Below are 288,358 nucleotides of genomic sequence, written 5' to 3' on the forward strand. Positions count from 1 at the left end.
AATAGTAGCCTGCCACTAGGTCACAGCGCCTACATCATTCTCCTCACTTCATCTCCTCACGTAGGCATGCTCTCATCTCAAATCACCACAAGAAGAAAGGTGAATACAGTGCAATACTGAGAGAGAGAGACCACATTCACGTAACTGTTATTACAGCATATTGTTATAATTGTTCTATTTTATTACTAGCTGTTGTTAATCTCTTACTGTGCCCAATTTATAAATTAAACTTTATCATAGGTATGTATGTATAGGAAAAAAAAACAGTATATGTGGGGTTCGGTACTATTTGTGATTTCAGGCATCCACCGGGGGTCCTGGAACGTACCCCCCAGGTATTAAGGGGAGACTACTGCACTTCTTTTGTCTGGGATGCTTCATATCAGACATAAAACTTGATCAGGTCCTTGAGAGCTGACGAAGTAAGTTCATGGCTGTCATATCTCCATGGAACAAGTGAGCAGGGTATTTTTCTAAACACTCCTCACTGTGATCTGGTTCCTCCCACTGTCGCAGTTTCTCCCCCTCTACCAATAGCAGCAGAACTAAGTCTCAGAGGACCCCGGGAAAAGCTGTAAGAGCCATGTCATCACTGGTGCCACCATTCCTAAGTACCCCGGGGGGTGATGAGCTGATAAGCAGCAGTGTACAGAGTTTCTCAACTTCGGCACCATGACTTCTTGGGTTAGATAGTGTTTTGTTACTGGGGGCTGTTTGTGCATCGTAAGATGTTTAGCAGCATCCCAGGCCCCTATGCTCTAGAAGTTAGCAGCACTCCTTCCCTGATTGTAACATCCAAAAATGTCTCCAGACACTTCCAAATGTCCCTGTGGGGTAAAATCATCCCCAGTTGAGAAACACTGGTGTAGATGGATTCTCACACACATAGAATTGCCAGATTTAGCAAGTAAGAATACAGGACCCCTGAAAAGGCAACCCATAAAGTGGGAGAAAATATTGGTACATCATATATCTGATATACGGTAGCGGGGATGAATTTCCAGAGTATACAAAGAACTCCTACAACTCAACAACAATAACAAAAAACACCAATTCAAAAATGGACAAAGGACTTGCATAGACAGTTCTCTACAAGACATATAAATGGCCAAAAAGCACGTAAAAAGCTGCTCATCATCTCTAGCTATTAGGGAAATGCAAATCAAAATGACAATGAAGCAGAGGGGGGAAATGACGGAACGGAAGAAAATATTTGCCCTAGTAGAATGGTGGTTGCCAGGGCCTGGGGAGGGGAAATGGGGAGATGTTATTCACTGGATATCAAGTTTCAGTTATGCAAGATGAATACGTTTCTAGAGATCCACTGTACCACATGGCATCTGTTGCTAACAATATGGTCTCGTGCACCTGGCACATGTTAAGAGAGTAGATCTCAAACAGTAATAATAAAATAAAATGGAAAAAACCACAATGAGATATTTCTTCGCACTTATGGCTATTCTAAACATAATTGTTTAAAGCATGGAAAATAAGAAGTGTTGGCAAAGATGAGGAGAAATCGAAATCCTTGTGTACTGCTGGTGGGAATATAAAATGATATGGCTGCTGCGGAAACAGTTTAATGGTCCACCAAAAAGCTAAACACAGAATTACCCTATGATCTGGCAATTCTACTTCTAGTGAATTCCAACAAAAATAAAAGCAGGGACTTCAACAGAGAGTTATACTCCAATGTCCACAGCAGTAGACGAAAGGTGAAACACCCCAAATGTCCATCAACAGATGAATGGATAAACAAAATGTGGTACATACAGTGGAATAAGATTCAGCCTTAAAAAGGAAGGGAATTTTGATACATGTTACAACATGGATGAACCTTGAAAACATGATGCTAAATGAAGCAAGACAGACACAAAAGGACAAATATTCTATGACCCCACTGATAGAAGGCACCTAGAAAAGGCAGATTCATAGAGACAGAAGATATTGTAGATGTTCCTGGGGCATGTGGGAGGGGGTGGAGGGTTCTTTTACAATGGGTACAGTTTCTGTTTGGGATGATGAAAAAGTTCTGGAAACGCAAAGTTGTGATGGTTGCACAATATTGCGAATGTACTTCACGTCACTGAATTACATACTTGAAAATTGCTAAAAGGGTAAGTCTTATGTAAATTTCATCACAACAACAAAAAAATGTTGAATACAGGACCACCCAATTACATTTGAAATTGATGTGAGCAATGAATTTTTTGGCACAAGTATGTCATGTGCAATTTTTAGGATGTACTTATACTAAAAAAAATGTTATTGTTTTTCTGACATTCGAATGTAGCTCGGCAGTCTGCATGTTCTCTGGCAACCCTTACAGGAGATGCTCAGTCTTAACTTAGGGAGAAACAAAGAAATGGAAAGGATTCCAGAGATGTTTTAGGATTAACGCTGTTAGGACTTGGTGACCAAATGGAATGAGCACATGCTGAAGAGGGCAGAATTTCAAATAGCACTGAGGCTTCTGTTTTATAGCACAGGGATGCCATTCATGGAGAAAAAGAGCCACCACGAACATTCAGTTCATTCATTTGTACCACTTAACCCGTATACTTTGTTGACATTGTTATACAGGCTATCCAGACCTCAGTGAGGAAATAAGGAGCATAGGGTCCAGCAGGGTCAAGGACAGGTAAGGAGACAGTGACAATGGGTTATGAAGAGTTCCATGACGGAGGGAGTAGCCGCTGCAAGGACAGCATGTGGCAGGGGTTCCTAGACAGGATCAGATGGCAGCTCACTGGAATCTGGAATAGGCGAGAAGCAGCATCAGGAGCCCTTGGAAGACTACTGGGGACAGTCCTGGCCTCCTGGGCTGTCACCTGGGGTGACCACAAGGAATCTCACTTTTTTATTGTCTTCCAAAGATCAATGTCCTAAGGAGGAACTTCACAGCTCCCAACCCAGGCAAACCTGTTGCCAGCAGATTCAGATAATATCTTGCAAACTGGAATGACTACCGTCTGCCCTGCAGCCTTCCTGGAATAATGATTTTAAAGATAAAATATAAAATATATGGTCAGGGTCCTTACCAACCACAGGTCTCCAAGCCGCCAATGTGCGGCAGCCAGTGGGACCTGGGAAATGGGCAGCTTCTCGGTTGGGTTGATTCCTTGGCTTCCCTTCTGCACTGGCTAAACTGGCCCCCTCTGCTGTCTCGTTATACTGTGCGCATCCATAAATTATCACTTCATTAGACACGTTGTAGCACCACTAAAATTACATCTGCAAAACGCACCATTAAAGTACTAGGGCTGGCTCCGGAAGAATGAGTCATCGAGATTAAAGAAAAGCCATTTCTAAAATCCTGGCATTTCTTGGGAAATTCCCTGAGGCTGCTCAGTGGGAAATTAAATTGCCTTGTTAGCCAACTGGATTCTTTGTAACCTTCTGTGCCTAGAGACACAGCCTCTTCTCATCTCCTTTTGGATCTTTCTACTTGGTAGGCAGGGTGAATTTTCTGTCAAGTTTGGTGAAGATTCAGAGGTGTCTGGCTGGTAAATCAGCCGAAATCCTGGGGCAGGCGGGGCAAGGCAACTTGAATATATGCTGCACCTTGATTTCAATCCAAGTGAGTGTAATCTTACCTTATTCTTGCTTGGGCATGGGAGGCATGGGGGCAGACCCCAAGAAGAACAAGAGGGATGAGCAAAAGGGGCTGCAGATGGAATTTTTAGAGCAGTACAACTATTCTGTATGATACTGTAATCGGCATATATGTCATTATACACTTGTCCAAACCCATAGAATGTACACCAAGAATGAACCCTAATGCAAACTAGATTTTAGGTAACAATGTATCAATATTGGCTCATCGCTTGTAACAAATGCACCCCACTAGTGCCAGGTATTAGTAATAGGAGAAACTAGGTGGGGAGTGAGGGGAACTTTCTATACTTTGAGCTCAATTTTCTGTAAACCTAAAACTGCTAAAAATGAAATAAAGTCTCCTAATTTAAAAACAAGAGAGGGGGGCTGCCAAGTCTTCCCAGGGTAGGACTGGGATGGAGGCAGGACAGGCAAGGAATGGATTCATTCATAAATGCGTGAGGTCCAAGCAAGCAGGACTGTAACCACTTAGAAGGCAGGGACGATTTTATGAATCTCTGTATGTGTACATCATAATATGTTTGCTGTATGAGTGAATGAGTCAATCAATGAATGAAACTGATTTAAGGCGGTTATCAAAGGGTAAATGATCTAGAAACACCAAGGAATCTTTCTCAAAAGATACAAACCCATTTGTCTATCCCTCCAGCCCATAAGATTTGCAATACACACCCACATGTGTGGACAACACCCCCACACACACACACACATACACATAAAGCTGCCTCATCCGCAGCCGATCCCTAGATTGAGAGCTACAGTTTTTAGGGATCTCCTCACCCTTCATGCACATAACTATAGGATAAATGTATTATTGCCCTGTGTTGCCTGGGGGAGACCCAGGCTAAGAAAGAACCCATCTTTGCCAAATTAATTTTGCATGTGACAGAGCCCTACATGCAGGCAGAGAATGCAGCTTTCCAGAAGCATATGCAACAAGTTCTCTGCTTCTCTTCTTACTGCTTCTCTCTACCTGGGCAGAAGCCTCCCTCCAAGTGCTTACTGGACTTCATTAAGTATTCCAGAAGGCCTCTGTTAAAACACCTGAACCACTCCTATTCTCTCCCCATGGCACCGAAGCATGGCCCATTTACCTGATGATCTAGCTGGCATCTTACTCCTCGGGAAGAGGAGGCAGGGTAAGAAGCCATCCTGGATTATAAGAGGGTGTGGAGGAGGCTGGCAGTGGAAGGTCAGTTCTAGAAGGGTATTGAAGGCCTGGCTTAAGCTTTGGATTCAGGGAATCATGAAAGAGTTGGCATTTAAGCTCAGGTTTAGGAATAAATAGTAATTTCCATGCAGGCAGAGAAGGGCAGAAGGAATTAAAATCAGTTTGTTTCAGAGATTAAGAGTTGGCCCATTGCCCACTGCCCAAATCTGACGGCAAGAGAGAGGCAGTTTTAGGTTGCTTATGCATGGGGTCCTGAGCCCACATTAGCTTTAGAGGAAAGGTTGGTCTCAGAGCTGAGCAACTACCCAGTGAGCTCCAGCCCTGGACAGTCTGGGCATTTCTGGCTTAGAGCCTACTCTACTTAGGTAAACTTGCCCCTTCTCCCTTCCTGTCTCCCTCCCTCTCTCCTTCCCTCTTCTTCATTCTCTTCCTCCTCCTCCTCCTGTTTTTTTCCTTTTTCTCTTTCTTTCTTTCTTTCCCTCTCTCTCCCTTCCTTCCTTCTTTCCTTTCCTTTTCTCTTCTCTTCTGTTCTTTTCTTTCTTTCCTTCTCTTTCTGTTGTTGTTAGAAATACCACGAACATGTTCCAGCTGTCCAATTTCTTAGCTTGTCTAAGAGGTAAAGCAGGGTGAGCTCACTCCACGGGAACTTGGAAAGATTTCCCCAAGCCCAGAAACAACACAGCGTGTCTCACATTCAGAAGTGCCACATAGAAGCCTGTGATACCAGCTGAGCAAAGTATTAACTTTATGAATTACACTAGTGCTTCTCAAACTTTAATGTGCATACAAACTACCTGGGGATCTTGTTAAATTGTAGGTTCTGATTCAGTAAAGCTAGGCTGGAGCCTGAAATTCTGCATTTCTAACCAACTCCCAGAGGTTGCTGTTGATTCTAATTGGTGGGACCCACTCTTTGAGTAGCAAAGGATAGATACCCCACCCCAATGTAGAAGGGAGCAAGTTCTCAGCCTCGTTTGTAGAGTATATGAAAGAATGTTCGCCCATCACCTGTCTGCCCATGGCTACTTCCAGGTACCATTTTCTGGGAACGGAAGGGGCATGCTGTGGTCTGACTGTTGGTTCAGAACATATTCATATACACGCATCACTACCCCCAGACAGTAGGCATCAGCTTGGACTAGTTGTCAATAAGTTTCTTTCAACTAAACTGTGTGAACAAGGCAAGATGAGAAGAGTGAATCTAAATTCTTTTTTTTTTTTCAAGTAAAAAAAAGGTATTAACATTCACTAAAATGTCTGTTTGTCATCACTTTATTCATAGCATCTACCCTAGAACAGACTTTGGCACATGATAGGTACTGAATGTACAAATGAGTGAATAATAATAGTTATCATGCACTGAGCATGGAGTATGTGTCAGACTCAACACAAATATCTCATTGCTTTCCTACAACCAGAAGGAGTCTTTATTAATTCCAATCCTACTGGTGGGTCAACTAATGCTTAAATAGCTTGCTGAGCTAATAGACTTAGTGGTAAAGCTCAGGCTAAAGCTTTCTTTATACCTTCTGTGGCCAGTCATCATTCTAGCCTGTACTCTGGAGACTTTCCAGTGTGCGGGCATTCCCCAGGCTCAGGAGGGTAACTGGACAAGGGAAGGAAAGGTATATTGAGAAAACAGTCAAGCAAAGGTTGAACTATCTTTGTGGCACCACTGAGGCCGGGGGCACTCCATGGGGACCATTTGTAAGCAGGCCACATGTATTAAGAATGGTAACAGAGCCAGCCATTGTTCGCTCTCAGACCCCTTCTCTGCATTTCACAAACTCCCTTGTCTACTGGCTTCTGGGTGGTAAGGCCAGTAGGATGCATTGGCAGGCGAGAGCAGAAACCAAGATAATTCTGTCTTTCCCAATTTGCCTTGGGTGGCACTTCTGGCAGTGGCCATCTCCTCTGAGCCCCAGCTTCTGTGACCTCTCACCTTGTGGTTCCACCTCTGACTGGCTGTCCCCACTGTGGTTCCAACTCTAAGCACAGAGTTCCAGCATCGCGCTTTGACAAGGCTCCCTTGTTCTGTCATCCAGCCGGACCTAGGGATGGAGCAGCATCCTGCTGTTCCTAATCATAGGATTGTCTCACCTTCTCATGCTTAGCTTCTAAGCTCTTTCATCTTTTCTATAACCAATTCCTTATATTAAATTCCCTCTGTTGAAAGACTTAGAGTTGTACCCAAATAATCCAATTAAAAATGAGCAGAAGACGTGAACAGGCATTTCTCCAAATAAGACATCCAGATGGCCAACAGACACATGAAAAGTTGCTCGACGTCACTCATCCTCAGGGAAATGCAAGTCAAAACCACAACGAGATATCACCTCACACCTGTCAGAATGGTTAAACTAAAAAACACAAGAAACAGCAAGCGTTGGTAAGGATGTGGAGAAAAAGGAACACTTGTGCACTGTGGGTGGGAGACTGGTGCAGCCACTGTGGAAGACAGTATGGAAGTTCCTCAGAAAGTTAAAAATAGAACTACCCTATGATCCAGCAATCACACTACAGGGTATTTACCCAAAGGATACAAAAAACAGTAATTCAAAGGAATACATGCACCCCAACATTTATAGCAACATTATTTACAATAGCCAAACTATGGAAGCAGAGCAAGTGTCCTTTGATAGATGAATGGATGAAGATGGAGTAGATAGATACACAACGAAGTATCATTCAAGCATAAAAAGAATGAAATCTTCCATTTGCAACCCCATGGATGGAGCTAGAGAGTATAATGCTAAGCGAAATAAGTCAGAGAAAGACAAATACCATATGATTTCACTCATATCTGGAACTGAAGAAACAAAACAAATGAGCAAAGGGACAAAAAAGAGAGAGAGAGAGAGAGAGACAAACCAAGAAACAGACTCTTAACAAACCAGCGGTTACCAGAGGGGAGGTGGGTGGAGGATGGGTGTAATAGGTGATGGGGGTTTAAGAGTACAGTTATCATGATGAAAAAATAAAATAAAATAATATTTTTAAAAGAATAGATATTTTAGTAGGCACTTTTCAGCTCTGAAATGTATAATTTCTACTGAGAGGCCCAGTTTCAATCAAATAAAGCATAGCAACCAATGTGTATCATTGTCCAACCTCAGACAAATTAATCCATGAGTTTCCTCTCACTGGAGTAGACCACATTAATATCAGTGACACTTGCCCAAGACAGCTGGAACAAGGATTCTTTCATCAGATGGCCTCAAAAATCCCTCCTATGTTTATGATAAATATAAGGTAGACTAAGAGCTCTTTAAGATCTGTCTTGCCCACCATAATATTCCCAACACCTAGCACAGTACTTAGTATTTAATACGTACCAAGTAAACATTTGTTAAATAAATGACTGGCGGTTCTTGGATTCCTGGGCCTATGATTCTATTATTGGTGTCTGAAGCTTATTTTATAACACTTACCACACTGTGTTGTAGCTGTTACTTTATCTGTTATCTGCGCTCCTTTCTGACCTCCCTAAGGACAGGGGCTGCTTTTTTAATCTTTACTAACCAGGACTGCACACAACAGAAAGCAAATGCTAAGCAAATGTTTGTTGGAGACAGGGAGGACAATAGATGAACAAATGAGTAAGTTCTTTGATCCACAATTTTGTGACTTGTGAACATATCAACTGCACACCTCTTGTCAGAGATTCACTTTAAAAAAGAAAAATCAAGACATAAGTGATAAAGACCCATAACAAAATGGCAGAAGGGATTCCAGGGAGAAAGCTGACTATGGAAATAATTGCTAATGTTCCAGAGGGGACGTTTTGTATCTGAAATCAGTCAGGGTAGAGGAGAAACCTACCAGGTTCACGTCCCCTCCCTACGTGCTGAGAGGTGACGATTCAAACTTTCCAGAACTTATTGTCTAGATTAGTGGTCAGCAAGCTTCTCTGGTAAAGGGCCAGATAGTAAATATTTTCAGCTTTGCAGGCCAGATGTCCCCAATGCAACTACTCAGCTCTGCTCTAGAGCCAAAGCGGCCATAGATAGTATGTAAGCAAATGGGTGCGACTGCTTCCCAATAAAACTTTATTTATGAACCTTGCAATTTGAGTTTCACATAATTTTCATATGTCGTGAAACATTATTGTCTTTTTGATTTCTTAAATAAGTGAAGCACAGGGATCTTTGAGGGCAGTTGAAACTATTCTGTATGATACTTTGATGGTGGCTACATGTCATTATGTATTTGTCAAAGCCCACAGTGTGTCCAACAGCAAGAGAACCCTGTGGGTTCTATGAACTACGGACTTTAGTGAATAATAATGTCTTAATATAGGTTTATGAATTTTAACAAATTTGCCACACTAATGGAAGATGTGAATAGGGGAAACTATATGTTGGGGGGGGGGTGGGGGGAGGTGGACACATGGAACTGTATGTACTATCTGCTCAATTATTCTGTAAATCTAGAACTGTACTTTATTTTATTTTTTTTTTAAGATTTTATTTATTTATTTGACAGAGGAAGAGAGACACCGAGAGCAGGAACACAAGCAGGGGGAGTGGGAGAGGGAGAAGCAGGCTTCCCGCCGAGCAGGGAGCCCGATGTGGGGCTCGATCCCAGGACCCTGGGATCATGACCTGAGCCAAAGGCAGACGCCTAACCGACTGAGCCACCCAAGCGCCCCTAGAACTGTACTTTAAAAAAGATCTTTAGGGGCGCCTGAGTGGCTCAGTCGTTAAGCGGCTGCCTTCAGCTCAGGTCATGATCCTAGGGTCCTGGGATCGAGCCCCACGTCAGTCTCCCTGCTCGGCGGGGAGCCTGCTCCTCCTTCTCCCTCTGCTGCTCCCCCTGCTCATGCTCTCGCTCTCTCTCCCTGCTCATGCACTCACTCTTCCCTGAGATGAGAGTCAGGGGCACCTTCTGTGGAGTCTTGAGCTGACCACTGCCCTCTCACACAGCAGTGACCAAGGCCCTCTGCAGAAATCATAGCATGAGATCAGAAGTCTCCAGATTGGGGCACCTGGGTGGCTCAGTAGGTTAAGCGCCTGCCTTCGGCTCTGGTCATGATCCCGGGGTCCTGAGATCGAGTCCCAAGTTGGGCTCCCTGCTCAGCTGGGAGTCTGCTTCTCCCTCTCCCTCTGCCCCTCCCCCTGCTTATGCTCGCTCTCTCTCTCTCTGTCAAATAAATAAATAAAATCTTAAAAAAAATAAAGAAGTCTCCAGATTTTTCTAATACTGTGGAACAACTTTTTGCATTCATTTCAGAGATTAATCCTTATAGAAGGGAAGAAAAAAACAGGGGTAGGAAGAGAAGAAGGATTAGTAATGAAGAAAAAAAGGAGAAAATTCTCAGATCAAGTTCTGCTGAGCCCGCTTTTCTGCCTCTCTGCTCAATGTTCTCTAATTCAGAGCCCCTGAGAGGCAGGCAGGGATGTGCTTCTGTGTCCCTTCTCCATGATCAGATGCTGATAATGAGAAGGTGCACAGGGGAACTGTAAATTCAGACAAATATGAACAAAGCATTGTGTCCTTAGAAGGATGAAAAGAATTCGAGACTTAAGTTGGTGTGGTTTCCTTAGGTCAGTCAATATTTAACAAGCACTTACCATACATCAGGCCCCGAGCTGAGTGAGGATAAAAAGAGAAGTGAGCAGAATTTTGTGTCCCTGTCTTCAGGAAACTGATGATGGAACATTTGTATATAAAAGAGGATCATCTTTATCCTCTCTCTTTGAACAAAGAAATTGATTTGCCCCCTCTGCTCTTTAGTGCAACAAGGTAAGCACAATTCCAAGGGAACTCCCACTCAAGCTCTTGGATTTTTTTTTAAGATTTTATTTTTTTATTTATTTGAGAGAGAGAGAGAGAGATAGCATGAGCATAGGGAGGAGAGGGAGAAGCAGGCTCCCCACTGAGCAGGGACCTGGGACCCCATCCCAGAACCCTGGGATCATGACCTGAGCCAAAGGCAGATGCTTAACCTACTGAGCCACCCAGGCGCCCCTACTTTCAACTTTTAATTTAATAACTGATAATCAATTCAGTCACTGGGAAACATTTAAGTATGTTTGGAACAACTTGGGTATACAAATCAACTTTTCAGCTGGAACGTTTATAAAATCTAAGTACAGATCAAATATTTCCAATGAAAATTTACCAGCTAAATTGAGATGTGCCGTTAAATGTAAAGGCACACTGGAGTGCAGACTCAGGAGGAAAAAGCTGTTACACAGTTTACTGATAATTTGTATATTGGTTACATGTTGAAATGTCCTATTTTCAGTCACTCAGGATAAAGTATAGTATTTGTATTAACTTCACGTTTTCTTTTCTACCCTTTCAATGTGACCTTAGGAAATCTACAGTACTATATGCGGCCTGCCTTCTATTTCAGCTGGACAGCACTGCTCTGAAATGATTGCAGTTTCTTCGTTGGGCTCCAGCACCCCCTACCCCCCCCCCCCCCGGGCTCTGAGTTTTGCTGCGTCCTCTGTGCCAGGAAGCCCCTTCTCAAACTCTGTTTTTCACAGGGCACTTTTCCCGTGGTGGCACCAGAGGGTGCCTCCCGGATCAGATCAGATTATAACCTCTCAGTTCGCAGGCACGACTCCCCAGCCACGTCCCGGTCCCATGCAGCCCACGCCGCCCCCTCTGCCGCCCCGCCGCCCGTCCGTCTGCCGCCCCCTCCCCCCCCCCCCCCCCCCCCCCCCCCTCTCCGCCTCCAGTCTCTCTTCTCCCCCCCCCCCCCCGCGCCGCCTCTGCTCTCGCCAGACACAGGTTTTGCCAAGCCCATTTTGGTCTTGTGCTTTTGCTGCTCTCCCACTACTCCTCCCCTCAAATCTCACCGCTTCTCCAGCCTACGGCTTCCACCCCTTCAACGTGGGTCTCAAAAATCCGGCCCTTCCGGAAGTATTTCCCACCGCAACGCCAGCCCTGCCCATTTCCCCTCGCCCCCGCCCCCGCCCCCATTCCTGGGGCCCTCAAGTCGCGTCCTAGCTGCCGCTCCTCCGGACGCGCGTCCCCGCGCCTTGGGCCCCCAGCCCGCTCGCCGGCCCCGCGCAACAGACGCACGCCCGCTCCCGCACGCGCCCCGCAACCCGGCCGCGGCGCCCGTCGGTGCTGATGAGTGAACGGCCTGCGCGGTCCTAAGCCCTCAGGAGAGAGGCGCACAGACAGAGAATAGGGTTCTCATGTACTGATACTTCTTCCTACGGATTTGTTTTATGTGGTGTGAGACCACATCTGGCCATGTCACCTTTCATGTCATGTGTGGAAGGGACACACCTTCATCAAAGCCTCCGTTTGCGCAGAGCACTTTACAGTAAAGGCCCCTTGGTTTTACTTAAAGCAGACATTTGTACAGGCAGAGCTGTTAGCCTTGGCGCTCTCTCAAACTTACGGGTTCTTGCTGTTGGGACTTGTCATTTTTAATGGCACGACAGTATTATTGAGCTAGTACGGCCTTAGAAGAAAAGCTCCATGGAACTTTCAGTCCAAAAACATCCTTCCCAACTTCTGATATACACACAGTGAAAATCGCCTTCAAAAACGAGGACAAGGGGCGCCTGGGTGGCTCAGTGGGTTAAGCGTCTGCCTCTGGGTCAGCTCATGATCCCGGGGTCCTGGGATCGAGCCCCACGTTGGGCTCCCTGCTCCGCGGGGAGCCTGCTTCTCCCTCTGTCCCTCCCCCTGCTCATGCACACTCTCTTTCTCTCTCAAATAAATAAATCTTAAAAATGAGGATAAAACAAAGACATTTGTAGATAAAAGGTAGCTGAGAGAATTTCCCACACTCCAGTTGACCCACACTATAAAGAATGCTACAGGGTATTCCTCAGGTTGGGGGAAATACTACCAGATAGAAACTTGATTCTACAGAAAGAAAAGAAGAACATCAGAAACTGCGGGTAAATATAAAATACCATGGTTTGTTTTTCCTTCTTGAAATTCCCTCAGAAAGACAACTGACAATTTAAAGTGACAGTAATAATATACGGATAGGTTTATAATATGTGTACAACTGAAAGTCATGACAACAATAAAACGGAGGGTAGGGAGAGTAGGTGAATGGAGTAAATCAGATGGAAAAATTATCATACTCGTGAGGTAGAAAGTGTCAGGTATGAAGTGGACAACTGGAAATGTGAAGGGTAAGGCCTAAAGAGAAAAGTAGAAAGTGTGAAGGGGCGGGGCGTCTGGGTGGCTCAGTGGGTTAAGCGGCAGCCTTTGGCTCAGGTCATGATCTCGGGGTCCTGAGATCGAGCCCCGCAGCGGGCTCCCTGCTCAGCGGGAGGCCTGCTTCTCCCTCTCCCTCTGCTGCTCCCCCTCCCCCTGCTTGTGTTCTCTCTCTCTCTCAAGTAAATAAATAAAATCTTTAAAAAAAAAAAAAGTGTGAAGGGGTGTGATGTTAACTTGAATGGCCTTTGATAAGTTAAGGACACATATTGCTATGATGAGAGTGGCCACAAAAAGTGTTTTGTCTCAGCTAAAGTATTTTACATCATCTGCACGTTACTGTTCGTGTTTGCTAAATTGGTGCTTTTATGTTAACTCTGGTATTATACTCTGCTACCAATTTGAAAATTGGATTGAGGCCTCAAATATGATTCACTGAAGTATTAAAGTCATGATTAAAATAATAATAGCAACATCAGATTTCAGAATAAAATCATAAATATAAAGAGCAAAAAGGAAGCGAGTCTACATAGACTAGGAGTCTGTACTGGGACCAGTGAATCACTGAAAGTGATGATTTTCCACGGCAGCGGAAAACGGAAGTTACCCATGTGAAATACTATTTCGATCTGAAAAGTTGATCTGATGATGGGGCAATCCACTCATCTCTGGTGCCCACTGCCCTGTCTATTAGGGAACATCTCAAGCACAAAGCCGTTAGATGCTCTTGTTTCATGTTCAAACAAAGACCAGTGGCCTTGTTTTTCAAGAAAGAGGTTAATCTAAAAAAAGAAAGAAAGAAAGAAAGAAAGAAAGAAAGAAAGAAAGAAAGAAAGAAGTAAATGTAGTCATTGGAGAAGAGAAAAAACCTACAGAGACATGGCTCAAACTTGTGCACCTTGGGACAAAAATAAATAAGTAAATCATATATTTCCAAAGTTTCTAAAACCACCCCCCAAAGTTCAGAAAACAATATGATACTTACGGAGAAAACAGGAGTTAATGATAAATTTCCTGTATCAGATGATATCAACAGCATACACTGTGGGACAACAGTGATGAGCCCATGTGCATACTAGCAGAATTTTACTTGAGTTGAATGAAGTGTACTGTACTCTTACTGGTCAGTACTCTGAGGCTCCATGAGAGAGTATGATTCAGATCTTGAAATGGAAAGTACCCATATCGGAAGGAAGTGCTTACAACCTTTCTTTCCTTTTTAGATTGTATTTATTTATCTATTTGAGAGAGAGAGAGAGAGAGAGAAAGAGAAAGAGCACACATGTGTAACCAGGGGGTGGGGGGATGGGAGAGGAAGAAGCAGAGTCCATGCTGAGCGGGGAGCCCCACACGGGACACGATCTCACCACCCTGAGATCATGACCTGAGCCGAAATCAAGCCTCAGATGCTCAACCAACTGAGCCACCCAGGTGCCCCACAACTTTTCTATTTATCACTGGAAACCAATGTTATAGGAGTAGAACATTTTGTTAATTCACAATCGTGTGAGTTCTGATAATGGGCTCAAAAGGCGTTTGGAAATCATTGTTGACAAAAAGGTCTTGTTAGGTGACTTGAGCAAGTCACTCCATCTCTTCACCTCGATTTCCTCCCCTGTGGTCTCAGTGTCAGTATCCATGACCACCACGGTTCTTTCTCAGTCCCCCAGGCGGCCACTGAACTTGGGCAGCCCTAGGACAGAAGCTGGGTGTTGGTCCCTAAGCCTTTTCCTTCATGCTATTCAGGAAAGTAGTGGTGTATAACAGTTCAGAACAATGGCTCCAGATTAGCCTCTCTATACCTCAGTTTCCTTCTATGTTAAATGGGGATGATGTGGTGAGACCACTCACCACAAAGTGTTGTGAGTATTAAAAACAATCACTTAACAGAGACGTGACATGTAAAAAGCACTCCATCACTATAAGCTATTATTACTGTTGTTGTTGTTAGTTGTTTATTATTATTATTATTATTATTATTATTATTATTACCACCTTCCTTCTAACTGACATCAGTTGGCAATGAGGACAGCTTGTAGGAAGACATAAGTTTAGGAAAGGAAGAAAAGCAAAATTCCAGTTATATATCTTTACATATCAGAGAAAGAAACAGGTCTGGTCGGACTTGTTCTTAAATGGGGAAACTGAGGCAATGAGCTATGGAATTGTAGATCAAAGGCTATCCAGTGAGTCAGTAATAGAACCTGGAACAAGCCCAGAAATGGATTTTCTGAAGAGAGTGGTAAAGGCTGTTCAGTTCCCAAGTCTTAGGAGATTTCCCAACAAGAAAGTGTTCCACTTTCTCTACCCTAACATCAGCCTGAAGGCCATCAGTCAAAGAAAGGCACCTGGGTACCTGTACTGAGGTATAGAGGGTATTGGAATGAAGCAAAATTTTAAGGATAGGAGGACTCGTGATGATAAGCTCTCTGAAATAATTTTTTTTAATTTTTAAATTTTTTATTATTTTTTAATTATGTTCCGTTAGCCAACATATAGTGCATCATTAGTTTTTGATGTAGTGTTCAACGATTCATTAGTTGCGTGTAACACCCAGTGCTCATCAGATCACGTGCCCTCCCGAGTACCCATCACCCTATTACCCCATCCCCACGCCCTTCCCTTCTGTAACCCTGTTTGTTTCCCAGAGTCTAGAGTCTCTCATGGTTTTTCTCCCTCTCTGATTTCTTCCCATTCAGTTTTCCCTCCTTTCCCCTGTGGTCCTCCACGCTATTCCTTATGTTCCACATATGAGTGAAACCATATGATAATAGTCTTTCTCTCCTTGACTTATTTCACTTAGCATAAGCCCCTCCAGTTCCATCCATGTCGATGCAAATGGTAGGGATTCATCCTTTTTGATACAGCCACTCTGGAAAACAATATGCAGGTTCCTCAAGACGTTAAAAATAGAGACTTCCTACAACCCAGCAATTGCACTACTAGGTATTTATCCCAAAGATACAGATGTAGTGAAAAGAAGGGGCACCTGCACCCCAATGTTCAGAGCAGCAATGTCCACAATAGCCAAACTGTGGAAGGAGCCAAGATGCCCTTCAACAGATGAATGGATAAATAAAATGTGGTCCATATATACAATGGAATATTACTCAGCCATCTGAAATAAATTTCTCTTCCCAGAGCTCTCTCATGGAGCCTCAGAGTACTGACCAATAAGAGGAGCTGTAACTCCCCATCCCACTACAAAGACAGAGGTCATGGACAAGTGCCCTAGGATGACCACCTGGCCACAAATGGAAACTCTGTAAGAATCACTGGCCGCACACACGCTCACTGAACGTAAAAAACGTGCTTTGTCCTCATCTTCACTTACTTTCTAGAAATACAGTCAATGCTCACTAAATACTACTTCGATCAAATCCTGACTGCTTCTCACCATTATTCCACTGTTTAAACCCCTAGATTTATGTCATGCGATGCATTTAAAATCAAAAATCAAAGTTGAACCTAGCATATATAAGCTTTTATCTCCCCCACATTTACTCACTCTACTGAGACAGTCACCGCTTTCCCATTCTCACTCATGCAGTTGGGACAGAGATGACCCCACCCCCTAACTCAAAAGGGGCGTATGGGACACCGGAGTAGATATCAGAGCATCTCATCTTCCTGGTCTCTGTAACTGGCTCAGAACACATCACTCAAAAGGGCCAGCAAAGAACAAGGAGACTTTTTCTGAAGCTACAGAAAAAGAGGTGGAGATTCTTTTCCACTGGATTTTAAACCATGGAGCATATAACCCAACCCCACCCAGGGCAGCAAAAAGAGGCAGAAAGGTAGGACATGGAGCTGAGAGATGAAAGAAGCCACATCTGGTGATGTAGTGGGGCCCCCTAAATTTAGCAGTGGTCAAAGCCAGTCTACCACCTATTAGTTATGTGGCCAATAAATTCTCCTTATTAAAAGGAGCCAATTGAAGTTTGTTTATATCTGTACTTGTTGCTTGAACTTGACCAGTGTGTTAATCTGCTGGGGCTGTCATAACAAAGCAGCACAGACTAGGCGGCTTCGACAACTGAAACGTATTTTCTCACAGTTCTAGAGGCCAGAAGTCCAAGATCACGGTGTCAGCAGATTTGGTTTCTTCAGAGGCCTCTCTCCTTGGCTTGCAGATGGCTACCTTCAGGAGAAGCAGGCTCCCCGCTGAGCAAGGAACCTGACATGGGGCTCGATCCCAGGACCCTGAGATCATGAGCTGACCTGAAGGCAGATGCTTCACCGACCGAGCCACCCAGGTGCCCCTAAATTTCCTCTTCTTATAAGGCTGGCTGTTATATTGCAGAGTTTTAGGAAAAGGATAATTTCAACCTTGAATTCTCTACCTGAATCATCTATCACTTACATTGAGGGCAGAATAAAAACACGTCTAGGCATTCAAACCTCAGAATTTATTTTTAATAGGCCTTTGGGGGGAAGCTATTGAGGATATTCCCTAGCAAAGCAAAAGAGCAAGCCAAGAACAAGGAAGACATGCGCTCCAAGACCCGGAAGCAGTGAGGAAATCCCACAGTAGTGACTGCGCAGCATGCGGAGAGCGGGCCGTGAGAGGACAGAACCCCAGGAGCGGGCATCGGGGGTGGGGGGCGGACAGACACAGGGTATTTAACAGAATGCCTCTTTGGATCAAGTATTCAAAAATAAATTAAGGATGTAACAAAAGCAAACAGTGCCAGAAAAAGAAAGGACTTACAGGAAAAACCCAAAGCTCTACAAGAGAGAAGATATAATCATCGTACAAAATCAGACTCTGCCCTGAACAGTTAAAATGATCTTCCACTCTTAAAATAAACCCACAGACGGAGCACAGTGTACAGTTACGGTGTCAGGACAGAATGTGTGTATCATCAATCGTGACGCCGTGCAAGTCCAACGGAGAGACGTCGGGAGGTGGGAGGCAGGAAGGGGAGCTGATGGGCAGGGTAGGGATGGGGATGGCCCTGTTTTGCAAAGTGAGAGTCAACCAGCTTCTAGAGCTGAACAAGATATAGAATGGTAACAAGTAATGTGGAGCATTTTTTCATGTCTATTGGCCATTTGGATATCTTCTTTGGAGAAGTGTCTATATTTTCTGCCCATTTCTTGACTGGATTATTTGTTTTTGGGGTGTTGAGTTTGATAAGTTCTTTGTATCACTCGGCATCAGGGAAATACAAATCAAAACCACAATGAGATACCACCTCACACCAGTCAGAATGGCTAAAATTAACAAGTCAGGAAACAAACACTGGCAAGGATATGGAGAAAGGGGAACCCTCCTACACTGCTGGTGGGAATGCAAATTGGTGCAGCCACTCTGGAAAACAGTATGGAGTTTCCTCAAGAAGTTAAAAATAGAGCTACCCTACGACCCAGCAATTGTACTACTGGGCATTTACCCCAAAGATACAGATGTAGTGAAATGAAGGGACACCTGCACCCCAATGTTCATAGCAGCAATGTCCGCAATAGCCAAACTGTGGAAGGAGCCGAGATATATCACCTTCAACAGATGATAAAGATGTGGTCCATATATACAATGGAATATTACTCAGCCATCAGAAAGGATGGATACCTACCATTTACATCGATGTGGATGGAACTGGACGGTATTATGCTAAGTGAAATAAGTCAATCAGAGAAAGACAATTATCATATGGTTTCACTCGTATGTGGAACATAAGAAACAGTGCAGAGGACCATAGGGAAGGGAGGGAAAACTGAATGGGAAGTCATCAGAGCAGGAGAAAAACCATGAGAGACTCTTAACTATGGGAAACAAACTGAGGGTGCTGGAGGGGAGGTGGTAGGGGGGATGGGGTAACTGGGTGATGGGCATTAAGGAGGGCACATGCTGTAATGAACACTGGGTGTTATATGCAACTAATGAATTGCTGAACACTACATCTGAAACTAATGATGTACCATGTATTGGTTAATTGAATTTAAATTTTAAAAAAAGATATAGAATGGTAAGTTTGTGACAAATTTCCAAGGAAACCGATAAAAGAAGCGGAATAGTGATATAGCTAAATCCAAAGGTTGCGAGGAGGGGGATGGAGGATGGTAAAATCACAATAGACCAATGGCAGAAATTCAGTAACTGATTTCTAAATGTGAACAATCACAACAGAGGACTTTAAACATTTTTATTTAGAGATATGAGGAGTGATACCAAAAGAACCAGTGAAAAGGTGACAAGTGGCTGCCCTAGGGAAAAGGACAGGAGTTAGGAAAGGAGGAGGCAAGGAACTGTGGCTTTTATGACCAGAGTTCTATACTATTTCATGTGTTAACAAAGGTCAGTTATTTTATAAATTTATTTATTTTTTTATTTTAAAGCATTTTAATGTTTCCTTTGGGAATCACTGCCAAATTACTTTTTTAGCCCTTGCTTCATGTACAGATTCAAATTCTTATGGGCAGCTGCCAGGCCCTAGCGCCAAGAAGTCCTCGGGTGCAACCCCCTGTCTTTTCATCCATCTTGCTGGGAACCCCATAAGCAATGAAGCTTCCATGAGCTTCCATAAGTCAAGGGTTTTTAATAGCATTTGATATTTATATGGTACCTTTCATCTGAGGGCCGCAGTGCATGTTACAACATTATCTCACCATGTTCCTGTGGAGAAGGTAGGAGGCGGGTGCTATTAACCCCATTATACATATGGGAAAACTGATGCAAAGGGCTCTCATGATCAACCTGATGGTTGGATCCGTAACTCAGGATTAAGGGGATAACTGCTGAGCCTCAGGACCCTCCTAAGGGATTCTGGGAGCTTTAACCTGTTTTTTAAAGTCCTGAAGAGGATTGTTTCTGAAGACACTTGTGAGTGGGGCTCATTATGGGCTTCATCTTTTCCCTCTTCTGGAGTGGAGCCATGGAGAGAAGGGAGTAAGTCACAGAGATGGGTGAAGAGAGGCAGAGAGGAGGAAGAAAGCCCTAGTTAATTATGGCCAGAGTCTTACCATTCACTAAATAGACCGGCAAGTATCTATAATGCCCCCTATAGGTTTTCAGGTATAGGCTTGAGGCCAGGGAGAATTCCAGGAAGAACAGAACTAGTGCTCATTGATCAGTAGTTCACCCGGAGTCATAAGAAATACGTGCATTAGAAAACATACAATGTTACACTGTCAGGTAGAAGCAGGAAAGGAAGTGAAATCAGATTTTAGGGGAAAGTAAGGTGAGCAAGGGCTTGAACAGTTACTTTTTTTAAACCCGTGTTTGTTTGTTTGCTTGTTTTATTCAAGGGAATGGGCTCCTAGTGTCTCTTTTTCTGGAAGAGGAACACTAGGTGGCAAGTGACAGAATATGACTCAGTGGTTTCTGTGTGCAGGGCCAGTCCTAAAGGCTGTTGACTTCCCCAGCTCTTTGGTGCCCTCCCTGCGCTGCCCTATTCGCTCCTTCCTGGCCCGTTCCTTTAAGTGTAAAGAGCAAATCTCAGGAATGCCCTCTGGACGAGGCTAAGTAGAAATAAGCAGATCTGCAGTCTGCGCAGAGCCTTTGCTGAGTGCTGGAGCCCAGCCACCACCCTCCCTTAGACCCACTGGGCCTGCGTAGGCTCAGCTCCTCAGGCGGGGTGCCCTCTTGTCTTCACTGCAGGGCACTTCCAAGTCTCCTGGGGTCCCTAGACATAGCCTATCGCCCACATCTCTCTGCTCCCCTAGAAACATATGATTGGTCTTGTTACCACTAATAATTAAGTTTTTAAGATTTTATTTATTAATTTGAGATAGAGCGCACACGCATGAGCGGGCAAGGGGCAGAGGGAGAGGGAGAAGCAGGAAGAGACACATACACACCTCACCACCCCACCCCGGGCTGAGCAGGGAGCAGGGAGCCAACCGTGGGGCTCGATCCCAGGACCCTGGGATTAGGACTTGAGCGGAAGGCAGATGCTCAACCAACTGAGCCACCCAGGCTCCCCAATAATTAAGTTATTATTAGCAAATATTCTATTTGTTGTAACTAATGTTATCAAAATCAGCATAAATACATATAATCATTACTACTAGTAGTAAGTTTAACTTTTTGATTCACAAAAACCCCTGTAGGGTTAAATGGACTTGTCCGTGAGCCGTCAGGAAATAAGCATGCGGCTTCCCAGGCATAATATTTTCTTAATTAGCCAAGTGAACAGCTGAATAAGAGAATCGGGGCTCTGCTGCTCGTTTCACACAGCCCTCCTTTCTCCCTGGGGCTTTGTGCTCTGACAAGGTCGAGGCGCCCTCTAATGGTCATATGTGGTAACAAAGGAGTCCCTCAAGTTCACCCAGAAACCTGCTCGGCTCAGTCCCCTCCAGGGACAGACAGTAGCCCTGAATCAGACCTGGACTCTCAGATCCTGTGGTACCTTCTGGTTTCACAAGTACTAAGCCCAAAAAGGTAAAGATCAATCCAAATTCCTCTCAACTGATCATTAGAAAAGGAGCCAAAATAAAGTTTTGAGACATACATGAAAGCTACTTAGTAACTTCAGTAGAGAGGCTGAGGTCATGAGACTTTCATGCTTGAATCCGAAGAGCCATGAAATTACAAATGGACATTAGACTCCACAGGTGTGAGAGAACGTGACACTCGTGTGGTTCAACTGCTCACCTGATCTTCAGTTCCCTCCCCCACACCCTGCCAAAGGAGCCAGCCAGCCTCCCAAAGCCCGACTTCGGCATGAGTCCAAGTCAGTGATGAAAATACACAAGCTGGCTGTTCATGGGGCAAACCCGGAAAGGAAAGTCCCATCATCCTTTTAAAAAAGAAAAGAAAGAAAGAAAAGACAAGATGTATATTCTTAATCTCCCATTTAATTAATTATCCAGTTCATTAAAGGCAGATGAATTATACATGTGTAGTTTCATGCTTAAAAATCCCAAACAGTAACTAATAAAAGCAAAATCCCTCTTTGTGAAGTTATTTTAAATATTGTATTTCCAGCGTTGATTCTAAAGATGACCAAATAGAATCGTTGTTTAATCATGAAGGATGGTACCTGTGTTTGTCTCTGCTCTCTCCTGAAAACTGCCTCCAAAAACACAGTACAAGAATTGAAAAGGATAAAAAGAGAAGATCACAGAGCAGGAAATGTGAATGTATTTGGGGACAATGGAAAGCAAATGCAAGTGGGGGACCTAAGTTAATCAGAAGGGAGGAAGCTGGACTCTAAATGCCTGGGGAAGAGGAAACACATGTGAATCCTACGGACCCAGCATTTCAGCCGGGAAGGGCTCAGGAACCAGAGTCATCTGGTTCGGAAGGTGGAGGTGGAGGATAGAGCTGAAAACATCTAGTGGCTCGAGCATCCCCTAGGATCTCTGCAACCAGCCAGCAGACAAGAGAAAAAGAGGATGGAGAATCACACATGAAGGATGATTACGGGCCAAGCCTGGAAGTAGCACATATCACAGCAGCCTGTACTCACCGGCCAGAATATAGTCACATGGCCACACTTATCTGCAAGGGATGCTGGGAAAGTAGTCTGGCTCTTTGTCCCAGAGAAAAAGGAAACAGGGTTTGGTGATTGCATAGCAATTTCTGCCACAGGCTGGAACTCTTCTAATAGATAGAGCAAGTTATAAAGTTCTCAGTGCTCGGTTATAGGGTGCTCACCAAATACTAGATCCTCTAGAGTCATAAACCGTAACTCTTCTGGGGGCTAACTCTGCATGTTTAATAATAAATCCCATAGTGTTTGCATAGTGTTTATTCTATGCCAGGCATGGTTTTAAGTACATTACACATACAAACTCATTTAATCCTCAAAACAACCTGTAAAATAAATATTATTATCATTCGCATTTTACAGATGAGAAAACTGAGGGATGGAGAGGCTTGTAACTGGCTCTGATCACTCAGCAACTGAATGGCAGAACTGAGATCAGAGATCATCCAATACGGTTCCAGAGTCTATATAGCTCTTACCTTAAATCCTTCCACCCAAAAGTGACCCTTTATGGCATCAATAGGAGCATTCTTCGGGTTGTCTCTAAGACAGGCAAAGAGGGTATTTAGCGTGTTTCTCGGGAGCTGTTCCAGTATTCATGGCTCTGCATGGTGCAGCGGCCATTTCCAATCTGGATCGTAACCAAGAAGCTCTGTCTCCTGCCACGAGGCATTTGCCACCCCTCCCCACATGACAGTGAGGGTGACCAAGATGCCAGCATGCAGACTGAAGAGCTGCAGAGAGCATCAGCACCAGCGGCTGTTCCTGGGGCCGTGGTCAGACTCTGGCATCGCTCAGGACACAGTGGAGGGAAGCCCCCTCCTTGGCAACGCCCTGGATCATGGTGATCATAAACATGTCCTCAGAGAGTGCAGTTAAGGACTCGGCAGTCAGTGCTCCCTTGCATGATACAAGTGGGTGGCATTTACTGAGCATTTACTCCCCATCAGGCACTGTCACAAGATGTTTTGTAAATACTACCTCTCTATTGACAAATAGGATTTGCATGTACTAGGAACCTGCAGTCCTCACCGTAACCCTACGAGTTATGAGGTCGTCCTGCTATTATCGTGATCCCCATTTTAGAGATAAGGAGACTGAAAACGGAGAAGTAATTTACCCAAACACATACCACTAGTAAGGGGCAGAACAAGGTTGTTAGTGTCCAAACACTTTGTGCTATTCGGCAGCATAGCACATGAGCAGCATGAAAAATGTAGGAGAGGATCAACAGGGCCTGGGAGGAGAGGAAGCTCAGACTGGACCCCGCTGAAATCACCTCCTTGGCTGTGCAATTATGCTGCTTCGTTAGTGGGATGGGACTGGAGAGGCAGGAAAACTATGGAGAACTCAGTTATAGCCATGCATATATGTGTTTGCACTAATAATTACATCCACTAGATCTCTGGTTTTTTATGATTTTATTTATTTATTTGAGAGAGAGAGCACAGAGGGAGAGGGAGAAGCGGACTCCCCGCTGAGCCCCGATGCAGGGCTCAATCCCAGGACCCTGAGATCATGACCTGAGCCAAACTGAGCCACCCAGGTGCCCCTACATCCGCTAGATCTTTCTGCAATCCCTGTAAGGTCCCTCCAGTTGTGTGATCAATATCTGGACAGGGCGGACTAGACCACTGCAGCCAGGATTCTGGGCACGAGAGGGGCAGACCGGATAAGCACATCACCCCATGATGTTTTAACAAGTCAAACAACTGTGAGTGTGCCTCAAGTTTCATATGCTGACATATAATCACGAATACATGTAAGTACATATGTAAACATGTAAGTAAATGTGTGTATAATACTCATTGTAGGTGAGCAAGCATATACAAGCCGGATTCAAGTGCCACATCTTCCATCTATTAATTGGAAGACTTGAGGCAATTCTTTAATTCTCTCTGAAACTCAGGTTTCTCCTCCGTGGAAGAATACCTCTCTCACAGGGCTACTGTATGAAATGTATCTGAAATCTCTTTATAAATCAGAAAATTTGATTTAAAACTGTGAGTTATTGTATGTATATGTATCTAAGTATAACACAGATTCTTTATTGGCCTGCTTGACATTTTTACCTTATTATCTCTATGCAAACCTCAAGTGAAATTTCCCCATCTCTCCTTGTCTGCTCCTAGAAGCGCATTCGTCAGGGAATGATGTTAAGGCTATGCTTTGGAAGATGGTTGCATTATTTTGGATCCTTTAAGAACAGTGTGCTCTTGTTAAAAGGCATCAAATAGTATAGACATTTGGCAGCACTGAATAGAAAAATCTGCCGAATGCCACCTCTACCAGGCCGACCTGGGGACCCAATAAAGCCACGTCTTTATTAAAAGTTGCCCCCCACCCCACCCCACCCCTGTGGAAGGCAGCCTGTCCGGGCACATTGTGCAGGCGACAAGCAGCGTGGAGTACACGTGAAGGCCCAGGACCTCCTCCGGTGGGACAGCCCAAGATCAGAAGGTTATCTCAATGCCGTGGAAAGAGCACAAAAACGAGAACCTTGAGCGCTCTCTTGGTTGCACTGACCTTGGGCAAGTCAGATCTTCCCTGATCCTGGTTCCCCATCTGAATAATGAGGAAAAAATAATATCCCACTGACAGCCCCCTGGGCTCGCCAAGAAAAGAGCGTAGGCACAGCCCGGAAGAGCCCTTGGCGATCACTGTAGTTACAGATTATGACGTAGTTAGGCCTCGAGAGCCAGGAGTCTGACCAGAGGGGCCCTCGTTCCACTTTCTCAGGGGCTTAGCAGCCCGTCGGTAGTGGCTGCATAGGACATCTAAGACTTGGTAGGTTGCTAAAGGGACGTGTGTTCTCATGGGCAGCAAGGCCAAAGACAAAGAGGCCATTCTCCCACAGCCTGCAGGGGTGCCTGGCTGGGAAAGCCGGGAGAGAACTGGAGCAGAGCCCCTGGGGCTCATCCCACCGGGCGACTGGATGACCGGACTGCTGGCACGGTGCCCCCAAGTGGTTACACTGCGTCCGTCTCTTGCCACATTAATATCACCGCATCAGGGGCAGGAGGGACGAGGGAGATGGAAGACAAGGCCCCCTTGACAAGCCATTTCCCTTCCTTGACGGGCTGAGAGACCAGGTCCAGCCAGGAAGCTGAGGCACAACCAGGAGGCCCCCCTGCCCATCTATGTGAGGTACGACCCATCAACAGCCCCGGGGCCTTGAGCAGGGGATATTCGAGAAGACAAGATGGCCAGGTGATGCTCTGACCCCCCAGTCCCTAAGCTGGGCCTTCCTACACAAGTACACGCAGGGCCAGTGGGCCCGTCCTGCCTGCCAACATCCAGAGCAACCACATCCCCCACACCCTCCTCCGGTCACAGCTGAGTGGAAATACATCTGCCAGGGCAACTTTTCAGAGGTGATCAGGAGTGACCCAGAGAGAGGAGCCGAGTGCGGTGAGCACATGTGTCTTTGCAGCCGAGGCCACTTGGCAGGGGAGGCAGTGCTGGCTCTTACTGGGGGAACTTGAGCCACTGTGCCCAGCCTGGGGGAGCAGGAGAGAGGTGGGGCCAGACAGGGAGCAGGGAGTCCTGTGCCTCTCAGAGCCCAGGGTGCCATCGTGCTGGGGGGCCTCAGAGGGTCCTGGCAAGGGCTTCAGCCTCTAAAGAGACAAGCGACCTCCTTACTGAGAAGACTTTGGGCAAGATCAGACGGCTGTGGTTAGACGCCCGAACTGCCCTGTGAGGTGGATGCCTGCTGAAAGGGGGAAGGATCCAGACAGAGCCTGCCAGAAACTTCCAGCGGCTGAGCTAGAAGGTTCTCTGGAACTGCCACACGGCTTGCAGGCCCCCTTCACCACCGCTGGCCTGGCCGGGCCAGGGTGCCTGTGCCCCAAGCCCCCACTGACCAGCTACTGCGTTGATGGGTATGTCTGTGTGTCTCTGCTTAAGGATGGGCAGGATTGGGGTGGAGAGCCTCAACGCAGCAACCATGCTGTCCAAGCCAAGTTTAGGGTGTAATCGTCTGACAAGTATGAATACGAATATATGGGGAGCATGAGACAGATGATTTGATATGAAATCTGTGATTAAGGAATTCAAGGGATTGTGATTTTCCCACCTGCCAAGCATGGTGAGGCCCAAAGCTATGGTAACTGGATAGACGTGGAAGAAGAGCTGCCCCATTGCAAGCTGTGTGACCTCAGACATGTTCCTTAGCTTCTCTGAGCCTCAGAGGGATCAGCAGCAACTGAGTAAAATAGGCCTAATAATGATGTGTCTGTCTCTGGACTATTGCAAGATGAAGTGAGAGAATGCCTGTGAACATGACGGCAACTATTTTTGCTATTATTTCCAACTACGTAGCTGTCTAACCTTGAACAAGCGGTTACTACTTTCTGGGGCTGTGCTTCCTAGGAAATCAAGGCACTGGATTTCTGGGAGTCCTTAGCACCTTTAACATTCTCTGCCAGGACCCAAGAGAATGATCAGTTTCTACCGTTTTATTAAGTGCGCACCTTGGGTGCTGCATGGTTCCCCTTTCCAAATGTGGCCCCAGTCTCCCCCTGCCATACCCTCCCCTTCCTCTTAAGAAGATCTGCAGTTTTCCTGGAGAGTTAGCACAACCATATTCGTTGCATCAAGAGATGTGACATCCAGGCATCGAGGAGAAACGGGGGGCTTTTGGCTTGGTACCCTTCTACAGGATGTAAGAGGGCTCAGCCGTGCTCCTGGTGCCTACTCAGCTGTCCTAACTAGGCATAACTCCAGGTGTAAATGAGCAGACCTACGCTGAGTAACAGATCTGTTATTTACCAGCTGGGAGACCCTGGAATCTTTACTGCTATGCACTGGTTTCCTCCTGCAGCTACGGAGCGGTTACCCCACAGGGATGTTCCAAGGATCGAATGAAATCGTGTCCATCATGTGTCGAGAGCGAGTAGCAGTAGTTGTATGTGTTGCTGTCGTCTATTGTAAAGTATTATTTCCCAGTAAGCGTTACTACATTCTCATCGTAACTACTGTTAGTGATCATAATGGGGAGTGACGTCAGCCGACTCAATCGCCTTCATCACGCAGAGGTGCTGGAGGCAGCACCCCACTCAGGCATCAGCTTTCCACAGCCCTGAATTTGGATCTCAGAGAGAAATAACACCCCAAGGGGCACCTGGGTGGCTCAGATCCCAGGGTCCTGGGATCGAGCCCCGCATCGGGCTCCCTGCTCTGTGGGGAGCCTGCTTCTCCCTCTCCCTCTGCCTCTCCTGCCCTGCTTGTGCTTGTGCTCTCCCGCGCGCGCTCTGCACTCTCTCAAATAAATAAATAAAATCTTTTTTAAAAATTCTATTAAAAAAAAGAAATAAAACCCCAAGCATTCTCATCCTGCCTAAGCCATTGTTCATTAGTAACTTTGGCTCCTCTGGGGAGTAGAACGCTAAGGCTGGACGTTCTCTGTTTTGTCCCCAAAGAGAGGGCCCTGGCTCTGCAAATGGCATCAGGCACCCCACAGAGGTGTCTAGGGACCGAGGTAGTGAATGAGATGCTATTCATGAGCCAGTTAACAATCTCAGCATGCATCTGAGATGAAAATGGGCACAAAGCGGTGTTAAGAGAGCGCCACCTAATGCAAAATAGGAACCCCTCGCCAGGTCACAGAGATGGGGTCCAGAGCCCCTGAGTCCCCGAGCAACGCCTCCGAGCACCAGCGTTGCAAGCTTCTCCAGCAGCTTTCACTCCGCAAATGAGATACTGAGTTTTCTCCAACTCATTTATGCTCAGGAACAGCGAGTGCAGAGAACAAAACAAGATGCAAAACCTTTCCCTCTTTCCACATCCCTCCATCCCTGCTTCTCGGAAATTTCCAGGGTCGATATTAACAAAGAGAGTGAGGAAGGAAATTTTTCACGTAAAGAAAATGAGAGGCCAAGAGGATTGAGATCCTCTTAGTTCTTAATTTGGTAGCTGCCCTGCACTGAGAGCTTTGTATGCGGATATTTTTGAATAGTCTTATTTTCACCTGTCAACAATCCTACAAGGTGAGTGCTATGGTCAGTCCCACTTTCTAAATGAGGAAATTAAGGCAAATGATATAAAATGTGTGACCTTGATCTGGCCCAAGGTCACACAGCTGCTAAGCGAGGGAGCCAAAGTTTGGACCCAGGTCCTAATTCATGATCATTAGGGGAGCTCCCAGGGAATGGATGAAAGAACCAGAACGGGGACTGAACATTACTTCAGTCCCCCGGTCCTTTAAAGAAAGCCTGTTGAAATATCTATTATGAGCCACATGCTTTTGCATTTACTATACTTCCTTTAGTCCACACACCACCAACTATGTGGTCGATATTTTCTTTCTTTATGTGGGGACCTGAGGCCCGGAGAGGGGAGGCTCCCCAGTCCACATCATCCACCAATAGGAGAGCTGGCCTTGGCGTCTCGCTCTTGGGGCTCTGAGGCTGGTGCTTTCTCTCCTGGTTCTGCAATGGCTGGACTAGGCAGCTTTCTGGTATTGGTTGTTTTCTCTCTCCCTTCCAGGGAGGATTCGCCATGTGTTCTGAGATGGGCTCCAGGTGCACGGGTATGCTGCTCTTGGCCTTGGCCATCATGGCCATCATCACCAACCTCCTACTGTACTTTCCCAGTGGGCAGGTGCTGGAGCCTGCCAAGATTACAGACTTGATCTGGCTTCTCCATGGCTTTCTTGGAGCTGGACTCTTGGTAAGAAGGAGGCTTAAGCTACCTTGCCTCCTCCAAGTCACAAAACAATCATCTCATCTTGGGCCCACTTTCTCTGGGCCCCCAGAACATGGCTAGCTCTCTCCCTCTGTTCACCACAACACACGACACATAAACACTCAGTACATGGTACTGCAAACATCTATGTGCTCCCCCATTGGGCCGTGAGCCCCTCAAGAACACAGCCCACGTCTCATTCACCTTTGCCCTCTGCGTGCCTACCTAGCAAAGTGCTGGCTTTGACTAGAGTTTAATATGAGCTTGTTAATTGCATGAGTGATACACTATAAAAAGCACAATAACTGAGTATTTGTCAGGTTCATCAGGTTTCAACCTCCCATCAAGGCTTCCCTAGGCAAAATTATGAGGCTGGCAACCTTTTCCTGTAAAAGGCCAGATAGTCAATATTTCCAGCTTTGCGGGCCATGTGGTCTCTTGTTTCAACTATTCACCTCTGACGCCAAAGGGCAAAAGCAATCACAAACAATACATAAACAAGTGGGTGTAGCTGTTGTTCCAATAAAACTTTATTTATAAAGACAGGCAACCTGCTGGATTTAGCCCACCACCTTTAGATACTGAGTAGGTGCTCAGCAAATGGACGGTTGCATGCACGGGGCATAAAGAACCCTCAGAAAAAAGTGACCATCTCCCTTCCTATTTCTTCTCCCCACACAGTGGGAGACGCAGTGGTCCTCCGTCCTCCCCCCCCCCCCCCTCCGGCCCCGTGCTGGCAGAGGCTGGGCCTTCCTGCCCAAGAGCACATTTAAATCAGCAATACCTGGGCAAAGCTTGTCTGTGTCTCAGCTCAGAGCCCTTCCTGAGAGGCAGCACAGACCTCCCTGAGCCTCAGTAAAAGGAGAATCTCACCATTTCAGTGCGGAGAACATGAAATGAGAACATACACAGGGCACCCCGCACATACCTGGCAGCCAGTAACACGCAATCTGTCCTCTTTCCTGGCTCAGATTACCGACTCCTCACCTCCTCCATGGACCAGGACCAGCTGAGCGTCTTCTCCTGCCTCGCCTCCACCTTGCTTACTCCCACGGAACATTTGTCAGCTCCCCCACCAAGCAAATGCTGAGCTCCCCTCGGCCTCGCTCTCCTCACCTGCAGGATATATAGGAACATTCGTGCCCTACTTCTCTCAAGATATAAATGAGCAAATGCAGAAACTATTGAAGGCAGTCAAGTCAAGCAGCTGGAGCGAATTTAGGTTCCCTAATAGCAGGATCTCAGAACGTTTATTGGGCGAGAGTGACCCAGAGGGAAAACATTTCCAGTCCTCAGGAAAGCAGAGTGGAGCCTGACTCAGTCCCTCTTTCTCCTCTTTCCTTCTTCTCCTTTCCCCCTTTTCTTCCTTTTTTTCCTTCTTTCGGTGTTCAGTCAGTCTTCAGTGTCCGTTCTATGCCTTGACGCAGGCCAGCTCGAAGGCACGCTAAGGCGGCGGCCCTAGGGTTGGAGAGAGGAGGATGCATTGGAGCCATATTGAAAGGTTGAGCTGGCAGGGTCTGAAGACTGATGGGTGTGAGGCGGGGGAGCAGTCCCAGGTGGCTCCAGCATTCTGGCCTGGGCACCTGGGGAGTCAGGGGGGCATTCTCCGAGCAGGGACCTCGGGGGTGCAGCCGGGAGGGAGGCAGAGGTGCCCCATCTCCTGAGGGATCAGAGGAAGCTTGGTGCAGCCTGGAACCCAGGAGAGAGGCGAGATGGAGAACAACTGCGGAGAGGCGATGGGGAACCCCAGGGGCAGAGGGTCCACCCAGGGCTCGTGAGCAGAATGAGAGAAGAAAGGAAGCCAGATCAAAACCCCAAGCTGTGCTGCAAATTAAAAGGCACGAAGAGGGAGGAAAGCATGGGAAGGAGACTGAGAAGAACGCCTAGAAAGTCTCAGGCGAAGCCGAAAAGAGGCAAGTGAGAAAAGCTGAGAACATTTCAAGGCGTGAGGAATCACAGTGCCCACTGCAGCAGAAGGGACAGGGGCTGGGCCCGGCCAAGCATCTGGGGCACGGCGAGGTGCCCGGGGGTTCGTGGCTGGAGTGGTCCTGGGGCTGGCAGGGCTCCAGACTGCAGAGGGCTCAGGAATGAGTGCAGGTGAGGAGCTGGGCTCCCAACGAGTGGGAAGAAAGGGCAGGAGGCTGACCTGCTGCGAGGAACAAGATCTCAAAAGCCACAGGGGACACTCTGCGGACAGTAAGAAGCACAACCATTACTTAGCATCCACTCCATGCAGAACACGATTTAAGGATCTGTAGGAGATCAACCAGGATCCATGCTTTCTGCCCTTTAACCATAATTTTAACAGGCATTTGCACGAGGGTTTCAACATACGATTTCATTTCCTTCCCAGAGCAACTCTGCGAAGTGGGGATCACTCTCCCCTCCTGATGGGTGAAGAAATGAGGCCCAGGCTGATTAAGTCATTGTGACTTCAGCCGCACAGCTGGCACGGGGCAGAAATGGGACTTAAACACCCGTCTGAGTGCAGAGCTTCTTATCTCTCCATTTCTCGCCATCCGCCGCGGCTGTGCACCCGCAACACAGGACACGGAGAAGGATGGCATGCATGGGGCTATGGCAGCAGGGCACCTGCTCCCCGACACGTCCCTGGTGAACAGGACAGGGAGGCAGCTGAAGGGCTACTCCAGACAGTGCTGCTTTGCAGATGAGACACAGAAACAGGGCCACGTGAGTCACTGCCCCCCCCCACCAGGCAGACAGCCTTTTGGGGGCTGCCTTCCTCCTGCAGTCAGTCACAGCCACGGTGTGTAAGGACATGTGCAGCGACACGTCGTCTCCTTGGCAGGGACGTCCCCAGCAGCCGCCCCCTATTGTCTCCGGAAGGCAGCCTCGCGACATCAGCAAGACAGTTGTCTCAGAAAGCCAATGCCAAGAATAAAAGCTCTCTAGTTGCATGGCGCCACGGGCCAACCCAGAACTGGCAGGTTTCTGTGGTTAAACACCTGGGCACCTGGAACAAGCAGACCCTGAACTGGGTACTCCGGGGACTGAGAAACAGAGCCCCCATTTTTTTTTTTTTTTATGTAACCAGTGGTTGTTTTCCAGCAAGACCTTGAGGAGGACAGTTTCAGGCTAGTCAGTGTTGTGATTTGGGATCACTCAGGGGCCTGATTGGGAGTAGAAGGACTGCAATGCGTGGGGGTCTGCCCCACCCAACGGAAATGGTGTTCCTATGCTCCTTCAGGCCAAGGGAGATGGACAAACACAAATAATTCAGCCCAATGGTGTGAGTCCCCACTGCAACGGAGCCCGGGGTCTGCAGAAGAGGAAATAATTTACCTGTGGGAACTAAGAGAGGCATCCCTGAGAAGAAGGTGTCTGCGCTGTACTATAGAGAATGAGCAGGTGTTTGCCAGGCAGAGAAGGGAGGCGGTCCAGGCAGAGGAAGCGGTTTGCACAAAGGCATGGGAGCGTCCGTGAGCCAGACGCATTCGTGGACAGCAAGCATCTTGCCACACCAAGGCCAGAGCTGCTTAAGTGACAGCGAGAAGGCAATGGTGCTGGAATGCGGACGAAGGCAAAATTCCGCATGACCTTGTACGCCACGCTGACGAGCCGCTTCTTTCCCTTGGACTACGTCACCCACAAGCATTTCTTGAGCACCTACTATGTGCTAGCACTGTTCTAGGCATGAGGGACACAGAAGTGAAAAAAAAAAAAGCCAACAAAATTCCTGCTTTCCTAGCGCTTAGTGGGGAAGAGAAAGACCATGAATATCACCAACTGTATAACATAATGTCAGGTGGAGAGGGCTCGGAAGAAAATAAAGAAATGATGGCAAAATGCTATGTGAGGAGGTGGTGTTTGAGCAGCTGCTTGAAGCAAGTGAAGAATAAGCCATGTTGATATCTGGGGGGGAGAGCATTCCAAGCAGAGGGAATGGCACGTTCTATGGCCCTGAACAGGGAATGTGCTAGAGAGTTCCAGAATCAACAAGAAAACCAGGGTAGCTAGAGCCAGGTCACAAAGGTTTAGGAGAGAGGGAGGGAAATGAGGTCAGAGAGAGGAAAAAGTAGCCACTGGAAGTCGAAAGCAGGAGAGAAGCATGACCAGGTGCCATCCAGCCAAGACAGTCTGGCCTGCCGCCATCCCTGCATTCTGACCCCTACCTTGGAGCCTGGCTTGCTCTAAGCACCAAGCTGTGCTCCCCAGAAGGTGCTCAGAGAAACTCAGCACACACGTCCTCCAAGGTGATTCCCACAGTTCCTACGTGTTGGCTGCAAACGTGTATCCTCACCACACAGTCTCCAGCTGGTCCTCCCATTTGACTCAGGGGAATTTTGGGTCCCCCACAGGCCCAACATAAGAACAGAAGTAATTCCTGATGTCAGAAGAGTCATCAGAACTAGAAAAAGAAGCTCACGAAAGGGAGCGTGTTGGACCACCTTCCAGGATACAAGTGTACAGGGACCTGAGGCCCAAAGCTGCCCACAGTCCCCCCACCCCCAACCCCTGCCACCAGGGCAGCCAGGGGTCCTGGCCTAGATCTTCCTACCTGGAAGGTTCTCATCAGCTCTACATCCCAGCACTGAGTTGCCTAGGGATGATTTTGAAAATCTGAGGTTCTTATGAAAATACTTCATTTAAAGAAATATGTGCATTGAATAAATGGGAAGCACACACGCCCATTATACTCGTCAAGCTTTTCCTGAAAATTTTAATCTGCTTTATTCATGCCATAAAACAGTTCAGGGCACACAGTCATTTGATAATTTGCATGAGGCCTGCAGGAAGTAGCAGCAATTCTGATCTTGGAACAGTCCTCTCCTCTGGGGGTTAAGAATTCAGCTATGTGACCTGATTTATATTGTTGCTGGGGGGAGAGAAAATGAGGTGGAAAACCAGGAGGGAAAAGGGAAAGAGCGGGCTACGGCGCCCTTATTAACTTCACCTCCTCAGCCCCCAGAGCAGGAAAAGGCTCCCACAGCAAACTTCCCAATCGAAAGAAAAAAAAAACGGGAAGCCTGTGAAAAATGCTATTGGCATTTGTTTTAAAAGATTTTATTTATTTATTTGACAGAGAGAGACACAGTGGGAGAGGGAACACAAGCAGGGAGAGTGGGAGAGGGAGAAGCAGGCTTCCCGCTGAGCAGGGAGCCCGATGCGGGGCTCGATCCCAGGACCCTGGGATCATGACGTGAGCCAAAGGCAGATGCTTAACGACTGAGCCACCCAGGCGCCCTTTCCTCTGAATTCTTAATGCAAATATCTAATTACCTTCTTGGAATTTCCTCTTGAACATCTCACAGCATTTCAGTATTAATATGTCCAAAACCCTTGATGTTCCCCCACAAATCTTCTTTCTCGGTCATCCCCAGCCCATTAGATGGCACCTAGAACCTGTGAGTCATCTTTATTCTTCCCCTTTCTAACTTTCCCCGTTCAGTCCACCACCAAGTCCTGCCAAACCTCCCTCAACAGTATATCTGAATTGGCCACTGCTCTTCACCTAGACTGCCATCACCGGCTTCCGGATCCTATCTGGTACCCTTTGCCTCCAACAAGCATCCCACTTCCATTTTGCCCTTCAATCCCTTGTTGTACATTTGTCAAAGGGTTTAAGGCCACAGCATCTTTACATTGAAGAAACCTGTGATCTCACTGGGAACTATATAGAAATGGATATGGGTATATGGGTAAAGGCGGAGATAGAGACAGAGACACCAAATAATACATAGCCCCATGAAATATGGCATGAAAACCTATTCCATTTCCCTCTGTCCAACCAGTACTCTCTGATTCCAAATTTCCCTTATGATTTTTGCTTACACACTATTTCTTCTTACAGTTCATTGCTCTCCTCTCTGCCACTGCTCCTTCAAGACCAAGTGACTCCAGCTTTTCCTCTGAGGTCTTCTCCAGTTACTCTAGACCCCTTGGGTCTCCCCTTTCCACAATAATGATTATAATGTAACTAAAATATATCACCTACTACATGGCAGGCGCTGTGCTAACACCTTAATTGATCCTTCCAACCACGCTATGGTATTAATGTTATCATCAACCCCATTTTCCATATAAAGAATCTGATGTATGGCAACATTTGGGAAACTTCTTAGTGAGGGGGCTGGAATTAGGACCTAGGTCGGTGGGACTTTGAAGCCCCAGCTCTTCACCACTTCTAACTGCCCGTGAGATCCATACAGCAGCAGTTAGGCAGTTAGAGCCTGCTTCTCATCCCATTTTCTGTTGTCTCCCAAGCAGATCTCATCTGCCCCCATGGCTTGTCTCACACAACTTCCTGTTTCTCCAATGCTCTCTCGCGTGGCTACGTCTGTACCCACGACACCTTGCTGAGATGCTGAGATGTTGTGCCAATCGAGGGCAAGATGGTGTGTTCAGCACTTGGACCGATGGGCAATGATAAATCTGCTGTCTTTATGAAGGTGAGAGCAACAAAGACCCATAAGCTTTGTAAGCTTTGTAAGCACCTGTGTTAGACTCATGCTTCTACATGCTTGTGGGTAGCAGCTCCCTCTCTTTACTGTCTCTCAAGGCTGGGCTAACGTTCTCCTCCGTCCTGCAGGGACAGTTACTTATTCAACCAGCCCACCTGGGTCACCTGCCAGGAGCCTGAGCATATCGTCCTCTGGAATGTGGTCTTGCTTTCCATCTTCCTGGGCATCGGTGTGGTAGAAGCTGTTCTCTATGTTAGCCAAGTTGCCAGTGAACTCTGGGACATCTTCTGTGGTACATATGTCAGAAAAGGACAGGTTGGTGCTTCTAGAACCCAGGAATGTTCAAGTCATTTCCCCCTGATCTGTTCATGCTGTCTCCCTCCTAGTCCAACCCCAACACTTACCAGAGAGGTAAGCCAATAACCAGAAAATGCCTTTTGAAATACAGAACTTTATCTGACACTTTGGGCTTTTCTTCCAGGTGAACATCACTGACTTCTGACCTAAGAAATCCCAACTGACTGGCACACGAAGGAGAGTTCCTCGGTTTGGAATAACCGGATTTACAATGGACTAGTACTCGGCCATCAGAAAGGATGAATACCCAACATTTGCATCAACATGGATGGAACTGGAGGGGATTATGTTAAGTGAAATAAGTCAAGCAGATAAAGACAATTATCATATGGTTTCACTTATTTGTGGAACATAAGGAATAGCAGGGAGGACATTAGGAGAAGGAAGGGAAAATGAAGAGGGGGAATCAGTGGGGGAGACGAACCATGAGACACTATGGACTACAGGAAACAAACTGAGGGTTTCAGAGCAGAGGGGTTAGCCCGGTGATGGGTATAAAGGAAGGCAGGTATTGCATGGAGCACTGGGTGTTATACACAAACAATGAATCATGGAACACTACATCAAAACTAATGATGTACTGTATGGTACTAACATAACATAATAAATAAAATAAAATAGATAAACAATAAATGAAACAGAAAGATCTAAAAGAAGAAGAAGGGGAAGAAGAAGGAGAAGAAGAAGAACTGGATTGGTGAATATCAATCCCCAGAGTTCTGAGGAGCTGAGGGGAAAAAACCCAGCTTTCTTTCCAGAGTAGATTTTTATAAAAAGACAACTGTTATGAAAATTTCATCTTCTTTGTTAGAATCAACATTGTCATTTCCCCCAAATGACCTCTAAGAATGATATAAGATGTCATAAGGCTGTACAATAATAGAATAATAACAAATGATCATCTAACAGGAAGTGTTTAATATACTCATTCCTATATCCCAGGTTCTGTGTTAAGCACTTTATCTACATTATTTCAATTAATCCTATAAAGCAAGTGGCATTAGAACACCATCTTGAGATGAGGAAACAGGCTCAGAGAGGTTCAGTTACTTGTCCAAAGTCAATTAATCTAAGTTTTGAATTTGAGCCTGATGTCAACATTTATATTCTTGATCACGCTCCAGTGGTTCTCAGACTTTGTTGCTTAGACACTCGCTCCATGGATCGTCATAGGTGTTATTCATTCACAAAATAAGGGGTACAGAGGACTCTGTTGTCAAGTTAATTTGAGATACACTGGATTAAACAAAGTTTAATAGGTTTCTTCACTACAGGACTTGTCAAAACCTTTACAAAGCCAGTATAAAATATTGCTAATCTCCAGGAAGAGCATAGCAAAGGCATAGTTGCCCAGTTTTCTTTGACCACAAAACCCTTTTCCCCTGGAACCATTTTTATGGTGCTAATATCCCATGGAGCGCACTTTGAGAAACACTGCATAACTCAGTGATAAGGTAAAACCTACCTCACTTAACCCATGAGAATCCAAGAGACTTCCAAACCACCAGAGAAGCAGAAAAGTATAGGATGAAACAGGTTAAGGACTACTCACTTGTGCTGAAAGAAGGAAAGAAAGAAAGAAAGAAAGAAAGAAAGAAAGAAAGAAAGAAAGAAAGAAAGAAAGAAAGAAAGAAAGAAAGAAAGAAAGAGAAAGAAAGAAAGAAAAAAGAAGAGAAGAGAAGAAGAGGAGAGGAGAGAAAAGGAAAAGAAAAGAAAGAAAAGAGAAGAAAAGAAAAGAAAAAAGAATAGGTTTCCTGTAGTATCTGGAATCAGAATTTTCTTTTCAGGTTTCTTTACTGTCATTGCAACAAACATCTTTGAGAACCCAGTCTACCGTACAAGCTATGACAGTTACCAAAGAGGCATCAAGACAGGGTCTCTGCTTTATAAGCTTGCCAAATAATGGATCCTGCATAGTTGATTGCTTCCATAGAAGATGTCCAGGACCCCTGCCAGCTCAAATGGCACTTTTGTACACATCAGAAAAAAGGCAGAGGATACAGCTTGGCAATGGCAAATTTAAAAAGGCACCTTCTCATCCAAGTTGATGTAGCCTATAGGGGTTGAATATCACACCCCCCACCCCCCAAAACTTCATGTTTAACAGAAACCTCAGAATGTGGCTTTATTTGGAAATAGGGTCTTTGTAGAGCGCCTGGGTGGCTCAGTCGGTTAAGCATCTGCCTTCGGCTCAGGTAGTGATCCCAGGGTCCTGGGATGGAGCCCTACATCAGGCTCCCTGCTTAGTGGGGAGCCTGCCTCTCCCTCCCCCTTTCCTGCTCCCCCTGCTTGTGCTCTTTCTCCGTCTGTCAAATAAATAAATAAAATCTTAAGAAAGAAAGAAAAAGAAGGAAAGAAAGAAAAGAAAGAAAGGAAGGAAGGAAGAAAGAAAGAAAGGAAGGAAGGAAGAAGAAAGAAAGAAAGAAAGAAAGAAAGAAAGAAAGAAAGAAAGAAAGAAAGAAAGAAAAAGAAGAAAGAAAGGAAGAAAAAGAAAGAAAGGAAGGAAGGGTCTTTGTAGACATAGTTAAGAAGTGGTCATACTCAGTTAGGGTAGACCCTAGGGTGGACCATAACCCTAAACCCAACATGACCAGTGTCCTTATAAGAAGAGAAGAAACCACACACAGGAGAAAAGGCCTGTGAAGACAGAGGCGGAGATTGAAGTTAGGCTGCCACCAATGAATACCAAAGATTGCCGGCAACCATCAGAAGGAGGGAGTCATGGAACAGATTCCCCCTCTGAACCTCCAGACAGACCCAGCTGACATCTGGATTTCAGACTTCTAGCTCCAGAACGGTGAGAGGATCAATTTCTGTGGCTTTAAGCCATCCAGGTGGTGGTAGTCTGCTAGCCTGTTGGTTTGGTAGCAGCTCTGGGAAACTCGGACACAGCCCCACGCCAGGGAGCAGGCGAGCAGGACGCAGGCCGGGTTGCAATACTTTCCCCCACCCCGCCCCCCACCTCATCTCCTGGAGACGCTGCCTTGTGCCGAAGCAACCTGCTCAACCGAACAGGGCGACCCCGCTGCTGTCACGAGCAGGCAGGCTGCTTCTTAGCTTCCCCTTAACTGGCCCACTGCCACAAATCCAGACACACAACCCCCAGACACGAGATGTACCACGCGCCGGGCAATGAGCCCAGCACTTGCGCCTGCCCCCGCTTGCTCCCTCAGCCCTGACAGCGCTGTGAGCTCGTCGCCCGGTGAGGAAGCTGGGGTGAGAAAGGGCAAGTCTTTAGGACCGTCGGTCCCCCGGATAGAATGGCTCTATAGCCTCCAAGTACTATTTCCCTGGGGGGCGGGGCGGAGGGGGGAGCCAAGGCAAAGACTTTTATTAGCTGTTCCTCGTTGAAACACGCTCTGTGCAAATTGATGGATTTGGAGCAAGGGAGGAGAAAAGTGTTCCACCTCTGGCAAAAGTCCCTCTTGTGGCTCTTCCTTTGGTGAGTAAAAGGAACTCGCTGTTAAAGACACCAAAGTACAAACATTCTGGGCCAATAAAATGGGCGGAGGGGGCCCTGAGCCGCCCTGGGGCGGGGCCCAGCTCATAAAGGCTGCAGGGCTCTGCTAAAGCGCACCGCGAAGGGCTTTGGAGGGCCGGAAGAGCGCCTCCAACATTTTAAGTGTGGGGCCAAGCATGAAATGGTCATGATTAAGCCACTTAAAAAAAAAAAAAAGTGTTTATTGCCAAATAGAAAATAACTCTGAAATTAAGTAAGTTTTCAAGGCTGACCTAGGTCTAGTCTTTAGCTGCTCCACAATTATTTCCTGAATTTCCACCAAGGGACAAGGCAAAGTGCCTGGAGAAAGAAGGGATGGAAGGGCTCTCGGTTCTGGAAGAACGGGTCTAAGTGGAGGGAAAATCTCACCGCACAGCTGCCCAGAGGAGCGGCGGAAACAGGGGAGCTTATAATTTCTGCTTCAATCTGTCTTCCAGCACATCTCAGCTTTTAAAATTCCTTCCTCTTTCAGGAGAAACCGATGTTTTCCAGACCACGGTGGACTGACACTTCTCAAACTCATCTTCTGGACATTTAGAATTGTTTTTCCTTCAGGGTACAATAGTGGTTTTAGAATATGATACACATATTATCGGGAAGAAGAAAATAGCTCTCCATAGTGAGTTCAGAAATTCTTCCCACTTTACTCTTTACACTTTGCTAGAATATAAAAATTTTCCCATTTTCCACATAAGCAAGGAAAACTGTTATAATCATAAATATCTGTGAAAAAAAAATTGAGTTTACCTTTCGCAGAAACCTTCTAGAAGACTCCTCTGTCTGCCATGTCTGGTGAAATGCTGTTGCAGTCCTAACCCCGACTTGAGAGAAACTTCAGGACTCAAGGCTCACGGACAAACCAACATACAGTATTTCTTCCAAGTCAAATGGGCAGAAATAATGTTAACACAGGAAGATGCACAGTAGGGTGTGAGTGTTGGAGAGGGGGCTGGGAATGAAGCTAACCTAAGTAGCTTGAGAAAATTTGGAAAAGGTTGCTTTAACTGGAAACTGTGAAGCTAAAGACCAAGGGAATTGTATACGAACACTGTACTCTAAAGTTGTTTCTCTGAGAGGTAGGAGTGAACAGTTATGAATCTGCTCTGTGTGTATCCTGGGGTTGGGGGGGTTGTGGGAGGCAGGTTTCTCACTGTTAAAGGAAGAAGTTTCAGATAAGCAAGGAGAGAAGGCTAGAATGACCCATGTGGTACTAGATTAGAGTCAAGGGCATCAAGGGCGCCTGGGTGGCTCAGTCGGTTAAGTGTCTGCCTTCAGCTCAGGTCATGATCCCAGGGTCCTGGGATCCAGCCCTGTGTGTCGGGCTTCCTGCTCAGCAGGGAGTCTGCTTCTCCCTCTGTCCCTCCCCCCCTCCATGTGCTCGCTCTCTCTCAAAAAAATAAATAAATAAATAAAATCTTTAAAAAAAGAAGAGTCAAATGCATCAGTATAAACTCATATTTATTTAATATAGATGCAGATGGGTAAGTACAGAAATACAGCTGTGTGGATACGTACAGGTTATTATATATGCAGGTATTTCCTGGCTCTGCTAAGAAAGCTAGAAGCAATGGCACCCCGTGCTCATTTTTATTATTTACTTTAAATAATATATGATTTTAAATTTAAAATTTTATTAGATTTATTGAGTTATTAAGAAAGAAAAGAAAAAGGAAAATGGGCTTCCTTGATTAAGAGGCTTTGAGCTTCCCTGCCTACCCCAGCGGCAGTCTAGAAAACCCAAGTCACCCATAATTGGAGGCAGACTCGACTCGCTCGTCCCACGTCTGAGCATCATTGCCACAGCCATGAAATACAGGGCTCATTACCTACGCGCCCTGATTCAGCCTTTTCCTCCAAGGCAGTGTGCTGACAAGGGGTCTAAAGAAGTTAGTTTAGGTCACAGAGACAATATCCATGCCCCGTGCCCCCTGAGAAACCAGCAGCTCAGCCCTGACGTGACTGGGAATGTGGGTGCAGGAATACAATAAAGTCGGACCGATTCCTTTGCATTGGATGCTTTCTTTCCCTACCACCACGTGCCGTCACATGCCTGCCATGCCGACCGACCCTGCGGGCAAACAGTACTCTGAGGATAATCCACAACCCCCTGGTTTGGGCAGGTGACCCCTCCGTTCCCTGGACATGTCCCCATTGTCGCGCCCGCCTTGTTCACACCACAGACCCCTCCACCCGGCCGCAATGTAGGATAGGTCTTATGCCCCTCTGTCTCCCCAGTGCCCAGGGCGTGACAGGCTCTCAATAGATGTTTAGTGAATGAATAAATGAAAGAGCGAATGACTGAATGTTCCAAACCTGCAAAGGGGTTTGGGAAATGTAAATATACCAAGAGGTTTATACAGAGTGAATGCCCAGCTCTTTAAAAGTCACCTTCCTTCTTTTTGTCGTCCCCTCTGTCAGCACCCTGGCCCACATGTGGACCTTCCCAGAAGGAAACACAGCCGATCCCAGTGGAGTTGCATTTTGCAACTGTCGCCAAAATATACTCCGTCACTTGCCACCACCCTTCAGCTGAGGTTTCTGTCAAGTTCTCAGTATGGGCCATGTTCGTCTAGGTGCAGCACTGTGCTATTGCGATCTGTAATAAAAATATATATACTTTGGTCTCCATCTAGAGCTCCCAAAACCCTTAGAATTTCCTAAGTGATAAGAGCAATCAAGGCGTCTTTTGTTGCTCGTAACAAGTCCCTTTCAAACCACACTTGAGTTTATGTTAATCACGTGACTTTTGGAAAGCCCCCTAAGGATGGGGACTGAGTGTCAGGGGAACAAACCACGTGATTAGAGAGTTGGAACTTTGGGCCCCACCACCCCGACTCCCACCTCCAGGGAGGGGAGAGGGACTGAGAGGTTGAGTTCCATCACCAATGGTCAGTGATTGAATCAATTGTGCCTGTGTAGGAAGCCTCCATAAAAACCCAACAGGACAGGGCTGGGAGAGCTTCTGTGTTGATGAACACATCAAGGTACTGGGTGGGTGGCACACCCAGAGCAGGCATGAAAGCTCCACGCTCCTGCCCACAGACCTGCCCTCGAATCGCTTCCACCTGGCAGCTGCCGAGTTCTATCCTTTATAGGGTCATCTAGCAAGTAAACTGGTTTCCTGGGTTCTGTGGGCCGATTGAGCAAATTAATCAAACCTGAGAAAGCGTTGTGGCAACCTCTGATTTCCAGCCAGTCAGATGCACAGGTAACAGCTGGGCTTGCAATTGGCACCCAAGGTCGGGGGGCGGGGGAGGTGGGGGGAGGACAGTCTTGTGAGACTGGGGTCTTAACCTGTAGGACCTGATGCTTTCTCCAAAGCAGATCGTGTCAGAATTAAGTTGTAGGACACCCAGCTCATGTTGCATAATTGCCTCATGTGGGAAAAACTACCACACAATCAGTACCAGGATAAAGAAGTATTCAGAGTATTGGATGCAGGATAAAGGAAAATAATAGAATGGGTTTTTTTCCTTTACAGTATGACACACAAAAACCCTATGATGATGATTGTGTCACATTGTCCAGGGACAAAGGACAAATGGTGATCACCATTTTACTGGGGGGGGGGGGGGAACCGAGGTTCAGAGGTAGCTGCCCAAGACGAAGCAGATATGCAGCCCAAAGCTGAACTTCTGACTCCAAGTCCAAGGGTTCCTTCCATGGAATCTTGCTGCTCGTAGCCTCATTGGGGAGATAAGGCCAGTCAGCACAGAGGAAAGAACGAGAGGACTCTGTGTTGTCGGCTGGAGCCGTAAGGGAGGCCTCGGGAGGAGAGGAGCTTGAGCTGGACAGGTGGACAGGAGCACAGGGAGGAAGCAGGATTTCTCAGGGCCTCAGAGAAGCACACTAAGGAGGCCCGGTGATAGGGACAGTGGTTCACGCCTTGCACATCTGGGAGCAGGGAAGCTCTGCTCTTGGTGAACTTGTGATGTACAAACATTCACAAAAAACAAAGCAAGCTGAACTCGGGAGCCAAAATGCGCTTGACCAGCACGTGGTGGTATTAACAGTCATTTTGCCCTCTGACATATTGTTAGGGCACGTTGCTATGTTCAGATAGTTGTTTTGTTTTGTTTTTGGCTTTTTAAGTTTTTACTTAAATTCCAGTTAGTTAACGTACAGTGTTATCTTAGTTTCAGGTGTACAGTACAGATTCAACACTTCCATACATCACCCGGTGCTTATCACAAGTGCCCTCCTTCATCCCCATCACCTATTTCACCCATCCCCCCACCCACCTCCCCTCTGGTGACCACCAGTTTGTTCTCTACAGTTAAGAGTCTGTTTCTTGGTTTGCCTCTCTCTTTTTTTCCCCTTTGCTCATTTGTTTTGTTTCTTAAATTCCATATATGAGTGAAATCATATTATATTTGCCTTTCTCTGGTTGACTTATTTCACTTAGCATTATACTCTATAGCTCAATCCATGTTATTGCAAATAGCAAGATGTCATTCTTTTTGATGGCTGAATAATAATCCATTGTATATATATATACCACATCTTCTTTATTCATTCATCAAGTGATGGACACTTGGGCTGCTTCCGTATTTTGGCTATTGTAAATAATGCTGCTATAAACACAGGGGTGCATGTATCCCTTTGAATTACTGTTCTTGTATTTTTTGGGTTAAATACCCAGTAGCTCGATTGCTAAATCATAAGGCAGTTCTATTTTTAACTTTTTGAGGAAACTCCATACTGTCTTCTAGAGTGGCTGCACCAGTTTGTATTCCCACCAACAGTGCATGAGGGTTCCTTTTTCTCCACATCTTCACCAACACCTCTTGTTTCTTGTGTTGTTGATTTTAGCCATTCTGACAGGTGTGTAGTTTTGATTTGCATATTTCCCTGATGGTAAGTGATGAACATCTTTTCATGTGTCTGTTGGCCATCTAGATGTCTTCTTTGGAGAAATGTCTGTCCATGTCTTCTGCCCATTTCTTAATTGGATTATTTGTTTTTTGGGTGTTGAGTTTTATAAGTTCTTTATAGATTTTGGATTCTAACCCTTTATCAGATACATCACTTGCAAATATCTTCTCCCATTCTGTAGGCTGCCTTTTAGTTTTGTTGTTTATTTCCTTCACTATGCAGAAGCTTTTTATTTCAATGAAGGCCCAATAGTTTATTTTTGCTTTTGTTTTCCTTGCCTGGAGAGTTTTAAGGCTTTGCTAAGATTATTAAGGAAAGGAGCATCCTTCAATGGAAACAAAGGTAGAGATTTAAAAAAAAAAAAAAAAAGAAGTTTATAAATGATAAGGAAAGGCTCATGTTGTATATTCTAATGGCTGAAACCTTTGACAATAGAAATGATTCTCAGAATCAAAGAAAATTCTGCCACATGTCAGGAGTGCTGTAACAGCAAACACGTACCAACCAGGAACATACCGGAAAGGGAATGAATGAAATGAAAGCTTTTGAGTACAGACGCAGCTTAAAGGTCAGCGTGGACTCAGAATATGTGAGAGACTAATGTAATTAGAAGTCAGCTGGGAGCTTCTTATTTAGTCATTCCACAAATATTTGTTGAGCATCTACTATGTGCCAAGAACTGTTCTAGATACTGAGGCTAGATCAGTGAACAAAATTAACATCCCTGCCCTCATGGAACTTTGTAAGTAAGGAGAAATAGATGGAAAACAATGTACTTATCAGGTGCTGATAAGTGTTATGGAGAAAATTAAACAGGTTAACTGGGTTAGGGGGTAATGGTGTGGGCAGGGCAAAGGAACACTGGCATTTGTACTCCGTGGTCAGGAAGACCTCTCAGAGGAGGTGGCTTTGGTCAGAGACCTACTAAAAGTGAAGAAGTGATTCTTTGAGATTTATAGATTTAAACACCATGAAAATGCTGCCAATGAAACTTTTTGAAATTTTAAAAATTTAACTAATTTTTGTTGAAATGTTTAAAGATTTTTGCTTACTTCATGTGGGCGGGGGCAGAGGACTTAGGCTGCAAGACACAGAGAGTCTAGCAGGTTCAAGGCCCCTGGGGAATGCTGTCACATTTAAAAGCCCTTCAAACCAGTCGGGTCGTGAGGACACCAGAGATGCTGGAGTTTTCTCAGACACTTACAGAGATTCTCGAGGAGCAAGTTTCCTGCTTGCTTTGCTTCTGCTTCAGCCAACTGCCAATGAAGCAGAAATAGGCCTATTTTGGCAAAAGATGCATGATGATAGAGTCATCACTAATAGAGGGCGAGTGTGTTTGATTTTAAAGCCTAAAATTAACTCACATCTTTATTAGGTAGAAATGATCTGGGGAAATACAAACTTCAACAATTTTTGTCATTTTGATCTTTAAAACTGACCTCGTTGGCAAGCTGCCGTGCTGGGAATTCATTTCCTTCTCTCGCAGTTCTTCACGGAAAATAGACATTTGCTTTGCCTTCCAGAGGGTGACAGGAAATCTTGAGTGCTGTCATTTTTGGCCCTTCTGATGAGCCACATGTACCCTATACTTAGCCCACAGGGAACATTCCTTCCAATTTCGAGAGTGCATTTGTCACGCATATTGCTGGCACCAGCCTGACACAGAAACTCTCATAATTCAAATCCAGTGGCACGGTGTGACGAGGCAGAAGCAAAGCAAAGCAAAACTCAGAGGAAACACAAAACCGGCCCAGCTGTCAGCCCAGATGGCCTGACTCATGGCCTCCATAACCGGGGGAAGATGGGTTGGCCTCATCTAAGGAAAATGGGAACTTATCCCTTAATTATTTAATATCCTAAGAATCCATCCCCTGTGTCGTGGAACTTGACCTCTGGGGCTACTACCTGGGTTTCCAGCTCAGTTTTGCTACTGACTGTGGGATCCTGGCCAAACTGCCTCTTTCCCCACTTCATAGGAAGGTTGGTAGGATAAAGTGAGATAAAATGGGAACCTATGTGCCTGGAACATAATAAGCTTTGAATCAACGTGAGCTAGTGGTATTATTTCTGCCCCCTCATGATCTCTTGCCTACACACCTGCAGTGGTCTCTCAGCTGATTTCCTGCCTCCAGTCCCCACCTAAATCCATCCCACACTCTGTTGCCAAAGTCATCTTTCAGCACACAAACCTGATTCTGAAACCCTCCAGTGATTCCTCGGTCAGGATATGTCCAGATTCATGTGCAGGACATCAAACCCTTTACCATCCGCCACCTCTGCGCCTCTGCCATGCCGCATGCCCAGCCTAGAAGGCCCTCTCTCACCTTGACCACCTGCAAAACTCCAACTCATTCCTTAAGATTCAATGTAAGCATCATTTCCTTCAACCTCCCCCTGCCACTTGATGCATAGTCAGGCATCTATTTCTTTCTTTCTTTTTTTTTTTTAAGTAGGCTCCACACCCAGCACGGAGCCCAACAAGGGGCTTGCACTCACGACCCTGAGACCAAGACCTGAGCTGAGATCAAGAGTCAGACACTTGACCAACTGAACACCCAGGCGTCCCGTGAGCATCTATCTCCGTGCTCCCTACAGAACCCTCAGCGTTGGCTTTGATGGCGGCACTTCCTGCATTGTGCTGCCACGTCTGCCTCTCATTCTTCCCCTCTAGGCAGTTTCATTGAGCCAGACCACAGGAGGGAGACCAGGCTCTAGGACCAGAAAGAATGGCAACTCAGACTCAAGAGTGGTTCTTTTACTCTGGTTTTCCAGCACTTCGGCCAGCTGGCGATGCATAGAACACGCATGATGCAAGGCCATCCTCTGCTCTGCGATGCCAAGGACTTCAGGAGTTATTCTGAAGAGAGAATAGTTGTAAGAAGGGGAAGCGAGGTGATCAGTTTTCAAGAACTGATTGTGGGCGCCTGGGTGGCTCAGTTGGTTAAGCGACTGCCTTCGGCTCAGGTCGTGATCCTGGAGTCCCTGGATCGAGTCCCGCATCAGGCTCCCTGCTCGGCAGGGAGTCTGCTTCTCCCTCTGACCCTCCCCCCTCTCATGTGCTCTCTCTCTCAAATAAATAGAATCTTTAAAAAAAAATAAAAAAAAAAAGAACTGATTGTAAGGACCAAGACCAGAGGCAGGAGATGAGTGAGAGGAATTAGAACTTGCAGTTTCCCAGACTAAAGAAGATGACAGCCAGAACTAGGGCAGTGGCAGTGGGTTGGAGAGAAATGGAGAGATTTGAGACAACTCAGGGTCACAGAACACAATAACTGATTGGAAGCAGGGGTGAGGAAGGAGTTGACTGGGGATGCTATTAATTGAAGTAACCCAGAAAGCAGAAGTCTGTAAGAAGAGATGAACTCAGTTAAAAAAAAAAAAAAAAAAAAAAAAAAGATTACACACAAAATCAAGGGTACGTAATGATGCAAATGGTGAGGCACACTCCCTGATTCCCACAGGGAGTGCTCAAAATTCAGGAGTCTTAGCAGACTTCAGAGAGGGAGGAATTTTCTAGGTCAGGGAAGCCCAGAAGTGAGGGTTTGCTGCTTTTCATGCAATTTTAGCACCAGGATAAGAACCATGTAAGATCCTGTCCCTGGTCCTGAGGTTGGGTTCACAATATCTTGCTGCACCACGGTTATACAAGACATTTACTTACACAAATGCAAGGTTTCAAGGTACTAGGCCTGACCCTGGCTTATCATACTGTGCATATCCTGCTGACAAAGATTGTATCTACACACATACACAGATAGATATAGTAGGTGCTCAATAAGTGTTTTTTTAAACAAAGAAATCAATGGCATCTATAAACACATATAATACTAACTTCATAAGGTTATATAAATTTGATGAGATAACCAGGTAAAGCCAGATATATATAGTTTCTGTATATAGTTTATATACAGAAAAATCCTGCTGGCCTTTATTGGAAATTTAAGTAACCATGTTTAGCCTTACCCATAGGGAGCTAACCTATTTTATCATATTCATTCAATTTTAATATCAATTCATTGATATTGAATTCAGTTCATTGAATATCAGTTCATTCATTTTCAGTATCAATATCAATTCATTCAATTTTATCAATTCATTCAATTATTCAATGTGTTGCCTGAATATATACTTTATATAAGACAGGTCAAAGCATAGACATATCAGGGCGCCTGGGTGGCTCAGTCGTTAAGCGTCTGCCTTCGGCTCAGGTCATGATCCCAGGGTCCTGGGATCGAGTCCCACATCGGGCTCCCTGCTCGGCGGAAAGCCTGCTTCTCCCTCTCCCACTCCCCCTGCTTGTGTTCCTGCTCTCGCTATCTCTCTCTCTGTCAAATAAATAAATAAAAACTTTTAAAAAAAAAAAAAAAAAAAAAAGCATAGACATATCAGAGACACATATAATCTAATGATCAAATGCTGTGAATAAAAATAAATAAATAAAAACAGGATGAGGGAATTGAGATTGACAGGTGAGGATGATTTTGCATATCACAGATATGCATACCTTCCCTGAGGAGGTAATAATTGAACAGATACTTAAATGAATTGGGGTGTTACACAGCCATCTGGGGAAAGAGAGTTCTAGGCTGAGAGAGCAGAAAATGCAAAAACCCTAAAACAGCAACAGCTATGGTCACGTTTTCCTATGTCTTGGAATATCTAGTCATTCTTGTTGGGAAGCTAGACATTATAAATTTTATATTATTGAGTACTGAATCTTGTTTTATAAAAAGGATTGGATTTTTTTCTGGTCAGGTAGGTAAATTACTTGGAGTTCAGGTTGATCCTTTTGAGCCTTGTTTTTAAGTTTGGTTAGTGCGGGTCTAAAGTAGTCTTCACTTTAGGACTAGTTTAGCCCTATAAATACAGCACTAGCCCTTTGAGGTTTTTACTGAATACTCCAGGAATTCACTAGCACTACCCCCTCAGCTGATTAAAACACAAACATCTTCCAGCTTTCTAGGCATAAGTGCTGGGAATTTTTCAATTTCTAGGACCTAGTCATTCTCTGCATGGTCTCCTGGAGGTTTACCCTATGTGTACATAGTTTGGTACTCAGCAACAGACTCGAAGGGACGCTTAGAAATATTTCTCCCTCTGTGCAACTCCTTTCCCCTCCTCATTACTTTGCTTTGCCAATTTTAGCCACCTTAGCCCCTCCAAACTCAAATCTCTCCTCAGCTCAGCAAGGTTGCCATGTTCAGCTTGGATTTTCCCCACTGCACTACAGTCTGGAAAGCACTTCCAGGCAGCAAGCTGAAGTGATCATAGGGTTCACTGTGCACATTTCCAGTTTTCCGATTTGAAGTTTTAAAAGTTGAGTCTGGCTGTTAGGTGAATAGAATGAAAGGTAAGAAGAGTGGCAACATGAGACCAATTAGGAGACTGTAAAGTAGTCTGGGTAAGGGTAAGGTAAAGCAACTGAGGAAATGAGAAGACGTTAGATTCCGAATATATATGTATATATATAAATATATATTGTAAATTTGTATATGTAAATATGTGTATATGTGTAATGTAATTTATATATGTAAATATATATGTGTATATATATTTAAAGATTTATTTTTTTATTTTAGAGAGAGAGTGTGCATGAGCAGGGGGAGGGGCAGAGGAAGAAGGAGAAAGAATCCCAAGCAGACTCCCCACTGAGCACAGAGCCCAACACAGGACTCGATCCCACAACCCCGAGATCATGACCTGAGCTGAAATCAAGAGTCAGATGCTTAACCGACCGAGCCACCCAGGCACCCCTGAATACATTTTGAAGGTAGAACCCACAGAGTTTGCAGAAGAATTATATGTAGAAGTGAAGGAAAGAGAAAAATCAAGACTTTTTGACATGAGCAGCAAAGTGAGTTGTGGTACCATTTACAGACTGGAGAACACTGAGGGAAGTGGTGGGGTTGGGGGGAGGATGAAAAGTCTGGTTTCAGGCATGGCAAGTCTGAGTTTCCTACTGGCGTCCCTGGGGAGAGGATACATAGGCAGTTGGTTATGTGTCTGGAAAGTAGTGTAAAGGCCAGCATTAAAGACATAAATCTGGAACACAGAATGAATTTAAAGTCAGAACCAGGCAAGATCACCTAAAAAGTGAGTATAGCTAAAGAACAGGTTCAAAGCCTGAGGCTTGGGGACTTCAACATTTACAAGGCAAGAAACCAGCAAAGGAAACTTATTTTTCCTCCCGTCATAATATCATTTCTCTGTGGCATCTAAGATGTGAGGCTTCCAGAAAGAATACAAGGCCCACGTCACAGTGTAGCCCTGAAGAGCCATCCTATGCGAAATTACCCCAGAAAGCACAACTACCCTAGATAGCCCACATGTGCCTGAGACCCAGCTGATTTGGAACTGGCCAAGGTGAGTTTCTAAGTATGGCATAATGTAGTGACAAATGCACGGGATCAGCATCAGAGTTAAGAGTTCCAGTCCAGACAATGGCTTTAATTAACTGAACTCAAGCAAATATCAACTTCTCTTAGTTTCTTCACCTATAAAATGAAGAGATTGAGCTAAGTGGTCCTTAAAGTCTCTTCCAGATTTTTATTTTAAAAATCCAAGAGAAAAAGTGCCCAACACCAGGAAAGAGAGATGTATAATTCCCTCCTCCACTGAAGATATGCCTCCTAGACCGCTCCGAATGTTTTGGAACAAGCAGTGCCTCTTCATGTCTCTAACTGCTCCTGCGCCCCGTGCCTACCTTCCAGAAAGGTGGCTACCCAAAGAGGACCCACCAGCCCCTACAAAGGGAGAGACTTCTCATCAAAGCCCTCAGGAGTTTCCAAGACTCAGGGTCCCTGTCAGAGTGCAGTCCGTACCACACCAACTACTACAGCAGTTATTTGGTGAGAGAGAGAGAATTTAGATTTGGTGATAGAGAATTTACTGTAAAGAATGGTTTGCTGGGTTTGGAAGAACTGAAAAGGCAAAAAGAAAAGTCTAAGCTATCACTGAGGTAACAAGTGTAGGAAGCAGTTCCCAACCCTAGGCCTGGGGAAGCAAAGGGAAGTGGTTGGAATGAGTCATACCTAGAAGCTTGGGAGGAGAGGCCTGATGGGACTGGAGTCCAGACCCCGGAGGAGGAGGAACTAACCTCCTGTTGGAGCTGTTGGCCTGCGTCAGGCAGGGAAGAGTGGTGCCACGAAGCTGATTCTACAAATGTTGGGGAACTGCCAGTTGGATTCATCTTGCTGCTATTGGACTAACTTGGCCCCGCCATGGTGAAGAAATGTTGCTGGGGTCATGCTGAGAGGCACTAGAAGCAAAAGGACGGGGCCATGTCCATGTCCATTTTTTCCTCTTCCAGACTTCCTCTAGCATTACTTACTGGTGGTACCCAGGAACAGCCGGCAAAGGAGAAAGGTGATTTGCAGAACCCCGGGCCCCACAGTGCTCCCTTGTCCATGGGGGATACGTTCCAAGACACCCAGTGGATGTCTGAAATGGCAAGTAGTACCAAACTCTACTGTTTTTTCCTGTACATACATACCAATGATAAAGTTTAATTTATAAATTAAAGTTTAATTTATAAATAAGTTTAATTTATAAATTAGGCACAGTAAGAGATTAACAATAGCTCATAATAAAATAGAACAATTATAACAACACACTGTAACAAAAGTAATGTGAATATATTCTCGCTCTCTTTCTCAAAATACCTTAGTGTATTGTACTCACCTTTCTTCCTGGGATGATGTGAGATGATAAAATGCCCATGTGAGGAGATGAAATGAGGTGAATGACATAGGCCTTGTGACCTAGCTTGAGACATCTACTGACCTTCTGACGATATGTCAGCTTCCTGAACATGCTTGGCTTGGGGTAACTGAAACTGTGGAGATCAAAACCGCAGATAAGGGGGGGACTCCTATATAGCAGAGCACATTTGAAACTGGGAGATAATAGTTTAATTACTGACGCACTCATTTCTTTTGAAATTACTACGAACAGGGGCGCCTGGGTGGCTCAGTCATTAGGCGTCTGCCTTCGGCTTAGGTCATGATCCCAGGGTCCTGGGATCGAGCCCCGCATCGGGCGCCCTGCTCCGCGGGAAGCCTGCTTCTCCCTCTCCCACTCCCCCTGCTTGTGTTCCCTCTCTCGCTGTCTCTCTCTCTGTCAAATAAATAAATAAAATCTTTAAAAAAAAAAAAAAAGAAATTACTACAAACAATACTGGGTTTGTAATCTGTAAGACATAATGTAGTATCTTTTAAATTCTCTGTTGAGCAACCTAGAGCTTCCTGTGTTTATTTCTAATGGATCTGAGTTCCTACACTTCAAGGTATGCTTTTGAGCCCAGTAAATAAATACTCCCACGACACCAGGAAGGCATCTACATCTCCCATTCCATTACACACCATCAACCAATGTCTGAGCGGCTGCCATACACCGCCTGTTATTCTAGGCACTGGCTTCTTACCTATGTGACTTGAGAGTCACCAAAAGTGGAGTTACCCTGCACTGGACAACGACGAGTATTTTCTCCAGAAAACATTATTAAAATGTAGACATGCACTGGCATGTTGGTGAGTCCTCTAAACCTCTCCTGACACCATTTGCAAATCCCTTCCCCAACATCCCCTTGCCATTCACGTTCATTATCCCGTTGATCCCCCAAACCACACGTGGAAACAGACAGAGATGAACATACCCACGTCACTTAGTGAAGAAAGCAAGATTTGGAAAGGTGGTCAGTTTACACACAGCTTTGCAATTCGCTGAGCCATTATTTACACCCACGTCTTCGGATTTAAAATCTGGGACTCTGGATGGTTGATTACATTGGTTGACTTTTGAATGTTGACCCAGACTTGTGTCCCTGAAGTACTCCACTTGGTCGTGGTGTATAAACTTTTTTTATGTATTGCTGAATTCTATTTGCTAACATTTTGTTAAAGATTTTTGCATCTATGTTTGTGAGGGTTATCGGTCTGTAGTTTTCTTTCTTTTATTTTTTTGGTACTGTCTCTGGTTTTGGTATCAGGGTAACACCAACTTCATGAAATGAACTGGTAAATGCTCCTCCCTCTTCTTTTTCCTGGAAGAGGTGTGTAAAATTGGTGTTAATTTTCTCTGAAAATTTGGTGGAATTCTCCTGTGAAGTCATCTGGCCTGGAGCTTCCTTTCTGGGAGTTTTTAAGTTACAAATTCAATCTGCTTAATTGTTAGGGGGCTACTAAGCCCTCTATTTCATGTTGGGTCCATTGTGGTAGGTTGTGTTTTTCCCAGGAAGTGGCCCATTGGATCTAAGTTTTCAGATTTATTTATGCTAGTACGTGGTTTTAATAAAGAATACATTCTTTTTCATGGATTTTGTGATGTGTGTGAAATTCAACAGTTTTTACAAAATCTGTAATCTGTTGTGATTTCTTCCAGTCTAAATAAAAATGCACCCTTGAATGTAATAAATAAATAAATTAATTAATTAATTAAATCTGGGACTCTGTCCACCACACTAGGATGTCCTTTGCATGAATAGTTTATCAGGTTGGCTGGTGGTGTAGACCTTCTGGGGAAGATTCAGAAACGATTTCATAGTCTCCCCAAGCAGGCCCAGATCCCCTATAGTCCCACATCAGTATGCCCAACCAGCCCGGCCACCTCACTTGACTGACCACAGATAGCATCTTATCCAAAATCCTGCAAGGTGAAAATGCCAGGTGGCCTGACAACTCAGGCAAACTAAGAGCAATGGAGAGCCTCACGCTGGCATGCAAAAGAGGAAAAGAAGAATGCTCCATTCCTCTCTCTTTTGCTAACCCCCATCCCTCCTGCACTCCCCACATAAATATTCATGGCACCTCACAATGACATCCCCAATTAATGGGGAAGAAAACTAGAGCCAGTAAGGAAAGCCAGATGAGCCCCATGTTCATTAATGAAAACAAACATTTATAGGGCTCCCATTATACACAGGCATGAAGGTGGTGAGGATGCAGGGTGGTGTAACGTGTCTTTGATGTTCACAGATGATTTAATTGCCCTCTATCCCCAATAGCAGACAAATAGATCAATGAGAACTAGCAAAGCTCCTTGAAAAATAGGGCATGGCCTTTTATCTCAGAAGTTTCAAAGACCCTTTACAAACATTCATTAGGCCCAACCTCATTCCACAGGCAGTGAGTGGAAGACCCAATATTAGCCATAGATTGAACTCTACCTCTATCACTTCCAGCCCAACACCACACGATCACCTCTCCGGTAGGGTCTGATCAATGAACCATTTTGCTCTACTCGTTTACTCCTTTTATTCAGCCTTCAGTGAGCTAGCCAGGTGCAATCTTGACAAGGAAGCAGCTATGTTGCTGTAGGATGGCCTTCTCCCTTTCCAGAGAGAGTAGAACAATCAGTAGGAGAGCAGATACAGCAAGAGAGAGTGGCAGGCATTGAGGCGAGTCTCTGGCTTCCATCCTCGGGTCATTGGGTCATCCCCAAAAGCTAAAGAATTATCGATCTCACCAAACTCCATATATTATATTTATCACAGTAAGTAGCTTATTTTGAGCACCAACTATACTCTCAGTTTCTCATTATCTGGCTAAGAGGTTACCTCTGGAATGAGAAAGATGTGGGTGTTGATCCATTTTTGTTACATAATAGCTATGTGATCTTAAACAAGACTGATTATTCTCCAAGCCTCAGTTTTCTCATCTGTAAAATGGGAATGATAATAGTATCAGTCTCACAGAGTTGTGGGAACTAGATGAGGAAACTCACCTGAAGCACTTAACATATGCCCAGCACAGGTTAAATGCTCAATAACTATTAGCCAATATTAAAGTTCACTGCAATCCCTTGAAGCACATATTAGATATCATTAGCCCCTTTTTATAGATGAGGAAATGAGGATTCAGAGATAAAGTCATTTCCTAAGGTAAGAGAACCCAGACTCAGTGGGGGTGTAACTGACCCAGATCCCACGCTGGTAACCACCATCATATATGGAACGGGTGACAGTGCCACAACCAGGGGGCTCATGGCCACCATCCCAAGCTCACCAATCCTGACAGAGTGCAAGGATCACTCAGGGCAGAGCAGAAACAGGGGAGCAAAAGACTGGAAGACTTAGTTGGCCCAGACATGAAGCTCAAACCATCATATATAAGTATCAAAGCAATGGCAAGCAAAGAAATGCTTTGGTCTGAGATACTATTATCAACACTTCTATTAAAATGGGGAAATTGAGGCCCAGAGGGGTTAGGTGACCTGCATAAAGCCACATAATGAGTAAGAAACAGAGCGAGGACTGAAACCCAGGCTTTCCGGCTCTTCCTTGCTGCGCGATATGGCTGCAGCCCTACAGACACCCTTACAGTTGGCTCTTTCTGGGTCTACATACAGAACATGGCCCTGCTGCAGCTGAAGGAGAAAAGGAAGCAAATCAGTCCCTACTGAGCACCTCCTGTGTGTCCATCTCCTTGCTAAATACCCTGCATATATTCATTTAATCATGACAACAACCCAGAGAGGCAAGTTTAATTTTACAGAGAAGAAAACAGAAGTTCGGTCTCTAATTCAGGTAGATCTACCAAGTAAGAAGCAGGGAATTTGAAACTCCAACTTGGCCCACCCCACTTCCCACATCACACTACCCCTTGGGGAAGGCTTGGGAGAGCCCATTTTCTCATGGGCATGGCAAGCTCAGGACATCCTTTAGCCATCTGGAATTTTTTTCTTCAGGTACTGGGGCAAGATCAGCTCAGACTGTTGAGGGGAAAACTGTCGTCAATACCCATATTATACCCACTGTGAAGTTGTCTTCAAAGCTCATCAGGAAGATAGATAAAACCTGCCACCTAAAACCAGCCTCTTCACTTCAAGAGGAGCAGAGGGGTGCCAGGGCTGAGATGACAGCCTCGAGGCCCATAAATTTCATGGAGGAAGATTTGTATCCTCGTACCTTCATCTGGCAAGTAACAATAATACGTAGACACGGTGCTTACTGCAAAAGGCCATAAACTCAGAGGACTGAGCTTGATTTAATTCCCAATCTAAAGCTGTTTTTCTCCTATGATTACAACTATTAGTTTGCTCCAAGACGATTGAGTTTTTTTCCTTTCTGCAGGCACATTTTGGGCCATCACTCATTGCAGACTGCACTAAACATCGTGCTCGGCAAGATGGGGCTGGAGGGGCTGGGTAGGAGCCACAAAGCAAGTCCCTTCTCGCAGGGGTCCCAAATCCCAGAAACCCCAGGACGCAACAAGATCTTAGCACTGGCACCCTCATAAGTCACTTTGGTTCCCACCTTGGAAAATTGGTCCCTTGTTGGCACACAGATGTCTGGGTTTTCTCTGCAGTCTGGGAAAAGCTTGAGCCCATGCTGGGTTAATCAGTGCATATTAACAACAATGAGCATTTTTCTCTCCTTCCTTTACACTTGGTGAAATGATTTGGATTTAACAGGTTATTCACGATACATAAAACTGCCACTTTTCAAGTCAGGTCATGTTGAAGGAGTGTCAAAAGAGGGTGGATAAGAGAAAGATTCAAATCACTTTCAGGATGTCTGTAGATTTCCAAAGGATTAAAGGTTTGCTGCGTGGCCAGCCCGGAGGCTGTACTGTCTCTTATCTGAACGGGGAGCTGAGACGCAGCTCAAATTAAGAGGGCTGTCTCCCAGTGTGTTCCAAGAAGAAAAATATCATTAGTCATAATAATGATGTGTACTTATATAAGACCTTTCATCTGTGCCTCTCAAAGTATTCTAACCACCATTAATTATACCTCCTGACACACCTCTGAGGTAGGTAAAAACTATTATACCCATTTTACAGGTGAATAAAGGACTACCAAGGGAGGAGGCATGAATTATCTGGGGCCGCACATAAGCCAGTGGCTGAGCAAGCAATTCCTGCCCTCCAGGTCAGGGTTAGGGCTGCCGTGTTCTTGTTGGCTCTTCTCCCTGAAGGACTGAGCTCTGATAGAGAGTCAAAGATGCTATTGTGATGCCACATTCAGGGGCCAATGGAATCAACCCCTCTTAATGCAGGCTCTTAAAAAAAGTAAAGCAGCCTATTTATGGAAAAGTATAAAGGCAGAGTAGTCTCAGGCTTTGTCATTGTCCCTTAGGATCGATATGGCCGGTGATCCACGGGATGCTTAGGACACACCTTGGGCCCTGACTCAGCTGCCTTGGGCCCTGACCAAGATGTTCCTTTCAATAGTCACAGAGTCGGGTCTCAAGGTAAATCTAAACCATAGACGTTCTGCACAGTGGCTCTTCCTAATGACCAGGGCTCTGTCTTCTCAAAGTATTGTCTCTCCCATTGCCCCTCACCTTCTGTTCTCCATTGCCCACACCACAGGAACACATAGCAGGGATATCTCACCTAGTCTTGGGAACTTGGGAGAGCCCAAAGGAAGGGTGCAGAATGCCAGCAGAGGGATGGGGAAGGGAAGAATTTTAGTAAGAGATAACAGCAGCATGGGGTTGAGAGGGGACAGAAAGCATAAGTGTGAGGAATACAAGGCGTCCTTTATGGATGATATGCAGCATGTGTGAAGAAGGAGTGAGTGTTAAGAGCCAAAATAAGGAATTTTACAGAAGAGCATCAGTAGAGAGTGGTGAGCTGTGGAAAAACCCAATCAAGTCTGTATTTTTGTAGTGGTTTGTATTTTGGAAGCCCGAGAGGAGTCCCAGGTGTGGTTGGACATGATGCTGAGCTCAGCGGGGACATGCAAACTTCGAGGCACCTGTGGATGCCCAGTGGGTCTGAGAACCAGGGTCCAGAGGTCAGAGTCTGGGCTAGAGATGGCAATTCGGGGTACTCAGAACCACTGTCTTTGATATTTCTAAGATCTCAACAAAAGGTTTGACAGTCACACTTCATCTTCAGGTTTTCCTGGCAGCGCCCTGGATTTGATCTTTGCTCGAAAGCCAGTTATTAATTTTAGCACCATTTGCCATCTGGAGAGGCTGAGAATATTCAAAACAATCAAGTGCTGGCTTCCTTTTGCTTCACGGTCCTTCCACTGGGTTATCCCTCTTTTCTCACACTTTACAACAAGCCATGGGGAGAAATCAGGAGTTATCTTCAACTCTTCACTTGGAAATCTCATCAAGTATATACCCTACTGCATTCAGTATATTCTCTACTTTCTACTATTGCTGCAGGCGATGGTGTTACTTATCATTGCCGCCATTGCGTAAGGATGGCCTTTCTTCAAGTTTCCAGTAAGATTTTCCTTACTCTCCTTTAAGCCCTCACTTACCACCTTCTCAAAGTCCAAAATTCTGTGAGCCGTGGGCACCTAAAGCTTTCACTAACATTCTCTTCAAAACCCTATAGCCAGCTTCCAAAGACATTCCCACATTGAGATTTTCGTTACAGTAGCACCCACCTCCAAGAACCATAATCTGTATTAGTTACCTGTTACTTTAGAACGAATTACTCCAGAACTTAGCAACCCAAGACAACGAACGTTTATTATCTCACAGTTTCCCATTGTCAGGAATCTGGAAAGCAGTTGAGCTGGGTGGTTCTGGATAGTTCTCTCTAAGACGGCAGTCAAATTAATTGACAGCCAGGGCTGCTATCATCTCTCGGATTGGCTGGGGCTGAAGATTCTTCTTCCAACCTCAGTCTCATGGTTGTTGGCACACCTCAGGTCTTTACTAGCTATTGGCTGGCAACTTCAGTTCCTTGCCACACGGGCCTCTTCATAGGGTAGCTCACAACATGGCAGCTAGCTTTGCCCAGAGAGATTAAAGAGAGAGAGGGGGAAGACACCCAAAATAGAAGCCCAAGTCTTTTGTTAACTTAATCTTTGTGGTGACATACAATCACTTTTACCATATGCTATTGGTCACATAGACCAACGTGAGTGCAGACCAGTAGACAGGGATCATTGGAGCCATCTTGGAAGCGGGCTACCACAGCTGGGAAAAATTGATTCACCCAGTTTTGTCTCCTTTCTCCCTCCTTTGTTAGTTCCTAGCTTCACAGACACCAAGCATCCCTTCTTCTGGGGCAAACATTTTGCTAGGCACTGGGTACAGGGACTACCAGACCCTGCCTTTCCTCAGGTGTTTGTCTTGTCTAATCAGTGGAGATGAAATATGAACCGAAGAAAGAGAGAATTTACATCTACACTTCACACCTATTACAGACCAGGCACTTTGCTAGACGCATCAGTGAATTTCATGTCCACAATAATCTGACAAGGTAGACACACCAATGTCCAGTTTTATGGATAAGAAAACTAAGACTCAGAAAATTTAAGAATATTGCCCACATTCTTATAACTAGTAAATACCAGGAATGGGATTTTAATTTAGGCATTCAGGTTATGGAGGGAGGTGTAAGGAAGGAGCCCGCATAGAAACACACAATAGCTAAACGATCAAGAAAGAGCTCAACCGTTCAATTACACACTGTAAACTATTTGATGAAATGTTGAGACAGGAGGGGAAGTAGCTAATGGTGAAGTTGCAGATATGAGTGACAGTTACTAGGGAGCCATGAAGCAGATTCTGACCCTTCGGCTCAAGCCCTTCAACCTGGCTTTGCTTTGCCACCATCTGCTGAAAACTTCTTCACTCTTGAGTCCCCTCAGTCACTGACTCGCTCAGCTCCATTTTGACTGTCATCCTCATGTTGTAACACCTGGGATTTAATAACCCTGGGCATGGACCTGGCCTGAAAACCCACTGGGCCTGCCTGCTTGTTCCCAGAATCCTTCACTCTGGTTGTAGACATAGGTACCACACACCTACTCTGCCCCCAGCCAGTCTCCCTCTGCTCCCCCCAACACACACAGCCCATGAGGAGAGCTGAACCACAGATACAATATGGTGTGACATGAGAAACAAACCCACCAGCTTTTTGGTGGGCCTTCCTGCCCCTATACCCAGCAAAGCCCTTCTTTTGGGGTCAAGCAAGGGGCCGCCCTTAGGAGTGCAGGTGCTCCTATCAGAGGAAGTTGCCTGCTTGGGTGTGTTCAATCTGATTCCTTAGTCTTAAGGTGCCACAACTGGCTTGTGAGGAAGATCTATCAGTCATAGGTACTGAAAAGCCATATTCTCTTTTTTTTTTCCCAAAGGTTTTTTTTTTTTTTTTTAGAGGTCAGTAATTCATCAGTTTTATATAACACCCACTGCTCATTACATCACATGCCCTCCTTAATGTCCATCACCCAGTTACCCCATCCACCTACCCCTCTCCCCTCCAGCAACCCCCAGTTTGTTTCCTATGATTAAGAGTCTCTTATGGTTTGTCTCCCTCTCTGATTTCGTCTTGTTTTATTTTTTCCTCTCTTCCCCTATGATCCTCTGTTTTGATTCTTAAATTTCACATATGAGTGAGATCATATGATAATTGTCTTTCTCTGATTGACTTATTTCACTTAGCATTATCCCCTCTAGTTCCATCCATGTCGTTGCAAATGGCAAGATTTCATTTTTTTGATGGCTGAGTAGTATTCCATTGTATATAGATACCACATCTTCTTCATCCATTCATCTGTGCATGGACATCTGGGCTCTTTCCATAGTTTGGCTATTGTGGACATTGCTGAAAAGCCAAATTTTCTTAGCACATCTCAGTGAAGCATGAAAATGTTGACCCCACTTCCATCTAGAGGGTTGGTTATTCAATTAACAGCTGTCTCTCCTACTAGACCTTGTTGGTTTGACTCACCACTGTATTCTCAGAACCTCGCACATTGTAATAATTAAATATTAATTTAATAATTAAATTTCTGAAGAATGGGTAAATAAATGAAATGAAAGAATTAAAGAGTTGAGGTGGATAGAATTCACCTTGACCTAAATCAAAGACTAGCTTCATGGGGAAGAGTAGCGGAGGACAGTTGGGAATCTGAGGAAGTTCAAAGGCACAAGGTAGGAAGCTGAGGGAGTCTCCACAAGATGTCTTTTACTTTTTCTGTGAGTTGGGGGGTGAGGGATTATCTCCTGAAAGGGAAGGGTGGCAAGAAAAAGGAGGGGGGATGAGGAGAGAACTATAGGTTTGAAACCTATGTAGGGAATGAGACTGAATGCCCACCAGAGACTCGTGGAGGGATGGCCGGCAGCAGATGACTCTAAGGATTCAACCATGATGCCATGGTTGGCACGAGGGCAACAGATGCCATCAACCAAGAAAGGGAATGGACAGGGAGGAAGCCTAATGCGGGGAAGAGTTATGGGGGGTCAGACTTGCACATGGAGCTAGCCATCTCAGGTCAACGAGAATTTACCAGGTTCCTACTACTTGCTGGACCTTTGTATTGAGTACAAAGAAAAATAGGAGAGCCCCTGATTTGGAGGAGCTAGAAGATGCATCAGATGTGAGGCAGTCGTGAATGCCTAAGTAAAGCACAGGAGGTCTCATACTGTGGCTCAACTGTAAATGCAAAGAATGACAAGACAAAGGTGTTTTCTCTTCTCTCTCTCCCTTTTCCTTCTTTCAAACTAAACATCACAGCTTCTTGTCTCTGTGCCCTCTTGTCTCAGCAAGTATGACCTACACTAGGCAGTCTTAGAACACCACCTGGTGGGTCTTCAAGGTATTAAACCTTGAGCTTCCAAAGGAAAGCGTTCTAGACTGTAAGAACAAGAGGAAAATGTATTCATTCAGCAGTATTTATTGCCCCAAAACATTGCAACAGGCACCAGGAGTATGAATATATGCCCTCAAGTTTCTTCCAATATTATTATTATTATTTTCTTATTAGAAAAAAATTAACTGAATTGAAAGCCTATATGAAAGCAAATTTAATGAGAACTACTATCTGTTGGTTGAATTCTGGTTCTTCATAGAAGAGAACATAGCATCCACTGTTTAATAGAAAATAGAAAATCCAAAATCCAGCCCATCCATGTACACTCTTTTTCCCCTGGGCATACTCTATCTTCTCTAGCTCTGCCAATTTTGCTCTGAGCAGACACTACAAAACCCATATCTTCAAAGGTGCCAACAGGGAAGGCAATTATGGGCAGGGAAAGAGAACCAGACTGAAGTCAACAGTCCTGAACTTGAGCTGAAGGAAACCAACTGAACTTGAGCATAATCTTTTTTATGTCCCTGGGCTTCTGTTGCCTCACTAGTTAACTGGAAATTAAAATGCCTACTTTTCAGGATGGTTGTAAGAATTAAAAAAGATAATAAAGTGGGAAATGTTTTTCAAAGTACTGGTCAAGTTTTGGTGATTGCTATTATCAGTCCATAGAACAGTACCTTACTTAAAGGAAAAATGCATCCCCTGTCCTTGGTGAGCCATCACTGACCCAGGCACATGAGGGAAGGGTGAGGTGAATGCAGAGATAGGCTTTATCAAAGACACTTTTTCAGGGCACCTGGGTGGCTCAGTTGGTTAAGCGGCCAACTCTTGGTTTTGGCTTTGGCTCAGGTCATAATCTCAGGGTCCTGGGATCAGGCCGCACATCAGGCTCTGTGCTCAGCACGAAGTCTGCTTGAGATTCTCTCTCTGCCTCTCCCTCTGCCTCTCTCTCTCTTTCTAAATGAATAAATAAAATCTTTTTTTTAGAGGTGCTTTTTCACTTCACAAATAATCAAAACTACATAGAAAAATTTTCTGTATCTGTGGCAGATAGACTCTACCTTTTCTAATCATATCCAAAAAATATGAAGGGCAAGGGCACCTGGGTGGCTCAGTCAGTTAAGTGTCTGACTCTTGATATTGGCTCAGGTCATGATCTTGGGGTCATGGGATCGGGCCCCGCACTGGGCTCCACATTCAGCATGGAGTCTGCTTGAGATTCTCTCTCTGTCTCGCCCTCTGCCTCTCTCTATATAAATGAATAAATAAAATCTTTTTTTTAAAAAAAGACTCTTTTTCATTTTACAGATAATCAGAACTACATAGAAAAATTTTCTGTATCTGTGGAAAACAGACTCTACCTTTTATTTTAAGATTTTATTTATTTGTTTGTCAGAGAGAGAGGAGCACAAGCAGGGAGAATGGCAGGCAGAGGAGCCCCCTGAGCAAGGAGCCCAACGCAGACCTGGATCCCAGCTCCCTGGGATCATGACCTGAGCTGAAGGCAGACACTTAACCAACTGAGCCACCCAGGCATCCCCAGACTCTACCTTTTATAATCACATCAAAAAAATAGGAAGAGCCAGGGTGCCAGGGTGGCTCAGTTGGTTAAGTGTCTGACTCTTGATTTCAGCTCAAGTCATGATCCCAGGGTCCTGGGATCAAGCCCTGCTTCAGGCTCCACGCTGGGTGTGGAGCCTGCTTGATATTCTCTCTCTCCCTCTCCATCTACCCCTCCCCTCACACTCTCTCTCTCTCTAAAAGAAAAAAAAATGAAATGCCTAGGAATAAATAGGACAAAAGTTGCATAAGATTTTAATGAGGAAAATTATAAAACTTACTGAGAAACATTAAAGGAACTTAAGATACCTACCACCTTTGTGGACTGGAAGACTCAATATTGTAAAAGAGTCAGTTCTTCCAGATCAATTATAGAGTCAATGCGATTCCAGTCAAAATCCGAACAGATATTTTAGTAGTATTTGACAAGTTCATTCTCAAGTTTATATGAAGACAAAAAGGGCAAGGAACAGCCAAGATACACTTGAAGAAGAATTATAAAAATGGAGGACTGGCACTATCAAAAAGCAAGAATTGTTATGAAGTTATAATATTTAGAACAATACGTGGGTCCAGATCAATAAATAGACCAATAAAATAGAGTCCAGAAAGAGAACTCTGTATTGTACGAGCACTTGATAGGGGCGGGCAAAGGACAGTTTTTTAATAAGTGCTGCTGGTACAATTAGCTACCCATAGAAGTTAAACAAAAATCAATTCCAGGTATATTCAAGTTTTTAATGTAAAAGGCAAAAAAAGAATATATATATATATGAACTGAACCAACACTTTGCCAAAAGAAAAAAAATAAATATCTAATAAACTTCATTACAGGGAAATACTAGTTACAACAATGATATAACACTACACACCCATGTACAGGCAAAAATTTTAAAAGTTGATATTATTAAGTGTTGTTGAGGATATAGAACAAGTAGAATTCTCACACACTGCTTTTGGGAATATAAGTGGTACAACCAATCTGGAAAACTGTTTGGGGTGATCTGCTCAACTTGACTATATGTATATTTTTATTCCTAGTTACATGCCCTAGAGAAACACACACATATGTGCACATGAAAATATGTACAAGAATGTCCATAGCAGCATTTTCAGGAGCCAAAAACCTGCAGACCATTCAAATACCCATCAAGAATGTAACAGAAAAGTAAATTACAGTATATTCAAAGAAAGCCAGGTCAGAAAACCTTTCCCATGAAGGGCCAGAGAGCAAATGATTTAGGCTCTGCTGGTCTCTATCTTGTAATTTTGGTTTTGTTGTATTTTTTTTTATTTTACAACTTTATAAATGTAAAAAGCATTCTCAGCTCATGGGCCCTACAGAACCTGCCACTGGCTGGATTTGGCCTGGAGGCCATAGTTTGCCAATCCCTGGTATAGAAGAAAATGATGCAGCATTGGAAATGAATGGATTACACTTTGCAACCCTGTGGATGAATCTTACAAACACAACACTGAGCTAAAGAAATGACACAAATAGAGACGCACATAATACAAATCACATATACAGACATGACAGGTATAATTCACAGAAATATAATTCCATTTATATACAAGCACAATGAAACTAGGGGGTTCAGGAATGCATAAATAGGCCTTAAAACCACAAAGAAGGGCACCTGGGTGATTCAGTCATTTAAGCATCTGCCTTCAGCTCAGGTCATGATCCCAGGGTCCTGGGATCAAGCCCTGCATCTGGCTCCCTGCTCAGTGGGGAGTCTGTTTCTCCCTCTCCTTCTGCCCCACCTGCCCCCATCTCTCTCAAATAAATAAATAAAATCTTTTTAAAAAACACACACAAAGAAATGCAAGAAAACAGTTACGTAGAAGTCAAGATCATGGATAGCTCTGGGTGAGGGAGGGGGTTGTGGCCCGAGAGGGACCCCTGGGGCTCTGGCAGTGTTCTATTTCTTGACCTGGATAATGGTAATACAGGTGGTTGCCTATCATTATTTGTGAACTTGCCCATTTGTGTTTATTATTTGACAAGTTGTGTGTTTATGTTTTATGTCCTCTTCTGTGGGTATTGTGTTTAGATGGATCATCAGCTGAAGTCGACAAAGACAATGGTAGAGAAAAGGGTTGAAGAGGCTCAGATAGCATGGGAGAGGATCTAAGGGAAGGAGACAATGCCCCTAAGAATGGGGGAGGCTGGTAAGGTCCAAATGTGTGGACTTCAAAGACAGAAGGGCTACTGAACCAGAAAGGGCCGCCCTGGTTGGAAGCTGCCTTGGGCAGTGGAAAGAAGGCTACCAGATGCTTCTGGTTCTGTTGAGGGCTGGGACTGAAGAGTCAGTGTCCCAGCGTCCATCGGAGCACAGTGGACAGGCTGGGGGGGCCACAGGCAGAAGAACAGGTCAGGACAAGACAGGACAGGCAGGCCTCACAGTGGGAGATGACAACAAGTCTGCACCCTCTCTGATGCTTTACCCTTCAGATCCTCCCTCGTGGCACTGGGAAGTCGGCAGGGGAGCTATGTACAAAGGGAAGAAAAGGAGATTTTTTTTACATACGTATTTTTTTTAATCTCTATTTTACAGAACAAGATATTGAGAATCAGGGAGGTCAAGAGATGTGTCTAAGATCACAGATTAGTACACAGTGCAGATGAGATTGGGACCCAGGTTGGTCAATGTGTTCATCCAGAAAAACAGCAAAGAGGACCTCTGTAGAGAGAACATGTGTGGTTGAGTTTATGGGACAGGCTCACACGATGTAGAGACTGGCAGGTATGAACTCCGTGGAGCAGGCTGTTGGCTGGAAACTCAAGCAGGATTTCTAGGTTCACATCTGGAGGCAAACCTGCTTTTTTTTTTTCAGAAAACCTGTCTTTGCTCTTAAGGCCCTCAGCTCATTAAATGAGGCCCACCCACACACATCTTGGAGAGTGATCAGCTTTACTTAAAGTCAACTGATTATAAATGGTAAGCACATTCACAAATACTTCCCCGGCAGCACTTAGACTAGTGTCTGACCCAACAAGTGGGCACCAGAGTCTAGTCAAGTTGACACAGAAAATTAACCATCACAGTTGGACGTGAGCACCCAGTATCGACTGATTCTAGCCTCACATGCGGTGATTAACTAAACGTAGGCAAGTGGCTCAGGTAGGAAGCATGGACCACACATTAGTGTCCCCATTGTGGAATGAGGAAATTTGTATTAAATAACCTTCCGGGCGCACCTGGGGGGCTCAGTCAGTTAAGCAGCTGCCTCCGGCTCAGGTCATGATCTCAGGGTCTTGGGATCGAGCCCCGAGCCCTGTATAGGGCTCCCTGCTCAGCAGGGAGCCTGCTTCTCCCTCTCCCTCTGCCCCTCCCCCTGCTCTTGCACATGAGTGTGTGCTCTCTCTCTCTCAAATAAATAAAATCTTAAAAAATAATAAATAAAAATAAATGAGCATCCCTGGTATCAAGGCTGGGTCTGGATCCCATCTGCTGACTTCAAATGCCCTGCTCTCTCCTCCCTGCCACACCACTCCTTGTGGCAGCTCCCTTACTTTCTCTCTTCCGGACTCAGGGGCAGGCCAGAAGCTAAGCTCAAGCCTGCCAGACTTGGGCCCTACAGCGCTACCCTTTTATCCCTTCCTAATGAGAACACTGAACTGTTCTTGGAAACTCATTTCTTTTTTTTTTTTTTTTTCCTAGACTGTTCAACAGAACTATGTGAGGGATACTTAATGCTAAATAATGCAAATTCCTGTGAGCGATGGCCTCTCTCCTCTTTGGACACAAGAAACCACCAGCCATCCTGTGACTCAAAGGTCTACAGAGAGAAGCCTTCTCTCTCCCTCTCTTTTCACACATCCTGGTGGCCCGGGTTTCAAGAACAATCGCATCAGGTCAGAGACTCTCCCTGGACCACTTGGTGGGGCATAGTACTCATCAACCGAGGCTCTCCAAGGAAAACAAGTTTCTGATTTTTCAAAATTATGCTCAAACCAACTTCTAGTGAAAGTGAGTCCCCTGCTTTGAAAAGTTAAGTCACACCTACTTGTGGGCTTAGACCTAGCCAAGTGTGTATGGGCAACTGTTGGCCAGGGGCCAATTTTATATCAGGAACAAGTACCATCTTGGGAAATCATTCATCCTAATAGAAGAGTCCCTCAAATTTGGGGAGTCGGTGATGATGGAGGGGAGGCGTGAATCTGAATGCTGGGAGAGGTCTACCTCTCAGACTGTACACTGGAAGCTGTAATGAGGAGGTGTACCAGGAAACCAATGAGCGGTTTGCCTAATAGCTCTATAGGACATCTGCTCTGTGGTTTATGCACTTTACTCTCTTGGAGTGAAGGCTGCAGCTCTTAAGGGCATGCAAGAAAAATGGTGCCTAGTAAAGCTTCGAGAGAGAGGTGGCTAGAAAAGCTTAATGGATCAGAGGTCAGTTCAGATCAATTCAATTCGCTTCCATGTGCCAGACCCAGAGGGGCACAAATGAACTAGACCTAGCCTTTGCCTTCCCAGAACAGACCAACTGGTGGGGGAAAAACAGATAACGTCAGCAAGATATAGTTCAGTGCTGTGATAGAGACACACACAGAATGTCACAGAAGCATGATGGAGGGGCACCCCATCTTGCAAAGGGGTTAGGCTTCCTGAAGGAAATGACACTTGAGCTGAGCCTTTAAATACGAACAAGAATTTACTAGTGGAAGAAAGTGAGAAGAGCATTCAGGCAGGGACAAGAGTGTAAGCAAAGCCTCGGAAGCATGAAGAGGATGGGCCAGTTGGGAAATGAGCTGAGATTTCATGGGTCAGAAAGTAGGAAGACAGGCAGGCAAGAAGCTAAGGCTGATAGTAGGGGAGGGGCCAGGGTCTGTATGCCAAACTAATCAATGTGTTAGATTGTATCACGTAAGCTACTAAGGAGGCCCAAGGGGCTTTCTGAGAACACGACGTATTTATTGGTTCCAAATCAGAGTAGGTATCACTGATTTCTGTCTGCCCACCTTCAAACTATCAGATTTCAGAGCAAGCCTTCTAATGTGTGAATCCAATGTTATTGCATGAATGAATGAATGAGAGAAGGAGTTATTCAGGGACAAATAGAAAGATTATCTGGTTGCACTGAGGCTCCAGCAGAGATGAGAAATCATGAATTTGCAGAAATGCCAACCTGCATTGTTGCATCATTTTCTCCAGCAACAGGACAGGTATAGGAGCAGAAAAACCAGTGTATGAGATGGATACAGAGTCAGAGTTTCGCCATATCAGACCAGAGAGTGAAGGTTGTCAGAGAGATGTTTGTAAAATTCTTACCTAATAAACAATTTAGGACAGTCAAAAACAAACAAACAAACACCAACAGAGCTCCTTTTTTCTTTAAGCAAGTTGAACATGGGGTCTTACCACTTGCCCCTGGAAAAGCGCCGACTAGTAATGCGCACAGCAGAGAGATCAGGCCTAGTCTCCAGTCTCTGGAGGCTTCCATAAGCTCTCAAATGGCAGCGGGAAGGAGGCTATAAGAAAGCCATTTAAGATGTCAGAAGTCGAGTTGTTCTTGGGAGCAGCAGTGTCATGGGGTGGGTCATGGGAGTGGTTGCTGAAGCAGATGGAATGAAAGGGAGAAGACTGACCTGAGAGGCTGGGTCATCCTACACACCCTGAAATGACCCAAGCCGGGGGCAGGCATGAGGTAGAAATCTACCTCAGAGAATTACAGGCTAATTGTTTTCTTTCCCCTCAGAACCTCTCCCCTACTCTGTCCCACCTAACCTTGACCGGTTGGTTTGTCCCTGAATTTACTTGGGAGCCCAACCACCCGACTAATGGGAACTTTTCACTCTTTTTATCTCTGGAAAAGAAGCCAGATAAAATCCAGTGTGTTCACCCAACAGGGAAGAAATCTTGAAGTGCCCCTGAGGCCTGGAGATGCAGTTTCCACCCTTCCACTCCCATCCTGCCCCAGGGCAATCGTGGCTTGCTGGAAGAGTCTCCCACACTTCATGTTTCCACTTTGTTCTTCTCTCTCCAAAATTACCTCAAGTAACCATGAGGCGCTGGGAAAAAAATGTGAGCACTGAAGTGCAGCAGATCTGATTTGAATCCCTGCTCTGACCTTGGACAAGTTACTCAATTTTTCTGAGCCTCGATTTCCTTCTCTCTAAAATGAGGATAATAATTCCCACCTCATAAGGTCGTTGTCAGAGTTAAATGAAATAATTTATATCAAGCTACTACATTAGTCCCAGCATAGAGTTCCCACCTCCACCACCATCAGTCCTTCCCCCCAAACCCCACCTGCCTCAGAGGCCCCCTCCATTAGCCATTACTGGGCGTGAGGATGGCCACATGGAGCAACCGAATGAGAACTGGATTAGCTGTCAAGAGCCCACATTCCAGATGTGGCTTTAGTAGTTCAGCTGGGCACAACACTCAGCCTGTCGGGCCTTCAGTTCTAGCCCTGCCCACCTCACAGAATGGAGGTAATGCGATTTACAGATATTAGCAAAAAAGAACATGAACAAGTTTGCATTAAAATGCCAGTGAGAACAATAGTTCAGAGTGCTATTTTTCTGGAGAATATTGCATTTTCCTTTGCAGTGAAATGTAATCAGCCATTCATTTAATAAAACTGAATTGGACATCTAGTCTACCATGTGTTCAATCCCTGTGCAAATAATTAGTTTATAAATAACCCTTCTTCCTCAGTGATACTAGATACATGGGTTGAACATTCATTCATTCCTTCATTCCTTCATTGATTTAATAAATCTCTCTCGAGCCCTGACATTTAAAAGGAGCTATAGGATTTATCTTTTATGGGACATATTTCAGTCTTAGTAGTAATTTCGTTGACTGTCATCTCCTAGTGAGTAGATTGTGAGCTTTTTGAGGACAGGTGGGATCCAGGCAAGGTTCAGTGTCTGTTGACTGACCAAATGAACCCAAAGGACTGACTGCTTCCTAAATAACACAGCTGCCATAAGCTGCTTCTCTGACCATGAGCTATACTCATGGGGGGCTCCTTATCATCCTGGTCTGGCCCAGGGGAAGGAACTGGACTCATCATGTTTCCATCACCCCAACCAAACTACTCCTTGCCCTCCAGATGACTCAGCAGTCGCTAGTCCCTGGCCCGGCGTCGGCCCCCAGGATGGCCCCGGGCAATGCCATCTCTATGATGAGCACAACCTGGCATGTGCTCAACCCTCAATGTTAGCATGCCAGTCCCTTTGCAGCCTGCAGGCTCAGGAGCCATTAGGGCTGTCTGGGGCCTCTGATATTAATGAGGGACGTTCTCAGCACAGCACAGCTCAGCTCTGCTTCCTGGGCGTCAGCCCATCAGGAGGAGACAGATCTCACTGGCAAGTGCACTTCCCTCCAGTCCTGGGCTGCTCCCAGGCTGCCTGCTGGATGGGTGGCATGGGAAGGATTTGGCTTCTCTCCCTCCTATTGGTCTCCATCCTCCCTTCCCTTCCTTGCCCCCTCCCACTTTATTTTTGTCCCCCCACACACACATACCTCTTCTTACTCTTTAGCACTTTTCCTGCTTTCTCATTGTCCCTGTCCTCCTTTATCCTGTGCCTACCTCCCTTCCTCTACTGTTGCTGTCGCTTTCTCGTCTTTGTTAATTTCCAGCTCTCTGCCAGTTTGCCTCTTTCTGTCCTTTTGTATATATCTGTCTCTGTCTCCCTTTCTCGGTTGTCCTCTTGATCCCCACCTTTCCCACCCCTAAGTCCTCACCTTCAATCTGCAGCCATTACAGGATAGGAAAGCATGGATGGTTCAAGATAAGTCCAGTTCTAAAGGAACATGGGACACACAGAGATGGCTAATCAGAGGAATCTGGGAAGGTATTTGAATTATCTATCAGACAAACTTGAAACCAGGATAAAAGGAGTCCTCCTGGAATTCTTAATCTCAGGAAACAAACTGAGGGTTGCTGGAGTGGGGGGTGGGGTGGGAGGGATGGTGTGACTGGGTGATAGACACTGGGGAGGGTATGTGCTCTGGTAAGCGCTGTGAATTGTGCAAGACTGTTGAATCTCAGATCTGTACCTCTGAAACAAATAATGCAATATATGCTAAGAAAGAAAAAAAGAAGAAGAAGAATGTAGCAGGAGGGGAAGAATGAAGGGGGGGAAATCGGAGGGGGAGAAGAACCATGAGAGACGATGGACTCTGAAAAACAAACTGAGGGTTCTAGAGGGGAGGGGGGTGAGAGGATGGGTTAGCCTGGTGATGGATATTAAAGAGGGCACGTTCTGCATGGAGCACTGGGTGTTACACGCAAACAATGAATCATGGAACACTACATCTAAAACTAATGATGTAATGTATGGTGATTAACATAACAATAAAAAAATTTAACAAAAAAGGAGTCCTCCTGGCAACCTTCTCAGGTCGCCTCCCTCTTTGGGAGCTTTGTACTATCACTCAATAGACCTTGCTTTGTTGCCCACCACTCTGCCTGGTCTACCTCTTCATTCTTCGAAGTGGCATGACCAAGAACCACGGGCACCAAAGGAAAATGTCCTGTAACACTACTTACATCTATTTAATTCACTTGTTCTCAACAATTATGTGGATGTTACATATGAAAATTTCATCATATCAAGTTTGTATTATTATTGAAAATTTTGTAACAGATAATGAACTTATTTGACTAATAAACCCAGGTAGAATAAAAGCTTTATGTCTGTATTACATTCAGTATTGATAACTCTATAAAGACATGTCTGTTTTGGGGTGCCTGGGTGGCACAGTTGGTTAAGCATCTGCCTTTGGCTCAGGTCATGATCTCAAGGTCCTGGGATCAAGCCTCGAGTTGGGCTCCCTGCCCAGCAGGGAATCTGATTCTCCCTCTGCTCCTCTCCCCACTCCTGCTCTCTCTCTCTCAAATAAATAAAATCTTAAAAAAAAAAAAGAGTCCTTCCAACTCCCCCAAAATAAAACACAACAAGATATCACTTTATACACACAAGACTGCTAAAAATTTGACTTGACCAAATTTGGCAAGGATGTAGAAGCAACTAGAACTTCCGTATATTGCTGGTGGGAGTGTAAAATGTTACAACCACTTTGGAAAACTGTCCTTTTCTTTTCTCATAAATTCAACATACATCTGCTCCATGACCCAGCAATTCCACTCCTTGGTATATACCTGAGAGAAGTGAAAACCTGTTATCACATAAAAACAAAACACAAATATCCACAACAGTTTTATTCATAATAGCCAAAATCCAGAAAATACCCAAATTTCCATCAATAGGAAAATAATCATGGTATATTCATACGATGGAATATTAGTCAGCAATAAAAAGGAACATGCAACATAATGATTAATCTCTGAAATGTTATGTTGAATGAAAGAAGCCAAACACAAAAAAATATGATTCCATTTACATGAAATTCAAAAACAGACAAATTGTTGCAGTTGACCTTGACTGCAGGTTTGTGAGACTGAAACAGAGGGCCATTTTTCCATGTCATAAAAACCATGTCTACTGTGGGGGCACCTGGTGGTGGTTGGTTAAGTGTCTGACTCTTGACTTTGGCTCAGTTCATGATCTCAGGGTCATGAGATTGAGCCCCACATTGGGCTCTGTGCTGAGCACAGAGTCTGCTTGAGATTCTCTCTCTCCCTTTCTCTCTGCCCTTTCTGCCCCCAACTCGCACTCTTTCTCTTTCTCAAAACAAAAACAAAAACAAAAAAAACACCAAAACTTATCTATTGTGATAAAAATGAGAATGGGGTGGGGTGTGGGACTGGCAGGGAGACAAGGGCATGAAGTAACTTCATCAGCTGAGAGAAATGTTCTATCATTTTGGATGGCAGTGATGAGATATATGTAGTTCTCAAACTTCATTGACCTGGACACGTAAGATCTGAGCATTCTCCTGTGCATGAATTATGTTCGTTTTTAAAAATCACCCATAATTACATAACATGCAGAAAGATACTGCTGTATTTTCACTTTTTGTATCTATATGCAGATCTATTTTCCTAATTGTGGTTAAATGCCATATACAGTTCTTTTTCTCTTAACATCATTTTGTGCATTTTCCCATGTCTTTAAAATTCTTTGAAAAGCTTACCTTTTAATGGGTGTAATAGGTCACCATAAAGATGCATCATGATGTACCTTACCATTTTCCTGATGCTGGACAGGTATGTCGTTTCCAATTTTTCACTTTATAAATGGCAATGTCATGACAGACATAAATGGAAAAGTGTAGATACTGAAGATTTTTTACATTAAATAAGTAGTTTAAGAGCAGGGACTCTGGATCCCAGACCACCCATAAGTTTGAATCTCAGTCCCACCACTTACTTTTTTGTGACTCAGGCAAGTTACTTAATCTTTCTCTGCTTCAAGGCACCTGGGTGGCTCAGTTGGTTAAGCATCAGACTCTTGATTTCACCTCAGGTCATGATCTCAGGGTCATGATGTCGAGGCCTATGGTGGGCTCCGTGCTGGTGTGGAGACTGCTTAAGATTCTCTCTCTCCCCCTCTCCCTCTGCCCCTTCCCCACCCCTTTCTCCCTTTCTAAACAATAAATAAAAACCTAAGCTTAAATTTCCTCATTGGAAGTGACGATATTAATAGTAACTCCCTTCATTAATTACATTGTTGTGAGTTAAATGGGGCCATAAATATAAAGCACTTAGAACAATGCCTGGCATTTAGTAAGCCCTCAGAAAGTGTTAGCTATTACTTACAGTATTGTTTGAGGAAAGACCTACAACTAGGCTTAGAACAATTGATGTTGTAAACAAATGAGAAAGAAATGATTATTGTTGGAGGACTGGGGGAGATTGGAGAGGGTTTTTAGTATGCTCCAAAAGTCTGTGTTTGGCTTGGCAGAGTCTAGACCAGGGATGGCATATTCCATATTTGCCTTATTCCTTGACCTTGGCAGACAGCACTCTTCAGTTACCACACTGTTCCCATAGAGCCCAGGTAGAAACTTGAAATCCCTTTCATCACTCCAGCTTCCCTTACTGTTTCATCTGAGTTGAGATAAGGGAGGGGCTTTTTGACATCCCTGTTCTAGAGCAATGGCTCTCAACCCTGGTACACATTGGAGTCACCGAGGTGGTGGTGTAGGCAGACTTCCAAGATAGCCCCAACGATCCCTGCCTCCGGTAGGCATGCCCTCGTGAATCCTCTCCCTCTGAGTGTGGGCTGGACCTAGTGGCTTGTTTCTAATGAATAGAACATGGCAAAAGCAATGGAATGTCGTTTCCCTGAAGCGGTTCTAAAAGACTGTGACTTCCGTCTTGCTAGCTGATTCTCTCTCGTGCAGACTTTACTGAAGCAAGCTTCCATGTTGGAGAGTCCTAAGTGGCAAAGAACTGAGAGTGGCCTCAGCCAACAGCCAAGAAGGAACTGAGACCCTCAGGGCAGGGGCCTATAAGGAACTGAGTGAGCTTGGAAACAGATCCTGCTACATACAGTTGGACCTTGATTGCAGTCTTCTGAGAAGTCCTGGACCAACACCTTGTCCGCACCTTTGTGGAAAACCCTAAAGCAGAGGATCCAGGTAAGTGTCCCTGAGTACAGAAACTGTGAGGTAATAAATATGTGGGGTTTTTTTTAAAAGATTTTATTTGTTTATTTGAGAGAGAGAGAACATGAGCAGGGGGAGAGGCAGAGGGAGAAGAAGACTCCCCGCTGAGCAGGGAGCCCGATGTGGGGCTCCATCCCGGGACTCTGGGATCATGACCTAAAGTTGAAGGCAGCCCAAGGCAGAGCAAAGCTGCTGTGAGTAGCTCAGCTAGTTTTCCCCTCCCTCCAGCCCCTCCCTGGATCTGAGGGCCTCTCCCAGGTTGGTCACTCAAATAACACGCTATAAACAGAGTTTACATGCTGTAGCTCTAAGAATATTCCTAAACAGTTATTCTTTGTAAAGTGCTTTATGGTCCAAATCAGAAAATAGCTGTCCCATCCTTGGGGGGTAGCACCTCCCCCACACTGATCATTTGACATTGATCAGTCCCCCGTGGTTGTTTACGAGTTGCTTACATGCTAACTTGGACACCCTCAGGAGCAGACCCCACTCTCCGGCCAGCCCTCACATTGCCTTCAAAGGGGCTCAGGAGTCTCCTGGGCCACACGTACAAACAAGGGTTCACAATTAATTTACTGGGAAAATACAGTAACACTGATTTACTTGACCAACTTATCATTTGATAACATAGAGAAGCAGAATAATGGAGTGATGGGGAGAACAGTCTCATAAGCCAAACAGCTTGAGTGCAAGTTGAAGCTCTAGCACTTACTAACTGTGTCTCAACTTTCCCATCTGTGAAATGGGTAGAATGATATAGTACTCTCCACGTGGGATTGATTAAGTGATTAAATGATTGAGTGAGTTACTACTTCTGAGACACTTAGGACAGCCCTGACTTTCCACTGTTAGTAATCTACCTGTAGCTTCACAACAACCTTGTAAGATAGTATGATTAATGCTCAATTTAGAGATGAAGAGGGGTGCCTGGGTGGCACAGTCCGTTAAGCGTCCCACCCTTGGTTTCTGCTCAGGTTGTGAGATCAAGCCCCGAGTTGGGCTCCCCGCTCAGCAGGGCGTCTGCTTGAGAGTCTCTTTCCCTCTCCCTCTGCCCTTCCCTTCACTCTCCCTCTAAAATAAATAAATAAATCATAAAAAAAATTCAGAGAGGTGAGACAATTTGCTCAAGGTCACAAACCTAATGGTGCCGTGGTTGGTATTTGAACTCAGGAATGCTCCAAGTACAGCCCATCGTTGAAATTCTGGAATTATTTCATTCATGAGCTCCTATCATGCGCCCCCGCTGCAGATATGGTGAATGACAAGAGACTAATGTCTTTTTTGTTTTAGCTCAGGAGAAGAGGGGAGTCACAAAAACAATTAAATTAAAACAAAAAAAAAAAAAAAAAAGATTTTTTTTTTAAAAAATCCTTAAAAAAATAATAAATAAAATAAATTTAAAAACCCCAAGATGATATCAGATAATCATCATGCAGTGAAGACAATAAAACTGATGTCAAAAGGCAAAAATGGAAAATAACCCAAATGTTCATCAGCAGGTGAATGAATATACAAACCGCAGATTAGCCATTCAGTGGGATGACAAGGAGTGAACCAGTGACACACACAACACAGCTGAATCTCAGAACGATGCTGGGTGAAAAAAAACATGCTGTATGATTCTACTTATGTAAGATTCTAGAGAATGCAAATGAATCTGTCTTGACAAACCATTGGTTGCCTGGGGCTAAGGGCGGAGAGAAGGATGAACGGGCTGCACAGGGGAACTTCTGGAGTGATGGAAATGTTCTGCATCTTGATTGTGGTCATTGTTTCATCGGTGTATCCATATAATAAAACTCCTCAAATCGCACACTTTCAATGGATGCCTTTTCCCGCATATTAATGAAACCTCAGTCAGGTTGGTTTTAAAAAATGGGACAGTGACTGTAAAGGTCAATAGGACAGGGCTCCTGGAAGCCTCTAGAGAGAACGATGTTTGTGCTGAGATGAGAAGGATGTTCAGGTTGTAAGAAATCAAAGAGATCAAGCCCAAGAGCACCCAAATATTCAATCCCTGGCAAACCAGGGGCAGGGAGCCGCTGACCCCTGATGCAAGGAGGAGGTTCAGTGTCTAAAGAGAATTTAAAAATAAGAATAAGACCCACCTAAAAGTTTTTATTATCCCCAGGCACTGGCAATTCTAAACAACATCAGTGAGAAAATGCTCTTCCGTGCTGGAGCGGACTGCTCCCACACCGGTGTTTTCCGTAATGGTCCACGGGATCAGAAAATTCTGTGTGGCATACGGTTCACAGTCATTTTTGTTGAATACAGTGGTAAATTGTGATTGTAAGAATATGACTCGTAAGCTTTGATCAGACCTATTTTACTTTGGCAGGACTCTTTCATCGTGCCCTGACTTTGTGACTTTTGCATTGATTTTTATTGAAATTGGACTTGAATAGCTCAGTGCCCTTCTTTGTAGGTGGCATACCCAGCCCATCTGGGCGCGTAATGGTAATGTCAGACCCTGTGGGCCAACTAGCCCACAAATGCCGGCTAGTTCAGGAAAACTGTTTTGTCGTTCTCACCTTTATGTTTGTTTTGTTACGTTGGACTGAAGACCATATTCTGAGATTAAGCACAGGCATCTGCTCCAGACCATGTACTGAAGACCTCACACCTCATTTTTACCAATGAAGAAACTGAGACCCAGTGATATGAAATCATTTCTGTAATGGAACAGCTAAGACCAGAATTCAAGTTAGACTTTTTGCCATCCACCATACTGCCCCCACTGCATCTTTACTGAATACCTTTAACATGCCCAGCACTGTGCAGGAAGAGACAACCACAGCGGATCTAGAAGAAATGGTCTCTGCCCTTTAGAAGTATCCTCTTTGAGCCCAAGATTAAAAAGCATGAATGCCACAGGGAAATTTATTCAATTACTGAGTACCTATTACGCACCTATTATGAGCTGGACATTGTGATAATGGACCCAGGGTTTTCCGTGGAATCCTCTCCTTCACACCTGTGTCTTACTGACCTTCACAGCAGCACCAGTAAGTAGTAATATCGGAATCCCATTTTACAGCTAAGAAAACTGCTGTAAAGAAATGTTAAATCATGGGGCGCCTAGGTGGCTCAGTCGGTTAATCGGTTAATCGTCTGCCTTCCACTCAGATCAGGATCCCAGGGTCCTGGGATCGAGCCCCACGTGGGGTTCCCTGCTCAGCGGGGAGCCTGCTTCTCCCGCTCCCCCTGCTTGTGCTCTGTCTCTCGCTCTCTCTCTCTCTCTCAAATAAATAAATAAAATCTTTAAAACAAACAAAAAACTGGTATTTGTTGAAGGAAAGAGAGGGAGAAAGGAACAGAGAGAGAGGGAGAAAGGAACAAAGAGAGGGGAAATGAAATGGTCAATGTAATCAAGGCTTAAATGGACTCATGCCTACTCTAAAGAAAGACTCTGACAAACTAAGATTTAAGTGTCATCAAATGTGACCAGAAGAAGCTTCTAACTAATGTAGAACAGTGCTTTTCCGCCCTGGCTGCACATCAGAATCATTCAGAGAGCTTTTGAAAAACACTAATGCCCAGGCCCCACCCCCAGAGCATTTGACTCAATTGAACGGGAGGGACACCCAGGCTGTGGTGCTTTATTCCTAATGTACAGACAGAGTGGCCCATTTCTGGCCTGGTCCAGTCCCCTCAGAGGTCCAGAGAGTTGATGTCACGTCTCCATGGCCGGAGAGCTGGTAGTTGACAGAGGCAGGAGATAAACTCACAGCATCGCTGGGTCACTCTAACCTTTATCAGCGCTTGATCTCATGAAATTCTTCCTTCTCCCTTAAATTTCTCAGACTTCAGTTTTTCTCGTTTAACAAATAGTTATTAAGCACCTGCCATGCGCCAGATGCCAGGTATACGGCGGTGAGCAAAACAGTTTCCTCTCACCTTGGTCTCAGCAGGAAGAGCCTTCATGCCTGGACCCCTTTCTCAATTTGGACCAGTCGGTCTCCGCTAGTCTGTGAATTTCTTGGGCCTAGGAGCCATGAGTTAGTCATCTTTGGAGCTGCGGAGCCTAGCACACTGCCTGGTGTGAAGGCAGATTTGATAAAAGTTTGATGAATGAACAAATACAAAGGATTCCTAAATCCTCATACATGGAATAAAGAGAAAGTTTCAAGAAGATCACTTTTATTGGTCAGGACTTTCTCAATTCTATGTCGTAGAAATCTAGCTTAAATTTTCCCAGTCAAGAGAGGGCATTTACTTGCTCATAAGTGGCAAAGGCAAGTGTACAGAATCCCGGAGCTCAAACCATGTCATTAGGGCTCAATCTCTCTTGGCGGCTCCCAGCTGGCTCAGTTTGTGTCATCTTGGTGTCATTCTTAATTCAGGGCCTCTCCACGTGACAGGCAAGATGGTCCTCCAGGACCCCCAGGTTTGTATCCTCTGATTTTAGCAATCCCAGCACAGACTCTGAGGGCCCCATGTGGGCATCCCTGAACCAAACACTATCTGGCTCAAACACTCCCCCAGTGCTCTCTGAGTATCTACCATTTGCCAGGCCCCGTGCAAACACGTAGGCTATGAGGGAACACTTGGATAGATGGAGGGATGGATGGATGGATGGATGGATGGTGGATGGTGGATGGATGGGTGGATGGATGGAAGGTTGGTTGATGGATGGGTGAGTGGTAGATAGATGGGTGGGTGGGTGGATGCGTAGATGATGGATGGTGGATGGATATCACTAGTATCCAGTGGCTCCACCCAGAGCAGCCTGGGGCTCCCTTGTCCCTTGCTCTCACCCCTTCACCCCAGGCTGTCACTTCACTTTCCTAAAAGCCTTCTCCTTGCCCATGGAGCCATTAGACAGTCTCTCTTGGTCCTCAGGCAACAGCTAGTACTTTCCCTCCCTCCTGCCATCCAGCATCCAGCTGAATCAGGAATCAATACCAGTAAACTGGGTGTGAACGGAAGGAGACGGCTCATTATTTGCCATTATTTACTTCTGAGTGTGTGCATTCTCACCGCTTCCCATTCTCTGTCTCTCCTCTTTCCTTCCCACTTCTTGGGAACTGGCTGTACAACCAGCTCATCTGCATTTGGCCCTAGAGGACCTGCGGACTCAGGGGAGGAGGGCGGAGGCGGCGGGCGGGGGCAGCACGGCGGCGGTGACAGCGCACAGCCCAGCCGCGCCGCGCCGCTGGAAGCCGATGCCCGGCCCGAGCCGCCCGGGGGGTTGCTCATGAGGCCGCTGCCGAGCGGGAGTAGGAAGAACCGCGGCATATCCCTGGGGCTCCTCGCCCTCTGCCTGGCTGCCGCGCGGTGTCTGCAAAGTAAGCGCCGGGCGGCGCGGGGCGGCGGGGAGGCTCGGGGCGCAGCGGGGGCCGGCGGGGCTGCGCGGGGGGCGGCGGCGGAGCTCGGGAAGGGGGTGGCGGCGGGGAGGCTCGGGGCGCAGCGGGGGACAGCGGGGCTGCGCGGGTGGCGGCGGCGGAGCTCGGGCGGGGGTGGCGGCTGGGAGGCTCGGGGCGCAGCGGGGGACAGCGGGGCGGCGCTGGGGGCGGCGGCGGAGCTCGGGAAGGAGGTGGCAGCGGGGAGGCTTGGGGCGCAGCGGGGGCCGGCGGGGCGGCGCGGGGGGCGGTGGAGCTCGGGCGGGGGGTGGCGGCGGGGCGGTGCGGAGCGGCGGGCGGGTCCCGGGTGTCCGGCCTCCCGACCACAGGCCCTAGCCCACCTCGGGGGGTTTGGGGGGCGGCCCGGCTGGCAGGGGACGCGCTGCTTCCCGCCGGGGCTGGGCGCATCCTCTAGGGCGCCGACCGCGGCGGGAGGGACCCGGCCAAGTGGAGGCTCTCCCGGCCCGGCAGCCTGGGCCACTTCGGGGTGCCGGCCCCGGCCCCACCCGGCCGGGCGTTATCAGAGCCGGAAGCCGACGCGGAGATAACCGGCTGCCGGCCCGGTGGCCGCCTCCTCTGCAATATTTTCTATTTCTTTTTCCTGGAATAACCAGACTTGCGGCTGAGGTGTCCCCGACCCCAAGGGCACGCGGGCCCCGCCCCCTACGGTGGGGACCCCTCGCCCTCCCGCGGGCTTCCCCAGTCCCCACGACATTCTGTAGGCCTCCCCCTTCACGCAGATGAACCCGCAGCCGACTCTCTTGAAGAAAAGGGGTTCTGGGGGTTTGGGTTGGGTGTGGGGGCTGGAGGTGGTCCTCACCACTGTGCACCGAGTGGCGGGCGTTGGGTGGGTCGGCCCTAGAATCTCCCGAGTTTGATGAGTCTTCATGTAACGCACAGCTGCACAAACTCCTGCCGACACAAACCACAGATTGTGACACAGTTTTAGTTTCTCATCTAATCATTAACATTATTGTCATTTGCATGTTACAGATTAGTCGACTGAGATTTAGAGTAACCAGTGCAGGGCATTGGAGGTGGGAGGACCTATAGTAAGAGCCAGAACTTATTAAGCATGTGTGCATTCACCATTCCTCGGACTTTACAAGACTTCTATCTTTGAATCCACAAGGCAACCCTCTAAGTGCTACTCTGTCCCTGTTTCACAAGTGGGGAAACTGAGGCATATGGAGGTTGTTGCTTGCACAAAGTCACCAGCTAGTCAGTGGTCGTGCTAGGGCCCAAACCCAGGCGATCTAGCACTGGACCCTTCCACCGCTCTGCCCAGAGGCCAGCTTGGGAGACTGCAGATCTCAGAAACCTAGAAGGACTAGATAGGGCATGTACTTCTAGCTGCCTGTTGAGCAAGAAATAACGGGTTGTTAGTCCTTCAAGTAGGTAGGTGTGTTTGGCGTGGCAGTGACCTTTTCAATTGTTTTTCAACCCTCCAATCCGCTTCCAACCGCCATTCTTACACAACATCTGTACAGATGCTCCTGGCACTCAGGGGCCAGCCGTTTGCCACACTCTCACTCATGGCACCCTCTACCTGGAGGAAGCAGGCCACAGTGGGGAAACCTAGTTCACGGTCATGCCCCCAGGCAAGCAAACGAGTTGGAGCTTGCAGTGGTGAGCTGGGAGAGGCAGGAGGTGCTAACGTTCTGGGAGCCACAGAGGTTCAGGACCCCAACTGGAGAACTGGCCCTACTGAGTCATTCATGACCCAGTTCCCTGGAGAACAGGGGAACAGAGAGCGGGCTGAGTCTGAGCCGGGGAGGGAGTGGATAGGGCAGGAGCAACCCTAGCTAGAATGGAGCTGTGGGTTCTGGGCTCAGCTGGGGGTGGACAGGTGGGAAGGGGAGGGCAAGTCAGGGTAGGAGGAATCTCATTGAGTGAGATATGCTGTACTTGGTGTTCAGAAACCTACTGTTTACACCATTTTCTTTTTTTAAAGATTTTATTTATTTATTCATGAGAGACAGAGAGAGAAGCAGAGGGAGAAGCAGGCTCCCAAGGAGCAGGGAGCCCGATGCGGGATTCTATCCCAGGACCCTGGGATCATGACCTGAGCCAAAGGCAGACGCTTAACCATCTGAGCTACCCAGGCGCCCTACACCATTTTCTTTTCAGCTCTATCCGCATTGAGAAGCAGAGATCTTGCTCATTCCTCTTGACTGCTATACCTACGTCATCATATAAATGTTCTAGTTTGTACTTAACCAGCCCTGTCCTGAGGGACATTTAAACTTTCAGTGTTTAGCCCCCACACAGGTGAGAGCAGCCGCCTACTGCAGGATAACAAGGATAGTGCTAGTGATAGGCGCATCCTCTGGATGACATGGAAGGCTGGGGCCACCTCCAGGCTGACAGGGAGCCCCAGGACACACACTTCCTTTCCACAGGGATAGTGCTCAAAAAAAATGCTTGGAAGATTAAATGAAGCGATTGAGGGAGGGGTAAGGACTTTCAAACAGAAAGTCATCCAGATTTCTTCATTTCTGATCTCCAAGGGAGATCTGATATACTCCGTGCTGATCTGGAAGAGGGCTGCAGTCAGGAGACCCTCCTTTCTCCATTATCACCGGGACCTGAGGACACCTATATATTTCATTCCCTGTAAGACTTTTTCCTTTAACATTTATTTATTTATCTAAGTATAATTGGCATACGATGTTATATTATCTTAAGGTGTACACCATATTGATCTGATAATTCTATATATTACTCAGTGCTCATCACGGTAAGTGTAGTCATCATCTGTCACCAACAACATTATTAAAAAATTATTAACTGAGGGCGCCTGGGTGGCTCTGTCATTTAAGTGTCCAACTCTTGATTTCCACTCAGGTCATGATCTCAGGGTCATGAGATTGAGCCCTGTGTGAGGTTCCATGCTCAGTGAGTCTGCTTGAGATTCTCTCCCTCTTCCTCTGCCCCTCCCCACCCCTGCTCACACACGTGCTCTAAATAAATACATAAATAAATAAATAAAATCTTAAAAAAAATAAAAAATGATTGACTGTATTTCCTATGCTGTACTTTTCATCTCCATGATGTATTTATTTTATAACTGAAAGTTTGTACCCCTGCATCCTGTTTACCCATCCTCCCAACCCACCTCCCCTCTGGCAACCACCAGTTCTCTGTATGTGAGAGTCTGTTTCTGTTTGTTTGTTTGTTCATTTGTTTTGTTTTTTAGGTTCCACATTTAAGTGAAATAATATGGTATTCGTGTTATCCATGTCTGACTTATTTCACTTAGCATAATTCCCTCTAGGTCCATCCATGTTGTCAGAAATGGTAAGATCTCATTCTTTTTTATGGCTGAATAATATTCCATTGTGTCTGTGTCTGTGTGTGTGTGTGTGTGTGTGCGCGTGTGTGTGTATCTCCTTTATCCATTTTTCAGTCAATGGATACCTTGGTAGCTTCCGAATCTTTGCTATTGTAAATAATGCTGCAATAAACATAGGGGTACATATATCTTTTCAAATTAGTGTCTTTGTTTTCTTTGGGTAAATATCCAGCAGTGGAATTACTGGATCACATGGTATTTCTATTTTTAATTTTTTAAGGACCCTCCATACTGTTTCCCACAGCGGCTGCACCAATTTACATTCCCACCAACAGTGTCTGAGGTTCCCTCTTCTCCATATTCTCACCAACACTTGTTATTTCTTGTCTTTCTGATACTAGTTATTCTGACCTGTGCAAAGTGATAGCTCATTGTGGTTTTGATTTGCATTTCTCTAATGATTAGTGATGTTGAGCGTCTTTTCATGTGTCTGTTGGCCATCTGTATGTCTCTGGAAAAATGGCTATTCAGGTCTTCTGCCCATTTTAAATCAGGTTGTTTGGTGTTTTGTGTTTTTTTTAGTGTTGAATTGTATAAGTTCTTTATATATTTTGGATATTAACCCCTTATCGGATATATCATTTGCAAATACCTTCAATAGGTTGCCTTTTTGTTTTGATGGTTTCCTTTGCTGTGCAAAAGCTTTTTATTTTTGTGTAGTCCTGATTCTTTGTTTTGGCTTTTGTTTCTCTTGTCTGGGGCGACATATCTAGAAAAATGTTGCTAAGGCTAATGTCAAAAAGAGATTTGTGCCTCTGTTTTCTTTTAAGATTTTATTTATTCATTTGTCAGAGAGAGAGAGAGCACAAGCAGGGGGAGTGGCAGGCAGAGGGAAAGCAAGGATCCTGACATGGGACTCGATCCCAGGACTCTGGGATCATGACCTGAGCCGAAGGCAGACGCTTAATCTACTAAGCCACCCAGGTGTCCCCTGCCTCTGTTTTCTTTAGTTTTATGGTTTCAGTTTTCACAGTTAGGTCTTTAATTCATTTCAGTTAATTTTTGTGTCCGATGTAAGCAGGTGGTCCAGTTTTATTCTTTTGCATGTAGCTGTCCAGTTTTCCCAACACCATTTATTGAAGAGGCTGTCTTTTTCCCATTGTATATTCTTGCTTCATTTGTTGTAAGTTAATTGACCGTATACTCATAGGTTTATTTCTGGTCTTTGTATTCTGTTCTATTGATCTCCGTGTCTGTTTCTGTGCTAGTACCATACTCTTTTGATTATCGTTTTGTAGTATATCTTGAAATCTGGGATTTTGATACCTTCAGTTTTGTTCTTCTTTCTCGAGATTGAGTGGCTATTTGGGACCTTTGTGGTTCCATACAAATTTTAGGATTAATTGTTCTAATTCTGTGAAAAATGCTATTGGCATTTGTTTTAAAAGATTTTATTTATTTATTTGACAGAGAGAGACACAGCGAGAGAGGGAACACAAGCAGGGGGAGTGAGAGAGGGAGAAGCAGGCTCCCCGCTGAGCAGGGAGCTCGATGTGGGCCTCTATCTCAGGACCCTGGGATCATGACCTGAGCCGAAGGCAGATGCTTGACGATTGAGCCACCCAGGCGCCCCTACTGGCATTTTGATAGGGATTGCACTGAATCTGTAGATTGCTTTGGGTAATATGGACATTTTAATGCTACTAATTCTTCCAATCTATGGTATATCTTTCCATTTGTTTGTGTTGTCCTCAATTTCTATCATCAATGCAGTTTTTCATCAGTGTTCTTTCATCAGTATAGTTTTCAGAGTATAGGTCTTTCACCTCCTTTGTTAAGTTTATTCATAGGTATTTTATTCTTATTGGTGCTACTATAAATGGAATTGTTTTCATAGTTTCTCTTTCTGCTACTTCATTATTAGTGTATAGAAATGCAACAGACTTTTGTATGTTAATTTCATATTCTGCAACTTTACTGAATTCATTTATCAGTTCAAATAGTTTTTTGGTGGAGTCTTTAGGATTTTCTATATATAGCATCATGTCATCTGCAAAAAGGGACCATTTTACTTCTTCTTTACCAGTATGGATCCTTTTATTTTTATTTTTTTATTATTTTCTTTTTTAAGATTTTATTTATTTGAGAGAGAGCTAAAGTGAGAGGGATCACAAAGGGAGAGAGAAGCAGACTTGCGGCTGAGCACAGAGCCCGGTGCAGGGCTCTATCCCAGGGTCCTGAGATCATGACCCGAGCTGAAGGCAGTCACTTAACTGACTGAGCCACCCAGGTGCCCCTGGATCCTTTTAATTCTTCGTCTTGTCTTCGTATCCTAGCTAGAATATCCAGTACTATATTGAATCAGAGTGGTGAGAGTGGACATCCTTGGCTTGTTCCTGATCTTAGAGGAAACACTCAGGTTTTCACCACTGAATATGATGTAAACTGTGGGTTTTATGTATGGCCTTTATTATATTGAGGTATGTTCCCTCTAACCCTGCTTTGTTAAGGTTTTCATCATGAACGGATGTTGTACTTTGTCTAATGCTTTTTCTGCATCTATTGAGATAATTATATAGTTTTTATCCATCGTCTTGTTAATGTGATGTATCACCTTGAATGATTTGCAGATATTGAACCACCCTTGCATCCTTGGATTAATCCCACTTGATTGTGGTGAATGACTTTTTTGTTGTATAGTTGAATTCTGTTTGCTAATATTTTGTTGAGGATTTTTGCATCTATGTTCATCAGAGATACTGGCCTGTGGTTTTCTTTTTTCTCTTTCTTTCTTTCTTCCTTTTTTTCTTTTTTCTTTCTTTCTTTTTTTTTTTTTTTTTTTGGTAGTGTCTTTGTCTGGTTTTGGTATCAGGGTAATGCTGGCCACATAGAGTGGATTTAGAAGTTTTCCTTCCTCTTTTATTTTTGGAATAGTTTGAGAAGAATAGGTATTAAATCTTCTTTAAATGTGTTGTAGAATTCACCTGTGAAGCCATCTGGTCCGGAAATTTTGTTTGTTGGGAGTTTTTTTTTCCCCCTAGGCTGAAGTTTTATTTCAAAACATTCTGCAGTAAGAGCAAACATCCCCCCTGTCCCCCCAGCACATTACTTAAACAAACAAACACACACTATTTTCCCTACCCAGAGAAGTAAATAAGAAGATCATCACAATGTTGACATGTCCTTTAGCATAATCACAAGTCAGAGGCTACTTGATATTCTTTGATTAGCTGGATTAAGTTTTCCAGTTTCATTTTTGTGTCTCCCTTTTTCTTTACTTCCTCTTACGGGAGGGTGGTGGCTGCGGGATGAAACCCTCAAATCTCAAAAGAGTACCGAGTTGTAGAGTTCGCTATCTTCTAATACCATTTCCACCGAAGGGGTTATGAATCATCATGTTGGGATTTTTTTGATTACTGATTCAATTTTACTACTAGTAATTGGTCAGCTCAGATTTTCTATTTCTTCCTGATTCGGTTGTGGAAGCATGTATGTTCCTAGGAATTTATCCATTCTAGGTTGTACAATTTGTTAGCATATACATTTTCATCATACTCTGTTATAATTTTTTGTATTTCTGTTGTGTTGGTTGTTATTTCTCTTCCTTCATTTCTGATTGGATTAATAGAGTCCTTTCTCTTTGATGAGTCTGGCTGAAGGTTGATCAGTTTTATCTTTTCAAAGAACCAGCTCTTGGTTTCGTTCATGTTTTTTTCTTTTTTCTACTGTTTTTTCAGTCTCCTTCATTTATTTCTGCTATAATCTTTATGATTTTCCTTCTTTCCACTGGCTTTGGGCTTTGTTCTTCTTTTTCTAACTCCTTGATGTGTATGGTTAAATTTTTTATTTGAGATTTTTCTTGTTTCTTGAGGTAGACCTGTTGCCATAAACTTCCCTCTTGGAACTGCTTTGCTCTGTCCCAAAGATTTTGGACTGTTGTATTTTCATTTTCATTTGTCTCCATGGATTTTTTATTTCCTCTTTGATTTCCTTATTTAGTTGTTTAGTGGCATGTTGTTTAACCTCTGGGCATTTGCGTTTTTTCCATTGTTTTTCTTGTAACTGATTCCTAGTTTCATATGATTGTGGTGGAAAAGATGCTTGATATAATTTCATCTTCTTAAATATATTGAGACTTGTTTTGTGGCCTACCATGTGATCTATCCTGGAGGATGTTCCATGTGCACTTGAAAGAATATACAGTCTGTTGGTTTTGGATGGAATGTTCAGTACGTATTTGTTAGTCTATCTGGTCTAATGTGTTGTTCCTTGTTGATTTTCTGTCTGGATGATCTATCCATTGATGTATATTGTGTGTTAAAGTCCCCTACTATTACTGTATTATGTTAATTTCTTCCTTTATGTCTCTTAATAGTTGCTTTATGTATTTAGGAACACTTTGTTCGGTGCATAGATATTTACAGTTGTTATATCCTCTTGTTGAATTGATACCTTTATCATTATGTAGTGTCCTTTTATCTCTTGCTGTAGTCTTCATTTTAAAGCCTATTAATGTCCGATAGAAGTATTGCTACCCTGGTTTTTTTTCCCCCCTCCCATTTGCGTGGTTTTTTTTTAGAGAGAGAGTGTGAGCCGGGGGGGGGGGGGTGGGCAGAGAGAGAGGGAAGGAGGGAATCCTAGGCAGGCTCCACGCTCAGCACAGTGCCCAATGTTGTGGGGCTGATCCCAAGATCCTGAGACCATGACCTGAGCCAAAATCAAGAGTTGGACCCTCAACCGAGGCCATTCAGGTGCCCCACGGGGTATTTGTTTTTCCAGCCCTTCACTTAAGTCTGTACGTGTCTTTAGGTCTGAAATGAGTCTCTTGTAAGCAGCATGAATGGGTCTTTTTTTTTTTTTAATCCATTCAGTCACCCTATGTCCTTTGATTGGAGCACTTAGTTCATTTACATTTAAAGTAATTATTGATAAGTATGTACTTAACACCATTTTGTTAATCGTTTTCTGGTTGTTTTGTAGTTCTTCTCTGTTCCTTTCTTCTCTTGCTTTCTTCCCTTGTGGTTTGATAGTTTTCTTTAGTGTTATGCTTGGATTCCTTTCTCTTTGTGTTTTGTGCACCTATTATAGGTGGTGGTTGTTGTTGTTGGTTTAAGATTTTATTTATTTATTTGACAGAGAGAGAGAGAGACAGCGAGAGAGGGAATACAAGCAGGGGGAGTGAGAGAAGGCGAAGCAGGCTTCCCGCTGAGCAGGGGGCCTGATGCAGGGCTCAATCCCAGAATCCTGGGATCATGACCTGAGCCAAAGGCAGACACTAATGACTGAGACACCCAGGCGCTCCCTATTATAGGTTTTGACTTGTGGTTATCGTTGGGTTCATATATAACATCTTATGTGTATAGAAGTCTATATTAAGTTGACAGTTGCTTAAGTTTGAGCACATTCTAAAAGCACTAAATTTTATTCCCCCCTCCACATTTTATGTATACATTGTCATATTTTACATGTTCTTATTTTGCATATCCCTTAACTAATTTTTGTAGATATAATTGATTTTACTACTTTTGTGTGACTTTGTAAGTAATTCATCTACTACTATACGATATGTTTGCTTTTATTCATGAAATTTTTTACCTTTCATAATTTTTTTTACTTCTAGTGATGGCCTTTTCTTTCCACTCAAAGAATTCCCTTTAACGTTTCTTGTAAGGCTGGTTTAGTGGTGATGAACTCCTTTAACTTTTGTTTGTCTGGGAAACTCTCTCCTTCTATTCTGAATGATTACCTTGCCAGGTAGGGTATTTTGGGTTGTAGGTTTTTCCCTTTTAGCACTTTGAATATATCATGCCACTCTCTCTGGCCTGCAAAATTTCTGCTGAGTAGCTGTATGGAGTCACCCTTGTTTGTAACTATTTTTTTTTCTTGCTGCTTTTAAAATTAAAAGTTCAATTCTTTATCATTTTATTTTAAGATTTTACTTATTTATTTCAGAAAGAGGCGGGGAGGAGCAGAAGGAGAAGAAGAGGGAAAGAATCCCAAGCAGACTCCACAGAGTGCAGAGCCCTACACAGGGGTTGATCCCACAACCCTAAGACCATGACCCAAGCCGAAACCAAGAGTTGGACACTCAACTGACTGAGCCATCCAGGCACCCCTACTTTTTGTCATTTTAATTATTATATGTCTTAGTGTGAACCGCCTGGGGTTAATCTTGTTAGGGGCTGTCTTTGCTTCCTGGATCAGGATGTCTGTTTCCTTCCCCAGATTAGCTGTTATTTCTTCAAATAAGTCTGCCCTCTTCTCTCTCTTCTCCTTCTGGGATCCCTATAATGCAAATGTTATTACACTTGATGATTTCACAGAGTTCCCTTAACCTATTCTCATTTTTTACTATTTTTTTCCTTTTTGCTGTTCAGCTTGGTTGTTTTTCATTGCCCTGTCTGCTGTAGGACTTTCTTTTTTATTTTTTTTAAAGATTTTATTTAGTTGACACAGAGAGAGAGCGAGAGAGCACAAGCTGGGGGAGCAGCAAGCAGAGGGAAAAGCAGGCTCCCCGCTGAGCAGGGAGCCTGATGTGGGGCTCAATCCCAGGACTCTGGGATCATGACCTGAGCTGAAGGCAGATGCTTAACTGACTGAGTCACCCAGGTGTCCCTGCTGCTTTTTAAAAATATATTTTACATTGTCTAAAGTCAGGATGCTTTAATATCTAATCAATAGCTTTGCTATAATCTCTGTTGGCCTGGACCGAAGTTGAGCCCTTTCTGAGAGGATGTGTGTTGCTTCTGTCAGTCACCGGGAGGCAGCTTATCTGGGGAGTAGGAAAGACTTCATGGAGAAGGTGAGGCTGAGTCTTGAAATATGAGTAAATGTATACAACAGGGCGAGATGGAGAAGAGAATTCTAGGTAAACAGCAGGCACTCAAAAAATAGGCACACTATTCCTTTTGGGGCCTGGCAGGGTCTGGACATGCTAAAAAACAGAAGAGGAAGCTTCTTAGCAAGCATCTACCAGCATCTTGGCAGAAACCCCACTCCCAGACCCTGCTGACACTGTACCTCCCTGGTCCATTGTGTTCAGGACCCTGGCCTGCCTGCACCTGTGTTTGCCCTGGAAAATGGGCTTGGGGCAGGAATGTATTTACTTATCCAGAAGACATGAGAGTAGGAGAGAGGCTAGACTGGCACGTTCAGAGTTGGAAAATGGTTTTCTCCTGTAATGGCTTTGCTGGGCTGGGGAGGCACCAGTCAGGCCTGTGGCCAAAGGGGAAATGACACACTGGACCGTAAAGGGAGCGCAGAACGTTCCTCCCTCACGTGTGGGGCAGGAAGCACATTGGCCTTTCCCTGCGCTGAGGTGCACCCGGGGGAGCTCGGGCCTGTGCCATGCTGACCCCACAGACGCCTGGCGGCTCTGAGACTTCCCCGGAAATCCTTAGCTGGCAAAAGAGGAAGAGCCTGGGTGACAGATCCCAGTGCTGGCTGTAAACCCTGTACACAGACAAGTCACCTTCCTCCTCCGAGTGCACAGGGCAAGGAGGGTGGGCTGGCTCGGTGGTTCTCAGCCAAGGGTGCACCTTAGAACCAAGGCCTGCACGTTAGACCTACGGATGCTCACACCCTACTCTAGGGAGTTAAGTGGGTGTCTCCAAGGGCAGGACCCAGTACTGCTTTGTTTTGATTTTAAGTTCCGTGGCTGATTCTAATGTGTGGCCAGGCAGTGCTCCTGGACCAGGCCATTTCTAGGTCCCTTCCATTAGACTTGTCCTAGGGAAACAGCTTGTCAGGAAGTGTGCATGTTTCTCCTACCTTCTGTTCTCAGAACACCCACCATTGTGTAGCTGAGTCTCACGTCTTTTTTTCTTTTAAGATTTATTTATTTACTTCTTGGAGAGAGAGAGCATGAGCAGGAGGGGGAAAGGGAGAAGGAGGGAGAATCTCGAGCAGACTCTGCACTGAGCGTGGAGCCCAACACGGGGCTCCATCTCATGACCCTGAGATCATGACCTGAGCCGAAACCAAGAGTCAGAGGCTTAACCGACTGCACCACCCAGGTGCCCCTCACTTATGTCTTATTTATGGTTTTATCCTGACAAACCTATAGATGCTTTCCCACCAGGCTTAGGGCAGGAGACAAGGCTGCTTTGCTTGGGAATTGGTTTTGCTCAATAAATATTTCCTGAGTACCTACAGTGTGAGAGGCCCTGTGCCAGGAGCTAAGGATACTCAACAATAGGGGATGGCATGGCCCAGGGGGAAGTCAGATCCCAACCTGATGATTTGATGTTAGCTGCCCTGGGAGCACAGAGAAAGGGATTTACTTCACTTGGTTGGAGTTGGGAAGAGGCTTCTCGAACAGCAGGCCTGGAAGGCCTCGTAGGAGGTAGCCAGGTGCACAAGGAGGGAGAAAGTTCTGAGTAACAGGAAATCACAAACACAGAGCATTGCAATCTTTCCTTCCTTTGCTCCAGTAGCAGGAGGACTGCTCTTTAGTTAAACCGGCTCTTCCAACACTTGCCAATTTCTTCCTATTTCATCTTACACGTTCCGTAGCAGGTAAAGGAATAGAGCTTGGCAAGACTTTGGATCTTAGGTGGAGGGTGCTGGAATAGTTCCTCTGATAGCCCTCACACTAGTACCAGAGACCCAGGAGGGAGAGATGGGTCCCTTGGCAGCAGGCAGTGACTAGGGCACCTCATGGGAGGCTCCCCTGATGATTTGCCCTTCTCCACCGGTGTCATATCCCTGCCCCAGGCTCCCCAGGGGAATGGATCACATTCCTTATGTACGTACTTTGGGATGGGACTTCAGGGGTTCTTGAACCAGAGCTTATTCCTCTATGTCAAGGAGACTATCGATTCAGTTTGACAGCCCCAGCCTGAAGGAGCCATCCACCCATCCTATCACACAGTGCTGGGCGCTGGCGAGCGCTTGCTGGCGCCTTCCAGCAGGGGGATGGGCCGTCACTCCTCTAACGTGAGCGCAAGGCAGGCTGGGAACTGTGCCCCCGGAGCCTGGGGGGGCCCTGGCGGAGGAGGCGCCCCGAGTGAGCACGCACCTGAGAAAGGTAGGGGGGGGCCTCCCATGGGAAAGAGGAGCAAAAGGCCCAGAGTGGTCCATAGTCTGGTGAACTGGAATTGGGTGGCAAAGAGTGTTGAGAGATGGGGATGGAAGAGAGAGTTGAGAGCAGATTATTGAGGTCTTTCCGAGCCAGGGGAGACACAGCCAGGTGTGTGGTCTAGAAAGATCACTTATAATAGCCGCCAGCCGACTGAAGAGGAGAAAAGCCAGTCTCTCCTTTTTATAATTGTTAATAACAGTTGAAAGACAGCAATGTGTGTGGCTGTGTATTGAGCCCGCGCTTTGTGCCAGGTAGTGCAACAGCTGCTTTCCATTCACCCGCACACAATCCTGCAAATAGGTGCAATTAGCCCCCATTTTACAGGTAACGAAACTGAGGCTCAGGGAGGTTGCGGAACTTGCCTAGAGATATTCATTCCATTAGGTGCTTCTGGAAAGCCCACAGCCAGGCACTGCCCTGGGCCCTGGGGATTCAACAGCGAACAAGACAGATCTGCCCCTGGGTTCAGAGCTGACAGCTGATCTAGGAGGATGAGGCATTAATCAAGAGGAATTACAAGGGACTGGGATAAGTGTGTTGCTAGGAACAGGTTGCTATGGGAACACAGGGCTGGGAACCTAACCTGGTGTTGAGAGATTAGGGAAGGCTTCCCGGAAGAAGTGATGTTTAAACTAAAATCTGCAGGAGGAAGAGGAATTGGCCCTTTTGTCTCTCTGAAGGAGCAGCTTTGTACCCTAACTGCCCTACCCTGTCAGGAGTCTGCCTGAATCCTGTGATTGCTCTACACCCCTCTGCCAAGGGCCTTCAGGCATCCTATAAACTCCCAAAGAATGTTGCACCTCGTTTCTTCCTTAGTCCTCCTGTTACCTACAGAGGTACCTGAGAACCCCCCTTTCAGTTCCCCAGGCTGGCACTGGCCCAGGCCCGACCACGAGTCCTGCAGCCCCGCTGTGCAGGCAGAAGACCCGGCAGTGCCCCACCTCCAGGCCGTGCGGGACCAGCCAGCCGCCTGCACCGTGCCTCGCTTCCTTGGCACCTGAGTAGAAATGCAGCCCATGGCCATTCAGAAGAGTTCAGCTTCCCAGCAAGGGCGGCTCTTGCTTATGGTAGGAAGATTCCAGAAGGAATTCCACAAGGAGGAATTTCAGGTCATCCAGTCTCTGCACACTTCCACAAGGAAATCACAGATTTACAAATGCCCATTCCAGTCTATACCTGCTATGTGAATGGGCTGGAAGGACCAGGCTCCTCCACCAACATGCCAGCTCCCAGGCTCAAATATACTGCTTCAATCCCCGGTCTGACTCCAGCTTCTGCTTACACACTCCTGGGGATGGGGAGCTCACTACCTCAGTGAGCAGCTCAGTGGATCTTCGAAGAATTTTCATTAATTTTAGCTGATATTTCTTGAGCGATCACCAAGTGTTAGAAACTGTGCTAAGCTCCCTACATGTATGGTCTCACTGAAACCTCATTCTGCTGCAGGAGGTGAGCACAGCGCTATTACAGTATATTTATTTCATAACTATGGTAACTGAGGGTGACAGAAACTAAGGAATTTAACTCCCAGATCACACGGCTGTTACTGGCAGACCTAAATTTTGACTCCAGAGTCCATGAATGCATCCATTATACCAACACAGCCTCAATTCTGTTTACCAGAACCTGCCACTGATTGTCATTCCATGGCCCGGTGGCGCACATCTTCCCTTCTCCAGGATGAGAAGTTCGGCAGCAGAGGCGGGTCGCCTGCATGGTATAAGTGGTGTTAGTGGTGTTGGAGGAGAGGAGGGGCTGGCCTCCAGGGATGCTGGGAGCATCCTCAGTGCCCCCTGCGCCCCAAGGGCTTGCAGAACCGGAACTGCCAAAGTTCTAACGTGTGGCCCTGGGACCAGCAGCAGCGTTACCTAGAAACGTGTCAGAAATGCCAACTCGGAGGCCTCACCCCGAACCTACTGAAGGAGAAACGGGAGGGGGCCCAGCCACTTCATTTCAAGGAGCCCTCCAGTGACTCTAACGTAGCCCCATGTTGAGAACGACCGCATTATACGCTGGGCGAAGTGGAGGGCAGTGGAATTCCTCCCCAACCCCAAAGCACCGCTAGAAATGAGAAAGTTTGAGGGATGCCAGAAAAATTCTTTCCCCCCTAATAGCGCATTGACAGGGCTATCACAGGCGCCTCAAACAGTCCCCTCTCACCCGGCAGCCCTTCATTGCTTTGGCTTTAGGCTTTGTTAAGTGCCCCCTTTGAAGGGCTACGAGCTTCAGCTGCTGACCCCTTCGTGTGATTCACTCAGTAGTTGCCCATCTTGACTGCACACTGGGGACTTAAAAATCACAGAGGTCTTGAACCCTCCTCCCCCTGCCCCCACTGCCCCCCAAAGATTCTGAATTCATTAGTCTGGGGTAGGATTTTTTTTTAAAGATTTTCTTTACTTATTTGAGAGCAAGAGAGAGGGAGAGAGAAAGCACAAGCAGGGGGAACGGCAGGCAGAGGGAGAGGGAGAAGCCGGCTCCCCACTGAGCAAGGAGCCCCACTCTGAAGACCCTGAGATTATGACTGGACCCGAAGGCAGATGCTTAACCGACTGAGCCACCCAGGAGGCCGCTGGGTTAGGAGGTTTAAAAGCTTCCCCAGATGATCTAATGTTCAAACGAGGATGTCAGGATTCAATCAGGAGTCTCAGCTGTGGTGGGAATGGGTAGATGAGGTCAAGTGACCCACCTTGGTCCAGTCCGCTGCGGCTGGGGAGACTGAAAGGCCCTCTGGGGGGCGGGGGTCTGAGGAAGATTGCCTGCGGCGCCTCAAGCACCAAATTAACAATGGCCTTGCACACACAGCGAGTGGCCCGAGCTGGTGCCCTGTACATGTTAGTCCCTTCGCTTTCCTGCCTAAGTGCTCAGAGAATGAAAGAGACTGGATTGAATTCTCATGGCCTGGAATCCCAGCTGTGTCTGGGTGAGAAATCAGGCAAGGGAGCTCCTCCTGTGATCTTTGGAATTGTTCCTGGCTGTCAAGTTCTCACACCCACATGGTTTTGGGGTTTGTTTTTTTATTGGATCATTGACAGCTGAACGGTGATGGTCCCTAATTACAAATGAGGAAATGGCAGGTCAGAGAGGTAAAGGGCAGTGCAGAGTGGCCCCGCCAGGGTGTGGTGCCGTCCACACAGCACCGGGGTCTCTTGGTTACACAGAGCGTACCCTGGCCCGCGCCCTGCCCTCCTCTGCCACCCTCAGCTCCGGCAGCCAGGTGTGCTTCCTGGCATCTGAGAAAAAGGCAGAGCTACCCTCTTAGAAAGCCTGTGGAGCTTCCATCCTGTGGTCCGAGAAGGAGCAGGAGGGACACCAGGATACCTGGTGAGTGTGACGGCCCAGAAGGCGCAAGTGTGTTTCAAGTAGGAGAGGTGGGCCGCAGTGTCCAGGAGGAGAAGTTCATCAGCTGAGAATGAAGAGGAATTTGGAGGTCTAAAGAGACTGGAGGGACCTGGTCAGAGTAATCGTGGAAAAGGGAGTGAATTTACATGAAAAAAACCATTGAGAGATTGGCAATACGGAGGGCCCTCTTGGATGTGATGTTCATGAATGTACGCTGGAAACCCTGTGCTTTGTTGTGGGAGTGTCTGCTGTGGGACGGTCTCCCGCGGTGTTGACTGCTCAGGTTTGAGCAGAGAGGAAGTAGAGCGTTGTTGACGCAGGTCTGGGCAGACATGATGAAAACAGAGGCCAATGGAGTTTAAAGAATTGGCAAGAGTGCTTGGAACATGACAGGCCGTGGAAGCCAGGCTGGCTGGGGAGGATGAGGATTATGGGTGGGGAGAAGTGGCGGGAGTCAGAGGGGGAGGACTGATGAGGCCGGTGGGAGCAGTTGAACAGTAAACAGGAATGAGAGAAAGCTGTGGTCAGAGAGGCTGCTTCACTGGAGGCTGAGAGAGAATGTTCTGGTAGGCAAGGGTGCTGGATGGGTTGTCCAGGGGGGTCCTAGAGGTACTTACAAAGATGCCATACCCCCTAGTAGAGTTGCTAACATGTTTGAAGAATGAAGAAGAAAGACTGGGGTGGGGGGGCCCTGGGTGGCTCCGTCTATTAAGTGGCTACCTTTGGGGCTCAGGTCACCACCTCAGGGTCCTGGGATTGAGCCCCACATCAGTCGGCAGGGAGTATGCTTCTCCCTCTTCCTCGTTCTCTGTGATCTCTTTTGCTCTCTCAAATAAATAATATCTTAAAAAAAAAAAAAAAAAAGACATGGCTAGCAGCTCCGGATCTGGCAAGCCCAGGTAAGGGGGACTGTTGCTTCTAGTAACATGGGTCTTAAAGTCTCTACCAGCACTGAGCCCTGTGCTATTTTGGGAAACATAAAAGAGGTGTAAATCTCCACCTCTATGCTCAGCATTTTATCAGAGGCAGCTGTGGGGCACTGAAAGCCCCTTGGGTTCCAGCCCGAGCTCTGATTTTCTACCTGGCGAGAACTTGTCCTCTGTGTTATGCCTCCGGGCCTCCGGGTCCTCGTCCTAAAGTAATGATCAGATAAGCAAGTGAAGCAAAAAGCATAGTTCTTTAACTCAAGCCTCCTGCCGGCCTCCCAGGTGGAGACAGTGCTTGTGAAGTGCTTTAATTGTGCACACGTGAATTACTAACAATTTCAAATGCAAAAAACCTACGGCTCAGACCCAACCTTGGCATGCATTTTATTTATTTTTAGGATCACGCTATATTTTATTTTTTAAGTAATTCACAAACTTGCTAAAATAGTCCCAACTCTTCAGAAGGGTATAAAGTGAAATGTAAGACTTTCTTCCACCCAGACACCCACTCCTTCCCCAAAGATCACCACAGCCCTGGTCTTTAGAGAATCGTCCAGGAGGTTTTCTGTGCATATACGGATGAGCCGGTGTGTGTGTTTGTGTGTGTGTGTGCATATCATTACTTAGATGGAAGTATTCTCTATGTACTGTTCTGCCTTGTGCTTTTCCATGATTTTTGAGATAATCTAATATCAGTACATATAGATGTATTGCATTTTTAAAATGTCTCTGTAGTATTAGAATGTGAATATTCATATTTGGTCTCCTCTGCCTGGTTCCTGACGCAGAGCCCCTAAAATCCTAGTAATTTCCTGGGTGATAGGCGTGATGGGGGCCTCTCCTGTTACAATATTTGGTCTTACTCCCGGGTTCCTGATACAGAAACTTCCTAAGACCCTTGGAATCTCCAGAGTGCTAAATCTTTTTGTTTGCCAACGAGGTGACTCTTGAAGAGGAAGGCTGGTTGGCAGAGGAACTAACCGTGTGATTAGAGGGTTAACTGTCAGCCCTAACCTCCCTCCCCTCCCTCAGCCTCTGGGGATAGGATTGGGTCAGTCACCAATGGCCAATGATGTCATCAGTTCTTCCCAAGTCAGGGACTCTCCCCGCAAACCCGAACTGAGCAAGGTTGGAGAGCTTCTGGATTGGTGAACACAGCAAGGTGCTAGGAGGGTGGTACACCCAGAGAGAGCATGGAGGCTCCACGCCCAGACCCACATACCTGCCTATGCATCTCTTCCATGTCACTGTCTCTGAGTTGTGTCCTTTACATATGTTTTAAAAGATTTTATTTCAGGGAGAGGGAGCACGTGCATGCGTGCGTGCACGCGCTCAAGTATGGGGGGGTGGGGCAGAGGGAGAAGCAGGGAGCCCAGTGTGGAACTCAGATCCCAGGACCCCAGGATCATGACCCGAGCCCAAGGCAGACGCTTAACCGACTAAGCCACCCAGGCGCCCCAGTTGTGTCCTTTATAATAGACAGATAACAGTGAGTAAAGTGCTTCCTAAATTCTGAACCTGAGAAGGGGGTGGTGGAAACCTCGGATTTATAGCCAGTTGGTCAGAGTACTGGGGGCGTGGACTTGTGGTCGGTGTCCGGAGCGGGGCCGTCTTGTAAGACTGACCCTTAACCTGTGGCGTGGGCCCTAACTCCAGGTAGCTGGTGTCAGAAATGTCATGAGTAGCGAAAGGGCCCGTTTTCCTTTACTGGTCCCTTACCAGTGAGCACATAGGATGTCTCCGGTCTTTTGCTGCTACGGTCACCCAAACTGCATCAGTGACAAAACCTACATCTATGTGCCCTTTATCACTTGTAGGATCAGTTCATAAAAGTGGAGTTTCTGGATCGAGGGATGGGCTAATAAGTTTTATAGATTGTACCGTATTGCCCTCCAAGAAGGTTACACCCATTTACAATCCCCACAGTAATGTTTGAGTGTGACTTCTGCGTACTTCTGACAACATAACGTTATCAAACTTCTTCATCTTTCCCAGCTGATAGCGGCCCGGTCATTCAGCTTTCCCAGCCTGGGTTTCGCCGGGCAGTGGTAATTGCCTAGGCCAGCTAGTACCGGGCAGGCGGTTGCCGACAGCACAGTGCCTAGCGCTATTTTGCAGGGACAAATCTGTCTATTTTCTGGTTGGGGTACAACGACAGGAAGCCGATGAAGGGGAGCAGTCTGCGAGCCTCCGCCTAAACCTGCCTCTGTCCATGTTGTTTGGGTTTGGCTGACATCTGGTGACTCCCCAAGGCCATTATCCAGCAAGATCACCAGGGAAGTCCATCGGGGACGAGCTGAGCTTTGGTCCCTGAGTAATCGGGCACTGAGAGAGGGAATTACTACCTGATTTAACAGGAGGATAGATAGCCTGTAAACTGTGTACAGAGGTCAGTCTTCAACACTGTTCATGGCGTCTAAAGCCAAAAGCCCCGATATTTGGAGTTGGCTCCGCTGGCCTCCTACATGGAACTCTGTTTCCAAAATTCCAGGCTTGCTCCTTTCAAGAGTGACAGAAGTTAGCGACATGGATGTTTCAGTTGCAGCTTAAAGCTGCTGTTTCTCCTCTGAGCTTTTTAACCCTCAACAGATCTGGGGCTGGGAAGGGGTTCTCACCAGCACCTCCGTCAGTTCCACAACAGATCCCCCTGTCCCTGATCTCTCCAAAGGGGCAGCAGTTGGACAGGCAGAGCACGCATGTCTTTATTTGCTGGTTGGTACCAGGATATTGTGCGCGCCCACGAAGTGCCAGGCACTGTGCTGGGCTCTGGGGCTTCTGAGCTGGATGACAGGTAACAGTTCCAGGGCAGACCTACCATGCACACGTGGCCTTCCTGCTGCTCCCCCCACCACCCCAGTGCAGGGCTTCAGGCTGCCCCTCACTGTTTGGGCTCCAGCCGTGGGTTCTCCGGAAGGTTCATAGGACTGGCCCAGGTGGTGGGCTCCGGGCCGCACAAGCGATGTGTGTAAAGGATAAATCTGCTGCCAGATGGCCCTTCCAGAAGCCCAGTTCAGATCCTGCTGAGCCTCTGTTTGAATACCAGCCCTGGGTTCGCCCTGCCCGAGGGCTAACTCCCACACAGAGTCTCCAGCTTGTCGCAGATCCCTCAGGCTATTACCTGCGCTTCTTACTCAGGTTGGGGAGCTGAGGATCCCGAGTCCTGCCACACTGGGTGGGCTTACGGTTCTCCCAGCCCAGCTTGCACTTTCTCTCTTTCCCACGCTTTTATAAAATTGTATTCTGCAAGCTTCCATTTCAACGAGTGTCTTCTCCCCTTCCCCAGCTCCTGCAAGCTTCCTGGCTCGTTATCGGGACAGTGAAAAGTACACAGGATTTCATTCTTGGCTCAGCCACTTACTGTGACATGGGGCATATCCCCTAACCTCAGTGAACTTGCATTTGCTCCTCTGTAAAATGGGGATAATAATAATGATACTGTTCCCCAAGCCAGTGCCCTGGGGCGGAGCAAGCGATGGTGGGTGGGGGTGACATTCAGTGACTGGGGGAGGGGGTGCAGTGGGATTGCTGACTGTGGAGATGAGCTAGGAAGCCAGAGGGGTCAGGGAAGGGTAGGTTTGGTCCTCCTTCAGCTCTGCCCCTGCACCCCACCCCTGGATGCCTCAGAAATCCACTCCTGTATCCCTTGGAGTTTTCTCTTTCCTCTTTGACATTTCTAAGTCTCAGGGTGACCAGCTGTCCTGGTTTGCTTTTAGCCCTGAAACTCCCCAGTCCTGGGAAAATTCTCAGAGCTTGGCACACCGGGAAGGTTGGTCACCCTCGAGGCCAGTGGCATAGGCCTGAGCCGAGGAAGGCAAGCGTGGGGGCCTACGTGCTGTGCCCTGCTGGGCCTCACACGTGTCCTGTCCCCTCAGCCTCGCAGCCTTCCTCCGGAGGCTTTCCCATCCTCTGTTCTGGAAGGTGAGGGTATTTCTCCACGCCTCACAGTGAGTGAGGAGGCCCTGGGGTTGAACCACATGGATCCTGCTCACGCCAGGTGTCCCGGTTAAGGTCTCCCCTCCATGACCCCTGAAACCCAGAGGCTGCGTCAGCCACCTGTCTCACCATTAGTTGATACACTTGTTCATCGAAATTGTGCTGTGAATAGTATTGACCTTTCTTACGATTTCAGAAATCTATCCATCTTAAATCATCAATTTTTTGAAGCTGCCAAATACAACCTCAGTAATTTATGTGTCAGAAAAAGCATAAGGAACCATTCGTTCTGAGTATTCTGTTCCAGCCCATTGCTCTGTAGCTGACTTCACCTGCTGGTGTTTTCCCTCCGATTAGTTCTAAGTGGGTCTCCCCAGCGCCAGGAAGTCAGGCTTTCAGGAAGCCCCTGGGTTCGTGTTCCAGTGACTTCCCTGCTAAAATCTTTAGTTCTGTGGGGGCGCCTGGGTGGCTCAGTTGGTTAAGCGACTGCCTTCGGCTCAGGTCATGATCCTGGAGTCCCGGGATCGAGTCCCGCATTGGGCTCCCTGCTCAGCAGGGAGTCTGCTTCTCCCTCTGACCCTCCCCCTCTCATGCTCTCTCTCTCTCTATCTCATTCTCTCTCTCAAATAAATAAATAAAATCTTTAAAAAAATAAAATAAAATAAAATCTTTAGTTCTGTGACTCCTTCCTTAAAGGAGGCATCTGCATCTATTTGGGAAATGGGTAGAATTTAGTACTTCTCTGTTTTTCACAGAGAATGCAAGTGAGGATGTAAAGCAAGGTCAACTTTGAAACTATTTTTAAACTTTGCCCACCAGCTTGCTTGGTCCAATCAGGAGAACTTTAAAAAGATTTAAAAATATATATTTTTTAAAATACATTTTATTAGGGTGCCTGGGTGGCTCAATTGTTAAGTGTCTGCCTTCAGCTCAGGTCATGATCCCAGGGTCCTGGGATCGAGCCCCGCATCCGACTCCCTGCTCCGCGGGAAGCCTGCTTCTCCCTCTCCCACTCCCCCTGCTTGTGTTCCCTCTCTCACTATCTCTCTCTCTCTATCAAATAAATAAAATCTTTAAAAAAATACATTTTATTTTTTATTTCAATAACTGAAATTCAAAATTATATAAATGTATAATTTGGAAAATAAAATTCCATTGCCATCCAGTCTCTAAGGGGCAATCCCTTAGATTTTTCTATAGTTCATATGTACATATTTATACAAATATAAATGTATGCTTTAGAAATTTATTTTTTAACTTAGTAGCATGTTGTAGGTATTCTTCCTTGTCTATACAAAACTCATGCTGCTTAATGGCTGCCTGGCCTCCATTTTACAAGTAAAATCTCATTTATTGAACCAACCTCCCTGAATAGAACATTTGAGCCAGGTCTGAGTATTGGTGTAGGTACTAGCTTTCTCTAACTTGTTCTGAATGATTTTAGCGTGAGGCGCAGAGGTGGTTACTCATTAATTCAACTTCTTAAACAGGTGACAAGCAGTTTGCCTTTAAGTTCTTGGAACTGTTAATTTTCCAACTTTGCTATAGACCATTTATTACTAATTATATGTGGTAGATAAATAGAAGGAACTCTTTGTTCCAAAAACCTAGTTAAATGCCTGGTTAGTTTGTCTGATTAGTAGGAGGGTTTTGTTTTGTTTTGTTTTAGATTTATTTATTTATTTGAGAGAGCAGGGGAGGGGGCAGAGAGGGAGGGAGACAAGCAGACTCCCTGCTGATCAGGGTACCCACTGTGGGGCTCAATCCCAGAACTCTGAGATCATGACCTGAGCTGAAACCTAGAGTCTGATGCTTAACTGACTGAGCCACCCAGGCGCCCCTGATTAGGAGGAGGTTTTTATGGTCAAGAGAAAATAAAGAAACCAACAGTCTAGTTGGCCAGTTTCTAGGTGTATCAGCACCTCAGAAATTTGGGCTTGTTATTTTTGTTTATTTGCTTTTCAGTTTTGTTGTTTCTTGGTCCAGAGTACTTAAAAGGCTTAAAATGAAAGTCCCTAAGGGTATTGAAAGTGCTGGTAGTATCCTAGGAAACTAGTCTACCCGTAACGTTGACCACCATGTTTAACACAGTGTATATGAAATATACGTATGTTGTGATACTGATTTGTCATGAGCTCTAAATGTGGTTCTCTGAATCTTACTGTAATCACTATTCCAACTGCTCCTATTTGGGGTCAGAGAAATCCGAAAACATGGATAAACAGATGATGGCCACAAAGTGAAGTGGAAAAAAGTTTTTGTACGTTTGTTTGTTTTATGGGAGTATAACTGACATATGATGTTACATTAGTTCAGGTATACAATATAGTGATTTGACAGGTCTTTGTTATGCTGTGCTCATCACAAGTGTAGCTCCCATCTGTCACCATACAACACTACTGCAGTACCATTGACTGTATTCCCTGTGCTATCCCTTTCGTCCCATGACTTCTTCCATGACTACCAAGCTTGTACCTCCCACTCCCCTTCACCCATTTTGCCCATCTCCCAACCCCTACCCCTCTGGCAGCCATCAATTTCTTCTCTGTATTTATGGGTTTGTTTCTGCTTTTTTGTTTGTTCATTTTTTTTCAAATTTGACATATAGGTGAAATCATATGGTATTTGAATTTCTCTGACTTATTTCACTTAGCATCATACTCTCTAGATCCATCCATATTGTTGCAAATGGCAAGATCTCATTCTTTTTTATGACTAATATGTTCCAGGGTGTGTGTGTACACCCTGCCACTTCTTCATCCATTCATTTATTGAAGAACACGTGGGTTGCTTCCATATCTTGGCTCTTGTAAAAACTGCTGCAATAAACATAGAAGTGAAAATACCTTTTCAAGTTAGTGTTTTTGTTTTCTTTAGGTAACTACCCAGCAATGGAATTACTGGAACATATGGTATTTCTATTTTCAGGTGTTTCGTTTTTTTGGGGTTTTTTTTTTGTTTTTTTGTTTTGAGGCACCTCCATACTGTTTTCCACAGTGGTAACACCCATTTACATTCCCGCCAACAGTACATGAGGGTTCCTTTTTCGCCACATCCTCACCAACACTTATTTCTTTTTTTTTTTATTTTAACCACTCTGACATGTGTGAGGTGATACCTCATTATGGTTTTGATAGGCATTTCCCTGATGATGAGTGATGTTGAGCATCTTCTCATGTGTCTGTTGGCCATCTGTATGTCTTCTTTGGAAAAATGGTGATTCAGATATCTGCTATCCATTTTTTTAATGGTTTTGGTAGTGAGTTCTGTAAGTTCCTTATATATTTTGGATATTAACCTCTTATTGGATATGTCATTTAAAAATATTTTCAATATGTTGCCTCTTTGTCTTGTTAATGGGTTCCTTTGTTGGTGGTTTCCTTTGTATTTTGGTGTAATCCCAATTCTTTATTTCTGCTTTTGTTTACCTTGCCTGAGGAGACATATCTAGAAAAATGTTGCTAAGGCTAATGTCACTGCCTGTTTTCTTTTAGGAGTATTATGGTTTCAGGTCTCAAAGGTTTTTAATCCATTTCAGCTAAATTTTGTGGATGGTGTAAGAAAGTGGTCCTGTTTCATTCTTTTGCATGAGGCTGTCCAGTTTTCCCAACACCATTTATTGAAGAGACTGTCTTTTCCCCAGTGTATAATGTTGCCTCCTTTGTCATGGGTTAATTGACCATATAACCATGGGTTTATTTCTGGTCTTTATATTCTGTTCCATTGATCTGTGTTTGTTTTTGTGTCCATGTCATACTGTTTTATTTTGTTTTATTTGTCAGAGAACGAGCAAGATCACACACAAGCAGAGGGAGAAGCAGGCTCCCCACTGAGCAAGGAGCCTGTCAGGGGACTCGATCTCAGGATCCTGGGAACATGACCCGAGCTGAAGGCAGTTGCTTAGCCAACTGAACCACCCAGACACCCCGATATCATACTGTTGTAATTACTGTAGTTTTGTAGTATATCTTGAAATCTGGGGTTGTGATACCTTCCACTTTGTTCTTCTTTCTAGAGAGTGCTTTGGCTATTCAGGGTCTTTTGTAGTTCCATATAATCTTAGGATTATTTATGTTCTAGTTCTGTGAAAAATGCTGTTGGCATTTTGATAGGGATTGCATTGAATCTGTAGATTGCTTTGGGTAATATGAACATTTTAATGCTATTAATTCTTCCCATCCATGGTATATCTTTCCATTTGTTTGTGTTGTCCTCAATTTCTTTCATCAGTGTCTGATAGTTTTCAAAGTATAGCCCTTTCACCTCCTTGGTTAAATTTATTCATAGGTATTTTATTCTTGTTGGTGCTGCTGTAAATGGAATTGTTTTCATAATTTCTCATTCTGCTACTTCGTTATTAGTGTATAGAAATGCAACAGATTTTTGTATATTAATTTCGTATTCTGCAACTTTACTGAATTCATTTATTCAAATAGTTTTTTGGTGGAGTCTTTAGGATTTTCTATATATAGCATCATGTCATCTGCAAAGAGGGACCATTTTACTTCTTCCTTACCACTATGGATCCTTAATTCTTTGTCTTGTGTGCTTGCAGTAACTAGGATTTCTAGTACTGTGCTGAATCAGAGTGGTGAGAGTGGACATCCTTGGTTTGTTCCTGATCTTAGAGGAAACACTTTGTTTTTCGCCATTATGCAAGCTGTGGATTTTATGTGTGGCCTTTATTATGTTGAGGTATGTTCCCTCTAGCCCCACTTTGTTGAGGTTTTCATCATGAACAGATGTTGTACTTTGTCTAATGCTTTTCCTGCATCTACTGAGATAATCATATGGTTTTTATCCTTCCTCTTGTTAATGTGATGTGTCACCTTGAATGATTTGCAGATATTAAACCACCCTTGCATCCTTGGATTAATCCCATTTAATTGTGGTGAATGACTTTTTTGCTGTATAGTTGAATTCTGTTTGCTAATATTTTGTTGAGGATTTTTGCATCTATGTTCATCAGAGATACTGGCCTGTAGTTCTCTCTCTCTCTCTTTTTTATTTCTTTTTTGTAGTGTCTTTGGTTTTGGTATCAGGGTAATACTGGCCTCATAGAATGAATTTAGAAGTTTTCCTTCCTCTTTTATTTTTGGAATAGTTTGAGAAGAATATGTATTAAATCTTCTTTAAATGTGTTGGAGAATTGACATGTGAAGCCATCTGGTTGTGGACTTTTTGTTTGTTGGGAGTTTTTTGATTGCCAACTCAATTTTATTACTAGTAATTGGTCAGTTCAGATTTTCCATTTCTTCCTGATTTATTTGTGGAAGAGTATAGGTTCTCAGGAATTTATCCATTTCTCCTAGGTTGTCCAATTTGTTGGCATGTAAATTTTCATAATCTCTTGTAATTCTTTGCATTTCTGTGGTGTTGGTTGTTATTGCTACTTCATTTCTGATTTGATAGAGTCCTCTTTTTTTCTTCTTTTTTTTCTTTGGTTTTGGTTTTTTGTTTTGCTTTTTTTTCCCTTTTTTTTCCTTAATGAGTCTGGCTAAAGGTTTATTAATTTGGTTTATTGTTTCAAAGTATCAGCTCTTGGTTTCATTTATATTTTCTGCTGTTTTTTTCAGTCTCTATTTCTGCTCTAGTCCTTATTTTTTTCCTTCTACTAGCTTTGGGCTTTGTTCTTTTTCTAATTCCTTTTATATATATGGTTAGATTGTTTATTTGAGATTTTTCTTGTTTCTTGAGGTGGGCCTATATTGCTGTAGACTTCCCACGTAGAACTGCTTTGGCTGTGTCCCAAATTTTGGATTGTTGTGTTTTCATTTTTATTGGTCTCTGGTTTTTTATTTCCTCTGTGATTTCTTCACTGGGGTCTTTCATCTCCCTGATTCAGTTTATTCCTAGATAATTTATTCTTTTTAGTGCAGTTGTAAATGGAATGTGTTCTTAATTTCTGTTTGTGCTGCTTCATTATACTACGTAGAAATACAACCGATTTCTATATATTATGTATTCTGCAACTTTACAGAATTCATTTATTATTTCTAATATTTTGGTGGTGTCTTTAGGGAAAAACACAGGGCTTTGAATCAGACAGAACTGCATTTAAGTCCCATCTTTTCCATTTCCTAGTTACATGGGCATGTTGCTGACTTATGTAAAACATTAGGGAATGATTGGTAAATACAATAAGTATATATTTTAATAACTGGCACATAAAGTCTTGACTAAATTATAGTTTTCTTTCTTATATGTGTGTTACCTTTTAGATGTGCTAATTTTTCAGACCACTTCAGCAGCAACCTTTCTATCAGGAAATCTCACCCTTCTTGTTATAAATATTTTGTCATTCAGTTATTCATTCACTCAATAAACACCTATTGACCGATCAGTATGTGTCAGGGATTGTGTTAGGGACACGGAGATGAAGAAAATACATAACTCCTGCCTCTAAGGGCTGACCTGGAATTTGACCTCTGTTTTCTTCCTGAGAAAAAGAGTAAATGTGGCAAAATGTTCCTAACTAGTAAATTAAGAAGAGGGTACATATTAATTGTACTGGCCTTTCAAAACCTTTCTCTGAATTTAACATGTTTTAAAATAGAGTTGGGAGAAAATGTATTTCTGTTACTTGGCAATTGTAACTCTTGAAAACCATTACCACATTCCAGTTTTTCAGCATGAGGTTTATCAGATGATTTCTAGTCACCTAGCCAAGAGCCTTAGGAGAGGAACACTAATGGAACGTGCTGGGGATGAGAGAGGACAGTGAGAAACGCCTGGAAAAGTAGCAGGTGTGGTTACCTGGAGCCACACGGCAGGGGCTTGGGGCAACTGGGCACTCAGAGATTGAGGGGGGCCAAACAGGAAGTGGAGGTGGAAACCAAGGGCTGGGCTCCAAGCTTCAGTCCTGCCCTGTTCGTTATCCAGTCTCCAGCCAAGTCTGAGCAGTCCTCTCAGGGTGTGGGGGCATTTGTCACGTTCTGTGCTCTCCACCACCAACCACTGACTACTGATTCAAGCTTAGAGGTTAAATATGTAAGCTTTGGAGCCGGCAGCCCTGTGTGACTCTCTGCCTTGCAGAATGAACTTTGACAAGCTAGTTAGTCCTGTCGACAATGAGGCTTGCTCTGTGCTTGATGGAATTGCAGGAGGTTGTGTGTGAGCCCTTCCTTACTGAGCCGACGTGTGTAAAGCGGCTGGCGTGGGGCCCGGGCGTGGTACCCACGTAATACCTGTGCAAGGGCCTGTGCGCAGAACCGCAGTCGGCGGCGCTGCTACGCAGCTGCACATGCGCAGAAACCCCTGCTCCGGGCCTCCGCCTCACCCCCGCCCGCATCTAGTCCAGCGGCGTGTTTGGTCCGCCCTGCTGCCGAAGACCCAGCCTGAATCAGACCACCGCTCACGCTCTGCGAGGCTACGCCTCCATCTCTTACCTGTGCCCTGTAGCAGCCACCTGACTGCTCGTCCTGCTTCGGCTCTTGTCCCCTCACCCCCAGAATGTTCTCCACAGCACACATTCTCAAGCTTAATGGAGAATGTCCCCTCCCGCCTAAGCCCTCCAATGGCTCCCATCAGCCTTGAGTGAAACCCCATCGCTAACCCTCACGGCCGGCGTGCTGCCGGCTCTGCAGCCTCACCCCCCACCCCCTTGCTCACTGCATTCGAGCATGCTGGCCTTCTTTCTGTCCCCCAGACACACCAGCACTCGCCCTCACCTCAGTCTTTGTGCTTGCTCCCTCTGCCCGAGATGCTCCTCCCGCGAGTCTCCACGCGCTGCCTGCCTGTCCTTCAGGTCTCCATTCAAATGTCATTTCCTCCATGAAGTCTTCCCTGACCATTCTCTCTAATGTCCTGTGCCATCTCCACCCCCACCGGTCACTAGTGCCCTGTTGTATTGTCTTTAAAGTGCTTGTCGTTATCTAAAATGATCTCCTTTATTTCACCCTGGTATGTCTCCCTTATAGAATGGAGCCTCCAGGGAGGTTCACTGTTCGTCCAGGATACAAGAACCTTGTGTCTTATTCACGGTCTTAGACCATAACAAAATACCACACACCGAGGGGCTTAAGCACCAGAAATTTATTTTCTTGAGTTCCAGAGGCTGGAAAGTCCTAGATCAAAGTTCTAGCACAGTTCAGTTTCTGGTGAGTGCTTTCTTCCTGGCTTGTAGACAGCCACCTTCTCTCTGCAACCTCTGAGTATTTTCTCTCATTTTCCCCTTGCATCCCTGTGGAGAGATGAGAGAGTGAGAGCTCTCTGGTGTCTCTTCTTATAAAGACACTCATCCTTTTGGATCAGGGCCCCATCCTTATGACCTCATTTAACCTCCATTACCTCCTTGGAGGCTGCAACTTCAAATATAGTCATGCTGGAGGTTGGGGCTTCAACATAGGAATTTCAGGGTGGGGGGAGACACAAATATTCAGTCTATAACCTTCACCACTGTGGCACCAGTACCAGAATCTGGAAGACAGCCTGGCATGTAACAGGCCCTCAGTAAGTATCTGCTAAATAAACTAACGAAGCATGGCAGCTCATTGGCCTGTAAGTTCCTATGTAAGTTGCCCCCCATCTGGCACTCCGTCCTGCAGGTCAGGGCGTGTCACTGTACATCCCCCAGTCCACCATCAATGCCACGGTGGAGGAAGACATCCTGCTCTCGGTTGAGTACTCCTGCCACGGCGTCCCCACCATCGAGTGGAAGTATACTTCCAACTGGGGAGCGCAGAAGATCGTGGAGTGGCAGCCAGGGACTCAGGCCAACATCTCCCAAAGCCACAAGGACAGACTCTGCACCTTCGACAATGGCTCCATCCAGCTCTTCAGTGTGAGCGTGAGGGATTCCGGCTACTACGTCATCACGGTGACGGAGCGCCTGGGGAGAAGCCAGTTTGGCACCATCGTGCTGCACGTGTCGGGTAAGACGGGGGCCCGGGCACCCCGCCGAACTGCCAGCGTGTGGGGGTGCGCCTTCATGATACTAAAAGAGACCTTGTCTGCCCCTTCCCCTACCCGCCCCGTAGAGATCCTCTATGAAGACCTCCACTTTGTTGCTGTCTTCCTTGCTTTTCTCGCTGCGGTGGCCACACTGTTAATCAGCCTCATGTGGGTGTGTAATAAGTGTGCATATAAATTCCAGAGGAAGAGAAGACACAAACTCAAAGGTAATCCTCTGGGCCCTGCGATCATCCATCACGCCTTCATGGCTGGGGTGGTGCCCGTTAGCCTGGTCTCCCCAAGAAACCACCCGTGGCTGATCCACACCTGACGGGCCTGTCTTTTGCTTTGCAGAGAGCACCACTGAGGAGATGGAACTGCAAGATGTTGAGTGTTAGCCAAGGCTGCACCCAGTTACATTCCTACCTCAAGAGGAAAATGTTATTTTTCCAACAAAAGGAGCAAACCTGGCCGATCCACCCTCAGAGCCTCCCGTTGCCCGGCCTGGGCCAGCCATTCCTGAAGGCACTACGGATGTGAGCAAAATCGACTGGAGTTGAGGACTCTTGCTCCCCACGCTCTGGGGCCGAGGCCAGAGCGTGTCCAGACTGAGCGTGCAGCCAGCCCTGGACAGGCTCTCCGTGTCCTTTCCCTCTGCTGTGGGAGCTGTGGGGAGAAGTTCGACGGGCCGCCTGCCGAGCAGAGGTGGAGGCCGCGAGCCTGCTGCGGGGCCCTAGTGAGGTGCTCGGAGCAGGGCCAGGCCCTGGGCTGGAAGCTTTAGCGGGGGGAGCTTCACTCGTGCCCGTGGGACCAGCACTGGAAACAGGAATAGGGAGAAGATCACCTTTCTCTTCCTCTCTTATTCCAGCGTTAATCAGATTTTCCCTCCATGGCCCCAACTTAGGCCAGTGTGAGGAACCCACATGTTCATCGCCACTGGGGGCAGTAGCTGGGGTCCAGACGGCTCCCTGACAGGCTGGGTAATGGTACCTGTGTGAAAGCGAGCCCGCGTGGGGGGTGGTATGACCAGGACGTTAGCTTGGGCTTCGGGTCTCTGCACCCCCCTCCCCCTGTCACCAATGCTTTGTCTCAAGTCAGGCCCTCGTGCTCTCCCAAGTGGGCTTAGGAACGCTTGGCCCTCACCTACCTCATAGTCAGGGTATCACGTGACGCCCACGAATGCATAGAGCTCCCCAGGCAGTTGAAGAAAAGCATGAGGATTCTTCAAGGATCTGGAAAGCAGTAAGTCCTCTACGGAGCGCTACCAAGTGAGAAAACGCTCTGGGGTCTTGGGGCTTCAGGTGAAATGAGGGACTGGATCACAACTGGCCTCGGCTCTCATTCTCTCGGCTTGTTAGTCACCATGTTTACCTGAAAGTGTCTCCATCGCACCTTCCATTTGGTAAGCTCTAAAGCAGGCAGGAATTTATTTTCCATTCTCCTTTCTCCCTCCAACATTCTTAGCTACAGACCAAAAGCACCACCCCAGTTACGGTGGAGGCCGAGGTCAGGAGCTAAGTCCCCAGCCTCCACCTGCAAATTCACCCATGCAGACATGAAGGAGAGCTAGAACATTCCCTCCTCTTTTCCTTAAGTCCCCAATGTCTACATCTGTTCTACTTGCCATGTGGCAAATGAGAAGTTGCCTGGAGAAGTTGGTAAGAGGCTTTTCTCTAAATAATCCAAGGTTACAAGGAGAGATCTGGAGCAGTCAGACAGGAGCTCTGTGACCTTCCAAAAGGACTCGAAAGGCACTACTTGATTCAAAAGGCAAGAGAGCAATTGGTCCACACAACTGATTGGTAGCTGGAGCGCCTGCCACAGAGAAGATTCTCAGCCTCGGGCCACTTCCTGTACACGCACGTGTCCTTTCCCCAGGCAGCAGTCCGAGGAGCCAGGCCCCAGTGCCACGAGGAAGCAGGGTGGGAGTACCAGAACAAAGAGAGGGTCAGGGGTCATCTGATCAGTTCTTTCTTTCACACAGAAGGCCCACTGGCAGGAAACGGATTGGATCGGGATGGCTGCTGGAGTCTGTGTGTCCTCCTTTATACTCCCTACTTTCCAGAACTGAACTTCTCAGCTTGTCAGAAGTCAGGGGTGGTCATCTTCAGAATAAAAGGTGAAATGGAGGGGCGCCTGGCTGGCTCAGGAGGTAGAGCACATGACTCTTGATCTTGGGGTTGTAAGTTCGAGCCCCATGTTGGGTGTAGAGATTACTTAAAAATAAAATCTTGAAAAAGGAATGGCAAAGCATACCCAGGGAGAGGCCTCCATTGACAAAACCAAATGTAAAATAAACTGCCCCCCAAAACTCATGAAAAGTTAGCCCACCTGGCTTTCCATTTCTTTATTTTGCACTTTTAAAGCTCCCTCCATCCTGAACATTCTTGTGGAAAGTGTTCATTCCAGAGCCTGAAGTTTTTTTTTTTTTTTTTTTGGTCTATTTTCCAAAAAAGAAAATATTACGTTCTAGAGGGTAGCCACTGGAAATGTTAAGCTATAAGTTATGTTTTAAGCTGTGAAAAAATATTATTTTAAAGAATGAAATAAACCCTGGAAATAAAGGCCGGGTCCTTTGTGTGTGAGCCCACTCCTGCCAAGCACTCAGAGGCCCTGGGGGAGGTTTCCATCGGCTGTGGGCATAAGCATACTCCTCGACCTCTGCCATGGGGCTGGCATGTTTTTTAAATGATCAGGGAATAATGACATTGATTCTAACTGTAAACATTCTTTAGCAGTCCTGAAAAACAATCCCTAATCAGCCCATCATTCAGCCCTGCGTCTTCCCAGAACCCTAATTCGAAGTTTTTACTTCCAGAATATTAATCGTAATTCAATAGAGTCCCTTCTGCTTCTGGAAAGGGCTGAAATAAAGATGTGGCCCATGTTACCATCTCGTTCAACAGCAGGTAAGATGCAGGACAGAACGTTCATGCTCTGCCAACAGAACATCCTCTCAGATTGCGATCTAAGAAATTAAAAAGGTATATACTGTACTTTCTCATTTCCTGGTGTCTTGGGCATGGAAGGAGGGCGGAAGGCCCCAGGGGGCGGCCCTCACAGCTCGCTGGGCTCACTCGGGAGCGAGGCAGCGCGGGAGAACCGAGCGATCGGGTGTGTGGCCAGGGTGGGAGGCTGCTGTGAAACCCCAGGGCCTGGGGGCAGGGGAACCTCCTCTCTCTCATCGGTTTCCTATCCCAGCCCAGGTGGCCACTGGCCAGGAAGCAGGAGACATCTCTGGTTTAGGGAGCGGAGCCAGCCCTGTGGCTACTGTTGATGCATCTGTCCACAAACACAACTTCCCTTGGCCCTGGTGCCTTTCCAGCCCGTTACGTGCTGTTCCATGCTCGACTTCCATGGCCCTTTAAAAATTGGGTGGGCGTTTTAGCTTGGTTTAATTGCAAAGGTGAGAAATCCTCCTTTATTATTTTTTAAAGATTTTATTTGAGAGAGCATGCATGTGCGAGTACAAGGGCATGCAGGGGTGCAGACTCCCCACTGAGCAGGGAGCCCCACGTGGGACTCAATCCCGGGACCCTGAGATCATGACCTGAGCCAAAGTCAGACACTTAACTGACAGAACCACCCAGCACCCTCTAGAAATCCTTCTTTAAAATTAAAATGATACTGGGGCGCCTGGGTGGCTCAGTCGGTTAAGCATCACTCTTGATTTCGGCTCAGGTCATGATCTCTCTTGTGTGATGGAGCCCCACCGCGGGCTCTGCGCTCAGTGCAGTCTGCTTGTCCCTCCCTGTCCCCCTGCTTGCTCTTTCTCTATCTCAAATGAATAAATCATTTTAAAAAACATTAAAATCAAAATGATACTGGAGTCTAAATGTAAAGTCAAAAGTAAAGTTCTTCCTCCCTCAGTAGTATCACTCTAGACCTAGGCATATATGAACCTGTCCTTCTCGGTCTCTGCATACACAATAGTCACACATCACAATGGTCCATCCATTTTCCTTTTAGGCAAATGGGATGCTGTTATACATGTTGTCCTACAATTTGCTTGTTTTCACTTCATGTTTCTTGGGCATTATTTCATGTCTCTACCTATTCCTAAACTCCATTCTTCTTGCCTGCACAGTGTGATCCCTAGCATCGATACGTTACGGTTGTTCACTGAAAACTTTTCTTCTAAATGATATCTAAAAATACATCTTTCTTTTACAGCGATCATTCTTTTAGGGCAGACTTGTTCCCTCCTCTTAACTAATGCATTCAGCTCTATTCCTAGCAATCCTTCCCTCTTTCAGGACTTCAGAGTCAATGTTTTATCTTATTGGTGGGGTTTATGGTAAAGCTTATCAGAGACTGTTTCGGGGAGGGAGAAAGAGCATTGTTCATGTAAAATAAAGCTAAAGTTTTCGCTGTAGATTTGACCTTATAACGTGGACACATGGGTGGGTAGAATTCCTTGGATCCAACAGACCAGTGACTGTGCAGGTGGCTCTGGCCCTAAAAATGCTAAAAGTCTTTTTCCTTCAGGTCCCTTGGTTTGCAAGAATTTTTTACTAACCAGAATGAATGTATTAAATAATAACTTAATTTCCTGTTTTTATTAATCAACAATACAAAAGTGCCAATTAGAATTCCTGGTCCGGGGCGCCTGGCTGGCTCAGTCAGAGGAGCATTCAACTCTTGATCTCGGCGTTGTGAGTTCGAGCCTCATGTTGGGTGTAGAGGTTACTAAGAAAAATAATCCTTTTAAAAATTTTTTAAAAATACAATTCCTGGTCAAAATGAAATAATCAGGGGTATCACTTTAATTTGATGGTGTTCTGGCAAAGCAATCTGATAGCGAAGTTTTGTTGGGTAAGTGTAGGATTTCCTTTAGGCTTTGTCGAATAGCAAACACAGATCATAGTTCTCTGTTGCTGCCTTTTTTTTGGGTCCAAGGGGCTCAGATTGGGAGTACTTGTAAAGCGAATCAGAAGAAAAGCGGTGAATAGATTTAGGTGAAAGAGATTGTGCCACTGGCCTCAGCAACTTGGTGTACTCACTAAGTTATCAGGAAGCTTTTCAGATTGTGTGTTACTCTGTCTTTTTTAAGGATTAATCTTTTTTTTTTTTAATCAGATAAATATAGCCAAGACTAAGAGAAGTGTACACTTTTAACTCAGCATTGGTTTCTGTTTTAATTGAAGTACAATCAACATGCAATGTTATAGGAGTTTCAGGTGTACAATACTGATTCAACAGTTCTATACATTACTCAGTGCTCACCCCGGTAAGTGCAGTCACCATCTGTCACCATATAATGTTATTACGGGATTGACTGTATTCCCTATGCTATACTTTTAATCTGTGACTTATTTTATAACTTAAAGTTTGTAGCTCTTAATCCCCTTTATCTATGTCGCCCATCCCCCACCCACCTCCCCTCTGGGAACTACTAGTTCTCTGTATTTAAGAGTTTGTTTGTTCCTTTGTGTTTAGATTCCACATCAGTGAAATCCTATGGTATTTCTCTGACTTATTTCACTTAGCATTATACCTTCTGGGTCCGTCTATGTTGTCCCAAATGCCAAGATCTCATTCTTTTTTATGGCTGAATAATACTCCATATAATCTCCCACATCTTCATTATCCATTCATCTATTGATGGACACTTGGGTTGCTTTCATACCTTGGCTATTGTAAATAGTGCCGTAATAAACACAGGGTACATATCTTTTCACTTTCTTTGGGTAAATATCCAGCAGTGGAATTACTGGATCACATGGTATTTCTATTTTTAGTTTTTTGAGGAACCTCCATACTGTTTTCCAGAGTGGCTCCACCAGTTTGCATTCCCACCAACAGTGCACAAAGGCTCCCTTTCCTCCACAACCTCACCAACACTTGTTAGTTCTTGTCTTTTTGATTTTAGCCATTCTGACAGGTGTGAGGTGATATCTCACTGTGGTTTTGATATGTATTACCCTGATGATCAGTGATGTTGAGCATCTTTTCATGTGTCTATTGTCTGTCCATCTGTTTTTCTTGTTTGGAAAAATGGCTATTTAGATCCTCTGCCCATTTTTCAGGTTTTTTCTTTTTTTTTTTCTTGATGTGGAATTTTATCAATTCTTTATATATTTTGAATATTAACCCCTTATTGGCTCTATCATTTGTAAATATCTTCAGTAGGCTGCCTTTTTGTTGATGGTTTCCTTTGCTGTACAGCTTTTTATTTTGATGAAGCCCCAATAGTTTATTTTTGCTTTTGTTTCCATTGCCTGAGGAGACATACCCATAAATATGTTGCTAAGGCTGACATCCCAAGAGATTATGGCCTATGTTTTCTTTTAGGAGTTTTATGGTTTCATGTCTCACATTTACATCTTTAATCCATTTAAGTTAATTTTGCATATCCTGTGAGAAAGTGGTCCAGTTTTCCCAACACCCTTTATTGAAGAGACCGTCTTTTCCCCATAAGTTCTTTTTGCCTTTGTCATAGATTAATTGACCATATAAGTATGGGATTATTTCTGGGCTCTCTACCCTGTTCCATGTCTGCTACTTTTCTATCTCAAACATCTTCTTCATCCATCATTTCAAGCCAAATATAGTCTGTTCTACAACAAATGTTTTACGATCAGTAAATAGGAAAACAAATACAGAATAATATGGAGGTTTTCCTGGTTCACAATCAAGGAGAGCCATAATACTGGGAGCAGAAAAACTCCTTGGCCATTTGAGCTCAACTTTTAGAGAAGTAAAAATGAGCACCGGTATTTGGGGCTCCTTTACCATAATGTAGTCCTTCTCCTCATCTGGATGTTTAGATTGGTCTCAATTTTTCACTTTTGCAGACCTCCTCTAATCCTTATACAGTAATCTTTGTGAATCTGTGCTTTGTGAACTATGCCTACAGGATGAATTTCTAGAAGTGGACTGGTAGATAGGAACAGCAAACTTTAGAACAAAGACCAAGCTCTGGTCACTGACAGCGTCTAAGTAGCACTCACGTCCCAGTGCTTGCCATTTCAGACACAGGGTTTCTCAGGGATGAACAGTCTATTATGTCAGTTCCCATCCTAAAGTGAGATTCAAAGAGCCTTTGGCCCCAAGTACGTAAGGCCGCGAAGAACTGGAGTAGGAAGTGAAGAACAAAGGTATGGAAAGAGACTGACCACGGAGCATGGCTTTCAAAATGAGCTGGAGAAAACAACAACCTTCCTGGCCCCAGATGCACTCACTGTCTTTACCATCCGTGAATCTGAACGATGCAGGACGTTCTAAAATGCTTTCTCCTACTGATAAGTAAAAATAAAGCTGGCGTCTTAACTGCTTACCAAAGTCCAAAACGCTTGACTTTTAGAAAACAGGCATTTGATGTCTTACAGCCGCACAGCCCTTCAGAATTCACGCCCACTACCAACCATCCTGAGGCCTCTGAACCATCACTGAGGTGAGCAGGGGCGTCCTTGCCCTTGTTGTACACCTAAGGGAACGGGCTCCAAGAGGGCAGGCTTGCCGAACGGATACAGCTGAGCAGAGGCAGAACCAGCGTCTGAGCACAGCTCCTGCCAGCCTGTGAACACAGGGGGAGGGACTAACTGGTTTTCTCTAACTGGTCTCCGAAGTTTCGCAGCGCCTCCTTCCGGCGCCAGGTCCTTCACGTTGCCACACTAAGCTGGAAAATGTAAATCAGTAGATCAACGCAAGGCCCAAGAGCTGCCATTTCCCGTCCCTCCCCCGCCTTTACCTCAGTTTCCATAGTGGGTGATGGCTAGTCCCTACCTGGTGATTTAAAATAATGGGGATAGGAAGGCATATGAAGATGGGGTCAGTCTTCAACTGTTCCACTCTCCTCAAATGAAGTTTAAGAGAAGAGGTGGTCCTATCTGTGTGTGCGCTCTCCGCTCCACTCAGCGGGGTCCTGTTGTACTGGCTCATGACGACGGACAACAAAGCATTCAGAAATGTTTGATAGCCATCTTATGTCTATCATAATAAAAGGAGAGGGCTTTTATTTGGTATCTTTAAAATTTAATTTTTCTAATTATCTTTACTGAAGTATCAACCTACAGTGGACGGAAATTAAAATAACTAGTCCTCTGGCAGAAGTCCTTTGAGATTTGCTGTATTAGTATGTGAGCCTTCAGAATCACCTACGGCTCCTCGTGGGAGTAGAGCTGTACAGACGGGCTTAGGATAATTAGCTAAGGCAACTTCTGTGGGCCACCATGGAAAGATTTATACAGATTTATAATTGAGATTCAGACCAATTTTTTAAAAATTTCCATGGAAAGAAAGATGCAGTATCTTGATCAAGAGGACAAAAAAGCAAACAAACACAAAGATGTTATGGTATTTGAGGGCTTACAAGCTCCATTTTTCTTTTAAAAGAAAAAGGGAGAAATACAGAAACCTTTTAAAGTTACTTCACAGTCATCTTATGAATGATTAAAAGGGTCTCTTAAAAATTGAAAGCCTTTCTCATCAGGAAAACACTAACTTATGTATTATAGTGGTTCCAAAAGACCCCATATCAACCTAAGTCTCTTATGGAGGGAAGTTCCTTGGGCACATTTTGGGATTGGGGACTAGTTCCAGGAAGTTGAAACATGTTATTTGTAAAACGTAATCAATTCACTGATCCATCAGTATTTTCCCCTCAGGAAAGAACGCCGATGGAGTAAAGACAAGCCTTTCACTGGAAGAGGAGTCCAGAGCTCTTGGGGGGAGGCAGGGGCAGGTGGGGCGAGGTGTAAGCACATCTGGTCCGAATGGACAGAGATCATTCACGGGGAGGAAGAGACCAAAAGGGGACCCGAGGAAGCCCCAGAGATACATTCTGCCCTCAGGCCTTCAGCTGGCACCTTCTAGGAAGCTCTCAAACAGCTCTGACCTGTTTCGGTCAGACCCGGGCATACATAAGACAGTGAGATACTTGATTTGCTGAGACAAGTGCCCACGTTGGCAGCTCTAGGAGGAGGGGCTCCCCCTGCAGGCGCGTCCTCTGTTCCACTGGCTTACGGGGTGAGTGCACTCCTGTAGGAATGCTGACTCACGAGTGTTCAAACATTCTTACGCAATCTTTTTAACAAATAGTGGAATGAGACACGTTGATTAAAGGTTCTTAAGAGTTCAGAGAATATCTGGAATTTTTAACCATATGCTTTATTTGATGTCAACATCAGGAATATTTAAAAAAGTTGAATTCAAACCCATAAATTAGTAACATTTCAACTGCATAAAAAAAGTTGTTTTGCATCTCCCCATACTACATACCCTGTAACTGTACATAAGCATCTGCATTTCAAAGCACTTGGCACTTATAAAGTGAAAGGTTTCAAAATGCTAGGTAAACATTTGCTAATTTTTTTTTTTTTTTAAACAATACTTCTTTGGAAAATTTCTCTTCCTTGTGCTTATAGTTCATCATCTCAAGTCAGTTTCTGGAAACTTCTCTGGAAAAAAATAATCTAGAAGCTGTTCTGGAAACAAAACTCATAGTAGGCAAGGGCTAAGTGCAGACATAAGCAGCTCCATTTTATAAACAAAGTTTCGACCTTCCATTTTATTCCACTGAACTTCTTTGAATGGTCCGCGAAGATGATTCCATTTGCTATCTTGTAAAACATCACTTTTTGGAAGATCTTTACACTGGTTACGGGGAAACTGAACCATGATCTTGCTGCCACTTTCAGGGCCATTACGAACTGTGGAGCAAAACCAAAATATTAATAGTCAATTTCCAAACTAGAAAACAAGGGTCCCACAACTTTCATTCTACCATGAATACAAAAACCTTGTCTACCAACTTGAAATCTCTTGTTTAAAAGTGCTTGTCATCAGGTCTCAACCGATACCAAAAGACTGAGATTATTCCCTGCATATTCTCAGACCACAATGCTTTAAAACTGGAACTCAATCACAAGAAAAAATCTGGCAGAAATTCAAACACTTGGAAGCTAAAGACCACTCTGCTCAAGAATGTTTGGGTCAACCAGGAAATCAAAGAAGAACTTAAACAATTCATGGAAATCAATGAGAACGAAAACACATCGGTCCAAAACCTATGGGATACTGCAAAGGCGGTCCTAAGGGGGAAATACATAGCCATCCAAGCCTCACTCAAAAAAATAGAAAAATCCCGAATTCACCAACTAACTCTACACCTTAAAGAACTAGAGAAAAAGCAATAAACGACGCCTAAGCCACGCATTAGAAGAGAAATAATTAAAATTAGAGCAGAAATCAATGAATTAGAAACCAGAAACACAGTAGATGAGATCAACGAAACTAGAAGTTGGTTCTTTGAAAGAATTAATTAAGATCGATAAACCACTGGCCAGACTTATCTAAAAGAAAAGAGAAAGGACCCAAATTAATAAAATTATGAATGAAAGGGGAGAGATCACGACTAACACCAAGGAAATAGAAACAATTATTAGAAATTATTAACAACTATATGCCAATAAACTGAGCAATCTGGATGAAATGGAGGCCTTCCTGGAAACCTATAAGCTGCCAAGACTGAAACAGGAAGAAATTAACCTGAATAGGCCAATAACCAGTAACGAGATTGAAGCAGTGATCAAAAACCTCCCAAAAAACAAGAGTCCAGGGCCTGATGGATTCCCTGGGGAATTCTACCAAACATTCAAAGAAGAAATAATACCTATTCTACTGAAGCTGTTTCAAAAATAGAAACAGAAGGAAAACTTCCAAACTCATTCTATGAGGCCAGCATTACCTTAATCCCCAAACCAGGCAAAGACCCCATCAAAAAGGAGAATTTCAGACCGATATCCCTGATGAATATGGATTCCAAAATCCTCAACAAAATCCTAGCTAATAGGATCCAACAATACATTAAAAGGATCATCCACCACGACCGAGTGGGATTTATCCCCAGGATGCAAGGGTGGTTCAACATTCGCCAATCAATCAATGTGATAGAACACATTAATAAGAGAAGGGAGAACCATATGGTCCTCTCAATTGATGCAGAAAAAGCATTTGACAAAATACAACATCCTTTCCTGATTAAAACTCTTCAGAGTATAGGGATAGAGGGAACATTCCTCAAGTTCATAAAATCCATCTATGAAAAACCCACAGTGAATATCATCCTCAATGGGGAAAAGCTGAGAGCCTTTCCCTTAAGATCAGGAACACGTCAAGGGTGCCCACTCTCACCACTGTTGTTCAACATAGTACTAGAAGTCCTAGCAACAGCAATCAGACAACAAAAAGAAATAAAAGGTATTCAAATTGGCAAAGAAGAAGTCAAACTCTCTCTTTTCGCAGACGACATGATACTTTATGTGGAAAACCCAAAAGACTCCACCCCCAAATTACTAGAACTCATCCAGCAATTCAGTAATGTGGTAGGATACAAAATCAATGCACAGAAATCAGTTGCTTTCTTATACACTAACAACGCAACTGTAGAAAGAGAAATTAGGGAAACGATTCCATTTACAATAGCACCAAAAACCGTAAGATACCTTGGAATAAACCTAACCAAAGAGGTAAATGATCTATACTCTAGGAACTACAAAACACTCATGAAAGAAATTGAAGAAGACACAAAAAGATGGAAAAATATTCCATGCTCATGGATCAGAAGAATAAACATTGTTAAAATGTCTATGCTGCCCAGAGCCATCTATACCTTCAATGCCATCCCAATCAAAATTCCAATGACATTTTTCAAAGTGCTGGAACAAACAATCCTAAAATTTGTATGGAATCAGAAAAGACCCCAAATCGCCAAGGAAATGTTGAAAAAGAAAAACAAAGCTGGGGGCATCACGTTGCCTGATTTCAAGCTATATTACAAAGCTGTGATCACCAAGACAGCATGGTACTGGCACAAAAACAGACATATAGACCAATGGAACAGAATAGAGAACCCAGATATGGACCCTCAACTCCATGGTCATATAATCTTTGACAAAGCAGGAAAAAACATGCAATGGAAAAAAGACAGTCTCTTCAATAAATGGTGCTGGGAAAATTGGACAGCCACCTGCAGAAGAATGAAACTCGACCATTCTCTAACACCACTCACAAAGATAAACTCAAAGTGGATGAAAGACCTCAATGTGAGACAGGAATCCATCAAAATCCTAGAGGAGAACATAGGCAGTAACCTCTTTGACATCGCCCACAGCAACTTCTTTCAAGATACATCTCCAAAACCTAGTGAAACAAAAGCAAAAATGAACTTTTGGGACTTCATCAAGATAAAAAGCTTCTGCACAGCAAAGGAAACAGTCAACAAAACAAAGAGGCAACCCACAGAATGGGAGAAGATATTTGCAAATGACACTACAGATAAAGAGCTGGTATCCAAGATCTATAAAGAACTTCTCAAACTCAACACCCAAAAAACAAATAAGCCAAAAAGTGGGCAGAAGATATGAAAAGACACTTCTCTGAAGAAGACATACAAATGGCTAACAGACACATGAAAAAGTGTTCATCATCATTAGCCATCAGGGAAATCCAAATCAAAACCACATTGAGATACCACCTTACACCAGTTAGAATGGCAAAAATGGACAGGGAAAGAAACAACAAATGTTGGAGAGGTTGTGGAGAAAGGGGAACCCTCTTAAACTGTTGGTGGGAATGCAAGTTCGTACAGCCACTTTGGAAAACAGTGTGGAGGTGCCTCAAAAATTTAAAAATAGAGCTACCCTATGACCCAGCAATTGCACTACTGGGTATTTACCCCAAAGACACAGATGTAGTGAAAAGAAGGGCTATATGCACCCCAATGTTCATAGCAGCAATGTCCGCAATAGCCAAACTGTGGAAAGAGCCGAGATGCCCTGCAACAGATGAATGGATAAAGAAGATGTGGTCCATATATACAATGGAATATTACTCAGCCATCAGAAAGGATGAATACCCAACTTTTACATCAAATGGATGGGACTGGGGGAGATTATGCTAAGTGAAATAAGTCAAGCAGAGAAAGTCAATTATCATATGGTTTCACTTATTTGTGGAACATAAGTTATAGCATGGAGGACATTAGGAGAAGGAAGGGAAAAATGGGGGGGGTGGAATTGGAGGGAGAGATGAACCATGAGAGACTATGGACTCTGAGAAACAAACAGGGTTTTAGAGGGTAGCGGGGAGGGGGGATTGGTTAGCCCGGTGATGGGTATTAAGGAGGGCACGTTCTGCATGGAGCACTGGGTGTTATACGAAAACAATGGATCGTGGATCACCACATCAAAAACCAATGATGTATGGTGACTAACATAACATAATAAAATTTTAAAAAATAATAAAAAAAAAATAAAAGTGCTTGTCACTTTTAATATGCTAACCGCCCTCCCCCCAAAACCCAAAAAGCTTGCTTATTTACATGGTATAAATATTCATGAATTACTGTTTGTACCATAAAAATGCGGCAAGATGAATTCTGGCTTAGGAAAGTCAAATGTCCTATCTATTTTCAGAAAACCAATTTATTTTTTTCTAAATAACATTTGATACACACCTAATATATAATGAAACTCAAACATTTGGAATCAGGACTGGGAGAGACGAAGACAAGATTATTCTGAATTAAGAACTTCAGGTTTTAATGAGGCTTCATCACTCAGCAAAGAAGAAATGGGCATTTTAAAACTCTTATCAGTAAAGACCTAGCAATGACCAAGCCTGCAGATTCACAAGCTATGATTCTGTGGGGAAAATTTTCTAATTATGCTTTCAAATATTTAGAGCAGGTATTAGAAAAGACCACACTAAAGCCTTAAGTTTTCATTTTCAACTAGGTATCATTTTCAACTAGATAATACGTGTGTTTATTAAAGTGCCCTAGTCAGAATGGGTGCTTAAAAATCACCTCTCCTCTCTGCTCCATCCCTTTACATCTTTGGGATCGGATGTGACTCTGGCCTGTTTGAGCAGTACTTTTTCCAAAAGCATTTATCCTCAAAGGTTCTGAACTGCAGGGAACAATGATGAAAGAAGTTTTCAGAGCTCTTAGGAAAATGTGTCACCAAACAAAACCTTTTTTATGATCGCTAGAAAGAATTAATAATCTGTTGCTCTGAGTAAGAGCCGTGATCAGATAAACGTTCAGTGTACCTCCTCTATGAACTCACTGCAGAGAGAAATGACCGAAGCACGTCGGACTAGTAGAGGTGAGCACTGAGGCCAAACCCCGGAGATCTCCTCCCATTCGGGGTAGCGGCCCGTACCTGATATAGCATAGTCGCCGCTCGGGGAGGCCACGGTGATGGCGGACGCGTTGCCAATGCTCTCTATGGGCCCAAGTCCCACATGATTACTGAAGCTGAGCACCTGCCAGCCCATGACCTTGGCGAGCTGCTGAACTGCATGCACCTGATGCTGTGACATCTGTAAATGAAAAAGGCAACTTTACACATAATCGCCATGGAGATTTACTTTGCAGTAAACCTGACATCATGATTGTAAACTTTCCTTGGGGTGTTCACTGCCTCGCACAGGAATCCTCCTCTGTGACTACTGGCGGGAGGATCCCACCTTCCACTGCAGAGGCTAAAATAGCCTGAGACTCGTCTTCCCTGTCCACTGGGCTGGAGCACAGCAACAGGACCTAAACTTGGCCAAGTGGAGACTCCCACCTAGATCACCAGATGTGGAGCAACATCCAAAGTAGCAGGGGGTGGATATCTTCCAAATCCACTCGCCATCCTACTCGGCCCAGGGAGGATCACCCAGATGGTTCCATCATCTGGCTCTGGGTGGGGTTCAGATAACGGGAGCCACCCACGTAATGGGAGCCAGAAGGATGGCGAGGAGGAAAGTAAGGTCGGGGCATTTATTCGCCCGGTACGCTCCCCTGTGAGGTTGTATCCTGTGACAGAAGGCAACTGGTTTTCTCCAAGTGGCCTGTTCCACAGGACTCTCTCCTTCAGGGTACCCATAAGCCCTCCCCTTATCTCTCTGGCCTAGGACTGGTGACCACTAAGCTCCCCAGGCCTGGTTACCTGGTTATTACTAGCACTAGGTTACCATGCTCCCTGGTGTTCTCCAACACCCACACTTTTTTTTTTTTTTTTTTTAATTTTATTTATTTATTTGACAGAGAGAGACACAGCAAGAGAGGGAACACAAGCAGGGGGAGTGGGAGAGGGAGAAGCAGGCTTCCTGCTGAGCAGGGAGCCCAATGCGGGGCTCGATCCCAGGACCCTGGGATCATGACCTGAGCCGAAGGCAGATGCTTAGCGACTGAGCCACCCAGGTGCCCCCAACACCCACACTTTTGTAAATCCTTAGTAAAATGACTGAGTGTGCCACCTACTTCCTATTAAGATCCGGACTGATATACTGGGGAGTGCATTCTGCCACTAGTGAGAAAGGCAGGAGCATCAGGGTCTGCAAGCCTTCCCATCGATTCCCACCAGCCTTCCAATATATTTCTATGTATGCTTAAGGTAACCAAAGTCATTTTAGATGTAATCAACCAAGAGCTGCCATACCTCACAAACGCATTTTATTTACTTGGCACCAAAGAAGCAAGTCAGTATAAAAGATTATTGCTTCTAGGATGGAGAGCATCAGTATTTTTTTAAAAAAATTTTATGTGAAAGATAAATCTGTATTTTGTGAAAGGCATATTAGCATTTCTAAACCTATTCTTTCTCCCACAACTCCGTTTTTTATTGGATCATAACTCCATGAAGAACACAGGAAAAATACTGTTCTTAATTTTATAGAACAAGAAAGAGAGGTCCAGAAATTTGTCCAGTGTCACAAAGTGGAACTGGAACGTTTAGAACCCAGCACTTTCCATGCTGTCCCATAATATTGAAGAACTCTTTTTTAGGGCTTAAGTAGAATATTCCACTATTACGGTTTTCTATCGGATCTCCCCTTCCCTGGTTTTCTGGGGTTAATATTTCTTTACTTTTATGTGGTCCCAAAGGGGTTGTAAACCTTGACAAACATGAGAAATAAAAAGTTTGTAATCCCAGAGCTGGTCCTTCATCTTATTTTTTTTTTTAAGATTTTATTTATTTATTTGAGAGAGAGAATGAGAGAGAGAGAGAGCATGAGGGGAGGAGGGTCAGAGGGAGAAGCAGACTCCCTGCCGAGCAAGGAGCCTGATGTGGGACTCAATGGATCATGACCTGAGCCGAAGGCAGTTGCTTAACCAACTGAGCCACCCAGGCGCCCCTGGTCCTTCATCTTAAACACAAACTAACTGGAAATAAATCTAGGACAGTTTATCAACATTTTCAGTTAACCCGTAAGTTGTAAAATGTGCACTAGAAATTAAATAAATGGCAGAAAAAACTGGCTTTCTTTTTATAACTTAATATACTGGAACTACTTCTTACTCACTTTGTTCTTTAAGCAGTTACTAGAGGAAGAGGCTCAGGACTTGACATCTGCAACACTTACCTGGGACAGAAGGAAATCCTGGAGCTCCTGCTCCTGATGGGACAGTGTAATCACTCTTCCATCTCTGTGTACAACTCGGATCTGCTCAACTCCGATATTCAACTGCAGCTGGATGGACCTTTATAGACACATATACTAAAAATCAGAAATGTTCAAAATTACCTTATACAGTGCCGCAAACATTAAACCTTAACATCAAAGAAACAGAAAATACCAATTTGGATAACCTGTGCTAACACCCACAGGGAAGAGGGGTTTTCTTGGGTTCAACCTAACCATCAGACTCCCACCCGACTCCCCCAGGCCATACTGAGCACCAGTCTGCTCAGAAGGCTGCACGCGAGGAAGCACAGCTTTGCAGCCAACCACCGCAATCCACTGCTCCTCTTCTCGGGCAGTCCTTCTGCGGGGAGTCTGCTTCTCCCTCTGCCTCTGCTCCCCCCTCCCCTGGCTCATGCTCTCTCAGTCTCGCTCTCAACTGGAAAGGAAAGGGAAAGGAAAGGAAATGCTTGCTCCTGGGAAGTTCTGAGAGAATTACTTTCAACTTTAAGTAGCATAAGTTGACCCCAGCTATAAAGGATGAGGAAAGGGGGGGTCTTCTACCACTTCCTTTCCCTCCTGATGCTATCAAGGCTACGTTTATCACTAACTCTTCTTCACCGAAGTTTACAACCCCTGGGTCCTGTAACCATAACCTCACATTTGTTTGGTCTTAGTTCTAAATGTGAATAACTTAATGCTGATATATTTTTTTTTCCACTCCTTTGTGCTCACTCTTTCTCTTAACATTTTATTATGGACATTTTTAAACACAAACACAAGTATATAGTACTATAGATTCTGTATATATAGTAATATATATAAGAATATTATCATGAAAGTCAATGGCACCATCACACAGCCGTAACAGTTAAAATACATGCCAAACTTGTTTTATCTTACTCAACAGCTACTCTCCCACCACACCCCAAGTCACCCCAATTATTTTCTTGTTTCTTTAGGTATGGGGCAGAAAACCATGATCAACCTTCACCTCACCATCTTTCCCTGGAAGCTGCAAGACTGATTTCCATTGCATATTCTTTTATCTTCTATATTCAATCTTTTAAATCATGCTCATTGACTATTTTTTGCTTTTAAAAAAGTGAATTAAAGCCTTGATATTAAAAAAGAGCAATTTAAGGATATTATACTCCCCTACACCTGAGAGTGGTGATTTTGCTCCTAGTGTGTTTTGCTCACTGGAGAGACCACTGTGGCTAGTTAGGTCTGCCTGAAATAAGCAACTAAAGTTTGAAAAATAACAGGCACTCATGGACCTTGATAAATGTTTGCTAGGGGCTCACTCACACTGACCTGGGGAAGGGCACTCGACTATATCCTGCCAGTTGTCAAATTTCAACGAGGCTCAAATGGAGGCCAAAAATGCCTTTCATGGCTACTTGCTAATTTTATTAACTTCGTTTATTCCCTCCAGTTTTATTGAGATATAACTGACATATATCATCGATTAGTTTAAGGTGTACAGCATAATGATTTGGTAAGTGTATATATTGTGAAATGATCATCACAGTATGTCCAGTTAATACCCATCACCTCACATGCTACCCATTTTTCTTCCTGTGATAAGAACTTTTAAGATCTACTCTCTTAGCTACTTTCAAATATACAACACAGTATTATTAACTGTAGTCACCATGCTGTACATTGCATCCCAGAACTTGTATGTTATAACTGGAAGTTTGTACCTTTGGAACACCTTTACCCATTTTGCCCCTCCTACCTATCCCCTCCCCCACCACCTCTGGCAACCACCAATTTGTTCTCTGTATATTAGCTTGTGATTTGTGGATGTAAATCAGGAAGAATGCTTCTCTGTGAACAGTGGGGTCAGAATTCATTTCACCCTCTTGATGGACAGAGCTCTCAGCCCCATTTTAAGGGCATAATCATGAACTGGATTCGACTAAGTTTAGCCCCATGCCATGAGAGAGCTACAAAACTTAGGCTGTTTCAGGCACAATATGGAGAGTATAGGCTCTAATACAAATGGCCCAGACTCACCACCACAGCCTCCAGGCAGCAACTGAAGCAGATCAGTCTGAGGTAGGGTAGCCTCTCCCTCAATGAGGAGGTTCATTTTTTTTTTTTTCACCACAACTCAAACACGTCACATTCACCTAACGGAGACTATTTCAGACCTTCTTACCTCTCATCCTCACACTCTACAGTTGATGTCATTTACCTGAATGTTATGCCACTGTAGCAAATAAAATCCAAAAATCTCTATGTAGTCACTCAACAAACATCAACACATAAAAAGCAACTTAACATTTTAAATGAATAACTTATTTTTGATACTTACTTGCATATCTGTTCATAACCTTGTGATGTGATTAAAACCTTCACACTAGATTCATAAACATCATTAATATTTGACCAGTGAGCCTGTATCTGAGGGTCCTCAATGCGACTTGCTAAGCTGTCAATGGTCGCAGCAGTTCTTTTAAAGAAAAGAAGTCGACATTTTTTAGAAAGTCATCATATAAAAGAGTAAGATTATAAATCACTTATCAACGTTATGGCTATGTGAAAATGAGAGGACTACTTTTTGGAAGGACCACATTTGAAAAGCAGACTTTTCTTAAAAAGGGTCAGATGAGGTGACAAGAGCCTCCTCAGGCCACCCGGCGTGCGGGTGCCCGGCGCCCCACTATGACACACGCTCATGCACAGGCTTATTGCCTCTGAACTCCCATTTGTTTTCTCAGGAAAGCTTGTCGGGACACAAGGAAGAAGGGTACTTTCCGGGTACAAACCTCAGCACTGAAAAGAATATAAATCACTCACAGATGGCAGTCCTTGGTCCCCAGTAACACGGGACACGCCCACAGCTGAGACCCATTACTGTCACGGAATGACAACCATTTTCCTGAGAAGCCAAAGAGACTTTCTGCACAACGAAAACTTTACACGCTAAGAAAGATAAATATGATATGTACACATGAGAGAGGATTCAAGTCCTCATTATGCACCAAAACTGGAATAAGTGCTTTCATGAGTGCTATCGTTTCATCTCATTAACAACCCTGTCAAATACATACCATTATTACCCCTACTTTTCAGTCTAGCAATGCTTAGTAATTTGCCTAAGGCTACCCACCCGTGAGCTGGGGCACAAAACTGGTAGCCTACCAGAGCCAAAAACCTGGGAGTGTAACCCTAGAGCCAGGAATCCTTCCTTTTTATACACACTAATCAACAGCCACTACCCAGAAAAAGCATAAATCATGAAAGTTAACCAAACTATTGGAGGTCCTCGGTTTCCAATTCTCTGATTCTAGCACTTGATTGGGAAGAGAAGGAAAAGGCCAGAAGAAATGCAAACAGCCACTGAGGACAAGGAGCATTTACATAAACGGGCTTGGGATTTGCGCTTTTACTGCATCTGCTCTGGTACTGGTTTCTTTCAACCCCTTAACTTTTCCTTTTCCCCGTGACTTGTTTCCTTGACAGCGCTTCAGAAATTCCTACAGCAGACAGATATGTATAGGAGAGCGCTCATCTTAGTATTAGGTTTCAACAAACTGGAATAAAAACTATCTGGCAATTGAGAATTGATAAAAGAAATCAGGGAATATTCACATAATGGGATATTACACAGCTATTAAAGTATCTCTGAAAAACATCTAGTGAAAGATGAAAAAAATTTACAATATTAAGTGAAGGCAGGACATAAAATTTTATAAATCCAGATTTTTTTTTTTTTTAAAGATACACCCTGGCACACATACATCAAAACACACGAGCATGTTAATAGTTGGTCTTGCTGTGTACGCTATTTATACAGATGAGGCTGATACACTGGAACATTATTTTCATAACTGGGGAAAACGGGAACATTTTACAAGCTTTGCTGCTTCCAAGACTGTAACTAATACTCTGAAATGTATAATGGTTCTAAAAATAGCTACTTCCATGCCCCTGACTTTTGGTTAAAGGTTTCTATAATTGAAATGCACAAGTGAAAGTAACAATAGTAACCTACCATATTTGATTATTTATAAGGAACTTCTGCATACATTATTTAATTTGATCCTAAGACCAGACTCCTGTATCCCTAATTGACAGAGAAATAGGTGGAGGGCCAAAGACATGGAAACCGAAGTTAGTTAGCAGGTGACTGAGCCCTGGCTTAGACACATTTTTTTCCCCAAATGCATCATGCTCTCTTCACTAACATGTCTTCCTAATTCATTTTACTAAAAGCTGCAGACGTAAGTTTCCACTCAAAGACTACAAACTAATGTGCCATTAAGACCATGACTTGCGTTAGCAGGAAAAAATGAAAATCAAAAATAAACTATCACCCAGAGCAGAGTGAGCCCACACTTGAAAATTCTGAAAGAAGTACAAACAGCCCTCTTCACCAAGGACCAAAAATAAAATACAAGAGCACCTCTAGCACTTGAAAAAGATACACTGAGGTCCAATCATGCTAAGTTCTTTTGTAAATAATGTGTACAGAAGCGAGCTGAGCATGAGCTGAGCATGAGCTTCGGAGCTACACAGACCTGGGCGTACTGCCTGATTGTGCTACTCTTCAGCTGTCTAACTTTGAGCGAGCTACACTTCTCTAGGCTTCAACCTTCCCATCAGTGAAAACGGGCGCACACCACCTACGCCAGAGAAGAAGAGCTAGATAAGTCAACATATGGGAAAGTGCCTTCTAAAGTCTTAAAAAGTGGATCAGCCAAAAAATACGGAAAACTTCAAGAAAAGATTAAAATCAGTTAAGGAACAAGTTTCTGGTGGATGAGTCACTGAAGAAGGTGAGGAGTTCTAGGGCACATTCCTAGTGAGGTGTCTTTCAAAACTGTAGCCAGTGTTAGAAACCATCTGGAAGGTGACATGGGCCCTGGAGCTAAGTCTTCCCCAAACCTGACAGGACCATCCCCAGCTGTAAACGCTCACCCTGCAGCCATCCTGGGAAAGAAGGTTAGCACACGCCAAAACTAATGTGTACGAGGTCACTAATAAAGGGTTTTCTTTTCCAAGAAAACCAGTTACTTTGTTCATCCTTACCTGCTCCTCAGGAAAATATGCTTTGCTTGTTTAATTATTTTCTCCAGAAGCCCTTCACTGGATTGTAGTGAACTGATTTCATTCTTATCGAAAGCTTGAGGACCTGAAAGTCTCATTCTCTTGTGACCAAAAGGTGCACTTGCTGGATGAGGCATCATGATGGAACTCAAGGTCTGTTTATGAAACTGTAACAAAAACAGCCATTTTTTATTAATTTTTTTATTGAAGTATAATTGACTTATATTGGTTTAAGGCACACAACATCATGATTTGATGTTTGTATATATGGTAAAATGATTCATCCCAAGTCTAACTAACATCTGTCACCATAAAGTTACAAATTAAAAAAAAAAATTATTTTCAAAAACAACTAATACTTACATATTAAAAACAGGGGAGGCTGGAATACATACTTCTATTAAGTTTCTCAGGGGATTCTTTTGAAATTAGCCTGAACTGTGAACCAGCACTCTGGAAACACAGTTCTAGACAACCTGTAAGCAGAATATGTCCTGAAATAACTTGATTATCCTGTTTACAGGCTCTGGCAAGACATCTTCCCCATCACACAATCAGAATCACTCTTCCCTCTGCACCCTGCATGCTTTTCTTACGTGCCTGTATATAACTTCCGGTATATTTCTACCACTATAAGCTATGCTTGGGAACAGAGACTGATAATCCTGATGACCTGTGTATTCTCCCAGCACAGAGCAAAGATCTTTCACATCACAGACACTGAATGTCACAGAGAGGAGCTCGTACACATTCACTGCACTGGATATGCTTACTACAATGCAAGAAGAAACATTTCACTCATTACCTCTCTAATTAGTAGATGCAAATTATGCTCTAAGACATAAAGATGGTCCTCCGGACTTTGCTTCTCAGTAGCAGATTTTTGGGATTTCTTATCATTTGAGGAATGGCATAAAGAAATCAATAACTGCAAGCCTATTTATAAAAAGAAGTAGAACAGATGCAAATCACCTAAGACATGGACAAGCACAACTGTCTTCCTAAAGTATAATCAGAGCCCATTCTCAAAAGATCCATTCTAAACCTGAAGATCAGGCTTCATGATTAACATTTTCAGACCAAAATGACTACTGATGAGTATAACAAACTATTACTTATTTTAACAATTCAAATTGACCTTAAGATGTGGTTAAAGACAGGTGAACAGAAGCTGTATATTAACTAATTAGTTTCTTCTTGCCTTTTAAAGAAAGCAAAACAAAACACAACACCATTTTTGAGAAAAACAAAAAAACACAGAGCTGGTATCTGGTCTTACTGATGAGAAGACAGATACTCTTCCTTGCTGCCATGAAAACCAGGATGGAATTTTTCACTTCTAAAAACCCATTCCTTTGACAAGACCCAAGAAGATGCATCTCAGAATTTACATAAAAAACAAGAGCACAGCTAACTACAGACTGATCTCCAAGGCAGGTCTGACTGCTCTAGAGTAATATAATTAAAATCCCAATTTCCACAAATTTAGGAGTATTATGGGTATTCAATAACTGCTAACATCTCATTTAGACAGTAAGATAGGGTCCCTGAAAAATCTTCCACAAATGGTGTTAGCACAGACACCTCAAAGCTACGGCTGCCAAGTAACAGCACTGCTAGTACAAATGTTTAATATATACTGTTTAAAATCCAGCACTTACACTACTTAGGACACAGGATGGAATTAGCAATGTGGTTTGCCCTGCATGCTTTATGAGCTACCATTATGGATAGCAGGCTACCTCTTTGCTCTTACTGTTCCAACACAGCCAAATATGTAGTTAACCCCTCTGTTCTGTTCCCCAAACCACAAAGTCCTGTTTATACACTCGAAAGGGTTGGCTGCTCTTACTTGGAAAGGGCTGAGAGATAATCTGGTTTTTCACCACAATGTGAGGGATCTGTGACTTAATTTGAACAGCTTCCCGAGAGAGCTGTGCAAAAATTTCTTTACACAAGAGAACGTTTTGTGCTGCTTCTAATTTCGTCTGCCAATGTGGGGAACCTGAAAGACAGGGGACATATGTATATATCAATTATCTAACTATATTATGTATGAATTCGCTTAAATGACGATCTGGATACATATAACGGAAGTTCAGAAAACATTATAATTAGAGCATATCCTTTCCAAAATACAAAAATTTTCCTTTCTTTTACACAGAGAAAACTGGTGAAAAAGTTCAATCTTAAAAAAAAAGACTGCACAGCTATTCACTAATGGTTACTGAACAGATTATAAATAATAAATTTCCAATTGTTCTTACTCCAAAGTACCTATTTTCGTCTCTACATTTATCATCAGTTTATTTGGGAATGTAAGCTCAGACAGAACGAGAAGTTGGAGGGCAGAACATAACTACACCTGGTTTGGATTTGGGCAAAGGTCGTTTGAAGAGGTTGACTGTGCCCAGATCACCTATGTCTGGAGCCTGTTTCTGAATTGAAACCTATGGGACAATAAAAACATGAAAAGGTGTTAGCAAATTAACTTCTGGGCTAAGTAATAAGAAATTACTTAAAGTACTTGACAAATACCTTGATATAGGCAGACCCCTCTAAATCGCTAGGAATTTGAACATCAAGGGGACAGTAATCTTCAGGTATCTTCTTATCCAGATCAATATCTGTATTCTTTATTACTTCAAATGTACCATGATGGGGAAAGAGAGATCCTAATGGGGTATTAAAAATAGGAAAATAAGAACAGTTAACACATTAATTTAACATACATTAAGTATATAATATTTCACTGAATCATAAATTAAACTCCCATCCAAAATGTGCTTTGGGGGGAATGGGGTAAGGGTAGTAAGCAAAGGGAAGAAAGGAAGCAGGAAAAAAAGTTATTTACCTTTAAAAAAAAAAAAGACTCCTTGATCTAATGGTATCATTATACTATGAACTCCATGGGCCATCAAACTGTTTTATTCCAATGGAATTTGGCTGATAAATTTGATGAAATGGATGTACTTCTAGAAAGTACTTCCTCAGATTTAAGCCTGAGAGATGAAACACTTCTGGAGATAAGTTTCTATAATAAGGCTGCAACTGAAGTGTTCTGACTTCAGCCAGAAGAACAAAAGGATACCACCTTTTTTTCAACCAGTTCCTAGATTTTTATGTGATAACCTTTTATGTAGTTCAGAAATCTGAGTAAGTTGTTCTGGGTTGCTGAATTATGTGAGGAGTAGGTGGTTATATGTACCTGCTGTTTTGTAACACAGGAAGATGTTCAAGATCTTGCAATTAAAAACAGAACGTAGGGGCACCTGGGTGGCTCAGTTGATTAAGTGTCTGCCTTCAGCTCAGGTCATGATCTCAGGGTCCTGGAATCAAGCCACGCATCAGGCTCCCTGCTCAGAGGGAAGGCTGCTTCTCCCTCTTCCCACCCCCCGTCTCTGCTCATGCTCTCTGTCTCTCTCTCTCAAATAAATAAATAAAATCTTTAAAAAAAAAAAAAAAAAAAACAGTTAAAAATAAAACTACCCTATGATCCAGCAATTGCACTACTAGGTATTTACCCAAAGGATACAAAAATACAGATCTGAAGGGGTGCATTCACCCTGATGTTTATGGCAGCATTATGAACAACAGCCAAACTATGGAAAGAGCCCAAATGTCCTTCAACTGATGAATGGATAAAGAAGGGGTGTGTGTGTGTGTGTGTGTGTGTGTAATAGAATATTATTCAGCTATCAAAAAGAATGAAATCTTGCCATTTGTAACGACGTGGATGGAACTAGAGTGCATTATGCTAAGCAAAATAAGCTCGTCAGAGAAAGACAAATACCACAGGATTTCACTCATGTGAAATTTAAGAAACAAAACAGATGAACATATAGGACAGGGGGAAAAAAGAGAGAGAAATAAACCATAAGAGACTCTTAATGATAGAGGGCTGATGAGGGAGGTGGGTGAGGGATGGGCTAGGTAAGTGATGGGTATTGAGGGCACTTGTTTTTTTGTTTGTTTTAAAAAGCATCTTTAATGAGATATAATTGTTGTACCAAGAGCCATGCATATTTAACATGTGCAATTTGATGAGTTTGGAAATATGCAAACATTCATATTACCACCAGCACAGTCAAGGTAACAGACATATCCAACACCTCCAAAGTTTCCTTGTGTCCTTTTGTGAGTTAATTTTTGTTTTTGTTTTGTGGTAAGAACATTTAACCTAAGATCTACCCTCTTAACAAATTCTGAAGTGCATCACGCTATACTGTTAACTATAAGCACTGTGCTGTATAGCAGATCTCTAGAACTTGTTCATCTTGCTTAACTGAAACCTACAGCCACCAAACATCTCCCCATTTCCCCTTGTCCACAGTTGAGGGCACTTGTTATGATGAGCGAGCACTGGATGTTATATGTAAGTGATGAATCACTGAATCCTACTCCTGAAACCAATATTGCACTGTATGTTAACTAACTAGAATTAAATAAAAATTTGGAAAAGAAAAAATCAGTATAAAAATAAGTATGTAAATATGGGGCGTCTGGGTGGCTCAGTCAGTTAAGTGTCTGCCTTCAGCTCACATCATGATCTCAGGGTCCTGGGATCGAGTCCTACACCTGGCTCCCTGCTCAGTGGGGAGTCTGCTTCTCCCTCTCTCTCTCTGACCCTCCTCCCGGCTCATGCTCTCTCTCGCTATCTCAAATAAATAAAATTAAATAAATAAATAAACTTTCTGCTAAATGTACCTAAAAGTACCTATGTAAATAATTTAGATTCAATTATGTAAATATATTTATATAAGGTAACAATAAAAGTAATTTTAGCTTATCAGGTTTATGGGTACAGAAATTAAAGAGAAGCAATATATTACAGACTATGTAACATTACAGTCAATCCTGTATAGTTTTTTGACAAACGACAATCTAAAAGCAGTTTTTAACAGTGATCTATACCTGCACTTCTGTAGCTCAGATCTCCAAGAATCTTATCCCCAACTTTTCTGAGTTTCCAGTGTTGCCGTAATCTCAAAAGCTCAGAGTTGAAGTCTCTTTGCAGCTTATTTTCTTGGTTTTCAGTAACTGACTTGGTCAGTCTTTCTGCCCCCTTCAACAGGATCTGTGCTGCTCCAGCGAGTGACTTCTTTTTCGATATCAACTGCAGTGTCTGTGGATTCTATCAAAAACAGTAGTGTAGTTCTGTATTTTTAAACGATTTCAACATTCTCTTAATAATAAAATTCAAGAGAAAATTGAGAAATTAAGGAAAAGCAGGTAACACTGTTTTTTGAAAAGTAACCTTAACCTATTTCTCTGGTCAACTCCAATAAACTTATGTTAAACCACAAACACCACACTGGACTACAAATCAGAACCTACCCCAACTCTGCCCAGCTTAGATGAGGTTCCCCTCTCACATTGTGCGCATGCCCACCCCCACCCATGTGTACACCCTTTGTGGCGCTCATTATACTTCTGATGAAAGTCTGTAATCCCTGCTTGAAGGTCATCCACATGATGGTTAAACCTACTATGTCCACAGACCCTAGAACAATGACTGGCACATAATACTTGATTTCTGGAATAAATAAATGACCCCAACGAGTCCAGCTGTAAAATTATCTTATATTACGGCAAGCTAGTAATGTGCCTTTGGAAAAAAGACTGAAGCACACAGCATTAAAATTAATGCACTTCACCACAGGCTGACTTTTGGAAAACTGATGAGAAATCATAATCTATATATTATATAAACATAGATAAATATCCATAATCCCCACCAATCTGTGTACTCTAGTCACCAGATACACTTCTAAAAAGACAAATTTAATACAAGAAAGTCTTCTGACTGCATGAGTCAAAATCACCAAGTCTCATAAAATGTCACAATAATCTTCTGACCGTATCAGGGGACCTAATTCTAAGTTTTTGGAGAGCTCAGGAAATTCCTGGAGACTCGTGGGTGGGCAGAGCACAGGAAGGTGGCAAAGGCTGTGGGCTAGGAATAAGGTGCTAGAGTTCTCATCTTGGCGGTCTAACTACTGGTTTTACTGCATCTGAACATATCACACAACTCTCTGGGCCTCAGTTTTCTCTCCGTAAAACGAAGAGAACCGGACTGAATGGTCTCTAAGAAGTCTTCCAGCACAGTGTTTCTAGATTCTGAAACTATTACCACATGAGTAATTATATTCAATTAACTTCACTTACAAAAGGGTAAAAACAACCGTTACTTCCTCTCCTTGCCACTAACTTGGTCATGGACCTGATGCTCATTTTCCTCAAGAACCTCCTAAGTGGCCTCCCTGGTCTCAGGCTTTTCATTCACCAATTCATCCTTCTGTTGTCTCTCTTTCATCTTCTAATGTTCAAAAACTAAACATGCTCTTCATCAAACTGCAACAATTTTACCTAGCTTTCAGTAGATTCCATAATTTGGCCCAATTTTTCTAACCAGGCCCTAAAAAGAGGTTGAAGGGGAAAACGGAGACTTCAAGAAAAATCACTTGTTGAAGGACCCAGGGCTGGTGAAGGCAGAGGCAGGATTTGAACCCAGGTCGGTCTGACTCCAAAGCCATATTTACCATCACGTTTTTGTGTAACACACTACAGATCAATGATCCAGGCTGTAAGAATTTGTTAAGATCTGGGAAACTTTAGGGGCACCTGGGTGGCTCAGTCGGTTGGGCAGCTGACTCTTAGTTTTGCCTCAGGTCGTGATCTCAGGGTAATGAGATCAAGCCCCATGACAGGCTCCATGCTCAGCATGGGAGTCTGCTTGTCCCTCTCCCTCTGCTCCTCCCCTAGCTCCTGCTCTCAATCTCTCTAAAATAGATAAATAAATCTTAAAAAAAAAAAAAAGATCTGGGATACTTTAAAGTATTACATTACTAATGAAACTTAACTCTTCTGAGGGTCACAGGGCCATTAATAAAATAATAAATAAAGGAGATGCTGTTTTATGCCTTTGCTTTGAACCGGTTAGTCTTTAAATCTTTGTCTGGACTTAATTTTGCATGAAAGGAAAAGGAGACAGTAGGCACACAGCCTGAGAAGTGATCCTGGGACTTAATAAAATGGTACCATTACTCAACTGAAGCCCACACATACCTGTTTTGGAGGAAGTGCATCCTGAGAGACCGGATCAAGAGTCATAAATTTTTTATCCCTAACAATACTGAGGACATCATAGAGAACACACATCTCTGTCAGGGCACTTCTCAAATTGTTCCTCACTGAGTCCCAAGGCCAAAGGGAAGGTTGAAATTTTACCAACCCTAAAAAAAAAAAGAAAAAAAGAAATTCACAGGTATTAGTTATACTGACTAGAAGACAAATCTCGTTTAGATGTTACAAGTACTAAAAGAAGAAACAATGACTTTTTATTTCAAATCATTTCCTGTTTTATCCCATTCCGTCCACCCTTTCTTGAATCTCTGTAAATATTTAAGTTAGCATTCCTACAATGGCAAAACAAATATGGTATCTAATTTCCACAGCTTAAATCTAGCATTCCAACATTATAGGTAGGCATTTCAGTATTTTTTTAAATTTATGCAAAACACCTTTTTCTTCCAGCTTTTAAAACTTGAATAATTGGAACTTCCAAAATAAAGTACAAAAATAAAAATGACCTATAACAGCAGCATTCAGATATTAAACAATGTTAACATGCCTTCCAACCTCTTAAATCATTTTGTTAATTTTCACCAATACATGCTCACTGTATAGAGTTCAAATAGAGTCACAGAGTAAAAAAGTAAAGGTTTTCCTTTATTCCCCACCCCCAATTTTCTCCTCTTAATATATGTTTTTCAATGCATTTACATACATTTACTTCTGTTCTTCTATTACTTGCTTTTTTCTCCAATTATTATATCCTAGACATACTTCCATGCCAGCACATATAGATCTATTTCATTCTTTAACACTGTGTGACATTCTGGAGCATGTACGTACAGTAGGTTTAACCATTCCTACTTAATGGACAGCTACATTGGTTTCACTAACGCTAGTACTGGTAAACATGTTGAACACACATCTGTGTACGTGTGTAACTTTTTCTGTAGGTTAAATTCCTAGCTGTCATTTAATGGGTCAAAGGAAATGCACATTTAATACTTTTGACACATATTGAACAGCTAAACTGTCTTCCAAAAAGGTTTTACCAATTCACATTCCCAACACGGGTATTAAGTCTTTTAAGTTGCTGCCAACGTTATGCACGAGAAGAGTGTTTTAATGATGTTTTAATTTGCCTCTTCCTACTAGTAAGATCTGAAGTCTTTTTCAGTGAGCTGTTTATACCTTCAGGCTATTTTTCCAGTGATTCGTCTTTTTTCCCCCCAGTTTGCAGGGAATCTTTGAACATCAGGGATTGCAACCACTGTGTCCTATATGCTGCCAATACTTTTCCCAGTCTCTCATTATTTTCTTACTTTATTCGTGGCATCTTTTTCCATTATTGTTTTAAAATTTTATGTAATTAATCTCTCTCTCTGGCTTTATAATTTCTGTGTTTCCTATCTTGCTTAAGGTCTCTTCTGCTCCCAGAGTTCTATATTTATAACTTCCTTCCAATCTTTATTTTATTCTCTTCATTGGCATTTCAATCCTTGTGGAAGTAATCCGAAGTGTGAAGTACGAGACAGTATTTATTTTTTATTCCCAAATGTACCCCCCACTGTCCTAACACCACTGTCTCAAAAATCCATCTTTAAATTCCTATTTACACAGGGTCTGTTGCACATACCCAAATCAAGAATTGTATTTTTTATCCCTGCCAATATTGAGAATCCAAAACCCACTCATACTTTTTCTACTATTCTTTCCTAACTAGTCTCCCTCCTTTCAGTTTTGTTTTCCCTGTAACCCACTTGCTACATAGGATCCTGAGTAATCTTTTTAACATACAAACACCTGTCTACTTAAAATCCTCCCAAAAGCTATCAGTTGTTCTTCTAATAAAACCCAAATGCTTATCTTGGCCTACTGGCTCGGCATGATTTGGCCCCCGCCCACCTCTTAGACCTTACCTCATAGTCAGGTCAATACAGACCTCCCTCTTTTCAGCAGGTGTTATTAGCATCATCCCCATTGCACAGGGAAGCAAAGTAACTCGGACAGTAAGTGGCACAGCAGCGATATGAACCGCAGGCCTCTTAACCAAATGTGCCACATTACAGACTTCATCAGTGACAGTGTCTCAAGTGCTCCAACTCAAGAAACCGTGCAGAAGGATAAGGAGTATTAAGAGGCAGGCAGCGCCCTAAATTGTCCAGCTGTGAAAAGACCCCAGTGAGCACGATCACTCTTCCGCACGGGCGTTTTCAAAGTTCGCCCACGCACCGCATCTCGCCCAGCGCGGGAGAGCCGGAGTGGCAATACCCGGGCGGGTACGGGGGCCCTCAGACCGGCCGTCGGACTCGAGCGGCACACACGGGCCTTACCTTCCTCATCGTCCTGGTCCGCGCTGGACCCGGCGCCTGCCCAGTCCTGCGCGTCGCCCTCGGCCCCCGCCGCCTCCTCCTCCTCGGAGCCCGAACCCTGGCTGAAGTCGATCCGCTGGGCCAGGCGCGCCAGGTTCTGCGACATGGACAGCGGCTGCAGGTACGTCTCAGTGCCATCCAGGCCCACCTCCTGGACCTGCTTCTCGCAGGCGGACTCGATGCTGATCCGCACAGCGCGCACTCCAGACATGCTGGCGCCGTCGGGGGGCGTCGGGAGGATACCCCGCGCAAGCCAAAACCCGAGGTGGGAAGCAGAGGCGCCTCCGAGGAGAGCCCGCAAGCCGGGAACCGCGGTGGCTCCGCTCACCTCGGAAAACCAAACCCTGCTGTGGGGCGGGACACAAAGCCGAGGGCCAAGCGACTTTCCCAGAATGCACTGCAGTTCCCTGCCCCGGCTCGGAGTCTCCCGGAACCCAACTGGCAGGCGCCGGCGCTCCGTCCTTCCGGGGGAGCGCTTCCGGTTTTCCTAGCGCTGCGTTGGGAAAAACTTCCTGGTCTGTAGGAGGCGTGGCCAGCAGCGAGAGGGAGGAAGAGGGGGAGGGATCCGGTGCCGAGGGCGTGGATTGGCTGGTCCGTGGTGTCCGTCTGCATTTTAAAGTGTTAACTTGCTTGTGGTGGTGGAGTATGGAAAGCTCAAGACGGCGAAGAGAAGTAGGGAAAAGGAAGTGAATGGGTCCCTGGGTCTTAGCAATGAGAGGCCTTCTGACAATGCTGAGATTTGAGGGTGTACACCTAAAGAAACATGTCTGCAGAGTTATAAGGACGTAATTTGAGGAAAAACATAAATCGTGCTTATTATTACTGCATAATTAGCCTGTTTTCCTGTTAGTTGTAACCTCCTGGACAGCGACTATCTCCAGGAAGCATAATAGAAACTGTCACGTAATATGAGCTTAATTTTCATTTCATGCCTCAGTAACTAAGAATAAGTAAATACTTTAAAAGATTAAGAAGCAATAGTGTAACTTCAGTCTGAGTCCCCAAGAGTATGTCATTAGTATTAATTCCACAGAGGATAGATTATTTTATATTACAAAACTCTAAGGAATTATGTATATATCATTTTTTTTAAAGATTTATTTATTTATTTGAGAAGGGGAGAGAGAGAGAGAGCATGAGCTGGGTGGAGCAGCAGAGGGAGATGGAGAAGCAGACTCCCTGCTGAGCAGGGAGCCTGATGCGGGGCTGAATTACAGGACCTTGAAATCATGACCTGAGCCAAAGGCAGACCCTTAACCGGCTGAGCCACCCAGGCACCCATTTATCATTGATGAGGGATAGAAGCAGAAAAATGTTTACCATCAGCCCAAAAGGCTGACCTATATAGCCTGCATAGCTTTGATAAGGATCAAACAGGTGCTGGCTCCTACATTCTTTTTTTTTCTTACTCTATTCTTTTTTTTTAAATTTTATTTTATTATGTTATGTAAATCACCATACATTGCATCATTCGTTTTTGAGGTAGTATTCCATGATTCATTGTTTGTGTATAACACCCAGAGCTCCATTCAATACGTGCCCTCTTTAATACCCATCACCGGGCTAACCCATTCCCCCACCCCTCCTACATTTTTTTTTAAAGATTTTATTTATTTATTTGACAGAAAGAGACACAGCGAGAGAGGGAACACAAGCAGGGGGACTGGGAGAGGGAGAAGCAGGCTTCCCGCCAAGTGGGAGCCTGATGCGGGGCTCGATCCCAGGACCCTGGGATCATGACCTGAGCTGAAGGCAGACACCCAACGACTGAGCCACCCAGGCGCCCCCCCCCCCACATTCTTAGAGGGTCTCATTGACTGCCTTTACATCTCACCCATAGTTAATATGGAGCTGATTGATAAGCACCAGAGAAATCTTGCAAACGTAGTTTTACAAGTAGAAATTTGAAGAAGACATTTATGATCTAATACTCCCACATGTCCCCTCCCCCTTGAGCACTAAGTTTAGAACCACCAGCTTCACACAGAAGTGCAGCTCCTGCCCACAGGTCCTGTCCCCGTGCTATAAAAAAAGCACCTTTTTGCAGAGAAAATGTCTCAAGAGTTTTTTTCTTTCTTTCTTTTTCTTTCTTTCTTTTCTTTTTTTCTTTCTTTCTTTGAGAGAGACAGAGAGTGTGGGGGGGAGGGGCAGAGAACGAGAGAGAGAGAGAGGGAGAGAATCTTAAGCAGACTCCATGCTTAGTAAGGAGCCCGAGGTAGGGCTCTCATGACCCTGAGTTCATGACATGAGCCAAAATCAAGAATCAGACGCTTAACTGACTGAGTCACCCAGGTGCCCCTCAAGACTTCTTTTCTGATCATTTGTGGCCCCACATCAGTCATGAGTCTTTTCAAGTTTTATACTGACCAAGATAGTATTTAAGTTTTTGAATTACTTTCCTAAGGTATTTAGGAAAATAGGATTGTGCTGGTGTCACCCTCTACCAAAACAATGTGTGTTGGGAATGTGAATTTTCAAGAGAGACCTATTTTTTGGCAAGCTCAACAGGGATTCTTTTGCACAATCATGTTTGAGAACCACTGTATTCTTTATAAGTTTGTAAAAGGTTTTACAACCTTTAAAATTTGATTAGTATTTATCGTTGGCTCTATCTGAGCCCATCACTGTGCTAAGTATTTTAATCGTATTTCTTATTTCATCTTTTAAAGGTTCTCGTCCTTCTGCATTTTGGCCCTGGCATCTGCTATCTCATCTGGGTTAGGGTACACACCTGAGAATCAGAATCTAGGCTGGGCTCAGCTGGTGGGTTCTACTTCACGATCTAGGGCTACAGGTCATTCAGATAACTCTGTACCACGTGTCTCTCATTGTTCTTGGACTAGCAAGCTGTTCAGGGTATGTTCTTATGGTGATGCCAGAGGTACAAGAGGGAAGCTTTGCCTGCATTACATGTCTGACATCCACATGGCCCGTGACCAAGCCTAAAAGTCAAGGATGGGAGAGAGGACACTCTTTTCAGTTGGAGGAACTGCAGAGTTGCAGGAAAAGGGGTGTGGATAAAGGGAGGAACAAGGCCAACAATCTGTCACATATGGAAAATAATCCAGTTACATTCCCCCATCTCACACCATAAATAAAAATTCCAATTGAATTAAAGATCTAAGTATAAAAAACAGAGTGAAGTCTTCTGCAGACTCAGATATATGAGACTAAGTCCCGTTTAAAGGGAAGTGTTCTATGAAAATTATGTCAGATTTTGAGGGTTCATGGAGCTCAAGTCTTCCTAAGGGAAGAAATGAACCCCCCCACCATCTTTCAAGGCTGAGGAGACAGAGATCTGCTAGGATCTCAATTTAAACTTCAAGGAACACATGGAATAACATGCTGTAAGTAGAGGTGGCCTGAGTCTTATTTAAAATGCAACCCTAACCCAACCCAGCTCAATCTCTGATTACACTGAGGAAATCAGTCTCTCACTTTATCTACTTTACAAAAGAAAGGTAGAAACCCTCATCAGTGGAAGATACCTAGAACACACAATATCCAGCATATAATGGTAGTAGTAGTTGTAGATATGTAAAAAGGCAGGCAAGAGTGACTGATAATCTAAACCTAAAACAACAGGGACGTATCCATGGATGATCAAAACATTGGAGATGGTAGGCAAGAACTTTAAAATAACTGATCAATAATGTTAGATGAAAATGGATGAAACGGTTTCAACAGAAACTGGAAATGATTTTCTATTCTATTGGGTTTGATTGTCCATCACTGTACCAAAACCACACTCTTACTTTAATAAGTTTATAAATTTTGGTATCTATATATCAAATACCCTGACCTTGCTGTCTTGATAAATCTTTGTTTAATCTTGGCCCTTTGCTATCCCATATTTTAGAATCAACTGGTTCTATGAAAAGCCCTACTGGAATTAGACTGGCATGGAATTGACAAGAAATGCTTCTGATGCTTCTGTGATATTGTATTTTCCTAGATATATTTATTTTGCATGTTTTTAGGTTTTCAACAGTTTTATAATTTTCTCCATGATGACTATATATAATCTTTGTTAAAGTACTTTTGATAACATTGTAATTGATAGCTTTTTCAAATTTATATTTTTAACTATTTCTTAGTGGTATGAAGAAATGCAACTTATTATTATACATTGATTTTATATTTTAGAATCTTCTTGAACTCAGTCTAATAATTCCACTATAAACTCTCTTGGGTTTTTTAAGAATCAATCATGTTTTCTGCCAAAATTCCTCCCTTTTCAGTTGTTATTCTTTCTTGCTTGCTTGCTTTTCCTGGCTAGAACCTCAATCATTGATGATTAGGCATACTTGTCACATTTCGTTTTTTAAAATATTTTATTTAAGTAATCTGTACACCCAACAAGGGGCTCGAATTTACAACCCCAAGATCAAGAGTCACAAGCTCTATCAACTAAGCCAGCCAGGTACCCCATCATATTTCTAATTTTAAAGTGAATACGGCATTAACATATAACTTTGTAAATACATACATAGCACTTACAAAACTGCTTCTTAGAGCATACACTAGGTGTTAGCTGCATAGAATCAGGGGATCCTATTTTGTTCACAACAACCTCCTTACTGTTTCTTTTCTTTTTTTCTTTAAGATTTTATTTATTTATTTGAGAGAGAGACAGTGAGAGAGAGCACACGCAGGGTGAAGGACAGAGGGAGAAGCAGGCTCCCCGCTGAGCAGGGAGCCCAATGTGGGACTCGATCCCAGGACTCCAGGATCATGACCTGAGCCAAAGGCAGACACTTAACCAACTGAGCCACCCAGGCACCCTACTCTTTCTTAAATATACAAAGTCCCCTCCTGCCTCTGGACTTTTAAATCTGCCAGGAAGGATGTTTCTCCAAATAACTTCATGATTCACTTTCTCATTTCTTTCAGGTCTCTGCTAAAATGTCTCTTTATCAGAGTCTTTTCCTGATCTCCCTATATAAAATGTGTAATAAAGAGTCTGATTCCATTTTTTATGTTGACTGCTGACAGCTTTTAAGCATTATTCCTCCCTCTTCCCATTCTGCTCCATATTTGAGCAAGCTGATAAGCCTGGCTGCTCCTTCTTTGATACTTGTGGGAAATTTAAACTGCATATGGAATCATCACCCTGGCCCTAACCCTTCACCACCATAAAAACCCCAAGCCAGTCTCCTTTCCCTGTTCTCTCAAGCCGGTTTTGGATCTGCTTGGGAGCTGTCCAGCTTTCCCTAGAAAGCCTCCTTATGCAAGCAGTAAATCCTTTCATACCCTGTGGGGTGTGTGTGACTTTTTCCTTCTCGACATCCAAACTGAATTTTGGGTGATGAGTTCATCCTGTCTCATGTGAGATGGACACAACAAAATAGCATCCTCCTTTACAGTCCATCCTGTGCTTTATTTTTCTTCATAGGACTTAATACCACCTGTCATATTATATATTTGTTTATTGTGAGTTTTCCCCCACTATATAAATGACTGAATGATAGAGCCCAGCATCTGCTGAAGCATCTGGCATAATCTTCCACACACTCATTCATTCAACAAATATTTACTGAATGCCTGCTTTGGCCAGGCACTGTTAAAGGCATTAGTGCTACACTGGTAAACAAAGCCCTTACCCTCATGGAGCTTACATTCCAGTGGGCAGAGTAGGTGTCCAATACGCTTTTGTTAAACCAATAAACAGTAATATTTTTTTCTGTCTGGAGGTAAGATATTAAAAAGAAACATTATATTGTGAGCATAACATTTTTATACTTTTTTTTTTTGCTTCAAACTGGTGCTTATTTAAAAATAATATTTAGGAGTTTATACTCACAGGACATGTTATAGGTAACATCCAAAGAAGACAATCAAAAAATATTTTTTGAAGATTTAGTATGTGTTTGGTATTAAAGAACTCCTAAATTTACACATGGTTAGCATTAGCAAGATTAAGATTAGATAGCTGATTTCTGACTAATGATTATTATAGGAGAATAATCGAGGAAAATTTCAATAATTACAATCAGTAAAACAGTATAATTTTTTATTTTACAAAGGACAGTGGTCATGTTTAGCAATAGCTTCACTTGTAAATTAAAGTATACTCACTTCAGTGCTGTATTTTGATGCTGTTTCTTTTCCCTTTCCTTCTGGCAAATAACCCATAAGGTACAAACTGCTTCCACCTGGCAAGCTGAACAAAGGCAGCAGCATCATGGCCCACCACCTAGTTGCCAGTGTTTGTGAAAGGCAAACTGCAAACTTCTGAGTATGGTTCAACCCCACCAAAAGGGGTAAAGTTGCTTCCTCTGCCCACCTTATTCCATGAAAAAAAGTATACTCTGATTTCTGAAATGGATTTTTTAAATTTAGTACTAAGATTCAACAACTATCAACATTTGCAACACTTATTTTTCTAATACCCAGAAACATCCACTTAGGAGTTGTGAGACTAATTTGAAAAATTTAATAATGTTATACAAATGTAAGTTATTGCCAGTAGACAGTAGGAATAAATCACATGATTCTGTTGTTATTAAAGAATAAAAAAATAATGAAGAACATTTTCATTACGTATATTTGTTTCCAAAAATCTCTAAGATAGTTCCATGAAATAATAGAGTTTAAATGTCAACATACCTTTCAGTTAAAGGCCAAAAAAATGGGATTTAAGTAGTGACATCATTTCCATTGGATTTTATAGTAGTATCAATTAATGAGTTAGTTAATTAGCTTTAGTTAATTATTTCTGTTTCACTTGATTTAATCTCGCCCAAATGAATGGGTCTCTTTTGGTTGATCGATGCGATACAGAAACTCCGCAGGCAAGAAGTATCCAAGATATTCCACTGTGTCTGGGGTAGTATCATAATGGTAGTGTCCACCTTCTCCATGATGACTAAAACAATGAGTGTGCTCCAATCTCAAATCAAACCCCTAGGACAACAGACAAGCTATCTGTCAGTATTCAAATTATTTTGGATAGATTTGTTTGAGGGGGAGGGAGACCTTTTTATTAACGTTACAATAGTTTTTATTTTTTTAAGTAAGTAACATATTCACTTAATTCAAAATTCAAAGGGTGAAAAAGGATATATTCATTAAAATGTGTCTTTCCATCTCCTGCCTTTACTACTTACTCCCTTTCCTTGCAGGCAACCAGTGTAAGCAGTTTCTTATATATCCTTCCAGGAATATATACTTTTGTAATTTTTACTCAAATGGTAGCACCCTGTACATACTGTGCTGAATACTACTTTTCTTCATTTAACAATGTGCTTGAGATCTTAGTATATCAGATTATAAAAGAGCTTCCTCTTCCTTTTACACCTACATGGCATTCTGTTGTACTCACATACCACTTCCCAACTGACATTTAGATTATTTCCAGTTCTATTACAGTAATGCTTTCATGACTAACCTTTTAACTAATAATTTCACATACTTTTGAATATATTTAAGGATAAATTACTAGACATGTATGTAATCATTAGATCAAGAAAATATGACTAGTCAGTATTCTGGTAGATACTTTCTTTGAATTGGTCTATATTATATCTTTTTCTAGTGTATAATATTAGACGATAATAATAGTATAATGAGCAACAAATAAGATAGGATACTTGAATCTTGGTCTTGATTCTACTATTTAATAACATGACTTTGGGTGTTATTTAAAATACCTGTGCCTTAAAAAAAATAATAATAAAATAAAATAAAATAAAATAAAATACCTGTGCCTTCATTTGCCCAAAAGTAAAACCTGCGCAGCCTAACTCGCAGGGCTGGTTAGCCACCTGCTCCCTTATCTTTCATGATAATTCTGGAGACTATCCTAGTTCTTAAATAACAACACAAAAGTGTTATCCTAAAAACTAAGCATTATCACTGTATGACACTGCAATATAGAAGACAGACATAAACTTACTGGGTCTCTGGAGACAAAAACTGGCAGACAAACCAAAGGAGCTTTCATCTCATAAAAGCGCAACCATTTATTCACCTCTTCATCAGAGTTCAGTGGGCAGGAAGAAAATTCTGTGGGCTACAATAAAAGATCATTCTAAATATATAGAATATTATTGAGAATTAAACTTTTAAATTATATATAACTTCATGAAGTTAAAAATTTAAGCCTTCTTATACATTTAATTATTTTTAGAATCAAAACAAATTACATACCCTAGTTTTCAAAAGGATCACCAATCAAGTGTATAACCTAAAATGTACAAATGAATGGATGAAGGAATGAATCTATTACTATCTTTTTATTTTTCATAGCCTCTCAGTTTTCCTGGAAATATATCCTCATCCTAATTTTAAATCTCATTACTGCTACCAGTAGATGGGTGGGGGCGGGGGGAAGCAAGGCATTAGAAATTGGTAGAAGCATCAAAAAGAATAAAATACTAAGGAATAAACTTAATCAAGGAGGCAAAAAACTTGTACTACAAAGCACTGCTGAAAGAAATTTAAAGAGACTCCAATAGGGGCACCTGGGTAGCTCAGTCTTTTGGGTGACCAACTGGATTTCGGCTCAGGTCATGATCTAAGGGTCTGGAGATCAAGCCCTTAGTCAAGCCCCATCTGCAGCCCCCCATCGATCCCTTGAGCCTCCCGCCCCCGTGGAGCCCCACTATGAGGGCAGCAAGGAGCACCACAAGGAGCCCTGAGGGCACAGCAGGGAGTCTGCTTCTCTCCCTCTCCCTTCCCCCCCCCCACTCATATACGCGCACACATGTGCGCTCTCTAAAATCTTTAAAAAAATAGGATAAAAAGATTCCAATAAATGAAAAAATATCCTGTGTTAATGAATTGAACTTAATATTGTCAAGATGTTAATACTACCAAAAGTGATCTAAAGATTCAATGCCATCCTTATCAAAATCCCAAAGAAGTTTTTTGCAGAAATAGAGAAGAATCCATCGTAAAATTCATATGGAATCACAAGGGACCCTGAAGAGCCAAACCAATCTTGAGGGAAAAAAGAAAGTTGGAAGTCTAATACTTCCTGATATCAAAGTTATTACAAGTAATCAAAACAGTGACAATGGCATAAAGATCAGTGGAATAGAATAGAGATCCCAGAAATAAACCCTTGCATATACAGCAAATAATTTTCAATAAGGGTATCAAGACCATTCAATGGAAAAAGGATAGTCTTCAAAAAATGGTGCTGGGAAAACTGGATATTGATGTGCAAAAGAATGAAACTGGACCCTTAATTTATATATACAAAAATTAACTCAAAATGGATCAAAGACCTAATGGTAAGAGCTAAAATATAACACTTAGAAGAAAACATAAGGGAAAAGTTTCATGACATTGGATTTCACCATAATTTCTCAAATTTGACATCAAAAGCACAGGCAACAAAAGGAATAATAAACAAGTGGGACCACATCAAATTAAAAACTTCTGCACTGTAAAGGAAACAATCAACAAAATTAAAAGACCATTTATGGAATGGGAAAAAATATTGGCAAACCATATATCCAATAAGGGGTTAATATCCAAAATATACAAGGAACTTATACAACTCAATAGCAAAAAAACAACCCAATTAAAAAACAGACAAAGGAACTGAATTAGACATTTCTCCAAAGAAGACATACAAATGGCCAAGAGGTATATGAAAAAGTGCTCATATCCACTCATCATCAGGAAAATGCAAATCAAAACCATGAGATATCACACCTCACTCCTGTGAGGATAGCTATTATCAAAAAAACAAAAACAAAAACAAAAACAAGAGATAACAAGTGTTGGCGAGGATGTGGAGAAAAGGGGACACTTGTATGCTATTAGTAGGTGTGTAAACTGGTACAATCATTATGGAAAATGGTATGAAGTTCCTCAAAAAATAGAACCATATGATCCAGTAATCCCACTTCTCCCACTTCTGGGTATATCTATCAGTGGATGAATGGATAAAGAAATTGTGTGTGTGTGTGTGTGTGTGTGTGTGTGTGATTTAATTATATATATGTGTGTGCATGTATATAAAATTGTGATATATACATATGAGGAATGTTTTTCAGGCTTAAAAAGGAAGGAAATCCCACAATTTGTGACAACATGGATGAACTTGGAGAACAGGGTGAAATAAGCCACACACAGACAAATATTACATGATATCACTTATTGGAACCTAAAGAGTCCAACTTAGAGAAAGACTAGAATGGTGGTTGCCAGGGGCTGGGGGTGGGAAAAATGAGGTATTGCTCAAACAGTACAAAAACTTTTCAGTTATGAGATGGGTAAGTTTTAGAGATATGATGTACATTATGGTAACTACAGGCATACCTTGGAGATATTGTGGGTTCTGTTCCAGACCACTGCAATAAAGTCAATACGCAATAGAGCAAGTCAAATGAATGTTCTAGTTTCCCAGTGTATATAAAAGTGACGTTTACACCATACTGTAGCCTTTTAAGTGTGCAGTAGCATTTTGTCTAAAAAAATGTACATACTTTAATTTAAAAACACTTTATTGCTAAAAAATGCTAACAATCATCAGAGCTTTCAGCAAGTCATAAACTTCTTGCTGGTGGAGGGTCTTGCCTCAGTGTTGATGGCTGCTGAGTGATCAGGGTGGTGGTTGCTGAAGGCTGGGGTGGCTGTGGCAATGTCTTAAAATAAGACAATGAAGTCTGCCACATCAATTGACTCTTCCTTTCATTAATGATTTCTCTGTAGCATGCGATGCTGTTCAGTAGCATTTTACCCACAGGAGAACTTTCAAAACTGGAGCCAAGCCTCTCAAACCCTATAGCTGCTTTAGCAACTAAGTTCATGTAATATTCTAAACCCTTTGTTGTCATTTCAACCATCTTCACAGTATCTTCACCAGGAGTAGATTCCACCTCAAGAAACCACTTTCTTGGCTCATCCATAAGAAGCAACTCCTCATCTGGTAAAGTTTTATCATGAGATTGCAGGAATTCAGTCACATCTTCAGGTTCCACTTGTAATTCTAGTTCTCTCACTATATCCACCACATCTGAAGTGACCTCCTCCACTCAAGTCTTGAACCGCTCAAAGTCATCCATGAGGGTTGGAATCTACTCTTCCCAAACTCCTATTTATGTTGATATTTTGGCCTCTACTCTTGAATCACAAATGTTCTTTTTTTTTTTTTTTAAAGATTTTATTGATTGGGGCACCTGGGTGGCTCAGTCGTTAAGTGTCTGCCGTCGGCTCAGGTCATGATCTCAGGGTCCTGGGATCGAGCCCCTCATCGGGCTCCCTGCTCTGCGGGAAGCCTGCTTGCTTCTCCCTCTCCCACTCCCCCTGCTTGTGTTCCCTCTCTCGCTGTGTCTCTCTCTGTCAAATAAATAAATAAAATCTTAAAAAAAAAAGATTTTATTTATTTGACAGAGAGCGTGCACAAGCAGGGGGAGTAGCAGGCAGAGGGAAAGGGAGAAGCAGGCTCCCCACTGAGCATGGAGCCTGACTGGGGGCTCGATCCCAGTACCTGAGATCATGACCTGAGCCAAAGGTAGATGCTTAACCAAGTGAACCACCCAGGTGCCCCTCACAAATGTTCTTAATAACATCTAGAATGGTAAATCCTTTCCAGAATGTTTTCAATCAACTTTGTCCCTGAGCTGCCATGTATCTACGGCAGCTATAACCTTATGAAATATATTTCCTAAATAATAAGACTTGAAAGTTGAGATTACTCCTTGATCCATGGGCTGCAGAATGGATGTTGTGTTAGCGGGCATGAAAACATTAATCTCGTGGTGTGTCTCCATCAGAGTTCTTGGGTGACCAGGTACATTGTCAATGAGCATGAAGGGAGTGCTTTTTTTCCGAGCAGTGGGTTTCAACAGTATGCTAAAAATATTCAGCAAACCATGTTGTAAACAGATGTGCTACCATCTGGCTTTGTTGTTCCATTGATGAACACAGGCAGAGTAGATTTAGCATAATTCTTAGGGGCCTATGATTTTCAGAATGGTAAATGAGCACTGGCTTCAACTTCAAGTCACCAGCTGCATTAGCCCTTAACAGGGGAGTCAGCCTGTCCTTTGGAGCTTTGAAGTCGGGCACTGACTTCTCTCTAGCTATAAAAGTCCTAGATGGTTTTTCTTCCAATAGCAGGCTGTTTTGTCTACACTGAAAATCGGTTGTTTAGCGTAGCCACCTTCAGTAATGATCTTAGCTAGGCCTCTGGATCACTTGCTGTAGCTTCTACGTCAGCACGCTCTGCTTCTCCTTCTATTTGTATGTTACGGAGACAGCTTCAACCTCATGAACCAACCTCTGTTAGCTTCAGACTTTTCTTCTGCAGCTTCCTCACCTCTTTCAGCCTTTTATAGGATTGCTCTGGATTAGGCTTTGGCTTAAGGGAATGTTGTGGCTGGTTTGATCTTCTATCCTGACCACTAAAACTTTAACCACAGCAGCTATAAGGCTTCTTATCATTTGTGTATTCACTGGACTAACACTTCTAATTTTCCTTCAAGAACTTTTCCTTTGAATTTACAACTTTACTATTTGGGTAAGAGGTCTAGCCTTTGGCCTTTCTTGGCTTTTGACATGTCTTCCTCACTAAGCTAAATCATTTCTAGCTTTTAATTTAAAGTGAAAGAAGTGCAACTCTTCCTTTTACTTGAACATTTAGAGGCCATTGTAGTGTTATTAACTGGCCTCATTTCAATACTGTTGTGTCTTAGGGAACAGGGAGGCCCAAGGAGAGGGACAGAGACAGGAGACTGGCTGGTTGGTGGAACTGTCAAAACAGACCAGCATTTACTGGTTAGGCTGTCCATCTTATATGGATGTGGTTCGTGGTGCCCCAAAACAATTACAATAGTTACATCAAAGATCACTGATCACAGATCACAGTAACAAATGTAATAATGAAAAAGTGTGGAATATTGCGAGAATTACCAAAATGTGATACAGAGACAGGAAGTGAGCAAATGCTGTCGGAAAATTGGTGCCAAAGGACTTGCCTGACGCAGTCCTGCCACAAACCTTCAGTTTAGGAAAAATGCAGTACCTGTGGGACGCAGTAATGTGAAACACAATGAAACGGGGTATGCCCGTAGTTAGTGATGAAGTATTGTACACTTGCGTATTTAAAATTCCTATAATTATTTGGTATTTACGAATAGATTTATCTATAATTCTGTTTTTAATAATTTGGAAAATTAAGTATTTTCACAATGTTGTGTTTTTCTTTGCAAAATCAGCTGGCTCGCCATTTAAAATTATCAAGATGGGGTGCCAGGGTGGCTCAGTCGGTTAAGCATCCGACTCATGATTTCGCCTCAGGTTGTGATCTCAGGGTCGTGGCATTGAGCCCCACATTGGGCTCTGCGCTCAGCACGGAGTCTGCTTGGGGTTCTCTCTCTCCTTCTCCCTCTGCCCCTCCCTCTGCTCGCACACATGCTCTCTCTGTCTCTCACTCTCTCTCTCTAAAATAAATAAATAAAATATTTTTAAAAATACAATAAAAAATAAAATTATCAGGATAAAAAACATTAAAACCAAACATTTTTTGGTGATTTTACTGATAAAATGAAAAGGAAATTAAGTTTAATGACTTTTATACTATTCATTCATTCATTCCAAAAAATTATTTTAAAACCTGAATGTCCTAGGTCTTGCTTTATATAGTATTCCATTCTTAATGTCTTACAAACTTGTGCAATTAGCCCATAAGATTATAATTCTCATAATGAGTCCTTTCCCCAAAACAACAACCATCTTTTTTTTTTTTTTTTTGAGAACGAGAGAGAGTGAGAGAGAGGGAGGGATGGTGAGGGGCAGAGGGAGAGGGAGAGAGAGAATCCCAAGCATGCTGCATGCCCAGCATGGAGCCCAATGCTGGACTCGATCTCACAACCTGAGATCATGACCTGAGCTGATAACAAGAGTTGGATGCTCAACTGACTGAGCCACCAGGTGCCCCACCACAACCGTCTTAATAGCAAAATCTATGTATGGAGTTTGGGATTCTGGCAATAAAAATGATAATCCATGTCTAAGGCTTATACTCACATCTCTCTAGATGTTAAAAACAAACACAATGAAAAGAAAGTTCTAATTTATTAACATGAAAAAAGGACCCTACTTAGATATTATCTCACAGTGTGATTTAAAGCATTGTTTGTCATTTAAGTTTTAAAGTAATACAATCATAGTAAAAGTATTCAGGTGTCTCTAAGGGTAGAATTCTCAATGTATAGCAAAAAATCCTAAGATCTTCAGTATGTGCACATACATACCCACATACACATGCACGCACATACACAAAGGCCCTTACCATTATGTGAGTCTTCGCTTTTCCTTTCTGAATTATGAAAGTACCTCCCATCCCTACAGGTTTATCTCCATAATGTTTTTCAAGAGTCTGTCTCATACAAGTCACAAAGTTAAGTTTTCCAGTTCTTCTTTTGGCTTTCACCTCAATGACCTAGAGAGGACATAAATATGCATACCATTGTTCTAAGCTGCAAAATTCTATGTGAATAACTATCAAAGTGAAACACATAATCTAATGCCATCAAGCAAATATTCACTTGTTTGCTTAGAACACCCACATAGAAGTTGAGTGAGATGTCTCAATCCTGTCTTGATTAATGATATATATTTTATATATATGATAAGCTGTCATTCACTCTAATAAGTCTTATTCGTGCTTTCTTAGAGTTACAGTGAAGTCCTCCACTGAGCTCTAGAGATTCTTATCTTTATATATCAAGGTGGTTAAAAGTTGAGAATTCCTGGCTTAAAGGGGTTAACCTCTGGTAATTTAGATGGGAAGAGAAAGTGATTACATTTTTCCTTTCCCTTAAAATTCTGGACTTGTATTACTTCCACTTAATTAGGTCTTTTTTTTTTTTTTTTTTTAAAGTAGGCTCCATACCCAGCATGGAGCCCATCGCAAGGCTTGAACACACAACCCTGAGATCAAGACCTGAGCTGAGATCAAGAATCAGATGCTTAACCAACTAAGCCACCCAAGGACTCCTTAATCAAGTCTTTTTAATTCACTACCTTGTTTCTCAAAGTAGCTAAAGTAGCTACCTCTATTTAAAAATCTGAGAGTTCTCACAACTGCTAACACTGTAATCATCTTTTTGTGTTCTAACAGGAAGTAAATATGAAGTGAAGCATTAATTTTCCTTCCCTCCTCCTTGCTATAACATTTTACTACCACCATTTCTATCTAGGTCAACCAATATCTGATCCATCGGGAATGAACAAATTACTTATAGACTAACTACAGGTAGGCACTATCTATTTATTTCAACTGAATGGTTCATGTATTTGACTCACTCCCCACATGAATATTGTTACCTTTTATTTCAGAAAAAAAGGTACTCTTACTAAGTATTCTTTTTTTTTTTTCGCTTACTAAGTATTCTAACCTCAGTTTTAAATAAGACTTTCTCCTTGCCTATAGTACCATAGTAATCTTTCATAAGATTACTGGGTTATTTAAAGAAATTTGACTTAGCTAGTTTTGACTTTTCTTAAGAAAACTGTATTTGTGGCAATAAAAGCTCAACTTTTTAGCTGTCTGAGAACTTTTGGAGAATACTGTGTTTTTGTGAACAAAAAAAATCACCTTTCCAGGTTGACCCTCACTGGCAAAAAGATTAGCCAGTAATGCACACCCAAAATCATGATGTTTCTCACTGTATTTCTCTAGTAGGCACCCTCCATCTGCAGGGTTAACATGGGCAAAGTAACTTCCATTCACTGGAGGTTTGTGTTCACTTTCTGTTTGTATAACTGGCATAAACTGAAAAGAAAAGTAAATAAGAAAAGTAAATTAGTCAACCCTGGCATCAATATGCAAAGAGAATATTTGAGTAACATAACAAAATATCTTCTCCTTGACTTAAGATATTTTATTTTCAGGACCTAGTAAGAAAACATGAAGTATGAAATATTTAATTTGAGATTCAAAATGTTAAAGATTTATAAACATCAAAAAATTGAAAAAATATTTTATAAAATGTTTACAGTATTTCTTACAGTGTTTCTATAACATTGTAAATTGTGCTTTAAAATGTCTGACTTTAGATTTTAAACTTTTTTTTCTATATTGAACACTAGGTAAATTATATTAATCTTTCTACAAAAGAACTTGTAAGACTATTGACTAATGATCACATCTGAAGAGGTGAGGGGATGGGCAGTCTAAAGAGGTCCTTCACTCTTCTATTTAAGAGACGTGAAGAAACAGTGATGTTTTTATGTTGTAAATATACTAACATACACAGTAATAGTACCTTTTGTAAATAATCATCATACCACAGGGGTAGGTCCTTACTATTTAGTCTGAAAGAGGGAATTAATGAAATCACTAATTATTCCATTCATCTTCTGATCAAAAGCTGTTCTCATATCAAAAGGAAAGATCTAGAGTGAAGCTAGGAATTCTCTGATGTGTAATGATTAAAATCTTTCACAATCCATGGTCCTCAGCAGACCATATTAGGACTTCAGACTCATCTAACACTGAGTATATACCCTAAGAATATCTGAAATTAAAGGTCAGTGCTCCATTATAGTTAGAGCATATGCTATAGTCCAAATCTATATCAAACAGTATCAAATCTGTAAAGAAAGATGACACCGCGTATTTATAATTCATTCAAAAAGCATAATTTCTGATAGGGCAATAAAAGAAAAAAGGTAAACCAAATGTCAAATCAATAAAATAAAATAAAATAATTATATGTATGCTGACCTCACAATTGAACCCAAGAGTCTGAAATGGGCCTGCTCCTGCTCCAAGAATAAAAGCTCCAGGAAGCTTGATTTCTTTTGCAATCTTATTTATATCATAAACCTATGCAAGAAGAAAAAATATTATTTAAATGATAACTCATACAAATCTCTTGGTTTTCTTTTTTTGACTGAGTCCATTAACACTTCCTTGCCACATTGGTCAATGGATCTTCTAATAATAAAAAGAGGAATCAACCCAATTTCTTATAATCTTCATGTGAATGTGAAGAGTAAAAGTACACTTACTTTTTCTTTTTTTACAAGAGGCAATAAGTAAGGCACACCTCCTACTTCTGCAATTCTAGTTTTCCCACAGATGCCTAAAAAAAAAAGTCATCTTAAAAATAGGCAAAACATCTAACTTAAGTATAAAATGCCAGAAGGCACTAATTTAATTTATTAAGAGTATATAACTTCTCCATTCTCACAGTTTTACAAGTAGCAGGGGTTGGAAGACGAAAGTAACTATGATTGCTATCCTATTCTAACTACTTGTGTTTCTAATATTGTCAGAAATAATAATGACTTGATATAGTTGGTCGCATAAAGGCAACAGAATGTCGGTAATAGAGCAAGGCCAGAATTGAAGCCAAAGTTTGGATGGGATGAGATTTCCAGAATTAGTCTGTAATGACCTTTTCCTTTAAAAATCTGTGCTTTTGGTGGGGGGAGTTGGCTAAAATTGTATTTTAATATAGAATATTTTGCTGTTTGAGTTATTAACTCTTTGAGAAATCCATACTGGGAAATCAAAGTTGTTTATTCCCAAGGTTGTTTATAGAAATGCAAGTAATTAGAGATAACTTCAGATGCTGGGAACTTTCTACTTACATTTTTAATTAACATCATAGGTACAGCTAGACACAATTTGGGAAAGGTACATTTTTTTTTTGAAATGTAGAGTGGAAATTAATTACCTTTTGTTTGAGAAAAAGTAGTCTTGTCAGTTTCATACTAACATTATTACAAAGTAAAGTAGATAAAATTGCTCTATTTCTTCAGTTATGCAGAAGGTAGATGTACAAAATTTTTATAGATCCCATTTATAATTAGGGATTTTAGAAATGTCTTCTATGGGATCAGCAGAAATTACTCATGGATAAGAATCTTTCTCATAAGTGATAGTAATGTTGAAGTTGTCTTTTCAGTTTTGGGGTTTTTTTGTTTTTTTGTTTTTTTTTTTAATTTTAAGTAGGCTCCACCCCCAACATGGGGCTTGAACTCAGGACCCTGAGATGTTCTACCAAATGAGCTGGCCAGGCACCACCGGTAATGTTGAAGTTGAAAGAAACCATTGGGGGACGATTTTAAATAGTCTAGGAAAAAGACAAGTAATGAGCTAAAAATGATTGGCTGTAGAGATGGAGAAGAGGAAATTAAGAAAAAGAACAAGGGAGAATAAGCAACTATGGTGAAGGAATGAGCTAAATTTTAGACATGCTGACCTCAAGTTGTCCTTAGCATATATAGGCGGAGATGTCTTGTGGACAGCTGGAATTACTGATCCATAGCTAAGAAAAAGAGAGACTGAGGTGAGATGTGCAGATTTCAAGTTCTTGTATCCAAGTAGTAATTTATAACCACAGGAGTGGATGGAAAAATGCGGAGAGGTTGTATAGAAGAAGAGGCTAAGGAAAGAATTCTAGAAAATTCTGTCAGGATTTAAGAGCCTGCCAGAAAGAGAAATGAGCTAGGAAAAATAAGGAAGAAAGAACATGGAATTAGGAAAGATACCAAGGAAGAAGAGGCAAAAGAACCAAGGCGAGGGGAGAGAAAATGTCAGGCATCAATGGCTGGGTACTATGAAATATGTGAGAGATCAGAAAATACTAGTAAACGTACCAAAGTCACTGGTGACTTCAGTAAGGCCAGTTCATGTAGAAAGTACCTAACTACATTTATGAAAGATCATTCATATATAAGCATACATATCTAGCCTCCTTAGTGTTGCAATTTAAAGGCTTACAAATTATTGACTAGAAAATTCTTTGGATGACAGAATTAAGATTAACCATTTTTTCTTTTCCTTGTATTCTTCTGTGTTTTCTGATTTTTTAATTTTATTTTAACTAATTAATTACTTATTTAGTGGGGGGAATAGATTACTTTTATAATTGGAAGAATCATGGCTATAAAAAACTATAATGCTAAATGATTTCAAGGTACAACGAGAAATTGCCATCTGGTACACAAAACTTCTAGAATTTACAGGTATACTTAAAATCAAAGACTTTAAACTGGAAAGACCAAAAGGAACATGAAAGCCAAATCTCTCCATTTTAATATATTTGAGGCCCAAATACATTAGTTGGCTTACCTAGGGTAATGAAACCTGTACGTGGCAGAGAAAGAAGCAGAGTCCAGGACTTCCGTGTAAAACTACTTTTTAACAAAGATGTCAGTTACATAATCAAAGAGGAAGTGAGTGTGAGTGTTTATCTCAAACTGCTCATCACAGTAGGGTATAATGGGAGAAGGTCAGACTTTAGAAACAGATAGACTTGGATTTGAATCCTGCTTATGATTACTACTGAGCTTGCTTAGCCTCTCTGAGCTTCGGTTTTCTCATCTATAGACTGGGGCTAGTACTTACCTTGCAGTATTACTGTAAAAATGAAAACATCAAATATAGGTGTTTATCATACAAATTATATTTACTCGACCATTATTAATTTCCCTTCTTACTTTAAACATTGGCTGGATGATCACTTGGCAAATAAGTTTTTCAGATGATTCAAATACAAGGCTTTTAAGATCACTGCTGGTCTTGAATAAATAAATTAGAACATAAAAATTTATGTTTCTATAACAGTCACTTCAATGAGCTAAATTTTGACATGCTGACCTCAAGTTGTCCTTAGCATATATAGGCGGAGATGTCCTGTGGACAGCTGGAATTTGTTAGTTAAAAACAAAACTCTCATGTGATATCAAGGATTCTAGGCTACTGAATATCTATTATGTAACCTGTGAAAATAACAAAAGTGCATAAAACAATATTTTCCCACAAGGGTATAAAATGAAATTTGCTCAATATAAGAAAACAGCACAGAAATTCAGCACGATTTAGTCTACAATTAGGGACAATATCCTTTATTTGTAGATTATTTAAGATGGCCCTTCATAATAATTCTCATTTCAGAAAAAGATTAGGACTGAAAAAAGTGAATTGCAAAAATTGTTTACCTTTCACAGGAAAGGTGAATGGCTCCTTAGTCAAATCAGGGCAATCAACCACAGAGGCCTGGACATCAGCAAAGTTATCCTTTAGCCCCTTCTGCAGAACTGACAAAGACAAGGAAAAAAAGTTCTTTAACATTAGGTAAAAATTTGCCACCATATATCAAATCTTCCCTCAACATTTTGGGTATCATGCTTCCAATCTAAACTTGTATTATTAAAAGTTGGGGGGAGGAGTGCGCCTGGCTGGCTCAGTAGGTAGAGCAAGTGACTCTTGATCTTGGTTCAAGCCCCAGGTTGGATGTAGAGCTTACTTAAAAAATAAGGGGGGGGGGCGGTGAAATGTTCTTCCTAATGAATATAATTAGACATTAGACACAATCACATGTGTAATATCAAATACCCCCGTAAAAATCACTATAAATCTGTAGAGATTTAAACCATTGAAGATAAACACTGCACTAAGGTGAGGACTACCTACCTTTTGGGGAGAGAATTCCAAAGACCTATTGAAATGTATATATTTAAATGGTTAGAAAGTAAGCAATTACATGCAACAATTTCATTGACACTTGAGAAAATGTTGAGCAAAAGGAGTAAGACACAAAAGAGTATATATAACTTCACTTATATATACTTCAGAATCAAGTAATTAAGGTGACAGAAGTCAGAACAGTGTTACCTCTTGGGGTAGAGATATTGACTGGAAAAGCAAATAAAGGGGTCTTCTGGGATGCCGGAAATATTTTATATCTCAATCTGGATGGTAGTGACATAATAAATCTAGGAGCAATGTACTTCTTTTTTTCTTTTTTGTTAGAGATGGGGAGAGGGAGAGAGAGAATCTTAAGCAGTCTCCACACCCAGTGCGGAGCCCAACATAGGATTCGATCTCATGACTCTGAGATCACGACCTGAGCCGAAATTAAGAGTTGGATGCTTAACCAACTGAGCCACCCAGGTACCCCAGGAGGAATGTACTTCTAAGGGTGATAAGTTTCCATAAAAATTTTTCTGGGAGTGGTCAGCCATTAGTTTAGGTTTTATAGAATCAGATTCTCCAAAACATAAAGTCGTCTTAAATCTAGCCATGTAGACATTCCACACCAGATCTTTTAGCTATATGAAAACAGAAATCAAGTTGCCTGGAAAATTCCCCTCCCTAAACTAACAACTGCAGACTTATAAATAGAAAAAGATTTCAGCATGTAGAAATATAGTAAAATCTATTTTTTATCAATTACAGAGACCGAATTCTTGCTCTAGGGTTTTCTGTAAAACTGAAAATAAATTTTAAGCCAAAAAACTCAGATTCCATTTCTATTTTGTACTGAATATAATCTGTACATATAGAAAGAACATAAAACACAAACACACAAGAGAAGATAGATGTAGAAAGGCCCTCAAAGAAATGATTCCTAGCTGTCCTATCGTATCAGGGAAGACAGAAAGACTGACAGAAAAGAAATACAAGCAAAGAATACTAGTGATACAGATTGTTTACTAGCTGCCACCTAAATTTAGGAAAAAATAGGAAGGTTAGAAGAAGAAAGCCACAACCAAGCAAAACCGAAGTACACTTCGTGACTTCAACCTTATCAGGAAGACAGACAAACTATCAGGATGGGTGCACTTTGAAAAGGCTGGTTTTACAGGTACTATCAGAATCTAAAGGTTGTCAAATAAATGTTAGCTTTCTGACAGGCTATACGGTTTTGGGTTAGTACTATTCCTGGCTTCATTTCATATTCCTATTTTTATTTTCTTTTTCTTTTTTTTTTTTTTGGATTTTTAAAATTTTTTTATTTTATTTTATTTTTTATTGAGAGAGAGAGAGAGAATGATAGAGAGTGACCACATGAGAGGGGGAGGGTCAGAGGGAGAAGCAGACTCCCCGCTGAGCAGGGAGCCCGATGCGGGACTTGATCCTGGGACTCCAGGATCATGACCTGAGCCGAAGGCAGTCGCTTAACCAACTGAGCCACCCAGGCGCCCTTATTTTCTTTTTCTTATCTATCACTCCTCCTAATTAATCCTGTGAAGCTGCCTTAAATTCTTGTTCGAACAAGGGGAAATGCATAAAAATATATGGAGACAGAGAAATCTAAGCAAGTTCATCGGCAGTCTATCATGTCAGGAGAAGGGGAAAGAGTAGTAATGTTAGGGACATGATTAACATACCACAGTAGGTTATATATTTAAGAATATTGTAACTGGTAAAAAGTTCAAATTGTGTGACTTTGTGGGCATCACACATACTTAAGTCTTGGATTACTATATTCGTTTTCACTCTGTAAAGCTGGTATCTTAACAAGAATCTTCAAATGGTGAGTTTAGTTTTTTTAGGGGGGCATAATTTTGGACTCTCTCAATAAAAATAATACGAAAGCTCCTGTGTGTCTCTGACAGTTGGGCATCTGACTCTTGGTGTTGGCTCAGTCAGGATCTCCTGGGTCCCAGGATGGAGCCTGAGGCTCAGCGCCACTTAGGGCAGAGTCGGCTTGGGATTCTTTCCCTCTTCCTCTCCTTTTCCATCTGCCCCTCCACCTGCTCGTGCGCACGTGCTCTCTCTGAAATAAATAAATAAATCTTTTTAAAAAAGTACAAAGAGATATCGAAAAGGAAAATGAGGGAGAGGGAGAAGCAGACTCCCTGCTGAGCAGGAAGCCCAATGCGGGGATCCATCCTGGGATCATGACCTGAGCCAAAGGCAGACACTTAACTGAGCCACTCAGGCACCCCAGGAAAATAAGTTCTGCAATGGAAATACTATTGCATAAATCATATCTTAGAATATTTTTATTTTTAAATTTTTTTCCTTAGAATAATTAAAAAAAAACTCAAAGTTATTATTGTATTTACCTCCAACAAGCTCCTCAAGACTTGGCACATGAAAAGAATACTCAGCACAAGCCATTTCTTTCTTCTTTAGGTATCAGGATATACAGACAAAACTATGGTAGGCTAATGACCAGAAGAGTTTGCCTGTGGTAGGCTAATGATCACAAGAGTTCCTGTGCACCATGCATGAACAGCTGTTGCTCTGGAAAGGAACACAAGAGTTCAGTTATATAAAAAGGGCAAAAGGGCATTTATGTTTCTTTCCTCACAGAAAGGCAACCACAGTTTCCAGTATTTAACATTCCAAGTGAGAAATGCCCAAGTAACCTTTTTTTAATACTGATACTTTAAAGTCAACACTTAAAATAGATAAAAGGAAATGCCAAACTAAGAAGGCACATGATTCATTTTCTTTAGTCATATATGTGGATCGAACATGCAGTTTTCTAATGGTTGGTCTAAGGAACATAGGTCCTGAAGCAAAAGGTAGTTTTTAAGGTTTATAAGTAACTATTTAAATGGTTGTAGATAACAGTATAGGACGCTCAAGTAATTCATAGATAATTTGTGTTTTCTATTCTATATTTGACATTTAGGCTAAAACTTAAACAAGTTTCTTAGGCTATCACTTTTATAAAAGAAAATTTAAATTACTAAGAGAAATGCAAACTTCTACAAATGAGTAGCTATTGAAATTCAAATTATTACTTTTACTTACAAATAAATAAAAATACTTTCTTGGTAAGCAGCTTTAATGTTCAATTATTCTGATAACCTAACCAATTATAGTTTGATGTTTTAAAAATATATGCTAAGCATATTTTACAATAAGTAGGCATATATATACAGAGATTAGTATCTTACCTTAAGTGTTCAGGTGATAAGGTACGCAAGCAGAGCAAAGTAAATAAAATGAAGGAAAAAAAAAAAGCAAAAATAATGTGAGGTGGGCAGGGAATCCCACTCTCAGCCAGTTGCAACAAAGAATGCAAGCAAAACTCTTTTAAGAGTGTTTCTAAGACCACTATTCAGATTCTCATTAAAATTGTTAATGGAACACCTCATTAATTATTAATCTCAATAGTCTCTGATACAAGCTTACTTGGTAAGTGAAAGGTGGTCTTTCAATATCACTTGGAAAATCCCCCCACCCCCACTTTTTAAAAAAAATTTTCCAAAGATTCACAGGTTTCTTAGAAACTAGGTTTCTGGTTTTTTGTTTTGTTTTAAGATCTTATTTATTTATTTGTCAGAGAGAGAGAGAGAGAGCACACAAGCAGGGGGAACGGCAGGCAGAGGGAGAAGCAGGCTCCCCGCTGAGCAAGGAGCCTGATGCGGGACTCCATCCCAGGACCCTGGGATCATGACCTGAGCTGGAGGCAGATGCTTAACCAACTGAGCCACCAGGCATTCCTGGGTTTCTGGTTTTGATGATAATTTCAAACAATATATCCTCCACAAACATGCTAATCTCATACATTTAGGACTTAACATTCACATAAGTACTTCATCAAATACCAAATTTTATTATTCTTTAATTACACAATATGCATAATCAGTCTCCCAAATAAAATATCAACTGTTGATAATGGGCCCCAAGTCCTATATAATCATATTTCAATGATCTCAAGCATATCTTTCAGTTGAATAATCTGTAATTGTTCAGGAATGAAACATTTTAACTATTTTTTTGAAATTAATTTCAGATGGACAGAGAATACGTATAAATATTCCTGTATACTCTTCACCTAGATTTTCTAAATGTTAACATCTTATATTTTCTTTATCAGAAAATACTAATTAAGAACATGTCAAAATCTGCTCAATACTGTATTTATTTATAATGAGGAAAATAAAGCATTCTAGATATTTCTGTTTATAGTAGGAATAATAAAGACAAGTTTAAATTCAAATACAATCCTAATTTTACACCCTTTGCTATCTTTAAAAAGTCAGATTTTTTTTGTTTGCTTGTTTTCTTTCCCCACCAAAATAAAAACAAAGTCCAACCCCGGGAGGCTACAGTTGAATAACTGGTTTGGAAATGTAGAACTTCGGCAAAGCCAACAGCCCGGAAGGCAGTGTGGTAATGTGTGTATTAAATGTGTTTATGTGGGAGGGAGGAGGGGAGGTTGAAGCTGGATTGATGAGAGAAGGGGGTTAGAAAGGTTCTAATATAAACTCAAGTGTGGCTCTAGGAGGACAGCTTTAGGCCATAAGGAAGCACATGATATTTACCCTCCAGATTCCATTGCTGGGAGTCAGTGGCCCAGAAGGAGGGTCTAAAGAAGGGAAGAGTATAAAGGGGAGGCAGCTGGATGAGCAGAGCCGCAGAGACAATGCCTGACAGGGTAGGCCAACTGCAGCAACCAAGCTGATAACCATTTATTGGCAGCCTGCGCTATAACAGGTACCATGTTAGGCACTTTACATTCTCTCAGAGCCTCTCACACCAAATAGATATTATAATTCTCACTTTACAAAAGAGGAATAGGCCAGAGAGAATATATTATTTACTCGAGAACGCTCAGTTATTAAAGTGGCAGAAATAATTCAAAACCAAATGGCTCTGTAAAGCCAGAACTCCTCACATTATACCATACGGTTAACTTGTGACGGAATGACACATTTCAGCTCCTAGAAGGAAGAATTTGTACAGAGCCATCTTAGAGCACTCAGAGTTATCATCTGTTTGCTTTGTTCCTTTCACCTAGGCTGTGATCTCTTTGAAGATAGGACTGTGGTTCTGTCGTCCAAGTGCCTTCCTAGTGGGCACCAGTTCAGCCTTAATTATTTATTGAATATTTACAGTGTATCAGACTCATGAGGCTCTGGGATAGGGTTGGCCTCAGGGGTGTGCCATTAGTATAATGACACAGGGCCATGTGCTCAGAATGGCATTTGGTTTAATGCTCTGTTGTCACCACCCTGAAATTCTTAACTTTATATTTGAACTTTTAAGACCAATAGGACAATGGAGCATGTGCAGGACCAGAGGCCGAGGGGCAAAGTGCATGTCCACCACTATTCCTTGCTACCTCATTCACATAAAGCATTTGTGAAACCCCATGAGCACAGAAATCTGGTGGACCCACCATCTGTGGAATTCTGCGAAACTCAAAGTCCCCGGATTCTATAGTGTTGGTAGAATGTGCATACGTCAAGAAATGGAAAAAAAAAAAAAATACAGGTGAGTTGGTTTTGTGCAGTCTCCATTGTTCTAGTAAGAACAAAACACATGTTTGTATGAGCTAGGAAATACGAACTGTGAATTTCATCCATTCTGCATAGGAGTTAACCGTTCTTACATTTGTATTTAAAACTGGCATTGCATGCTATAAGAAGTAAAACTCATGCTAATAATTTATATTTAAAATTTTTTCTTTACTTTGGTATCAAATAGCAAATTTCTATTAATAATAATAGCATAATAATAGCACGATTAACATGCTATTATAATTAAAAACAGAAAGTTAAAACACCATGACAAGTCAAAGGAGATACTACAGAAGAAAGGAGATGGCTCATATTTTAGCACCTTTAGTGGCGCTTCCCCCTGCTTTTTGAACAAGGGACCCTGCATTTTCATTTCGTACCGAGCCTCACAAATTCCACAGCCAGGCCAGCTCCCACATAGGGCAGTGAGTAAGACATGCCCTACCCGTCCTGGAGCTTCCAAGTATTTCCTAGACTGTGGAGATGCCTAGAGGATTCGACTTTTATGCCTGGAATTTTTTTCAATATTTAGAGCGAAATTGAGTAAAGAGATCAGATTACCTTCCAGGTCTGTTCAATCCTGGGATGACACTAACTATACAGGACTAGGCAGCTTTACGGTTCTATCATATGATACAAGAGGTCTGAAAGTGAACCCATCAAACCAGCTCATTCCTTTTTGTAACTCCTTTAGGGGGAAAAAAACCACCAAAACTAAACTAGTTTAAACTGTTTCAACACTCAGTGGCCGTTCAGGGGACTAAGGAGTCAAAATCGTAGGAAAAAAAAAATCCACCGCTGGTGTCTTGGGATAACGTTAACCAAGTCCTGGAGGCTGAGCCTCAGTTTGGGGGGAAAGAGCGAGCTAACGAAACAAGTCCAAAGGTGGAGAGGGGAATGGGGTGTGCTATGGAGTAACACCGGCTTCCAGAACAAAGGTTACACATTTGGAGTCACGGTCAAAGCATGAGCCTGTCACAGTTTCACACAGAAGAGATTTTTGAAGGCAAACGTAGACACGACAAAACACAGCCACCGCCACACTCACCGCCACGCACACACCCCCGAAGGCTTTAGAAAAGCCGACGACAGCTCAGCAAATGCGAGACACCGGAAACAGAAGAGTGGCTGACTCCCCGCACTTCACATCCACTCCGTTTACTTGGCCCCACAATTTGTTCTTGTCATTTTTGGAAAGGTTCTTGACTATGCCACGTACCTACTAGGTTAGCGAAGCCGGCACCTGAATCCTGACTTTGTCTGTCAACCCCGCCTCCTCCGCATTTGGGCGTTCAGGCACCGCCCACCGCCAATCGCCCCACCCCTCGCGGCGGGCACAAAGGCGCCCCGCGTCTCGCCTCCTCCCATCGTTCCCTTTCCTTGTGGCGTTCACTTGTTCTCGCGAGATTTCGGGCCCACTATTAGCTGGGCCGCAGGGTGGGTCTTCCTTTCCTTCCGCGAGCTTGTGGAGGTAAGCAGTTGTTGGCGTGTCGGGGTGCCGAGGGTTGGAGGTTGCCGAATGCGGACGTCGGAGGCCTGGGTTGCGGGGCGCGAGTACTCAGCTGAGGCCCGTGCTGGGCCGGCGCCTTTGGTGCAAGCCCTTCGCCAATCTGGGTGGGTAGGAAGAGGACACGACTATCGGGCCTGGTGAGCGAGGGAGGAGCTAGCTTTTCCCGGGATCCCCGCGTTGCTCCGTTGGCTCGAGCCGCGGAAGGCAGGCCCGGAGGGTGGAGGGCTCGCGGTCGTGGGCTGAGGGCTTCGTGGCTGGACTGTGGCCACACCTACGCGTTCATAGGCGTGCTGCGTTGTGTCTGGATACTTAAAATGAAGCATTCCGGACAAGTGCACGTTTTGTGAATTTTCGTTAAGTGCCAGGTAACCATTTCTGACGCCTTCTTGCGTGAGGTGAGGTGCTCCCTGGAGGCACTCGCCCCAAGGTCAGGCACAGTAAGTGGTTGGAGGGATTGATAGCTCTAAGTGCGCTACCTCGCCGCGTGGCCTCTCGCCGAATCTTGGGATAAGAAGTACACTTCCTTACGAATGTTTTCTACACGGTTTCCGGAAAACTGGTTTTTGAGTTAACTCCACTGTGCTGGCGTCATGTGCTGATATTTAAAAGACACATATAACCTCTGGTATACCGTCAGTGCCGTGTAACCCAATTTTTGTTAAATTTCATTTTTGAGCAGTTATTTCATGAATACTTAGGTTTTCGCATTTTAAAACACTACCAACAAAACATAACCATGAAATCTCCACGAGTCCATCGGACATTTTGCAAATCTCTACCTGACCTTGATGATTTCTTGTATTTGAGATATTTTGTCATCTTATCCTAGGATTCCATTCTTAATTACTCAGTTGTCAGTCTCAGGTATACTAAAGACAAGACAAAAACGGAAGAATGTTGGTATCCCTTGAAAGGGAGATAAGGTGGTAAAATAAGACCTCTTCGCTTTTTCGCCCACTATTGTCAGATTTTCCAAGGAGAATAAAAAGACAAAGGGCACCATTGTGTGGTCTATTAGTCTTTCATTGAAGTTTGAGAATTCCGAACTTGTTAATTAGTACCCATAGTGGCAAAGAGATAATATGCCAAGGAAGAGGTTTCACAGTGAGTTTGATGAATCATAGCATGAATGAGAAGAGGCTACAAATGGAAATTCAGGAGATTGGATTGAGGTAGTAAATCGTGATTCTTTTTCCTGATACACTGAGGCAACACTGCCTTCTGGCTTTGTATGTAAAAGTTTTTCCAAGGAGTTCCCATCTGCTCTTGAAAAATGGCTTTTTGGCCATTAATTGTATGTGAATACTTGTAATTGTACATTACATGGTTAGTAAAATTACATTTTGTATCATGGGAAGATGTTTAATACTTTTTTGGAAATGACAATACTGTTCTGGAATCTTACTCCACTGGATAAGATTGAGAAGACAACTGAAAAACGGAAACCGTGAATTCAGTTTCTAGATTTTAGAATTTGATTTGAAATGGATGATTCCTACATAAAAATATTAAGGGCCTTGTATATGATTTTGCCTTAATTTACATAAAATGTGACATAATCTGACTACATCAAATTTTGTGTTACTGGGATACTAGCTGTGTTGGCATTTGTTCAGAGAAACTACATCACGTTTACCGAATTGTCAGAACTCTGAAGCAAATAAGTGACGAATAAGACAATTTGGAGAAGGACTTGGGAGAATATGTAACAGGAATGAATTTTTTTAACTCTATAATGGCATCTAATTCAGCTGTGGAAATTGAAAATGAAAGGTAAGTGCTATTTTAATCAACCACCACTAGATTTTTACTGCAAAACTGTTAGATTTGCTGATAAGGTTTACTGTATTTTTATTACTGGGTAAGCAATAAAGGTAGTTTTCAATAATTAGGAAAAGGAAAACCTGTTATACACAGGTCTTCAGTTTATGTAGTAAACAGGGGGACACATTCTTAACCCCGGGGAAACTATTCTCTGGGCCAATTTGGTATCTCTTCCTGGCTAAATCATCCTAATCTTACAACAGGAAAATAGACATCAGTGGGGGATCTTGCTTAAAAATCAACTTGTTGGGATAAAGCACATTACAATAGTGCTGGCATGATGGAAATAATCACTGGGAAATCAAATCAGCATTTCTGTTGTATTCAAATTAAATATCTGTTTGCTAGGCTACTCTTGTTTTATTTAGCAAGCTCTAGCACTAAACAAGACTGCGTTTGGAAATTAAAATTCTGTTATTTATCTTGGAAGGTCGTGTTTGGTAAGTGCTATGGCATGGCATTATGGTCCATTTTAGGTAGTCCGAGCTAAGTGGTTGGTTTAGTCCTGAGCCTATCTTTTTAAAAAATTGTCCTGAGCATGTTTTCCTGTTTTTGGTCTGTGGAAGAAAAGTACCTTATGGTAATAAGCATTCAGTAATATAAAAGAGTGCAATTAATTTTTTCCCCTTTTTTTCTAGTGATAACTCTTCTTCTGGTAGCAGTTTATTTAAAACTCAGTGTGTCCCTTACTCCCCTAAACAGGGGCAAAGAAACCCTACTAGAAAGTTTGTTCATGCACCTGAAGGTGTTCAGGCAAGGGATTCATCTAGTGACTCATCTTTCGAACCAAGACCATTGACTTTAAAAGCTATTTTTGAAAGATTCAAAAAAAAGAAACGTAAAAAGAGGAAATATAAACCAACAGGAAGACCAAGAGGAAGACCAAAAGGGAGAAAAAACACTAGACGTTCCCAAATAAATAAGAAACAAGTTCAAGATAAAGGATCTGGGTTTCCATTTTTGGAATCCGAGAATGCAAGAAAACCATTACCTTGGAGAAAAATTTTAACCTTTGAGGTAAGTCAGTCAGCATTTTATATGTGTGAATACATATAGCTAAAATGTCTGAAATGACTTGTTGGCCACTTTTAGAATTTAGATGTGCCTGGAACATAGAATCCGCAACTTTGATAATATCCTTCTGTACCGACTTATCTGCCACTTCAAGACCAACCCATTCTGGGTGGATTCTTCACTGGTATATTCAGTTTCAATGAATATACCCATATATGAGGTGCTTCAAGGCTGTTGGTATAAAATCCTTTGATCTCATCAGGTCTTTAAGTATCATCCCTAAAACTCAAGTGATTCCCAGATTTCTAGTAACCTAAGTCAAACCCACACATATCTTCCATGTGTAGTGGCTTTAGTAGAGGCCATTTTCTTACAGATACTGAGTATTCGATTTTGACAGAATTGCCTGACAACTTAGTGTTAAACTCTCAAATACTTGAGTTAAATGACTGCATAATTTATAATCTTTTGCTCTAGAATTGGTGATGTGAAAAAATACTAACCTTTTATGTTTTAAGCTGATTATGTGAATATAAGAGATTTGTTTCTCTTTGTATTTAAAAACATCTTTAGGTATTGAATGGAGCACTGGGTGTTATACACAAACAGTCATCAAAAACTAATGATGTAATGAATGGTGACTAACATAAAATGAAATAAAATTAAAAAAAATGTCTTTAGAGGGGCGCCTGGGTGGCTCAGCCATTACACGTCTGCCTTGGGTTCAGGTCATGATCCCAGAGTCCTGGGATAGAGCCCCACATCAGGCTCCTTGCTCAGCGGGAGGCCTGCTTCTCCCTCTCCTGCTCTCCCTGCTTGTATTCCTGCTCTCTCTCTCTGTCACATAAAATCTTTAGAAAAATAAAAATAAAAACGTCTTTAGAAATTCCCAAATAATATAAGATTTGTGCTTAGTTTTTCTTGGTATACCAACAACTTACGTAAATTTGATAATGTGCTAGGTAGATAGTGGATTCTTTTTACAACCAGCATCTGGTGTATGTGATCCACATATGGCAGAGTGAGTAAATCAAAATCGCTTAAGAGTTTGTGGTAAAGGGATCCTTTTCATTTTGGAACATAAGGTATCTGCTAAGTCATGGAAGAAAATTTTGTATTTTGTAAGACCATTACATAAAGTGCTTTTGATATTTAGCAAGCAGTGGCGAGAGGATTTTTCAACTACCTTGAAAAACTGAAGTATGAATACTACCTCAAGGAATCCTTGAAACAAATGAATGTTGGTGAAGATTTAGAAAAAGAAGATTTTGACAGTCGTAGATACAAATACTTGGATGATGATGGTTCTCTCTCTCCTATTGAAGAATCAGAGTAAGTTTAATCGTGACATAATTTAGGTTCTAAGTTTTATTGAGTTAATCTTTTTAAATTTTAATGTTAATTGTTCCATATTATGGATTTGTTGATACTTGAATAGTGATGGGAGCATAGATACAATAAGCCCATCTGGGTTGTAGTTGAGCTTTGAGCTTGGCACATGAGCCATCCATTTTGGGATGTCATACATGACAACATAATTTTTCTCCTTACTAGTATTGCTGTTTCATTTGTATATCATGACAGTATATTACTGGGTTCTAGATGATTTTGTCGTCTGAGGGTATATTTTAATGTTACAGAACAGAGGATGAGGCTGCAACAAATCTTGAACATGATGAATGTGATATCAAATTGGTGGTAAGTGACATTTTTATCCCATTTCAGGAGGATAGCAGTTGTACAGGAAGAATTTAATCCACTAGTTACTATCTTAGATTCTGAACTTAATTTTTGAAAGGCTCAATGGATTTGGTACAGGAAATGTAAGAAGAAAAATAGGGATTATTTGGATACTTTGTCAGAATGTTGGCTTTTCAGTACTAAGTTTAATATGTTTTGCTATTAGGATGTCTAATTAGGATTTTCTAATAAAAAAATAAGCTGAATTTGGTTTTTTAACATTAGGCCTTAGTCACCAGGTTATTATAAGTAACCTAGAGTTCAGTTATGTGTAATTACTAAAGCAATAAAATTCAGTAGTTATTTAATAATTGGTGTTTTTTATGCAGGACAATAATGATTTCATAATAAGTTCTGAAGTGCCAAAGATGAAGAATGTGTATTTAGAACAAGAAGAATATACTGAAGAAGCCGCTTTGTCTAAAAAGAGAGCATCAAAGTCCAAAAATACCGGACAGGACAGAATGGCCTGAAAAGAGATAGGAATATGAATGTTAAGGTAAATAGAATAGAGAAAACGGTTTTTTGTAGAAAGTAAAGATGAAAAACACAAATACATATGTTGGCATAGTGATAAAAAGGAATCTGCTAAGGAGAAAAAAAGAATGACCAAGTTAGTGAAACTCGTAAAGAATTACTAGAAAAAAATATTTTAAAACGGTGAAATTATACACGTAGAAGAAATTGAGGCTTGCATATAGCAGAAATAATCGCTTGAGAAATAATAAACAGAAGATCTGTTTTGCCTCTGCTTGTTTATTTCAGGGTAAGCACTTAAAGGCATCACTTGAGCATTCAAAGAAGTACAGAGATTGTAAACCTTTATTACAGTAATCACTAATGATGGACAACCAACCATCCATTCCTCAGAGTACCTGAAACCGTTTTGACCGCAGTTATATTCAGATAAAAGTGACCTTAGCTTCAAATATGTAGTACCATAATAAGAAATTATTAGTTACCTAGACTATTTCAGCTACCACTTCTTATCACTACTGCATATTGATTATGCCAGTAAATATATACTGTATTTTATGATTGCACTTGTGCTTGTTTTTGTTTAGTTTGTGAACAAAGACTTAGACTAAGTGCAAAAAATAAATCCTCTTTTGCAACCCAGAACTCATGGCACAGTATGAGTTTTGATACATACAAGAAGGAACAAGATCCCTAAAACAGATTAAAGTGATGGTGGGTATATTGACAAACCTGAAGGGCAGTTCCAGGACTGTAGAATGACTAAAGGTATATAAGGGAAGGGGCGCCTGGGTGGCTCAGTCATTAAGCATCTGCCTTGGGCTCAGGTCATGATCCCAGGGTCTTGGGATCGAGCCCTGCATCAGGGTCCCTGCTTGGTGGGGAGGTCTGCTTTTCCCTCTCCCACTCCCCCTGCTTGTGTTCCCTCTCCGTCAAAAATAAATAAAATCTTTAAAAAAAAAAAAAAGTATGAGAAATCTCAGCTATATTGAATTAGTATTCTAATTTCAACGCTGACATGAAACAAAGATGCTTTTTTTTTTTTTTAGGCTTTTCACTTGAATACAATGTCTGGACTTTAAAGGTATGTTTTATGCTTTAGGTGAGTATTTGGATCAGATTTGTTGAAATGTACTTTGTCAGACAGTTTAAACCTCCACAGGTTTCATTACTGAAAGACATTTTGCCAGTTTACAATTTGACATTTCAGAAAAATGAATTTTAGGGTTCACACATTTTATAGTGGTAAAGTGCAAGCTTCACTTTACTAGCAGGAAAGGGTCTCCACAAACTAAGTTTATATTGAAATAATCAGAATACCAGATATTCTCATTTCACACGTTTACATAATTTTAAACTAATGCATAATCTAAAATGAGGTAGGATTTAGTAGTGTAATGTTAGAAATGACTAGAGGACATAAGATTTCCTAAATCTGAATGATGCAAATGGTAATTAAAAAGCACACAATTTATCTTCCGGTGATTTCATAAATGGGAAGAACAGAAATATAGCCACATTAATATTTTCCTGTTTTTTAGTACGTGATATCAAATAATGGTATTTTTTAAGGTGAGGCAAAAAATTAAACACTGCTGTAATCTGGAATGTCCTAGACAACACATACTGTGATACTGGAGTTTGCCAAAATCAGGACTTTTAGATACGGAAATCTTTTTCCTTCCTTTGGTTCTATAGTAGCTACTTTGTACTTATCTTTAGTATTTGGTTTTTATTCTCATTATAGACTCACTCCTTCCTGTAAGCATTTTAAAAATCCTTACTGTGTAATTTATGGAATGATTTCTTCAAGTTTGTTGTAAATGTTTGGCTTTTTGCATAATTTTGAACTCGGTGACTGAGAGCAGATCACTGTTCTGTTTTTCTTGTGGAATCTTCCAATTTAAAACTAAACAGTGGTTGAGGTCTATCCCGATGGGGCTTTTTCTCTGTAGACCTACATCGTTGGAAACGCCTCATAGAGTATATGTGTGGTTTCCTTTATTCACAGAACTATGTGTTAGATCTGTGGGAAAGAACTACAAGACATTTAACTGCTAAAACTCTGTACAAGACCTAATAGTCAAATTTTTTTAAATCTTAGGTATTTGCATATCCCCAACAATCTGTACAGTTCTAGGGTGTGATGGTTTAGGTAAGTTTCCTTTGGGAACAGTGTAATCTTTGGGGTACTGTTACAGTTCAGATGATGAATTTAACTGTTCAACTGCTGAATGATACAGACATGAACTAAAACTTAATTCTGACAGAGCTGGCTATAGCTTAAAAAATAGTTAAAATTTGGATGCTAGTCCTATATTTAGGTTTTAAATTTTAATCACAAATTGTTCTTAATCTTTTGTTATTTTATCTGTAGGGGTGAATAGGATTTGAACTCATTCACATTTAGAGGTAGGTGGAACATCTAATTTCTATTGAAATTTCTTAAGGATCCAAACGTTCCGAAAAAACCTAAGTTGTGAGGTCCGCGTACTGTTGTGTGCAGTAGTTGGGTATGCAACAGAATATCAAGATCTGGGTAAAAATGTTTGCCATAAAACTTACAAACAGAATTGGACAAACTGAAGAGACTATCTAGGAAATAACATGAAAATGCCCCCTTTTGTATCTTTATTAAACAATTCCTATGGTTCATCCTAATAACATATTTGGGTATGTTACAACAGAGATACTGAATTTTTTTAAGGAATTCTGCCTAACAATCTGAGCAACTGATCTTGTTTCTAATGCATCATTTCTTTTAGTGATTTCCCTTCATAGTTCTGTATGTGCATTATAGAGAGACAGGAAAGATAATGGGGACTAGGTTTATAACTTAAGATGCAGGTAATGTCTTACTGGAGTGGCAATTAGGAATAAAGGTCTACATATTACAAGAACTTAAATTTCTAGAGAGAAGTTTCTCAGGTAGCCTTGAAGTAGAGGGGTTTACGTATCTGTCAGGATCGCACTGCATGGTATCTGCCCTCAGCAGCTCATTTCTGCTGGGTGTTCAAGAGACAGTGCAATAGAAACTCAGTATCTGGCATCGTTGGTTTTCTTGGCTTCGTGCATGTTAAACCTGGTATTTTTATTGAAACAGTATTCCTCTAGTTTTTCATACTGTTCAATTTGAGATAATCTTCAGGAGGAACTAATGCTTCTCTTTTTCTAGGGGTGTTGGAAACTGAGAACCAGGCAGATCCAGGCTCAGGCCCTAACGGGTAAGGCTTTGCTTTTATTGACAGCATCTGGTTAGCAAAACAGCAGGACTTATAGAGGCAGAAACCTTTGTATAGATTATAAGCTTGAGAGGAACTTCTGTAAAGCCTCATTCTAGATGGAAATGGGCACTGTTGTTCATGGTGTCCAGAAATTGTTGATGTGGCTACATTGAGACACAGGTTATGCTTCCATCACAGCAAGTTTATTGTTGTGGTGACAATGAGGCCTGTAACATTTCTGTTACGACTTTTCAACATTAGAAACAATTAGATCTATTTGCCAAAATAGCAATCAGTGTACTTCTACAATTTGACTTCTAGGGCCCTGGAGTAAAGACATTGGATCCCAAAGATTACAGGTAAGATTTCCCTTCAAAAGCCCTATGTTATAGGAGATGGAATCCATTCATTTACCTAATTTTGACAGCTGCTAATCCTGGTAGTTCATTACCTCACCACTTAAAAAAAACAAAACAAAAAGTCTCGATGTTAAAAGCCTACAATGTGTGTTTATACTGTTTGCCAGTGATTTGTGATGTTATGATGATGGGCAAAATGTTCAACTGCTCTGAATGCGCTGAATGAAATTAGCCTTTCTGAACATCCATCCAAATGAAATCTGTGCTGTATTTTCCAGCAAAAGCTCTAAGTAAAAGTTAACTGAAACAGGAATAGTTACCTTTGGAGTCAATAATCAGGGCATTTCATGTCAATTGGAGTTTGAATGCAAATGAATATGTATTCCCAGCACTTAAATGAACTGGATTGAAAACAGTTATTGCACCTTACGTAGTTTTAAGTCTGCAATTTTCAGCACATACTACTAGTTCAGAACTGGGTTTCAGGATACTTGGGAACCTAATTAAGTGCATTTTGAAAAATGTAGTCTAAACTTTAAAATTTTCCATAGGTGGGGAGTTTTTGAAGTATGTCCATATTCAAGTGGAGATTGAAGAAGCCCAACCGAAAGAACTCTGGCAAGTTAATTCTCTTAAAATATAATGGTCATTACCAAGGCTTTGAGAATGCAGTTTCTCATTTGCTGTGGACATGACCATAAAAAAATTTTCCCACTAGGTTTTCTTTCTTTCTGCTACTTTGCTAGCATTCAGCCTATTGGGAACATTTTATCAACCCTGTTCTATTTCCGTTGGCTAGGTCAGCACTGTCCAGTATAAATGTAACAAGCCATATGTGATTTGGTAATAGTCCTATTATTTCAAATTCTCATCTGACCATACATGGCTAGTATATTGAAGAGTGCGTGCCTAGATCTCTACTCTTGCAAATATCTTTTGCTAAATCACTCTTGCTAATAACCATGCAACTATAACAGACGGAGGCTGGCTTCAGTTTACATGGTCATCTCTGGAAATGGAACCTTACTTTTATGTTCTCTTATGTAGGACTGACAGTGACAACTGTGGATTGAACAAGTTCTTTTTAAAAGGTATGTATACATTTGAAAAAAATAACTTCTAGGTCATTTCAAAGAGGGCTTGTGGGACTAAAACCAAGAGCTCTTAACGCTGTGACCAAATATTGGAATTCTCCATAGGATGTAATAGTTACTCAATAGTGCTATGTTTTCCTGAGGAGATACAAGATTTAGCTGCTTCTATCCATGATTGGTCAAGTGGGAAAGAAGAAATGTTTCCCAAGTTTAACCAGTGTGTATACCTCTTGTTCTCAGGGCTATTTTGAAGATTATGATTCTGACTTTGGCGGAACTACGGTGATTGGAAGTGGAAGGAATCACATGTAGAATTCCTTAAATAAAAATTTATTGACTTTAAATAATTTTGCCTATATTACACATAATTTAAAAAAAAAACTTTACACTTTTAGTAGAAAGTCAGCATGTATTTTTGGCTCGAAGTTTCTCTAGTGTTTTCTGTGGAAGGAATAAAAAATAAAATTTAGCAGTTATCCATTGCAGTATATATAACCTAGACAGGGAAAAATTGTAGGGGGCCTAGCTCACCTTATGAAATTCTTTTGCCCTTGCTCTGTTTTGGGCATATGCATCTTGCTTTGCTTTCTCTTCCCTTTGCTGTTTGACTTCAGCTAACTGATTGTATGATCTGTAGGAAATTGATAAATAGAATTAAGGACACACATTTTAGGAATGTAAATTACTATTCACTCACACACATATACATACACCTATACCTTGGGGCCCTTTGATGCATGAGGGCTTGTGCAGTCTTTCTGTCTTCAGGAAGTGACACTCTAACCTTAACCTTATTCACACCCTTCAGGCGACTCACAGATGAGCCTGAGCAGAGAACAAGTGACGTGGCAAATATTACAAAGCTACATTCTCTTTGTGACACCTGATGCAGATTGTGTGGAACATACCTGTAGGTTTCTCCTTAGCTATTTTGGTTTGAGAATTCTCAGGAATACGAATTTTATTCTTTATTTCTTTCTGTCTCTGGGAGGATCTCTCCATAAATGATTTTTTCCTCTTTATAAATGCTTCTTGTAAGCTCCCAGGTAGAGCTATAATCTTTGGAGGGGTTTCTGTTAAAAAAAATTAAAAAGTTGAAGCTTTTTTTGTGTGTGCCAGCAGTGTACAAGATTGTGGGGCAGTGTGAATACCGGAACTGAATCAGGAACTCTGCCAGCCCCTCAGTTTAACGCTAAGCATTTCAGATGCTCAAGGGCATACCTGCAGACAGGATCACTTGCTCCTTGCTGCAGTGTTCAGATACATCTGGATAATCCGGGGTTTCTGTTTCTGATACAAGAGGCAGAAATTCACTCACCTAATTGCAAAAAAAATTATAGATGAATTTACCACTTTTCATCTCACTGAACAGAATCACAAGCATAGGTTCTAAACCTTTAAAGCCCTGGTTCCCTTTGGTAGACAAAGAGATGTGGTCTTTGGGGGAGGTAGGCAGTTGAGTGCCTTACGCTCTAATCCGCAAATGCAGTATAGGAATCTATATTCAATAGACCTCGTTCCTATTCTACTTTCTTTGTGCTGGTTCTCACATCTGAACTATAGGACTAAGTTTTCTGGGAAGGGAAAGTTTTAATAAATTGACTTTATGCCTATTAAAATGCTTTACCTGACCAGCCTACTCTAGCCAAAAGCTCCCCACAGCCCCCACCCTGATTCCTGTCAAGTTCTTCCACACCACTTCTGCATCAGCTCTACTTGTCTCCTGCTTCCCCAAATTACCCTTATCAGTAATCATGGCAACAAGTACTAGGTGTGGAGTCATTTATTAGATAAATAATCTAATACCGTATCAGGCCACAAAAAAGGTCCTGCCGCAGTACTCTATAGAATCTGGGACTTCTCTGTAAGAGTTTCCCTCTTAATTAATACACTGAAACGGTGGGTGGGGACTTAGATTTTCTTAGTTTTGTTATCAGTGAATTTATCTATTGTAATCTAGAATCTTAGTAAATAAGTAAGAATTAAATTTATGGCAGAATTCCCTCCAATGACTATCGTCTAAGAAGTGAAGTGAGCCAGGAGGAATGGTTTCCTTGCAGTGGAGAAAAGTATAAGGAACCTGCAGCTAAAAGAACTTAAAACCTATCTTAGTGTTTTATAACTTGAAATACATCTTCATTTTTTCTTAAGGACACGCACAAAATAAACTCATAAAGTAATAGCACTCGTTCTGTATTGCCCTCTGGTCTGATTTTTACTTACCTTCTAGAGCTCTGCTGCCTCAGAACTTTTTTGGAACAAAATCCATCATTCATTGAATCAATTCATTCCTGAGTTCCAACCCTTCCAAGTCCTAATGAAATCTATAGCATCATAAGATAAATGTCCATCCCTTTCCTGTCAGCTGTCAGTTGCTCTAAGCACATTTGCACCCAGGAAAGGGAAGGAAATTAGTTTGCAAACAATTTTTTTTTTTTTTTTAAAGAGTTTTATTTATTTGTCAGAGAGAGCACAAGTGGGGGGAGCAGCAGAGGGAGAGAGAGAAGCAGGCTCCCCACTGAGCAGGGAGCCCGATGTGGGACTCGATCCCAGGACCCTGGGATCATGACCTGAGCCGAAGGCAGACGCTTAACGACTGAGCCACCCAGGCGTCCCGCAAACAATTCTTAACGAAAAAAAATGCTATGTGGAAACAAAAGTGGAAAAACTTACTGTTTCCTTATTCTCAGCTATGTGTTACTGTGTAAATGAGGTGTATTCATATTAAAGGGAGCTATGAAATTTACCTGAGAACTGTTTTTTGCCTCATTTCCTTTCTTTTCTTCTAGGGTTAGATTTGCAAAATCCATTTCAGCAATACTGGTATCACTGGTGCTTACTAGTGTAAGCTCTGGTTCTTCCATTATATCATGGCCAGATTCTGTCTCCTGTGCAGTAAAATTCAAAAGGAAACCAAACCCTTAAAAGTGTAAAAATACATTACAGAGGAAGAACGGTGGTCCGTGAAGACCACGGTGGTGCCTCCCCCACATCCAACCCACTTTTAGAAATATTAAGACTTTGGGGATGGGCGAAATAATTGTCTGAAAATTGCTATTGCAAGGGTTATAAGCCTAAATGCTTATTATGGGGCTATGCAGATAGTACAAATGCGGGTTGACTGGGGGCTGTGTAGAACCTGAGGGGGTAACCTATCAAAAGCAGTAGCTCGTGGGGTGCAGCCAAATGGAGGCCCCTGCTGCCAAATTACATTTTTAGAGGGAAGTATCTTTAATTACACTGAAGAATTTGCAAACCAAACACAAAACCACTCCAACAAAACAAAAGCTGCAAAATAAAGTATCTGTGGCCTAGACGTCACTCTTGCTCTCAGTATAACTTCTATGTTTATCGGTGGAAGGACAATACTAGAAGGCAAAAACCATATTCAGGTGACTGGAGTTGAAACCGAGTAGATTAATGCAGTGCAAAGAGGCTGAAGCATAGGCCAAGCCATTAGAAAAGGGATGTGTCAACGGGGAGCAAGACCTTTTATTGGAGATTTCCAGTGATGACAAGATTGACTATCTCAGAATATTAGCAAGTATCTTGGTTGCTTCTGTTGAATTTTGTTTCAAAAGACTTCCCTGGAAATGAATTTATTTACATACAACAGATTTCACTTACCCACATTGGAACTGAGCTCTGTAATGATCCTGAACTTAAAAAGAGCTCTGACTGTGCTAGTTGAGAAAGGTTTCTTAGGACTTTTGGAGTTTCTGCCTTAGTTGAATTCTCAAAATATTTTTCATTCTGAACAGAATATGGTGCCTGAACTGAAGTTCCCATCTCCACTGTTCTGACACAGGATTGAGAATCAATTTCCTCCACATGTGAATTTATGTTTAAAACCCCACAGGTTTCATTTTTGTCTCCATCGAGTCCTCTTTCTGATAGTTCTTCAAAATCCAGTCTTTCTTTTCTGCCTTCTGGTTGGGCTTTTATTGAGCACTCACTAGACATAGACCCACATGGAGTGCTATACTGTAGACTTAAGGGATGAAATACATTAGCCTCATCAGATGAACTGAAGACTGAACTCTGTAAATTTCCTACACAGAGGTGGAAATGAACACTTTTTTCCTTATTTTGTATTTTAGTCTGTTCAGAGTTGTTCTGATTTTCCATGCCTTGGGAAGAATCTCTTGCTTCAATGGTGAAAATACTTGGTAGATCAACATGCTGGCTCCCCTCCTGTGAAGAAAATTCTGGCAGAAGCTGTTGAAAAGATTGTTCAGATCCTATAAGAAATAAGTTAACCATAATTACATGTTCTAAAACCTGGATACAGATACAATCTCTAATAGTCTGACTAAATTGGAGTAATGAAGTCCGATTACTTCCTACAATTTGAGGAGTGAAAGCTGATGTATGTATACATGAATAGAAAACTAAAAGGATGGTCACTGATTTTCAAATAATTCTGCTCCCACAATATATTTTCTCCTGGTCTAATAAAATATGGTTATTAGACATGATGAAGACTAGAGAGAGTCCTAAGACTCTCCTAAGAGAGACTATTGATTTCAATAACAGAACTCGGACTAAAATGTGCATGTGTATCTCATATAAAAACGTGTGTGTATATATACAATTTGTACAAGAAGTTTTAGAAGGATACTTAAAACTGTAAGGGTTGAGGTAAGGAAGCTGAGGAACAAGAGGCAGCACTTTTGCTTTTTATCAAATTCAGAACTGTAAAAATGCAAACAGCATTATTCTATTATTGAAATGAATACACAGAGAAACAGAAGCTGTAACACTGGGAATGGGTGAGGACAGCAGTGGAGACATACCAAGAGCTGCTAGGCACAATTTCCAAGGAAAGTGGATGCAAACCATGGAAAAGTATTTTCTAACTTAATCATACCCTCAGTATTTTCTGTAGTAAATATCTGAGCTGTAGCATGAGCCAAATGAGGATCCGGTTGCTGGTTCGGGCTTATGTTAGACGAATTCAGGCTGGTTCTCAGTGCTGTAAAGGAAACTGTGCTTTTGGACGCTACAACAGCATGGTGGCTTTCACATGAAGAATCTGAGTTCTGATGGAAAACAACAGGGAAAGGCTGACATACTGATTATTACCAATTGGATCAATAGTCATGTTCCTATGATACTACTCTTCCTTAATTACCACTTTACTTTCACACTAATAATTTGCTTATTTAAACCCAATTCTTCCATTTCAGTCAATATGAAAGAGACTTAAAAAAAAATTATTTAGAAAACAATTGCAAATTAACCAGATAGTTTAGAATGCGACAAGATCACTTTCTTTTTCTTTCTTTCTTTCTTTTTTTTTAAAGATTTTATTTGTCAGAGAGCACAAGCAGGGGGAGCGGCAGGCAGAGGGAGAAGCAGGCTCCCCGCTGAGCATGGAGCCAGATGTGGGACTCGATCCCAGGACCCTGGGATCATCACCTGAGCCGAAGGCAGCTGCTTAACTGACTGAGCCACCCAGGCACCCCGACAAGATCATTTTCTAAAGGCAGGAACTATTACGTAGGACAGCCTGGGATGTCTACAGAAAGACCGAGGTTTGAATCTCAGCTGCTTTACTATAATAGGAAGAGGCTTTAAATTTTGTAAAATTAGTAATAAAAAAAACAAAAATATTCTTGAGCCTTATATGGATTATACTCATTAGCTGGAGATAAGGCTGACAGGACAAAATTCTAGTATAGCCGGTTTTCAATCTTGGTTCCACATTATAATTGCTTGGGGAGCTCAAAAAAAGTTTTCTGATAATCTAAGCACTCCTAGAGATTCTGATTTAATTGGTCTGGGTACAGCCTGGGCATTGGGATTTTTAAAAGCTTTCCACGTGATTCTAATCGGCAGCCAAGGAAAAGAACCATTGTTCTGTTCTAACAGAAGAAAAGATAAACTGGTTTTGGAAATTCAAACAATGAAGCACAACAATGAAGCATCTACATTAATATACCTGGTAGGGGCGCCTGGGTGGCTCAGTCGTTAAGCGTCTGCCTTCGGCTCAGGTCATGATCCCAGGGTCCTGGGATCGAGCCCCACGTCAGGCTCTCTGCTCAGCGGGAAGCCTGCTTCTCCCTCTCCCACTCCCCCTGCTTGTGTTCCCTCTCTCGCTGTGTCTCTCTCTGGCAAATAAATAAAAAAAAAAAAATCTAAAAAAAAAAAATAAATAAATAAATAATATACCTGGTAAAAGTCTCTGCTGTCTTGAGAAATCCCAGAGTATGATGATGATATATCAAAATCTGGATGTGGTTCTAAGGGTTTAAATAGCTGACGATGCAAATTTGGAAAAGTGTGTTCCAATTCTGGGAAGTCAAGGTCAACTGTTGCAATTTTGAGAAAAAAAAGATAAAATTTAATTTTAGGTAACTGCAATTTAACAAAATTACTTCCATTTTTTTTTTTTATTGCCAGCAGATGCTTTCAAATTGAGTCCTATCATTACATCCCACATACAAAAAAATAAGGATACTGAATGACCAAAACCTTTGGCAAAGTTTCCATTTTTACTAGCTCCAAAGTCTTATGAAGTTAATTAGAAGAAGCCACTATGATCACTGCTTTGCTATAAGCTTTGTTATTCTTATTTCGTTTTGGCATCAATGATTTAAAAAAAGAAAAAAGAAGAAAAGTTCCTGTATAGGGTGTTACTATGGGCCAGGCATTGTACTTCATGTGTACTATCTCATTTAATCTCCAACAGCCCCCTTTTTAACAGAAGAGGAAGGAGTAAGCAACATGCTCACTGTCTCACAGCTAATAAATGATCAAACTAGGGACTCAAGGTCTGATCTCATTCTCAATATTGGCAATGCTGCCTCAGCTGTTACAGCTAACTTTGCAATGGTAAAGGGAGGTCTGTTCATCTCCGCTACATGTTCTTCAGTCTAATTCGTTCCAGACCCCCCCCCTCTCTGAATGCCCTGTTTTCCATGTATCGTGTCAGAACTGCCACAGCAGGCCAAAGAGACATGAAGCTCAAACAATCATTCCTTAAAACAAAAAGGATGAAAGGTTATATAAAAGCACTGTTCGAAATAATTTTATCCTCAAGTCTGTTTTTTCAGTCATCAAATTTGCTTCATTTATGTGCTTGTCTATCATCCGCTGCATATGTGTCTTACCAGGTGTAAACTTTTCCACCGCAGGCAACAGAGGTTGATGAACTTCCCGAGAGTCCTGCCTTTGATAAAGAACTTGCGATGAAGGAAGTATAGAACTTAAAATACCTCTTTCCTCTTCTTTACCAGTGGTAGATTCTTGTTCCCTGGGGTCCACATGCTCTGAAAATGACCCTGAAAAATGAGTTCAATGAAAATACTGAATGGCTGGGCACTTTCTTAGAGACAAGTTTTGGTAGACAGGCAAAGGATCAGAGCAACTGATGAAGGATCAGAGCAATTAAGAAATCTGCTCAGATAGGTTCCCACTGAATGGGAAAATGTGACAATAGCAGATAATTCTGAAAATGTTGGAGAACCACAGAGAATCCCTGTGGTCTGCAGGCCTGTGACTTCCAGTAATGTAGAGTATCATACTGCCCATTATCCTCTCAGGTATGAACAGTTTACTTTTGAGATTTAAAGAAACAAGCCCTCTCAGCACATTGTGACAAGCTCTCAATGTTTGCTCTCACCACTGTACTGACCTCAACTGATGCTGGTCTTTCAGTTTATTTACAAACATTTTGACTTTATTACCTGGATCTGTAAGGCTCAGATCTGTGTTTTCGTAACTTAAAAAGCTCCCAGTAGAAACAGTTACTGATGATAATGGCTCATGATAAATCTCTTCTGTGTCAGCCTAAAAATGAAGGGGAATGTTAGACCACAATGTAGGAAGTAACAGCTAGAAAAAAACCCAAATCAGTGACATTAGCAGTTATCAATTCTGAGCTCAGATCAAGTGTAGAAACCTTCATAGTTGTAAAGGTCAGTAATAAAACCTTTTCATCATTGCTCAGAACTCATTAGTCTCACACACACACACATCCCCCCATCTCATTTATCAAGTCTTTAGTTATACACACACAATCACCTTTACACACACACACACACACACACACACACCCTCCAGACATAAGCCCTTATCGTTCTAAGTTACTTTTGCTTCTCAGAACTAGAGAGATCATGCATCAGGTAGACTGGAAGGTCTTCTGATGCTCAGATTTGGCTATTTTCATCATTGATCCACTTCAGTAAGAGCAGATCTCAGAGAACACAGACTTCAATATTTCACAACTTCTGTAAACTAAAAGACAACATTAAACCAAACAGCTCTAACAATGGAGTACATATTAAGACACTACTAACATTATCCGGCTTCACAGTTGGACTCAGATATGCATGTTCTTCCTCCACAGCATGGCTTAATACAGCATGATTCTCAGCCACAGCCTCCTTGACCTTGACTGAAATTGGGGGGGGGGGGTAGTTTAGATTATTATAAGTCAAATTCTTAGCACCAGAGGATATCATTTCTATTTTCTTACAGTTTTCTTTCATATCTTGCTTTGTAGAATTGCCTTATCTTAGACCAAAAAGAAACATAAACATTCATTTTATTACTCATTAAAAACATTTCCTAGTCAGCACAATATGCTTTTCCCTGGAGAACTGTAGTTGTTATTATTCTACAAAGAGGAAATTACCAGTATGATGAGAAATGCTTTTTTTTTTTTTAAGATTTTATTTATTTATTCAACAGAGAGAGACACAGTGAGAGCAGGAACACAAGCAGGGGGAGTGGGAGAGGGAGAAGCAGGCTTCCCGCGGAGCAGGGAGCCCAATGTGGGACTCGATCCCAGGACCCTGGGATCATGACCTGAGCCGAAGGCAGACGCTTAACGACTGAGCCACCCAGGCGCCCCAGGGAAATGCTTTTGTTATTAAGTGAAGCAAGAATATTCTATCATTAATACAGTATGATGTCAAAGTTGAGGAAAATGCATATAAAAAAAGGCAATATATAAAAATTATTTGGTCTCACTTAAGAATTCAGGTATTCTGAGTTAATTTTTCTCTTACTTCAAGAGCCAACATTTATGGGAAAGCTAGTCAAAGTGTACAGTTATCTGTGGCTCTGAAAGAGAATAAAATTAAAACTGTGCCACCAAATATATAAACTAAAAATGTGTGTCTCATTATCACCATGATTTTATTAAGAGACATCATACACATTAAAAGTATGTTTCTTAAATGTTTTGGTAAGAAATGTTTTCTCAAAGACCCAGGACACACGTGTACCTGTACGTATATAAAATAATATCTATATTATGGATAATGAGGCAGAAACAAAGCTAATACTGAATATTATATATTAAGTACAATGTGTTTTCAATCATTTTTTACTGTCTTCTACTTCATTAAAAATATTATTTTGACCTAATTGATATAATCAATAAACTGTTACTTGGTTTCTTCTATACAAACTAAAATTTTCAATAAAGAAACTAAGATATGGTGAAATTGTACAGTAAGTTATTTTTTCCTAGGCAGCTCATTTCAAAAGCTAGTTGGGGAGATAAGTTAATCTGGGGTTTATCCATTCATAATCATAACTATACTGTTATCTGTAACATACCAAGAAGATTCCCCCAGGGGGCAGATTTGGGTAGAGTAAGAGGTAAGAAAATAAAAGTAAGAAGGGAACAGGGTCTTCTCTTTTGGAGAAATGTTGCAGAATTCAGTGGACAGGTCCCTGAAAGAGCTGGAAGAGAAACAAGTTATCAGTGGTTTGGAAAGGACTCACTGATACAAGGGGCCCGTTATGAGATTACTGAAAAGGGGAAGTAGCATCATGAAAGCAATGCCTTGAACAGAGTCATCTTCCCATGATACGCAAGAATTTCCTGCTTTCCTTCCGAAGCAAAGCACCATTTCCCACCTTCCTAAAAAAGCAAAGGGTACAGAGCTTGAAGTTAGTGATACCACCATAAGAAATCAGGCTGAGGTGATGAGGACCTGAATAAAGAGGAAGGGAGGGAACAGAGAAGAAGTAACAAAGCCGGCACCCTCTTTTCTAAGACAGAAACAATGGATGATTATGAGAAAGAAAAAGCAGCCCCGAGCTGACCTGGCACAATCAGCGAGGCTTTAGTGTTCTCCTGTTAAACATGAACAATTTCACAGAATACCAATAACAGGAAAAGCTACCCTGTGACTATGATGGATCAAGACAAAAATCAGGCCACCAGCACTCATGTCTAAACACAGACAAAACCAGGAGTATTATCCAAATCATAAAAATGATCAAGCATCTCCTTATCTTGGCCTGAATTGAGACAAAAAGTGTGATTTGATGTATTTTTAATGTCAAATACAATAAGGAACAATTTTTAAAAATATTATTTATTAGAGAGAGAGAGAGAATTAATCGCAACCACACTCTGTGCTGAGCATGGAGCCCGACGCAGGGCTTGATCCCATGACCTGAGATCATGACCTGAGCCGAAACCAAGAGTCAGATGTTTAACCGACTGAGCCATCCAAGTGCCCCGAGAATGATGATTTATAATAAAAGCTATATGTGCTCATTATGATTTCAGAAAGCACCAAAAGTTATAAAGAAGGTAAATTCCTCCTTTTCCTACCACTCATAAGCAACCACTTACTGCACTTTGGTGTTTTTCTTTCTTGCTTTTTTTTTATATGAGTAACTGCTTCTTCTTTGCTAGTTATAGCTTTCATAAGCCTCACTCCATTATTCCCACCTCCTGGATAATTCCTAAATGGAACTGCCCCTGCTTCCTGATAACATCCAACACTCATAAGTAGTGCCCCATTTCCTTGAAGCCTCTCCCAAATCACCTAATACAAGCCCAAATCTTACAGTAAGTCCTTTCTAATACCTGTACTGAGACACCTCCCAATTCCCTGTTGTGAGCATTCTACCTGACTGGAACAAGTCAGAGCTTGTTCTCAGCTCTGTTCAACTATAGGTAAGTTCCTGGTCCTCTTTGGCTAGAGGACACCAACAGTAGACTAAAAAGAAGTACAGGTATCCACTGGCTAAATCTAAAAGAATGATAACAGTTTTATTTTAAACTGTTGGCTCTCCCTCGTCTCTCATTCTATTAAACTATAGTGACAGCAAAAATAGAAAGAAATCTGGTTAGAAAAGGTAACTGCTTAAAAGATACTTTGGAACTAATGCAGCAGTATGAATTAGAACTATGCTTTGTAGGGTAAGCAGTATTACAGACATGAAACAGTTTGTTATATATGTGCAGAAATTCAAAAGGGGAAAAAAATTAATACTGGTTGTGTTTGGGAGGCAGGATTAAGTGATTTTAAGTTTTTTCCTGGTAACTCTCTTTTCCAAATATTTTAAAGTAAACATAAAGCATGTCATTTAGAATGCTACAGAATATTTTAAAGATAATATTTAATAGTATTAAATTAAATATGGACTGCTACAAATAGGCTTAAGTACAAAATTTGTGGAGGTTGCCAACGGTGAAAACCTCATACCCTCATATACTTCCTATTAGCATTTATTTAGTAAAATAATTTAAAAGCAAAATTACTATTCTCTAAATAAACTTCACTCCCTCATTCAGCTTTTTGTGTAAAGAAATAATACGTGCTTTTTGTAAAAAAGAAAAAAAAAAACTATAATACATGAACATATAAAATAGAAAGTGAACCCAGCCTCCAACAAAGGTAAACCCGTACCAACACTTTGGTGATTATCATTCCAGACAATTTTCAATGCATAAAGATAGGTTTTACTCCTTTCATTTAACAAGTACACAGAACCACATGGTCCAGACGCACCATAATGATTCTATTACCAACAGTCACTAAAGCTATTCACCATTTCTCATTACAAATTACACTACAGTAAATATCTTTTGTCCACATACCCTTGTGCACAGCAATTCCATTGCCTATTTCTCTCTCTCTCACCTGCTTCCTTGGAGTCATCACCACAGACGTTCTCCTGGGCAATGGGGTAAAGACAACCAAATGCATCACAGTTCAGTGGGCTCCCTAAGAAACTTTGTTCTCGGCTTATTGAGACTCTTAGAGGGTCCCTGTCTTGATAAAAATCTGGTTTACCTGGGAGGAAGAAAAGATGGACTCATTAGATTTTCACTTATGTTTCTAGAGTTAGTAGTTAAAACGAAAGTGGCAATTTAGATTGCAGGTAAAAATCTATGTAGCAAGAAAATAATAACCGCTTATCTTTCACACAGGCCTTTAAATTATTTCACTTCGATTTTACTAACTTTTTAATGATAGTCCCACTTCCAACACCAGATAATACTTCAGTATTGACTAATCACAGAAAAAAATGCCTGGAGAATTTACTAACCATGAATAGTATTACAAGGTGTAGTCTGTGTTCATAAAATAGAGTCAAAAATAGCCACAGCTAATCTGTGGTATAAGAAATCAAGGTAGAGGTTTAACCTGGAGAGAATGGACAGACTGTAATTGGGAGGACACAAGGGGAGGGTTTGTGGAGTTTTCTAAGGTTCTAGTTCTTGACCTGAGTGGTGGCTACATAGGGGTGGTTATTACAGCGGTAATCACTGAAATAAACACTTGCAATTTGTGCACTTCTCTGAATGTTATACTTTGATACAAAAATAACAAGTAAGGAAAGAGAGGAGTGGGAGATACCCCAAAGTAGAAGCTAGTCTACTGTGCACAACCCTAGCAAAGCTTGGCAATTCAAGGCACCAGGTATTCCATAAGGAAAGTGTGCACCAGGGAACGAAAGACAGGGAGAATGTTTAGAATGTACTTGGAACAGATCCATCCCATCTCCTAAGATCCCTGTCCCTCAACATCATCCCCATAGAAGACTAAAGGTTTATTCTCTGGAGAAACTGAATCCAGTACACTGTGAAAACAGAGGGCTCAGCACCAAAAGGAAGCAACGGTGGAAAGAAGGGAGGATGCCATGAGGTAATCAGGGGTATTCAAGTCTGCACCTCAATGCAGATCCCCCCAGGTTTGGCTCCATAATAGCAACAGCCAGACTTGTATCAAGCTCGGAGGATCTTTTCCTAAAGAAACTAAACTGTGAACTGCCTCAAGGAAAAGAACTCCAGATATTAAATTGAGGGTACCCAATGAGAAACCTCCTTTTCTAATGAAGTTCAGCAGGAAACAACGCCCCTGCTTACAAAATTCCTACCTAGCCTTTAGCATCCCACTCAAATATGCAAGACGTTAGAGAAAAGCCTCTAAAAAATGAGAAACAACAAAAAAGGAACAAAAGAATTCAGACAAACGGAGAAAATACAGGAACCCAAACAAAACATTATATATATTCAAAGCAGGTAATACGTTGCACCCCTAAGAAAACAGCAGGATGCTATGAAAAAGGAAGAAAAACAAAACAAAACCAGGAAAAGAGCAAACTTTTAGAAACTGCAATTTGACAGTCAAAATGAAAATTCCTAAGTTAGAAAAAAAAATTGAGGAAATTCTTCCAGAAAGAAAAACCAAAAGCAGAAGAGATGAGCTAGAGAGGAAAACTGGAGGGTCAATAGAGATCAGTATCTCTCAACACGACTTAGGAGCCTATAGCTATTAGCTTTCCTTCTACATGCCTCCTTCCCCTCCTACCGCCACGAAATATTAACTACAGATACGCTGTTTAACTTTTTATGTACACCTGTGCTTTGGTACAAAAAGACAGTAAGACTTTTCACCTCCCCAAGAACCAATTCTCATCCTCTTCGGAAGCAGTAACACCCTTATTGAGAATGCACGACAGAGCTCCCCAACTTTCAAGTGGAAGGTGTTTCACAGAGAAACTGGTGTGATCTCACCTTCTATTACAGGTATGTGAAAGAAGTATTAGTGTGAGAAGACAGATATTTAACAAACTTTAAGCAAATAAAAGGAGACAATTTACTATACAAGAAAGTTGTACAAAAAAAGGAAACAGAGTTTCACTGTCCTAGCAGTGAAAAACATTTACACATTAGCATGATGGTAATTTAGCTTAATTTTTCCTAAAATTCATTGCCAACTCTTGTGGTAAATATAAGAAGAAATACATAAAAGACTTGAAAAGTGGCTGCCTCTGGTAAGGTTAAGGGGTGAAGGGTAGGTAGGGGCAGGAAAAAAAAATGTTGTTTCATGTTATAACCTTTTAGCACTATTTGCCTTTTAAAACCATTTGCCTGTAATATTTTGACTAAAAGTATTATCCAAAGAAGTGTGATAAAGGCTAGGATAAAAGCTCCAAAGATCCAGGAGAAGGATACTTGATAGTTCAGGCCCAGTTTACCAGAGAAGGGGCCCTTAATCAGCCCCACCCGGAGGAGCAAGAGCATGAAGGGCCTAGCAGGTGAAGCTCGAGACTGAGACTCAATTTAGACTTATTCCTTGAATCGAACAGAAGCCCAATGAAGAGTTTCAAACAGGGAGATGCAGAGAGAGCTTACTCGGAATGTACCATGGGAAAATTAGAGTATAGCGAGACTGGAAACAGGAAGACATGGGGAGCTGTAGTAGCCACTTGAGAGAGAACTGATAGCCTGCATTCCTGAGTGGGAGTGAGAACAAGCGGACAGAGGCCCAAGCTGAACAAGGAGAACTGAGAATTGGTGATTTTTATTGGGTGTCGGAGAGATAAAGACAAGGGCAGTGTTAATTAAGATTTACATCTAAGTACTTGCCCTGAAAAAAGAAGGCTCAAGGATAAGGAGGTGGTGGTGAAGGGTGAGCTATATGATACATAGTTTTCCCTTTGAGACAAGATGACATTTTTGCAATCACAAACATAACTCATTAAATCATAGGAAGAAAAAAAAATCATGGGAATCAATGGTGAGAATTTCCCAGGGTGCATTCTGAATTAGGGAAAGCATTAATTCCCAAATAGCTGTGGTTTGCCAAAGTTACAACTTCCATAAGACATAATAAGGAAGCAGAAAGGGGACTGATTCTTACGAGTTACTCTGAATCTCTACCTTCCTTAATTCTTTCAGTCAGAAACAAAGGTACAATATTTTATGGCTTAAGACCAAAGCAGCTGTTAATATTGCACTTCTATGTACTTTTCTAGTGACAAAGCCAATTTTCCCCCTTAAAAAAGGATGTACTTTGATAAATTTGATCAATTACTTGAGTCTGAATTCTAAAAATAATTATGAAATTCAAATAGGGCTATTTACTGAAGATCGCAGGGAGGACTTTTCCTAGATAACTGCATCTAGGAAGAAGTAGAAAGAAATATAGTTGTAACTATCTTTAAAGCCAGGATTTTAAGCATAATAATTATCCTATAAAAAATACAAGAAAACAGCAGTGAAGCTAATGAAGTAGAAAAGCAGCAAAGAAGAAAAGAAAACACAGAGTTACTCCTAAAGAAACAGGTTTAGAAAGAAGGCAGATATGAAAGGAAGCAGAGGGAAGCAAGAGTGTCAGAAGCAGAGGATACTGAAGAATTTTTGTCTACAGTAAACAGATTTTCACCATTTATGAGAAGAAACTAGTCACTTAATGCCACATTTAAGTCCAAATTTTAAATACTGTTTATGTAAACCATTTTTTTCTTTCATGAATACTCACAGCCTGTTTCTTCAAGACAAAAAATTTAGCATCGTGAAAAAAACTATTAAAAAACCCTGTTTTATCAAACCATTTATTTACCTAGTACAGACGTTCTGCCACTTGCTGGTGACTCTACCTCTGCTATAGCACTGAGTTCATGCTGGCTCAAGTCCAATCCACATTTCACTTTTGCTACAGGGGGCTTTGAGGATCTCCTGCCCAGTTCTTTGTCCAGATGCTCACCTATCAAGTCAGTGACAGATTCAGGCATAGTACAAATCTGTTAGCATACTACAAGCTTTATTTCAGCCACCAGGTTGCTGAAGGTGAAAGTAAAGAATAATCAGGATAGTTACAATAAAAAAACGGAGTTATCTTACCACTTTGCTTGGCACCACTCTCTTCTGAAAGCAGCTGATTATCACCACAGTTGCTCCTACTCGCAAGACTAATGCCTTCCCGATCATCTCCTGCTAGGTCTTGGAGATGAGGAAGCCACTCTCTGAGCTTCTGAGTGTCTACATCACCTTCAGCTGTGGGCTTACTTATCTGAGAAAGTGGACAATTGAGGGTGGGGATGACACAAGATGAGGGATCATGTGAAGAATTCACCAGATGTGTATCATCCTTCTTAAATTAGAACCTCAACCAAGTATTTCCATCAAATACACTATTACAATTTTAGAGATTTAAAAAAATGAGAAATGCTTCTAATACAGAAAAGGTGATACTTCCATTGAAAAGTATGGCCTTTCACAGGGCTTGGACTTAAAAACTTAGCCTCTACTGTGTCTTTTAGTAAGACATTATACTTGAGTACTCTTCCCTGCTTTTCTTTCCCCATTACTTTTCCTTAAAATGACCAGGAAATCCCTGCAACTCAAAGCTCTCATGAACTCAACTCAGGCTTCTTTTGAATGTCAAAGGATTTATAGAATTCTATTTAGGCTAAATCATAGATTCAGGAAGTGGCCTATTAAAATAAAATGGATAGATTCACATTCAGGAGAATATACTCATCTCCCCTACAGAGAAACCATGAATGTCAATGTGACCATGCCAGAGTCTTCTCACCAACTCAATAACAAACAGCATGTCTAACTGCCCATCAGCCTAAAATCATGCCAGTTTTAGAACAGGTGGTGATATTGTCACTTACGGAAAAAGGTGGTACTAATTTTGATTCAAATACAAATGTCGACAAAGTGCTATACAGAAAGCACAAGACTTGCTATTTGCATAAAAGAAATTCTGCTAATTATTTTGCAATTTAATCTTTTTTTAAAAAAGATTTTATTTTTGCGAGAGAGAGCGTGCACGCATGTGCTCACGAGTGGAGGGGAAGGGGCAGAGGGAGAAGCAGACCCCCCCCACCCCCGCTGAGCAGGGAGCCCGACAGGGATCTGGATCCCAGAACCCCGGGATCATGACCTGAGCCGAAGGCAGATGCTTAACCGACTGAGCCACCCAAGTGCCCTTGCAATTTAATCTCATGGTAAGCTCAAAGCCTTTATAAAAAAACTTCAAATGACAACCTGCATTTTTAATGGTGTTTGCATTTGGCTATGTCAAACTAAGGCTGAAATCAGTTGGGCTTCAAACAACTATTAACCTCATAAACACCATGCAAGGTAGAGTCAATTTTTATGTTTTAATTTCCAGTGTTTAAGGTAGAAAATTAAAGCAGTTAAGGTCAAACCATTTATTCTCAAATAACTGAGAATTTATTTAGGCCTGAGATTAAAAAAAATATCTAGCTTGTCTGAGTCGGGTTACCTCTATTAATTTAATTTCTAGGTATTCAAGTTTAATACATACCTGATTGTATTTAAAGAAATCCTTCAAAGTCTCTTGATGTTTCTGTATCTGCTGCTGCAATGCTGTTTGTCTCTGTACAAGCAATTCTTCTTGGGCTTTTTGGCTATATTGCAGAACTTTCTTTTGTAGATCCAGCTGCTTCTGAAGTCCTAGGTTATCTTGCTGAGTTAAGACAGGTTGTGAAAAACACACAAGTCTATCTTGAAATCTGGGGATCATGGAATTGCTTGAGGGAGCTGCATGTTCATTCTTAGATGAATACAATTCACCATGGTTTTTAGATTTAACTTCAGCAAAAGGCAGTGGAATAAATGAATGCTCGCTTTCTGTGGGTAAAAACAAAGAGGGAATAGCATGCTCGGCAGATTCACTTTCAGTCAATTTTGTTTGTTTGTTTAACAGCAGTTCTTCCCGGTCCTTCTCATTAGAATGCACCACTTCCCTCTGTAAGTCCAACGGTGCTGTCAAAGTATCTTGCAGAGGCAGAACAGGTAGTGATGAACTTGAAAGTCTATCCTGGGATGTTGGGATCTCAGGATGACTTGAGGGAACAGTACTGTTACTTCTGGTTGCAAGAGGCTTTTGGATTCTTTCAGAGTCAGCAACAGGTGGTGCTCCCTGGGATAATGATGAAGAGCTAATCTGCTCAGATGATACCCTTTTCTCCAATTTACTTAGTCTTTGCAAAAGTACTTCTTCTTGGACTTCCTGTCTAGATCGAATGGCTTTCCTTTGTATTTCTAACTGCTCTTGAAGTACTTTCAAATCACCCTGGGGAAGCTGGACAAAATGCTCAGAAGATAACTCTTCCTCAAGTTTATACTGTCTGGGCAAAACCAATTCTTTCTGGGTTTTCTTGCCACACGGAAGGGAATTTCTTTGTGCATACAAGTGTTCCTGTTGAAGTGCAATCAAGTGATCTTGCTGAGGTAAAATAGGCTGTGATAAACCTAAAAGCCCATCAGGCAATCCTGGTGTCTCAGAATGTCTTGAGGAACCTGTATTATCACTCTTAGTTGAACATGGTTCTTGGATTCTTCTGGATTCACTAAGAGGTGATGAAGCAAATGAATGCTGTACAACTGGGGGTAGGAAGGAAGAGGAGCCAACCTGCTCAGGAGCTATTCTTTGCTTCCACTCACTCTGTTTGTGCAAAAGTAATTCTTCCTGAGCTTCCTGTCTAGATTGAACGATAGCTTCTCTCTGTGTAGCTAACCTTTCTCCAAGCGCCTTCAAATTATCTTGTTGAGGCCGAATAAGTTGTGATATCCTCAAAAGCCTATCCTGCAATTGTGGGATCTGAAGATGGCTTGAAAGATTTTTACTATCACTCTCTGTTGAAGGAGGCTCCTGCGTTGTACCAGATTCAGCAGAAGGTAACGAAGTAAATGAAGGCTGTCCTACCTGGGGTCTGAATGAGGAGTCAGTTTGTTCCGAAGATACATTTCCTTGGGTTTTCTGGCTAAAATGAAGGACCGCCTTCTCTGTATCCAGCCATTCTTGGTGTTCCTCCAAGCTAAGCTGTGAAAATCCCAGAAGTCTTTCCTGAAATCTCGGAATCTTAGACTGGCTTAAGGGAACTGTACTGTCACTCTTGATTGGCATAAATTCCTGGAATCTTTCAGACTCAGCTACCTGGGACAGGGATAAAGAGGTGCCAGTCTGTTCAGAAGAAACTGTTTTTTCTAATTCATGTGGTTTGTGTACAAATTCCCGAGTTTCTTGTTCAGCACCAAGCATTACCCTGTGTGTGTGTGACTGTTCTTCAAGTGCTGTCAAATTTTCTTGCCGTGGCAGGTTATGCTGTGGGAAACCACGAGGCTCATCCTGAAATGCTGGGATTACCGGATGACTGGAGGGAAGAACACTCTCCTTTTCAGATAAATAAAAGCTCTGAATTCTTCTTGGCTCAGTTTTAGCAGAAGTTTGTGAAGTAACTAAAGATGGAGAAACCACTGGTGGAAGTGAAGAACTCATTTGCCCAGACTTACTGTCTCCCAAATCCCTTTGTCTATGCAAAAGCAATTCTGCCTGGGTTTCCCGCCCGGCCTCAAGAGCATCCCTCTGTGTAGTCACCTGTTTTCGGAGCAACTGCAAACTATCATGTAGAGGTAGGAACTGCTGTAGGAAACTCAAAGACCCAACCTGAGATTTTTGGTCTTCAGACTGGCTTGAGAGAAGTCCCTTCGCACTCTCAGATGAAAACTGCTCCTGGATCTTTCTAGAATGAGTGCCAGCAGAAGGTAGTGAAGTAAATGTATGCTGAGCTATGTGAGAAGGGAGAGAAGGGGGTGCAGTCTGTTCAGACCATATTCTTCCATTCAATTCACTCTGTTTATGTACACATGATACTTCCTGGGCTTCTCGCCTCGCCTGAAGGCTGTCCCTCTGAATATTTAACTGTTCTTGGAGAAATTTAAAATTATCTTGCTGTGATAAGACAGGCTGTGAAAAACTCAAAAGCCTATCCGGAAGTCGTGGGAGCCCAAGATGGCCTGAGGGAACTGCAGTATCATCCCTGGTTGGAGAAGATTCCTGGGTTCTCCCCGATTCAGCTCTGGCAGAAGGGAGTGTGGCAAATGAATCCAGAGATACTAATGGAAGGGAGACAGAGAGGCCAGTTTGTCCTTCCAATTCTTTCTGTTTGTACAAAAGCAATCGTTCCTGAGCTTCCTGTCTTGACCGAAGAACTTCCTTCTGTAGGTCTAACTGTTCTTGGAGAGCCTTCAAATTACCCAGCTGGGCTGTGATATTCTCTGAGGTTGGCAAAGACTTATCCTGCATTTGGCTGATTACAGAATGACTTACAGAAACTGCACTTTTGCTCATGGCTGAAAAGGATTCCTGGATTTTTCCAGATCCAACTGCAGCAGGCAGAGAACTAAAAGCATGCTCAGCTGACAGTGGTTGGAATGAAGAACGTTCAGTTAGGATGGAGGGTATACTTTCCTTGTTCTCTGAGAACCTTTGATGGGGATCTAAAGTTTGAAAAGTTGTTGCCCTAGATATTTCAGCTATTTCTTTAGGATCCTGTATTATTAGCAGCCTATCATGTGACAAAGGCTTTGAAAGTGTATGAGAATCTTTATGAACCAATTTATAGTCTCTCTGTTGTACTTCACTCTGTGAGAATTGCTTAGGCTGTTCCTGTGATTCCAAAGACTGCCTGGCTAAAACATCTGAAGTGATTACTTTGTCTGTTTCTACCTGTCTTTGCAGAAAGAGACTGTCTCTTGGAACCTGAAAATAATCTTGTTCTAATTTGGAGATCTGTATGGATGGTATAGGTTGATATTTGTTAGGACTCAACTTGGGTCTCTGACCTTGATCCCAATGCTCTGATACAACAGTGGGTCTTTGAGAATTCTGTGGCAGTACTGATATAACAGAATCAGGTATCAATGAAGTGGCTAACCCGGATGAGTACTTTCCTTTTAACATAGTCTGATATTCCAGTAATCGTTTCCTGGCTGTTTCAACAGACTGTCTGTGAAACCTAAAACAAGCACAAAAAACCAAAGATTATTCTTTCTTGATGAAAAAAATGCCCTATATTCTCAAGTGTCTACACATTAAATTTAACAAATAGCAATTTAGGTTTGGCCATTATCATGATGGAAAAAGAACAACATTCATATTGTTCTTTGGGAAACTTATATACTGTAGTTCGAAGGGAATCCTGATTAGATCTTCATATAAAACAAATAATAAATCCTGAAGAGGCAGCCACACAGTATATCACATATAAATTGTACCCTAGCTAATACCTGTTCTGCTGTAAAAGCTGATGTTGATAGTTACGAATCACCTGCCTATGATTATCTTCATCAGAAGTTACACTGTATGGTGCTGGAGCAGTGCCAACCTAATAAAAGACAAAGCTACTAATTAAAAGGCAAATCCAGAAACAAGTACTAAAGTATTTTATATAAACTGAAGTTCTACAACTGTAAACTTTCATACAGCTTTATTTTTCATAAAAAAGACTAGCACGTCCATTATTAAGAAATGAAGTAATCCACCATTCTCCTTTAGTGCCAAGTCCAAGAGCTCAACACACACATTATTTATAAATCAAGGTCACATATACTGGTACCCTTTAGAAACTGAAAGATGAAAGCCATTAGGTTTGTATAAGCTCATATATACATGTATCTATATCTACCTATATATGCACACACAGTGTTCAAAGAAAAAAAATTACCAAATAAAAATTAGAAATGCGTTTTACTTTCCTGAATGCTACGACTGCTCATATTTTCTTATCCCCCAACAATCTATGTAGGGATGAGATTTCCTGCATCCTACCCCAGTCTGCTGTGTTCTTTGCCTTTTTTCTTCTTCCAGCTGAGCCTTGAAGCAATCAGTTTCTAATCTTAACTTCTGTTGTTCAATTTGTTCAAGTAATTCCAACTGCTTTTGCTTCTGCTCTTCTATTTCCATTATCTAAGTAACAAAAATACTACTATCTATTAACAACAAACTCAGACAAAAGAAAAGTTTATATGAATTACATTGACAAGGAACCGATCTCATCACCAAGAATACCAGCTACCTGAGAAGAAAGTGGTAATGTTTTATCTGTTACTGCCCCTGCCAGAGGGAGGAAGAGGGTGAGATGGGAAAGGGGGAAGGAGAAAAAGACAGGGAAGGAAAAAATAAACACATTAACTGTCCCCACTTCCTGTGGGAGCACGGTGAAACCTTGCTCACCACTCAAGACCCACCTCCAGAGAAGCAGAAATGATGCTCAGCCAAATTCTGTGTTTGCATCTTTAAATTTACAGTGTTCTCAGCAAGAAAAATGACTGAAGAAATTAAATATCAAGGCCTCACAAATAATTTGACTTCTTAGGCATACCCATAAAGGAGTGCAGTTATCTACAGGCCAAATAATACATGAGCAACATTCTGTGTCTTCTGTCAGGTGTGAAACAGACGGGAAGACAACGGCAGAGGGCTGACACATAAACTCTAGTATTACACCAACACACACACACACACACACACACACACACACACAGAGATCCAAATAATTAGAACATGTCAGAGGAGCTCCACGCTTCCTAAGGACAGGGACTAGTCTGACTGGTCGTGTGCTAAATCCAGTACCTATTACAGTCCCTAGAACACACATAACACATAAATATATATATTTTTAAACTTTTTCTAAAGCTTTATTGAGAAATATTTCACATACCATAAAATTCACCCATTCAAAGTATTTACTTCAGCCTTTTTATATATTCACAGGGTTGTGCAAACATTACCACAAACTAATTTTAGGACTTTTTCAGTACCCCAAGAAGAAACCCCATACACACTAGCAGCCATTCCTCTTTCCTGCTTTCCCCTCATCCTTCCACCAGACTCAACCTTATCAATTATTAATCTACTTGCTGTCTCTAAGTATTTGCCTATTCTGGATATTAAAATAAATAAAATTATACAATATGTGCTCTTATGTGACCGCCTTCTTTCAGTTAGCATGTTCCCATATTCCATCGATGTTGAAGCAGCAGACAGATATTTACTGAATAAGTAGAACAAGGAATATATGGGAAGTTTTATGAAGAGGAACACTTCTGCTACAGATAATGAAGAATGATCTTGTTTTCAAAATAAAAAATGTCTCAATCTGGTATTTTACCTATTCCTAATCAGGCAAGAGTGGCTACAGCTGAGTTCTTGTCTGCATCTTCCCTACTTTCCCCTCACTCATGGGAGCCCCTGAACTTAGACCATTTACAGTTCTGTAGTACCTCTAGAACTACACTATCAATACAATAGTTACTAGCTACATGCGACTCTTAAAATTTAAATGAATTAAAATAAAACTGAAAATTCAGTTACTCAGTTATACTAGTCATATTTCAAGTATTCAATAGCCCATGCAGCTAGGAGGTACCATAACGGGACACAGATATGGAACATTTCCATAACCAGAGAAAGCTCTATTGGACAATACTGCTTTAGAATACTGATTAGAAAACACTCATCTGAGAAGAAATACTGGTTTACAGAATTCTTATTTCCCAGCTGTATTTTCATAAAAACTATGACTATAAACTAGCTTAGTGACAATTAACATCTTTCAAGGAAATCTGTGTTAAAAAAAATCTTGTATTAAAGCAAATGGGACCAAAATTATAGTTAAGGAGGTTGAATTAATAATTTTTCTTCTGAAATACTATTTTTCAAAAAAACTTTTGAGGTTATAAAGCCTAGCTGAACTCAACAAATATTTATTGGACACTTACTATGTACAAAGCATTGCACCAGAAACTGTAAAGTAAATAGAATTTTCAAAAAAGATAGTCTCTGTCTTTAACAAAAGTATTAAATACAAAACAGAATGCAGTAAGGGTCAAATGAGTAGTACAAGCAAAGATGAAGTATCTTCTATCAGCTGAATGAATAAAACAAGACAGAAGAAATAGTATCAAAAGCAGCCAGACAGTAAGACAAATTTCATTGATCACACAAAATTATAGAACCTAGGGGAAGAAAGAAACCTCTAAAAATAAAAATTTCAGATTACCTGTTTCTGCCTTGCTGCCATTCTAATTCTGGCTGCTTCTTCTTGAGGATGAAGTAGAACTGAACTCTGAGCTACAGCTGTGATAGGCTGAGGCTCCTTTATTTCTAAGAGAATCCCTAAAACAAAAATTAGTTTCAATAATTTAGAATTCTGACAACGCTATAATTCTCTTTATTCATTTACCACATATGTAATTTTATTAGGAAAAAAATGTTAAGTTGAGCAACTTTAATTTGAGAATGTGATAAAAAAGAAATACCTTGTTCCTTTTCAGAGTCTGTATCCAATGAAAGTGGTTTCTCTTCACTAGTAAGTGGTCCAGAGTCAACTGTTAGAGTATCACTCTCAGCAACTGTAGTAGATATATTATTAGGAACATATTATCACTGTAAGCCTAAATCTGAACAAAGTAACAAAAACCTGCATTTGGATTAACAATTCAATTTTGGTCCATCTGTCATATTTAGTTAAGATCCAGTCATGTTCCAGATGACTGCATATTTTATCCATTAAACTTGAGCCTAGTACCAGAAGACAGATGGGAGACTAAAATTGTGAACCAAAAGGAAAAAAATGAAGAACTGATTAAAAAGGTTTACTGACAGTTTCAAACACCAGGAAAAAGCAAAGAAGGATAGACAAAGCAAGACACCTAAGTTTAAAGAGAAGCTTAAGGAATGTATCCCTGCCATTTTTAGATAGGATTTTTCTTATTTCTGAAATCAGAACGGAGAAGGAAGTTAAAGCAGTTTCTTGGACCATATCAGGGTAGTCAGAAACTCTGCATCAAGCATTCATTCATTCACTCACTCATTTATACAGCTCCTACTTATGTGCTGCATGCTGGGGATATAGTGGCAAATTTTAAAAAGGCCTAAAGGAGGTTTTACAGGGCAAGTGGGGGGACAGAAACATTAATCATCCTAAGAAAAAATTACAAAATTAGTAACTGGTAAGTGCTATATAAGAGAAAGAAAGGATTATGCAGTAGAGTATTACAGGAGACTCTAAATTAGACTAGGGGCTCAGGTGAGATTTGTCTTAGGAAATGACATTTAGGCAGACATCTGAAGGGTAAGAAGGAATCAGCCAGGTAAAGAAGGTGGGGAGGTAGGAATGAATAGGAGATGTAGTCAGACAAACGGGAGAATGAATGAAGCAAGATTATGCTGAAGAAAGCCAACTCATACAGAGCCTTTTAAAAAATAACGTGGTTATGGATTGAAGATGAAAGAGCCTCCTTTTACTGAATTCTAAAACCACACTCTCTCCTACTTTGTCGGCCACTCCTTTTTACCACCTTTGCTGTCTGCCCCTTCTTTAGTCATCTTATAAATGCTGGAGTCCCTCAAATGGTCTCATAAGACCTCTTCTCACCAAATTCTTTCTCCTAAAAGAGTTCTTCTATGCCCATGGCTTTAAATATCATATCTACATCTGACTTCCAAACCACTCTTGTTTTAAGCTACTCAATCCAGCAAATACTAATTGAGCATCTTTTATGTTCAAGGCACTGGTCTTGCCCTGGGGATACAGCAATGAAGAAAACCTAGTTCCTCTCTTCAATGGAATTGAAGGATGTACAGGGTGGAGAAAGGGTCAAGAAGCAAATAAACCAAGGAAATAAATTTATGGTCCAGGAGGTGCTGGTAAGAGCAACGGAAGGAGTGAAGGTAAGAGCTATGGAGAAAAAGCAGGGTAAAGGGGATAGGGAGTGAAGGCTATAGGAGGAGGAGGAGTGTAGAAACCTGCCATTTTATTATTTTTTTAAAGATTTTATTTATTTGACAGAGAGAGACACAGCGAGAGAGGCAGAGGGAGAAGCAGGCTTCCCGCTGAGCAGGGAGCCCGATGTGGGGCTCGATCCCAGGATCCCGGGACCACGACCCGAGCCAAAGGCAGAAGCTTAAAGACTGAGCCACCCAGGCGCCCCAAAACTTGCCATTTTACATAGAGTAAACAGAGAAGGCCTCGCTGAGAAAGCCATGTCTCAGCAAGTATCTGAAGGAAGTGAGTGAGGCACAGAAATATCCAAGAGCTCCCCCCCCAGCCAAAAAGACCAGCAATTTGCAAAGGCCATGTAAGTCATGTTTGCTATGTTCGAGGAACAGCCAGGAAGCCAGTGCCTACGGTGAGTAGTTTGGGAGGGAGGTGTGGGAGAAAATGAAGTTAGAGAAAGTGAGGGTGAAAGAAATGGTGGGAGAGGGGTATATATGTGTATGTATTATACAAGGCTTTGACGCCACTGTAAGTACTTTGGTTTTAACCGAATGAATTGGGTAGTTGTTGGAAGCCTTCCCTGAGGAATGACTAGAGGTGATTTGTGTTTTAAGAAGATTCTGGGACTAGATCGTAACAGGGTGCAAAATCTGAAGACAGACCAGTTAGGAGGCCAATGCCAAGAATTTACAATGGACAAGAAACATAGCCTAAACTAGGATGGTAGGTGGTGAGAACTGGCTGGAGTGTGGATAGGTTTTGGAAGTGAGACCAACAGGACTGGCAATGATTTGGATGTAGGATATAAAGAATGGGAACCAGAACGCCAAGCTTTTCAACTTGAGCGACAGAATTTCATTGCCACTTATTGAAATGTGGAAGCATGTAGGAAAAGCAAGGGGAGGGTGAGAAGGGATATTAAGAGTTCACTTTCGGAAGAGTTTAAGATGTGATTATAAGATGTCAAATAGACATTTAAGTAAATGAGTGGAGTTCAAAGGAGAGGTCAAGGCTAGAAAGACAGATGTCATCAGAATAAAGATGATAATGTAAAGTCATGCCAATAGCATTCAAGCAGGGAGTGTGAAAGGATCTGAGAAACAAGCTCTGGGAGCAATGACTAGTGGTTGTAGAGATGAGAACAGCAGCAAAAGAAATAAAAAAGGAGGAGCCACTAAGGTAGGAAAACTGAGAGGGTGGTGTCAAGAGGTCAAGTGAAGAAATTAGTTCCCGATCTCCTGTTGTACTTAGGATAAAGTCCAAAATCTAGACATAGATAGACTGTATGTCACTTCTTTCAGAAGCCTGGCAGCAAAATACTTCCATACAAATCCAATCATGTTTTTTAAAAAATACAGAAGATAAAACTCTAAGAAAAAAAAAAAACGGAAGAGGAATTACATCATCACGACTCATCTGTTAGTCTGTGACTCCACATAATGCTCTGGCTTGACCTTTGTAACTCCTGGAAATTTATTTCACAGCCTTTCATCTACCAAAAAAAAACTTCTTTAAGAGTGACAAAGAAACCAAATTTCTGGTGGCAATGTGAAATAAACACACAATACAATGTATTCAAAAGCTGTTAACCTGTTCATATTCTTTGATTCAGGAATTCTTTCAAGAGTTGTTCCTAAGGAAATAAAGATGTACGCAAAGACTACTAAAAGGATGCTCACAATAGCACAAAAAAATAACAAGAAAAATTAGAAACTGGCTAAATGTTTTAACAATAACAAACTGGTTAATTTTGATTCATCAGTTACATTGGACTATTACTAATATATACGGCTGACCCCTGAACAATGCCAGAGTTAGAAGCCAAACCCCACACTTACAACTTCTGACTCTCCAAAAACTTTACTAATAGCCTACGTTGGCTGGGAGCCTTACCAATAACATACTCAGTTGATTAACACATATTTTGTATCTTGTATGTATTACATACTATATTCTTAAAATACCTAACTTTCTAATTTTTTCTGTAACTTTAGGCTGTGCAGTTTGTTTTTTCAAACTGTCACAACCTTCAAAAAATCTTCTGTTTATGCAAAAAAACCAAGCATATAATTGGACCCATGCAGTTCAAACCCATTTTTCAAGGGTCAACCATGTATAAATAATACTACTACGTTAAAGTGTGTCTGGAAGAAGGTTCATGAAGGTTTTTAACATTTACTGCCTTGAAGTAGCAGCATTATTGGCCTTAAGCATTTTCTTCCTTTTGACCACTATTCTTTGATGTTTCAGGAATGAGCATATTTTTGAACAACTTAGAAAGGATCTGTGTGCTACAAAATGAGACTCTTGGAGAGAACCACCTTGTTCCTGCCCAGAAGATGATGTTCTTTCTTCACCAACAGTTGCTCCTGATTCGACTGTTGGTGCTTTACTCTCAGTTTCACTAAGAGTTGTAATCACTTCACTTTCATCCTCAGATGTGGATTTAATTGTCCAGAGAGATTTTTGGCTTCGGATCTTATTTAATAATTTTTTAAAAAGAATTTTTGAAGGGACCTGGTGGGTCTTCATTGCCAAGGGAACTAAAAGAAAAGAAAAAAACTTACTCAGGACCTGTTATATACCAAGCAAATTATTCCATTTTACTTAGCAACCGCACAAACACTAGTTAAGATAAAAGCACAACTTTATATTCCTCCATATTTTTCATTTATAATTTAACAGCACGTACAATTATATTTGACCCCAATTGCAATTTTATAACCAGGAATAATTTTCAATTTAAATTTAAATAAAGGCACCAAAATTCAACTATTTTCCAACAATATGCATGCAACACCGATTTTAAGCTTAAAATTTATCACGGAGAGGTTTATTCTGCTTGCTAAATGATGACAGAATGTATATCACATAATTAACCTGTGTGAGATTAGCATTCAAAATGTTCTGTAAGACTTTATACTCTATCCTAGAGAAGGGTCCCAAATATGGGTCTGTACTTCTTAGTAAGCTACACAGGAAAACGTTACTAGTTATAACCTTAAAAGCCAATCAGGTGCTCCCAAATTATTCCTGGTACTATCTGGAGAAAATTTTTCCCGCCTATCTGCATAAAGAGATCCCTTTCAGTTAAAAAGAAAATTCTTCAGTTATTTCCCCAAACATTCTTGCCTATGGGTTGGTGGTACAACACCAAAACTCAGCATAGTGCAAACAATTCTCTAAGGGGACAAAACTGTGCTGTAAATACATGGTTCTCTGGCTTAATCAAGGAATAAAATTTAAGAAATCCATTAAAGTTGAAAACTGGCGAACTGCAGTTTTGCCTGACATACTTTTTTAAAAACTTTTTAATTTTAACTTACAAACAATAAAGCACACAAAAGCTAAGAGTAGAGCTCAGAGTTTTACATGTATCTATGTAACACCATCCAGATCATTATGTAGAACATTACGAGCACCTAGAAAGCTCCCTCATGCCCCTTCCCACTCAGTACACCCCTAAAGATAACCACTGTTCTAATCTCAAGACCAGATTAGTTTTGTCTGTTTAACTTCATAAATATGGAATTATATTTAGGTATTCTTTTCTGCCTGGCTTCTTTCAATCATCATTAGTCTGTGACGCACTCATATTTAAGAAATTAAATTTGTTGCCAATATTTTAAAAAAAAGGATTTTTTGAATCAATGGGATTCCTACATTCTTTTGAAAAATCGAGAGAGCTGGCAACATTGAGCAATTCCAAATGGGATTAGCAGGAGCTGAAAAGTAACTGTCCCTTTGGATAAGGCAAGAATCACAATTCTGACAAACTAGAGATCTGAATAATACTCCCAATTAAAAAACTGAAAACGCTGGATGAAACAGTAAAACTATCTTCCTTAAAGGCACTGCTGATCTGGTAAGGAAATCAAAGATTCTTCAGAGGCTAGAAAGAAAGTATAACTGGGAATTCTGGAAGGAAGTGAACCTTAAACCCATCTTCTGATGTTTCTGACAAACCACAGTAACCTTACACTGTTAGACGGCAGTGTGGACATAGGAGACAGGGATAGAACCTAGAGTCTAATAGGAGTCTCACCCGAGGCGTCGAACAGGAGACCCACATAGAGTTGGAACCTCAAAGGGCTACCTATCCACAGTACAGGATAAAGATTTATAAGAAAGCTTGAGTGGTTTTGAACAAAGGCAGTATTCGTAGGTAGCAGGGGAGGGGGAGAGATCAAAATAAAGAGAACTTGGTCTCTAAGGAGACGTGAAGTAAAGGGGGAGGTGTTAGAGGTAATGTTCACTGGTCTGGCTTAAGACAATTACAGACTGTGGTATCATTCACTAACATGAAGACAAGGTTTCAGTACGCAAGGGAGGTTTAAATGTATAGTCAGACAGGGAGCTTTAAGTAGCTATGAGACAGCCAAGTGAAAGAATTAAGAATGGTGGGGAGAGAGGTGAAGTTTAGAAGAGAGATTGAAGTTTGTGTTACTCATTATTGTTCATGAAGTACTTAGCAGTAATTAACATAGCAGGATCTTTGCTGATTTGATGGAAGTCTAAAGATAATGCTGAGCCTTCAAAGAAATTCAGAATTGGGCATCTAACTTAAATAACCTAAAAATCTTCAGACTATATGTACATGTGAACAAAATGACTTTCCTCCTATGTATATGAAAAGGATCTTTAATGATGGAAAATCTAAAAACATGGCTTCTTTCTTCCATCACTCCCATTAGTATTAGTCATTTGTTTGCACTAAAATTAGACCAGATTTTCCTGTTGGCAAATTACTAGCATTTTTTTTCTATGAAATATGGTAATATTCAGCTCAGAAGTTGTTTTTACCGTCTGCTTCACTAGAACATATTGTTTCAGCTTCTGTCACTGGAATGTTTTCAGTTTCTCCTACACTTTCTTGTTCCATTGAAAGGTCCAGTTCTTCATCTTGAATCTGATCAGTCACAGTGGGCAAAGTTTCTGGTTCGAGGTGCAAAATCAGGTTTCCTTTCACTTCTCAGTAAAGAAAGAGAGAGATAGGTTTCCATTCTGAAATGACTAAAAAGAACTTGAGCATAAAATTTTAAAGGCCATTTGTTTTTTAGGATTTTATTTATTTGTCAGAGAGAGAGACAGTGAGCACAAGCAGGGGCAGAGGCAGAGGGAGAAGCAGGCTCCCCGCTGAGCAAGGAACCCGATGCAGGGCTCAATCCCAGGACCCCGGGATCATGACCTGAGCTGAAGGCAGATGCTTAACCGACTGAGCCACCCAGGCATCCCATGAAAGGCCATTATCATTTCTAAGTCTAAAATATGAGGGCCACTTTCAAACCGAGAACTCATCCCAACATAAAAACTGCTTTGTCAATACAAATGTATTCCCCCAGCAAAACACTTAGAAGCACTGCTGAAAGCTTATGGCAAGTGAAAGAGTCTTACTCCTGTCTGCATTGTACATGTCTTCAAAGGCAAATTCCAGCTCTCTCTGCCAGTCTTCTTTCATTTCACTGCGTTTGTACGGAAGCTCAGCTAGTTGCGGTGGCATCTGCGCTACAGTCTGTCTCCTACGTGCCAGGTCCTCTTGTTGGAGCTGTTTGAGTTCTTTCATTAGTTTCTCCTGAGTCTTCAAGAACAGAGGGACTTAATCAACAACAGTTCGGTCACAGACTTTAGACAGTGACATTAACAGGAAGGGAAAAGTGGAGAAATCATGAGGAACAAGGCCTGGAGTTTTCTCCCTGCCCCTTCCCTGTGTTCTGCCACAAAAAGACATAACTGTTCATTCAAAGACATTTATTGAAAGCCAGGTACCACGTGAGATGCTAGGAACACAATCTCACTCCTAGCCTAGAGATCAACATGCAGGTAATTAGTATTATGTTAGCATTACGGAAGGACAGGTCGGCCACAAAGTTTCCAAATTGTCTGCTGGTTACAGATCTCCTTTCTCAGGATGGCTGTGAAGTGACAGTCTCTATGAGCTGCCGTGGCTCCTGCAGTGTACTTTGTTCCAGTTCTCCCTGCAGCCAGCAGGATGTACGTTAACAGTCCCGGGTAAGGACCACGATCCAGAGTGACTGGCTTAACAGATATTTCTTATTACTGCACACGCTCACAAATCCCCATGATGAAAGGGGTTCTGAATGTACTTCTTTAACCTTAAAAGGTCTGGCTAATATGAAAGTTTAAGTACAGTGTTTTAGCGAGGTTATCTAACTACATTTTGGTGGTGAAGGACAGTGAGGAAGGATAAGGGAAGACCTCTCATCCCCTTAGTTGAGGATTTAGCCAGATAGAAGTGGGTGAAGGAGAAGGAGTACAAGTAAGAAATAGTAGCTGGAGCACAGAGGTATGGAGATGAAGGTACGGGGCATTCGGGGAGAATACACTCCTCTAGGGTATGGGTAGAAAGGGTATGCACAAGGAGAAAAGATAGTATTGGAGAAGCAGGTAGAGGCCAAATACTAGTTACAACAGACTCTAGCAGGAAATAAGATCCCAAGGCACAATGGGGTCTGCAGCAAAAAGGCTCCCCCGGGGAAAAGGAAATCCTCTACCAGTGGTGAGATTGCACGTTTTGATGACCATTCTCACGTAAGAGACACTAAGTCAAAAGGCAGAGAGCCCGTGTAATAGTGTTTGCCAAATGATAATATAAACACTACTTATTCTTATATGAAGTTTTATAAATTCATTTCTTTTATATTAAGATTCAAACAATTTCACTAAATTAACTTCAACATTATCTGAATATCTGATTTCTGGCTCACTGAAAGTATGGCATATTATTCTATTTGAATTATTTTATAATAACAACTACCATCACCACTGACATTTGCTGTGAGCCTGTAAGTTCCAGGCACAATTCTAAGGGCTTTACTAAACTCATTTAATCCTCACAAAACAGACAATAAAACAGAATTCAGAGATGCTAGGTAACTTGCTGAGGTCAACCAGCTAAGCAGTGAAGAAGGGAGAAAATTCCAGGCGGACTGTGGAGTCCACCTTCTTAACCACTAAACACTCTGATTTATGGAAGAATGCATTCAGTTTATAATTGCTTTTCACACTTTTTTCTATCAGTTTAAATCTTAAATGAGAATTACTGGTAATAATTCAGACAATCAGTTATTTTAATCATAACTTACTCCCAGTTTATAAAATCTAAAAATTTAAGGAAGGTCACTTATAAATCAGTTAAAATTATACCAACGAACTTTAAGACCTCTAATTCCTACAGAAATTAAAAACTCACTCTTCACATGAGTGTTTGAAACATCCAGATGCATTAGTCAAATACAGAAGAAATGGTCTGACTTCAAAAATGAATCATTTTTATGCTATGTTTCAGGATAAACACTCACTGAATAAGCGTGACAGAAGCTAAAATTATAAAGCCAATTTTCGTAATACGTATCATATGGCTCTATGACAATTTTTCAAAGCTCCCTGATAGCCAGGATCATGACTCTACCTTTGAATCAATACTCTGCAAAGCCAACAAGTGCTTTGCTCAGTAAATATTTAATAAACAGAATCCTAAAATTTGCAGAGTACAAATGCAATTCATTAAATAAGAAAAGTGATTAATTTCTTTTCAGGCCATTTCTGGCTGATGAAAATATTAAACTTTTAATAAATTCATCATTACAAAAACTTTTAGACAGCAATATACCCTGAGAATTGCTGCACCCAACCTGAATTTCAAACAGGAGGTAAAAGTCGGGAAACTTGAAATGACGTGAATCAAAGACTGTTATTTTCCCATTCTTCATACCTCTGTACTTTGAAACCATTTATACTAATCAGTTAGTCCTAGTCTTTCAGTCCGTCTACCAGCAGCGGTCCCAGCCAGAATTCTTACTTGAGCCAAATGGATCTTTTTCATTGCTTGGAAACCCCGAACATGAGCCTTTTCACACTGTTCCATTCTCTCCTGTGCTGCTTGTTTTTGTCGTTCTTCCAATCTTTTAGCTTCTTCTTCAGCAGCCAAATGAGGATCTGGCTAGCAATTAATAACATTTCAGACAATTTTAGAAATTGTGAAATAAAGTGATAACTAAAAAACAACCTTAAAATCATGTTTTCCTACTTATATAAAATTAAATAAGAAGAGTTGTATTTTTAAATGCCCACAATTACCAAGCACATGTATATATGAAAAATATCAAATTGTTAGTGAAAGTTTAGCAAGTTGGTTCATTTTAAACCAGACCACACTATTCTTACCCACACATTTCTCCATCGTTGTTTTGTTAAGAAATTCCAGTAAAACAACAGTGTTGTAAGCACTCACAACGCCAGTAGTTAAGAAGCCACAGACAGCAAAGGTCATTTAGGGAAGCACTGAGATTTGTCTTTGGTTTTCAGTCAACATCTGCTGCTTGACTTCAACCTCAGGAAGGCCAAATCACTGAACTAGTTTAATATAATTTCTGACTTCCTAAAACTTGTACATAATCAATGATTATGTGATTGTTCAGTCAGCTATCATCTCACCAAGCTAACAATAGCAAGTAAGTGGGGGAAGGGCACATTACCCGGATTTACTATTACGCCTGAATGTTCACTTTTAAGTATGGGTAAGCATTCCAAATGTAACTTTAAGTAAACATCTCCTTATGTTATTTTATATGTCAAAATTCTTAGGTGAAATAATGATGATTATGAAAGCTACCATAGTTGACCCTTAACAGATTTAAACTGTGCAAGTCCACTTAAACATGGGTTTATTCCAATAAACATATCGGAAAATATTTTGGAGATTTGCAAATATCTGAAAAAACTAGCAGATGAATCATGTAGCCTGGAAATACTGAAAAATTAAGAAAAGTTAGATATGCCATGAATGCATAAAATATACGTAAGGTACTAGTCTATTTTATCATTTACTGCCATAAATACATAAAAATCTCTTATATAAAGTTAAAATTTATCAAAACTTACACAAGCACTTATAGACCAAACATGGAAGGCATTCACAGTCAAGAGAAATGTAAACATAAAGATTCAGTATTTAAGTCATAACTGCATAAAATTAACTGTAGTACAGGATCTGTAATTTTTAGCCATATCCTGTTCCTATCGCAGTGAGCTCAAGTGTTATATCTGCTTAAAACACTGTGTGACACTAATCATTTCTGCGTGAGCAATTCAACTCTCCAGTAAATTGTATATGGTGGCAAAAAGTGATTGTCGGGGCGCCTGGGTGGCTCAGTCATTAAGCGTCTGCCTTCGGCTCAGGTCATGATCCCAGGGTCCTGGGATCGAGCCCCGCATCAGGCTCCCTGCTCCGCGGGAAGCCTGCTTCTCCCTCTCCCATCACCCCGCTTGTGTTGCTTCTTTGGCTGTCTTTCTCTCTGTCAAATAAATAAAACCTTTAAAAAAAAAAAAAGTGACTATCTTGTGGTTCTTGCGTATTTTTCATTGTGTTTATGAGAGTAATACCGTAAACTCTGAATAACATCATGGGGCCCATACAAAGTACCACTAGTGATACTGGAAGTGCTCCCAAGAAGCAGAGACAAGTCATGACGTTACAAGAAAAAGTTGCACTGCTTGATATACACTGTGGGTTGTGGTCTGCAGCTGCAGTTGCCTGCCATGAATCCAGTGTGAGGAAGTTGTAAAAAAAGAAAAGGGAATTTATAAAGCTATCGCTGCAGCTACAACAGCAGGCATGACAACTTTGCACTTTTTGCAAAATAACTTTTATCTCATATTGAAAATGCAGCTTTTCTGTAGGTGCAGAATTGCTACAAGAAAAGACATAACCTACCAACTCTAATATGATTCAAGAAAAAGGAAGTCTTTTTTTTTTTTTAAGGATTTTATTTATTTATTAATGAGAGACAGAGAAAGGAAGAGCAGGCTTCCCGCGCAGGAAGGAGCCCGATGCGGGGCTCGATCCCAGGACCCTGGGATCATGACCTGAGCTGAAGGCAGACGCCTAACCATCTGAGACACCCAGGCACCCAAGAAAAAGAAAGTCTTAAAGCAAAAGGAAGGTGAAAGATCTAAAGCTGGAGAATTTAAAGCAAGCAAAGGACGCTTTGATAATTTTAGAAAGAGATTTGGCTTAAAAATATCAAGATAACAGAAGCAGCAGCAGTTTCCGGGGTGTAATTAAGAAAATCAATGAAGAGAAAGGATATCTGCCTGAACAGGTTTTTAACGCAGAGGAAAATACCCTATTGGGAGGGGGGACGACATACCGCAAAGGGCACTTATTAGCATGGAAAAGAGGTGAGCACCAGGGATTTAAGGCAAGGAGGGATAGGTTAACTCTACTGTTTTGTGCAAATGTACACAAGTTTATGATCAGGACTGACCTTATCTATAAAGCTGTAACCCTCGAGCCTTCAGAAGGGAAAAGATAAACCCCAGCTGCCAGTCCTTTGGTTGTCCAAGAAGGCCTGGACAAGTAGAACCCTTTCTCTTGATTGGTTCTATAGATGCTTTGTTGCTGTGTCAGACAGTACCTTATGACCCCTGATCTGGAGGCTAAATTAGAGACATTGGGTTTGGGAGCAAGCAGACCACGTCAACACTTTCAATATTATATCCGTTTTGAGCCAATAAATATTTATACAAATCTACATAAAACCAGGCAGAACAACAAAAGCTAGATTAAATCAATACTGTAGTCTCCAAAACATTTATTTAGGGAATTAAAATGCATAAAATTAAATGAAATAACTTTTAGGAACAATATTTCACTGCACTTAGGCCATGATATTTTTAAGAAAAAAATTGTTTGGAAATTCGTCATATCATTTGAGGGTGAATTAATAGCAGAATGTCAATTTTGCTAAACCAAAATTTTAAGGGAAGGAAAAACTTTAAAATATACAACACTCACAATAAACATACTCAGTCCAAACACAATGAGGTATATAAAGGATATGAAGAAAATAAGGGTTAGAGTCACTGCCGAAACCTCAAAACAAGATTTTACAAGAATTTTTAGGAAAACAATCCTTTATAGATTTGTGTTAATGACACTAAAAATTTATACAAAAATCTGGTCGAAATAATTGTTAGATTACATTTTTAGTAGTTAAATTCAGAAGGTATAGGAATATTGCAAAAACTGTGAATCCCAAGCAAAAATTTTTAGAAAACGTTTCTAAAAACTTTTCCATGAATTATACTCTGCAGTGCATGAAACAGTAAGTTATTATTAAATATGCTATTTCTGCATCTTGTACATCAGACATTTGGACAGAAATCTTTTTGACAGCAGAGTTTCTGCTTTACTTGTCTAAAGTTTCTGCTTTACTTGTCTATTTTGCTGGGTCTCACAACAAACAGTACAGTGGACTGGATTAGAAAAATATTCCTAGGGGCACCTGGGTGGCTCAGTCGGTTAAGCACCTTCAGCTCAGGTCATGATCCCAGGGTCCTGGGATCGAGCCCTGCATCGGGCTCCTTGCTCAGCGGGAAGCCTGCTTCTCCTCCCTCTCTCTGCCTGCTGTTCCCTGTGCCTGTGTGCCCACGTGTGCTCTCTCTCTCTGTGTCAAATAAATAAATAAGATCTTTAAAAAAAAAAGAAAGGAAAAATACTTCTAGGACAAAAAAAAAAATCCATTTTAAACAAATGCTATGCAACTATCGTTGACAAAGGAACAAACACAATGAAGGCCATGAATAACTTAGAAATTGCAAGCATGTTCTATTAGTTGTGTGCATAGAAAGTAAGCGTGGCTGAACATAATTCAGAGAAGAACTGGCTCTAAGTGGGGATATAGTAGACTGACCGATTATTCTTCAGCCAAATACAAATTTTATGACATGTAAGAGATTTTAGAACTACTTTATCAGGATTCAAGCAAAATATGATAGCACTCGTACATGTTAAAAAGGCTGACTGAACACATGAAAATAATTTATTTGCAGAAAGCTGCTAAAAAAATTACCATGGGGGCGCCTGGGTGGCTCAGTTGTTAAGCATCTGCCTTCGGCTCAGGTCATGATCCCAGGGTCCTGGGATCGAGCCCCGCATCGGGCTCCTGCTCAGCAGGAAGGCTGCTTCTCCCTCCCCCACTCCCCCTGCTTGTGTTCCCTCTCTCGCTGTCTCTCTCTCTGTCAAATAAATAAATAAAATCTTTAAAAAAATAAAAAAAAGAAATCACCAACCACGTATGCCGAGAGGGCAAGTATTTTTTGCATGATTCCTGCTGTAAAGATCCTATCATTCTACTCCAGAAAAGATGCTAAATTATTGTGCATGTGATATAAGCTTAGATGCAGATGAAAAGTCTGAGGTAATTTTATTATCTGGAAAACCAAACACATTGCTCCACAACGTTTAAAAGAGACAGATTTTTCTCAAGTGATGGTATAAAGTAGCAAATAAAGAAAATATCAGAATGCTTCAGTTTGTGGGACTGTTTTTATAAAACTGCATTATACTACTGATCCAATCTTCAAGCCAGAAACTGAAGAGGAGAGAGGTCTTTTAGTTACGATCAAAGAGAAAAGTTTAATAACTTACTGTAAGACTATCAGTGGTACCCTATACTATAGCTAGGTAAACACACATTTTTCTTCATCAATATTACTTGAGAGAGAACTATTTAGCACTGCAAAATGTAATGTAGTAACCACAAAAACAAGTTAGCTACAGACTGAAGTTATTGTTTTTTGTTATAGTAATATTCAAGTTGTAATAATAATTTATGATTTTAAACAAATCAAGATTTATTCTTATTTCTTGGAAGTTAATTCTACAATGAGAATACTCATCTTAGGTCTTGATGAATAGTGATTTTAACAACTGCCATTAAGCAGGTAACCAAAATGTGTATTTGCTGTGATCTAAACTCCACAGGAAAGCTATATTGAGAAAGTCTGTTTTCCCAGGAGCCAAATATATCCAACATGAAAAGAAATTAAAATCCAGTTACAAAGAAATAGCAATTTCAATAACAAGGATTATCATTTATCACTCTTGAGACTGGCAACAATTTCTAAACCATAATCATCCATACAAGGGAATGGAGAAAGGTATGATAAGATGGTCATTCTCATAAGTTGCTGATACTTTTTACAAAGCAATTTAATGATCCATATCCAATTTAACGATTGTATCAAATGTTACATAGTTTGGAACCAGTAATTTCTCTTCTAGGAGTCTACTCTAAACATACCTCAGAGTTGTAGACAAAAATGTACAAGATTATGTTTGCATTATTTACAGAAACAAAAAGAAATGAACAAAAGAACAATAGTTAAATCTATGATGAACTATTGTCTATAAAAAATTGTTTTGAAAAGTGTGCATATGTTTATATATAAAGGCTACAATGAATTCATTAATGTATTAATCACATTACTTTTAGGTGATGGAATTGTAGTTGTTTTTCCTATAGTTTATGATTATGTGTATAGTTCCAAATTTTTCATAGAGAATATGTACAGATATAACTCACTTCAATGAATAGAGAAACAAAGTGCGGATTATGAACAACAATAAGTCAATCACCTGCTTTGTGTCCATCTCTCTATTCACAAAAGTGCAAAGATGATGATAGGTGGATCTACCAGTTTTCACATTAGAAGTTCTCTTTAGTTCAATGTTCTGAAAAAGGAACACAGACAATGGAGTATTAGGTTAACAGTATTTTCAATGAAAGCTGGACACCCCCCAAAAAAAACTGGACCCAATAAAAAAAAGTAATTTTGTTTTTAATCAGTTATCCTTATTCATTTTTCTCTACGTGGGCTGTATTTCCATTACCTGGAATGTAGGTTTAAAAGCTAGAGTATACTTAGGCAAGAATACTAACTCGGGGATGCTGTATAGTTTACTACACCACAGCAGGAGGCACAGAGTGGCAAGCTGCTCTCCTATTATGGATTCTAAGTTTGATCACTTCGTTATGCTAGTGCACGCCAAGTGATGAGAAAGTTGTCTTTTCTTTTTTCAAACAGAAGTAGGACAATGAATAAATGTAGAAGGATGATAGATACCTGTCTGGTGCCAAAGTATCACCTCCCAGATTACTAGGTAATTGAAAAGAGAAAAATAGACCTTTATGATAGAGATCTCTTGTAGTCACCACCATAACCAAATGAGACAAATACAGAATATGAGAAACTAGTCTCTTCAAAAAGCCTGAAATAAAAAAGTTGACCCAGGTTGCGTGAGATAATTCCGAGAGAGAGTAAGACAAAACAAGCAGAAGCAACGGGTGAAGCCCGACTGGATCCCGGTTTAAAAAAGAAGTTGTAAAATAAAACAATTTAGGGACAACTGGAGAATCTTGATTACGGACTGTGTATTAAGTGGTATTAAGAAATCAATGTTAATTTCCTTAATGTGATACTGTGGCTGCATAAGAGAAGGTCCTTAATTCTTATAAGAAGCGTAATGAAGTATTCAGGATGAAATGTCATCTCCACAACTTACATTCAAATGTATACATTTGTACATACAACTATTTGAAATCTATACACATGTATAGATATAAACAACTATTCACTATTTTCCTTTTAACTTCTCTGTATTTTGAAAATTTTTGTAATAAAAAGTTGGGGAAAAAAGTACAGCTACACATTTGCACATCATTCATATTTGCACTTACACATGTTTTATTTGCTTTATGTAAATATGTGACCTTGGCTTGGTAGGAACATTACGAATTACAATAAAGGTAATCAAAATGCTTCATGGATAAAATACTGCTTGCCTTTTAACACCATACTGAGGGAGTGACTGAAATCTGACTCTCCCATTTGAATCTTGGATCAAATGGCGTGCAGATGGCTCCACATAAAAGCAGGAAGGCTGACAAAATGAAAGGCTTAAGAGGGTAATATCTGGTACTTACGCTGATCTTACATACATAAAATATACTTGTATATACAACGAAATCAGATATCCCTATATTTATGGGGGGTTTTTTACTTCTATTTTTTAGATAAAGATAACTATGTAATTGTGAGAATCATCCAAAGAGCCATTTCAATAACTACAACAAGCTATTGTAAAACAAAAGAACCAATACCTTTTTAAAATTAATTTCCACTTTACTTAATGTCTTTTCAAAAACAAGCTCCAGATCACAAAAGCACACATATTAGTCCCATAGAGAAATAGACTTCACTCATCCACTTTATGTAATCTTGTGTAAATTTATCCGAACCTAACTTCTTTACCTGTAAAGTAATAACTATTTACAATACCCAAATCTTGAATGTGAAAAAGTTGATAGGGCAAATAATCTGTTTTTTTCCACTATAATTAAAGGACATAAAAAAATAAAAGCCAAACCACCTACAGTTTTTAAAAAATCAAAAACATGGTTTTTGAAACAACTAAAATCAATTAAGACAATTGGTAAAAACTGAATACAGACTGAATATTAGATATCAGGAATATGAGTACTGTGCTTTTAAAAAAAGTAATTATATATCAGAGTTACATACTAAAGAATGGGTAAAATGATATCTAGGATTATTTTTAAATACTCCAGACATACTCATGTGTTACCTGTAAGCTTAAAAATTAAGTTTAAACAAATGAAATTTTGACCTGCATTGAATTCTAGTAGTAAAGAAGAAGTATGATAACCTAGTTCTTCTCAACACTCAAAGTAACTCACCTCAAAAAGAGTTGGAGGTGGTGGTGGCAGACTTGTAATTTTGGCCGATCTCTCTTTTTCCACAAGCAGTGCTTCCTTTCGAGCTGTTATATGCCTTGAAAAACAAGAGATGTCCTAAATTAATCTCTCAGGTAATGTTAGAACACAACCCTCATGGTCTAAAATATAAAAGCCACAGGATCTCAAGAAATCCTCCAATCTGATCCCACAGGCTCAATATGCTGTTTAATAAACAATCTATACACACTGGACACGTAAGAAAATGCGTACCAAGAGGTGTATCTTTAAAGACATAAAGCCCTATGGTGAAACTGACCCAACAAACATCTAATATTTCTTCATTTACAATAGTGTAGATTAAAAACCAGAAATGTTGATAAAGATGGGGGTCACTGTATAAAATGAGCACTGTTGACTAGTAACAGGCTCCATCATCTTTACAACATGCAAAAATGATTTGCCACGAGTCTAAACCTCTTTTCATGTTAATTGCACTGATTTTTCTTTTTTTTACATCAGAGGCAGACAGATTCTGGGGGACATGTATTTTGAACTAGCCATACATTTCTCCAGAAACTAAGTAATTGTCAAACTCATATGAGAAGAGAAAGTTCATGGGTTACTTTGTGCACCGAGGTAAACCGCACCTCCACTGCATTATTTTTAAACCAAGTTTAACACACCAATGGATATACCATATGACTTATATTTAATATCTGCTTAAACAGTACCCAATGTACTCTCTACTTCTAGCCATATCAAGTTTCAGTGGAAAATGTGGTAAATTTGATTATTACTTTACCAGGTTTTTTGTTTCACTAGTTCTTCTTTTTTATTTTTCTGTAATTTCAGAGCTTCTTTATGCCTCATTTCTGCTTTTCTTCTTCTTTCTGCTGCCCGCCGTGCCAGAGCATTTAAATCAGGTTCCTAAAAATATATATTACTTAAAATGTTATGTTAAACAAGATTAAAATGCCAACCATATAAGTAATATGGATGGTTCTCCAGTCAGGGCAAAATCATGAAGGTATTCAAATGACTGAAGTTTGGGAAACGGTGCGCTAAAGCAAAAAGTTAATGGTGGCATAAATAAAACTATAAATATCAGATGTCACAACCTAAGGCTATTACTAAAAACACAGATTAGATTAAACCCAGGGAGCAAGAACATATTTCATTGTCACATGCTTTAAAGATATTTATTTTCCTCACTAATTGTTTGATATCAAAGACCTGCCTTCTCTGGAACCAGGTTACTTATTTTGTGCGACTATCTCTGGGACCAGAATCTAGTGTTTCCCAACCATAACTCACAATAAACAAAACATGGTCAGGGAACAGTGTTAAAGTTCTACTTTGCCTTTTTGAAAGTCATCAAAGAATTTTTACTATTTGTGAATGAAATATAAGTGTATACACAACATTCAACTATACATGTCTTAGAGGTATGAAGAATCATAATAAAATGGGAAATCTGAATTCACCCCAACGAATCTGTCCAAAATGCTTGAAATAATCAACAACTGATTCAGAAGGTTATTTTATTTACCCAGACAGTTAAGGACTAGAAGAGAATAATTCCAATTTAAACACCATATGAAGGGGCGCCTGGGTGGCTCAGTTGGTTAAGCGACTGCCTTCGGCTCAGGTCATGATCCTGGAGTCCCTGGATCGAGTCCCGCATCGGGCTCCCTGCTCGGCAGGGAGCCTGCTTCTCTCTCTGACCCTCCCCCCTCTCATGTGCTCTCTCTCTCTCTCTCATTCTCTCTGTCTCAAATAAATAAATAAAATCTTTAAAAAAAAAAAAAAAAAAAAAAAATAAACACCATATGAAGACAGATTTTACTTGATGTGACTCTTACTAGGAGATGCATCTAGCAGCATTACTGAAATACATTAATATACAAAAAAGTTGAGGCAGGTCTGCCAGGGCAGCCCCAACACGGAGCACCCCGGGAACCCCAGCCTGCTCCAGTTTAGTCACCTTGCCAGTACAGCCCCAGCAGGGAGCACCTGAGACCCCTGGTCCATGCCCGAGCCCACTCTAGTTGTCCCATCAGGCTGGTCCCTCAGTGCAGCACACCTGGCCCACACTGTAGCAGCTCCAGCTGGCTAGCCAGCGCTACCAGGCACACTCAGTCTACACTGGGGACATTCCTACATAAGGCCACTCCCTCAAGACCAGGAGAAGGAGCTGTTTCACCTAATTCCCAGAAACAGACACAAAAAGTCAGACAAAATGGGGAGACAGAGGAATATGTTCCAAATGAAAGAACAAGGCAAAACTACAAAAAAAGAACTGAACAAAATGGAGATAGGCAATATACCTGGTAAGGAGTTAAAAGTAATGGTGAGAAAGATGCTCACCAGATTTAAGAGTGGATGAATTCAGTGAGAACTTAAAGAGAGAGAAAATATAAAAAAGAACCAATCAGTTGAAGAATACAGTAACTGAAATGAAAAATACACTAAAGGGAATCAACAGTAAGTTAAACGATGCAGAAGAATGAATCAGTGAGCTGGAAAACAGGGCAGTGGGAAGCACCCAAGCTAAACAGCAAAAATAAAAAATAATAATTCAAAAAATGAGAATAGGTTAAGGGACCTGAGACACCATCAAGTGTAACAGCATTCACATTATAGGGAACCCAGAGGAGACTAAAGGGGCAGAAAACGTATTTGAAGAAACAACAGCTGAAAACTTTCCTAACCTAGGGAACTAAACAGACTTCCAGGTCCAGGAAGCACAGAGAACACCAAATAACATGAAACCAAGGAGGCACACACCAGGACAAATAATTAAAATGTCAACAATTAAATCATCACCATGAAACCAGCCTTACAAGTAATGTTAAAGGGACTTAAGTGGAAAAGAAAAGCTGTAACTAGAAGTGAGAAAACTATGAAAGGAAAAAATTCCAAATATATTGTAAAGGTAGTAGATTAATCATTTATAAAGCTAGTATGAAGATTAAAGGATAAAAGTAGTAACATCAATTATATCTACAATAATTAGTTAAGGGACACACAAAATAAAAAATGTAAAATACTATATCACATACATAAAACGTGAAAGGGGGTAATAAAAATGTAGTGCTTTTAGAATGTGTTCAAACTTAAGCAACCATCAACTTAATACAGACTGCTATATACATAGGACACTATATATGAACCTGATAACCACAAACCAAAAACCTGTAATAGACACACAAAGAGAAAGAAATCCAAGCATTAACACTAAAGAAAGTCATCAAAGGACAAAGAGAGCAAGAGAAGAGGAAAGGAACACAGAACTACAAAAACAACCAGAAAACAACAAAATGGCAAAGTATGTATCTATTAATATAATTTCTTTAAATGTAAATGAACTAAATGTTCCAATAAAAAAAAGGGGGCGAATGAATGGATAAAAACCATGACCCATCTACATGCTGCCTACAAGAGACCAACTCTGGACCTAAAGACACATACAGACTGAAAGTCAAGGGCTGGAAAAAGATACTCTATACAAATGGAAGTTTAAAAAAAAAAAAAAAAGCACCAGGGTAACAATACCTATTACCAGACAAAACAGACTTTAAAAACAGACTATACTAAGAGACAAAGAAAGGCACTACATAATAAAAAGGGATCAATTCAACAAGAGGCTATAACAATTGTAAATATCTAGGCACCTAACATAGGAACACCTAAATATATAAAGCAAATATTAACAGACATAAAGAGGAAAAAGTGACAGTAATACAGTAATAGTAGGGGACTTTAACAGCCACTTACATCCACAGATCATTCAGACAGATGGACTTAAAATATATAGAGTTATATTACATCCAAAAAAATTAAAATTGCAGAATACATATTCTTTTCAAGTGCACATGGAACATCCCCCAGGACAGATCACATGTTAGGCCACAAAACAGTCAATAAATTTAAGAAGTCAAATCATATCAAGCGCTTTTCCAACTACAACAGTATGGAACTAGAAATCAATTACAAGAAAAAAACTGAAAAAAACAAAACAAAAAACACAAACCCAAACAAATGGAGAATAAATAACATGCTATTAAACAACAGATGGGTAACAAAGAAATCAAAGAAGAAATAAAATATGTAGATACAAATGAAAATGGAAACACAATGCTTCAAATTCTTTGGGATGTAGCAAAAGCAGTTCTAAGAGGCACGTTTATAGCAATACAGGCCTCTCTCAAGAAACAAGAAAAATCTCAAATAAATAACCAAACTTACACCTAAAGGAACTAAAAAACAAGAAGCAGCAAAGCCCAAAGTTAGTAAAAGTTAGGAAATAAAGATAAGGGTGGAAATAAATAAAAAATAGATTAAAAAAACAAACAAACAAGATCTTTCAATGAAACTAAGCTGGTTTTTTGAAAAGAGACATAGTTGAGAAACATTTTGCTAGACTCATCAAGAAAAAAGAAAAATCATTCAAATAAAATTTGAAAGAGAAGTTACACCACAGAAAAACAAAGGATTAGAAGAGACTACTATGAAAAATGAACTGGACAACCTAGAAAAAAATGGATAAATTCCCAGAAACAATCTTCCAAGACTGAATCAGGAAGAAATAGAAAATATGAATAGACTGATGACTAGTAATAAAACTGAATCAGTATTCATAAAACTCCCAACAAATAAAGGTTCCAGGACCAGATGACTTCCAGTGAATTCTACAAAACATTTAAAAAAGAGTTAATACTGACCCCTTCTCAAACTATTCCATTAAATAGAAGAGGGAGGAATGCTTCCTCATTCTACAAGGCCAGCATAACCCTGATACCACAATCAGACAAAAACTGCAGAAAAAGAAAATCACATCCATTTATCCTTGATGAACACAGATGCAAAAATCCTCAACAAAATATCAGCAAACCGAATTCAGCAATACATTAAAAGGATCATTCACCATAATCAAGTAGGATTTATTCCAGGAATGCAAGGATGGTTCAAAAACCACAACTCAATTAATGTGATATACCACATTAACAAAACAAAGGGCAAAAACCATATGATCAATTTCAATAGAAACAGGTAAAGCATCTGACAAAAATCAACACCCATTCATGATAAAAACTCTCAACAAAACAGGCTCAGAGGGAACATATCTCAACATAATAAAGACCATTTATGAGAAACCCACAGCTAACATCATACTCAATGGTGAAAAGTTGAAAGCTCTTCCTCTAAGATCAGAAACAAGACAAGGATGTCTACTCTATTATTCAACATAGTACTAGAATTCCTAGGCACGGAAATCACACAAGAAATAAAAGGCATCCAAACTGGAAAGGAAGAGATAAAACTGTCACTATTTGCAGATGACATAGTTTCACATATAGGAAAACCTGAAGACTCCATCAAAAAGCTATTACAATAAATGAACTCAGTAAAGTTGCAGGACACAAAATACATATAAATCTGTTGCATTTCTATACATTAATAACAAAGTAGCAGTAAAAGAAATTAAGAAAACAATCCCATTTACAATTACATAACAAAGAATAAAATACTTAGGAATAAATTTAACTGAGGTGAAAAGACCTGTACTCTGAAAATTAAAAAACACTGATGAAAGAAATTGAAGATGACACAAATAAATGGAAAGATATTCAATGTTCACAGATTGGAAGAACTGTTAAAATGTCCATACCACCCAAAGCAATCTATGGAGCCAATGCAATCCCTATTAAAATATCAATAGTATTTTCCACAGAACTAGAATAATCCTAAAATCTGCATGGAACCACAAAGACCCCAAATAGCCAAAGCAATCTTAAGAAAGAAGAACAAAACTGGAGGCATCACACTTGCTGATTTCAATCTGTATTACAAAGCTGTAGTAATCAAAACAGTATGGCACTAGCACAAAAACAGACATATAGATCAATGGGAACAGAATGGAGAGCCCAGAAATAAACCCACGTTTAAATGGTCAATTAATCTGTGACAAAAGAGGCAAGAATATAAAATGGAGAAAAGACAGCCTCTTCAATACATAGTGTTGGAAAAAATGGACACTTTCTTATACCATAAACAAAAATTAACCCCAAATGGATTAAAGACCTAAGCATAAGACCTGAAACCATTAAACTCCGAAAAGAAAACGTAAGTAGTAATTTCTTGGAAATCAGTCTTAGCATTATTTTTCTGGATTTGTCTCCTCAGGCAAGGGGAAAAAAAGCAAAAATAAACAATTGGGACTAAACTAAAAAGCTTTGTTACAATAAAGGAGACCATCAAAAAAAGCAACCTACTGAATGGGAGAAGGTATCTGTAAATGATGTATTAGATAAGGCCTTAATATACAAGATATATAAATAACTCATATAACTCAAAACAACAAAGATCAAATCTAATTTAAAAATGGGCAGAGGATGGGGCGCCTGGGTGGCTCAGTTGTTAAGCGTCTGCCTTCGGCTCAGGTCATGATCCCAGGGTCCTGGGATCGAGCCCTGCATCGGGCTCCTTGCTCAGCGGGAAGCCTGCTTCTCCCTCTCCCACACCCCCTGCTTGTGTTCCCTCTCTCGCTATGTCTCTCTCTGTCAAATAAATAAATAAAATCTTTAAAAAAGTAAAAAAAAATAAAATAAAAATGGGCAGAGGATCAGAATAGTTTTCCAAAGAAGACATATGGCTGGCCAAAAGACACATGAAAAGATGCTCAACATCACTAATTAGGGGAATGCAAATCAAAACCACAATGAGATATCACCTCACACCAGTCAGAATGGCTAGTATCAAAAAGAAATAGTGTTGGTGAGGATATAGAGAAAAGGGAATCCTTACACAGTGCTGGTGGAAATGTAATTTGGTGCAGCCACTGTGGAAAACAGTAGAGGTTCTTCAAAAAATTAAAAATAAAAATACCAAATGGTCCAGTAATTCTAATGCTGGGTATTTACCCGAAGAAAATGAAGACACTAATTTGAAAAGATATATGCACCCCCATATTTTTAACATTTTATTTATTTATTTGAGGGGGGAAAGGGCCAAGGCAGAGGGAAAAGCAGACTCCCCACTGAGCAGGAAGCCTGAAGAAGCAGAAGCGGGAAGAAGCAGGAAGCAGCAAAAGCGGGAAGCAGGGCTTGATCCCAGAATCCTGGGATCATGACCTGAGCCAAAGGCAGCCGCTTAACCGACTGAACCACCCAGGCGCCCCTGCACTCCCATGTTTATTGCAGCATTATTTACAATAGCCAAATTACAGAAGCAGTCCAAGAGTCCATGGACAGATACAGAGATGAAGAAGATATGGTGTATATATACAATGGAGTATCACTCAGTCATAAAAAAAATAAGATCTTGCCATCTGTGACAGTATGGATGGAGTTTACAGGTAATATGCTAAGTAAAATAATTCAGACAGAGAAAGACAAATACCTTATTATTTCACTTGTAAAAAACAAATGAACAAACAAAAAAACAGAAATCGACTAATAAACACAGAGAACAAACTGGTGGTTGCCAGAGGTGAGTGAGTGGGGGATGAGTGAAATAGGTGATTAAGAGGTACAAACTTCTCACTATGAAATACATAAGTCACAGGAATGAAAAGTACAGCATAGGGAATATAGTCAATATTATTGTAATAACTTTGTATGTTGACAGCTGGTAACTACATTTATCAGGATAAGCATTGCATAATGTATGTAATTGCTGAATCACTATGTTGTATACCTGAAACTAATATAATACTGAATGTGAACTACAATTTAAAAAAAATAATCGTAGAAAACAAAGTAGTTCAGGCTGGCCAAAACCAATTCTATACATGCATGTATACTATAAACAATTTACTTTTTACCAATACCACTACCAGACAGGTAGTCAAATAAGCATTCACTTACATTTTCTTTGGCCTGTTGGTGTCCCTCTCCCATACTTCTTAAACTTGCCAAATACAGCTTTTCCAAGTTCTTTATTTTCTGAGTTTGTGATTCTTTCCATTCTGTCCTTAGTTCCTCTGCCAATCGAGTTAACTGCTGATTTCTCCTCTGTTTTATGTCTTCTCTTATCTGTAAAGCGATACCCCTTTCTTGTTCTCGAACCTAAAGAATGCATATTTAACAGATTATATGAAAAGAGGCTTACTTCAAGTTTTTTGAAAAGCTATTTGGAAATAGGAACTTCAATGAATTCTCCTCAGGTATATCACACTTGATCTTAGCCAAAAGGCCGAGAAGCGATATCTCCTCAGGTATATCAATTCTCCTGAATATCCATATTAGATAAGGCCTCTGTAAAGCGGAAAATCCAGTGACGTAAAAAAGTTAAAACCTCAAGACTACTTCTAAAGTTCTCTAACTTATTAGCTATTATCTTCTCCCCAATCCAAGCACTAACAGGACTACCATTATCATTTTCATAACTGGTAAGAGGTTAAAATGGTAAAGATGTTCAATAAAATTTATAGCCCAGGGGTGCCTGGGTGGCTCAGTCGGTTAAGCGGCTGCCTTTGGCTCAGGTCATGATCCTGGAGTCCCAGGATGGAGCCCTGCTTTGGGCTCCCGGCTCAGCAGGGAGTCTGCTTCTCCCTCTCCCTCTGCCCCTCCCCCCACTCGTGTTCTCTCTCTCCCTTGCTCACTCTCTCAAATAAATAAAATCTTAAAAAAAAAAAAGTAAAAAAGAATAAAATTTATAGCCCAGGTGAGTATAGAGCCAGATGAGAAGTCCATATTTGTGGTACATCACCCCAATTTCAGATAGAATGGCACCTAAAAACATGCTTCACAAGGGCTTAACTATCTTACTCTGAAAAGACTTCTAGAAAATAATCTACAATTTCTTAAATAAATGTTACAGCAGCTTATAATCTTTCCATTAAGTCTTCTTCAAAGCCATTCTAATCTTCCTACTCTAATCTTCATCAGTAACATATAGTTTGAAAAATGTTTAAAGAACCATTTTCCAGTAATTATAGAGTCAAATAATCCCTATCTCAAACTTCATCTATTTACCATTTCAGCCTATTTTTTCAAATTTTCCTAAACTAGTTAATACACAAGAACCAGGGCTCTTAAACAGCCAGAAAAGGGTTTTAAATGCAACATTCAGAACTCTCTACTGTAAAAAACACTAATACTTTGGGGAAGACAAAGAATTTGAAGCCTTGTTCCAGATGAATCTTACCTGCAGCAATCTTAGTTTTCGTCGCCTTTCATAATCTTCCTTTAAAATGTAAGCCTCCTCATTAGGACTCAGTCTCAGCTTGCCAGCATTCACTACCTTTCTTTTCATTTCTGGGTACTTTAAATATAAAGTTTCTGAATTAAAAAAAAAAAAAGAAAGAAAGATGTCTATTAAAACAGGGCAGCAAAGATAAGAACAATGTTTAAAATACATTTAATACTTGACATTAAAAGGACTATATATACACAAAATAATTTGGGTAAACTGAGTCCAGCTTATATATTTACAAATTGCAATTATTAAATTTAGCACTTAAGTCAACGATTCTCAAATGGGGAGAAGGGGTTAAAAGGAGGGTCAATCAGAATTACTGAAAAAGTTTTTCCCCCATGACAGCAGAGTGTTGCTTACCTAGAGTATCTGGGACCTGACTTATTTCTGACTGGGATTTCCAGAGTTTACCTACCTTAAATGTAAAAAAGCACAAAGACTTAAAAAAATGTTTTAGCATAGAATAAATGTTTTTGCAATTACAATTTTACACTTTAGAATTTTGATAACTTGTTCATAACCAGCAGGACTGTGTAACTGCAAAAAGTTCCCAGTCCCTAGTTTCAACTCCCAGTCTGTTGTATATAACTTGATGACCAAGTGTCACTGTATCATATGGAATCACATCAACCCCTCAACAATTCTTTAATAATTACAATGGTGTGATGGTTTTAAATCAATGACCATTTAAAAAATTTCTCTGAGAATGATTCTGTTTGCATGAGTCAGGTGTTTAGGTTCTCCAATCAATTAATGCTCCTGACATTCAGGTGTTCTCACTCTCCTCCCTAGATTATGACATGGATACTTACATCCTTCTGAAGCTTGCTGAAGCTCCACTTCTTCATCAGACTATCCTCTAGTAATTTTTGCTTCACCCACCCACCACCTCATTCCTGACTTGCCCACCCAGAATACACATTATCTTTACACTCAATTTGGAGACGAATCTAATGCTGTCTTGGTATTACCTTGCTCTAGTTTTTCATCAATTACACTGTACCTTTCCTAGCTAGATTCCTAACAACTGAAGGACAGAGGTTATAGTTTTATTTTAATATTCAAATTAATTTAACAAATGACAACTATCACGCAGTATTTCACAAACTATGGATGGATACTGTTTTGGGCTAGGAGGACTTAAAGTTATCTAATAGGGACTAATCGGACTCTGATGCCAAAAAGAAATAATTGCTTGCATTTGAAAATCTTTTCTAGTAAATAAAGTAACAGTAGGTAAAGTGCTGTCTTCATTTTATAAATGAAGAATCAAAGGCCTCTTGTGTTACAGGACTTCACCTAAGTGACAGGATCTACTGGCAGATCCAAAGGAAGAATCTGGTTTCCTTATTCCATATGGCTCCTAACTTTCTGATATGCTAAAACATGTGGAATGAGGAAATTTTTGTTTAAACTGGTATTTCTTGCTAGTGGGGATTGATGAACAAGGAAGGACCGAACAAAGAAGAAAAAATGAGCAAGATTAAATTCAGTCTTATTTTTTTCTGAAGGTCTCTGAATTCGTATTCAAAACATCAAAACTAATTCCTGATAAATCTCATAGACAAAGTATCATGGGAAAAAAAGACAAAAAAGAGAACATACTGTAAAATTCCATTTATATGAAGTTCAAAAACAAGCAAGACTAATCCATGATGACAGAGATTAAAACAGGGGTCACCTTTCTGTAGGTTAATGACTAGGAGGGGGCACCTAGAAGCCTGCAGGGATGCCAGAGATGGTCTGTATTTTGATCTGTGTTATAATTACACAGATGTATACATATGTAAAAATTCCTCAAATGATACACTTAGATTTGTGTCTTAAGGCGTCTTATACCTCAATAAAAAAGGGAAAAAATCCTGTTTTTTCAGATTGTTTTGAGTATCTATCATCTCAATTGCTTGAGGATTACAAGGAAACATACATTTGGTACTTTTACCTCCTGAGATGTGGTAGAATAATTTTTCTACTTTATTTTTTTAACTTATTTGGAAATAATTTCAGACTTAGAATTCCCATATACTCTTTCCCCAGCTTCTCTAAACATCAATCAGAGCACAATGACCGAAACCAAGAAACTGACACTAACACAATACTTCTAACTAATTTACAGACGTTATTCAAATTTTGTCAAGTATTTCACTAACGTCCATTTTCTGAACCAGGACCCAATCCAAGGACAACCCATTGCTTTCGACTGTTGTGTTACTCTGGGTCCTCCAAGAAGCAGAGGACAAGATAGGATTAAACCCACAAAGATTTTATTAGGAGAAATGCCTGTGTGAGGGATAATGGGAGGGAGCTAGTAAAAACTGGGAGTACTTCACACTTCCATGCAAATCTGACACTGAATGGAAGAAGGGAAAGTTGGGTAGATGACTGCCATGCAGTCTTAAAGAAGATTCAGTAAGATCTCTGAGGAGCTAAGGGAAAGTCCCTTGTTTCTCAGGAATAGGCCTGCCTTAATTCCCATGCCATGCTCAGTCACTGGCCAGAAACAGCCCTTGGGAAGCCCTGGGAAGCATCCATGCAAATGGATTTCAGAACACAGGAGCTGAAGGTCTGTGAATTACATTCTCAGGGCTGTCGAAATTGTCATGTCTCCTTGGACTCCTCTAATTTGAGACAGTTCCTCAGTTTGTGCCTTTCTTTTCAACCTCCTGACTTTTAAAAACTACTGGCCAGTTATTTTGTAGAATGTCCCTCAATTTGGATTTGCTTAATATTTTCTTGTGGTTAGACTGAGATTACACATTTTTGGCCAAGAACACGGAAGTGATGATGCACCCTTTTTCAGTGCATTATATTATGTTAACTGGTGATATTAATTTTGATTCCTGGTTAGGTGGTGTCTACCAGGTCTCTACACTTTTCCTTTATAAGTATTTGGAGAAATAGTTGAGACTATACATAAATATCATGTTCCTGATTACACCTTTGCTCCTTAGTATCTACTGACGGTTGTTTGAAGCATTAACTATAGCATTTACCAAAAAGCATTTTCTATTTCCATTATTCCTTCTACACTTATCAATTGGAATCCCACTGTAAGGAAGTTTCCCCGGCTCCCTCTCTTATTTATTAAATCATTTATTCGTATCAGTATGGATTTTTATATTCTGTGAATACTATCCAATACCAGATGATATTAACTTATTTTTTAAGATTTTGTCCTGAGAATTAAATGGCACTTGGTATATTGTAATCACAAAATACTAGACTTAGAAGATTTGTGTTCAAGACTCATCACAACCATTTACAGCAGGAAGACACTGGCCAGGTCGTTTAAGTTACTGTGGTCTCGTTTTCTTAAACTATGTAATGGGAATCATAACATCTATCCCAACAGGTTGTTCTGATAATTACGTGACTTAATGTGAAACTGCCAAATACTTTCTAAGTATTAAGGACTCAAACGTTCCCCACTGTTTTAAAAGCTCAGTTTGTGGCAGGACTACCTACCTAAGAAGTTAAAGGTGAGAGCAAAAAAGAGCACGCTCTCTGCGAGAAACAATTCCAGGCAGTGCTCTTAAACGGCTCCCGGGTTTCAAGCATTCAGTGGAATGAATGCTTGGGGAAATTCAGTGACAAGGGGAAATTCAGTGACAAGTCCTGGGGGACCTAGGGGCAGGGTGGGCAGGCGGCAGCGAGAAGCGCTTGCAGCAGCTGCCCCGGAGGCCCTCCCGGCCGCCCGCGGTGGGGAAGCCCAAGGACCCCGCGCGACCCCACCCCGGGAGGGCGCGCAAGACCGACCACACGCGCCTAAGGCCGGGGAGCAGCCTCTCGCAGCAAGTTGCGGGTCTGCTTCGGGACGCACCTCCCTTCCCCGCACTCCTCACCGCCGCCAGGCCGATGCCAGCCAGGGCCCGGGGTGCGCCGAGGCCTCAGAAGCTCGGACCGTGCTGCGTTCCCGACGCCGCGCCTTCACGCCATCCCCTTCCCGGGGAGCACACCCCCCAGCTCCTGGGCTTCGGGGGGTTATGCGCGCCCGGGCCGCGGGAAGCCGGCGCGTCCGTCACTCACCTGAAAACCAGGGGCCGGGAATCAGGAACTGCAGCTCAGACAGAGACGGCCCCAGGGCCCGCGGCCCACCAGCTTTCCAACAGCCGTTTATGCGCCTGCGGGGCAGCCATCTCCAAGCTCCCGTCACTTCCGTCATTCAAACCGCCCGCCAATGGCGGGACCAAGCAGCGGGAATCGGGCTAGTCCCGCCTCCCGCGAGGGCCGCTGGGACGGCCGCGCCGGAAAAGCCCGCGCACACGCCAAACCCTACGTAGTGGTCCATTGTTTCTCAAACGTACAGAGGCTTTGAGGTTTACTGTCTCTCACTGGGCTCACTTTACACAGCAGGAGACAGAGGTCCAGAAAGGGGAAGATATTTGCCCAGAGCATTGAGGGTGGCTTTAGTTTTAGGCCCTATTATGAGGATGCCACGGGATATGTATCCTTTTGCGCATTGACTGTACAATTCACTTGGTACTGTCATTCTGTTAGTGTCTCATAGCGTTCATTAAGGGGCTCCAACTTGTACAATGAACCATATCGTGACAGTCTGTGCCTCCAGAGGTCTGATACATCTACAACATGTCACAATTTACTATAATCAGGAGAGAAGTGCAGGTTCATGTTTATTGAGCAACTATTATGTGCCAAGTACAGTGTGGTAGGTGCAGGGGAGACAAGGGTAAATGGGTTATGGCCCCTATCCTAGATTTTGTAGCCTGGAGTAAAACATGGCAAGAATCAAAGAATTAGAACATGGGGAGTGGGGAAGAGGGAAGTTGCTGACATGATCAGATTTGGCTTCATGGTGGAGAAGCGGCCAGAGGGAATGAAGGCTGAAGACTGAAGGCAGAGAAACCAATTAGGATACTACTATAGGAAGTGAAAGATTATCGAAAACGAGGCCAAACATCAGAAATTGGTGGTTACCTGGCTATGAAAAGCAAAGGAGAGGGAGAAATCAACCATGATGCCTAAGTTCTATATTTGGCACTGAGTGGATGGGGATAACATCCTGCTAGAACTCAGGAAGAAGAGCAGGTTGGGGTGGGGGGAGTAATGAGTTAAGCTTTGAATATTTTGAATTTAAGCTGTTTATAGGATGTCTAGACAAAGGATGAATTGTAGAAATAGTTAGGAGGCAAAATTAGTAATACTGACAAAGGATTGCATGTGAGGTTGAAGGAAAAGTTGAGAGTGAAGTTAACCTCATAGGCTAACAATGTTAAAGGTGGTGCTGCTACCAACCAAGGGAGAAATCAGAAGTGGGAGTCAGTTAAGTGGGCGAGGTGATGAGCTCAGCTCTGGACATATTGAACTTTATTTGGGTGTGGAACATTTTGTGATGTGCAGTAAGTGGATGACTACAGTGGTAGACAGCCCACAGAACTGGGCTAGCATTTAGACTTGGGTTTCATTTCCATATGAGTAACAACCAAAGCTATAGTAGATAAGATCACTTAGCGAGGATTTGCAGAGTGAGTAGAGCAATGAGCTAAGGACCAAACTCTAAGGAACATCAAAACTTAAAGGGAGTTGGAGAAAGGAACTGTCCAAGTACATGAAGAGATAGTGTGACCCCACCTCAGCTTTGCAAACAAGGAAGCTGAGTTAAGGGGAAATTCAGTGACTTGGCCAAAAGCACATGTAAGTGGAGGGTGGAACCAGAGCTAGAATTCATGTCCTTATCCTAAATACTAGAATTTTTCCTCCCTGTCTCCCTTCCCCATTTCAGTTCACATTTATCTTGATGGACAGTTGTATTCATTCTAAACATAGTCTTCAACATCCTCAACATAGACTCAGAGATACCCTCTTACACCCAACAAAAGATGTGCCCATTATTTCATGCTGTGGGCTAGGCTTAGTGCCTACCATGTTTTTCAAAAGCACCCTGCACCTTTCCCATCATGGCACTTATCAGTTCTTATTGAAATGAGCTATTTATGGGGCTTTCTATTGACTAGACTCAGTTCCTCAAGAACCAGTAGTGCATTTTGTTCAGTTGCTGGCCACAGAAATCTTCTTAAATGTTCGCTGAGTGAATGATATGCTCCACTTCCCCAACCTGCATCCTGGGCAGAAATTCTACAATTGGAGATTTTGAATTAAGGCTTGTTCTGTTTTTAATAGAAGACAGTAAGGAATCAAAGAAAGCCCAGTGGGCTTAGAGTCAGAGCATTTGGTTTAGCATCACAACTCTGAGATTTCTAGCTGTAGGACACTAAGCCAATGAGCCCTAGTTTCTGTTTTGGTTCTCTATTGTTGCCAACCAAACCACCCTAGAATGTCCATAGTGGCTCACTGTTTATGGCTGGCAGTTGACTCTGGCTGTCAGTTGAAAGCTCAGCTGGAACTGTTGAATGGAATGCCTTCATGTGGCCTTTCCTTGTGGGTTGACTTCTTGCTAGCTGAGTTTAAGAGGGAGTATCCTCAGTGTGAGCATTCCCAGAGAAAGAAAGTGGAAGATGCAGGGCCTTTCAAAGACAAAAATGGTAAGCAGTTACAGTAAGTTCAGCCACATTTTGTTAAATATCATAGGGCAAACCCAGATTCAGGTGAGGGGAAATGAACCCCATCTCTCAATGGGGAGAGTGACAAAGAATTTGTGGCCATCTTTAATTCATCACCATTATTTTAATAATATTTGATGTGCCCTCTTCACAGTGGTTGAATCATGAGAGCATTTTGTAAGTTCCAAAGAGGTATGTTACATAATATAGCAGCTATTTTATATTTCCTCTCTGGCAACTTTCTCTCCTGGTATAGTCCCAGTCCTCCAGGCCACAGGGGTAGGCAAGTGACCCAGACTAGGCAAATTACAGTCCCCTCTCTCCCTTGCTACTGGGATTGACCCAAGGATGAGTACATGACCTAAACTGGGCCAATCAGAATCTTTCACAGGAATTTTTCTTACCGGGGCCAGCAGGGATGAATTTTTTCCTCTCTGGGCTAATCTTAGAATATGAAACTGAAGCTTCCCCAGCGAGTTTCCTAACAGGTGTCCCTCCACAAGATAGTCTGAAAGAATGAGACTGACATTCATCTCAAACACAGAGGATCCTGTGTTCAAGTCCCTGGATCCAGCCCGTTCTCCAGTTTACTGACAGAAGCCATTAAATACCCCCTTGTATTTAAACTGCTTTGAATGGGAGTTTCGTTTTCTTTTTGCAAATGGAAAGAGACTGTAGATTTACATTTAAATTCTCATAGGCAAACAACATCTGGGCTTCTTGGGAAATAGTATCAAAGAATAGTTAAGATCTTGGACCTCGAGTCCAACTACCTGGATTTAAATTCCTGCTTTAACAACTCTGACCTTGAGCTAGTCCCTGAACCTCCCCCAAAGTCAATTTCCTCATCTTTAAAAGGGCGGTAGTAATAGTACTCAAAAGGGAGTTGTAAGGTTTAAAGCTCTTAAGACATGCCTGGCACAAAGCATGTGATAAATGCTAAGTTTTTTGGCTTTTATTTTCATACATTTATTTCAGACCACAGGAGAAAAAAACAAAAACAGGAGCAAAAGCAAAAAAACCCTTTTAACATGTGCTCATTGGTGTTTTGGGTTTCATTTTTAATTAGGTCCTTTCGTATTTTGTAGGCCTAGGTAGAGGTATGTATACTTACCTTCTTGAGTATTGTTCTACCACTAGGAATGAATGTTGGTGTGCAGGGATCCAGAGGAAGAGTTGCCCGACACAGTGATGACTTCAGTGTGACTGGTTGCTGGGTAATGCTGCCCCTCCTTAAAATGCAACTGGAGCATTTTAAGATTGGAGCTGTTTCTGACATTTCTTAGGTGCTGAGAGTTTCACTGTTCTGAGTTCACATGAGTCTTTGTCCACATCCAGTATGAGCGGCTAGCATTACAGTGGTGGTGGGTGGGGGGAGGAGGGGACTCCCTCAGTAATTCTTGCAGTAGAATCCAGAAGAAAGGGAATCATAGAGGCTGCTTTTAGGCAAACAGGCTTGAGTGATGGAAGGTAGAGAGGGTCCACAGGGACCCCCTGGCTGAATACAGAGAGGCCCATCAGGCGACCCACCTCAAAATATCCAGAGGCCCTAACTGACCAATGGGCTACTTACAACCAGGCACAGTTATTACCAAAACAAGGGAGAATTCCATATGTTGCCATAACTCCTCATCCTCCCCCTTTAATACAGCCCCCAGCCACTGCCTCTTTGCAGACAGTATATTCTCTGCTGCCCTGCCCCCTGTTCGCTTGCGGTGTATCCAGTAAACTTCTATCTCCTTTGTTCTGCCTCCGGTGAATTCTTTCATCTCCTATGCCACCAACTTCCACCTGATTGTCACCCCACATTTGGGGGCCCCTTCTGATAGAGAGACACCCCATTTAGACACCACGGGAACCTCTGCAAGAACAGAAATAATCAACCATCTGCCCTTCTGCCAACTGCCCTCCCTCTCTCTGGCATAAACACCACCAGAGTTTAACAAGTGTTAGTATCTCAATGGGATAATTTAGAGCTGCTACCAGCAGTGAGATTAATAGTGCCCAGCGGAAGAGGAAAGATGGGCTGGGAAAGGCTTTTAAAAGCTATAAATATATATATTTTTAAGGTGTGTGGGTAGTTCCAGGGTGGTGAGCAATTGGGCCATTTATTTAAGGAGAGTGAGAAATGAGAGGAGAGTTTGGGAAATTGATTGGTTTTGTTTCATATTTTAAGTCTTTCTTTAGCATATTGCTAATATGTTATTTATTAATATACTAATGTTTATTAAGCCATTAATGTGTAGACTGTGAGTTGCATACTTAAAAGGAGAGGGAAGTTTCAATGAAAAGTTCGGGGTGGGGGGGAGGAGATGATTTACAACCTAGCAAAGCACATAGCAGTTGAGGAGGACTGGTGGTGTGGCAAGAGTTTTGCAGCTGGAAAAGATGTGGATTTGAACATCTGCTTGACAAGCAGTTCATCTCTCTGAAGCTCAGTCTCAATCTATAGAATAGAAATACCCAGCATTTATTGGACACTCTATGGGCCAGGAATATTAGGACCCATCCTATCTTACAGAGCAGTTGTAAAGATCACTTATTAAAAAGTTGTCAGTATCCTACATGGAAGCTTATCAATAACTGTAAAAAATGATACTACAGGGACACCTGGGTGGCTCAGACAGTTAAGCGTCTGCCTTCGGCTCAGGTCATGATCTCTGGGTCCTGGGATCGAGCCCCGCATTGGGCTCCCTGCTCAGCGGGGAGTCTGCTTCTCCCTCTCCCTCTGCTCCTCCCACCCCAATGAATAAATAAAATCTTTTAAAAAATCATACTACATTTCGGCCACCAATATAGGCTTGGGGCAGGCAACTTTCACACTAAGATTTCTTTGTCACTGCCATTTGGCCTGCTTTAACTGATCTAGCTCTTATACAAAGGAATCAGCCCTCCTGAGTCAGAGTTCCCTTCACCCAAAATTATTTCCATTTACCTGTGAACATAACAGTTATCTACATCCTTGCTTCTGAAACTGTGGTCCAAAGATCAGAGGCATCAGCATCACCTGGGAGCTTGTTAGAAATGCAGACTCTCAGGATCCACCCCAGATCTGCGGCATCAGAATCTGCATTTTAACTAGATCTGCAGGAAATTCGTACGAAGCACTGCTTTATACAAAGCCCCATGTGAGGTAAAGTTAGGACAGAGAAATGTATGTCCAAGTAGGAATAGAAAAGGGGAAGCAAATGGGTCACAATATGGATAAGTAATAGAGGCAGATCATGACACCTTCTAAAATGTGAATAGTGTTCCTTTTTACTAATGTAGATCTTGGCCACTTGCTAGTATAGGTATGTGTGTGGTAGAAGGAGTATACTGCTTTGGAATTCTTATCCTAGCTCTGATATTTACTAATTTAGGAAATCAGTCATTCTGAGATCCTCATTTTACGAAGAGGAAATTGAGACTCAGAGAGGTCACATCCTAGGAAGTGAGTACAATGGGCTTCCAAATGAGGACTTTTATTCCAAAGCCAAACACCTAAGCTTGATGCTATCCTATATTTTTTTGAATCAATGGATCCATTGACGGTATTTCCTAATGGACATTGGATTATGGCAGACTCCTCAGTGCCAGTCTCGTATTTTCAGATCTTATGTCAGGACTAGCGTTACCTGTTGCTGTCCAAAGTCATTCTTACTAGGAAATTTTGTCTCTGGACTTCCTCCCTCTCGGCTGGCATTCTCTATGCACCTGCTCTAGGTCTCCATTGCTCATCCCTGGATGTGGTTCTCTCCAGCCACCTCCCTGCATTTTTTAAAAAAGATTTTATTTATTTATTTGTCAGAGAGAGACACAGTGAGAGAGGGAACACAAGCAGGGGGAGTGGGAGAGGGAGAAGCAGGCTTCCTGCGGAGCAGGGAGCCCGATGAGGGGCTTGATCCCAAGACCCCGAAGGCAGACGCTTAATGACTGAGCCACCCAGGCGCCCCCACCTCCCTGCATTTTTACCATGAGCCTTTTTGCCTTCGCCTCTTCATGCAGGGCGTTTGACTCTTACTTCTACCTGGAACATTCTCTTCCCTTTCTCAGTATTTCAGTATTAGTTTGCTAGGGCTGCCTTAACAAAGTACCACAAGCTGAGTGGCTTAAACAACAGAAACTTCTCACAGTGCTGGAGGCTGGAAGTCTGAGACCAAGGTGTTGGTGGGGCCCTGTTTCCTCTGAAGGGAAGGATCTGTTCCAAGCCTCTCTGCTAGCTTCTGGCAGTTTCTTAACTTGTAGAAGCATCACCCTGATCTCTGCCTTCAGCTTCACATGGTGTTCTCCCTGTGTGTGTGTCTATGTCCAAATTTCCCCTTTTTATAAGGATACCACCCAAGGACACCATATTGGATTAGGGGTCTACTCTACCTTCAGTATGTCCTCATCTTAAGCAATTATGTCTGCAATGACCCTGTTCCAAACAAGGTCACATTTTGAGGTACTGGGGGGTTAGGACTTCAACACATGAATTCTCTTTTTCTCTAAAGATTTATTTATTTGGAGGGGAGGGACAGAGGGAGAGAGAGAGAGAGAGAGAGAGAGAGAGAGAGAGAGACACTCTTAAGCAGACTCCCTACTGAGCATGGAGTCCAACTCGAGGCTTGATCTCACAACCCTGAGATCATGATCTGAGCTGAAACCAAGAGTCGGATGCTCAACCAACTGAGCCACCCAGGAGCCCCAGCACATGGATTCTTAAGGGGCATAGTTCAACCCAGGACATTTCCTCTTGAAGCTAGTGCAAGGATGTGAAATACATGAAACAACTCTGTTCACAGGCTCACAACTCAGAATTTCAGAGCATAAAATGATAACATTAGAGATGTGCAAAGTGTGTGGGATTTCTTGCTCCTTACCAGTGTGGAACCAATGTTGTATGACTCTCAGGGTTTCTCTCCTCTTCCTAGCATGCTTCTGTGTTGCTTTCTTATAATAGGAGCATCTTGAAATGAAGGTGATTCCTCAGGGTGTCAAGACAAGGGTGTGCTTGATAAATAGTGGGATACAAATGCCCTTCCCCTTATTTCCACTCATCTACAATCTACCCATCTTTCAAGGCTATGGTAGTCTCAAACATTCTAATATCTACCACTTTATTGAGCCTTTAATTTGCCTGGGGTTACATGGCTCAAGTCACAAGACTGGATTCTACTCCTGGAATTTCCCCCAAATCTTCTAATAGAGATCTACTCATCCTACACTCTCTCTCCTCAACTCTTACAAAAGCCTCAGGACTTCTTAATATATCCCCTGATGTCATCAAGCCACCAGGCCCAGGTCAGAAGAGGGGTACATGACCCCTTTCCAGTATATGCCCCCATCTTCAACACTAGTCACAACATACCACGTTTAGGGGGACTTAAGGTAACACACAAAACCATTACATGATCTATGGTTTACCAAGTATTTCCCTGAGAGCATAACTATCACCACTGGGCCCATTCTACAGATGAGAAAGCTCATACTCAGGAGGACTGAATAGCTTTCCTGGTATTACACATCTTGTCCATGGCAAGAGAGGCATGGGTTCTTTATGCCAGCACGAATGCAGACCAACATGGTAAGAGAGACTCTGCCTTTGGGCTGGGAAATTTTGCATTCCTTTTCTTCAAGACCTAATTTCCAGTGTTATGAAATCAACTTCTGTTTCGAGGTATTACTCCTAGATAGACAATTGCAATTTTTGAGGGAACAGAGGATGCATTTTGGGAAATCGTGCCGTCTGCTTTTCATCCTTTGAAGAGCCAGCAACCCCATTTATGGTTCACCTGTAGGATGCTTCCCACAGACTTTCCTGCCCCTCTTCTTGTGAAGTCTCCTTCCTCTGGCTCTCTTAATTCATGCTAAAGCGTTCGCAGGCAGACCACTCCTTGAAGGCCTAGGCACAGATTTGTATTTTAAGAGGGCCTTTCAAAGCCTTAACACAGGGTGCCTGAGTGGCTCAGTCAGTTAAGCATCTGCCCTCGGCTCAGGTCATGATCCCGGGGTCCTGGAATCGAGCCCCACATTGGGCTCTCTGCTTGACGGGGAGCCTGCTTCTTGCTCTACCCCTCCCCTCTGCTTGTGCTCACACAGCTCGCTCACTGTCTGTCAAATAAATAAAAAATTTATATTTTAAAAAGCCTTAGCACAAGGAGGTGGTGATCAATGGGCCAGTTTTGGGCACTTCCCCACATTTACATGGTGGTGGCAGGACCAGGAGTGGGAGGTGAGGCAAACACCTGGGATTTTTCTAGTACAGCTCCAACTGGGGGGAAAGTGGTAGAGATTATTATGTCTGCCACTAGAGGGCAGATTTGTTAAGTTTTGAAATGTTTGCCAGAAAGAGGAAGAAATAAACGCAGAGCCGCTGTTCTTGATAAGAGTGGGTCCCCCTCCTCATCTTCTTCTCTAAGTGTGTATAGCATAGTGGGCCTGCCCCTAGGGAAGCAAAAAGCACACCAGGTAATAACAGCCTGGTATACGATCCATATGCCCATACACCCATATGCAGGCACCGTACTAGGCATTTTACCTACATTATCTTCCTTGGTCCTCACAACAGCCTCCTGAGGCAAATTTTTTTAAGTCATTATTTTACAGGTGAAGAAACAGGCCTATTAAGTTAAAAATATTGCTCAAAACTACGTGGCTAATAAATGGCAGACTTGGGATTTGAACTGATGTCCGTGGGGGAGGGGTTAAATGGGAAAAGGGAAAGTCTTGAAAGGGTCTGAAATTAAACAGTAAATCACCATTCAAAGCCTCTAAGAGGGCTTCTGGACAGGGCATTTTCTGTCTTATGGTAGCAGCTCTAAGCGGAGAAAATACCATTAAGCAAATTATATGTGTTCTTTGTAAAAAAAAAAAAAAAGTGATCAACACAGAATATCTAAAGAATAAAGCGAAAACAACCTTCAAATCTTATCATCTACATAAAGCACTTTTAATCATCTTTAGTCAGGATCCTACTAGCTGTTTTTTTGAAAATTGTGGGTATGTTGTCACGTAGAGAAACACAGGATCTTCACTATCAATATTAATGATTGTGTTTTATTCTATTGTCCTTAGATCCCTTAAATCGCTTATCCAGTTCCTATTGATAAGCTTTTCATTAATTTCCAATTTTTTTTGTTACCGTTTTAAACAGTTCTGTAACTTCTACTTCTATCCAAGGGATACTCACTTTTGTTAATTGCATACCATCTTATCTCCCTAAATTCCTTTGTCATTTCTCCCTTTTGGCCATATCACTTCTTTAGCAAGCAGATAGCAGATGATAGCTCTATCTTTTAAAAAATATCTACCCCGATGCCACTCCACCTCCAGCTACAGCACGTTTTCTTTCTTTACCTAGACACCTTGAATTCTTGAGAGAGCTGTTTATAACTTGCCAACCTCATTTTTTATTCCCTCTGCTTTCTCTTGAATCCACTCAAATCAGGTTTTCCTCCACAAACAGTTCTTGTCAAGGTCATCACTAGTTGGTGACCCAATAGTCGGTCCACCATCTCTATCTTTCCTGAAATATTTGACATACTGACCATTCCTTTCTTTCTTGGAATCCTTCATTAGCCTTCTGGTAAACCACTTTCTTGGATTTTCTCTTATTTAACTGGCCACTGCCCTTCATTGGCCATGGTCACCTTTGTTTGTTTCCCCTTACCCTCCTGACCTCCAAATTTTGGAGCAACCTTGTGTTCCCATCTCAGACCTCTTCTCTTTCTACATTCATTCCTCAGGTGATCTCCTCTGGTCTCAGGACCAAATACTATCTATATGCCCAGACCTCTCCCTGAACTCCGGATTCCTAGTCCAGCTGCCTACATGACATCTTTACTGTGATGTCTCATAGACATCTCAAACTTGATGAGTTGAAAGCCCTTCATTTCTCTGACTTCATTTCACCCAATTTCTCCTTCTACAGGCTTTCCCATCTCAATAAATATCATACTTCTCAGCCCCAAACACGAGGCATCCTCAACTCCTTTATTTCTCTTACAATGCACATCTGTCAGGAAATCCTGGTGGCTCTACCTCTGAAACATCTAGAATACAACCACCTTCAACCACCTCCACTGTCCCCTCCCTCATCATATTTCAGCTGGCTTATTATGATTACAACCTAAGTCTTCATGCTTATGCTCTCGCCCACTTCTACCCAGAGCTGGAGAGAGTCTTTACAAACTCACGCCGTTGACCCATCACTGCTCCGCTCAGATTCATAGATAGGAGAACCCCAATGGCCTTACCATGGCTGATAGGCCCTGAGTGGTCTCAGAGCTCTGTCCTCTCTGGTTCCATGTCTTTACCCCTCCCCCACTCTGCTCTGGTCTCACTGGCCTCCTCACTGTCCTCTCTTTGCTCCTACCCTTTGCTCTGTCTGGAATCATTTTTCTGCAGGTATCCCTACACTCTGCTTCTCTACTTCCTTCGAGTCTCTGCTCAATGTGTCCTTGTCAGAGAGGCCTTTCTAATCACCCTGTTAGGAACAGTACATTCCATTCTCTATTGCCCTTACTTTTTTTTTTTTTTGGCCTTGCTTTATGTTTCTTACCATTATCACCATCATCACCACTACCACCACACATACACACACACCAAACACACACACAATTTATTTATTTGTCATCTGTTTCCCATGACTATAGTGTATGCTCCTTGAAGGCAGGCATTTTGTCTGTGTTCTTTTTGGTTATGCCTCTAACTCCTAATGTCTGAGAAATATAAGGGCTCAATACATATCTGTTGAATGAATGGATAAATATTTATCTTCTAGTGCAATAATCTCCCTAGGGTGGATTTCTGGGAGTGGGATTACTGACTCAAAAGGTATGAATATTAAAGACACATTTGAAACTCTTTGTCATTATTTGAAGATTTGACCAATTTATATTCCCATCAACAGAGGACTTGACAGCGTCATTGACTCAAGGCCCATTAAAAAGGGATTTGTCCATACTTTCAATCTTTAGTAATCTCATAAGGAAAATATTTTCTTTTCACTTGCATTTTGGGATTATTTGCATATTTTAGGTATAGATTTATTGACCAGTTATACATACATTGTTTGTGTGAATTCCTAGATTATGTTCGTTGTCTACATTTCTATTATGGGTATTTCCCTGACTGATTGGTTTTTTGTTTATTAAATCTTTTTGGAATTGCCAATATTTTTTCCAGTTTTTTATTTGTCTTTCATCCTTATTTTATATGTTTTTGACAAAAAGAAGTTAACAATATATTATGCAGTCAAATTTATTCATTTTCCCTGGTGGTTTTTGATTTCTCAAATAAGAATAAAGTTATGTGATGAATATTTGAATATTGAGCTTGCTTGGGCTTTCTTGGTAATGTTTACTAAGGATATTCTTTGCTTGTAGATACATTTCTTGCCAAAGTATTATGAATCCGGGTAGAAGGAGGTGGTCTAGCACTACCTGGCCCCTCAAACATATAGTTCCAGGAATCCGGGAAGTAAGAATGCTGTACCAAAGCAAAATGCCATGAAACCAGTTCCCTGGGGAGTTCATGGAAGGGTGAGTTGACACAGCTGTTAGACATCTAGGCATAATGCAGATGCCAGAAAGAGAACTCTGTGCAGCTCCTGGAAGCCGTGCACTCACTGTTTTGCTCCAGGGAGAGACATGCAAATGAACATAAGTACACGGTTCTGGAGAATCGGAAAGGTTTACCTTGACAGGTTTCCCAGACTGCAGAGCCACGTACTCACCAGCTAATTCCCTTCCTGTCAGTGGGGTTGGCTGACGTATATCTCACCACGAAGTCGTGTTAAACTTATGCACGGAGCAGGTGTCTTCCCATCCACCCTCGCGCCATGTGCGTTAGACACTAAAGATGTCCTCGGGAGCAGAAACAGCACTTTCTGGTCCCCATATAAATGATGAGTTCACTCAAACTAATGTGAGTGAGGATCACGCTTCCTGTCCATGGTGCTGCAGATGTGTTAGGGTGTGCAGAGATATTTCTTCCTTCCTGGTCCTCAGGGCTGCCAGTATGGGCCTGGGTGGCCTGAAGCCCCAAACCTTACTCCCTGAAGTACCATCAATAGCGGGGCATCATCTGGGAGCTTGTTCCAAATACAGCATTTCGAGCCTCACCTCAGAATCTGCATTTTTGCAAGGTGCCCAGGTGATTGCCTGCCCATTTAACTTTCAGAAGCCGTGCCCGAGACAATTGATCTGGGTTCAACAATGCCATCCTTGAACAATCCCATGCCATGTATAACTACTATCATTATCTGCTCCTCGATTGTGAAAACATTTGGAGAGCTCCGACTATTATAATCCAAGCTGGAAAGAATGTCAACTAATGGTGCTGTCGCTGCTCTTGTTTTCGGGAAAGGTATGGACACTAGTTAGTTAGCACTTGCTTTTGTTAGCTTTGTCCTCATCTCTCATTGCTCCCTTCCAATTCGATGGTAGGACTATTTCATCTTATAACAGCTCCCTCCAGTTTTTTAGTACCATAAAGCAGGGTTTTGTAAACTTTGCAATGGAATCACTGGGAGGGTGGAGGTGTCTTGTTAAAAAGCAGATTCTTATTCAGTAGCTCAGAGATTCTGCATTTCAGGGAAGCTTCCATGTGATGCTGAGACTGCTGGTTCAGGGACCACACTTTGAGTGGCAAGGTTATAGAGTATTCATTTGACTCTCATAACAAGCTTATGAGGTAGGTGGACTAGATGTTACCCCCACTGTTTACAGATGAGGCATTTGAGGAGCATGGAGCTAAAGTACCGCATCTAAGATCCCAAAGCTATTAAGTGATGGAGTTGGATCCCCTGTGGTGTTTGCCTCTTGTGACTCTTTCTTCCTTTGTACATTAAGGGCCCTTTAATGAATTGCTAGAGCAGCCTAGGGGCTATGACCAATGTTTCCTCTTTTCCTCATTAATGGCCATGACTCAGGCACTACACTTTAGATTGGCACATAGTGTCTTAGTCCGTTTGGGCTGCTGTAACAAAATACCAAAGACAGTGGCTTATAAACAACAGAAACTTATTTCTCACAGTTCTGGAGGCTGGGAAGTCCAGACAAAGGCACCAGCAGATTAGGTGTCTGGTCAGGGCCCTCTTCCTGGTTCCTAGATGGTTGTCTTCTTGCTGTATCCTCACATGGTGGATGGGGCCAAGGAGCTCTCTGGAGTCCCTTTAATAAGAGGCACTAATTCCGTTGATGAGGGCTCCACCCTTATGACCCGATCACCTCCCAAAGGCCCAATTCCAAAAACAATTCCCTTGGGAATTAGAAACTTAATGTATAAATTTTGGGGAAGACACAAACATTCAACCTATAGCAATAGTGAGTAAGAGTTTTGTACTAGGGGGACATTTTGACACTCTCTTAGTGGACACAAAATAAATTTCATCAAAAATACTTATAACTTAAAAACATTTTTTTTTTCCGACAGAGTGAACTCACAAGCTGGGGGAGGGGCAGGGGGAGAGGGAGAGAGAGAATCCCAATCAGGCTCCATGGCAGAGCCCAATGTGGGGCTCAATCTCACGACCCCGAGATCACGACCTGAGCTGAAATCAAAAATCAAGAGCCAGATGCTCAACCCACTGAGCCACCCAGGCGCCCCAAAGATACAACTTTAGATCCAGTGTTTCTCAATCCTGGCTCACTTGCTGCACTCGAAAAACATAGATTCCTAGCCTCCACCATAAAGATACTGAATCCGAGTCTTTGGAGATGGGACCCCAGGCTTCTGCATGGTTTTAAAATCACCACAGCTGATTATAATAGATGACCAGAATTAAAAAAAACAACACTGCTTTATCTTTTCATCCTTTCCCGGTGGATTCTTGTACGGTTCCCCCCCCCCCCCCCATCCACAGGGGATCTGTTTCAAGCCACCCAGCGGATGCCTAAAGCCACAGATGGTACCAAACCCTGTCTGTACTGTTTTTTCCTGTGCATAGATACCTAGGAGAAAGTTTATAAATTAGGCACAGTAGGAGATTAACAACACTAAGTAATCAAAACAAATTATAACACTATACTGGAATACAAGTTATGTGATGTGGTCTCTCTCTCTCAAAATATCTTACTGTACAGTACTCACCCTTCTTCTCATGATGATGCGCAGCGATAATGAGCCTACATGGGGAGACGAAGCGAGGTGAATGACGTAGGCACTGTGACCTAGTGTTAGATGACTACCAACTTTCTGAGGATAGGTCAGAAGGAGGGTCACCTACTGTCAGACCGCAGGTGACCGCAGGTAGCTGGAACCCTGGAAAGTGAAATGATGAATGGGGGGGTGACTGTCATGGAATAGTTCACATGTATTCAGGATTTACTCTATCTGGCAATCACTCAAAGTGTGGATGGGAGACCAGCCGCATTGGCTTTGCAGGGGAGCTTGCTAAAAACGGTCAGAATCTTAGGCTCCTACCCACATTCACTGAATCAGAAATTGCATTTTAGAAAGATCCCTGGGTGATTCCTATGCACGTGGAGTTGGAGAAGTCCTGCTTTACGTGCATAATCTCCTTTCATTTTATCTTTCCAACACAGAGTGGGGTAGTTTTTTGGATGTCTGGGCATTGGGGTCTAAGGAGGTTAAGTAAGGTGCCTAGGGTCACAAAGCTACTAAGAATTCAAACTAGGTCCCATCTGACTCTAGAACCCTTAATAGATACACTAGTGATTTTCACAATTTTATGTGCCAAATATTTTCCCAGGATACTTATTAAGAATACTGATTCCTGTACTTCCTTCTCTAAAGTTCTGATCCAGTCCATCTATGGTAGGGCCCAGAGATCAGCATTTAAATCCACCCATCCCCGGGATTTCGAGGCATGTGGTCACACAGAACACAATTTACAAAGCACTGCACTTTACTTTCTGGATGTGCTTTTGGGGAGAGAACTACCTTGTATTTCCAAAGCACTTCAAAATGAGGGCTTGGCTGCTAATAATAAAGATATTTCCCACCTAGATGGACCCAGATCCCCTGGAAGCCTCTGGAACCCATCCCGAGCTTTGGGAGAGAGTGAGGAGGAGCCCACTACAGCCGAACAGGTTCACCAAAGCAGGGGTTTGCTTGGATACCAGACAGACGCTGAGGCCAGGTAAGATCTGGGATCTATTTAAGAACCAAACCAAAAGCTTGTTATTTTTCACAATCTACAAAATTGAATGCAGGCAAGGATGTTGGTTACCTTTTTAAATTTTTATTATGATTTCATGTATAATTTAGATCACTGGATGGCTGTAACTCCTGCTAATAAATTGTGTACACTCTGAGCACTATAAAAATCAGCCAGCACAGCAGAATCGGTCTGTTCAACTACTGAACCCTTGGGACATGGCAGAGTCAAAGAGCAATTGACAAGAGCTAGCCACAGAGTTGTCAAAGCTCTCGCCTCCAATTTTAACAGAATATGTTTTTTTTAAAGAGTAGTTTATATTCCACTCTCCACTTCTTTTTTTTCTAATAAATATTTTTGATGACTCCATTTTATTCTTTTTTTTTTTAATTTTTTGTTTATTTGAGAGTGAGAGAGAGCACCAGCTGGGGCTGGCAGGGGGAGTGGGAGAGGGAGAAGCAGGCTCCCTGCTGAGCAGGGAGCCCAACGCGGGGCTCGATCCCAGGACCCCGGGACCATGACCTGAGCCGAAGGCAGACGCTTCACCGACTGAGCCACCCAGGCACCTCCAGAATATGTTTTTGAACATACATTTTTTTCGACACAACACTCTTCTTCTGAAGAGCTCAGGGTGTAACACACGAACATACACGCACACACATTCCCTGCATTTGATGATTGCCTCAAGAGTGAGCACAGGATTGACGTCTGAACAGAAGGAGAACTAAGGGGTAAGAAGTGGGAAGAGGAAGTCGTAGCAAATGATTTTGTAAAGTCCGCCATTTTGAGTCCATTCATTCGTTGTTTTCCTTAACAGCCTGTATTGAACATTTATTATGCTCTGAGCCACTGGGTAGCTACTGAGTCTATCACGGCCTCCATCCTCCTGAGGTGTGGGGTGAAGATACTGAAATACACAATTTTAACACATTTGCTTAGTGAAGGAAATGCCTCCTTAAAAGACATCTTCTTGGAACTTATCTGTTATCAATAAGGAGGAAATGCAGGGCTTGAAAAATGTGGTAACAGCTATTTTGGGAATGCCTCCTTACTCAGTGTCAGACACACACCGGCGAGTCTCTGATTAGTTACCCCAGACTTACAAGGCGCGGGAGCCGCAGGAGCGTTCGGGTGCTCCCAAGGTTACACTGGGGGAACGTGGCATCATCAAGACGTATGTTTGTCAGATCCTAGAGCAGGGGTCTTCCGACCTTGCCACCTTATTTTCATGGATGAGAAGGTGATAAAGAGAAGAAAGGAAAATCTATACACGAAGAAAAGTTGACATAGAAAGTAACACCTCTGATGATTACTGCTGGGTTTTTAGAAATTCATCTCTGTGGCACTGGGAAGAGTTTGGTAATGTTCTAGACAAGTGGATGGTTTGGGCAAGACCAGATGGGTGATTTCCTCTTATAAAGCCTGAAAGAGACCCATGCCACAGGATTCCACCTTAGTTTACCTGGAGGGGGGCCCTGGTATCAAGTAGGGTGCTAGATTCTGGGAAGAGATTTTGCTAAGGGACTTAAACCCAGAGAAACAGATGAAATCTAGGGACTCAGAACGTTACATACTGCTGCCTGGGCACTGAATCATCATAGAATACGTGAGTGTGTTGCTTTCCCCTGGCTGATGGGTCTGTCCTCCCTTTCTGAATATCACGGTGTGCTGGGGCTGGAGCCAAGTCTGGCAGTCTGTCTGGTAGGCTGTCCCAAGTTTCTGTAAGTGGTAGGAATCCAAGGGTGTGTGAATCGGTTACACTACAGTAACAAATAAGACTTCCGAAGCTCAATGTTTATGGTAACAAACGTATATTTCTCACTTCTGTATCCTATGTGAGTCAGCTGCCACTCTATCCCACACCTCCATCCTGGGACCAGGCTGATGGAGATCCTCTCCCTGGAATGTTTCCTGTCATTGAGACAGAGGGAAATGTTCCTAGGGTCACTTCTGCCCACTCTTCATAGGCTAAGTGAGCCCATAGCTGCTCTGGAGTTCCACAGGGAGAAGAATCAGAATATTAATGATGAATTAATCTAATCTATTGCAATGAGTAAAGAGTTCTGAAAATAAAATTTGGGATCTAAATTCAAAGGTCAAGTGTAATTGATGAGAGTAAGGCCAGAATTGGGAGGGAAGACCAGAGGGGCTAGAACTCACCAGAACTGGAAGAGTACGGGGATTTGGAGCAAGGGTGCGGTCAAGGGTGATTGCCATGGTACCCTGGGTCTTTTGTGTCCACTGCCCAGTGGCTGGCTGGTACCTGGGGAAGCTGGCTGGTTTAAAGGTTCACAAATGTGCAGGCTTGGGGAACAGAAGCCATCAGGGTCCATCAGGAAGTGTGAACGATTCATTTTGTGTTTACTTGGATCAGTGCTGTCTTCTCCTTGTCTTCTCTTTAGCTCTCCAGACACTGATCACCCTGGGGGAAACTAAGGCAGTATGCTACACCAGTAAAGGGTTCTAGAACACTTCCTATGCCTACAGCGTTTAGGATCTTTTTTAGAACCCTGAATGCTTTTTTTTTTTTTTTAAGGAAACATATTGGACAAAAGCCTTCTAACCCACTTTAAAGGACTTTTGATAAAAAGATGGTACAGTTAGGCAAGGCTTGCAGATAATTACTGGTCTGTGATAAATAATGATTTACAACGAGCAATAGTCAGGATTGTTAAATTAGCTTTGTTTGTTTTCCCATTATCTGGAGCAATATCAAACTAGGCTCTGCTACAAAGAGGAAAAGGCAAATAATTGGCAGAAGAAGGGAGTCAGATGAGGCAAAGGAACGCAGGATCCAATTTTTCTTTTAGACCTTGAGAAAAAGTGTAGAGTGAATTCAGTTCAGCACTCCCTACATACTTCTATTTAGTGTTCACATCACTAGTTTGGGACTTTTCCCTCCTGTGAGGCACCCAGCGCCCTCTTGCACCCCACTACTCAGGCCTGGCTCTCAAGGGTGTCAGCCTCCAAAATTCTCTCTCTTCTCCTCTATCGAAATTACCATTCAGTTCCCTTGGTTGAGAAATTTAAGAGCATCACCTGAGGAATCTATGGATAGACGAATTCAGACTAAAGTGCAAGAGACTAGCAAATATGTTAACCTTTTCTAGGAATATTTCCATTTCAAAGCTTCCCAAAGATAATGCTTTGTCTATGCAAACATTTCCATAGTAGTGGAATATGAGGCAAGGTGGCTTGCCGGTGGGGGTGTCTTTTTGATAGGGGGACTTTTCTTGATTATTCCCAGTCCCTTCTAAACAACCTGGGTTTATTGTACCCTCTAGGATTTGTTAGCACCTAGCCTGACACACAATTCCAACAGCCCAGAAGCCAATGGCTTCTGCATAACACAGGGCCATTTTCAGCAAGATAGTGTGAGTTCCAAGTGTCTGTGCCTGCATGGTCAAGAAAAAACTAGTAATTAGGGGCGCCTGGGTGGCTCAGTCAGTTGGACGTCTGCCTTCGGCTCAGGTCATGGTCCCGGGGTCCTGCGATCGAGCCCCATGCAGGGCTGTCTGCTCAGTAGGGAGCTTCCTTCTCCTTCTCCCTCTGCCTGCCGCTCTGTCTGCTTGTGCCCTGCGCCCCCACCCCCCGTCAAATAGATAGATAAAATCTTTAAAAAACCTAGTAATTATAATGCCCTCTGTATTATCAGGCTCCATGATGATAAAATCATGAACTCCCAAGCACTTTCACATGGATTAACATAGTTAATACTCAGAAAGTCTATGATGGACAGGGTGGGTCTGTTATCCCCCATTTTAAGGATGTGGAAACTGAGATTTGGAGACATTGAGTGACTTATCTAAGGTCACACAGCTAGTTCATCTTCCCATACCTGTTCTGGTGCTTTTCCCCTGAGTAGTGCTGCTCCTTCGGTGGCTAGGACTGCCTGGACTGTGGGCACTTGGAGTTCCGATCGGGCAGGGCAAAAAGCGCAAGCTGGTGGGAATGATGTCACCCGTCAAAGCCCCCGGGCCACATCTGGCCCCAGCTAGGACCTGGCCAGCGTTTTGCTGTGGGGCATCACCTCAGCAGCAGGGGTGAGGGCGGTGGGGCTGTTTTCTATATTGGTATTCTGCATCTGTGTGCGTATTGATTTCTTTCTCAAAGGGTTCCATCTGCCTTCTATCTAATTATGCTACTAATCTTCATCCCAGTCCTTTGAGGATTTTAATCCTTGTTCTATAAAGGTGCAGGTTTCCAGCATTACCAGAAATCCATAGATTGAAGCCTTTCCCCGGCTTTCTTGTTAAGGTCCTTATCCGTGAAAATCTTACTTTTTGTCCTCTTTATTTTCTGGATGCTGGGTCTCCCACAACTTCTCTTTTTTACTTTTACTTGCAGTCTATCTGTGAAGAACAATCCCTGAGAAGAAGCTGCTTGGTGTGAAAGAAGATGCAAAATAAATTGCAGACACCATGTCCTCAATGACAGTTAAACAAACCAACCAACCCCACAACTAGACCAGTGTCATGAGGTGGAAAGTGCTCAGCTGTTAGAATCAGCAGATCGGGGACAGTCTCGGTTTGTCAGTCGGTAACCATGTGGTCCTGACTGAGGCCTATAATGCTCCCATCTCAGTCTCAGTTGCTTCCTCTGTGAGTTGGGGAAATAACAGCCACATTGGTTTGTGAGGATTGGACAAGACAATTCTGTCAGGCAGGGCTTCTCAGACGTCATGTCTTAGGAATCACCTGAGGGAAATGCAGGTTAAAACATCGATTTGGAGTCTCAAAGTCTGAGGTGTGGGGTCTGAGATTCTGATTTCTTTCTTTCTTTTTTTTTTAAAGATTTTATTTATTTAATTGGCAGAGAGAGAGCACAAGCGGAGGAGCGGCAGGCAGAGGGAGAGGAAGAAACAGGCTCCCTGCTGAGCAAGGAGGCGCATGCGGGACTTGATCCCAGGACCCCGGGATCATGACCTGAGCCGAAGGCAGATGCTTCACCGACTGAGCCACCCAGGCATCCCAAGATTCTTTTTTTTTTTTTAAAGATTTTATTTATTTATTTATTTGACAGAGAGAGACAGCGAGAGAGGGAACACAAGCAGGGGGAGTGGGAGAGGGAGAAGCAGGCTCCCCGATGAGCAAGGAGCCCGATGTGGGGCTCGGTCCCAGGACCCTGGGATCATGACCTGAGCCAAAGGCAGATGCTTAACGACTGAGCCACCCAAGCGCCCCTCCAAGATTCTAATTTCTACCAAATTCCCAAGTGATGGGACCAAGATTGAGTACCACCATCTCAAGAAATGTTGGAACAGTGTGCAGTGACAACTCCTCAATTCATCTTCCTTGATCTTGAAGACCCTCCACAAAGTTGTGTCGAAATGGGACATTTATTGTTTTTTCTTATTACAGAAGTAATGAGGGGTATTTGTGGACACAAGGCTGACTCACATCTCAACACTTTTCTTGGCTGACATTCAGACATTTGCAGTGCCAGGGGCTAAAGATTTGAAAATATCCCAGCATCTTACCGCATAGGCAGCTAAATTAAACTCAATACCCAGGACCTGCGTGATTAGAATAGTGAACTATTCCGATCTACCTCCAAGACCTGTTGGTGGGGGAGTATTGTAGGAGCTGGAGGAAGCCAAATTTGGGAAGCAGAAACTGTATTGCAAAAAAGAAAATCCCACCAACTGTTTATATATCAGATAAATTGTTGTTTGGGATGGTGAGGAATTTGCTGCTTCGGTTTGCCTTGAGGTATGATGGATTTTTGACCCAGAGAAAAACTTTCTCTTTTCTCATTTGCAGAAAGTGGGCAAAGTCTTGTTATGGTCAATGCCATGTCCCTCTGTATTCCCGTGTCCAAACTCTCCATCCCGCCCCAGAGACTGGACAGTCTTGGGAAGGTTTGTAGACCAACCATGCTCCTGACCCAAGACTTTGTTGTTTTCAGGATGATGAGTTAAAATTGCACAGTGCTTTATGGTTTCAAAAGTGCTTTCACCTACGTTACCTTTTTTTTTTTTTTTTATCTCTATGACTCCCCTTTAAACCAAATAATATTATCTTCAGTTTCAATTTTGGAGAATTTATATTATGTGTCCAAGGTCATGCTGAAAGTGGCAGATCTGGAAGGCAAAACCATCGTCTGACCACTTATTTATTGCTCTTTCCACAATAATCTATCTGTCCTTGTTCTAGAACACTATCTTTTCAATCCTGGACTCACATTAGAAGCTTTATAAAAATACTGATGCTTAGGTCCTATCCCAGATCAATTAAATCAGAATCTTTGAAATGGAGCCAATATCCATCTGCATTTTAAAAAAATTCTGAGAGTGATTCTACTGTGCATCTGGAAATGAGAAATCACTGCTCTGGTAGTTTTGGGGACTGCTAGAAGACAAAAAAATATATATATATTTTTTTATCAAAAGGGAGGTTCTATTTATGCAGGGCTAGATATTGTCATAGTACTTGATTCTTTATAGTGTGATTTCTAGCATCTAGCTTCACACCTGGCAGAGTGGGAAAAAAGAACCAAAGTTGCTGAACCCCTACTATGAATCAGATGCCCTGCTAGTCATTTAAGTGCCCTACACCTCAGTGAGACTGGGATCACTACGTCATTTTCCAGACGAAAGCACTACAGCATACCAAAGTAAAACAATTCGTTCAACATCATGCCACTTGTAAGTATCATGGCTGGGATTTGAACCTACACCAGCCGGTGCCAAAGCCCAAGTGCGTTCCATCATGCCGGCAGTTCTAATCCCTGGCCAAGAGTCTGACTGCCTAGACTGGAGTAAGGGCAAGACATTGGTATGTTTCAGAAGCATCCCAGATGACTGCCCCACATCACTCTGTCTTTCCAAAGTGCTTACAATACATCTGTTGACCTTGAAAGTTCCTGGGGAAGGACTTCGTTTGGCATGTAGACACATACATGTGCATACATCAACATATACACGTCTCTTCCCACCCCTCCACCTAAAGTAGAAGGGACAAAGACTTTCCTTCCACAGTGAAGACTTTTTGGAATGGGGAGCTTAAGCTCCCCTGTCAAGCCTTTTCTGAGAAATTGTGCCCAAGGGCCTGAGTATTTAAGTGTGGCTGGGCAGAAGGAGGAGGGCACTAGGGGGTTAGAAAGTTGAGCTGGTGGGGGGGCACACAAAGACAAACTTGACCATCTTTACAGTTTTACCTGAAGTCCATCTTCCCCAGGAAGCAGCCAAGTCTTGGCAAGAAGAAGTGATCATTTATTTTTTTTAATTTTTAAAAAGATTTTATTTATTTATATGTCACAGAGAGAGAGAGAGAGCAATATCAGGGGGAGCAGCAGGGAGAGTGAGAAGCAGGCTCCCCGCCGAGCAGGGACCCCGATGCGGGACTCAATCCCAGGACGCCCGGGTCATGACCTGAGCCGAAGGCAGCTACTTAACCGACTGAGCCACCCAGGCATCCCAGAAGTGATCATTTAGTCTAGCTTATAGTGTGACTGAAAGATCACTTGGAGGTTTAGAAAAACACCTTATTAACTCCCTGGATCCAGGCATGATCTGAGAGGATGGATTCATATTTTGAGGAAAACAGAATAGATTTTTTCCCCTTGGATTGGGTCCAGCTCCACTAATCTTCAACGGGTCCCATGTATACATGTAACACTGTCTGAGTGTCATGGAAGAAGTGGGTGCGTTTCAATCCCAGGTAAAGTGATTCTCAGGTACTGCCCCTGTTTCCAAAGCCATATGCACATCATTGTTGTTATTCAAGATTCCAATTAAGTGCTTCAGAATTACTCCTTAGAGAGAGAGAGAGTCTGGTATCTCCCCATTAGTATTCCTACCATGTTAGTAGAAACACAATATAATTTTTACATCATTGTTTGAAATTTGTCCAAATGAAAAATTCTCAGTCAATTCCACTCAGTTGTTTGCTCTTGACCTTAGCTGAACCTGAGACTCCAACTTCTAAATGCCAGACTGAGGGTCACAGCTCAGTGACCCCAACCTGAGAAAGGACACCTTAAGAGCCAGACTAAATTGGGTCCAAATTAATTTATTTTTGGCCAAAGATGATATGCTTCCTAAGCAAAAGAATCATCACTTTAGTTAAACATTTTGTGTCTCCTAAGCCAACATTTCAGAAAGGCCCCCTACCCTCTGTTAATGCCATCTGAAGTCAGTTTGATAAGTATTAATTGAAGGAATACTTAATTGGAAGATTCAAAATGGAGTAGAACAGAGTCCTAATCATTTGTTCATCAAACATTCATCAAGCTATTACTATGTACAGGTATTGGCCTAAGCATCGGGCTACGAAGATAAGCAAGCTGCTGCCCCCAGCCTAGTGGTTTCCTTTGCAGTGGGGAGACTGACAATATTTCCTCAGCATTCCCCTGCAAAGTGGGAGCAGTATTTTTATATTTGGTGTATGCGTCAGGAGAAAGAGAAGGGCTGTTCCCCCCCTTGTTAGCTCTCCACTGTTCCTTCCTCATGCAGACCCAAGCCACACAATCAGACCTTAATAAGCCCAGCTTGCTGTAGCTCCTAAACAGTTAGAGGCTTTAAATGCAGTCTTTTTTGACCTCTTCAAGGTAGTTCAAAGTAAACAATACTTGTTGACTTCCTCTGTGCTGTTAGTTCATTTTATAACCAGGAAGAGGCAGAGGTTCCCTGGATGTGGTGACTCCTTGGTTGATTTCTTAAAGCCACAGAGACCTTTTTCTGAATGCCAAATCTTACGGGGATTGGTTGGGTAATTTCACCCGGACGGGGATAACTCATATAACTCACTTAACCGGGGCAAGAATGTGGGATCTTGACATTCCACTCAACAAGCCATAAACTAGGACTCCATCAGGCCAAAGGGAGGGTAAAGTGGGAAGTGTTTGTAGTCTAGGCATTAGCCAGAATGCTAGGTGGGGGGTGAGCCTAAAACCTGTGAGGGTGGGATATCAGGGGGCAGGAAGGGGCAGAAGTCAGATGTCCCCAAAGTCTGGGCAGGGGCTCAGGAAGGAATGGGTAGTTCTGGTTAAAAATAGGTTAAAAGTGAAAAGGCTAAGGAACCACAAGAGACCAAGGGGCTCTCAGCTGCCAGGGTCAGGGACAGGCTCGAGTTCTCAGAGCTGAGGAGTCTCTACAGCTGTGTTGGCAGAAGTGAGGCCAGCATTTGGGTGGGTGAATGCCCAGAGCAGGGATCTCAGAGGTGCGCAGGGAATGCAGCTGCTTAGGGCAGAAGAAAGTGGAGGCTAGAGCTGGTTAGGAAGCTGTTTCTACTCATTGAAGCAGAGTGAATTCTTCCATCTATATTCTTAACCTTATTGTTGCATTTATATTAGTGTGTGTGTGTGTGTGTGTGTGTGTATTTTTATAAAGGTATATGCATTTTAACATGCTATCTCCCCAGCAGACTTTGAAGCTTCCCAGGGCAAGGCACTAGGAGCTTGCTCACATAGATTTGGCACATGGTAGATGTCGTTCGCTTTACCCAACTCCTAATCCAGTATTCTTGACTGTCCCCCCCAGAAGTTTCCACATGGATGCTCAAACACATCGAACTGTCATTGCTAAAAATTACCCGGGTTCTTTTGGCCACCGTTGTCTCCGACACAGGTGTCACACTGGCTGGCAAATCAGCGGCATAATGTTAGAGACCTTGCTTCTATGTTCCGCCCAGATATCCCAATGAGATAATATTTATTGAGAACTGGTACAAGCTTGGCCGTGTGCTTATGGTGCTAACCTCAGTTAATGTACTCTAAAGTCTGTCACCATCACCCCGGCTGCTTAAGCAAAACCATCCCCAAGGATGCAGCCCTTCTCATCTCAGTGATTATAAATGGCTCTCTGATAGCTCCTGGTAGTTTGCTTCTCAGTCTCTTACTTGGATCTTTTTTTTTCCCCGGGCTGACTGTCTTCTAATGAGGTATGGCATTTCTTTTTTCTGAGTCTCACACACTGGGATAGAATGAAAGCAGTGCTATTAGCTACTCTGTCTTATGGTTTTTGTAAAGAAAGGGAAAAAGAGAGGAAGAATGGAAAAAAGGAAAGAGAACAGAGTGCATGGAGGGAGAAAAGAAAGGAAAAAAAGAGAAAAGAAATGTGAGGGAAAGTAAGAAAGAAAAATAATGTGAATCTTCTGGACAGTTTGAGTTTTGCCTTGTTCTGAAAGGTTTTTTTTTTTTAAGATTTTATTTATTGGGGCACCTGGGTGGCTCAGTCAGTTAAGTGGCTGCCTTCGGCTCAGGTCATGATTGCAGGGTTCCTGGATCAAGCCCCGTGTCGGGCTCCTTGCTCAGCGAGGAGTCTGCTTCTCCCTCTCTCTCTGCCGCCCCCCCGGCTCATGCTCTCTTCCTCTCGCTGTCAAATAAGTAAATAAAATCTTTTAAAAAAATTTTTATTTATTTATTTGAGAGAGAGAGCACAACGACTGAGCCACCCTGAGGTGCCCCTCGAAATGTGTTTAAATCCTTCAGAGTTTCTCTTTCAAGCCAGTCCCCAGTCAGAACTTGAAACACCTCTTCTGTCTAGATACAAGCTATAGGAAACTGAAACGATACAAAGATACATATCTAGATACTTCTACTTAAGTTCTCTGTGGTGTATATGTTCCTTAGTAGGGCTATGGTGACCACTTCGGACTTTGAAAACCAAAGATGGACTCTGTGTTGTTTCTTTTTTTCCAGGACCCAAGTCTCTGCTCGAGATTTTGTTTCACTGTGTGATGGCTTTAGTTGGATGGCTGAGAGGACAGTAATTCAGTTATTCATTTTTTTTTTAAAGATTTTATTTATTTATGTATTAGAGAGCGAGAGAGAGAGAAACAGCATGAGAGGGGAGAAGGTCAGAGGGAGAAGCAGGCTCGCTGCTGAGCTGGGAGCCCGATGTGGGACTCGATCCCAGGACTCCAGGATCATGACCTGAGCCGAAGGTAGTCGCTCAACCAACTGAGCCACCCAGGCGCCCTCAGTTATTCATTTTCAGTTCATTGATTCGCCAGGGGGCAAGGGGAGGAAGATGATTCACTTTCTTATGTCTTGACTGCTTTGCACATTTTGAAGACAGAAAAAAAAAAGTCCTTGCCTCCTTCTGTCCTGCTGAGCTTCCCAGAGGCTGGTTCTTCTCCTCTGTCCTGTCTCAGCCCATTGCTGGCCAGCCTTTGTCTTCAATTCCGTGCCCTCGTCTGCTCCAGACCCTGCCTACTGCCGACTCCGCGCAGCCGCCCCATGTGAGGGGGCCTTCTTTTTGGTCCACTCAGCAGGCATCCACCAGCTGTGTCTGTTCTCCTTTCCAGTGAGTCTTTTAGCGATGCTCCTGTTGAGAGATAAGGGAAAAAGCTGGAGCACCAGGTCCGAGGAAGAGGAGAAGCAAAATTCTCAACAGTGGAATCGACAGTAGTCAGGGCATTAGCAGGTGTGTGTGTGTTTATGAGTGTGTGTGTGTGTGTGTGTGTGTGTGTGTGTTGGGGGAAGATGTGATGTTGGACAATGAGGAGGAGGCGGTGCTTGGATGTTCCCAGGGGTTATTTTTCCCTGATTATTTTAATTCTGCTTCCCTCCATCCAGAATGGCCCTCCGACCCCCCCACTTGCCCTCCCATGCCCCCTTCCCTCACTCCAGGATGAAGGGGAGCTCGGGAGAGGAGACAAAATGCCATGTCACCTGGAAAACTCTTCAGTGAGTGTGGAGGTGACAGGGGGTGGGGAAGTAAGCAACCCGGAGAGGAAGAGAAGGGGGCATTCTGATGGAATTAGGAGTGTAGGCTTTAGACACACCTGGGTTTGAACCCCACTATTAGCGCATGGTAGCTGGGGAGTCACTTAGCTTTGCTCGTTTCAGTTTTCACATCTGTAAATGAGACTAAATTAGATTCGAGCATTCAGAATGCTATACATTTAGTAAAATCTCAATAAATGTCGATATTATTAGCACGGAATACCTGGGGTGCAAGACCTTCGAAGGAATAGTTTTTATTTGAAGATGCACAAGCCAATGACTCCCAGCAGCATGAGGAACACTAGTCCCAGATGCCCCCCAATCTTGAGCCAGGCCTGTGGGCAAATGTGGGGCATGGGCGAATGGACTGCCTCTATTGGAGAGGACTTCACGGATGTCTAGGGGACAGGCAGGTAAACAGTTGTCCGGAATTCCCTTTTTAAAAAATCATGCCCAGGGGCATCTGGGGGACTCAGTCGGTTAAGCATCTGCCTTTGGCTCGGGTCATGATCCCAGGGTCCTGGGATCGAGCCCTGCTTCTCCCTCTGCCCCTGCCCCCCGGCTCATGCTCTCTCTCTGTCAAATAAATAAAATCTTAAAAAAAAAAAAAAACTCAACTGGAAAGTAGAAGGGAATGCAGGGGACAGCAGTGTCACTCACGTTGGTGAGATCCAAGCTGAAAACATAAATGCTTTTCTTCTGTTGCTCCAAAACTACCTAATCTTATATTCTTGCCAAAGGCGACTTCACTCCTTTGGCCATTCCACATGACACTGTCCCCATCCAATGATACAGCATTTCTCGATCGTTGATTTCATGGAGAAGCCCTCACAGGGCTGCTCGGCCCGTTTTTACAGCATGGTCTGATTTTACTGATTTTATAAAGTCGACTCATTAGAGGCAAGTTGGAGGGCCCCAGAACACACAAATGAATAGTCTGCTAAGAAATCCATTTAAAATGACAATAATAAAAATGTTAATAAACGTCAATATTTGCACCACGGTTTATGATCGCTTTTAACAAGCAATTCTGCTGTGATCTTTGAATGATTTCCTTTAGTAGATGACTTCCCCGTTGTCAGATTTGATCTCGACTCAATACGATTATGCTACCCCACCACATGTATGCTTGAGTTAAAAAGTCTTTTGGCTTATTTCCACAACTGAACTCAAGAGTCAGACTTTTTACGGATTTTTGTAAGTAGTTGTCATCTCTCTGCATGATTTGGGGTGGAGGTTGTTGCTGATTTAAATTAAAACCCACTTAGAGGAGTGACTAATTCAGGCCTTCCAAAATCCATTTCTGGGCCAGAATTATCTGGGTGGGGTCTCTGAACAACTACTGAGTAAATTACTTAATTTACTTTCAATTTTATTTTCTGCTTTTTAGACATTGACTTAGTAGGCCACAAAAAGTTCTTTAAAACAGATGCGTTGGGTAATCAAAAGGTTTTATTCACTCTTTGAGACTCAGTTTTCTCATCTATAAAATGGAGGTCATAATAATCCCTACTGCTCAGAGTTATACATAAGACATTTACATATGTGTATATGTATACGTGTGTATACATACATGTGTGTGTATATATATATGTGTGTGTGTATCTTATTTACATAAGATATTATATACTAAGTGCCTAGCATCATAGCGCCTGGTGTGTTAACCATCATTGTAATTACAATGCAGTGTTCCCCTGTAAGATTTTCCCAAAGTTCCTCAGTCAGATGCATGAACACAGTAGGCTCAGTTTGGTGTTTCCCTATTTTGAGATATCTTAACACAGTTTAACAGGTACCTGTAGATCACGCAGGCAGCAATTAATCAGATCAGGTGTACCACCAAATGATCTTCCTCCATGGGGTTCTTTTTTGCTGTTGTTCTTTTTTGCTTATCTACTTTCATGGATGTGCGTCTTTTGCATTAGGGGCTTAGATGGGGGAATGGAGTGTTCTGTTTATTAAGAGGTTAACATAAATTTAGCTAAAACCTCTTTCCTCCAGATCTTTTTTTTTTAAAAGACTTTATTTATTTATTTGAGAGAGAGAACAAGCAGAGGGAAGAGGCACAGCGAGAGGGAGAGGCAGGCTCCCCGCTGAGCAGGGAGCCCCACGCAGGGCTTGATCCCAGGACCCTGGGATCATGAGCCACCCAGGCATCCCTTTTGTCCAGATTGTATTGAAAATTACTTCCAACTGCATAAGTTCATTTTCCCACCCTCAGACAGTTCCATGGACATAGACGTTTATCTTTCTGGATGGTAGAGCTCTTTGGGTGCCTGGGTCATCACCCTGAATGCTGGCTTTTATCATACAGGCCTGAAAACATAGAGGCTGAAGAGCAGGTGTTGGCAACCTTTGACTTGTGCCAAAGTTGGCACCAAGACTCAATTTTCACTGGGTTTGCTAGAACTATTTCTTATCCCACTGTGTAGTGTAGACACTCAATAGACATTTGTTAAATAAACGATGATTGCGTATTTTTTCCCCAACATACTCAGCCTCGCTTACCACTTCTCTCGCCCATCTTTTCCTAAAAGTGTTTAAGATAGCTTATAAGGACTCCTAAAATATAGAAAGACATTACTCTGTAGGAGACATTACTCAAGGATAAACCAGTCTGAGGTAACTCTTCCCCTCCTCTGTGCTGTGTGGTCAGCTGTGGTGGGCCCAGTTCTGCAGCTGATGAAACTGGGCAGCAGGGTGGGCAAAGTGTTGGCTGGATAGAGCTAATTTGATCCTCTCTTCCGGGAGAGAGATGGTTCTCAACGTCTGTACGACACTTCCTTCCAGAAACTTCTCTTAGTTTAGTTAGCTTGGGTGGTTCCTGTTCTTTTTTTTTTTTTTTTTTAAAGATTTTATTTATTTGACAGAGAGAAACACAGCGAGAGAGGGAACACAAGCGGGGGAGTAGGAAAGGGAGAAGCAGGCTTCCCGCGGAGCAGGGAGCCCGATGTGGGGCTCGATCCCAGGACCCTGGGACCATGACCTGAGCCGAAGGCAGACGCTTAACGACTGAGCCACCCAGGCGCCCCGGGTGGTTCCTGTTCTTTACAACAAAATAATTCCTGATTAAATCTGAACATCAGATTTGGTTCTAAGCTTTCTATAGGATGTTCACAGACTGGAAATGCAGAGTAAGCTGATTTTTGTATAGTACATCAGTTACATTTTCAAATAACATGTTCAACATCTGGATTCCTTTGTGAATGAAGTATTTCTAAATTTCAAGCAGTGGGTCCAATTGCCACCCCCCCCCCAAATACAATAAATATAGAAGAGAGTGGCAAAAAAAAGTTTCAAAACACCAGGGAAAGAGTGTATTCGTTATAATTTCTTTCAGGTTAATAGTCTGATACTCTATGGTGCATTCAATTTGGACACAAAGCCATATTAGTCAACTTACTGTCTAAAAGTATAACTAACATACTGTTTAAAAATAAGTTTATCCTACATGTTTAGATGTTTCAGACCCCCTTTGGCAGCCAATGCAAACATGAAAACTTCCTTGTTATATGTTATATATACATATATACATATGTTATATGCTATATGTTAACAAGAATGTCATAAAGCAGAATATTATTACTCAAGTAGTTATAGTCTACTCTAAGAAAGAAATGTATTCTGAACATCTTCATAAAATCGCAGCTTAGCACAGTGGACAACATCTTCAGCTACATCCTTACAGTAGCACTAACACAAATTTTACTTCTGTCTGGTAATATCTTCCAATACAGGCAGATGGGGTTATCTCCAAGTGAGATTCAGGAAAAATGCATTAGGGGACAAGGGGGCAGTGGGCACCAATCTCCTTTTATTGGTCTTTCTTCAGTCTGGCTTGCCCATCCTTTATTCAGTTCATCTCAAGAAATATTTATTGAGGGGCGCCTGGGTGGCTCAGTCGGTTAAACGTCTGCCCTCAGCTCAGGTCATGATCCCAGGGCCCTGGGATCGAGCCCCATGTCAGGCTCTCTGCTCAGCGGGGAGCCTGCTTCTCCCCCACCCTCTGCCTGCTGATGGGCCTACTTGTGCTCTCTCTCTCTGTCAAATAAATAAAATCTTAAAAAAAAAAAAAGAAAAAAAGAAATATTTATTGAGCACCTACTATGTATACTGTGCTGATTGCTAGGGATGCATATGTAAATAAGGTAGAGTCCCTGCCTTCATAAAGTTTACAATCTGGCAGGGATTAGAGACATTAACCAAGAGAATGCAACTGGGACAAATAAAAAGCACCTATTAGGTGCTAGGCCTTCTCACAGACACTTCACATCTACTATCTCTGTTAAGTAGATCTTTTTTTTAAAGATTATTTATTTAAGTCATCTCTACACCCAACATGGGGCTCGAACTCATCACCCTGAGATCAACAGTCACATGCTCCTCCAACTGAGTCAGCCCCAAGTGGATCTTATTATGCTCATTTTAGGATACTGGTGCTCAGAGAAGTTAGGTCATGCAGATGTGGGACTTGAATTCAAGTCTGCCTGATTTGATAATCTAGAATCCTGTGCCATCCAACATGGCAGCCATTAGTCATGTGTGGCTGTTGAGATGTAAAGCAATACATATTAAATAAAAATTTAAAATTTCGTTGCTTTGTCACACTAGCCCCGTGTCAAGTGCTCAACAGCCACAGGGGCTAGTGGCCAGTGTACAGGACAGCACAGATTTAGGACCTTTCCACCATCACAGGAAGTTCTGCTGGTCAGCACTGGTCTAGACTCTTCATGTGAGGGCTTGACTCCATGTCAGCTTCAATATCCTAAGCCCAGAACAGATTTCTAAAACCCAGGAATCTCTATAATCAGCATTGTTTCTTTTCCCTGAACCATAAGAAGAGAAGCTACCGAACAGGGCCTCCACGTGGCACACTCTTCGATTTTTGTTCACCTTGCAGGTAGGCATTCGGAGGTGAATTGGAGATGTTTTTAACAATAGGAATTGTGGAGAACTAATTGAGACAATAAATCACATTCCTCAGTGTGAAGCCTGGCCTAGAGTAGGCCCCCAGGAAATGCCAATATGATATTAAAGAGTGTGCAATGTGGAGTCGCAGGGCTGGTTTGAGGTCCCGTTTACCACTTTGTAACCACGTGGCCTGGGCAGATCAATTTCTCCAAACCCCATTTCGTTAATTGTAATTGGAGGTAATTGCGGCAAGGGCATTTCAGTGCCATGTTGCAATTAGAAATGGTTTGTTTCTTCAATATGGAGTTGGATTAGAGGGTGGGGGTGTTGATGGTGTACAAGTTCTAATGGTTTCTGTGCTTTCCTGGTACAGAGGAAACCAGACTCACTATGGCCATCTACCACGTAAAGGCCACCACTTGCCTACTCAGAATACCTTGCCAGAGTTTGAAAATTAAAGCTGTTCAGTTTTTACTTTTGAGAATGCTTCAGTTTGCTAGACTGCTATAGCAAAGACAGGGTGGCTTAAATAGCAGAAATTTGGGGCACCTGGGTGGCTCAGTTGGTTAAGCGTCTGCCTTTGGCTCAGGTCATGATCTCGGGGTCCTGGGATGGAGCCCCGCATGGGGCTCCTTGCTCAGCGGGGAGCCTGCTTCTCCTTCTGCCTCCCCACACCCAGCTTGTGCTCTCCTCTCTCAAATAAATAAATAAATAAAATCTTAAAAAAATAGCAGAAACTTATTTTCTCATAGTTCTGGAGGCTGGAATTCTGAGACCAAGGTGTCAGCCATAATGGTTTTTTTCTGAGACCTCTTTCCAGCCTTGTAGATGGCTGTCTTCTCCCCATGTCTTTACATCCTCTTCCCTCTGTATCTGTGTCCTGATTTCTTCTTACAAGGACACCAGCCATATTGGATCAGGGCCTGCCCTAATGACTTCATTTTAACTTAATTACCTCTTTAAAGACCCAATCTCCAGATACAGTCACATTCTGAGGTTCTGGGGGTTAGGACTTCAACATATAAATTCTGGGGTGTGGGAGGAGACACAATTTTGCTCCTAACAGGGGACAAGATTAAATTCTCAGGCTGCGTATTTTTCCAGGTGCCTCTGAAGTCAGTAGCAGGAGGTCCTGTCATCCCTCGGTCCTGGTGACCCCCAGGGGCACGGAAGGATGAGAAAGGGGCAGAACTGCTCGGTGTCTTCACACACAGCCAATTCATCCTACCCAGTGCCGCTGAAGGGCTAATCCTTATTCTCACCAGCAGTCTATCCCCGAATGCCCATTCTCCAAGAATGCCAGAAGATTCCCCATGACCTCTAACATCAATTTAAACTTGGATAATGAGTTTTCCTCCCCGTCTGTTTTGCTGAAACAATGTTCTGCCTACTATGACTCCTTAAAGGAAAGCCTTGAATTGAAAGTATTGTGATTAGGCTTTGGAATCAAAGGGACCTGAACTGGTGTGGAGGCCCCACCCCTTACTGTGTACCTGTGGGCGATCGGCTCAGTCCATCCCATAAACCTTTAGCAAGCACTGACCATACAGCAGGCATTGTGCTGAATTTGAGACACGAAGATGCGTAAGATCAAATTCCTCTCTCCAGGAGCCCGGTTGAGGCTGGCAGAAAAGTAATCAAGTAATTACCCCAGAGCGTATAATAAGGCCTTTAATAGTGTTAGATGCAGGCTGCTGTAGAGTTCAGAGGCCCCGGGGGCTGGGGGGGTAGGGGTGGTGGGGGAGGTGGTGGAGGAGATGGTAATGACTGAGCCAGTCCTAAAGGATGAATGTGACCAAGTGAAGGGAACTTGGCTGGTTAAGGAGGAGGGTGTTTCTGGTGGAAGGGAGGTCACCACTCATAGCATGGGGCTAGGAACACCTAACTCCCAGGGCTGTTGTGGATATTAACAGTGAAGGGTATGTGTATAAAGGGTCTAGCACAGTCCATAATAGGTGCTGCCAAATGCAGCAGAGGGGGCCCACCCCACCCTCTCATCACTGCTATTCTCTCCTACTTTCCTCTGTGGCAACTCTGAGCCTGGGACTTAGCAAGCCTCCCCAATGGTCCGTGGGAACGTAGGGTCTGGCAAAGATCCTACTTACTTCACTATGTCAAAACTGCTTGTATTCCGTGCATCTTAATTCAGAGGTTGCATGGGGATTTGGCCACCTTCTCAACTTCTCCCTGCAGCACATAAATTATAAGTAAGTCCAGAAATGCAAATAGAATCACAATGGAAAGGTTTGAGTGGGCTGGCGCGTGCACCAAGTTATTCTCTGCATGATGATTTCTATCACTGTAATTAGACTCTGTAATTAAAAATCACTAATGTTTCATGACAGCCCACAATTGGATTTGGGGCACAAAGGAGAAGGTTGGGGTGTGCTGGTATGGGTGGGGACACTGCACACACAGATCGTCTGGGCTGGGAAATGGGCCATTCACTAATAAAAAGTGTTCTCATTTATATACGGAAATAATGAGGCAAAGGAGCAGCTTTTTTTTTTTTTTTTTTTTTAAAGAAGGCAGAAAGAGAAGATAAGCAACAAACCTACAGGTCACTTAGAAAGCCACAGTAATTTTACCTGCCTGCTTTCTTTTACTGGGAAGATTTTTATCTCTGTCAGCATTGTTGTAAATTACTTAGTAAGGTTGGAGTCAAAATTGGTTTTCAGTGTGTTCTACCTCCATTTGACCCCTGTGTAAACAAGAAACCACAGTGCATGTTCTCACACTTTTAGCTGTGTAACAGCTCCCAAGAAACCCGGATTTCTGTTTCCAATTGACCATGACTCCAGGGCTCACAGATCAGTGATGGCAGAGAATCCAAAGTAGGCTCCTGGCCCCTGGGTGGGGGGGATTCTTCATGCATCGGCACACCGGACCTGCTGGGGGTAAACAGGGCCTGTACTTGGCATCCCTGCCACGTGCCGAGGAGAGAGAAGGAAGGGAACCTTGGAGGAAATCTAGCTCCATTCTTGCCCTCGTCAGAAAGGGATTTTTTCCTCCAGCCTCTGAGAAGGTCTTCGTCCTGTGAAAGTAAATTAGGTAGAAAATTACTTTTTGACAAACTTGACTGAAGCTGTGAAAGTCATTCTGCCTAAGTTTGAAAAGTGATTGGAACTGAAGTTTTTTTTTTTAAAGATTCGCTCTTTTTTTCTTTTTAAAAAGCAGATTGCCCTAGGGGAATGAATAGGAATTCAGGTAGATGGTGAATACTTTTCTAGTTTGCCTGATTCTGATGGGTAGCTCTTCGTTAGCATGTCAATACCGAGGGCCCTCTTGAATTTTCTAGCCCTTCTGGATCAGTCTGTAGAATTTTCTGTTCTTTCTTATTGTGAAGCGGGTCCTGTGTAGGGGTTGAACCGGGGCTAGTTTTGGGGGAATACAATGGCGTATTTAAGTGGTTGTGTCTATGTTTGTTATCTACTGCTGGGTAACAAGATACGCCAAAACATAGTGTTTTAAGATAACAATGATTCCTTATTTTCCTTAGTTCTGTGGGCTGCCTGGGCTGTTCTTCCAACACGCATGGTGCTTCCTGGTCCAGCTGGCAGGTGGACGGGGCTGGAGGGTCCACGAAGGCCTCTCTCACATGTCTGGGGTGTGAGTTCTGACTGTCAGCCAGGGTGCCTCTGTTTCTCCTGCAAAGGCTTTCTCTCCATAGGTGGCTCATGCCTCAGGCCCTCTGTGCCTCCAACATGTCCTTCGGGCATGGCTGCTGGGCTCCGAGAGTGTGAACTCAGAGGGCCAGACCTCTCACTCTCTCAAGGATAGGCCCAGAAGTCTTTCCACCACATGCTGTGGGTCAAAGCAAGAGACAAAGCCGCCCAAGGATGTGGGGAAATTGAAGGGAAAGGGAAACTGACTCCACTTTTTGGTGAGAGAAGCAGTTTTCCCAGTTAGGGTGGGAAGGAGGTGACATCTTTGGAGACATCGGCCACAATGGTAAAATTCATCCTCAACTGACGCTTAAAAACTTATTCCAGGGAATTGAGGATTGTCAGTATTACTGAGTGGACCCTGGCTAAGCTGATGAGAACGAAGAAGGATGACAAGTATCGTTATTATGCCTTCCACACCTCTCCTTAATGTGCGCTGAGCATGGTATAAGATGCTTTGCCTTCATCTTCTAGAAAACAGCTCTGAAAGGGTGGTTTTGTTATACCTACTTTACATATTGGGAAACTGAGGCTTGGAGACCATGTAATGCAGGGGTTCATTGTAGTCAGCTGTGAAGGATACTGAAGGGGAGCTTGCTAGCTCTCTTTGCAGTTCTGTTCCCCCACAGCGTCCCAGCTCTTCGCAGTACCCCACCTCAGCCCTGTACCTGCCTGGGCCGCCCCAGCCAGACCCCTGTCACCGTTCCCTATCTGAAGGCCTCCTATGTTGAGACTCTTTCTAAGCCTGTTTTTTGCTCAGTGACAAGAAGTACTGATATGTTTTTAGTTATACTTATTCCATCAAATATGTTATTCCTTTAAGTTGTCAGTCTTGGCTCACCCAGTTACAATTTTTTTCTTAAGAAGGCATTTGACAGGGCTCCTGGGTGGCTTAGTTGGTTAAGGGTCTGACTCCTGATTTAGGCTCAGGTCATGATCTCAGGGTCATGAGATCGAGCCCCATATTAGGCTCTCTGCTGAGTGTGGAGCCTGCTTAAGATTCTCTCTCTCTGCCCTTCTTCCTCCCCCCTCCCCACCGCTTGCGCACACATGCTCTCTCTCTCAAAAAAAAAAAAAAAAAAAGAAGAAGAAGAAGAATTCATTTGGCCCAGAAAAGTCAAGAGAATTTTGAAGAATTTAGAAGGGAACTGATTATGTAGCTATTAAGACTTATTATAAAGCTACATTAATTTAAAAATGTATTAATGCCAGGGAAGACAAGTGGAACAAAATAAGGAACTCAAGGTTAGCACCACCCATACAGAAGAATGGTTATACACAGGATAAAGCACAAATCACTGGAGGAAGAATGGACGCTTCTAAGAATGACTCTGGACAACCAGTCATTCATATGGAAAAGTACAAAATTAGATCTCAACTTCACATCAAACACAAAAATAAATTCCAGGTGGATTAAAGGCCTAAGTGTAAATAGGCGACAAAAATACGTGACTATTTCTAGGACTGTAAATATTGAGGAGGATCTCTTAAATAAGACACTGAAATTCAAACCTTCTTGAGGAAAATGATTAATTCAAGTGACATTAATAGTCCACGTCTGTGAGGTTGAAGATGTGCATACCTATAACCCAGGAATTTGGATTATGGGTAGATCTAGAGAAACTCTCATACACAGGCATGAGGAGGAATGCAAAAGGTTGTTCACTGACACATTGGTTATGATATAAAAGGTTAGAAACAGCCTAATTGTTCCTCAGCAAAGGAGTAGGAAAAATAAACTGTGGTTTATTCATATAATGCAATAATATTTAGCAGCTGAAATGAGTAAAGTAGATTTCTATGTAGCAACATGGATAAATCTCAAAATTATGGTGAGTGAAAGAAACAAGTGCAGGAGGAGAGTACAGAATGAGGCTTTTCATGAAGTTTTAAATGTCGGAAATGACATTGAACATTTTTTTTAAAAGATTTAATTTTTAAGTAATCTCTATACCCCATGTGGGGCTGGAACACACAACCCTGAGATCAAGAGTCACATGCTTGGGGCACCTGGGTGGCTCAGTTGGTTAAGCGTCCAACTCTTGATTTTGGCTCAGGGTCCTGAGATTGAGTTTAGTGTTGGGCGTGGACCCTGTGTGAGATTCTCTCTCTCCTTCTCCCTCTGCCCCTCCCCTGTCCCTGCTCTCTCGCCCACATGAATAAATGTGCTCTCTCTCATAAATGAATGAATGAATGAATGAATGAATAAATAAATAAATAAATAAACAGTTGCATGCTCTACCGACTAAGCCAGCCAGGCGCCCTGACATTGAACTTCTTTTTTTTTTTTTAATATAGCTATCTGCATTTCGAGGAAAGCTTCAAAACATGCAAGGAGAATACACACAATCTTCAAAATAATGGCAAGGAGGAAGGAAAATGCAATTTTATATATGTAGGGAGCTTCAATTGTATTTTTATGCATTGTTTCTTTAAAAAAATCTGGATTAAAGATGGCAAACTATTAATGTGTTCTAAATCTGGGTAGGGGCAACATGCGCTTTTATTAAATTACTTACAATATGTTTCTTTCTTTTTTTTTTTTAAAGGGCGGAGGGGCAGAGGGAGAGAGAGAGAATCTTTTTTTTTTTTAAGATTTTTTTTATTTATTCATTTGAGATACAGAGATACAGAGAGAGAGAGCATGAGCAGGGAGAGAGGCAGAGGGAGAGGGAGAAGCAGGCTCCTAGCTGAGGAGGGAGCCCCATGCGGGACTCGATCCCAGGACCCTGGGATCATGACCTGAGCTGAAGGCAGACGCTTAACCATCTGAGCCACCCAGGCGCCCCGAGAGAGAGAATCTTAAACAGGCTCCACGCCCAGCAGTGAGTCCGGCCCAGGGCTCGATCTCACGACCCTGAGATCATGATCTGAGCTGAAATCAAGAGTCAGACACTTAACTGACTGAGCTTCCCAGGCACCCCAATATGTTTCTCATATTTTAAAAAGATATTGCTTTTAGAACCTCTAAAGAATGATGGCAAGGCTGTGAGGTCCGGGTCAGTATGAAAGATACAGTTCAGAGGAGGCAGATGGCCTTTGCGGACGCAGCTTGTGGTATGCCTGGTGGCCTGTCAAGCCTTCTAACCCAGGACCATTTCCCTCAGACTCAGCCCTGGTCCAGCCACGCTCTCCCTTTCTCCTGCCCTGCTCTGCTTTTGGGGACAACTCCAAGCAGAAAACGTGTTAAGCCCCCGCTTGCCTCGACTTACTGGTCCAGCTACTCAAGCTCATTCCTATTTTCCCTTTCATCCTTAGACATTGGAAGGCCAGAGATGAATGATGATGACTCTGTTGAAGGAGGAGAAGAAGTCCGGGAGGCCTTACTCTTTGAAAATTTTTGTTTTTCAAGGCTGTGTCATCTACATTATCTAGGTGGCTTTTCTTATCAAGCTTGTAGACAGAGCAGGTGTTTTTACAGAGCAGGTGTTTTATGATAAAGAAACCAAGTTGGTGAAGAGCTAAATAACTTGGCAAGGGCATCCAAATGATTAGTGAGATGCCTGAAATTAGAACCTGGTCCAAAGTCCCAGTTTAAGGCTCTTTCTAAAATAATGAGTCGAGTGCTGTATGTGGTAATGTAATACTATGGGTCCCAGGGGGAGTAAGAGGAGGGAGTCCATTACTGTAGTAGGTTGAATTGTGTCCCCCCAAAAGGGGTTCAAATCCCTACCTCCAGTACCTATGAATGTGGTTACCGTATCTGGAAATAGGGTCTTTTCAGGTGTAAAGGGTGGGCCCTATATCCAATGACTGGTGTCCTTATAAGAAGAGGAGAAGAGACAGAGATGATGCACAGGAAAGAAGGGCATGTGAGCACAGGCAGAGATTGGAGTGACCCAGCCATAGCTAAGGAACTCCGAGGATTGCTAGGAGCAGCCAGAAGTTGTGAAGAGCGCACGAGGGATAGTTTCTCCTTCAGAGCCTCTTGAAAAATCAATGGAGAATCAATCAACTCGACTGACTCTTTGATTGTGGACTTCAGGCCTCTAGAACTGAGAGAGAATAAATTTATGTTGGTTTAAGCCACTTTGTGGCAATTTGTTTCGGCTGCCCTAGGAGACAAAACCAGTCACCAGGCTTGGGGTGATTCCAGTGGAGGTGTGGCCTTAGCTGAGGACTGAAGGGCTAATGTAGAGACACTGCTGGCCATGTGTTCAGCCACAAATAACAGAAAACCCATCCAAAGTGGCTTAAACAAATAGGGTTCATTTATTTTCATGTAACAAAAAATTCAGAGATCAGCAGTCTGGGGTTTGTGTAGTTAGTTGCTCAATGACATGAGGGACGCAGGCCCTCCCCATATTTCTACTCTGCTGTCTCTAGCTTGTCAGCATCTTTTGTTCTCGTGCTTGTTGCCTTATGATCACCCAATGGCTACTGAGCCACTCGGCCACACATCTGCATTCCAGGCAGAAAGAGGAAGGAAGAAAAAGGGAGAGTCTTTTTCACAAATCACCAGCAGACTTCTTTGATTTCAGTGGCCGGAACTGGCTTACATTTCATATGGCTTTCCTAGCTGCAAGGAAGGGAGGTAGGTATTTATAGCTTTAGGTTTTAAGCCTTAAAATAGAAGGACACAAGTAAGAAGCTGATCACTGGTGTTGAGTAAGCCATTCTGCAATACCTCTAAAATACCATCATTTTAGATCAAGTTTTAGGTCTGGCAGCATGTAAGAAGAAAACCAAAATATTAGTAGTTTAAAACACATAAGATTCTGGATGTAGACGATCTAAGGTTGATATGGAGGATCCACAATCATCAAGAGAGCAGATTCCTTCTTTCTCTTCCTTCATCCTTAGAGTCCATTCTCATTGTGGACTCATAAGCCAAAGTGGCTGCTGAAGTCCCAGACATCACCATTTCATTCCAGAAAACAGGAAGGATGAAGGCGGAAGGCAAAATAGCACACTCCAGCCAATTGTCCTTCTTCTGAGGAGTCTTCCAATCACTATCGCCCATTATATTTCATTGACTAGTATTGGCGGAGAAGGTGAAAAATGTTGCTTTGTCGAATGAAAACATAGCTGTCCCAGGAAGTAAGAAGACAGTTAGATATTGGGTAGGCAATAAACAGCTTCTTCCTCACAGGGCAAATAAGTTTCATCTCCAGTGGCAAATTTGACTTATTTGGAGTGGTTTCCTAGAGCACTGTGTTAAAAATGATCCTGAGGCCATAATCTGGGCTCAGTGGGTAGAGAGCAATGGTTGATTAGGGATCTTGATCATGGTCATGAGAGTCAGGGTGTAATGATATGTATGGGTTCCTCTTCCCTTGGAAGGAGTGGGAGAAGCTCGTTTGCTGGTGACAGGGGTGACTATATGGAGATGTATCTGTTTGCTAGGGCTGCCATCATAAAGTACCACACACGGGGTGGCGTCATAGGAGAAATATATTTTCTCATTCCAGAGGCTCAAAGTCTGAGATCAAGGTGTCAGCAAGGTTGGTTCCTACTCAGGGCCGTGAGGGAAGGATCTGTTCCAGGCTTTTCTCCTTGGCCTGTGTCCAAATCCTCCTCTTCTAATAAGGACACCAGTCAGATTAGATTAGGGCCTATCCTAGTGAACTGATTTTGACTTAATGACCTCTTCAAAGGCCCTGTCTCCTAAGATAGGCACATTCTGAGGTACTGGGGGTTAGGACTTCCACATATAAGTTCTGGGGGGCGCGTTGTCCAAGAATATTTTTTTTCTCTTTTGACTGAACCCTGTTCTGTCTGAAGTCAAAGACCACTGCAAAATAGGAACGTCTGCCTGGGGTGGCCACTCTGTGTGTGTGTGTGTGTGTGTAAGGAATGCAGTGGGTACAAACTGGGGCAGGGTGGGGGGGTGATACTCCTCTCACAACAATTTCCTTAATGGTTGAGGCTGTGGTTGTAGTCATGCTATCCACCCTCATTATTACTTATTTATTTGTTTTTGTTTTTATTTTTATTTTTTTAAGATTTTTTTATTTTTTATTTGACAGAGAGAGAGAAAGTACAAGCAGGGGGAGTGGCAGGCAGAGGGAGAGGGAGAAGTAGGCTCCCCGCTGAGCAGGACTCCGGGATCATGACCTGAGCCGAAGGCAGCCGCTCAACCGACTGAGCCACCCAGGCGCCCCTATTTACTTATTTTTAAATAAACAGACCTTCCCCTACTAATCATGGGAATATATAAGCTGGAGCAGTTATAATCTACCATTCCTCTCTTCGTGTAGATTGATCCATGCATAGTCATGTAGCTCAAGCTAAGCCCTTTCCTGGAAGTTTTCAACAACATCTGGGAGAGAGAAGTTCTCCTTCCTTTAGGATCATTAACCTAGAAGGCTGTAAGCCCAGAGCAGCCCGTGCCTTGTCCCTTGCCCTGTGGAGAAATTCCATGTGCAATAAAATGAATGAAGCCAAAATACAGAAAGGAGCAGAGACAGAGAGTAGAGATAGAGTCCCCAGAGCGTTTGAGTCTCTGAATACGGGCATCCTTAAGACCAGCTCCATCCTTATCCTTTTCATGACTATGTAATGCAATACACCCCTAGCTTTGGATGGTGGAGTTGGGTACCTGTCACTGGCAATCAAAGAATCCATATAATTCCCCAACAGATGTATATAAACACTTTCAACAAACTTTCTAATTTGTGGGATTATGAACCACAGAGCAGAAGCTTAAATTTCTAGGTTTGTTTCTTGGGAACTCTTTTAATAAATTTGTGGTTCCCTAATTTTTAGTGAGCCTGTCTCCTGCAGCAGCCAGCCGGTAGCTCTGGGCTGGTGGTTCTCAGAGGAAAATACTGTACTTTTCACTGGAAAGATGTTTTAGGGAACAGAAAACAGGGTCGTATCAATATTAATTCACATGGGAAAATTATGTAAGTGCCATTTAAATATTTATCTTCAAAGTAAGCTTATAGCTTAGAACCTTTTTATCTTTACAGATGTGGCATTTCTTTAATGGGCTTCTAATGGTGTCCAGCTCATAACTTCCTTTTTTTTTTTTGCTTCCAACTATACCATGTTTGATTCACCTTAAAAAGCATTTAGATTTGAGTGCCGGTTATTAGATATGATGGCCAAATTATATTTTAGATGAAGCATCCCATCTACATTAGCACATTTACATCTCTGGTCCCAAAAATATTTATAAGAAAACTTCATCTTGTGACAAAACATGCAAATTCCATTCCGGGGAGGAGTGACATTGCTAATAGCAGAGAACAGTGGCCTGACAAGTCTCTTTTCTCACAGGAGCTATGTAGAAACACTTGCCATTGAAGTTTTGTTTGCCCTTTAAAGTTAATGAATTGCATGATCTAATAATAACTAACTGTACCTTCCCGTTGTCATAAAGCCCTTAAAGCATTTCACAATCAATTAGCAGCTCAGGGACGTCATTATTATTGGCCATTTTGCAATATGGCTGTATTCAGAGTTAATACAGAGTGGATTTTACTGCTCAGCAGCTCATGGTGGAGCTAGGTGGCAAGCGGAACAAGAAGGCTTTGAAGTTGGGGCGCCTGGGTGGTTCAGATGGTTGAGCATCTGCCTTCGGCTCAGGTCATGATCTCAGGGTCCTGGGATCGAGCCCCACATCAAGCCCCACATCGGGCTCCTGGCTCAGCGGGGAGCCTGCTTCTCCCTCTCCCTCTGCCACTCTCCCTGCTCATGCTCTCTCTCTCTCTCTCTATCTCTGTGTCTCAGATGAATAAATAAAATCCTAAAAAAAAAAAAAAAAGAAGGCTTTGAAGTTTATAAGGAAAGTTTTCAAAGTCTCACCACCTTCCTGGCCAGGTTTTTTGATTCCTTGCTTTTATTTTTCATGTATCGCCTTTCTCATTACTTATGCCCTGTCCATTAAATCCAGCACTGGGCATGAGCTCTGGTGTTTCTTCTTTTCCAAGCTGCCGGGCTGCATTGCTGCTCTTGATTAAATAAGTTCAGTGTGGGTACCCAACCGAAGCAAAGGCCAACACTGCCTCATTAGCCAGGAGATTTGGTTGGCACGGGCCAGCCAGCAAGCAGGGTGAGCTAGGTCAGAATGGATTTTAGGTTGAGGGTGTGCTAGACACCGTTCAAGACTTGGGGGCCCAATCTAAACATTAAAATGCCACCAGCCTCTGAGCCAGCCCCTCGAAATGCTGTTGAATCCCTGTATAATTAACTATTTGCTCATAACAATGGGTTGCCTGAAAGATGATGGAAGGATGTGGTCCACTTTCCCTAGAATCTTCGGATGTGGACACTGCCTGGGACTTTTGGAGTTGATGTGGTTTGTCTGTTTGACTCAAACACAGGCCAAATTTAAATAGCTCTTTATGGAGTCACCTAAGGGGAGTTTTAAGGTAGCTTGAAAAACTTCCTATAATCTACTTATTATTTGGAAGCTCTCAACCTGACCGGAAACTGAGTATCTTGTCTTCTTGGACAGTTTAAATCAGAAAGGGCCCTGGGAAACTGGGATGCTCTATAAAGTGTCCCAAGCTGGGATATTCAACTCAGCTTTATTCTCTTGGCCAATCCCTGCCTTTAAGTGACAGAAAAGTCATGTTTTAGCAATCAGTACAGTGTGGCAGGCTGAGGAATGCCCCCCCCAAAATATTATTATCTCAATAATAGACTTTATGAATGTTACTTACATGGCAAAATTTTTTTAAAAAATTAAAAATTACAGATGGGATTAGATGAAGAATCCTGAGATGGGGAGATCCTGGATTATCTGGGTGGGCACTAAATGCAATCATTTGCATCCTTATAAGAGGGAGGCAGAGGGAGATTGGACACAGATAAGAAGAGAAGGCAAGGCAAAAAAAAAAAAAAAAAAAAGGAAGAAGAAGAAGAGGGAGAATGGAAGGCAAGGTGGCCAGAGAGCTGGAGCTTACAGTGATGCAGACACAAGCCAAGGAATGCCAGCAAGCTCTACAAGCTGGAGAGGCAAGGACCAGATCCTTCCTGAGCCTCTGGAGGGAGCAGGGCCCCGCCAACAGCTTGATTTTGGACATCTAGCCTCCAGAACGGTGAGGGAATGAATTTCTGCTGTTTTAAGCCACCGTTTTGTGGTAATTTGAGGTAGCAGCCCTAGGAAACTAATATAAACAGGGTGGTGAGGTGATGTGAGGGGACAGAGAAGAAGATCCAAAGCTAGGCCGGGATCTGAATCACCCGAGGAACACAACTGTGGTCCAAGACCGGGCCCCGAAAGACAGTCCCAGATGAATTGTCTGGTTAATTGCTAAAGAAATTAAGTTAAGTTCGAGACTGATGGTAGAAGTTTTGAGACTCCCCAAAACTTGGGTTACGCCCACACGGCAGACTCTATAAACCACACGGCAGACTCCATAATCCCGCAGATCTGCTGTTGTGTGTGTATAAAAACGTCAGATGCTAAAGGTCTGTGGAGGGTGTATTTGTTCGATTTTCTTTTGTCTCAGCTTTGTCTTTAATAGAACTTCATTCTGAGCGTTGTTTTCTCTGGTTTAACTCTGCTTTTGGTAGGAGACGTTTTGCAGGATGACCCCTCACGTGGTACAGGTGAATCACGAAGGCCTTTGTTGAGACCCAGCGTCTTGGTGGTCCTTTGAGGCAAAAAGGGAGGTCTGGCATCCCGGGGGTCTGCCTGCTGGGAGTGGACTGACTCCCCGTCCACTGGGAGGTGTCGGCACGTGTGAGGCAGGTGGAAGGGTGAGTCTGGGGGGCTTGGCTCCCCCAGGGCTACGTGAGTTTTGATATGAAATAACCCGTCTATGGCGCAGAGTCTCTCACTTCTGACCAGAAGCCCCCGGGGGTAGCGTTGGATGTGCTGCTCACGACGAGGGGCTGGAGGAAATTCAGCCGAACAGAACAAAGTGATTCTGAGGACAAAATGGCTCAATCAAGGGAAAAGTGATTTCAGGGCTGACATCAGCCTGACATTAGCAACCAGGTTCTTCTTCTTATCTGCTTTTGAACCTCAGGAGGAGAACTTGTCTACCTTTGATACTGTAAGCAGGATGCTTCATGTTTAAAGATTAAAGCAGCTTTCTGGCTTGTTAGAAAGAAATCACATGGGAATGGGTTTCACAGCCAGAAGCTGGGCTCCATCAAAAGGATGTCACTCTGATGGGGGAACATCTCCCCCTCCCATGAATATCAAAAAAGCCAGTGATTAATTCTTTCCATTAGGAGCCCCATCTCCCACTACTGTTATGTATAGGATTGAAACAATGTAGTCTGATTACCATTGTGTCCCGTGTGGCTTAGACTATAAGTGCAAAATGTGAAATGTAAGAGGTTTTTTTTTTTTTTTTTTTACATCTTGTCACTCCAGATGAGGACATACTTTGGAAGTGAAATTAGAAACAATGCACCGGTAATTAAAGGCCGGTGTCTTCCCTGGGACTAAAACACAGCCCACGGTGCCAAGGTTTTGATTGACAGTATGTAATTAAAAGTTGCTTTAAATGGTTACTAAACATAACCAGCCACAGAAGGGTGGCAGAGAGGAATAATTTTAATATAGGAAGTTTTTAAAAGCTAGACACATTTGGAATATGTGTAAAACATCTGATTAAACATTTAAAGTTAAATCCCTAGGGTGCACTGAAAGGGTTATACTCCACAGTGTTTGATTTTTTTTTTTTGTTTGTTTACATAAAGCAATAATTTACTGTACGCTGTATTTACCAGAAGTTACTGGTTAATATGTATAAATTTTGAGGGAATAGGGGAAGCCTGGAGAACACTAAGTAATGGTATTTTATTTTTTTTTAATTTCTTTTATTTTTTTAAAAGATTTTATTTATTTGACAGAGAGCGACACAATGAGAGAGGGAACACAAGCAGGGGGAGTGGCAGGCAGAGGAAGAAGCAGGCTTCCCACGGAGCAGGGAGCCCGATGAGGGGCTCCATCCCAGGACCCCGGGATCATGACCTGAGCCGAAGGCAGACGCTTAATGATTGAGCCACCCAGGTGCCCCTAAGTAATGGTATTTTAGAAGATAAAATCCAAGATGCCTGGATTTATCCCTTTTGTTGTTGTATTTATTTAATATGATTAAAATAATTTAAAATGTCAATTATTTGTTTTGCTGTATATAAATTATACGTCAAGTAAAAATTTTAATTGTTGGTCAATTTGAGGACGATATTTTGGTGGGGAGGAGGAAGCAGCTGAGAAAGGGCAAAATGCTTCTTGTGCTCCCCGAGCAACAGTTACAAGAAGGCCCATTTATTTACAAAAGCATCTCAGTTGCAATGTCACTAAGGAGTTGCCAAAATGCAGAGGAAAGCATTTTAAAGATTGAAAACAAGTAAGTTGATTTAATATGTGTATTTATGAGTTTAAAAGAGTTCACATACTATGTTAATGGGAGTTTGTTTTTGCTGGAAATACTAGCTTTGATGGTCAAGTCCAAGGCCCCCTGGGTGTCCATATCCAGGCCCACAAGCTGGGAAAAAGCACTGCTGGCATCGGAGAGCCCTCCCCTGTCCCCGTAGGCACTGCTGGTGGTCTTACAAGGGCACTTACAGTGCAGCGGACCCCATTAGTTATTCATGTAACCAACTCTGAGCTTTCTTCTTTGCTGTTTTTAGAACTTCCCATAGAGATGGGACTGAACTGACATCAGGTAAACAGGCACAGAAACTCCTGATTGGCATTGTTAATCTTCCCTAAAGAGAAACGAAACAGGACCTTTTAAAAGGTCAGGCTGAGAGCGTTTGGTAAATCTGAACAGCCCCGAGAAAAATGTTGCTCAGTGAGTTCACAGCCAGTCCCTCACACCCGACCTTCTATTATAAACTGCTTTGTGATGATGCGGAGAGGTGAAGATCTTGGTTCCCACTGGAGCAGTGGAGGTTCTTTGTCAGGACTTGGTTCCATCCTGACTCTCAGATCAACTATGGTGACAATTCAGATTATTGTCTGAGAGGGACTCACTGTCTTTTTCAGCATTAGAAGTACATTCTGTTGTCTCATCAAGCAGCCCACTCACCCATGGAAAAGGCTAGATGTGATGGGAAGCAAAAGAAGTGATGTGGGGCTCGATGGTGGGGCTCAATGGCGGGGCTCGATTGGGGACCCTGGGATCATGACCTGAGCCAAAGGCAGATGCTGAATGACTGAGCCACCCAGGTGCCCCTGAATTCTTAGTATTTTAAGAAACAACATTTAATACCTAGTAATGAGGATTCAGACAATACTACCAATATCTGAATACCTATTTTGCTCATAACAAAACAAGCAATAACATTTTCTCTTAAAAACCTCTTCTTATAGTCACGTTCTCATCCTTATTGTTTGTAACGGCTGTGAAGTAACAGTTTTCCCGTATCCACAGATCCTTGAGTTTCTGAGGAGAGAAATGAAAAAGTGTCCCCACTTCTCCGCAGAGCCAGGAAGAGGGGCAAAGCCCAGTAGCGATTGCCTTTAATTACCCAGCATGGCGAGTGAAGGTTCACTAACCTCAGTTTTCCCCTCTGGTGCTTCCCTGACTTTGCTGAATGTGAAAGGGGCTGAGCCCCCAGCAGACCCCGAAGTAAAGCAGGGGAGCCAAAGACTGACTTAACAGCATTTGATGAAAATACAATTCCTTAAGATATTTTCTGGAACTAATTTCAAATTTACAGAAAAGTGGCAAGAATAGTACAAAGAACTCCCACAGAGCCTTTACCCCAGTCCCCATTCCCTAACTCCCTGAGGGGGCATTAACATTTCACCATATTTGCCCTGACGTTCTCTCTTTCCATGTATATTTATTTGTACGTAGAGTGTTTTTCTTTTTCTTTTTGAACTTTTGAGAATAAGTTGCAGATAGGATGCTTCCTTGTTCCCCCGTACGTCAATGTCGATGTCCTAAAAACAGGGACATTCTCCTACCTTAACCACAGGATAGTCCTCAAAATCAGGAAATAAGCTCTGATACAAGACTGCCATCTGATCCCCAAGGCTCGTTCCAATTTCTCCGATAGTCCCCATCGTGTCCTGTAGGGTCGGGAGCAAGCGCGGGGTCACGTGATGCAATTCGTCCTCCCGGCCCCTTAGTCCCCTTTAATGAGCACATTTCCAGCAATGCGCTGCTACGCTCGCTCCCTGGGAGAAAAAAGAAGCCCTGATCTGTAGTGGCTGCCAGATTTCATGGCGTCAACATTCCCATTCTGGCCAATTTCAAGTTACCAACTTGATGTCCCCGCCGCTGAAGTGCCGAGTTCGGAAGAGGTGCACACCATTGATTTTCCAGACGGGGTCTGGGCCAATATATCGGCGGGCTCTCCTACACCACTGATTTCCCCTGCCTTTCCCTGCATTGCGTGACTATGATGGGACGTTTTTCAAGAGTACAGGCCAGTGACTCTGTCCTTCGTTTGGGGTTCGTCTGAGACTTCCTTGGTCTCCATTCAATTTAGAACTTTGTGGCAAGAATGCCAGCCACAGAAACGATGCTGTGTTCTTTTCAGTGTTTCATGTCAATGTCGATTAGCCCCATTACCCCCATTCTTCTATCACATGGTGAGATAGTGTCTGAACGGGTGTCTCCACCGTAAAGATAAACAGTATTTTATACCGATTTGGTAAGTAATTAATAAGCATTTCATGGAGAGAGACTTTTTAAAATTGAAGTATAGTTGACTGTAGGGAGATATTTTGAGACTGCTTAAATGCCTCGTTCCTCCTTAAAATTTCACTCGTTAATTTTAGTATCCATTGATGAGTCTTGCCTGGATTATTCCTGTTATGATTGCCAAATGTTGATTCTCTAATTCCATCAATCCTTTTTAATTGTTATTAGTTGTCATTCTACTTTAAGCAGATCCTTCCCTTTCTCTCAATTTCTTTATATTGGTATGGACTCAAGACTATACTTTCAGGGATCATTTCTATAGTTTGTTATATTGGTATGGACTCATGGATCTCTATTTTATTCAGTAGGTTATAATTTGTTGCTGTCATTATTTATATTGATGCCAAAATATTGTATATTTGGCCAGGTTGAGCCTCTTCAAGATGGTGTCTATGCTCTGTTGACAGGTTCTCATCATTCTTGGATCAGTTTTTACTTTGTGGTACAAACTGTCCCAGGGGTATCTTGTACCTTTCCTGCATCAGCTCTGGAACTAGCCATTTTCCAAGGAGCCTTGGTTCCTTGGAGCAGAGAATGGTATTTAGTAACCAAGATCTGGGTACTAGATGTGATCATTCTACTGGGGTTTTATTGCTTCTAGGCCTTCTCAGACACATGTAGGAGACACACATATATGTACACACACACACACACACATGCACACATGCACGCACATGCATTGTGCTGGACATGAAAATGTACCATTCAGGTCCCCCTTCAAGAAAGACTTGTTGCCGAGAACTGTCTCGCCTGGTGTCCCACGTTTCTGGGGGCAGCCAGCCCACATGTAGTGACTGATCAAGGGAAGGGCAGAAAGCCTGGTAATTTTGGTGCAGGGAGGAACTTTGACAGGAACTCTGACAGAGTGACTTGTGCGCACCCTGCAGTTTAATGTCTCCTTCTGCCCAATCTATTTCCTTCCACACGTTTTGATCCCTAATAAATATCCTACGCTCAGAACTTTATCTCAGTGTTTGTCTCCAGAGAACGCAATCTGCTGTGTGCATGTCACACACACACAGATATCCACACCTATACTTATAAATATGTGAATTCACACCATTACTTCCAATACCGTCTAACCCGATGGCTTGATTCCAGTCTTCTCCTCTCCCATCATCATTAACATATTCACTTATTTGCTCCATCCCTCCATATGTGAGCAGTCTCCTGACTATTCAGGCTGTCTTCCCAGTCCCAGCCCCATCCCCCCGACCATCCTAGCCTAATCCTTGGCCCTGCTGACTTCAGTGGCCGTGTTAGCTGAATCCTCAGCACTGAACAAGAGGAAGGAGGGGTCCAATTAATTTTATTAGATGGGGGTTATAAAACTTACTATAAGTAATATATTTTATTTGGTATGAATATAAACTTCAACAGCATGTGATGCTTGTTTCCTTTTTTACTAAGGTCTATGAAATTCATATTATAGTTTCATCTGATGTCAAATAGAGAAAGAGTTTTCAGAATCCGTATTCTGGTGCATATGATAGAAGAGAAATGTCAAGAGAAGGCCTTAATTGCTTGAGGAAGTTGCTCGATAAAAAATAGCAATCATTTCCAGCTGAGATAGAAAAGTCTTTGCAGAGGAGGTGGGGTTTGAACTGACTTCTCTAGAATGTGTTAGATTTAAATAAATGCATCAGAAGTGGATCAGGGAAAGCAAAGGCTGGGACATGGAGTCTAGGAATAGGTAGAGTGGGTAAGAACAAGGAATATCAGGGGAATGTATGTAGACTGGGCAGAGAAAGATTCATGTAGGGAGAATGTGGAACATAAACCTGGAAAGTCAGCTTGTGGAGGATCCTGTCCATGTTTCAGATTTTATTGTGCAGGCAATGGAGAGCTACTCTTCATCCTTTGAGTGTAGTCATAAAGATTAGTCTAGCAGCACTGGTCAAGATGCATTGCTGGGAGAGAGAGCGGTTAGGCCATTATTTCAGTGGTTTGAGTGTTGATGATAAAGGCCCTGGTGGAGCTGGTGGGCCAGTCAGGGTCTAGTTAGAGAGGCAGACCCACTATGAGTACTGTGGAATAAGGATTCATTGTAGGAATAGACCCTAGGCTATTGTGAGAGAAACTATGGAAGTAAGGGTCTGGAAGGGGGAGTTGTAAGGTCAGAGAAAAGTCACTAACTAGTCCTCCTAAAGCAGTGGCATGAGTGGAAAAGTTGGAGCTTCTTGGGGAATCTGGGGGATAGGTCTGTCTAGCTTCCAGGGTGAGGAGGTAGAAAAGTTTATGGAAAATCATCACTTCTGTGTAGCTCCTGTTTTTGTAGGTCTGCAGCCAAGCATCTGGGAGTGGGCCTGGGCTACTGTTAGGGCCAGCAGTTGGGAAGGAGAGCTAAATGTCAAGCAGGGGAGAGCAGGGATAATCTGGAACCCACCTGCACCTCTGCCTCTGTCTGCCACCACTTCTAACCACGATGACCTTCAGAGAGTAATGGCTGCTCATTCACTCTATCTTCCAAAACTTGCATACATTCTTTGTGTGGCTCTAGGTCCTCTGGGAAGCAGAAGCCAAAATGGGACTAGCTATGCAAGAGACTTTTTAAGGGAAACATCTGTGAAGGAAAATGGAGAGAACCGGGATAGCAGGGAGGCTGAATGAACCATCAGACCATGGTGCAGGTCTGATCCTGGGTGAAGGGGAAAGGGAAGAAAGGAAGATTGGGTGGATCAATGCAGCTCTAAGAGAGTTTTCCAAGGCCAGTGGGGAGTCCTCAAGCCAAAGTCGCCCATCTGAAGAATGTCCCATCTCCTGGGTATGAGCCTATCTCCATATTCCTGCCACGCTCAGTCATTGGCTGGGTGGTTCATGGAAACTGTGGCCAGGTGCCTACGTGGTGATAGATATCAGAGAGGAGCCGTTGGGACCAGTCAATTCACTCCCTACATTTGGAAGTGGGAATAGATCAGATATTTGGAATCATTCTCATGGCCGTCATATTCTTCTCTTCACCAGCTCTTACCTGGAACCATATGGGGAAATGGATTAAGTTCTAGCTTAACCAAATCAGCACGGTACAGGCTGCCACTGTGGGCAGCAGGGGGGATGAGCAGGGGACTTGAGAAGTGCCCGGCGAAGGCACGAAATGGCAGGAGTTGGTGACTAGAAAGATGAAGGGTAAAAGAGAAGAAAGAAGTCAATGAGTCTCCAAGGTTCAGTCAAGAGAAAGAGAGAAGGAAGTTAGAAGCGAGGGCTGCTCTGGAGGACAGCTGAGAAACCCAGTTTTAGACACATTGAATCCGAGGTCCTGGAGGGACATGCAAGTGGAGCTTTCTGCCAAGCAGCTGGGAATACTACCTGGGCGCTTAGGAGAAAGCTCAGGGAGAAACGGATGTTCACACAGGTGGAAGGATTTGTGGGAACCTCGAGAGTAGATGGATTCTGAGAGACTGTGGATGGAGAAGAGGAATTAATCCGGATTATTCCCACACTCGAGGGACTCGAAGATGAAAGGGACAGAGGGATCACCCAAAGATAGAAGGACCACAATCACAGAGTGCCACCAACACTGCGGGGGGAGGAAGTAGAGTCTCACCGAGGGAAACACCAGCAGTATCAATGCTCCAGAGAGGCTAAGACATTGTCATTAGATTTGGGATCACAGGTCATGTGTGTTTTGCATAGTGTAATTTCCAATAAGAGGTAGAGGTGAAGGCGGGTCTCTGGGCTTTAAGAAACGAGTGGCGAGGTTAAAAAAGTGACGGGTGCTCGTGTAGGCTAGCAGAGCAATTTGCTCAGCATCGAGGACAAGTGAAAGGTTTTCAAGCAGAGGTAGACTTGAGTAGAATTATGTGCCCAGAAGGAGGAGCCAGTGGAAAGAGGAGAGATTGACATTATTAAAAAGAGCAAAACAGGGAAAGAGGCTGAAAGAGGTGGAATCAAGAACTCAAGAGAAGGAGTGGTTAGTGCTAGAAAAAAGACCCACGTATTCTTTTCACAAATACCCCTCCCCTTCTCCTGCACCCAGCAGAGGAAATCCTGGACCTTCTATGGAGGTCCCACACATTACCCTTAGACTGATGAGCACCACGCCTTTTTTCCTACTAACAATACCTCATAAGCCAATCATGTATTTGCAAACTACAAAAAGCTTTTTACACAGTTTTGCTTATTAAACCTAACTGCATGGAACAATTAGTAAAGAGAAATTATCTTGCAACTCACCGGAGAAGAATCACCCACAGATGTCAGGATTCTGGTATTTTATCCCTCTATTAAATTTAAGGCAGAGGGGCTTGTTAAACTGGCTTTTTATTTGGGGATTTGTGGAGTTAGCATATTCTGAGTGTCTTCAGCAAGATAATTTAGGTAAGAAAGTTTGTGCATATCTTTCAGTGCAGGTGACAACATTCCAATGAAGTATTTCACAGAGCACAGAACACAGTCATTAATAACACAACATCCTCAACAGTCATGCATATTTCTTTTTTACAACAAGCATCTTGTTTGGTAATGGCAGGACAGCAGAGTGAATATCCCGCCACATTGAAATTCATGAAGTACAATCCATTTTATGAAATGCACATATAAAGACTTTCTGCTCTACTCTTTCTAAACTGCTGTCTCTGTCCTTATAACTTGGGGATTTGGGAAATTCTCTCCTGGTAACAATACGTTAAAATGCATCTCCCCTGCAGTACACCCATTATGTCGATTGAACTACATAAAAAATCCTTAAAATATAGCCTGCCTTATCTATAGAAGGATAATTATCTGTGGAGGATGCCATGCTTAGAAGGAGCAGGGGGAAAGGACTAATGGCTTGAATGGAGGACCGTCCTGGGACTCAGCATCTTTGTAAGAGCAGCTTGGAGTACACGCTGTCAAAATACATCAGGCAAATCAAAAGATTAGAGTCCTTCTCCTTTTGTAAGATGAGAGGGGAAAATGAATAAATGCATACTTGGCACTGCTCTGGTTCAATTCCGTTCTCTAGGCTGCTCTGCCAAACCTTGTTTATTGAGACTAACTAGGGAGAAGACATGTCTGACTTAGGGAATGTTTCCAAAGAAGTGCACTTTTGATACTTCTAAATGCAAATAGCAGCTCAGACCAGGTGCAGATATTGCCAGGTGGGTGTTTTGGGAGGGCCAGCTTTGTGACCGGAGCTGACCACAATTTGTAATTAGCTTAGTGACTATGTGTGCAGTAAGTTGATGCTTCTAAATTGTGGTCTTTCGGGAGTGCCTGGGTGGCTCAGTTGGTTAAGTGTCCGACTCTTGGTTGTGGCTCAGGTCATGATCTCAGGGTGGTGGGATCGAGCCCCGCATCAGGCTCTGCGTTCAGTGTGGAGTGTGCTTGAGATTCTCTCCCTCCCCCTCTCCGGTTCTGCCCCTCCTCCCACATGCACGCGCACATGCTCATGCTCTCTCTCTCTTAAGTAAATAAATAAATAAATACATAAATACATTAATGAATAAATATCTTTAAAGTGTGGTCTTTCAACACATTTTTTACTTTTCAATCTTCCATATTCTTCTTGTAACTTTATTTATCCTAGTAAGTAATCTTCCAGAAATAAAGTTCAGTCGTGTCCCTGTTTCATGAATTCAAATTTAGTGGCACCTCAGTTATGTAGGATTTATTTGTGTGCCTGTGTATTTGTATGTGTGTTTTAAGCCATTTTTATATTTAACCCAGGAGGGAGAAAAAGAAACGTTAAGTTATAGGCCACAGTGTCATAGAAGTTCTAAGGGTGGTTTCAAGGGAAGTGAATTTTACCATTTTTTGAAAAATACCATGTTCCAGACACTGAATTAGGTGATTTCATATTAGAAGCCAGGATTTCTAAATCCCAGTCCAGGAATCCTTGTAGCCTGATCTTTTAAAATCATCTAATTCCCTTTTTTATTTTTTTTTAAAGATTTTATTTATTTATTTGACAGAGAGAGACACAGCTAGAGAGGGAACACAAGCAGGGGGAGTGGGAGAGGGAGAAGCAGGCTTCCCGCTGAGCAAGGAGCCCGATGCGGGGCTCGATCCCAGGACCCTGGGACCATGACCTGAGCCGAAGGCAGACGCTTAATGACTGAGCCACCCAGGTGCCCCTAATTCCCTTTTTAAAAAAGATTTTATTTATTTATTTGAAAGGAAGAGTGAGAGAGAGTGGGAGAGAGAGCAGAGGGAGAGGGAGAAGCAGGCTCCCCGCTGAGCAGGGAGCCCGATGCAGGGCTCGATCCCAGGACCCTGAGATCATGATCTGAGCTGAAGGCAGTCACTTAACCGACTGAGCCATCCAGGCACCCCTAATTTATATTTTTTTATAAAATTGTAGCATTTCAAATCTCAATTTTCTATAACTATATGTTAATGAAGGGATAGGCCTATAGATTCAATTAGCTACTTGGACTATTTTCTTTTCTTTTCTTTTCTTTTTTTTTAAAGATTTTATTTACTTATTTGCCAGAGAGAAAGCGAGAATGAGAGAGAGAGAGAGCACATAAGCGCGGGGAATGGCAGGCAGAGTGAGAAGCAGACTCCCAGCAGAGCAGGGAGCCTGATGTGGGACTTGATCCCAGGACCCTGAGATCATGACCCCTAGCCAAAGGCAGACGCTTAACTAACTGGGCCACCCAGGTGTTCTAAAATCATCTAATTCTTATACTAAGGAAATATGCTTCCTTGAAAGACACAGAGAGGCTGGGACTAGCCCTCGGGATAGAATAGGAATCGGGGTCACTTAGGTGGCAGCCCCGACTAGCGGAAACAAAGTAGATGACCCAGAATCCAGGCAAAAAATTCACCCCCTTCACCACAAAGACTGAAAAAACTCCAAAGCAGAATCAAATACTGAGTAAGGAAAACAGATGGCCTCAAATCAGCCAACATAAGCGCATGTA

The 288,358-nt window shown here is 42.3% G+C and overlaps 5 protein-coding genes and 10 non-coding genes across 30 annotated transcripts; 10 read left to right on the top strand and 5 right to left on the bottom strand.

Moving 5' to 3' along the window:
- Positions 1–79,898: 79,898 nt before the first annotated feature.
- Positions 79,899–113,138, top strand: VSTM5 (V-set and transmembrane domain containing 5). Of its 3 annotated transcripts, none has more exons than XM_032426322.1 (4): positions 79,899–80,095; positions 109,271–109,597; positions 109,703–109,843; positions 109,971–113,138. In XM_032426322.1, exons 1-4 carry the CDS (start codon positions 80,005–80,007, stop codon positions 110,012–110,014), a joined length of 603 nt encoding a protein of 200 aa, XP_032282213.1. In that variant the 5' UTR covers positions 79,899–80,004; the 3' UTR covers positions 110,015–113,138. The 3 variants fall into 3 exon arrangements, with proteins under 3 accessions (XP_032282213.1, XP_032282212.1, XP_032282214.1); XM_032426321.1 differs by lacking the exon at positions 79,899–80,095 and adding an exon at positions 82,228–82,765; XM_032426323.1 differs by lacking the exons at positions 79,899–80,095; positions 109,703–109,843 and adding an exon at positions 82,228–82,765.
- A 2,903-nt stretch (positions 113,139–116,041) lies between these two features.
- Positions 116,042–140,986, bottom strand: MED17 (mediator complex subunit 17). The gene is made up of 12 exons (XM_032426335.1): positions 140,486–140,986; positions 138,147–138,313; positions 135,993–136,212; positions 133,617–133,753; positions 133,444–133,528; positions 132,931–133,083; positions 131,884–132,014; positions 131,061–131,245; positions 128,341–128,478; positions 125,976–126,093; positions 123,785–123,944; positions 116,042–119,269 (listed from the first exon to the last, which is right to left on the bottom strand). The coding sequence occupies exons 1-12, from the start codon at positions 140,733–140,735 to the stop codon at positions 119,058–119,060; spliced, it is 1,956 nt and encodes a 651-aa protein (XP_032282226.1). The 5' UTR covers positions 140,736–140,986; the 3' UTR covers positions 116,042–119,057.
- Positions 140,987–145,293: 4,307 nt separating this feature from the next.
- Positions 145,294–167,838, bottom strand: CUNH11orf54 (chromosome unknown C11orf54 homolog). Of its 6 annotated transcripts, XR_004302017.1 has the most exons (10): positions 167,712–167,838; positions 163,298–163,478; positions 160,442–160,540; positions 157,502–157,575; positions 157,215–157,316; positions 156,084–156,260; positions 154,776–154,925; positions 148,422–148,538; positions 147,134–147,430; positions 145,294–146,842 (listed from the first exon to the last, which is right to left on the bottom strand). XR_004302017.1 is itself a non-coding variant. In XM_032426109.1 (9 exons), exons 2-9 carry the CDS (start codon positions 163,350–163,352, stop codon positions 147,257–147,259), a joined length of 948 nt encoding a protein of 315 aa, XP_032282000.1. In that variant the 5' UTR covers positions 163,353–163,478; positions 167,712–167,838; the 3' UTR covers positions 145,294–147,256. The 6 variants fall into 6 exon arrangements, 5 of the variants coding, with proteins under 5 accessions (XP_032282000.1, XP_032282003.1, XP_032282001.1 ...); XM_032426109.1 differs by having other exon boundaries at positions 145,294–147,430; XM_032426112.1 differs by lacking the exon at positions 163,298–163,478 and adding an exon at positions 158,701–158,766 and having other exon boundaries at positions 145,294–147,430; positions 167,712–167,836.
- A 22-nt stretch (positions 167,839–167,860) lies between these two features.
- Positions 167,861–178,083, top strand: TAF1D (TATA-box binding protein associated factor, RNA polymerase I subunit D). Of its 5 annotated transcripts, none has more exons than XR_004302018.1 (12): positions 167,861–167,963; positions 169,599–169,775; positions 170,465–170,843; positions 171,997–172,172; positions 172,481–172,538; positions 172,910–173,079; positions 174,107–175,212; positions 175,435–175,469; positions 176,233–176,281; positions 176,603–176,640; positions 177,192–177,731; positions 177,975–178,083. XR_004302018.1 is itself a non-coding variant. In XM_032426114.1 (5 exons), the coding sequence occupies exons 1-5, from the start codon at positions 169,717–169,719 to the stop codon at positions 173,051–173,053; spliced, it is 816 nt and encodes a 271-aa protein (XP_032282005.1). In that variant the 5' UTR covers positions 167,970–169,716; the 3' UTR covers positions 173,054–173,884. The 5 variants fall into 5 exon arrangements, 1 of the variants encoding a protein (XP_032282005.1); XR_004302019.1 differs by lacking the exon at positions 167,861–167,963 and having other exon boundaries at positions 167,970–169,775; positions 174,107–174,141; positions 175,162–175,212; XR_004302020.1 differs by lacking the exon at positions 167,861–167,963 and having other exon boundaries at positions 167,970–169,775; positions 174,107–174,141.
- On the top strand, positions 173,620–173,746 carry LOC116645945. Its single transcript, XR_004302057.1, has one exon. It is a non-coding gene; the product is annotated as a small nucleolar RNA SNORA40 (small nucleolar RNA).
- Positions 174,977–175,109, top strand: LOC116645941. The gene has a single exon (XR_004302054.1). It is a non-coding gene; the product is annotated as a small nucleolar RNA SNORA18 (small nucleolar RNA).
- Positions 175,258–175,329, top strand: LOC116645949. Its single transcript, XR_004302060.1, has one exon. It is a non-coding gene; the product is annotated as a small nucleolar RNA SNORD5 (small nucleolar RNA).
- Positions 176,025–176,162, top strand: LOC116645937. Its single transcript, XR_004302050.1, has one exon. It is a non-coding gene; the product is annotated as a small nucleolar RNA SNORA8 (small nucleolar RNA).
- On the top strand, positions 176,385–176,519 carry LOC116645939. Its single transcript, XR_004302052.1, has one exon. It is a non-coding gene; the product is annotated as a small nucleolar RNA SNORA1 (small nucleolar RNA).
- On the top strand, positions 176,815–176,887 carry LOC116645936. Its single transcript, XR_004302049.1, has one exon. It is a non-coding gene; the product is annotated as a small nucleolar RNA Z40 (small nucleolar RNA).
- On the top strand, positions 177,284–177,409 carry LOC116645940. Its single transcript, XR_004302053.1, has one exon. It is a non-coding gene; the product is annotated as a small nucleolar RNA SNORA32 (small nucleolar RNA).
- Positions 177,762–177,888, top strand: LOC116645938. The gene has a single exon (XR_004302051.1). It is a non-coding gene; the product is annotated as a small nucleolar RNA SNORA25 (small nucleolar RNA).
- On the bottom strand, positions 178,084–232,258 carry CEP295 (centrosomal protein 295). Of its 5 annotated transcripts, none has more exons than XM_032426104.1 (30): positions 232,115–232,258; positions 228,038–228,171; positions 226,756–226,956; positions 219,690–219,814; positions 218,888–218,981; positions 216,766–216,861; positions 211,144–211,284; positions 208,719–208,902; positions 208,128–208,292; positions 205,646–205,867; positions 201,865–201,957; positions 201,606–201,721; positions 199,373–199,510; positions 198,832–198,929; positions 195,065–198,560; positions 193,627–193,795; positions 193,346–193,489; positions 189,635–189,787; positions 186,038–186,135; positions 185,426–185,528; positions 184,850–185,020; positions 183,909–184,048; positions 182,605–182,800; positions 181,362–181,975; positions 180,482–180,622; positions 178,956–179,052; positions 178,643–178,807; positions 178,454–178,559; positions 178,266–178,365; positions 178,084–178,175 (listed from the first exon to the last, which is right to left on the bottom strand). In XM_032426104.1, exons 1-30 carry the CDS (start codon positions 232,248–232,250, stop codon positions 178,137–178,139), a joined length of 7,875 nt encoding a protein of 2,624 aa, XP_032281995.1. In that variant the 5' UTR covers positions 232,251–232,258; the 3' UTR covers positions 178,084–178,136. The 5 variants fall into 5 exon arrangements, with proteins under 5 accessions (XP_032281995.1, XP_032281996.1, XP_032281994.1 ...); XM_032426105.1 differs by having other exon boundaries at positions 182,605–182,776; positions 208,128–208,295; XM_032426103.1 differs by having other exon boundaries at positions 208,128–208,295.
- Positions 185,617–185,686, bottom strand: LOC116645942. The gene has a single exon (XR_004302055.1). It is a non-coding gene; the product is annotated as a small nucleolar RNA U2-30 (small nucleolar RNA).
- LOC116645944 lies at positions 185,836–185,915 on the bottom strand. The gene has a single exon (XR_004302056.1). It is a non-coding gene; the product is annotated as a small nucleolar RNA U2-19 (small nucleolar RNA).
- Positions 232,259–288,358: the final 56,100 nt, after the last annotated feature.

Source organism: Phoca vitulina, unplaced genomic scaffold (assembly GCF_004348235.1).
Source record: "Phoca vitulina isolate PV1807 unplaced genomic scaffold, GSC_HSeal_1.0 scaffold34, whole genome shotgun sequence".
NCBI classification, from domain to species: Eukaryota; Metazoa; Chordata; class Mammalia; order Carnivora; family Phocidae; genus Phoca; species Phoca vitulina.

Excerpts from the sequence above, each read along its gene's own strand:
- VSTM5 (XM_032426321.1), top strand. The coding sequence starts at position 82,570 with ATGCTTGGAAGATTAAATGAAGCGATTGAGGGAGGGGTAAGGACTTTC. Across the intron at positions 82,766-109,270 it reads ACCTATATATTTCATTCCCT|GTCAGGGCGTGTCACTGTAC; the intron begins GTAAGACTTTTT and ends TCCGTCCTGCAG. Across the intron at positions 109,844-109,970 it reads GAGAAGACACAAACTCAAAG|AGAGCACCACTGAGGAGATG; the intron begins GTAATCCTCTGG and ends TTTGCTTTGCAG.
- MED17 (XM_032426335.1), bottom strand. The coding sequence starts at position 140,735 with ATGTCTGGAGTGCGCGCTGTGCGGATCAGCATCGAGTCCGCCTGCGAG. Across the intron at positions 131,246-131,883 it reads TGCATCTACTAATTAGAGAG|TTTCATAAACAGACCTTGAG; the intron begins GTAATGAGTGAA and ends TTTTTGTTACAG. Across the intron at positions 126,094-128,340 it reads GGTTATGAACAGATATGCAA|GTCCATCCAGCTGCAGTTGA; the intron begins GTAAGTATCAAA and ends GTGTCTATAAAG.
- CUNH11orf54 (XM_032426109.1), bottom strand. The coding sequence starts at position 163,352 with ATGGCTTGTGCTGAGTATTCTTTTCATGTGCCAAGTCTTGAGGAGCTT. Across the intron at positions 156,261-157,214 it reads CTCTTGGGTTCAATTGTGAG|TTTATGCCAGTTATACAAAC; the intron begins GTCAGCATACAT and ends TTTTCTTTTCAG. Across the intron at positions 148,539-154,775 it reads AAGCGAAGACTCACATAATG|CCCACAGAATTTTCTTCCTG; the intron begins GTAAGGGCCTTT and ends CTTTTATTGTAG.
- TAF1D (XM_032426114.1), top strand. The coding sequence starts at position 169,717 with ATGAATTTTTTTAACTCTATAATGGCATCTAATTCAGCTGTGGAAATT. Across the intron at positions 170,844-171,996 it reads GAAAAATTTTAACCTTTGAG|CAAGCAGTGGCGAGAGGATT; the intron begins GTAAGTCAGTCA and ends TTTGATATTTAG. Across the intron at positions 172,173-172,480 it reads TCTCCTATTGAAGAATCAGA|AACAGAGGATGAGGCTGCAA; the intron begins GTAAGTTTAATC and ends TTAATGTTACAG.
- CEP295 (XM_032426103.1), bottom strand. The coding sequence starts at position 232,250 with ATGACGGAAGTGACGGGAGCTTGGAGATGGCTGCCCCGCAGGCGCATA. Across the intron at positions 208,296-208,718 it reads CATGTACAATGCAGACAGGA|AAGTGAAAGGAAACCTGATT; the intron begins GTAAGACTCTTT and ends TTCTTTACTGAG. Across the intron at positions 178,808-178,955 it reads GCAAGTGATCCTGTCTGCAG|AAACCCCTCCAAAGATTATA; the intron begins GTATGCCCTTGA and ends TTTTTTTAACAG.